This window comes from Dipodomys spectabilis, unplaced genomic scaffold (assembly GCF_019054845.1).
Source record: "Dipodomys spectabilis isolate Male_0828 unplaced genomic scaffold, ASM1905484v1 ptg000422l, whole genome shotgun sequence".
In the NCBI taxonomy this organism is placed as follows: Eukaryota; Metazoa; Chordata; class Mammalia; order Rodentia; family Heteromyidae; genus Dipodomys; species Dipodomys spectabilis.
In genome coordinates this window covers 3,597,641-3,880,000 of record NW_024871099.1, presented here as the reverse complement: position 1 = coordinate 3,880,000, position 282,360 = coordinate 3,597,641, and the positions used below count along the sequence as shown (strand labels likewise).

Genomic DNA, 282,360 nt, shown 5'->3' with positions numbered 1-282,360 from the left:
ACCTGAGGCTAGGATCCCCTAAAACCTGAGGCTGGAGCAGCTACTATTGCTCATGACCTGCACAGTAGCTAGTGCCAGTGTCCACAAAATCTGGGGGTACCTAGGAGCCTAAGTCACAGGATTTGGTACAAAGATTCATCAGATATATACAGCCAGGTCTGTAGCTTATGCTTGTAATCCTAGCTTACTCAGGAGGCTGAGATCTGAGGATCCTGGCACAAAGACAGTTCAGGTTGACAAATCCAGGAGACACTTATCTCCAGTGAACCAGCAAAAAGCCAGAAGTTGAGGTGTGGCTCTAGTAGTAAGAGCACCAGCCTTGAACACAACAAAAACAAACAAAAACAGCAAGTGCACAAGGACCCGAGTTCAAACCCCAGTACCAGCATACACACAGTCAGGTAATGAAAGCAACAATGGAAGTCTGAAGATGCCAAGGCCACCTCTCGAGGGAAAGCTGCCTGGGCCTAAGGCAGGTGAGCTCTAATGAAGCCAAGATGGTGCCTGAATACAGTCCTATCTGATGCTGGGTGTGCCAGGGAGAGAGTGATGTGGAGAAAGCCCAGGGTAAGAAGGCATCAAATCTCTCAGAGACGACTCAGAGCCCCCTAAAGGGTTTAGAACCTCCAACATACACACCTGAACCTAGGCCTGTGGGCACACCTATGTGGATACCCCCCCCCCACATCACAGACAGACACACACTCATCTACATCTGTGCGTTCATCACCCCAAGATTCACAATGCTGAGGGATTTGTGTGGAAGCACACACGGACACCCACAACAATACAATCTCAATGCTCAGATGTGTGCACACGTGCCCCAAGCATGCCTCCAAAGCCAGGCATTTGGCCTCTGGCTGTGCACACCCCCCCCCCCCCACTCACCAACACCGAGCCCCACCCTGGATACAAATCACACGTGGGAAATGTGAATCTGGCCAGTGTGCTGGGCTCTACAAGGGGTGTGGTTCTGGGGAGCCTCTCTCTGTAGATTTCTGGGAGCAGAGGCATGCTGATCTTCAGTGGGGTGAACATCAGGTGAAAAATGATTAGCTGTCACTCAGTGCCTGATGAGTGCAGACCCACCCTCTTCCCCTGGCTCCTGGCAAAGAGCTGACAGGTTATCGATTCACTTAGTGTATTCAGATCAGCAGGTGCAGAGGCTGAGCGGAGACTAGCTGAGAGCAGAGAGGCAGGGGAGGAGAGAGAGGGCAGGCTGAGTGGAGATGCTATCCAGGCCACTCCAGCTCCCTGGACCCCTGCTTGGACTGGCGCTTATGTTTAGGGAGGGCAATAACTTCATCTCTAGTCTCATCTTTTCTGACCAGCTGTGACCAGCAGCCTACAGAGGGGAAGAGGCAATGCCAGGGAATCAGCAGGTAACAAAGGCCACAGGAACATGAATGGCAGCCACAAGAAAAATCAGCTCTAGAAAGCTATTAAATGCACTCCTTGGTTCCCGAGAGAATCTGGTCTGCACCAGAGACTTATGGCTTCAGTCTGACAATAAATCTTTGCCGAATCTCCCTGCACTTATGTCCTTCCTCTACATTTACCTACACAGGCATATCCACACCTCCATCCATCCACCCATCCACTCTTCCACCATTCATCCATTTACCTGTCCATCCATCCAGCCATCTATTCATCATCCATCCATCCCATCCATCTACCCACCTACTCATCTGTGTATCTACCCATGTGTCTGTCCATCCAGCCATGTATCCACCCACCCACCATCTATGCATCTACCCATCTGTTTGCCTGTCCATCCATTTATCCACTCACTCATCTATCACTCATTATCCATCCACCCACCTATTTACCTGTCCATCTATCCATGCATCTGATTATCCATCCATTTTGATCATCTATTTACCCACTCACCCATCTATGCCTCCACCCACATGTCCATCCATCCATCCATCATCCATCCATCCATCCATCCATGTATCCAAGTAACCATCCATCTGACCATCCATTTACCCATTCACTGGTCTATGTATCCACCTATCGATCTGTCCATCCATCCATTCATCTGACCATCCATTTACCCACCCATCCCTCTATGCATCTATCTACCTGTCTGTCCATCCAGCCACCTGCCCACTTATTCACCCATCTACCCATCCATTCACCAGTCCATTCATACATGCATCCATCCATCATCCCTGCTCCTTAGAAATGGATAGGTCTAGGACCTCCAGGGGATCCTGTGTTGTCAGTGGAAAGTTCAATCCTGAAGCCATATCCAGTCTCCTCTCCTTATAGCCCTGTCTCTTAGTTCTGCCACTCATTACCCGGGGAACAAGTAGCTGCCAAGCCTTTGAAAGACCCCCTATTATGTTCTAGCAGTGTGCACTGTGTCTGCTTCACCGCTTACCCTCTAGTCTCCCTTTTCCTGAAAGCATTCCTCAGAGACTTGAACCTCCTTAAAAAAATAAAGAGGGCTGGGAAGGTGGCTCAGTGGTAGAGCGCTTGCCTTGCATGCCTGAGGCCCTGGGTTCAATTCCTCAGCACCACATAAGCAAAAAGAAAAAAGCCGGAAGTGGCGCTGTGGCTCAAGTGGTAGAGCGCTAGCCTTGAGCTGAAGAGCTGAGGGACAGCGCCCAGGCCCAGAGTTCAGGCCCCACAATCGGACCCCCAAAATAAAATAATATAATAATAAATAAATAAAACAGGAGTGGAGATAAGACCCAGTCCATGTGACTACAACACCTTCCTGCTGGCCTTACAGACAGAAAGCCAGTGGGACAAGGCTCCCCAGGCCTCTCCCTCTGCCTGGGGACACCCCTTAAATGATCCAATCCTGCTTCCTCAGAATCAGGGCTCCCCCAGCAGCTCGCCCCCAGCTGACAGAAGGTATTTGCCTCATATCAAGGGAAGTGTAAACGTAGTTTTTTGTTTTTTAAAAAAAATTTTTTTAGCAGCTTTAGCAACAGTTTGAAAAACATGTTTTCTTATGGAGGTGGCAGACACCGCCTGCCGCCTGGTCTCTGGCTGCAGAAGAGTCACACCTCTGACATCACCAGAGGAAGCAGGAAGAGATTGTTGGGCGGGGCCTGAGCCTGGGAAAAGAGCAATGGAATGAAGGAGCAAATGGTGCTTGGCATCCTGCATGCAACAAGGATGCTTTCTGGGATGTAGGAATCAAAGGGCACAGGCCAAGGCAGAGGCCCCGGCTACAACCACTGCCTCTGTTCTTCCTGAGCCCCAGAAGGCTGCAGCCTCCTCTTGGAGAAGAAGCCAGAAGGACTTCTGGGTAAACACTGTGGACAGAATGCATACATTTATCTCAGCTTCTTTTCAAGACCACAGTATGCTGACAGTGATGGCTGGAAGAGCTCAAGGTCGCCATGGAAGGGGACAGCAGCAGATGACAGATTCCAACACATTTTATAGAAGACAGAAAGTGAAGCCAGGCATTGATGGCTCACATCTGTCATCCTAGTTACTCAGGAGGCTGAGATCTGAGGATTGTGGTTCAAAGCCAGACCAGGCAGGAAAGTCTGTGAGACTCTTATCTCTAATCAACCACCTTAAAAAAACAAAACAAACCTGGAAGTGGAGCTATGGCTCAAAGTGGTAGAGTGAGCAAAAAAGCCTAGGAACAATGCCCAGGCCCTGAATTCAAGCCCCATGACCAACCAAAGAGAGAGAGAGAGAGGTGGGAGAGAGAGAGAGAGAGAGAGAGAGAGAGAGAGAGAGAGAGAGAGAGAGAGAGAGAGAGAGAGAGAGAGAGAGAGAGAGGTGGGAGAAAAGAAAGTGGATGGAAACAGGTTTTCCAGGGTGAAGGGTGATGGTGGCTCTGGCTATAGGAGTGGAGTGTTGGAAGGGTGACTTGCCCTATCAAATCCAAACAGGCTTGAGACCTGCTAGTGGTAGGGCAGCCAGATGGCAAGAAGGAAAGCAGCCATGCAACACTCAGTTTTTCTCTGGCAGGAGATGGAAGAGATATACCCCCCCAGGGATCTGCGAGGTCTTGAGGACTCTAGATGGGGAGAAGCAGAGGCTACTGAAGTAATAGTTACTGGGAGGCTCACAGATAGAAAGATCAAAGCTAACCCTCCCCCCCAAATTCATATGTTGAAGCCCTACCTCCCAGATTCTTCAAGTATGACTGTATCTAAAGATATAGTAGCTAAAGAGGTAATGAAGTTACAACGAAGTCATTAGACTGGCCCTAGTCCAGTGACTGGTGTCCTTGTTTGGAAGAAGGTTGTACAGAGGCACACAGAAGGCAGACTCTGTGAAGAAACAGGGAGAAGATGGCACCTTACAAGACAAGAAGTGATGTCTCAGCCCTGCCAACATCTTGGACTTCCAGTGGTAAAATAAATTTCTGTTGGGCAAGCTACTCTGTTTGTGGCAGCAGTGGTAACAAACTAATACATTTTCCCTTAGAACCCCCCAGCAGGATGGCTGACCCCTCATATGAACATTCCGACTTAAAGTCCTTCTTCTGTGCTTCTCATCAGTCAGGTGTGTTTATTGCCACAAAAAGGAAGATGGATGGATGGATGGATGGATGAGTAGACAGAAGGAGGAGGGACAAATGGATGAAGGGAGGATATGAAAAGACAGAAGATGGACAGATGACAGCTGGGATGGCTGATGCATGGCTGATAGATGGATGGCAGATAGATGAGTAAATCATGGATGTGTGTATGTATGTATTTATAGGTGAACAGAAAGAGGATGGATGGATGAATGGAAGAGGGGAGGATGGAAAGATAGAAGATGGACAGATGATAGTTAGAATGGTTGATGGCTGGCTGGCAGATAGAAGAGTGGATGATGAATGTGTGAATGTATGGATAGATGGATGGATGGATGGATGGATGAATAAACAGGAAGAGGATGGGTGGATGCATGGGGAAAATGGGTAGGCAAATGGGAGATGGCTAGATAGAGAGATGGTAGTTTAAATGGCCAATAGACAGCAGGGTGGAAGATGGATGTGTGGATGGAGAGATAAATGATGGATGGGTGACAGTTGATACACACAATGACATGCTATGATCTGATCAGGTAGTTAGATGACAAACAGGTTCAGACAAACCAGAAGGGAGGTAAGTCATCCTGAGCACTAAGTTGTCTGCCTGCTAAAAATACATTCACTTCTCTGGGCCTTGTCACCTTCCGCCTGAGCAGACACTGATGACCTTGAAAGAAATTTGACCTCGACAGCCATTGATGATTCATGTCTGTAATCCAAACTAGTCAGGAAGCTGAGATCTGAGACTGAGATTCAAAGCCAGCCTAGGAAGGAAAGTCCATGAGACTTATCTCTAATGAGCCACCAAAAAGCCATGTGGCTCAAGTATTAGAGGGCTAGCCTTGAGCCAAAATGCTCTGGGCCAGCACTCGCCCTCTAAGGCCAAGCCCCAGGACTGGCACCAAAAAAAAAAAAAGAAAAAAAGAAGTGGTTAACCTGTTGTGTTGCCAAGGCAACCGGAAGTAGGCTGGGAAGCAGAGCATCTGCAGGCCCAGGGAAATCTTGTCTTCTATTTGCTCCTGTCACAGTCCATCAACTCTCCCTGGAGGCTTGATCCTATCAACTCAGGACTGGACAGAGTTCATGTTTTCCCTTCTGGTCCTGTCTTTCAGGAATAACCATTGTAGCCTGGCCAGAGACCTCATGTTACATATAGGGCCTGGTTCCAGCAGGGACCTGAGGTTACGCCAGGGACACCAGGCTGTGGCAGGTAATATTTTCCCACTACATTGATTGGAAACTAAGGCCCTTCATAACAAAGAGCCTGTAAGACACCCGCCCCCCCTCCCACATACACACCTCTCTCCTTGCCTTCCTTGCCTGTGGCCTGTCTGTTCTTGATAATGGTCCTCCACAAGGGACAGGGGCCATGCAAACTTTGAAAGCCCTAGGTCCTGTGCATGCTTGATGAGCTGGCTTGATTTAAGCCAAGAAAAATCCTTTAATTACCACCGATAACTTCTGGCTGGATTCTGGGAAGGAACTAATTTGTGCAAGTGATCACTCAACCTGAAATACTATGAATGTCATTTCATTATTCCATCTGCCTGGGTTGGGGGCAAAGAAGTTATAATAACTATTCTTTAATTAATTAATTAATTAATTAATTTACTGGCTGAGTTCCTGCTGGAGTAAACATTCTTCCCTCACTCTTCTTTTATTTTTTTTGTCCATCATGGGGCTTGAACTCTGGGCCTGGGCACTGTCCCTGAGTTCTTCAGTTCAAGGTGAGAGCTCTACCACTTGAGCCACAGTGCCACTATTGGTTTTCTGGTGATTAACTGGAGATGAGAGGCTCACAGACTTTCCTGCCTGGGTTGGCTTTGAACTACGATCCTTAGATCTCAGCCTCCTGAGTAGCTAGGATTGCAGAAGTGAGCCACCAGTGCCTGGCTTCCCCCACTTTTCTGGCTGATGATACACAGAGCACTGATCCTGTGATACTCAAGTCACCTGACCCTGCTTGGGCCAATAGGATGCATCCTCTTGTCTGATCAAGACAGGGAACACTCTGAGACTCCCAAGGATCAACCCGAAGATCCAGTGTATAGTATGTCCCTGAGAGCTAGAAATTCTAGGAAGTTCATTTGAAGATGAAAACATCAAGCTGGGTATCAGTGGCTCATGCCTGTCATCCCAGCCGCTCAGGAAGCTGAGATCTGAGGATTGTAGTTCCAAGCTAGACTGGGCTGGAAAGTCCGAGAGCCAGCCTTGAGCAAAAGAACTCAGGGACAGCACCTAGGCACTGAGTTTAAGCCCCAGCAATGTTATGGGCACGCACACGCGCGTGCGCACACACACACACACACACACAAAGATGAGAACATCAGTGGATGTGTAATGCCAAGTTTTTGGCTTAAATGAGACCTGCCTAGAGGCACATACTTCCTGTAAATATTGTATGAGAGAAAAGACCCACATGGTGACTTTAGGGAACCACAGATGGGGCTACATCATCTCCATTCACACCAGGTCTTCACAGCATCTGCCCCCACCACCCCCCTCCTCAGAGCTTACATTGTCATGACTACCACAGTGACCTTTGCAAATACCAACACTCACCCAGAGGCCACAGAGAACTGATGCCCACATCCCACATCCCGGCACTGTCCTCTTGTCCTTGGAGCTGTGGCTGGCTCAGAACCACTTTCTCACTGCCCATGTGAGAAACAGGGGTGCTGTGATATAGGCAAGGCTGGCTTGGGTCATGCTTCTGTGGGTGCCCTGCTCCCATTTGCTGGGTATCTTTGTATGTGTGTGCCAGTCTTAGGGCTTGAACTCAAGGTCTGGGCACCTCCTCTGAGCTTTTTGTACTCAAGGCTAGCACTCTATCACTTGAGCCATACCTCCACCTCTGGCTTTATTATGTTGGCTCATTGGTGAGAACAATCTCACAGTCTTTCTGGCCTGGGCTGGCTTTGAACTGCAATCCTCAGATCTCAGACTCCTGAGTAGAGAGAATGGCAGGTATGAGCCTCACTGAGGGCCAGGCCAAGTGGGAAAGAGACTCAGATCTCACCTGAGACCCAGTCTGGAATGGCCCCCAGAGTGTCTCACAGGTGAACAGAGCCTGATTCATGCCCTGGAGCCGAGGTCTCCCAGGAAACAACGAAGGCCCACAGATGCACAACCCGGAACTGGGGCTAACTGGAGACATCAAGGAATCGCCGGGCCTGCTTGGCTGGGCCCAGGCCTGCACACAACGGGAGGCCCAGTTTCCTAGCTCGACTGTAATTTCAGAAAGTGTCTCTGCTGTGAGTTTCAGTGACCAAAATAGCTGAGTCGCCTTGGGGATCAGATGGCTGGGCTGTGGCGCAAGTCGGCTGGGTGTAAACAAGGAGTGTCCTCAAGAGGAAAGGGCTAGAATCACATCAGAAAATAAAAGACATAAAGACCTTGTCATTAACTGGGAGCTATAGACAGGATGAGTGGACCACAGACAGAATTTGGAATCCAACAGCACTGGCTTTGCGTCTTGGCTGGGTGTCTTCCACACTCTGCACAAATGACTCCTATTCATGTAGGACAAGGCCAGGAACCTAACCAACAAGAATCATGAGGGTCATCCACACAAAGGCATTAATAACACTGTGTGTGTGTGTGTGTGTGTGTGTGTGTGTGTGTGCGCGCGCGCGCGCGGGCGCGCTTGCCAGAACTAGGGCTTGAACCCAGAGCCTGGATGGAGTCCCTGAGCTTTTTCACTCAAGGCTGGTACTCAACCATTTGAGCCACAGCTCCACTTCTGGCTTTTTCTATGACTAATTGGAGATCAGAGTCTCACAGACTTTCCTGCCTGGGCTGGCTTTGAACCGTGATCCTCAGATCTCAGTTTCCTGAGTAGCTGATAAGCATGAGCAGCCACCACTCCGATTAATACTGTCTCATAGCCATTTTGGGGGAAGAAGGCAATTAGTTTGTTAGATCCACACAGTGGTCTTACCTTTTGTTTTTAACATTTTATTGCATCTCTTTTAGAAACCTAAGCCTGGCTCTTACTGGATAACAATCATCCCAATTTTCCATCCTGTTTTTCTTCCTAATTTTTTCCCCCACCCTCTAAGAACCTTTTAGTGTAACAATTCCAGGACCATTTTCTCTTAATATCAATTTTCAGATTACGGCAGTATGATGTCTGTTTCCTAATTTAATTGGGTGATTCCTGTTATTAGTTCCCGTGTGCTCGTTATTTTTCATTTAGCATCGTTTAATGCACCAAAGGAAAAGCAGCTTTAGCTGGAGACTTCCAGTGTGCCCTTCTGAAGGAAGATGTAAACATTTCCTTTAACTGTAGGAGGATGAATTTAAAAAAAAAAGAAAGAAAGAAAAGAAAAAGCTAAGGGAGAGCTCTTGGGTCCTGAGTTCAAGACCCTGTACTGGCACAAAAAGGAAATTTTAAAAAGGAACAAGAAGATAGAGACAGATCAATTCTGGCTACAGGGATGGGGTCAATAATGAAGGATGGCCCGAAGCCGGAAGACCCACTAAATCCAGTGGGCTCAGGTGTTGGGACTCAAAGGCCTCCCAGCCTGGCCTCCTTCTGGCACGTGATTGGCTGGTCACTCTTGGTGGTATCCTAGGAAATCTCTTCATCAGTGTGGCCTCTGCAGAGCTGCTGAGGATGCCCTTTGCCCTGCAGTCTAAATCAGTATTGAGGGGGTGGGAAGGTGGCTCAGATGGTAGAGTGCTAGCCTTGAGCAGAAGAGCTGAGGGACACAGCCCAGGCCCAGAGTTCAGGCCCCACGACTGACCCCCCCCCCCCCAAAAAAAAAAATGAGTATCGAAAGCAAGCATCCTCAGTGGCATCCAGCCTTGTGTAAAGAGCCACCTCCATATGTTTTTGTTTTGGTCAGTCCTGGGGCTTAAACCTTGGGCCTGGGCACTGTTCCTCAGCTCTTCAGCTCAAGGCTAGCGCTCTACCACTTAAGCCACAGCACCACTTCTGGTTTTCTGGTGGTTAATTGGAGATAAGAGTCTCACGGAGTTTCCTGCCCAGGCTGGCTTTGAAAGAGATCCTCAGATCTCAGCCTCCTGAGTAGCTAAGATGACAGGCATGAGCCACCGGTGCCTGGCTGCCACCTCCATATGTATCTTTCTAATTTTGTTTTTCCAGTACTTGAGTTTGAACTCAGGACTTCATATTTGCTAAACAGTCACTCTATGGTTTCTTTGCTTTAGTTTTCCCTCCGTATCTCTCTCCTTCCTTCCTTCCTTCCTTTCTTTCTTTCTTTCTTTCTTTTTTCTTTCTTTCTTTCTCTTTCTTGCTTGTCAGTGAGACTTGAACTCAGGCCTGGGGTGCTGTTTCTGAGATCTTGCTCTCAAGGCTGGTGCTCTACCACTTTGAGCCACAGCTCCACTTCCAATGTTTTGGTGGTTGACTGAAGATAAGAGTCTCATGGACGTTCCTGCCTGGGGTGGCTTCAAACCAAGATCCTCAGATCTCAGCCTCACGAGTTGCTTTTTTTTGGGAGGGGGGTTAGGGGGAGAGAAGGAGAATAGGGCCTTGTATTTTTTCCCTGTGCTACCTTGGATCATGGTATACCCGTCTAAGGCTGCCCTGGAAGCTGGGATTACAGATACGTATCATCACACTCGGTTTATTGATGGAATTTGTTGTTAACTTTTGTTTTTCTTAGTCTGACCTTGAACTTTGATCCTCCAGATCTCTGCTTCCTGGATAGCTGGGATCACAGATGTGATCCACCACACTCAGTATACTGATTGAGATGGTTATTAACTTTTGTTCCCCCACCCCCACCCCAGTCTGGCTTTGAACTGTGATCCTCTAGATCTCTGCTTCCAATAGCTGAGATTACAGGCTCACAGCACCCTCTCTTTATTTGCACACAGAGCTCAGTTACTTCCTATCTTCTTGCCCTACAATGATTGCTGGGTTATTAACCTCACAAGGATGCTTAGGAATCTACAAGGACAAGGAAGTCAGGAAGCTTGAGCTCCTGGCTGGAAGTAGTGTTTTTTTTACAGCAATTCTGACTTGGAGAGCAATAAGGGTGGGGGGGGGGGGGGGGGAGAACCAACATTCCCAAACAAACAAACAAAACCCCAGCGGGTGAGCTTTTCCCCCAAGAATGATCTATGTACCCAGTGCCCTGAGCAAGCAGCAGCAAAGCAAGGGAGGGGCCAGGTGTAGCATTCAGTGAGAGTTTGGCGACGCAGGCTGTATTGTGTAGCAACATTGGGTTTTGAGAGTCCCAGCCCTGCTGATTTTGTGCTGATGTATTGCCAGCTACTTAACACGATGGATCACTGCAATTACTTGTCACTTCTGATAGTCATAGTCACAACAAAGATGTGTCAGCCTCGCAAGGTTTAGACGCAATATATATGATGTTCCACAATGCAGTTAGGAAGCCGTTTCAGGAAACAAGACTCCAGAGGATTGCAGGAAACAATCCACCTGCTTGGGGAAGCCGCCAGCTCCGTGGGAACGCTCTGGCCAGCTCTGGGAAAAGCATGGACTTAGGTACCCAGCTCCAGGGGCCCAAGGCAGAACAATCATCTTTTTTGGTTTTGGTGCCAGTCTTGGGGCTTGAACTTAGGACCTAGGTGCTGTCGCTTGTTTGGTGCTCAAGGCTGGTGCTCTACCATTTTGAGCCACACTTCCACTTCTGGCTTTTTGCTGGTTCTTTGGAGGTAAGAATCTCACCGACTTTCCTGTCTGGGCTGGCTTTGAACTGTGATCCACAAGATTACAGGCATGAGCCACTAGTGCCCTGCTTGGCCTTGTCTTCTGAGTGGCCCTTTCAGTAAGTTTTGTCTCTTCCTGCTCCATCTACCTCACCCTCGCCCTTCCTTTCAATCCCTCACAGCAGCTGGATGTTGGAATATTGGAACACACTGGTCCCTTCTCCTGGCTGGCAAGGCCCTCGGACCCAGTTGTGGTGGCTTCGTTGCAAGACAAGGCATTGTGCAGCTTGGAGCAAGAGCCTTGGTTTCCAGCCTTGGCACCCAGCCTGATTGGGGACATGGGCTGCTGCCAGGCAGCTCCAGTTTCCAGGCTAGGAAATAATGAAGCAGGATACGAATCTTTAGAGATGCCAGATTCCCTCCTAGGGAAGGGACCTCCAACAGCCTGTGTGTGTGTGTGTGTGTGTGTGTGTGTGTGTGTGTGTGTGTGTGTGTGTGTGTGTGTGTGTGTGTGTGTGTGTTGGGACTTGAATTCAGGGCCTGGGTGCTGTCCTTTACCTTTTTTTTGTTCAAGGCTAGCTGAGATCTGAGGATTACAGTTTTTCAGCCCAGGCAGGAAAGCCTGTGGGTCTCTGATCTCCAATTAACCATTAAAAAGCCAGAAGTGGGGCTGTGGCACAAAGTGGTTAAGTGCCAGCCTTGAGCCAAAAAAAAAAAAAAAAAGTTCAGGGACAGTTTCAAAGCCTTGAATTCAAGTCTTACTACTGGCGCATGTGCGCACACATACACACATACACACAAACACAAACACACAAGTGAAAAAGAAAACTTATTCTGCAAAAGCCAAACATGAAAAAAGATCTAGCAGGGTCCTGGTGGCTCACGCCTGTAATCCTAGCTACTCAAGAGATTGAGAACTGAAGATGGCAGTTCAAAGCCACCTTCGGCAGGATAATGTCCATGAGGCTTATCTCCAATGAACCAGCAGAAAACTGAAAGTGGTGCTGTGGTTCAATGTGGTAGAGTGCTATCCTTGAGCAAAAGAACTCAGGGACAGTGCCCAGGCCCCCAGTCCAAGATCCAGGACTGACCAAAAAAAAAAAGAAGAAGAAGAAGAAATTCTATTCTATAGTGTTTGCAAAACAGAATCTGCATTATAAGGAGTACTGTTTAAGGACCAAGAGTCACTCACAAGACTCACTTGGTCCCTTTAAAGTACAATCCAATCCATTTGAAAAACAACAACAACAGCAAGGAAGGAATAACAAAATGAGAGCTAGGTCATTGTGTGGTTTCTCCTGAATGGAAAAATGGAAAGATTGATTGAGGATGGATCAATAACAGCTCACTAAGAAAACCTGGAAAGACACCAACTCCTGATGGAGAATGCAGAAACACCCATGGAAAACAAAAACAACCAACTACCAGGGTGCTGGTAGCTCTGGCCAGTAATCCCAGCTACTCAGGAAGCCTAGATCTGAGAATTGTGGTTTGAACTCAGTCAGTGCAGGAAAGTCCTTGAGACGCTTATTTATTTATTTAGTCTTGGGGCTTGAACTCTGGGCCTGGGTGCTGTCCCTCAGCTCTTCTGCTCAAGGCTAGCGCTCTACCACTTGAGCCACAGTGCCATTTCAGTTTTCAGAGTGGTTTATTAGAGATAAGAGTTTCATGGATTTTTCTGCCGGGGGCTGGCTTTGAACCACGATCCTCAGATCTCAGCCTCCTGAGGTAGCTAGGATTTCAGGTGTGAGCTACTGGCATCCAGCCTGTGAGACTTATCTCCAATAAACCACCAGAAAACTGGAAGTGGAGTTGTTACTCAAATGATAGAGTGCTAGCCTTGAGCCTTGAGCTCAGGGACTGCACTAACGCCCTGAGTTCAAGCCCCACAACTGAAAAAAAAAGGGGAAAAAAAAGAAAAAAAGGTCCATCCATTAGCCAAATTTTCCTAATTTATAGAGAATGCAAAGAAAAAAAAGGACCATATTGAAACTCTATCAAATGAGGACAATCAATAAAATCCCAACTGTGAGAAACTCTATATGACTATGACCTGGTTTCTTTAAATAAATAGCAAGTGGAAAAAAAATAAAGATGACAAGACAAGCTGACAGATGAAAAGAGACTTAAAAGGCTCATAAGCTAGGCTCGAGGTGTGGCTCAAGTGGTAGAGTGTCAGCTGAGGGAGCATGAGGTCATGAGTTCAAATCCCAGTACTGCCAGAACAAAAAAGGTGTGTGTGGGGAGTAAGCTCATTGGCCTCAGGACCTGGGAGTGATAAATAACTTTATGGTAATTGAGATAGCCATGGGTAGTTCATACATCCTAGCTACTCAGCCCAGGCAGGAAATCTGTGAGATTCTCAGCTCTAATTAACTACTGAAATGGTAGAAGTGGAGCTGTGGCTCAAGTGGTAGAGCATCAGCCTTGAGTGGAAAAAGCTAAGGGACAACATTCAAGCCCTTAGTTCAAGCCTCATTAGGAGCAGGCACGCACACACACACACACACACACACACACACACACACACACACACACACACACACACACACACACACACACACACACACACACACACATCTCTCTCCTCACTTACAAAAGTTGGCAACTCAAATCTGGCACTGGTGGCTTACGCCTGTAATCCTAGCCACTCAGGAGGCTGAGATCTGAGGATAACCATTCAAAGCCAACCTGGACCAGAAAAATCCGTGGGATTCTTATCTCCAATGACCCACCAGAAAACCGGAAGTGGTGTTGTGGCTCAAAGTGGTAGAGCGCTAGCCTTGAGTAAAAGAGCTCAGGGATAGTACCCAACGCTGAAGTCCATCGGTGAGGTAGGCTGGCTGGACTAAGACATCCAGATGTCATAGCTTACCAACATCAGACCCAAGGGACCACAAGCAACAAAGAGATTTATGGATTTGTTAGGCCCATCCTCTTCTTCCCACCTTTGTGACCAGATAACAACCTGTGCCTGGGAAAATGTATGCCTCCGATAGATTTCTCATGGAAAAAATGTACGGGGGGAGGCGGGGGGGGGGGGGGGGGGAGAGGGAAGAGGTAAGGGAAGATGGGGGGATGGGAGGGCCCACCCAGCCATGTAACTGGACACATACACTTTGTAAGCACTGATTTCCAACAGATAAATGTAATCAAAGTTTATACGCTCAGAGAAGCCAACAGGATAGGGATTGTTTCACTTGAAAGATCAGAAGAAAATTGTAACTAATGTTGTGGAAAATTACTTTGATATTGCTTTCTTGGTACCGAATTCACAATTAGGCGGCTGTAAGGAGTACACGGAAAGAATAAACGCAGAGTAACAAATCAACACAAACAGCTTGTGTCAGGAGCACTTTATGGAGGGGAAAGTAACGGAAGCATTACTTAAAGTTTTATGACTGGATTTGGCATTACGTGATTGACGTATAACGTCAACGCACTAAGGCTGACCCGCCAGTATTGAGCAACAGATGCACAGTGGCTCGAGAGATCCAACTGTGGTCATCACCTGCCTCCTTCATCTGTGAAGAGAGGTAGACAAGGATGTTTGTCATTTGTGTGTGTGTGTGTATGTGTGTGTGTGTGCTGGTCTTGGATTTGAACTCAGGGCCTGGGTATTGTCCCTCAGCTCTTTTGCTAAAGGCTACTGCTTTACTACTTGAGCCACAGCTCCATTTCTGACTTTTTTGGTGGTTTATTGGAGATCAGAGTCTCACAGACTTTCTTGCCCAGGCTAGCTTTGAACCACGATCCTCAGAAATCAGCCTCCTGAGGAGTTAGGATTACAGGCGTGAACCACAAGCAGGATGCTTGTTTTAACCGTGGGCCATCCTGTACATTGCGCCAGCCTGAGGCTCAAGCTCTACCCGGCCAGACCAGGCTGTCCTACAAACACCACCAGCCTGCACTCCTCACATCTGTGGGCTTGAGCAGCTATGTAGCACAGCACTGTCTGGCTTGAAGAATAATAACCTGGCCCCAACAGCTGGGGCACTGGTGGCTCACGCCTGTAATCCTAGCTTCTCAGGAAGCTGAGATCTGAGAATCAAGGTTCAAAGTCACCCTGGGCAGAAAAGTCTGTGAGATGCTTAATCTCCAACAAATAACTAAAAAGCCAGAAGTGGAACTGTGGTTCCACTAGCTATCCTTGAGCTGAAAGATAGCTCAAAAGATAGCACCCAGAACCTGAGTTCAAGTCTTAGGACTTGACAATAATCTGCAGCTACTTGGCCACTTGGATGTAGCATCGCCAGCCATGTGTTGGGGGCGGGGGGAGGGGGGAATCACCCAAAACACGATCCCAGAATGGGTCTCTCCCAGTGGACGCCACAGAGCCATTCCTGCCTCCTTTCTCTGGCAATTTTCACATGGTGCAGACACCAGTCACACGCACAACTGAACGCACAACAAAGGTACACATTGCCTTTATCCAAAGCTTACACACTTTGTGGGGCTCGGCTACAGCTGACTCATTGTCACCTGCTATTTATTTCTAGGCCTCCCAAGAGGTTACAAAGTCCCCAGAGGAGCCAACTGCGTCACTCCGAACTTGCTTCTTCAGAAGCCAGAAAACAGCCAGACCTACTTTTGACAGCCTCCAGCTGTGGGAATTTGACCAGAGATCACCTACCCGCCTGCCGTCACGGCTGCCTGTCATTTACTACCCGTGATGGATCTGTGCTTCCTGGGCCTCTTCTGCTGTAGGGCCTCTGGCAGCAGCTGCCAGATCTTGGTGGGGCTTTTGGTTCAGATAGGGGTGGCACAGACATCTATCTGCCTAAACCTCTGATTGCAAATCTTCCCTTCCATAATCCATCAGCTGTGAAACAGAACCACATCCCAGGGTATGGGGCAGGTGCATCTCTCCTCCAGTGGGTTTTAAGGCACAGACAGGGTGAGGATGGGGTGGGAGGCGGGTGCTGGTGACTCATCGCTGTCATCCTAGCTACTCAGGAGACTGAAATCTGAGGATCATAGTTCAACGCCAGCCTAGCTAGGAAAGTCTATGAGACTCTTAATCTCCAATGAATCACACAAAAAAGCCAGAAGTCAGCCAGGCACCTGTGGCTCATGCCTGTAATCATAGCTACCCAGGAGGCTGACATCTGAGAATCATAGTTCAAAACCAGCTCAGGCAAGAAAGTCCCCATGAGACTCTCATCTCCAATAAACCACTCAAAAACTGGAAGTGGCATTGTGGCTTAATGTGGTAGAGTGCTAGCTTTGAGTAAAAGAGCTTATGGACAGTGCCCAGGTCCTGAGTTCAAGCCCCAGGACCGACAAGAGCAACAACAAAAGCCAGAAGTGGAACTGTGGCTCAAATGGTAGAATGTCAGCCTTGTGCAAAAGAACAAAACAAAAACCAAGCAAGCAAAAAACAAAACTGAGGGACAGCACTTAGGCCCTGAGTTCATGTCTTAGGAACAGCACAAGTAAAGAAAAGAAAAAGAGGGCTGGGAAGGTGGCTGGGTGGTAGAGTGCTTGCCTTGCATGCCTGAGGCCCAGGGTTTGATTCATCAGCACCACATAAGCAGAAAAAGCTGGAAGTGGTGCTGTGGCTCAAGTGGTAGAGCACTAGCCTTGAGCTGAAGAGCTGAGGGACAGCGCCCAGGTCTAGAGTTCAAGCCCCACAACCAACAACAACAAGAACAAAAAAGAAAGAAAGAAAGAAAAGAAAAGAAGAAAAAGAATTTCATGGAAGGCAACAACCGAATGGGCAGAAAGACAGCTTCTCCAACATCTGTTGCTAGAGATTTCATATTAGACAACCCATTCTGCTGGCACTGATGCCCACCAGTATGTATGTGTGTGTGTGCATGCGTGTTATGTGTTGGGAGGTGTCAGGACCCCCTTTTCTGCTTGCTTGGGGGCTCTCAACTCTATCTTCTAGCCCAGCACATGAAGGAAGCCATGAGGCCTGGGCCTTGGGCAGGAAGGAGAGGATCATGTGTCTGGCTCACCTGACCCCTGCTGGGGGGCGACCTCTGTGGGGTCCTGCAGGCTGATGAAGAGGAGGAGGCCGGCAGCTCCAAACAGCAGAATAGATGAGAACATGCAGGTCAGCCGCATGGTTTTGGGTCGTGGGGTCATCCAGGGCACGTTCCGGGGTCACCTTTCCGGTGTGGGAGACACGTTCTGCCTTCATTGTTCACACCAGGCATCCATCAGGCTGAGGTCTGCAGGCAGAGGGGGACAGAGAATTCTGTATTGAGGACACTGTGTCACTTGGAGCGCCTTCCATCTTTTTATTACTATTATTATTTTGTCGGTCGTGGGGCTTGAACTCTGGGCCTGGGCTACTGTCCCTCAGCTCTTCAGCTCAAGGCGAGCAGTCTACACTTGAGACACAGCACCACTTCCAGTTTTCTGGTGGTTCATTGGAGATAAGAGTCTCATGGAAACCTGGTGCCGGTGGCTCACACCTGTAAGCCTAGTTACTCAGGAGGCTGAGATCTGAGGATCAGTGTTCAAAGCCAGCCTGGGCAGGAAAGACCATGAGACTCTTATCTCCAATAAACCACCAGAAAACCGGAAGTGGCGCTGTGGCTCAAGTGGTAGAGCGCTAGCCTTGAGCTGAAGAGCTTAGTGACAGTGCCCAGGCCCAGAATTCAGGCCCCACCTCCGACAAAAAAAGAGTCTCATGGGGATTTTTCTGCCTGGGATGGCTTTGAACTGTGATACTTAGACCTCAGCTTCATGAGTAGCTAGGGTAACAGGCGTGAACCCCCAGTGCCTGGCCCTTCCTTCCATTTTTTAAGCCCAGGGAGGATGAAAGAATTGCTGTTGCTACCCATTGCCAGGACAGTAGCTTCTCACCAGGTGCGCTCTCTCTCTCTCTCTCTCTCTCTCTCTCTCTCTCTCTCTCGATCTGGTGCCAGACCTGGGTTTTGAACTCAGACCCTGAGTGTTGTCCTGAGCTGCTTTTGCTCAAAGCTAGTGCTCTACCACTTGAGCCACAGTTCCACCGCTGGCTTTTTTTAGTCGTTTTTTTTTTTTGAGATAAGAGTCTCATGGACTTTCTTGCTCGGGCTGGCTTTGAACTGTGATATTCAAATCTCCCAAGTAGCTAGAGTGACAGGTGTGAGCTCCCAGTGCCTGACTCGGGTTCCCTTTTGAGGGAACTTCCCTCTGTCCCTCTGTCCTCTTATCTCCATCAGTACCATTGGCCATCCAAGGAGTCTTCAGGGACTTTGTCTACCTTGGAATGAAGCAGTACACAAAAGGGAAACTGAGGCCACCAGGATTGCTCCCAGCAGCCTCTAACCACAATTAGAAGGTTCTTCTGGACCCAGACAGCTGGGTCTGGGTGTTTTGGTATTGCTACTAAGACTTGAACTCAGGACCTGGGCACACTCTAGCTTTTTTACTCAACGTTGGTCCTCTACCAAATTGAGCCTCAGCTCCACTTCTGACTTTTTTTTTTTGCTAGTTTATTGGAGAAAAGAGTTTCACAGACTTTCCTGCCCAGTCTGGCTTTCAACTTTGATCCTCAGATCTCAGTCTCCTGAATAGCTAGGATGACAGGGGTGAGTCACCGGTGCCTGGCTCCACTGACTTGCCATGGGGTAGTCTTCTACTGTGTCTAGCCTCTGAAATGTGAGGCAGAAAGAGATTTTTTTTTTTTTAAAAAAGAGCTTTCTTCTTTTCTTCCCTGCCTGGAAAAAACATTCCTGAGGACCAGCTTGCTTCTCAGCAACGCTCTGGGGCCAAGAAGTATAAACTGCAGCTTTGGGTTTCTTCCCTCTGCAGTCTCTGTAATTATTTTCTCACTCAGTTAACTTTAATTAACCTGCCTCAGGCCTCTCCGCGCCTGATGTGGGGCTCCCTGGACTGTGCCAAGAGGGTGGTTCCCACGACCTCTGCTTTTATATTATTGGAGAGGCAGCACTGAGCTGGGCTCTTTTTTTAGTCTCTAGAGCTGGCTCAGGTGGGGTAGGCTGGGTGGGTTTACTCCTTAACTCATTGCAATGGCTCTCCCCTTAAAATGAAGTAAACAAATACATCAATAAATAAAGACTGCTGGGCCCGGCCATCAGCTAAGCATCGTCTCTGCCCTACTTGCAGGAAAGGAAAATGGACTGCTGGGTGCCAGTGGCTCAGACCTGTCATCCTAGCTACTCAGGTGGCTGAGATCTGAGGATCATGGTTCAAAGCTAGTCAAGGCAAAAAAGCCCATGAGACTCTTATCTCCAGTAAACTACTCAGAAAAAGTTAGCAGTGGTGCTGTGGCTCAAGTGGCAGAGTGTTAGCCTTGAGAAAAAGCAGCTCAGGGACCGCACCCAGGCCCTGAGTTCAAACCCCAGGACTAGGAAAAAAGAAAAGGACAGCTGGGCACTGGTGGCTCATACCTCTAACCCTAGCTACTCAAGATGGTTGAGATCAGAGGATCATGGTTCAAAGCCAGCCTGGACAGGAAAGTCCATGAGACTCTTACCTCCAATAAACCACTAGAAAACCAGAAGTAGAGCTGTGACTCAAAGTAGGAGCGTGTTAACCTTGAAGGATGAAGAAAGCTCAGGGACAGTGCCCAGATCCTGAGTTCAAGCCCTACAACTGACAAAAAAAAAAAAAAAAGAAAAGAAAATTAGAGCCATAGGTCATCATAAGACCCCTCTGACTGCAGGGCTTGGGGGTCAAGCCCATTCCAGATAGCTGGATTACACCCAGGGGGAGGAAGGCTCCAAGCCCAGGAGAGTTCTATCCAGCTGTCCCCTCCTTACCTGGGCAGGAGTGAACAAAGATGTCCCACTTGGCTAAGGGCTTCAGAACACATCATCTTAAGCCATGACCTTTTCCTCTCTGGTTTTCTCAGGTGAGACAGAGCTGGGGGGGGAGGGGTGCAGGTCATGTGATACATTGTCTTGTAAAGCTACCAGGATATAACAGAGGTTCCTCTCTAAAGGAGGAAGCCACTGTGAGCCCTTGCCAGAACAGAAATGGGAACCGTCCAGTGCCAGCTTCCAGCTGCTGAGCAAATGTGAGAAATCAAGGGGGTAGAGGGGCTGGGCGCCGGTGGCTCACACCTGTAATCCACACTACTCAGGAGGCTGAGATCTGAGGATGATGGTTTAAAGCCAGCCCAGGCAGAAAAATCTTGGCTATCTCCAATGAACCACCAGAAAACTGGAAGTGGTGCTGTGGCTCAAAGTGGTAGAGCACTAGCCTTGAGCACTAAAGAAAGGCTCAGGGATAGAGCCCAGGCCCTGAGTTCAAGCAACTGAAAAAAAAAAAAAAAAAAAAGAGGGTGGGTGGAGCGGTCCTCTCCTACTTCCACAGTCTGTTCCCCAGCAACCCAATAGTTGGCTTAGCCCCTTGGGTGCCCAGGAAGTCCTGGAAAGGGGTTAGAAGGGTAGAAATGAAGCCAAGCATGCTGATGGCTCATGCCTGTAATCCCAGCTACTCAGGAAGCTGAGATCTGAGGATCACAGTGAGGAGCTGGTGTGGGAAGGAAAGTCTGTGAGATTCTTTTTGGCTGGTTGTGGGGCCTGAACTCTGGGCCTGGGCGCTGTCCCTCAGCTCTTCAGCTCAAGGCTAGCGCTCTACCACTTGAGCCACAGCACCACTTCTGGCTTTTTTTGCTTATGTGGTACTAAGGAATTGAACCCAGGGCCTCATGTATGCAAGGCAAGCACTCTACCACTGAGCCACCTTCCCAGCCCTCTGTGAGATTCTTATCTCCAATGAACCAGCAAAAAAAAAAGCTTGGAGATGGAACTGTGGCTTAAGTGGTAGAGTCACTGGTATTGAGTGAAAAAGCTAAAGGAGAGCACTCAGGCTCTGAGTTCAAGCATCAGTACATGTGCGTGCACACACACACACACACACACAAATGTGGTAGAAATTCACTTCTATCACTCATGTCTGCTCAAGTGCTGGTGAGTGTCTACCCACACATCTCATGGATATCACCAGCAAGACCCTAGCCGTGAGATTGGCTTACTCCCCACAAACTTATCAGCTCCCTCAGCCAGACATCAGGGGAGCCAGTGTGATCTCGGGTGGGTCTTTGATAAGGGACTGTGTTATGGTTTAAATATAAATTATCCTGAATGGCAGCTGGGTCCCCAGCTGGTGACACGACTTTGGAAGGTCCTAGAAACTTTAAGATGGAGAAAGTTGGTGACTAGAGCTGGGTCATTGCCTCTTGCCCCTGCCCTACCTGCCTACTTGTCTGTCTGTCTATCTGTTCTTCTCCTTCCTGTCCATCATGAAGTCAACAGTGTCTTATGATGGCACCTGCCAACATGATGTTCCTTTTGCCCACACTCAATGGGAAGCAAGCTATTATGCACTAAAAGCTCTGCAACCATGAGTCCAAATGAATCCTTGCTGTCTGTGTCTGTCTGTCTGTCTGTGGCAGTCCTGAGGCTTGAACTCAGGGCCTAGACTCTTTTCCTGAGATTTTTGGACAAGGCTAGCCCTCTGATTTGAGCCATAGCTCCGCTTCCAGTTTTTTGGTAGTTCATTGGAGAGATGAGTCTCACAGACTTTCCTGATTAGGCTGGCTTTGAACCATGGTCCTCAGATCTCAGCAGCCTCCTGCATAACTAGGATGACAGGCGTGAGCCCTGGGTGCCTGGCTCTAATCCTTTCTCGTGTTGTTTGTCACGGTGATGAGAAAGCTGACTCACACAGGTGGATAGAAGGAGGGAGAGAAGGAAGAAAGGGCAAGCTACAGGGAGTACATGAAGCTGCCTGGAAAACATGGCTGGCAAAGTCCCCACGTGAAGGCTCATCCCTTGATAAACAAAGGACCCAGAAGCTCGGTGGCCGTCATCTTGTTGGATTAGCCGCTGATGCTGCAGATGTGTGGCTGCATAGAGCAATTGGTCCCTCCTTCCCCTCCCCAATCTGTCACATGTCATTGTTAGAGCCCCTATCGCTTTGTCTTTCTGAACCGGCCTGTACCAAACCTAACCCCACGGGGCCAGGATCTGGCCACATAGACTCTGACAACTAATCCCTCCCCCAATCTAGGAGGGAGGGGAAAGAATACAGTCCTCCCCCACCCTGCCCTGAGCCATCCATGTTACCAGGAGAATGAACCGTGCTCATCTGTCATTCCCAGGGACATCAAGAGAGGCACCAGGGCCTAATCCATGCCCAAGTAGCTTTTGTTAGAGCTACAAGTGGCTTTTCCACTAGCCCGTGAGTTCCTCCAACCCCCTGCCCCCAGCCCCGACCACAGCCTGAATTCTGGGGGTCCTCTTCTCCCTATTTGCTCTCTCTGAGGATTATTATTTTTTTTGGGGGGGGGGGTCCGGTCGTGGGGCCTGAACTCTGGGCCTGGGCGCTGTCCCTCAGCTCTTCAGCTCAAGGCTAGCACTCTACCACTTGCGCCACAGCGCCATTTCCGGCTTTTTTCTTTTTGCTTATGTGGTGCTGAGGAATCCAACCCAGGGCCTCATGCATGCAAGGCAAGCACTCTACCACTGAGCCACCTTCCCAGCCCCTCTCTGAGGATTATTGCCTGGCTCTGTGCCCGCAAGACTCATAAGACTCACAGAGCAGTTCAATTCTGTTTCTGGGGGGATTGGCTTATAGTTGGTGAGGTTTGGAGCACTGAAGTGGGGTGGGGGGGGTAGCAACCTGGAACCTGCAAGGTGCCCCTTTCCCCCTAAGTCTAATGAGATTTTCAAAGGACAGCAGGAGATGTTGATCCAAAGGTCTCCTTCTTTTTGAGTCCAGAGTGGCTATGACTTAAGAGTTCATCACAAGTAGGAGAACCTGGCTATCCTGGGACCATATGAACATACTTTCAAGGGGGGGGGGTTCCCACATTCCCCTGGGACTTCCAGTTCCTTCCCGCATGCCAATGTCACGCTCAAGCTCCCGTGAGAAAGAAGAGCTTTCCTCCCCCTTCCTGCACATCCCTTTCTAGGACCCGACAGAGAATAAGAAGAATATTAAACATCACGGAGGATAAGAAAGCGTCAGGCACAAGACAAGGAAAAAAAAAACCAACAACCCCAAAACACCACACAGCCTTGTTGAGCTTACAAAGGTTCCCGCTCACCTCAACATTCCAAATCTTTCCAGTGACTTCTTTCCTGGAGCCCTGAATGGCCTCACCATTTTATTATTATTATTATTTTTACTTTCAGAAAAAAAAAAGATCCAATTAATCTTAAAAACACCTCCTGGGACATTGGGTTAAGAGACAACGATTCCTCTCTTTTCCTTATTTGATTAAAAAAAAAAAGATTTTTTTTTTTTTTGGTCTCTTTGGGGAAATGGACTTCAGGGTACAAGGATGCACTGGGGAATTCAACCAAAATACACGCACCTCTAGTAGCCATGGCTGGACGGACACATGGGTGGCTCCAAGAACACACGTGGCTGCGGCTCTTCCCGGGATTTGACGCTTGGCTCAGTCACCCAGGAAACCAACCCCCCTGTGGCCGTGGGACACCCCGCCCCCCCCCCGACCTGATGCCTACTTCAGGCAGCCATGCGGTCAGCAGGCTCCAGGCCCAGGAAAGTTCTGTCCTTCTGTCGCCTCCTTGCACGGGCAGGAACAATGGCGTCCCTCCAGGCTGAGGGCTCCAGGAGAAGCTGTGCTTTGGGAGATAGGCTGCTATGGCAACTTGAGGAGAATGGAGCCAGGCACTGCCGTCACCTTGAATCCGGCACTGTGCCTTCTGCCGTAGCATCGGGAGAATCTAAGCACCTTCCTGAGTTCTCCTTCTCCGCTCTCTCCCCCATAGCTGGGTTGCTGGCGTCGGACCCCTGGCTTCCCTCTTCAGTCTCTTGGCCTTGAGAACTCATTTGTTCCTCCTTGAATGAAGCACACAGTCCTTGTCCCCCTCGAGAATACCACCTCCATCTGCTTTGTCAGAATAACTAGTTTTTCTCTCTGTGTGTGTGTGTGTGTGTGTGTGTGTGTGTGGCTTACTTCTGAGATGGGGCTCTTCTTGATTTTCAGCTCATTAAAATCCTGCAGCTAATTAAAAACTGCTTGAACCGCAGCAGCGGCGGCAGCAGCAACGGCACAAAACTCCAGGCTGCAGCCCATTCTAGTTTTTATGCATAGGCATAAAGTTGCAGTGCTTTCTGCAAAGATGAAGGATGGCACGAATGCAGATGCAATTCCTCTGGTAACACACACACACACACACACACACACACACACACACACACACACACACACAGAGGGCCTGAAAGGATGCTGTCCTTGGTGCTGAAATCCCAGGACCCAGCTTTGCACACCCAGGACCAGTCCAGCTGCACCCTACACCAGCCATTATTCACTTCCCTGTTACATGATCTATTTCCCCCCTCTGCTTTCTGCTGGGGGCACAGAAAGGGTCTGTCAGCATGGTGGACAAGGTGGCAATCAAGTTCAAATGCCCTTTGAAACCCTGCCCCTATACCCTCATTACCAAAACAGTAGCCCAACATCCTACAATTTGTGTGTGTGTATGTGCGCACATGCGCACCAGTCCTGAGGCTTGAATTCAGAGCCTGGGCACTGTCCCTGGCTTTTTGTGCTTAAGGTTAGCGCTCAACCACATGGAGCTACAGCTCCATGTCCAGTGGTTAATTGGAGATGAGTCTTATGGACGTTCCTGCCCAGGCTGGCTTTGAGCCATGATCCTTAGATCTCAACTTCCTGAGTAGCTAAGATTAGAGGCTTAATTTCTCTACAATTGACTACACACAGAAAGATTCCTGAACACACACACATACACACACACACACACACAATGTGAGAAAATCCAGAGGTTCTGGTCAAAGAACACTAAGCCATGTCATCAGTTACTGGTAAGATACAACCACGTTTTGGGTACCAAGGCATTTGTACCAACAGAGAAAAGCAAAGGATGGTAATTCTGTAGGTAGAGAGACTGAGTCTGTCCTTAACTCTACCCTGGAAAAATGCAGAATGCCCACACAGCCACGCCCCTCTCCACCTCCCCTGAACCCACCATGACCATGTGCGCTGGCCCTTCCCTCCTGCTGTGTGTGCAGAGAATCTACCTCTGGGCTCAACCTAGGCCACCGCAGCTGCAGCAAAGCCTCATCTCCTCTTTGTATTTCCAGTGCTTAGCACAGTTTCAGGAGGTGATCGATAGCCCAAGCTGAGTACAGAATGATCTGGAGTAATAATAGATGGGAGTGTTGGGGGCTGTTGGGAGAGAGGTGCTTCATGTACTTAGAATTTTATAAAAGGTTTTTAATTTATTTTGTCAGTTGTGGAGCTTGAACTCAGGGTGCTATCCCTGTAATTTTTTTTTTCTCAAGGCTAGCATTCTACCAGTTTGAGCCACAGCTTCACTCCTAGTTTTCTGGTGGATCATTGGAGGTAAGGGACTCATGGACTTTCCTACCCAGGCTGGGTTGTTGTTATGGGTCATGGGGCTTGAACTCTGGGCCTGGAAGCTGTCCCTGAGCTCTTCAGCTCAAGGCTAATGCTTTACCACTTGAGTCACTACGCCACTTCCAGTTGTCTGGTGGTTAATTGGAGATAAGAGTCTCACGGACTTTGCTGCCCAGGCTGGTTCTGAACCATGATCCTGAGATGTCAGCCTCCTGACTAGCTAGGATGACAGGTGTGAGCCACTAGCACCCAGCTTAGAAGGTCATTTATGTTTTAGAGAATAGTGGGTTTGTTTTGGTCAGGGCTGGGTTGGAATCAAATCCAATGACAACAGAAAAAGCAGGAAGGAGACTCCAAGTCTTGAAGGAGACTTATGGAGCTTGGCAGTCTGAATATATGCAAAGTATATACTCAATCAGAACAGTCACTCTCCCCCTACATGTACATACCTTCCTTCCTTCCTTCCTTCCTTCCTTCCTTCCTTCCTTCCTTCCTTCCTTCCTGCCTTCCTTCCTCCTCTCTTCTTTTCTTTCTTTCTTCCTTCCTTTCTTTTTTTTTCTTTCTCTCTTTTTTCTTTCTATGACGGTCCTCAGGTTTGACCTCAAGATCTTGATACTGTCCTTAGCATTTCCACTAATAACTTTTTGGTGGTTAATTGAAGATCAGATTCTCTCAAACTTTTCTACCTGGGCTCACTTCAAACTGTGATACTCAGATCTTAGTCTTCTGAGCAAAACAGGAATATATATATATAATATATTTATATATAAATATATATTTATACATTTATATATTATATATAAATATGTATATTTATATCTTAAAGTTTTGAAAAACTAATAAATTAGTTGGGTGCCAATGACTCATGCCTGTAATCCTAGCTACTCAGGAGGCTGAGATCTTAGGACTGCAGTTCAAAGCCAGCCTGGGCAGGAAAGTCTGTAAGACTCTTTTTTTAAATTTTTTGGCCTTTTGTGGGGCTTGAACTCTGGGCCTGGGCGCTGTCCCTCAGTTCTTCAGCTCAAGGCTAGCGCTCTACCACTTGAGCCACAGAGCCACTTTTGGCTTTTTCTGTTTATGGCTTTTTCTACTTATGTGGTGCTGAGGAATCGAACCCAGGACCTCATGCATGCAGGGCACGCACTCTACCACTGAGCCACCTTCCCAACCCTGTAAGGCTCTTGTCTCCAATTAACCACCAGAAAACCAGAAGTGGCACTGGGGTCAAATTGGTAGAGGGCTAGACTTGAGTGAAAAATCCCAGGGACAGTGCCAGCCCCTAAGTTCAAGCCCCACAACTGATCAAGGAAAAAAACATCAAGAAATATTGTGGGGGGCAGGGAAGGTAGCTCTGTGGTAGAGCGCTTGCCTCACATGCCTGAGGCCCTGGGTTCGATTCCTCAGCACCACATAAGTAGAAAAAGCCAGAAGTGGTGCTGTGGTTTAAGTGGTAGAGCGCTAGCTTTGAGCTAAGAGCTGAGGGACAGTGCCCAGGCCCAGAGTTGAGGCCCCACAACTGACAAAAAAAAAAGTTGTGGGAAGGACAGGAAGGGGATACTGGGGGAAAGTAAAGGAAGTGGTGACATTGTCCAAAAATAATTGTACTCATTACCTGACTTATGAAATGGTAACCCTGCTGTACAACATGTTAATAATAATATTACATATCTTTTTAAATATCAAGAAATTAAAAAAATAATAGCGACTTTTCTGCTCATATATAATGGAATCATATTCTAATGTTGGGCACGTAAATAATAGATAACCATTTTCACGGATCAACACCATCCTCTGTTATATAAGAAACATTTTCCAGCGAAGGGACTGTGCCTTTAATAGGAAAATTTGATGTCTTAGCAACTACGGGTTGATCTTTGTGCATTTTTTCAATTGCAAATTACACTTTAAAAATGCAAACAATTATTAATATTGATTTGGGCTAAAACAATATTGAATTTCAATAGATTCCCAGCTCTTTTATGAATTACCCTGTGGATACGTGATGATTATGATCGAGGAGTATTTGCATGCTCAATTTCTTTTCGGTGAGGAAGCCTTGAGCAGGGTTGACGTGATCCATGGATAATGAACTTCACAGGGACACGACCGGCTCCTGAGTCCTGCACCAAGATCTCACATTCGACCCAGTACGACGTACAGAACCTCTTTCCCTGGCTGAGCTTTTTCCAAACCAGTCTTAACAGAGCATAGGTCATGAACACCTGCTCAGGTTCTAGAATAAGATTTTAGTTATCAGACAAAGGAAAAGGAAACAATAGCTATTTATCATGCTCTGGAGATGGTTTGGGCATCATGCTAGACATTAGCCAAACACCTCACTTTTGCACCCTTTTTTTTTTTTGTACTGGTACTGTGTCTTGAACTCAGGGTCTCACACTCTTGCTTGGCATCTCACTCTTACCACTTAAGACATGTCTCCACTTTTGGATTTTTGCTGGGTCGTTGGAGATAAGAGTCTCCTGGACTTTAATGCCTCAAACCATGATCCTCAGATCTCAGCCTCCTGAGTAGCTAGGATCACAGGTGTGAGCCACCAGCCTGCACAATTCCTTTTGTGTGTGTGTGGCAAACTTTGGGCCCCTGGGCCTGGGTGCTGTCCCTGGGCTTCTTTTGCCTAAGGCAAATGCTCTACCATTTGAGCCACAGTGCCCCTTCTGGCCTTTTTTTGAGTAGTCTATTGGAGATAAAAGTCTCATGGACTGGGGGGAAGAAGGATTGGGACTGGGGGGGAGGGGGGAAGCTGGGAAGGGATGTGAAGGGTAAACAAAGGAGGAGGCTGCAATGCTTGGTAAGAAATGTACACATTATCCTTCCCATGTAATTGTAACCCCTCTGTACAGTATGTTCACAAATTAAAAAAAAAAAAAGTCTCATGGACTGAGCTGGCGTTGAACTGTGATCCTCAGATCTCAGCCTCCTGAGTAGCGAAGGTGAGAGGCGGGAACCACCTGCTCACAATACCTTTTTTGCATATAAATCATTAACACTTTTTTTTTTCTTTTGGTCCTAAGTTTAGCTCTCTGTAAAGACAGGGTGAAATGGAATTTTGGGGTTGCAAGCTGTTTTATTCACAATGAGCAGCTATGAACAAGAAAGGGAGGAATCAGAAGGGAACACAGGGAAAGCTGTACAGCAGACATTTCTGCAGCCAGAAGAAACAGCTGGGCCTTACCTCCTGAGCATCCTCACAGCTGGATGTGGGCTGGCCCAGGAAAAGACATTGCCCTCAGCTGAGCTAGTCTTAGTTGGCTGGAGCCGAGGCAGACCTTGAAGACGCTGACAAGCCCCATCTGGCTGCTGACCGCATGCCCCGTGGGTGGACACCACGTCTCCAAGTCCATCCCTCTCTTTCACAGCTGACAAAACTAAGACCCAGAAAGACTAAACATGCCAAGGTTATGCAGTAAATAAGAGCCGTGACAGACTTGTCTGACTCTGATCCTGTCTCCATCCCCCAGTCATGAGTCTTCCTAAACAAAAGCTTAGATCAGGCTGTCCTGACCTTCAGTTGCTGAGCTACGAGGGTTTGGAAGTCTCCAGAGGGCCATGTAGAAAGTTTGAGTGCGTAAGCAAATAATATTCACCTTACCTCATCCACTGATGTCCCTACTCCATGTGCGCAGGTGTGTGTATGCATACACACACAAATACACTTCTGAGCAATTAACGCATTGCCAACAGAAAGCAGAGGTGAGGGTTATTTGGGTTAAGCATTCTCCTGACAATACAGCCTGGAGACCATCCCTCCCCCCCTCCCCCCCCACACACACACAGCAGAGCGATTGGATCTTGCCAAGAGTAATTGAGAATGTATGCTACACCGGGCAACAGTAGCTCAAATCTGTAATCCTAACAATTCAGGAAGCTGAGATCTGAGGGGACTGTGGTTCGAAGCCAGTCCAGGTGGGAAAATGTAAGACTCTCATCTCCTGTGAACTCCAAAACCTGGAAGTGGAGCTGTGGCGCAAGCAATAGAACACAAAAGCTCAGGGACATTGCCTAATTCAATCTATCTATCTATCTACCTATCTACCTACCTACCTACCTATCTACCTATCTATCTACCTATCTATCTATCTATCTATCTATCTATCTATCTATCTATCTATCTATCTATCTATCTATCTATCTATCTATCTATCTATCTATTGCCAGTCCTGCTAAACTGAGCCTGGGCACTGAGGTTTTTGTTTGTTTGTTTTGCTCAAGGCTAGTGTACTCTACCACCTGAATCACAGCTCCACTTGTGGTTTTCTGGTGGTTCATTGGAGTTAAGAGTCTCATGGACTTTCTTGCCCAGGCTGGCTTCAAACCTTGATCCTCAGATCTCAGCCTCTTGAGTAGCTAAGATTAAAGGTATAAGCTACTGGTACCCAGTACCTTTTACTTTGAGAAAGCACTGAGCTATTCACAATTTTCCCCAGCTGCTCTGACATGTACAGCCTCAGCAGGGGAAAATTATAGGGAGGGGAAAAAATTGCATATTTACTTCTGAAAATTGAAAGTTAGGGAATAATATGGACAGAAACGAGCTTGTGAGTAAACGGAGAATGTCCTGGCCCCTGGCAGGACACAGCTATTCCAAGCTGCCAACGGCAATCCCGAGTCTTGGGAGGAGGAGAAAATGGCAAGGAGGCTTGGCTTCCTTCCATGGAATCCCTCTTCTGGTGGCTGGCACATGAAATCCCCAAAGGACTGGCCTCTGTGTGCTCAGCTGCCAACCATGCTTGGCAGAGTAGGTTCTCAGGCAATATGCGGTGTGCAGAGATGTCTTGAAATTGGGGTGAAGGAAAGATCAGGAGCAGCTTCCATGCCAGAGGCCCCCCAGGACCTTTCAGTGGAGAGAAAATGCACCCAGTAGGTGCATTCTGTGTGTCTAGCCTGCACACATGCAGGACCCTGTCCTTTGCAAGCAGGCTAGTCTGTCTAAGTTGGCTTAAGGGTGACCACCCTATTCTTGATCTTCATCCATCCAGAATGACTTTCCCTGAAATTCACCTCTGAATGGGCTGGTCTCTTCCCTTCTGAGGGCTCCAGGGTTAAGAATGTAGCAGAAAACAACACCAAAACAAAACAAAACAACCAAACAACAACAAAAAAAGGACAGAGCAGAACAAGTTGGGTACCAATAGCTCACGCCTGTAATCTTAGCTGCTCAGGAGGCTGAGACTTGAAGATCGCAGTTCAAAGCCAGCCTGGATAGGAAAGTTCCTTGAGACTCTTACCTCCAGGAAAGTCAGAAGTGGAGCTGTGGCTCAAGTAATAGAGTTCTAGTCCTGTGTGAAAAAGCTAAGGGACAGTGCCTAGGTCCTGAGTTCAAGCTTCAGTACCAGCACAAAATATTCTATCTATCTGTCTGTCTGAACAATCAAGTTTCCTGGCTTTTCTCAATTGCTCTATAGAGAAACAGGTCTCTCTCAGGTCACCAAGATGAGCTCAGAGCTTTGGTGACACAACATGGAGATACACATAAGGCAAGAGTCCACCTTAGAGCCTACCATAAGACTCTGCCTCACAGCCTCTTTATTTCAAATATCCTCTACTGACCTCTTGATGCCATCTTCTTTTCCAGATGGATGTTGGAAATGTAGAAATCTGGGTTGTTCCTAGCCTGTCTTCCTTTCTCCCAATACCTGAGCCGTCGGAAACACAGATCCTGGCTCCTCTCTTGGTCTCTTGGTGCTGGGCAGGTTCAGCACTGAGGCCCTGGACAGCTCCCTGCAAGCTCAAGATCTTCCAGGCCCAAGGATGGAAGGAAAGGAAATAAGATCTATAGTATGATTCCAGTATCTCTGAGTTGGGACAATGGAGATACACACACACACACACACACACACACACACACACACACACACACACACACACACGTCTGCTGCCTGTCACAGGTGCATAGGCCATGGCAGTGGGTTGAATGGCATCCACTCCTAATCCATATGTTAAAGTCCTAACTCCCAGCATCTTGGGACATGAGGTTACTTGGAAATAGAGTCATTGCAGAATAAATAATTAAGATGAAGTCATTCTAGCCAGGTGCTAAAAGCTTACACCTATCATCTTAGCTACTCAAGGGGCATAGATCTGAAGCTTGTGGTTCAAAGTCAGCCCAGGCAGAAAAGTCTCATAAAAGACTCTTAAGTCCAATGAACTGACAAAAAAAAAAAAAAAAAAAAAAGCCAGAAGTGGAGCTGTGGCTCAAGGGATAGAGTGCTCTCTTTGAGCCAAAAAAGTTCAGGGCCCTGAGTTCAAATCCCAAGACTGGCGCAAAAAGGGAGAAAGAAAGAAAGAAAGGAAGGAAGGAAGGAAGGAAGAGAGAGAGAGAGAGAGAGAGAGAGAGAGAGAGAGAGAGAGAGAGAGAAAGAAAGAAAGAGAGAAAGAAAGAAAGAGAGGGGAGGAGGGAAGGAGGGAAGGAAGGAAGGAAGGAAGGAAGGAAGGAAGGGGCTGAAGAAGTGGCTTAGTGGTAGAGTGCTAGCTTAGCATGCACGAAGCCCTGGGTTCAATTCCTCAGTACCACATACACAGAAAAAGCCAGAAGTGGAAGCAGTGGAGCACCAGCCTTGAGCAAAAGAAGCTCAGAAACAGTGCCCAGGCCCTGAGTTCAAGCCCTAGGACTGGCAAGAAAAAAAAAGACAGGAAGGAAGGAAAACTGGTGTCCTGATGAGAAGGGATGCTGATGCATCAGGCAGGTAACTCGGAGAGTCCTTAGTGCAAGGATGAGGATATGAACGCATGTGTGGGCACACGTGAACCACATAGGTAAGCGTATGCAAGAACGCAGACTTGTGTGTAGCTCTATCCTATGTATCTGTGGGTGGGGGTGAGTCCAGGCTGAGGGTACAAGGATGTATTTCAGAACCTCTACTCCTGTCTGGGGCCTCGAACCAGGCAGTACCCTGCTTCTGGCTGCTAGCTGAAAATCTGTGTGGCCTCCACCCAACTCTGAGCTATTTCCACAACCCTCACACACACACACAACACCCCCCCCCCCCCAGGCCAGAGGCGGCCCAAGGCCAGGCCCCTTCTTAACAGAAGAAAGCAAATGATCTCTTCTTCTCCAGGTCTGGAGGGAGGGTGACAGCAGTAGGGTGGGAGAGAGGAGGGATGGAAGAAGGAAAGGAGCCGAGGAGTGGCATTTCCACAGGGCCATCTGCCATCTGTGTTGTCTCCACTCTCCCTTCTGCCCCCTCCCTGCCTTGGGGGGGCATCACTCCGGCGACCCCTGGGAATGGGAAGCTAATTTTCCACCATCATTAGTGATGGAAAGACCTCAGGTTCTGCCTTTAATTAAAGTCGGAGCGCGGAGCGGAGGGAGAGTGCCGCATGCAGACGCCCTCTTCGCGCTTGTAAAAAGCCATATGCAAATAATTAAGCAAGGCATGGAAGCCATAATTAAAAATTTCACAAACCCCCTCATTAGCTGAGCAGTCTGCACGGGAGGAGAGGGAGTGGCCCCTCCCCCACACCGCTGGCAGCTCGTGCAGATGGTTAATTGGGGTCCAGGGGGAGGATAGCGGGACACATCTAGGTGAGGGGACACTGGTAATGACCCTGGGCAACAACAATGACTGCCCACCTACTACACCCAGAAAGCCCCAGTCTAGAATGAGGCTCCCAGAACAAAGAAAGTCTCTCCCTCCATCTCTCTATCTTAAGGTAAGGAAATGAGTATCATCACATAGACCTCCGACTAGGCCCATTGTAGGACACAGCCATAGAAAGAGGAGAGAGGGTTAGATGAGCCTCTTTTGTTTTTTTAAATGCCAATACTGATAAAGACACTTGCATATCTATGTTCATTGGTTAAGTATGGGAACAGCTCAGAATCCCTACAATAGATAAGCAGATCCACACAAAAAAATGCTACCTATACACAATGGAATTTTACACAGCCATTAGAAAAAATAAGATTATGTCATTTGCAGGGAAATGGATGGACCTAGAACAAATCATGTTAAGTGAGGTAAGACATGCTCAGAGAGACAAATACACATGTTTTCTTTCATATGTGGAAGCTAGATCTAAAATACATGGGGCTGTGATAAATGATACAGGACTCTAGGAATTCACACACAGTGCAACCAAAGGAGGATACTCTCAGGGGAGAAACACAAAGGTGTATTGCCTATGTGCATTTGATCATACAAAATAATATTTATCAAAATGAACTCCAGGAAATGGACACGAGTTTTTTTTTCTTTGCTGCTATCTTTTTTTCTTTTTGTCTTGGTTGTTCGTTTATCTATCTTTGGGAGGGTAAGGAGGGGACGCAAAAAGGAAGGGACAAAGGATGAACAAATGCAGCAGTGATATTCTCTAGACACAATGTGGAAAATACTAGACAAGTTGTGGGTGGGGATGGAAGAGAAAAACTGGGAGAGAAAGAGGGAAGGGGTGACATTATTTCAAAAGAAATGTATTCTTTACTTACGTAACTGTAAACCATCTGTATATCACCTTTATAAAAACAATTTTTTAAAGTCTTATAGAGCCTGGTGCTGGAGTCTTACACCTGTAATCCTAACTACTCAGGAGGCTGAGATCTAAGGATTGCAGTTTGAAGTGAGACATTTATTTCCAATTAACTACTAAAAAACTAGAAGTGGAGCTGTGGCTCACAGTGTTAACCCTGAGCAAAAGAGCTCAGGGGCAATGCCCAGGTCCTGAGTTCAAGCCCTACGACTGACAAAAAAAAATCTCATGGATTTCCCTGCCAGGGCTGGCTTTAAAGTGTGATCCTCAGATCTCGGTCTCCTGGGGAGCTAGAATTACAAGCGTGAGCCACTGGCACCTGAGCTGAAACAGGTATTTTTATGAAGAGACCAAAAGTGTCTGATTGCTGTCATATAGTGAGCATCTGTTTGAAGCAACCCATTTCCTGTAATAACTATATGACCCTTCTAAAATGAAAATTACTTTTAAATGACACATTCAATGACACTCGTTAGCTAACCTAGACCTGCCAATTTGGAAACCTGGATTTCTGACAAATCAGGCCCTTTCCCTGATTTATGCATAGCTGGGATGTGATCATGGAAGTGAAGGGTCCTTGGCTGAAGACTCAAGACCCCTCCACCCACACGGGCCCAGTGGCTGCCTTATGGCACTATGCACTGTAACCACATCGAGACAAAAGCTCCAGCTGGGTGCTCATGGCTACTCGGGAAGCAGAGGATTGCAGTTCAAGGCTTACTCAAGCAGAAAAGCCCATGAAATTCTCATCTCCAATGAACCAGTAAAAAGCCAGTTGTGGAAGGAAGTATGGCTTGAGTGGTACAACACCAACCTTGAGTGAAAAAGCTAAGGGACAGTGCCCTGGTCCTGTGTTCAATAATGATCATAATTATAATCATAATAATAAAAGCCCCAGGGTAGGCATTCACCATTCACACACACCCCCCAAAACAGTCTCACAAGCCCAGAACCGAGGGGTGAAGGTGGCAGGAAAATGTGCTCAGTCTCACTGTTCGCAATGTCCCCTGGTCACCTCTTCCTGTCCCTGGCCCATGTCCTCGGTGCCTGTGGCCATCTGGCTCGCCTCCCACTGGGAATTGATCTTGCTGGGCAAGTCACCTCAGGCACTATCATTTCTTGCTCAATGACATTTCCAAATGAATATTCACTCATCCCCATCACCCGCTGCCACTTGCTCTCTGTCTTGTGTGATCAATGGCTGTCCTCAGAAACAATCCTGCTCACCAGAGGCATTGATGGACAGTCAGAAGGATGCCTGGCATGTGTGGGGAATAGAATGACCTCCCAGCCAAGAGACTTTTTTTTTTTTGTCAGCCATGGGGCTTGAACTCAGTCCCTGGGTACTGTCCCTGAACTCTTTTGCTCAGGGCTAGCACTCTACTACTTTGAGCCACAGCTCCTCCTCTTGTTTTCTGGTGGCTCATTGGAAATAAGAGTCTTGTGGACTTTCCCGCCTGGGCTGGCTTTGAACAGCAATCCTCACATCTCAAGCCTCTTTGAACTGTGATTCTCAGATCTCAGCCTCCTGAGTAACTAGGATGACAGGCCAGAGCCATGAGCACCAGACTTGAGAGACTTAGTTGTTGTTTTATGTGCTGGTCCTGGGGGCTTGAACTCAGGGCGCTGTCCCTGAGCTTTTTTTTTTTTTTTTTTGGGTCCGGTTATGGAGCCTGAACTCTTGGCCTGGGCGCTGTCCCTCAGCTCTTCAGCTCAAGGCTAGCGCTCTACCATTTGAGCCACAGCGCCACTTCCGGCTTTTTTCGTTTTTTGCTTATGTGGTGCTGAGGAATCGAACCAAGGGCCTCTGGCATGCAAGGCAAGCGCTCTACCACTGAGCTACCTTCCCAGCCCCTCCCTGAGCTTTTTTTAACTATTTATTTATATGTTTATTTTTCCCTGAGGCTGGTGTTCTACCACTTAAGTAACAGCTCCACTTCCAACATTTTGGGGTGTTTAATTGGAGAGAAGAGTCTCACAGAATTTCCTGCCTAGGCTGGCTTTGAACAGTAATCCTCACATCTCAGCCTCTTTAGTAGCTAGGATTCTAAGTGCCTAGCTTAAACCCAGAGAATTTAGACAATGTTAAATTTTTCCCTCCTACAGAGCACCCTGCCTGGGGATGTCTGGACCAGATTTTCCCCATGGCCCTGGCTGGAGGCTGTAAGTCCTTCAGTGAGATGTGATTGTAGACGAGTTTGAGCCACTGGCATCCAGCTAGAGCCTCAGTTTCATCATCTTGTGTCCTTGCAAGGTGGCTGATGGATGATGCACCTGCTTGGCACAGCACCTGGCCTCTAGGGGGCGCCCCATTGCATCAGCGGCTGCTTAGGGAGAAGATGAATGGATCTCCCCGACTGCTTCTCTCCTGGGCCATTCCATCAACCTGAGTTGGCAAGGCTTGAATGCCTGCAAGAAATAGGAGCTGTGGAAGCTTCCAACAAGGTCTCCCAGAAAATGTCTCATGAGCCCAAGAAAAAAAATTTTAAAAAAAAAGTACATTTCTGGAAAGGACTTCCAGGAAAACTGGCCCTGGAGCGTTTCATTGAAAAAAAAAAAAAGCAGAGCAGACAGCCCCGTGTTTGGCATGAGTCTCTCTCTGCAGTCAAGTGCTGGCCTCAGTCCTGACCAGTGCTGGAGGCAGCGATGGATGTGGAAGGTCTGTATTTGCAAAGCTATTTCAACCCTATTTGCTCTGAGCACGTCAGGCGTGGTGCAGACCGATGGAATTGGAGAAATGCATGGAGTTTGGTCATTTACCCTGATGACTAAGTTCCCGGTGGAACTCACCCAGGTAGAACCTTTGATGATTTCAGTTTGTGTGCAATTTGTATTTATGGCCTAATCACCTTTGTATCAGAGAAGCAGTGTGATATTCACTGGATGGACTAGGGTGTTTTTTGTTTGTTTTGTTTCTTTGTTTTTGGTTGGTTGAGTTTTTGTTGGTTGAGTACTCCTCTCTCTCCTCCCCCCACTTTTTCTTTTTACATAATTAATTACTTTGCTCAAAAAGTTGAAGTCTACTACAAAAAAAAAAAGCTGGCAAAATGCTACAAGCTGATGCTTGGCAGGGAATGATAGAGTATTTTGAAAATATTTGTAAGAGTTTCTTCTGTAATCACACACACACACACACACACACACACACACACACACACACACACACACACACTCCTTGTCTGGAATTTGGCATTGCTAGGACACTCATTACAGAAATCTAATATCATTTTCCAATTCAGTCCATTTGCTTCGAAGGAAATTGACTCGTTTGGAGATGCCAATTCTTTTTTATTGTTGTTGTTGTTGGTGGTGGTGGTTGTAGGGCTTGAACTCATGGCCTGGGTGCTGTCCCTGAGCTCTTTTGCTCATGACTACAGTGCTACCACTCTGAGCCATAGCATTACTTCCAGTTTTCTGGTGGTTAATTGGAGATAAGAGTCTCATGGAGGGGCTGGGAAGGTGGCTCAGTGGTAGAGTGCTTGCCTTGCATGCATGAGGCCCTAGGTTCGATTCCTCAGCACCACATAAGCAGAAAAAGCCAGAAGTGGCGGAAGTTCAGGCCTCATGACTGGGGAGAGGGGTGGGGGTGGAGGACGTAGAGTCTCGTGGAGTTTCCTTCCTGGGTTGGCTTTGAACTTCAGTCCTCAGATCTCAGCCTTGAGTAGCTACAGATGTGAGCAACCCGTGTTTGGCTTTAATTTGTTATTTTATTTATAATTGATTTGTGGTAATATTTGTACACATATAAGGACTAGAGTAAGACTTCAATACATATAATGGATCAGTTGACAGAACTGACATGCCATCAGATATATGTCATTTCTTTATGGAAATCCTCTCTACTAGCTATTTTGAATTATCCAATTAATTGTTACGAACTACATTTATCCTTCTATGTGTTCTGTATATTAGGAACTATTTTTCTTATCTAACCACATGCCAGCATTTTCTTACTGAGTTTTAGCCCTGTTTTGCACATTGTAGGATCTGTGCATGATTTTCTATCTTATCCACTCATTATTAATAGCCAAATAATGGTTTTGACCTTTAGGAAAATCCCAGGCCTGCCACCTTCACTAATGTGCTAGTTTGGCACTTCCCCAAATAAATGCTCTGGGCTTCCTTCTCCCATTTCTTTGCCAAGTCAAGAATTCAGCTATGGGGTTGGAGGTGTGGCTCAGTTGGTGGAAAGCTAAACAATGAGTGAGTGTCAGGTACTGAATTCAAGTGCTGGTCTCAGACCAAGAAACTAAGTAAAGGATTCAACTGCTCTGACAGCAGATTTCATGGACTCTGCACCCCCCCTAAAAAAAGAGATGAGGTTCTGTATCAGTTCATATGACAAAAGGTTTTGCACAGATGGGTGCTGGATGTTTGAGATTGTGGAAAGGTGTGCCATGGCTTTTGTGAGGGACAGAGAAAGGAGTTTTGCAGCAGGGAGAAACAAAAACTACATAGTTGGGAATCGGCGTCATAAGCTCCCCATTCACCCTTCTGAGGGAGGTTTAGCATCAGGGTTCAGAATTTGCTGAAGCTCCCAAACAATGTGCACTTCCAGCTATGCAAGAGATTAACCAGGCAGGTGTCCTACCACTGGAGTCACAGCTCCACTTTTGGCTTTTTGGTGGTTAATTGGAGATAAGAATCTTATAGATTTGTCCTGTCCTGGCTATGTGAGCCTCAGATCTCAGCCTCCTGAGTAGCTAGGATGACAGGCGTGAGTCATTGGTGCCTACCTTAAACGCCTCCATTGTAAATGAAGAAATAAAAATTTCGTCAAGTATATCTTCATCTTTAAACAGAAAATAAATCAGTTGATTAACCAATTGGTAGTACTGGGGTTTGAACTCAGGGCCTTTTACTTGTTTAGCTTGGCGTACTACCTTTTGATTGCCACATCTCTAGCTTTGTTTTTGTTGTTGGTTATTTTGGAAATGGAGTCTCATACACTTTCCTGCCCAGTTGGCCTCAGGAGGCTGAGATCTGAGGATCGTGGTTCAAAGTCAGCCCAGGCAGGAAAGTCTGTGAGATTCATCTCTCTAATGAACCAACAAAAAGCCGGAAGTGGAACTCAAGTGGTAAAGTGCCAGCCTTGAGGAAAAAAACAACAGAAAAAAAAAAACACAAGGCCCTTGAATGCAAGATCCAACATTGGCATAAAACAACAACAACAACAACAACAAAACGGAATGTCTGATTAACTCGGAACAAGGTGGCATGAAGCCCATTTTCCTTGCTTCCTCCCACAGATCCTGTTGTTTTAGGGTGTTATGAAGTGACTCTAAAAATGGCCAACATTTCTCTTCCAACACACGCGCATAAATCACTTGGTCTCTGGCTCTTTCTTTCTAGAATAGATTTTTTTTTTCTTTCTGAGAATAACTCCAATAGTTCCAATACAATATGCCCTCGTACCCTCCCAGCTTGATTTATAGATTTCTTTGTGCCTTACTTACACACAAACGAGGCTTGCATTATCTCTTACACACTTGTCAAATTAAGGTAACATATTCTTGTTGACCTTTAAACCTTTAAGGAAAAAAAAAAAAGGATCTGAGACTTCCCCCTCCTCCCCCCTAGCAAGTATTAAAATAAGCTGGGCCCTTGGATGGCAATTAAGAAGAAATGATTATGAAGAGGATTGTCATCTGTGCTATGGGTAATGATTTAATTTTAGTTTGAATGTGTTCACCCGATGGAGGAAAAGAAAATAAGCTGGTTACAGATCATCTTGTGAAAGAGATGAGAACAACTTGGCACCATTTGTTTCCTAATTTACCAAAACGGGAAGGAGCTGGGGGGGGGGGGCAGGGGGAGGAGGCTTGGCACTGGAGCCTTCCAGAAGGAAAGAACACTTTGGAAAAGGTGCAGGAAAAAAAAAAAAAGAGGCATTGGAACAAACCAAAATAGAAACAAGGTAGCTGTTCTCAGTAATGTTACCAAACAGCAGTCTTCAGATCTGACTCTTGGCAAGAAAGGAATTTTTTTTTTTAATGTGCCAGTACTGGGACTTGAACTCAGAGCCTGAATGCTGTCCCTTAATTCTTTCTCTCAAGGCTAGAGCTCTACCCCTTGAGCCACAGCTCCACTTCCTGGCTTTTTGGTGATCCACTGGAGCTAAGAGTCTCTCATGGATGTTCCTGTCCAAGCTGGCTTTGAACCATGATCCTCAGATCTCAGCTTACCGGTACCTCATCTTCATATCCCATACCTCAAAGTGGGATAATGTTGGCCACACTCACTGGGGCTAGCCACCATATGTCCCAAAACACACACACACACACACACACACACACACACACACACACACACACACACACACATCTATATCTATCAATCTATCTATCTATCATCTATCTATCTATCTATCTATCTATCTATCTATCTATCTATCTATCTATCTATCTATCTATCTATCTATCTAACTATCTGTCTGTCTATCTGCCTCAAAGGGCCAGGCCCACCAAGGTTTGGCATCCTCTGGGTTATTTCAGAGAAACACCACTTAACAAGCAACTTCTAATGAAGTCTGTCTTCAAACTCTCTGAGATACCAGGAGCCCCCTAGGGTCACACTAGCCATCCTCTGCCCCACCAGGGCAGAGCCCTCAGCCGTGGCCTCATCTCTATCCTGATGGTTCTGATGGCCTCTCCTCCTCGTCTCCACCCTCCCTGCACCCACACACCCTAGCCGTTTACATCCAGCCTCCGGCCTACTCTGCCCGGGCACTGTCCAGGGGTAATTCTCCTCACGCTGTCCTCGCTTCCTTTCTGGACCAGTGGGATTTGTCCCTTGGTCTCAGGAGACAGGGGGCAGACAGAACTAATCTAGGGATGAATGAAGGCAGGGAGAGAGGGCTGCAGTCCTCCAGTACCAGGGCTTGTGAACACACATACACACACACACACACACACACACACACACACCTATATCCATTATCTATCTATCTGCCTATCTGCCTATCTCAGACTCGACACATACAACACACATACAAAAATACAACTCTATTCACACAACATCCACAACACACAACACATATGACAGGACAGCATCACAACACACATAACACAATATACAACACACACAACATATACAACATACCATACCCACACATACACAACACATTTATACAATATACACATATACAACACACATACACAATAATACAACACATACATGCATCTTTATAACACACATTCCTCATACCAATATATACACATGACACACATATAAAACATACACACATACAACACAAACCACGCTTACATGTGACATAGCACACATACATGTGCTACATATATACACATATACACATGACACAATGTACAACATAGAACACAACACATACCCACACACAGTACCCACACATGCACAAACAATGCTTATAATGTATATGTACACAACCCACACATATACAATGACAAGACATATATTACATATGACACACATACATGTGACACATACACACAGATGACTCAATGCCCACACATGTACAAACAACACACACATGCATATATTCACACATAACACACATGCAATGACACAACATATAACATGCTTTATATACAATACTCCATAACAACACACAACCCATATACACACAACATATGTAACACACATACATAAACAACACATACACACAACACCCACACAGCCTGGACTCCTCAGTGGGAGTGGAGGAAGGAAATCCACCCTACCACTAGGTACCCACCCTTGACTTTCTCAGTCATGTGGGGCGGGAGGTGCTTGGTCATGTGACTAATGAGTAAGGTATGACTTAACAAAACCACCCACCAATCATCTCTTCCTGCCCCATGGGCCACACCCCCTGGACCTCAGCTAACATGATCCAAGGAAAGCTGGGATCATCCAGAAAGCCAGGAGCCTCCCAGATGGGTGTGAATTACCTCTCTGCCCCACCTGACCACTGTGTGTAGTCCCTTGGCTCAGCAGGCCACCTAGAACCCCCCTCACTTTCCCAAAAGCTTTATTAAGAGCTTACCATGTGCCAGTTCAGTTCCCTTCAAATCAACAAGGTCACTGGGTTCTCTCTAGAGGGCTGGCTGTCCCCTAATACAGCCACAGAGGGTGCCATCCTCCCAGGACCCCTGCTCCTGGACTCTGGGGTCCCAGCCTCACCTTGGTGTGGCTGGAAGAGGCAGCAGAATGGTTCCTGAGAAAAACAACTCCGTTTTAACTTTGCAGGCCTTTCAACAGGACAGCTCTGGTTAAATGCCTGGTGTTTTTCCATCCATCTTTGTCCTCCTGTCTTCAGGCCTTTTTGTACTAACAGATCAATTTAACTAGGGGTCAGGCAAGCTGTGCCCACAGACAAATCTGCCAGGGGACTGTTTCTGTCAATAAAGTTTTATTGGAACACATCACATCTGTGCATTCCCACACCACGTATGACTGTTCTCATATGACACAGACCTTAGTGGTTTCAGTGGAGACCTTTGACCCAAAGCCTGAAATATTTACTACCTTAGCCCTTTAAGAAAAAGTCTGCTGAGCCAAGTGGCTCAAACCTGGAATCCTAGCTACTCAGGAGACTGAGATCTGAAGATCAGTAAGAAGCCTACCTGGACAGGAAATTCCATGAGACACTTACTGCCAATTAACCATACACAAAAAAGAAAAATCTAGGTCGGGCACTGGTGGCTCACACCTGTAATCCTAGCTACTCAGGAGGCTGAGATCTGAGGATCGCGGTTCAAAGCCAGCCCGGGCAGGAAAGACCATGAGACTCCTATCTCCAATAAACCACCAGAAAACCGGAAGTGGAGCTGTAGCTCAAGTGGTAGAGCGCTTGCCTTGAGCTGAAGAGCTGAGGGACAGTGCCCAGGCCCAGAGTTCAAGCCCCATGACCGACAAAAAAAAAAAGAAAAAGAAAAATCTAGGAGTGGAGCTGTGACTCAAGTGGTAGAGCATCAGCTTGAGAGTTCAAGCTCTAGTACTGGCACAAGAAAGAAAAGAAAAGAGGAAGAGAGAGAGAGGGAGAAAGATAAGGAGAGAGAGAGAGAAAGGAAGGAAGGAAGGAGAAAAAGAAGGAAGAAAGGGAAATTTAAAAATAGAGAAAGGAAGGAAGGGAAGAAGGAAAGAAAAAAGGAAAGAACAAAGGAATGAATGAAAGAAAGAAGAAGGAAGGAAAGAAAAGAGCAAAGGAAGAAAGAAAGATGGGGAGAAAGGAAGAGAAAGAAGAGGAAAAATCAGGGATGGACACATGACTCAGTGGTAAGAACACCTATCTAGAATGCAAGCATGGAGGACCCAAGTTCAAAGCCCACCACACACACACACACACACACACACACACACACACACACACACACACCCTCTGCCCTAAAGCATACAACTTGCATATAGTTTACCTATGAAACCATCTGTCAAATAACCTTCTTCAATGTCCACTAAACTCTGGGAAAACCATTCAACAGAGTCACTCAATGAAATAAAAATGGAAATGCCAGCAGCCCAGGAAAAGTCATCTATAAATTCCCAATTGGAAATCCAAGCACACGTGCACAGAAATACATTCCCACAGGACAAAACTTCAAACAATACGATTAAAGCCAAGATTCCTTTGAAAGTCAGGGCAATTCACTTCACCTTGCACTGGGCTCTTGGGTAGAATTCCTCCCAGATTTCTTTCTAGATGTGTGTGCTTAAAAAATAGGTGCATAGAGAATGCATACTTGTGGCTCCTGGAGACTTGTTCTATGGTCATAAGTGGTATATACCTTACATTGTTCTATCATTTGCTTTGTTTAAACTCTGTGTGTGTGTGTGTGTGTGTGTGTGTGTGTGTGTGTGTGTGTGTGTGTGACAGTCATGGGACTTGAATTCAGGGCCTGGGCACTATCCCTGAGCTTCTTCACTAAAGACTGGTGCTCTACCACTTGAGCTACCCCTCCACTTCCAACTTTTTGAGGGTTCATTGGAGATAAAAGTCTCATGGACTTTCCTGCCTGGGCTGGCTTCAAACTGTGATCCTCGGATCTCAGCCTTCTGAATAGCTGGGATTACAGGCATGAGCCATTTGCACCCAGCTTTTGCTTCATGCTTTTATAAATCAACCATTCACTGGGGACAGTGGCACCTGCCACACACCCGATCTGTTTGGGAGGGGGTGCCTCCCCAGACCCTGCCTGTTCCAGGAGTACTTACATTCTTCATCTACTACAACAAGGAAGTCTCCACCTGACCCTCAGCCTCTCCTCAGAGCCCCTAAAATCTGCCACTCCAAACACCCCATTCAAAGGCGCTGTTTGAAAAAGAGAATCACTATGAATATAAATGGTTTTCTCAGAAGCTTGACTTTAAAAAAAAGAAAGAAAGAAAGACAGATCTGGCCCTTAAAAAAAAAAAAAAAAACAGATTGGGAAGCTGAGCTTCGTGGAGTGACTTAAACAGGCATTCAGAGTTGGCGCCCGCTGGGAGTGGTGCAGTAAAGCAAAGGCAGGCCCGGGAACAGCCGAGCCTGGAGCTTGGCTCTGTAGCAACTCTCTCTCCTCCTCCCCTCCATCCTGTGCCAACGCCTCCCTCCCACCCTGCACAATCAGCTCTCAGCTTTGCAAGGCACTGATCCAGCAAGGCTATGGACAGCAACCCCCCACCCCCAGCAAGACAATAAGCTAGGGATGGAAGAGGGTAGGGGGGGGCTTGGAGGGGGTCACATTTCTAGGCACAAGTGTGGGGTGGGGGAGAACGGAATCAGGAGAATGACACAGGATATTTTCCTTTTGGAAAGGCCCCTCTGGCTACTGCTGGCCAGGCACTGGTGGCTCACGCCTGTCATCCTAGCTACTCAGGAGGCTGAGATCTGAGGCTCACAGTTCAAAGCCAGCCCCCGCAGGAAAGTCTGTGAGACTCTTATCTCCAATGAACCACCAGAAATCGGGAAATTGTGCCATGGCTCTAAGTGGTAGAGCACTAGCCTTGAGCAAGAGGGCTCAGGGATAGTGCCCCGGCCCTGAGTTCAAGCCCCATGACCGACAAAAAAGGAAAAATGATAATAATGACAACTTGAATCCATTAAAATTATGGAATGTGGTCAGAACTCTATCCACAGGCAATTTCCTGTTTAAAATGATTTTTTTTTCTTCTGCTCCTGGGGCTTGAATTCAGGGCCTGGGTGCTATTCCTGAGCTTCTTTTGCTCAATGCCTTAATCTACCACTTGAGCCACATTGCCACTTCTAGCTTTTTTGGTAATTTATTGGAGATGAGTGCCTGAAGGACTTTCCTGCTTGGGCTGGCTTCAAACTGTGATCCCAGATCTCAGCTCCGAGTAGCTAGAATTACAGGCGTGAGCCACCAGCACCTAGCAAGTATTTCATTTTTAAGGAGAAAAAAGGGCAATAAATGACCTGGACATTCAACTTTAAAAACCTGAAAGGGGACTAGGAAGTTGGCTCAGCGGTAGAGTGCTTGTCTCGCATGCATGAAGCCCTGGGTTCGATTCCTCAGCACCACAAAAGCAGAAATAAGCTGGAAGTGGCACTGTGGCTCAAGTGGTAGAGTGCTAGCCTTGAGCTGAAGAGCTGAGGGACAGCACCCAGGCCCAGAATTCAGGCCACATGACAAAAAAAAAAATCTAGGCTAATAAATTTATTTTATTTTATTTTTTGTACCAGGGCTTGAACTCATGGCTTCAAGCTCTTGCTCAGCTTTTCTGCTCACCGCTGACAACGCTACCACTTAAGCCATATCTCCACTTCTGGCTTTTTGCTGGTTAATTAGAGATAAGAGTCAGATTTGTCTGCCAATGTGGGCTTCCAACTGTGATCCTCAGATCGCAGTGTCCTGAGTAGCTAGGATTACAAGTGTGAGCCAAGCAAGGAAGGGAAATTTTTCTAAGCTATTTAAAAAATGTTCCAGAGGATGAAGAGAGGGAAATGTCCTCATTAACTTTAGGAATAACATATAAACCTGGTACAAAACCTCCTGAATATAAAAGAAAAAAAATAAAATCGCAGAAGAATCTTACTTGTCATTATAAATGCAAAAGGAAAATCTAAAAAATATATATATCACCCAGCCAGGCGCTGGTAGCTCATGACTGTAATCCTAGTTACTCAGGAGGCTGAGAGCTGAGAATTGTAGTTCAAAGCCAGCCTGGGCAAGAAAGTCTGTGAGACTTTTATTGCCAATTAACCACCAGAAAACTGGAAGTTCTGCAGCAGCTCAAGGTGATTGTGTGCTAGCCTTGAGCAAGAGTTCAAGGACAGTGCCCAGGCCCTGAGTTCAAGCCCCATGATTGACCAAAAAAAAAAAAAAATCATAGTAGACAGACAGCCTTCACCATTACCAGACCCCAGCTCCAAATATATGAAAACATGACATAATTAAATGAAAGCATAAAATAAATGGATAATTGAGCTTGAAGGAGAGAAGAGAAATCCTCAGGATTTCATCTCAGAGGGGGAGAAAAATTAAGAATAAAAGCAGTTAAGAGTAGGATGTCACCAGGTGCCAGTGGCTCAAACCTGTAATCCTAGCTACTAAGGAGACTGAGATTTGTGGATCATGGTTCAAAGCCAGCCCAGGCAGGAAAGTCCGTGAAACTCTTATCTCCAATAAACCACTAGAAAACCGGAAGTGGCACTATGGCTCAAGTGATAGAGTGCTAGCCTTGAGCTAAAGAGCTGAGGGACACTGCCCAGGCCCAGAATTCAAGCCCTACCACCAACAAAAACAAAACAAAACAAACAAAAAAAAGAGTAGGATGTCAAGGGCTCATGGCTGTCATGCTTTTTACTCAGAAGAAGATTGAGAGGATCCAAAGTTCTAAGTTAGCCGGGGGTGGGGGGGAATGTTCTCAAGACCTTACCAGAAAAACAGAAAAAGTTTACAACGTCATGCATGTAGCACATACCAGTAATCCCAGCCACAGTGGAAAATGCAAATAGGAGGATCACAATCTAGTCCAACCTTGGCAAAAAGAGAGATCCTATCTCAAAATAACAAGAGCAGTGGGACACTGGTGGCTCATACCTGTCATCCTAACTACTCAGGAGGCTATGATCTGAGGATCATGATTCAGAACCAGCCTGGGTAGGAAAGTCTGTGAGACTCATCTCCCATTAACTACCAGAAAACAGGAAATGGTGCTGTGGCTCAAGTGGTAGAATGCTCACCTTGAGCTGAAGAGCTCAGGCACAGCACCCAGGCCCAGCGTTCAAGCCCCATGGCCGACCTAAATAGATTAAATAAATAAATAAATGGAGCAAAAGGGGCTGAGGGAGTGTTCCAGTGCTTACCTATCTACCTTTGGGAGAAAGAGAAGGAAGGGGAAGAGGAAAAGGAGAAAGAAAAGAAGGAGTAGGTAAAGGAAGAGGAGAAAGGACAGGAAAACCTGGCCCCAGGCTGATGCATTCCTGAGAGCCCCTACATTTCCCACACCGCTCCACTAAACTGGTTCTATAATACCAGAAGCAACAACTCAGAAAGCACAACATTGCTTTTTAAATCACCCATCTTAAATTAGTTGGGATTTTTTTTTTTTTTTGGTTTGCACAAATATCACACAGAAACCATTATCCCCCCAAGGAAATAATTCATCACACAAAGGGGGGAAAAAAATCAGGATGATGAGCAAACAGAAAGACTATAACCTGAGCTCTGAGCAAAACCTGATTTACGCTCATTTATTTATTGTTTACATGAACAGGTTTTCAACTATTAAGCGAGTAAAAGAAAAAAAAAATCAGGGCAATAATCAAAGCACAGGAAACTATTAAAAAAAAACAACAACACCAAAACCCAAAAATCCAAGCATGAAAATTTTGAAGACCTCTATGGAATTGGTGGAAATGAAAACCATGGCGGTTGTAATTAAAAACACATTTCTAGGGTTTAGGAACAGACTAATTAGTAAGCTAGGAGACAGAGGAATCCTGGAGATGAATCTGACATAAACACCTAGAATCCACAATGGAAAAACTTGACAACATAGAATTAAAAAAAAAAAAAGGCAGAAAAATAAAGCCAAAATGATGTTCTTCATCATGGAACAGATGACAGAAATGCATCCATAAGAGCTGAAGGCATCATGCAATGTACAAGAACAAATTTTTTGGAGGGGGGTGGCTTGGCCCAGGGGCTTGAAGCTGGGGGTTCATTGGAGATAAGTCTCACAGACTTTCCTGCCCGGGCTGGCTTTGACCGTGATCCTCAGATCTCAGCCTCCTGAGTAGCTAGGATTACAGGCGTGAGCCCCTAGTGCCCACCTTACAAGGACAATCAAGCTTGTCCAGGTCAACACAAAGTCTCTTGGGTACTGATCTAGGTGTTCACGGAGCTGACCATGTGCTTAAGTACTTAAGCCAGCGTTTAAGCACTTCCATCTATTAACTCAGATAATTCTGATAACCTAAGACTTCGGTAACACTGCTTATAAGTAAGCAAGACACAGAGTATAATTCTGTCTAGTTAGAAAATATTGGAAGCTAGGTGTCAATGGCTCACGCCTGTCATCCTAGCTACTCAGGAGGCTGAGATCTGAGGATCACAGTTCAAAGCCAGCCCAGGCAGGAAAGTCCGTGAGACTCTTATCTCCAATAAACCACTAGAAAATGGGAAGTGGTGCTGTGGCTCAAGCGGTAGAGCGCTAGCCTTGAGCTGAAGAGTGCAGCAACAGTGCCCAAGCCCAGAGTTCACAACTGACAGCCCACAACTGACAGAAAGAGAGAGAGAGAGAGAGAGAGAGAGAGAAGATTGGTGAAGTCAGTCAGATCCAAGGTACTAACTCTAGAGTCTGTTTCTTTTTTGGGGGGGGGGGGGGGCGGGTGGTGGTCTTTGTTTTGTTTTTGTTTTTGGTCAGTCCTGGGATTGAACTCAGGTGCTGTCCCTGAGCTTTTGTGCTCAAGGCTGGTGCTCTTCCAGCTGTTTTACTAGTCATTTGGAGATAAGAGTCTCACGTACTTTTCCTGCCTTGGCTGGCTTTGAACTTCGATTCTCAGATATCAGACTCCTGAGGAGCTGGGCTTAGAGAACAGATGTGAGCCACTGGTGTGCCTGGCTTGGAAATTGATTTTTTAAAAACAGAAAAGAAAAAAAATGACCTTGAAATGTTTAAGAGTTTAAATAATTCATAACTCAGAGAACCACAAGGAAATTATAAGACTTATGGCTATGGAATAAGAAATATAATAAAATAATTATGTGCACCAACAAATTAAGGTTTAATTCAGAAATTCACTTCAGAGCGACTCTGTATTAAAATATCCATTAATATAATTTATTGTGTCAATAGATCAAGAGAGAAAAAAACCATATTCACTTCCAAAGCCATGTTAGAAGCATTGGGGACGTTCTTGATTATTTATAAATGTTAGTAATGGAGCAAACTTTCCCTAAGTTTCAAAAATTTCATTCCAGAAGTAGTGATGTGGCTCAAATTGGTAGAGCACTAGCCATGAGTGAAAAAGCTCAGTGACAGCACCCAGGCCCAGAGTTCAAGCCCCACAACTGACCCCCCTCTCCCCGCCCCCCCCAAATTCATTCCACGTGTAGCTCATACCTGCAATCCTAGTTACTCAGAGAAGCTGAGATCTGAGGATCCCAGGTCAAAGCCAGCCCAGTTGTTTTCAACTAACCAGCAAAGAAAAAATAGAAGTGGAGTTGTGCCTCAAATGGTACAGCACAGTTTTGATTGAAAAAGTTCAGGAACAGAGCCCAGGCCCTGAGTTCAAGACCCAGGACCTGCAGAAAAAATGCTTATAAAAAGTAACGCAGGCAGGCTGGGAAAGTGGCCCAGTGGTAGAGCGCTTGCCTTGCATGCGTGAGGCCCTGGGTTCGATTCCTCAGCACCACATAAGCAGAAAAAAAAGCCAGAAGTGGTGCTATGGCTCAAGTGGTAGAGTTCAGGCCCATGACCGGACCCCCCCCCCCCCCAAAAAAAAAAAAGTAACGCAGGCATGCATGGCTCATGCCTGTAATCCTAGCTATTTTTCAGGAAGCTGAGATCTGAGGATTGTGGTTTGAAGCCAGCCCAGACAGAATAGTCCCTGGAAGACTTTTATCTCCAATTAACCACTCTAAATTGGAATTGGCACTGTAGTTCAAAGTGGTAGACCACTAGCCTTATGCTAGTGCCTGGGCCCTGACTTCAAGCCCCATGGTCCTACCAAAAAAAAAAAGAAAGAAAAAGTAAGCAAAGAAGAATGCTGGATACATGAGGCTGGCTGGTCATACCTGCAGCATGTGCAACCTTATTTAGAAAACAGAGGCAGGAATACACACAGAGACCAGCTTGAAGAATCACAGATGGTTGCTTCTAAGGAGCAGAAGGGAGAGGTGAGAAGGAAGGAGGGAGGCCTACTGAGCTGGTTATGAGGCTTTTAATATGTTGCTTTATTATACTTTCCTTAAAAAAAAAAAAGTTAACTTTTTTTTGGGTCCGGTCATGGGGTCTGGGCGCTGTCCCTCAGCTCTTCAGCTCAAGGCTAGCGCTCCACCACTTGAGCCACAGCGCCACTTCTGGCTTTTTTCTTTTTGCTAATATGGTGCTGAGGAATTGAACCCATGCGTGCAAGGCAAGCGCTCTACCACTGAGCTACCTTCCCAGCCCAACTTTTTTTTTTTTTGTTGGCTGTGGGGCCTGAACTCTGGGCCTGGGCGTTGTACCTCAGCTCTTCAGCTCAAGGCTAGCGATCTACCACTTGATCCACAGTGCCACTTCTGGCTTTTTCTGCTTATGAGGTGCTGAGGAATCGAATCCAGGGCCTCATGCATGCAAGGCAAGCACTCTACCACTGAGCCACCTTCCCAGCCCCAAAGTTACTTTTTTTAAAGCAATAATCCTGACCTTCTTTAATCTATCAAAATGACAGATTTAAAAAAAAGAGTTGGCATTATTGGCTTACGTCTGTCATCCTAGCTACTCTGAGGATTTAGGTTCAAAGCCAGCCTGGACAGGAAAATCTATGAGACTCTCATCTCCGATGAACCACCAAAAAATCGAGAAGTGGAACTGTGGCTCAAAGTGATAGAGTGCTAGCCTTGAACACAAAAACTCAAGGACAAAGCCCAGGTCCTGAGTTCAAGTCCCAGGATCTGCATGAAAGAAAGGGGGGAGGGAGAGGGAAGAAGGGTAGGAGGGAGGGAGGGAAGGGACAGAGGGAGAGGGAAGGAAAGAAGGAGAAACCCAACGATTCTCAATGTTTGCCATATTTATAAAAAATAATAATGGCTATGCTCATGACCTATGCCCCCTGCTCAGCCTTTCTAAAAGCTGAAGTATTTTTAAAAAAAAAAATCTTAAAACCATGCTTATCCTTTGAAGTGGCACTTCCTTTCTGGGGATTTACCCTAAAATGACACAAAGGTATATAGCCAGAATGTTCACTTCAACATTCTTTAAAATTGGGAGAGGGGGGGAGAGGAACTGACTGAAATGTCCAACTTGGAAACTGGTTATATAAATTATGATAAATATATGTGAAGGAATGCGGTAGAGATGTCAAAAGCAGAAGAGAAACAGATCTATTACCAGCGCAAAGGTATCTGTGATATATAAAGTGATCAAACAGGTTATGTGCAGTAGGCATCAAGATGATTGCATTTTTATAAAATAAATGTGACTTATGGGTTTATAAATGCGAAGTGAAGGGAAGAGACCCCATCTCTACAACAGTACAGGGCAGGTGAGCTATGGAAGAATGCTTTGAGTTGTAAGCCTTTCATTTTCTTCCTCTTGGGGGTGCCAAGGCATTTACTTCTTCAGTGAAGCCGTGAAGTTGGAGACAGGGCTGCTGGGATGAGACCCTCCTCCAGTGGGGTGTGGGTGCAGTGGGGTGTTTGCTGGGCTCCTCTGTTACCCTCTCATCTGGAACCCTAGATGAAATGACCCAAATGGAGCTGTGTTTGCAGGATCCAGGGGCATTCCAGACTCCACCAGCCATCCTTGTATCTAAGCCTAAGAGGCGAAGATTTCTTTTTCTTTTTCTTTCTTCTCCTTCTTCTTCCTTTTTTTTTTGGGGGGGGGGGGGTCCATTGTGGGACTTGAACTCAGGGCCTGGGCATTGTCTCTGAGCTCTTTTGCTCAAGGCTAGCACTCTACCATTTTGAGCCACTGCGCCACTTCTGGTTTTCTGGTAGTTTATTGGAGATAAGAGTCTCATAGACTTTCCTGCCTGGGCTGGCTTTGAACAGCGATCCTTAGATTTCAGCCTCCTGAGTAGGCAGGATTTATAGGTGTGAGCCAGGAGCATCCAGCTGAGGTAAGGATTTGAACCCCCTTCCAGGTAGATGAGGATGCTCTTCCAGGGCAAGATGATTAATGCTCAGTGCTGCACTCTGCAGTCCTGGCCTGTGGTTGTGGTAGTCATGGTCTCTTTTTCTATGGCTTTGGCCAGGTACTAAGGCACCAACCCTCTCACCTCCAGGATTAAAAAGCTCTAGCACCCAGGAGCCAAGGGCAATCCACAGACAGATTGCATGGTCAGCCTGTGGCTGTAGGTTTTATTTTTGAATGACTTTAGGAGGAAAAGATGCTTCTCAAAGACTATTTTCTGAATACCCTAACTTCATATAAAATTCTACCCCAGGCTAGGTGCTGATGGTGGCTTATATCTGACATCCTTGCTAATCAGGAGGCTTGAGATCTGAGGATCATGGTTCGAAACCAGCCCCAATTGACAAATCCAAGAGACTCTTATCTCCAATGAACCACCAAAAACCAGAATTGGAGTTGTGGCTAAAATGGTAGAGTGTTAGATTTGAGCAAAATAACTAAGGGACAGTGTCCAGGCCCTGAGTTCAAGCTCCAATACCTCCTAACCCTACATACACACAAAGCACAAAGCCTCCACTGAAAAATGTAAGAAAGCTTAAAAAAAAAAAAAGCTGAAGTTATGGATCAAATGCCTAGCAAGTGGAAGGGCTTTTAAAAAAGGGAAGGGGAGGTGCTGAGGTAGCAAATTATAGGACTTTGGTCCAAGCTTTAGCACTATCTAAAGAAAGGTGATGGGGTGGGAGGGAGGCTGGGTGCTAGTGGCTCACATCTGTAACCCTAGCTACTCAGGAGACAGAGCTGAGGATCACCATTCAACCCAGCCCGGCAGGAAAGTTTGTGAGACTCTTATCTCCAACGAATCCCCAGGAAACCAGAAGTGAAGCTGTGGGTCAAAGTAGTAGAGTGCTAGCCTTGAGCAAAAGAGCTCAGGGACAGCGACAAGGCCCTGAGTTCAAGCCTAGGACTGGCAAAAAAGAAGGAGGAGAAGGAGGAGGAGGAGGAAGAAGAGAGAAAGAGAGAGAAAAAAAGAGAAGAGAGAAAGAAAGAAAGAGAGAGAGAGAAAAAAAAAAGAAAGAAAGAAAGAAAGAAAGAAAGAAAGAAAGAAAGAAAGAACGAAAGAAAGAAAGAAAGAGGGCTGGGAAGGTGGCTCAGTGGCAGAGTGCTTGCCTTGCATGCCTGAGGCCCTGGGTTCGATTCCTCAGCACCACATAAGCATAAAGAAAAAAGCCAGAAGTGGCACTGTGGCTCAAGTGGTAGAGCGCTAGCCTTGAGCTGAAGAGCTGAGGGACAGCGCCCAGGCCCAGAGTTCAGCCCCAAGACTGGACCCAAAAAAAACAAAGAAAGAAAGGAAAGAAAGAAAGAAAGAAGGAAAGAAAGAAAGAGAGAGAGAGAGAAAGAAGAAAAAAAGAAAGAAAGAGAGAGAGAAAAGAAAAAAGGGGGAAGTTAGGCATATCTCTGGGGATTTAGTCCCAGCGAGAGGACATAGCTAGGGTAAAAGAAGCCCATAAAAGCATAGTGTCATGGGCTGAGTTCTGTAGAACTGAGGAGGAGACGGCATACAGTTGACTTGAGGAGTCTGGGGAGAAAGCCCTATGTGGAAATGAAAGAAAAGGACAGAGAAGCCGGGTCCCCAACGGTGTCACCACTAGGCCCACAGAGTTCTCTGCATCTGGGGCAGACCTTCAGGGCTGTCCCAAATATAGGCAGGAGGACAGGGCCTTTGCACCCCCATATCAGCCCATCATGGCCTTGAGCAGGTAGTATCCTGAAACTCAGGGTAATTGTTGGTGTATCTTTCTCCCCTAGCATCTGTGAGAGATATTCTCAGAATCCTTTGCAGGACTTTAGCCTGAAAGAGGGCCTGGGTACCACGGAGTCCACCAACCAACATTCGGCAGGGAAGCAGCCTGCTGGAAGGGTGCCAGGTGGGGGGCCCAATAAGCCTAAAGTGGGGGCCCCATAGTAGGAGGCTAAAGGTGGCTTTGTAGGCAAAGCCTTGTAGGAAGGGCTGGAGAGGCTCATGATAAAAATTCACTCACATCCCCCGCATTTATTTGAAACAGAACATTAATTCTGACTGTCATTAGAGTCCATTTCAATTTTGTAATAACATAAAAAGTTAAGAGTCTAATTTATTCATACAAATCTTGTTAGCATCCAATTTCCACATAATGTAACATATTCCTTAAAAAGCTGACAAAGCAGGAGAAATTAAAAACATTAAAAAATAATAAAAGAAGAAGACATTCAAAGACTCTCACTATGGCAGGGTCAAAGTTGAGGAGTGGCGTGACCAGGACAATTCCAGAAGAGACTGGGAGCTTGAAACAAGAACAAAGTTGAAACCAGGTACCATGGCTCATGTCTGCAATCTACTCAGGAGGCTCAGGTCTGAGGATAGCAGGTTGAAGCCAGCCCAGACAAGAAAGTCTGTTGAGACTCCTATCTACATTGAACCACCAAAACAGCTACAAGTGGAGATGTGGCTCAAGTGATAGAGTGCCAGCCTTGAGCAAAAAAAAAAAAAAAAAAAATGTGCATGAATATATGGCCCTGAGTTCAAGCCCCATACAAAAAAAAATAATAATAATAAGGTTAGGAAAAGGAGATTCGGGGAAACAGGTTCAAGGCCAGCCTGAGTATAAAAGTTTAAGAGATTCATCATCTCAACCAGTGGGGAAAGGAGGAGGCTGGAGGTGTGACTCAAGTGGTAGAGTGCTTGTCTAGCAAGGGGCAGTGTTACCAGATGCAGGTGAAGTTTTCCTTTAAAAGTAGGGACTCTTCACTTAGGGTCCTTGACTTGGATCACAGAATAAGAATTTCTGGACAAGGGCTGGGAAGGAGGCTCAGTAGTAGAGCGCTTGCCTTGCATGCATGAGGCCCTGGGTTCAATTCCTTAGCACCATATAAGCAAAAAGAAAAAAAGCTGGAAGTGGCGCTGTGGCTCAAGTGGTAGAGCGCTAGCCTTGAGCCAAAGAGCTGAGGGACAGCGCCCAGGCCCAGAGTTCAGGTCCCATGACCAGACCCGGGGGGGAAAAAAAAAAGAATTTCTGAACAAGTCACCATGGTGGAGATTTATTAAGTAAGCAAGCAGGCAAGCAGGAAGGAGGAACCACATTCTAACAGGGTATGGGTATTCTCAAGAGGTGAGAGACACACAGCTCTTTGGCTGTCAGGGGTATTTGTATGGTAAAGGCAGGGGGTGTGACTTTAAGATAGGAAAAGGTAAGAGTTTATCTTTGCTTTCAATCACTCTTGGTGTTATTACACTTTTTAAGTTCCTAGACTTAAAAAAAAACAAAAACAAAACCATTCTGGTTGTTTGAGATTTTTGGACGGGAGTATTTCTCAAAGGGAAAGGATACATCCTGCCAAATAAATGTTAACTCTTGAGGTGAGAAAGGCATCTCTTAGGAAGGAATGCATCCTGTTGTTTTTCCTTGGAACATAAATGGCTTCTTTTTCTTTTCTTTTCTTTTTTTTTTTTTTTCGGTCCTGGGGCTTGAACTCTGGGCTTGGATACTGTCCCTGAGCTTCTTTAGCTCAAGGCAAGTGCTCTACCACTTAAACCACAGTGCCACTTCTGGCTTTTTTTGAGTAGTTTATAGGAGATAGAGTCTCATGGACTTTCCTACCTGGGTTGGGTCCTAACAGCGATCCTCAGATTTCAGCATCCTGAGTAGCTAGTAGCCAGTGTGAGCCAGCAGCACTGGGCTGTGGCTTCTGTTTTTAACTACTTGATTTCTCGTCACCTTGTTTTCCTTAATTTAATCTGCCTCATTTTCCCCTAAAATGACTTGGTCCCTTAATCTTAAGGGAAGTGAATGAATACCTCCTATATTTGGTTTAAGCTTGAGTTTTCTCAAATTTTGGCAGCCGTTTACCATGCCTCATTTTCCCTAATCTAGCCTGTCTCACCAGGACCTAAAGTCAATCCCTAATACAGACAGACAGACAGACAGACAGGCAGACACACACACACACACACACACACACACACACACACACACACACACACACACACACACACACACACAGCTGAAGATATGGGTTAGGTCTGGCTCCCATGTCTCACTTGGCCCCTACCACATTCCAGAATTTGCCCACATCCACCCTTCCATAGCTTCCATAAGAGCAGCCAGCTTCTAGCACATTCCCTTCACAAATTCATCCTGGAGAGTCTGTAACTCCTCTTAATTACCAGTCTGCGGTGTTTGCATTAGGTAACTGTCACCCTGTAATTTACCCATACGCAGGCTCTAATTGTACATTAATCTTTCCTACACGCCACTCCCCTGCTTAGGATTTTGTAACAGCAGCCATTGGGATCATTTTGTTTATGCTTCCACCTAAAATAGCTGATGAATATAATTTGCACACTGACCCTCACACTCCTTCACCCCCCCCCCCCCACACACACACTTCTTTTCTAGGATTACCTGCTGGGTGCTCAGACTGGAAAAGAAGCTCTTGTCATCTGCAGGATGTCTTAAATTGCCACAGTTGACTGTTTCATGGCTGAAACCAATCGTTGTATTTTATATTATACATTTTGCGAGTAGTGTATGTGTGCCAGTACTGGGACTTGAACTCAGCTCCCGGTCACTAACTATCCCATAACTTTTTCATGCAAGGTTGATGTAAGGTCCATTCCTGGACAGCGAACAGACCTCGCCCAGTACCTGCATTACCTAGGCAACTGGGACACCTGGAAGAGGTCACATCCGCATCCACTGAGGTCACTTCTTAATCTGATGTGGCCACACCTCTCTCCCACCTGATCCCACTTCCCTTTACCTGGACACACCCTTCCCTGCCCCCTACCCTATATAAGGCCAAACCTGGGGCCAGACTGTCTCTCGCTCTTTTGCCAGCCCCGTGGAGTGCCAACCTTGCCTGGTCCCAGCAGGTCTACTGAATAAACCTACCCCTTACCTGAATACCATGTGCGTGGTGCTGTTCTTACTCGGCTACCTCTTTTTAAAAACCTAACAGTTGATGCTCTACTATTTGAGCTATACTTCCACTTCTAGCTTTTTGCTTGTTCGTGGGAGAGAAGAGTCTCACAGGCTTTCCTGCCCAGGCTGGCTTCAAACCTCCTTCCTCAGATCTCAGCCTCCTGAGTAATTAGCATGACAGGTGTGTGCCACTGGTGGCTAGGATGGCCAGCAATTATAAAGAAAAGATCAGCTCCAACAAGCAATCTGCTGGTCCCTTCCCACGGGTGTCCTGCTTTCTGGGTGTCCTGCTCCTAGTCTTTCTCTTTAGCTCCCGCCTGCCCCAGGGGTCAGGAGAGCTGGCATTGAGGACCGAGGGCAGGGTACAAACCTAAGAAATCCACCAGTGCCAAGGTTCCAAGGTCACTTTGGAGAGCCAGGAAGGAGAAGTATAAATTACAAAGCCCCTGGATGTCTGCCAGGGCCCCAGGAAGCTACATTTAGCATATCATTCTCCTAGCAGCCAGGAGAAAGGAGGAAGAAAAAAAAAAAGCCTTAACTCCCTTTCTGAGGAATTTGAATGGGATTTGTTACAAGAACATTGTGATTGAAATATCACCAATTGGCTTTGCCTGACAACTCAGCAGTAGAGATCGAGAGCAACAGAGAATTGGGGGTGTCTGCTGTGGAGGGGGGAGGGAGGAGGAAAACTATTTGTGGGCATGACGATTGTGATCTCTAATCGGTTGTGGGGGCTGTGAGGGAGCCCCATAAAATATTTATAAAAAGCCAGATGAAGCCTTAGCTTGGCAATGAGCATATCATAACAGATTTAAAAAAAAAAAAAAAAAAGGCCTTGACATTTGCCCAAGATCAAGTTTCTCCCTGGAGAAAACCCTTGGGGCTCCGTGCTGACAGCATTTCTCACCCCACCCTTGCAAACTTCCCAGATTTCAGCCTAGGTAATTAGCGCTAGGATGCCAAGGGGATCCAGGGATTGAGCTGAGAAAATCGAATTCAGATGCCCAAGGCCACTGTCTTCTTTGTTGAAAACATAGCCAGTACTTCCTTTTGTTGTCCATATACGTATATGTGCGTGTGTGTATTATACACATATAATACACACACACACATATATATAATACACACACATATGGGAAAATGACATGAGTTTTGATGGGTTTTGTTGTTGAACACTATTCGATGGGTGAAACAAAAGCTTAGTTGATTAACTTATATTTGATGAGGCCTGTTTTGTGTGTGTGTGTGTGTGTGTGTGTGTGTGTGTGTGTGTGCCAATGCGTTGGTCCTGGGGTTTGACCTCAGGCCTTGGATGCTGTCCCAGAGCTTCCTTTGTTCAAGGTGAATGCTCTACCCCTTAAGCCACAATGCCACTTCCATGATAAGATTTTTTTGATACCAAATTTGAGCCAAGACAAGAAAATACAGCCAGGATTCTGGACACGGGAAGTAACCCAGGAAATAATAATAAAAGCAAAAAATAAAATATTTGTTCCTGGAGGTCCAAGAGTCGCTTATAAATACTTTTGCTTTCTGGGCTGGGAAGGTGGCTCAGTGGTAGAGTGCTTGCCTCACATGCATGAGGCCCTGGGTTCAATTCCTCAGCACCACATAAACAGAAAAGGCTGGAAGTGGTGCTGTGGCTCAAGGGGTAGAGTGCTAGCCTTGAGCAAAAGCTTAGGGACTGTTCCCAGGCCCTGAATTCAAGCCCTAGGACTGGCAAAAAACAAAACAAAACTCTTGCTTTCTTCTTGGACACCCTGAGAAGAAGGGCCTGTGTATTAGAAAGGGGACGGCTGGTGACTCACACCTGTCATCCTAGCCACTCAAGAGGCTGAGATGTGAGGATTGAAGTCCAAAGCCAGCCTCTACAAGAAAGTTTGTGAAGCCGGGCGCTGGTGGCTCACGCCTGTAATCCTAGCTACTCAGGAGGCTGAGATCTGAGGATCGCGGTTCAAAGCCAGCCCGGGCAGGAGAGACCGTGAGACTCCTATCTCCAATAAACCACCAGAAAACCGGAAGTGGCGCTGTAGCTCAAGTGGTAGAGCGCTCGCCTTGAGCTGAAGAGCTGAGGGACAGCGCCCAGGCCCAGAGTTCAAGCCCCACAACCGACAAAAAAAAAAAAAAAAAAAAAGAAAGTTTGTGAGACTCTTATCTCTGGTTAACCACCAAAAAGCAGGACGTGGAGCTGTGACTCAAGTGGTAAAGTACCAGCCTTGAGTGGAAAAAACTAAGGGACAGCACTCTAGGCCCTAAGTTCAAGCCCCAGAACCAGCACAAACAAACAAGACCCTCCAAGAGACCTATTAAGAGGTGTTAGATGTCCCTTTTGGAAATGTGGGTATCCTATATCTGCTGAGGGGTTCATCACCCAGGCTGTGGGAATCTCAGGACCCACAGCAAGTCCCTCCATCTGTGTGTGTGTGTGTGTGTGTGTGTGTGTATGTGTGTGTGTGTGTGTGTGTGTGTGTGTGTGTGTGTGTGTGTGTTGGTATAGGGGCTTGAACTCAGGGTTTGGGCAATGTCCCTTAGCTTTTTCCCCTCAAGGCTGGTACTTTACTAACTTGAGCCACAGCTCCCCTTCTGGCTTTTTTGGTGGTTGATTAGAGATAAGAGTCTCCTGGACTTTGCTGCCTGGGCTGGCTTGGAACCATAATCCTCAGATCTCAGCCTCCTGAGTAGTTAGGATGACAGGTGTAAGCCACTAGCTCCCCACTTCAGGGTGGCTTTTTTTTGGGGTCCGGTCGTGGGGCCTGAACTCTGGGCCTGGGCGCTGTCCCTCAGCTCTTCAGCTCAAGGCTAGCGCTCTACCACTTGAGCCACAGCGCTACTTCCGGCTTTTTTCTTTTTGCTTATGTGGTGCTGAGGAATTGAACCCAGGGCCTCATGCATGCAAGGCAAGTGCTCTACCACTGAGCCACCTTCCCAGCCCCCAGGGTGGCTTTTTTATGAAAAAAAAAATTCCAGCCTACAACCAGGACTGAGAGTGGAGAAACGTAAAATATTGCCCACACCCAGCACTGAAGCCCTCATATTGTTTATGAGTCCGAAGCAAGGGCGATTTAGGTGGTTTTTGATAAACACTTCATCCTCTACATCCTAAGAGAAGCGCAATACTTGTCAAGCGTGCATTTTTATGAGCCATCCCCCTATAAAACTTGCATGAAAGGTCCGTGCGTAATGTGGGTTTTGGTGGTAAATTGGCCCGATACACGGGTCAGTTGCATCAAATTAGCATCGACCTGTAAAACGTTACTGAGTGATTCCTCAAATCTGCCAAGTCTTCAAATCAATTTTGCCGAAAGCATCAGGATTATTTTTTTTCCAACTTTGATAAACCTTTCATATTAGTTATCACACAAGAGCATAAATTTCTCTAATCTGTCTTTCCACACAAAAAAAGAGGTGTTATTTTTTTTTTTCCCAAACTGCTTTTAGCTTTTCCTTCTTTGTAGGCCCACCTACACATCACATAAACAATGTGTGCATGTCATCGATTCATTTGCTGGCATATATATATATATCTATATATACATGTATATATAGATAGATATATAATTTATATTTTTGCTGATTTCAAGGCTTGAAAAAAATCAGGGCCTGGGTCCTATCCCTGGGCTTTTTAAAAATTTTCTTCTAAAGGCTGGTACTCTACTATGTGAGCCATAGCTCTACTTCTGGTTCTGGTTGGTTGGTTTGCTTGCTTGTTTTTGATGTTTAATTGAAGATAAGAGTCTCACAGATAAGAGTCTCCTGCTCCTGGGGCTGGGAAGGTGGCTCAGTGGTAGAGTGCTTGCCTTGCATGCATGAGGCCCTGGGTTCGATTCCTCAGCACCACATAAGCAGAAAAAGCTGGAAGTGGTGCTGTGGCTCAAGTGGTAGAGCACTAGCTTTGAGCTGAAGAGCTGAGGGACAGTGCCCAGGCCCAGAGTTCAGGCACCATGACTGGCAAAAAAAAAAGTCTCCTGCTCCAGCTGGCTTCAAACAATGATCCTCAGATCTCAACCTTCTGAGTAGCTAGGATCACAGGCATGAGCCACCGGTGCCCAGCTTGTTGGTCTGTTTTAAAGCAAGTGGTATTTGGCTCATGCGACACATGACCAGTGTTCCCTGAGAAGTTGGAAAGAATTTCTGCAGGCAGGAAAATATAGCTTCCAACCCTAGCCATTGGAGACCTGAGGTTCCATGTTCTTCTCTTCCAGGAAGCCCTCCCAGATGCTCTCCCATAAACTTGATCATTGCTTTAGACCAGTATCACTTGGGGGTTTTCATATTGCTAGTTTGCAGAGGTAGGGCTCACACGGAGTGGTCCGGAAGGTATCAGGTGTGGGGTTCCTGTCTCAACCCAGAGGTAACCAGCCTGGGATGGAATAAAGGGATAGGTATAGATGGTTGCCATGGCTGTCTGTTGACGTTTTAATTCAAGGATGAGGGAATAGAGAAGAGTTAAATAATAGGCATAGATTGTGCTTTCACGGCGGATGAATGGTCGTGAAATTAAATTTGCAGATAAAGCCAAACCTCAGGAGGCTCCAAATCTAAGCAGGAAGCAGCAAGATGGACTCGAGCAGGAGAAATGTAATTCACCATGCCACAGCCAAGGCAGTAAGTAATCCATGCTAAGTGACTTTTCGAGAAATGGGCATGAGAGTGGCTCCGTGGAGGGCTAGAGAGATAACGACCAGAGACAGATAGCAGTCCCTGTCACAGGCTGGGGTGGGGTGAGAGCACCCTTAGCACAATGACAGGGGTGGGGACACGTGAAATCACAAAAGGACACCTCACTTTCAGCCTCTGCCTGTGAGATCTACAGACCTGGAAAAGGCTAAGAGAACTGTCCTAAGACACGATCTGGGCCTAGGTGTTCCCAGAAGAAAGGGCCAGAGAACGATGTTCCTGGAAGTGAGGCCAGACACAAATGGGTGAAGATATCCAAAGACATCCAGCCTATTCGCTTCGGCAAGCCAGAAACTCAGCCAGACCACCCCAGTGGCTCCATCAAGGTAGACAAGGTCTGTTCTGAGCACGGGTTCCCACAGTTTAGACAGAAGAGCTCCCATCACGCACTGGCTCAAACAGTGTAGACAAACTGAGTTTAACCAACGGACACGAGTGGCTTGCATCATGAATGGGGAGGCTTGGACAGTGTAGACCACACACCTGCTTGGTGTATAGGCTCAACCCATATAGACAGACAGGTTGGGAACTAAAGAAACAGGGAAGAAGGGGAGGGGAAATCCCATAAGCGTTTTGAATCCACCTTCCAATGACCTAAGAACCTCCCCTAAAGCTCCACCTCTTAAAGGCCCACCTCTTAAAGGCATGAGTCTGCTGGGGTTCACGACTGATGGCTGGTTCTCCTATGCCCCCACCTTGCTGATGAACATCCATGTATGTCCACATGGTGGTCCACAGACAACAGAAAGAACCCAAGATTACCAGGCTAGCCCTGAAGGGCAAAAGGAAAAGCCAGCCCCCTTCCCCTAGGCTAAGAGCCTAAGAGTCAGAAGAAATCAGCTCTAGATAGGCCTGGGGAGGGGGATGGTGGGGGACAAAGTATAGATCATAATTCTTAGCAGCTTCTTTTTGCTTCTCATCCCTCCCCATCCCCAACGTCTGGTCGAGCCAGGGAGCAGCTGGCTCAGGCCCAGGCAAAGCTGGGACAAGGTGACAGTGACCTGGGCTGTTGCCTGCAGCTCGGCAACGGCTCAGCTCAGGGCCCATAGCCAGCAATGTGGGCACAACAGGAAGCAGGTGACTCACAGAACTATAGCACGCCAACCCCTCCCCACCCTCCTACCCCCCACCACCCCGTCCCCCAGCTCAGGAAGACAGAGCCTGGGGGATTCTCTTAGTACATGGAGGGAAAGCTGGGGCCCGAGTGGGGCTACAGATAGACACCCACACAATCAGGAGTGAGGGAGATCTGAGCTCTCAAAGAAGGAGGAACAAGGGACAGCCTGATTCCCACAGGCCGGAAAAAGAAAAAGAGGACTGAGTGCAAGCGACAGGCACAAGGAAGCTCTTTTCTGGGGCAGGTGCCAGCCAGCAGCTGGGTTAGGTCAACTGCATGGCAGGCGAAGGACCTTTCAGGAAGCTAAAGAGATAGGCCGCCGGGCAAACCTCTAGGATCAACTTCAGAGGATAAAGAGTATCACAGCCCAATGAATGGGCAATACAGAAGGTAAAGAGCCCAGAACACAGCAGGCTGCTTCTCCCAGGTGTGTTTTGGCTCAACTCATTGGTAAGAGCAAGAAGAAAAGAACCATAGTTCTGGCCTCTTGTACTCTGGTCCCACACCAGAGCCCTGAGCACAGATTGTCCCTTACCAAGTACCTGCACTAGAGTTACAGGGTGAGTACAAAGAAAAAGACAGCCTAATGCTAGTGGCTCACACCTGTCATCCTGACTACTCAGGAGGCTGAGTGAGATCTGAGGATCAAGGCTCGAAGCTAGCCTGGGGAAGTAAACTCCATGAGACTCTTATCTCCAATGAACCAGTAAAACGAAGAAAATAGTTAAAAGTGGAGGTGTGGCTCAAGTGGTAGAGCACTAAGTTTGAATGTAAAAGCTAAGGAACAGTAACCCAGGCCCTGAGTTTGAACCCCAGTACAGGTATGAGCCACCTGATGCTTGGGTCAATGTTAACAGTTTGATTTCATTCAAACAAATGTCACCCACCCGAGCCTGATTCTGGCCACAGTTTGGCAGAAAAAGGGGGTGGTGCCTTCAATCTTGAGTCCCAATAAACTTCCATTTCCCAGACATGAATGATCTTCCGGAAGGAAAAGAATAGAGGTGCAAATCTCAGCCTGCCAGCCCCAGAAGGCAGCTCCATCTTGCCACTCCAGCCCCAGACTTACACATAATTACTTTGCAACTTCCCAAAAGACAGCTTTTATTAATTTTAATTTTTTTTTGGGGGAGGTCCGATCGTGGGACTCTGGGCTTGGGTGCTGTCCCTTAGCTCCTCAGCTCAAGGCTAGCACTCTACCACTTGAGCCACAGAGCCACTTCTGGCTTTTTTCTTTTTGCTTATGTGGTGCTGAGGAATTGAACCCAGGGCCTCAGGCATGCAAGGCAAGCGCTCTACCACTGAGCCACCTTCCCAGCCCCAAAGATAGCTTTTATTTTATGCCAGTCCTAGGGCTTGAACTTAGGGCCTGGGTGCTGTCCTTGAGCTTCTTTTTGCTCAAGGCTAGTGCTCTACCACTTTGAGCTGCAACATCACTTCTGGGTTTTTCTGAGTACTTAATTGTAGATAAGAGTCGTACCTACTTTTCTGACCCGGCTGGCTTCAAACCATGATCTTCAGATCTCAACCTCCAGAGTAGATAGCATGACAGGTGTGAGCCACCAGCGCCCAATTCCAAAAGATAGCTTTGAAGGTAGGACTAAGGCTATTCTGTGGATACCAGCTTTCTCAGTCTACCTGTAGCCTCCTCGGTTGTCTTCTGAATTTCCAAGTCTTACAGTTGCAGCCTAGACTATCAGATCACAAATGACAGGTAGTTTGTGCACAGGGTAAAAGTCATCATTTTGTTTTTCTTCCCCAAGACCAATTTGTAAGTCTCATCTTCTACCACGGTGATTTACTGACCAGAGGGTCACACATCTGTCAGCTGATAAGATATGAGTAGCTATTTCCCATATATTCCGCCATCTGAGCTAACACAGCTGTTTCTGGCTTGTCCAAGCCTTCAGTCTCCTGGGTCTCTGGATAGTCTTCAGGAGAAATCCTCTCCTAGGACCCAGATGCTCAGGAATCAGAGAAATTCTGACAGTCATTCTAAAGACCACACCAAGGAGATGTCCCCCGCAGGTTCCCCTCCTCCAGAAAACTTCCTGAGGTTTTAAGAACTAATGTTACAGCACCGGTGGCTCATGCCTGTCATCTTAGCTACTCAGGAGGCTGAGATCTGAGAATCATGGCTCAAGGCCAGCCTAGGCAGGAAAGTGCATGTGACTCTTATCTCCGATGAACCACTAGAAAACTGGAAGGGAAGCTATGGCTCAAAGTGGTAGAGTGCTAGCCTTGAGCAAAAGAACTCAGGGATAGTACCCAGGCCCTGAGTTTAAGCCCCATGACCAATTAAAAAAAAAACAAACTAATGTCATATAGTCATCTACATACCATCCTCTTTTTATTTTTATTGTGTGTGTGTGTGTGTGTGTGTGTGTGTGTGTACTGGAGTTTGAACTCAGGGCTAGGGTACTCTCTCTTAGCTTCTTTACTCCAGGCTGGCACTTGACCACTTGAGCAACAGCTCCCCTTCTGGCTTTTTGTTGGTTCATTAGAGATAAGTCTCATGGACTTTCCTGACCCCACTGGCTTCAGGCCATGATCTATAGATCTCAGCCTCCTGAGTAGCTAGAATGACAGATGTGAGTCTCCAGTACCCAGCTACCATCTTTAAAACTTTTTATTTATTTATTTTTTTTGGCTGTTCCTCAGCAGGGTTACCTTGACCGTCTTAGGCCAACTCTAGAGAAATCTCCTTGGCTGTTTTCCGTGTGTTGTTTGCCAGTCCTGTGGTTTGGACTTAGGGCCTGGCGATGTCCCTAAGATTCTTTTGCTCAAGGTTAGAGCTCTACTACTTGAGCCACAGCTCCACTTCGGGGTTTTTGTTTTGTTTTGGTAGTTTATTGGAGATGAGAATCTCACGGACTTTCCAGCCTGGACTGCTTTCAAAACCTGATCCTTAGATCTTAGCCGCCTGAGTAGCTAGGATGACAAGCGTGAGCCACCAGCGCCTGGCTAAACCTCCTCCTATAACTCATTATCTTCTAATCAGCCCAAAGTTTGCTCACTTGTTTCTCAGCAAGGACTGACTTTGCTTGGCATGTTTGCTCATTTCCTATCCATACATTCCCCTGTTTTCTGACTTTGTCTCTAGCAATGGCCATGAATTGGATAAATCGAGATTTTTTCTAAGCTGGGAGTCATACAGTACAACTAAGATGGCGGTCCTCAGACTACAGGCCAGCACCCCTTCCCAACCCCCCCCCCCCCCCACCAGCACTCAGGCAGGCTTGGCCCATCAGACACATCAGTAAACAATAAAAAGCTCCAAGCATCCATCAGCAAAACCACAAAAAGCCCATCTAGACCTCCAGTGGCTAGTTCAACTCAGAGTACACAAGTTCAGTAGCATTCTTCATGCACCATGCGTTCAGCCACAGAAATCCGACTTTCCTCCTTCCAAATGAATGGAAGGCAAAATTCTGAGACGAGCCTTCCAGGCACACTTACCCAACAACCATACAGACAAAAAGAAAAAGCCCCAAACCCAAAACTTCCCTAACTTTCCCACACTTAGGAACTTACATCAGCAGAGATTTGAATAAATGTTTTAAAAAATGGAATTCCCTTGATACGCTGTAATCAGTAAATGTTCATTATGGAAACACAGCTAATATGCATGAAATTTCCCCAGTGATATTCCAGCTACAAGATTAAAAAAAAAAAAAGGCATCTCACATAGCAAGCAGAGTGACAAAGCACCCTCCTCCCGTCACTACCCCACAACACCTTGCCAAACCTGAGGTCAGACAAGCCGGCTCTCTATTCCTGACTGGGAGCCAGGGAAAAGTAGATCTCATCTCTCTCTCTCTTTTCTTTTTGTCCACTTAGACAACTTATAAATGACTCCTCCCTTCTTCAATGCTGATGGATGCCTTTGTATAAATAATTCATACTTGACCTTGCTTTAAGAAAGCTTTGTCTATTTAATTTGGGATCTTTTTTTTTTTTTTTTAAATCGATACCTAGGGAACGTAACTCAGGCTTGCACAGTCTGATTCTGGGTGAATAAATAAGTTGTGTGTTTCTTGCGTTCTAGGGCCACTGGGACAGGAGATGGAGGAGGGGTGTCAGACAGAGATTTTCTGTGTTCAAATGCTGTAAGATTACCAGTCATGGTGTTATTGCTCAGTCTCTTTGCTGTCTGTGTGTTATCATTTCTGTGAATAAATCCACTGAGCGTGCTCACACACCACCCAAAGGTCCCAGCCACAGGTGGTAGAATGTGTGTGTGTGTGTGTGTGTGTGTGTGTGTGTGTGTGTGTGTGTGTGTGTGTTGGTACAGGGGATTGACCTCAGGGCCTGGGCACTGTCCCTTAGCTTTTTCCACTCAAGGCTGGTGCTCTATCACTTGAGCCACACTTTTACTTCTGGGTGGTCAGTTGGAGAAAAGAGTCCCAGAAACTTTCTTGCCCCAGGGTGGCTTTCAATGGAGATTCTCCTACCTCAGCCTTCTGAGTAGCATGACCATTGTGGCTCCTTCCTGTGGCTGATCTATCTTCCTTACCTTTGAGATAGGGACTGGGTTAGGGCAATCCATGGTAGGTTGAGGAATTTCCAAGCAGGTTTTGCTACTTCTACAACAGAGATTTACTCAGCCTTGGGCCAGGACAAGTCAATTCCACAAGCGCAGGTTAAGGGTCAAGGTAAAATCAGAAGTGAGCCCCAAAGCAAAGCAGACTTGGAAGTGTGGGCCATGAACATCCAGGGAGATGAAGAAAAGGTTAACCTGTCACTTCTTCTTCTGCCCCAGATCCAATCCACTCTGAGCTGTGTGTGTGTACATATGCACATATGCATGCACGTCAGTCCTGGGATTTGAACTCATGGCCTGGGAGCTGTCCCTTTGCTTTTGTGCTCAAAGCTGGAGCTCTATCATTCAAGCCCCGAATCTACTTCTAGCTTTTGTCTCTTCTCTTTTCCTTTCTTTTCTTTTCCTTTCCTTCCTTTCTTTTCTTTCTTCCTCTCTTCCTCCCTTTCTTTTCTTTCTACCTTCCTTCCTTCCTTCCTTCCTTCCTCGGCCTCTGTCCCTCTCTTCCTCTCTTTCTCTCCCTTTCTCTTTCTTTCTTTCCTTTTTTCCTTCCTTCCTTCCTTCCTTCCTTCCTTTCTTCCTTCCTTCCTTCCTTCTTCCCTCCCTCCCTCCCTCCCTTCCTTTCTTCCTTCCTCTTTTTTTTTTTTTTGTGTGGTTCATTGGATATGAGTCTTGTAGACTTTCCTGCCCTGGTTGGCCTCGAACTGTGATCTTCAGGTCTCAGCCTCCCTGAGTAGCTAGGATGACAAGTGTGAGCCGCCAGCGCCCAACTTTCCACCATCTATTCAATGTCTTTTCTGCTGCAGAATCACAGAGCCCAGGAAACCTGTTCCCCTTCACGGAATCAGCCACACTCAACGATCTGCAGGAAGGAGGCTTCAGGGACTGGAGGTGGGGGGTGGGGGGGACGGTAAATTCCTGGCTTGGACCCTGCTTCTCCAACAGGGCGGCTGCTGGTCCGTACACAAGCAGTGCCCTCACCCCACGGCGCTGAACCCGGAGGTACCAGGGCCTGGACACAAGAGCCACCACGAAAGTTAGGGTCGACGCTGGTCCTGTGCGGGTGAAGGTAAAGGGGTCACTTCGGTACTAACCCGGGAAGGCACCCCTTCCCCTGGCCGGGGGGACCACCATCAGAGCCAGCTGGGTCCCGCGACAAAGTGGATTTTGTCTCCTCCCTGCCCCCATTCGCCCCCATTCCGCGGGCGCGCGCGGGCGCACACGCCTCCCGTCCAGTCCATGCCGGCCCGGGCTGCGCACAGCCTCCCCGATGCCCCGGGGGAGTCGCGAGGTGGAGAGGCGCCTCGGCCGGCGCCCGGGGATCCGCCGCGAACTTCGGCTCAGCCGGCCACCACCGCGCCGCCGCCTCTCCCCAAGTGTCAGGTCCGAGCGCGCCGGGAAAACCCTGGAATCCCGGGCCTCTCCCCAGCCCGGTGGCCTGGGGGTGCCCGACGCTGCCCTGACCCGCCCCCACCCCCCACCCCACCCTCACCCCCAGCCCCGCGCGCCCCAGCACCCAGGTCCTGGGCGAGCGCCAGCCCACTGGGGGCGGAGGGCGAGGGCCACGAGTTCACGGGTGAAACCCAAGAAACACCCGAAGTCTGATGAAAGTTCCCGCTCGTGGGGCGGGCTCCCCGAAGTGTGGTCACAGCTCAACACCCCACACCTTCACAGACACACCCCGAACCACCCCCCCCCAACACCCCAGGCTTTTAAACTCCAACCCACGTCGAGAGGGCGCCGGGTGGGCGCGCAGTGCGGTTCCGGGATGGAGGGAACCGGGGCGGGGTCGGGGCGCGGAGGCCACTTACCGGGCGCGGCCGGTGTTCCTCCAGATTTGGGGGTGTGCGGTGTGGGGAAGGGGGGGGGTCCTCCAGTCTCCGACGTGGACCTCGGCGGGGAGAATCTCCGTCTCCAAACTCCAGGGCCCGGCGTCTTCCCTTCGATCGGTGCCACAATCCGAAGCGATCGGTTGGGGGCTCGGAGCGCACGCAGGGCGGCGGTGATGCTGGTGTGGCGGTGCGGGTCTGTACGGTTGGGGTGCGGTGCGTGCTTCCTCCCCGATCTCTCTCCCCGATCGGTTCCCTCGTCCTCCGCTACCTGGTCCGGGTCTCCTTCCTTCCCCCGCAGTGCCACCCGGATCCGGGCCGGCTCCCAGCGAAGTGCGAGCGGAGCCTCCGGCGAGGCTGGAAATAGCGCCGCGCCCGCCCGGCGCCCCGCCCCGTCCTCCCCCCCCCCCCCCTCCCCAACCCCGGCCTGTCCCCACCCCCCCACCCCACCCCCGGGCCCGGGCCCCGCCCCACGGTGCGGGGAGGGGGGAGTGGCGGCGGTGGCAGCGGTGTCCCCGGCGGGAGGAGGAGGGTGGGGGGAATCTCCTGCGCGATCGCTCAGCCCTCCCCGGGAGTTCACGGACACCGCACCCACGCGCGCTCTGCGGCTCCCCGCAGCCCCCTTACTTAACTCCTCCCAAGGAGCCGCCGCTGGGCGCGGTCCGGCGGATGCAGGGGTGAGGGAGGGCGGGTGGGGAAGGGGGGGGACTGCGATGATTGTCTCCAGGATCCCTCGGGTACTGGGCTGCACTCGTGTGAACTGCTTTGGCTCCATTCACACCCCGCAGCCAGAGAGCTGATGGTGTTTGTCTGAGTGATGCCAAGTGAGCACCGGGCTCTGACCTGGCACCGCCGCCGCTGGGGAGGCCCCGGTCGCAGCTGGGTAACCGGGTGGCTGGCTGTGTGTAATCCGGATCCGTGCGCGCGGGATACGGAGGGTGGGAGGCACGGGACTCTGGAGAGCACCGAGAGGCTGGCCCCTGCATCTGTCTTCTTGTGGAATAGGATCGAGGCCTTGTAACTTGTCTCCCTCCATCTCCAGATTCCTGGGTCTCTTGACTCTTTGAACAGTGTTCAATGAACCATCCAAGTTTTCCTTTGAGGGATTCTTCATCTGCTCTACCTGCCACCCCCACCCCCACCCCCATCCCTCTGGGTCATGGGGCTTGAACCCAGGGCCTAGGCACTGTCCTTGATCTCTTTCACGCAAGGCTAGTGCTTTACTACTTTGAGCCACAGCTCCACTTCTGATTCTTCGGTAGTTTATTGGAGAAAGAGTCTCATGGACTTTCCTGCCTGAGCTGGCTTTGAACTGCAATCCTCAGATTTTACCCTCCTGAGCAGCTAGGATCACAGGAGTAAACCACCAGTGCCCAGCTCCTCTTCTTCTTCTTCTTCTCTTCCTCCTCCTCCTCCTCCTCCTCCTCCTCCTCCTCCTCCTCCTCCTCCTCCTCTTCCCCCTTCTCCTCCTCTTCCCCCTCCTCTTCCTCCCTTTTGTACCAGTCCTGGGGTTTGAATTCAGGGTGTCTTCTTTTGCTCAAGACTGGAGCTCTACCACTTGAGCCACAATTCCACTTCTGGCTTTTTTGGTGGTACATGGGAGATAAGAGTCTCCCAGACTTGCTTGCCTGGGCTGGCTTCCAACGGTGAACCTCAGATCTCAGCCTCTTGAGTAGCTAGGACTTACAGTGTGAGCCACCAGCTTGCTCATGCGATTCTTCTTTAAAGTCCCTGTCCTGCCACCAGCCTGAAAGCTGGACCTGTCAAATTCTTCCCCATAGACAAGCAGAATTATAGAGTGGGGGTGCAGCTGGTCCACAGCCACAAAGCATGAGAGCAGAACAGGAATAGAAACCCTGGGCTGTGGATTTTAGTCCTTGCTCTTGGTGAAAATCAGTAGCCCCAGCTTCGGGGGAAGAGGGGAGCTGTATAAATCATTCTCCTCTTCATCTTGAAGGCACATGTAGAAAATTTCAAAACCCTGCAGATACTGGGGCTTGAATTTATGGCCTGGGCTTTGTCCCTTAGCTTTTTCACTCAAGGCTGGCATTCTACCACTGGAGCCAGGCTTTTACTTCTGACTCTTTTTAGTGGCTAATTGGAGGTAAGAGTTTCATGGACCTTTCCTTCCCAGGTTGGCTTCCAACCTGAATCCTCAGATCTCAGCTTCTCTGACAAACTAGGGTTATAGTTGTGAGCCACCAGCATCCAGAGGCTTAGGATAACAAGTTGAAGGTTCTTTCTGATTGTAACTGATGGTTGGCCTGACTCCAGGGAGCTGACCCAAATGAGAGAGGGAGTTGGCGACCAAAATGGACCTATGGCTCTTGAGTGACCAACAAGGGATTGGGGAGGGCATCCTAGCAGGAAGCAGAGCTACTCCTGGGGATAGCCAAGGAACCCCTAGCAATTTGGCCTGGGAGAGGGGCTCCTTAATGCCCCCAGGTAAGCTCAAAGCAAATCAAAACATGCCAAGCCTACGATGATCTTTTTTTAGTCTTTATTCTTGCAACAACAAAGTTAGATTTCCATTTGGGGGATGAGGAAAAGTACCAACAAATTGTTGGAATGGACACATCGGGTTCCAAAGTGGAGCAGCTTCCATGCTGAACATTTCCTCTTCAGCTCTGAGGTCAGACCCCAGGCAGCTCAGGACAGTGTTGTGATCTAACTCTACCCATCCAGTCAGTCACACTTACAATGGAGACAGAGTAAGTACGACATTGAAATCACTGGATCTATAATCCTAGCTACTCAGGAGGCTGAGATCTGAAGATCATTGTTTGAAGCCAGCCTGGGCAGAAAAGTCCATGAAACTCTCATCTCCAATGAACTGACAAAAACTAGAAGTGGAGTTGTAGCCCAAGTGATAGAGAGCTCACCTTGAACAAAAAGCTAAGGGACAATGCCAAGGCCCTGAGTTCAAACTCCAGGCCTGGTTGGGGCAGTGGGGAGGGAGGGGAAGAAGAATTAAAAGGTAGGGAGGAAAGAGCCCAGTGTCAGTGGCTCACGCCTATAATCCTAGCTACTCAGGAGGCTGAGATCTGAGGATCAGTGTTCAAAGCCAGCTTGGGCAGGAAAGTCCACAAGACTCTTATCTCCAATAAAACACCAGAAAACTGGAAGTGGCATTGTGGCTCAAGTGGTAGAGCTCTAGCCTTTAGCTGAAGAGCTGAGGGACAGCACCTGGGCCCAGAGTTCAAGTTCCACAACCAACCAAAAAAGGGTAGGAAGGAAAGTTTCAAAGCAGACAGAACAAGTTTATTTGAAAGCAAAAGGAAAATAAAGGAACAAACTCTTCATAGAGAGAGGCCGTAGAGCTGGGAGTTCAAGGAAATCCTCAGGGAGGGTGGTTAGTATAATAATGGGCTCCTCCAATATGTCCTGGCCTGGGCTTCATTCTGACTGTTTGATGGCTTGTGCATGCACCACCTCAGCTCTTTGCATTGGTTGAGTGGGCATCCAGAGCATTATGGAAAGAAGGAACATTTGCATGGGAACCCAAGGCATTATGGGCATAAGAAGCATTTGAGTGGGAACCCAGGACATTATGAACTGGAAATATCATAGGAAAAAATAAAAATTAAGATCGTCTTCCATTGTGTTTAGAAATCCATTGGCAAGATGAATCTTGTACCTTAGAGCTGGTGGTTCAGGTCTATAATCCTAGCTACTCAAGAGGCTGGGAACCTAGGGAATTTTGGGAAGAAGGGTCATGATGGGCCATGTGTAACATCTGCCATTTTTGTTGGTGGTGGTGGTCCTGGGGCTTGAACTCAGGAACTCCCAGGGCGCTGTCCTTGAGCTTTCTTGGTCAAGACTAGCGCTCTACCACTTTGAGCCACAGCTCCACTTCTGGTTCATTGGAGTTAAGAGTCTCATGAACTTTCCTACTTGGGCTGGCTTTGAACCAGGGTCCTTAGATCTCAGACTCCTGAGTAGCTAGAATGATAGGCATGAACCATTAGCACCTGGCTTACATATAGATAGATAGATAGATAGATAGATAGATAGATAGATAGATAGATATACATATTTTTTTTTTTGGTCTGGTCGTGGGACCTGAACTCTGGGCCTAGGCACTATCCCTCAGCTCTTCAGCTCAAGGCTAGTGCTCTACCACTTGAGCCACAGCACTACTTCTGGCTTTTTTCTTTTTGCTTATGTGGTGCTGAGGAATCGAACCCAGGGCTCCAGGCATGCAAGGCAAGTGCTCTACCACTGAGCTACCTTCCCAGCCCGCCAATATATTTTTTTCTATTCTGGTCTACCTAATGGGGGAAGCCTAGCTGTCCAGGGATTCTCTTGCACATTCCAGAAGGCAAGTCTTGCACACAGGAAAACACACACACACACACACACACACATGCACCCACATACACACATGCCAGTGTGGACAGAAGAGGAATCCCCATACCCACAGTCCAGCCTCAAAGCAGGGAAGAGGCTGTGGACGGTGAGATTTGACATCATGATTGGTCCCAGATCTGTGGCCAGGGCCAGTTTAGGCCATCTCAGCCGCCCTGTGCGTCTGTGTGCAGAAGTCCTTTTGGGAAAAGTGCTTTCTCCATTAGCTTTTCCAACTGTACTTATTAGCACTTATTTGCATCTAATATTCTTGCAGATACCACTAGGAATCAACAATGCCGCCTTGCTTTGTGCCATTCTCCACATTTTCCATTTTTCACTCAGACTTCCGTCTTGTTTTGAGAGAGCCTCCAGGGAAAATCCCTAAAGGAGGCCCGGGGCCCCTGGCACGAACAGGCAATGAGTTTTCCTCCGAGATTTGCCAAGGGCTGTGTGCCCTTTTTTCAAAGTCAGGCTCAGCCTCTGCAGTGAGGGAGGTGGAAAGGCTCTGCAAATCCTTTTATAAAGCCCTGTGTGCTCCCTTGCAGATGTGTGTGTGTGTGTGTGTGTATGTGTGTGTGTGTGTGTGTGTGCGCGCACGCGCGTGCGCGTCAGTACTGGGGCTTGGGCACTGTCTTTTAGCTTTTTCCCTCAAGGCTGGTGCTCTACCACTTGAGCCACACCTCCACTTCTGTTTTTTTTTTCTTGCGGTTGTTATTGTTGTTGGTTGTAGGGCTTGAAGTTGGGGCCTGGACACTCCTTTGACTGAGATTTTTCTGCTCTAGGTTAGTGCTCTACCACTTGAGCCATACTTCCATTTCCGGTTTTCTGGTGCTTTATTGGAGATAGTCTCATGGACTCTTCGGATCTCAGCTTCTTGTGTAGCTAAGGATTATAGGCATGAGACACTAGTGTCCAGCTGGTTCTGACTTTTTGATGGTTGATTGGAGATAAGAGTCTTAACTAACTTTCCTACCCAGGCTAGCTTTGAACTGTGATCCTTAGAACTCAGCCTCTTGAGTAGCTAGGATTAGAGGTGTGAGCCACTCCTGACCAGCTAAAGTTTTCTTTCTCAATGTCAGCCAATGAGAATGAGAACATACTTACCCAAGATCTCACCCATTCCTTCTACCTTAAGATTCTGATGTCTTTCACCACTGGAGTATTTTGACGTAACTATGTATCCAAATATGAATGAGCTCATTATAAATATTCCTCTGGAGGGGGAGGGGGGAGAGGGAGGAGGGAAAGGATAGTGGGAAAAAAACAAAGGAGGGGGTAACAATGTTCGACAAGAAATATACTCATTATCTTACTCATGTAATTGTAACCCCTCTGTACAGCATCTTTACAATAAAATAAAAAAAAAAAAAAGCTTCTCTCTCTTCAGAAATATTGACTTGGTTACCTCTCTTTTCTGGCTATATGTTGTTAGTCATTAAGGAGGTGTTTATTACCATGAGAATTTTATAATAGAATGAATGGCTCTTCCCAATTTGGGGAGCTTGTCAATCCTCTAGAGCTCCTTCTGGCTTAACCTAGGCTGGTATAGGTTGGTGATACCCCAGAGTACAGTGGCTCAGCTTCACACAGCTTTCTGTGGGGTCTTTCAGGGGAGTAGAGTCTCTGAAGACAAGATCTCTTCCTTAGCCTCATCAGCTTAAAAAGCATTTTCAAAATCCCTCCAACCACTGGACATGGTAGCACATGCCTGTAATCCCAGCACTTGGGAGGCTGAGGCAGGAGAATTGTAAGCTCAAGGCCAGTCTGAGCTATTTGATGAATTCCAATAAGACCTTATTTCAATCACATGCCCAAAAAACTTCTTCTACCCTTACCAACCTTTCCAACATGTAATAGGAAAGGGGTGGAGAGATTTAAGTATTTCCTGAATTTCTGAGATAACTAACAACTTCTTTTTCCCCAATGCAAACTTGAATGGGGTTTTAAGTTTAATGCTTCGTATTAAGAATCAGGTTTAGAGATTTTGAAAAGGAAGGATTGCTTTGAACTGCACAAAAATATTTCCACTGGAGAAATCCAGAAACATTTCTCAGACTCCATATAGGTTGTGGACATTGCGACCTCTCTATCTGGGGCTTTGGATATACAGCCTGCAGATAAACACACATGGTACCGTGCTGTGGCCAAGACAGGAGGACCTTGAACTTCAGGTCCCCACTGACAGAGCTGGAAAGCAAGGGGAATAACAAACCCAACAGTGAGTTGGGCGTGGATGATTCACGCCTGTAATCCTAGCTACTCAGGAGGCTGAGATCTGAGGATCACTGTTCAAAGCCAGCCAGAGCAGGAAATTCTGTGAGACTCTTATCTCCAATTAAGCACCAGAAAACCAGAAGTGGTGGTGTGGTTCAAGTGGTAGAGTGTTCACCTTGAGCTGAAAAGCTGAGGAACAGGGCCCAGGCCCAGAGTTCAAGCCGCATAACAGACAAAAACAAAACAAAAAACAAAACAACAACAGTGACCCAGGCACTGTTAATCTCGTAATCTTTGGAGTTTTTTTGGAGGTCATGAAGCTCGAACTCAGGTCCTGGGTACTGTCCCTGAGCTTTCCCCCTCCCCCAAAGCTTGTAGTGCTCTACCACTTTGAGCTACAGTGCCACTTCCAGTTTTCTGGTGGTTCATTGGAGAGAAGAGTCTTACATACTTTCCTGCCTAGGCTGGCTTCAAACCTCAACCTTCAGAACTCAGCCTCCTGAGTAGCTAGGGTTATAGGTGTGAGTCACCAATGTCTGGCTCTCTTAACTACTCAAGACGCTAAGAGTTCGATGCCTCAGTAGCACATAAACAGAAAAAGCTGAAAGTGGTGCTGTGGCTCATGTGGTAGAGTGCTAGCCTTGGTAGAGTGCTAGCAAAAAAAAAAAAAAATGGAAGTAGAGCTATGGCTCAAGAACAGTCATTGTTGTCTGTTGGAGGACAGGCTCTTTTAAATTCTTTCAGCCTACTGAGAAGCTAGGATGATAAGCTTGAGCCACCAGCGCCCAATTCCTCCCAGCTTTGATGAGCAAATCCTCATTGTTTAGGAGGTGCCAGGACTGGAGGCTTTAGAATCAGGGGCTAGGAACTTCAGGAAGATTTATAGAAGAGGGGTACCTCTAGCTCCCTCCCCGCCAACCAATTCCTATGTGTAAGTTCCCCCTTGGACCTGGGGGATTAAAAAAAAAATGAACCTTTGTTCCCAAAAATAAAGGGCAAAAACAGAGCCAATGAATTCTTACTTCATTGCTGAATGGTCCCAGATGCCAGGAAACTTCATCCTGCCAGGCCCAGCCCAGGATGCCCTGGAGTTCAGAGCACTGCCCAGTGGCGTCTTGTCTGTAGCCATGGAAACAGAGAGACAGTTACCTTCTCCGCTTTCATACTGGAGACATCTTGCTATCAGTAGTGTTTAAAGTTAGCTTTAGAAAAACAAGACAGCCCACATCTTTCTCTTTTGACATCATGCAAGGAGCCTCGTGGCGTGAAGGCAGCCATAAAGTTTCCAGGATGGCGGCTGTCATAGGATCTCATCTCCCCCTCCTACTCCCCACCCCCCCACCAACCCCATCCCTATCCAGCTTCTGGTCTGCTTGAATTTTGCAGTGATGCCTTAGGCTGAAATGAATCTACCTTTTGTGGCTTGTTCCAGCATGGACACTCTCCTTATTTCAAGGAGGGTCTGGCTCAGCTGTATGTCAGACATGTTGAGATGATGTTCATTCTCAAGTACCAGCTAGAGTCAGGTTCTGGGTCAGACCTCTTTACAAGTGCCCTGGCTACCGAGCCAATCCTTTGATGAAAAATACTCCAAACAGAATGGCAGAGGCCAAGAGATGAACTGCTCACCCTCAAGAGGAAGGCAGACAGACAGGCAGACAGGCAGTCAGACAGCAGACAGACTGACTTCCAACTGGAAGGCAAGGCAGATCATGATGGAGCTATTCCAGTGGTGGTTGAGTTAGAGATCAGGGATCAGAGGCAACATTTGATTTGACTTCTCCTCATTCATAACAAGATGTATGCTCAGCCAGGTGCCTGTGGCTCATGCCTATAATCCTAGCTACTCAGGAGGTTGAGATCTGAGGATCCCGGTTCAAAACCAGCCCAGGCAGGAAAGTCCATGAGACTCTTATCTCCAATTAACCACTACAAAATTGGAAGTGGTGCTGTGGCTCAAGTGGTAGAGCACTAGCCTTGCGCTGAAGAGCTGAGGGACAGTGCCCAGGCCCAGAGTTCAAGCCCCACGACTGACTAAAAAAATGAAATAAAATAAAAGATGTACACTCACCAAGCACACATCACAATTAAGTATGGATTTTGATAAACATAAAAATATTCTGGCAAGTACAAATAAAAGACTCTTACTTCCACACCATGGGCACCTGTGGCTCACACCTGTAATCCTAACTGCCCAGGAGGCTGAGATCTGAGGATTATAATTCAAAGCCAGCCCTGGTCAGGGAAGTCCGTAAGATCCTTATCTTCAATTAACTACCCCTCCCAAAAAAAAAACAAGCAAAAAAACCTGGAAATAGAGCTTTGACTCAAGTGGTAGAGCACTAGTCTCGAGTAAAAAAGCTTACTAGGCGCTGGTGGCTCACGCCTGTAATCCTAGCTACTCAGGAGGCTGAGATCTGAGGATCACGGTTCAAAACCAGCCCCGGCAGGAAAGCCCGTGAAACTCTTATCTCCAATAAACCACCAGAAAACTGGAAGTGGCACTGTAGCTCAAGTGGTAGAGCACTCGCCTTGAACTGAAGAGCTGAGGGACAGCGGTCAGGCCCAGAGTTCAAGACCCACGACCAACAAAAAACAAACAAACAAACAAAAAACTCAGGGACAGCACCTAGTCTTTGAGTTCAAGCCTCAGGACTGGTGTGTGTGCATACACACACACACACACACACACACACAAATTAAGCTAAAATCAAGCTAACATTATCCCATGTTGAAAAACCATAAAGCAGACAGCACTGCATTAGGACAGGAAAGACTGCTGGGATCCAGGTGGTGTCTGTTTTGGGGTGTGTTTTCCCAAAGCAAATAGACTGAATTCAGGCCACCCTGGAAGCAGCAAAGGCCCACAAGAGAGGAGAGAGGTGTAGGTATTAGAGAACTATCAGCTGACCTTGAACTTGGGTACACTGAAAGGATCTAGAAAAGGTCACCAACAGGGTCTGCCAAAGCATAACCAGAACACAGAACTCTATGCAAGCAAGCATTTACATAAGCTTTCTCCATTAGATTGGTTCTAATAAAGCAGCCATCCTTTGTGTGTGTGTGTGTATGTGTGTGTGTGTGTGTGTGTGTGTGTGTGTGTGTGTGTGTGTGTGTGCTGGTCCTGAACTCAGGGCCTGGACACTGGGCACTGACCCCCCAGCTTTTTTTGCTTAAGAGTACTGCTTTACCACTTGAGCCATAGCGCCACATCCAGTTTTCTGGTGGTTAATTGGAGATAAGAGTCTTATAGATTTCCTGCCCAGTCTGGCTTTGAATTCCGATCCTCAGATCTCAGCCTTCTGAATAGCTAAGATGACAGGTGTGAGCCACCGGCCCCTAGCTCATATTTATCTGTAAGTGATGCTAAAATATCAATATTGAAAACCATCCCAGGAGTATTTTTTTTTTGAGAACATGGTAACAATTGCTAGTGGCAATAGTTTGGAGGTGACACTAATGAAAACAGACAGAACAACTAGGTAGCAAAATGTAAAACTTACAGGAAGCACAATAAAACTTCCCACCAGCGAGGTGCTAATGGCTCACTCTTGTTATCCTAGCTACTCAGGAGGCTGAGATCTAAGGATCAAGGTTCAAAGCCAAGTCCCTGAGACTTTTTTTTTTTTGCCAGTCCTGGAGCTTGAACTTAGGGACTGTGCACTGTCCCTGAGTGACTTTTGCTCAAGGCTAGCATTCTACCACTAAACCACATTCCCAGCCCTTCCTGAGACTTTTATCTCCAATGAACCACCAGATAACTGGAAGTGGCGCTTGTAGCTTAAGTGTTAGACCATTAGCCTTGAGCAAAAGAGCTCAGGGACAGTACCCAGGCCTGAGTTCAAGCCCCACCTCCAAAACAAACAAACAAATCTTCCCACCAAAAACATCTAAATATTACGGGTGACATCTAAATCATAGAGGTGACAAAACCCATATGACATTGGTCCATGTGAAGAAGGAAGTAAAAAGGAGGAGACAATGACTATTCCTACCCAAGGAAGGGAAAACCCCAAATAGGCAGGAAGTAGGCATTTGCTGGAGAGATCCAAATTAAGAAAAGTAGCTGAAAGTCAGCACTGTGTGACTCACGTCTGTAATCCTAGCTACTCATGAAGATAAGAGAATCTGATATTGATGCCAGCCCAGGCAGGGGAAGTCCATGAGACTCTTATCTCCAGTTAGCCATCAAAAAGTGAGAAGTGGGGCTGGGAATGTGGCATAGGGGTAGAGTGCCTGCCTTGCATGCAGGAAGCCTTGGGTTTGATTCCTCAGTACCACATAGACAGAAAAAGCCAGAAGTGGTGCTGTGGCTCAAAATGTGGTAGAGTGCTAGCCTTGAGCAAAAAGAAGCTCAGGGACAGTGCCCACGCCCTGAGTTCAAGCCCCAGGACTGACAAAACAAAAAAAAAAAGCCAGAAGTAAATGAGTGGTTTAAGTGTTAGAGTGCCAGCCTTGAGCAGAAAACAACAATAACAACAAAACTAAGCAAGGAGCATGAGGCCCTGAGTTCAAGCCCAGTATTGGCATGTGCATGCATGTGTACGTGCATGTATGTGTACACACACACACACACACACACACACACACACACAGGAACAAGAGGGAAGGAATCAGAAGATGAGGTAACAGAGGAGACATTTTCATAAACCCAACAATTTCAGCCAACAAGCAGCCATGTTTCTTGTTTTGTTGCATTTGAATACTGCAGCAGAAGAACAAAGGAAGGAGCTTTGTGAAGTTGGAAAAACTACTGTGAACTCAACCACTTTTTTAAAAGTTCAGAAAAATTAATTTTTCCAGTACAAAAACCAGCAACAGGAAAGGATCAAGGTCATCTTCTGTGCAAAGTGATTTTAAGAAAGAAAAAAAAAAGTGAGAGAAAACAGTTATATAACATCTCTATAAATAATGAAAGGCCTACCAGAAAGAGGAGCTTACCAAACCCCATGTCATACTTTGCCAATCAAAACAGGCACTGTGGCTCATGCCTGTCATCCCAGCTACTCAGGAGGCTGAGATCTGAGGATCCTAGTTTAAAGCCAGCTTGGGTAGGAAAGTCCATGACACTCTTACCTCCAATTAACCACTGAAAACTGAAGTGGAGCTGTGGCTCAAAGTGGCTGAGTGCTAGCCCTGAGCAAAGAGCTCAGGGACAGTGTCTAGGCCCTGAGTTCAAGCCCCACAACTGCAAAAAGAAAAAAAAAAAAAGAAAATGGAAACATACAAAAATGAAGAAAAGAATATGACTCAGAAGATTAAAGAGAACATGGCTGACCTTGAAGCTAGGTCAGAAGGATTCAATATGCAGAGAATAAATATCCCTAAAGGAAAAGCCAAAGCAAGGGACAGAAGAAATACTGAAACTATATAGTTCAAGAAAACCTTTCAGAAATTAAAAAAAAAAAAAGTTCGAAACTGTGTATTAAACAATCACACCATAGACCCAAGTATATTTACCCAGAATGTTCAATGCTAATTCGATAAAATTATAGAATTTAAATGGAACACAGCCCTACCCCACCCCACTTTTTTTTTTGTAGTACTGGGGTTGAACTCCAGGACCTTATGTTTGCTAGGCAGATGCTCTATTACTAAGCCTTTAGCCTTGTTATGTACTGGTTATGTATTTGTTTTCGTGCCGAGGCCTTGGGCCTGGTCCCTAAGCTTTTTTGCTCAAGGCTGGCACTCTAACACTTGAGCCACAGCTTCACTGGACTCTCCTTTCTCGACTGGTTTCTAACTGCGATCCTCAGATTTTAGCCTCCTGAGTAGATAAGATGACAGGCATAAGCTACCAGGACCCGGCTTGTACTGGTTATTTTTGAGTTAGGTGCTTACTTCCTGGATCATGATCCATCTATTGTAGGCTTTCTGTTGTAGCTGGGGTGACAGGCAGTCACTCCCTACCACGCCCAGTTTCTTCTGTTGAAATAGAATCTCATGAACTTTTCTGCCTGGGCAGGCCTGGAACCACAATCCTATGCATCTCAGCATACCACAGTTAGGATGACAGGCAGAATCCATTGACATCTGTCAAACCAACCAACCAACAAACAAAATAACCTCAGGGAATTGTTTTAGTCTTTTTTTATTTTTTTTTTGTCAGTTGTGGGGCTTGAACTTTGAGCCTGGGCACTGTCCCTCAGCTCTTCAGCTCAAGGCTAGCACTCTACCACTTGAGTCACAGAGCCACTTCCGGTTTTCTGGAAGTTAATTGAAAATAAAAGTCTCACGGACTTTCCTGTCTGGGCTGGCTTTGAACCATGATCCTCAGATCTCAGCCTCCTTAGTAGTTAAGATTACAGGTGTGAGCTACCTGGAGAAGATTAAGTGGCTGGGCACAGTAGTACAGGCATGTAATCCCAGCTCTAAAGGAGACTGTAGGTAGGGAGGATCACAATCTGAGAGTGGTCCCCAGGGGAAAAAGGGGCTGGGAGTGTAGCTCAAGTGGTAGAGTGCCTGTCTGGCAAGCATGAGACTCAAAGGGCCTGAGCTCAAATTCTATCCCCATCTCCCCCCCCCCCCAAAAAAGGGGGAAGATATTTCTTGCATTGAAGTTCTTCTTTATATATTGAAATCAATAATATTGATAATAATGAATTTATAGCTTTATTCTTATTACATATGGTAGGGGTATTAAAAAATAGAGATAAGGAGAAGAGAGAAAAATATCTATAATCTTACCACCTAATGGTAATCATTATTAATGTTACTGTCGTGGTGGTATATAAATCAATTTAATTCTGATATAAAGCCTAAAAGACAAAAGCATTAAGAATAAATATAGCCACAATAGGTTGTTAGTAGAGAGAGAATATAAAAAGAAGTAAATTGTGAAATCTGAAGCATCAAAGAGGACTGGTATAATAGTACTCACCTGTAATCCGCAGCTACTTAGGAAGCAGAGATATGAGGATCACAGTCCTACATCTTTTTGGGCAAGATCCTACCTAAAAATCAAGTAGTAAGTGTGAGGGCTTGAGTTTAAATCATGGAACTGAAAACAAGAAAAACAGAAACTATTGAGGGGGAAGGGAAGTGTAGAGTATTGTATGCTATCTAAATTAGGTTATTATCACCTTAAAATAAACTGTTACAACTTACATCTACCATCTCTATATATCTATATCTATATATCTATCTCTCTCTCTATATATAGCATATGGGAAAAAATGTTAACTGTTTTCCAAATGATGTTGATTGAGGTCAGATTCATGTTTTATGGTGAAATTATTGTGTGTGCAATGTGAGGAGAAAGGAAATGAATAATTGTTGAATATTATAATTCTGTCCACATCTATGTCTCCTCCTCCTCCTCCTCCTCCTCCTCCTCTTCTTCTTCTTCTCCTTTTTTGAGGGGATGGTCATGGTGGAAGTGGTCATATTGGGGCTTGAACTCAGGGCCAAGACACTCACCCTTATCGCTCAAAGCTAGCACTCTACCACTTGAGCCATAGCTCCACTTTGGGCTTTTTGTGGCTTCATTGGAGAAGAGAGTCTTACTTATTTTCCTGTCTGGGCTGGCTTCAAACCATGATCCTCAGATCTCACCCTCCTGAATAGCTAGGGTGACAGGCTAGGACCTGCCAAATGTAGCACTGAAGTGGCTGCTAGCCAGATCCTCTCAATCGCAGAGCTTATAGACTTGACAATGCTTTATAGCCTAGTATGTCGGGGAAGGAGTGAGAAGGGATACAGATTTCCTTAAGGACAATGAAAGAGAAAGAAGGTTAAAATCATATTTCTTCTCAGGTAGCCATGTCAACAGGTTTGAAAAGCATCTTTGCTGGGTATGGGCCACTCATGTCTGTAATCCTAGCTACTCAGGATGCTGAGATCTGAGGATCAAGGTTCAAAGCCAGCCTGGGCAGGAAAGTCCATGAAACTCTCCAATGAACCACCAGAAAACCAGAAGTAACGTGTGGTTCAAAGTAGTAGAGCACTAGTCTCTAGAAAAACTGCTCAGGGATGGCACCCAGGCCCTGAGTTCAAGCCCCACAACCAACTGAAAATAAATAAATCAATTTTTAAAAGCCTCCTTCAGGAAGCATAAACTTATTTCACTGAGTATATAATTCTCTTGCCCCTTCCCCTCCCCCACCATAGAAAAACAGTAATGAAGATGCCAAGGGCAGGTGCAAACAGAGGGTTTTTCCATCAATAGAACATTCAATTCTGATTAGTCTCTTCACAACCAGCATAACTGAATCTTTATGGAGACCCCCCCCAGACCTATCCCCACCACCCCCATCTCAACATTCTCTCTTACAGCTTTGCCTTCCCCATCGCTGCTGCGCTGGAATTTCTCAGAAAACAAAGGAACACACACACACACACACACACACACACACACACACACACAGAGCCCAAGGCCGATACCATCTCAGGCGCTGAGGTGGGGTTTGCTAGGAGTCTCTTTACTTCTATCACTGAATTATTACTGACACCCGAGGCTCTGTCTCAGAGGCCTTCCCTCCGTATGTAAATACTATCCTCCTGTTCTTTATTTATTTCTTCGCTCTCCTCTGCCCCCAAGGTTGGTTTTTTGTTTTTTTTTTCTGAAGCTATCAGGAGGGTCACATCTCTCCTTGCTAACCGAGCACTCTTCACTTCAGCAGCTTAAAGAGAGAGGGGGTGGGGAGAATTATGAGCCAGAGTGCCCCTGCCCAGTGAGGGTGAGTGTCTTGTCCACCTTCCCCATGCTCCCAGGCGGCCACAGTAATTCATGCATGGGTGGCAGTCAGTTTAAAGGGATCTATGTGAAGCCATGAGAAAATGCAAAGATTTCACCAATTTCTGACATTTCCCCATCTGATCTATTTTCCTCACTGCTTTCTCCTTTCTATAACTACGACTGTCCTTAGCATTGAAAAACAAGAACAAAAACAAAAACAGGACATGAGCTTAAGCCAGGTACCAGCTCCTTATGCCTGTAAACTCCTAGCTACGCAGGAGGCCTGAGATCTGAGGATCATGGTTCAAAGCTAGCCAGGTAAAGAAAGTTTATGAGACTCATCTCCAACAAATCACCAAAAAGCAGGATGTAGAGGTGTGGCTCAATTGGTAGAGCTCCAACCTTGAGAAAAAAAAAAAAGCCAAGCAAGAGAGTTCAAGGCCCTGAATTCAAGACTCAGTACGAGCACAACAACAACAACTAAGAAACCAACAACTGGAAACTGGAAAGTCATTAAGCAAAGAATACAGATTAAGGTATCAAGCAGGTTTCAGAGCAAAGTGAATTTGGTAAGATCCCTTTCTGCAGATATTTCTCCACAAACTGTCACTTATCAATGTCGAGGTTGGCCAAGAACAGAAGGGGTAGAGAGTATTTTCAGAAACCATCAGGACACCAGAACTGCAGACCCTAAGTCTGCACAGCAACAATTCATCTCCATCTGTCTGATTACTGTTTTGGTTTGGTTGTGCCAGTACTGGGGCTTGAACTCAGGGCCTGGGCACTGTTCCTTAGATTTTTTTCCCCCTACTTTGGCTCAAGGCTAGCACTCTACCACTTGAGCCATATCTCCACTTCAGCTTTTTGCTGCTTGATTGGAAATAAAAGTCTCACAAACTTTCCTGTCCAGGCTGGCTTTGAACCTCCAGCCTCAGATCTCAGCTTTTTTTTTTTTTTTGTCGGTCATGGGGCTTGAACTCTGGGCCTGAGCGCTGTCCCTCAGCTCTTCAGCTCAAGGCTAGTGCTCTACCACTTGAGCTACAGCGCCACTTCCAGTTTTCTGGTGGTTTATTGGAGATAGGAGTCTCACGGAGTTTCCTGCCTGGGCTGGCTTTGAACCTCAATCCTCAGATCTCAGCCTCCTGAGTAGCTAGGATTATAGGCAGGAGCCACTGGTACCCAGCTTGATCTCAGCTTTCTGAGTAGCTAGGATTTCAGGTGTGAGCCAATGGTACCTGACTGATTACTGTATTTTATTTCTCAGTTGGTTCAATCAAACCTTGGTGAGAGAGAGAGGGGTATTGTTTATTGCACACCTCCAATGCCAACAACCCCTTTATCTTCTCTTGTTCATTCACAATAGTCTTGATTTGATGAACCACTGAGCCCATCATTTAGCAACCAAAAGCCTGGTTACCCTGTTTTCCTTAAGGACTGGGAGGATTTAATATGCAAACTTTCCCCAGAGGGGAACTTGTATTTTGTCTCCCTGATACAATGAAAAAGAACAAAGATCAAGTTGTTGGGAGTCTCTAGGAAGCCAGCTGGACATACTGCCATGAAATGTGTACAAATTTTATCTCTCTCTGTCCATCTCTGTCCATCTGCTTATCTATCTACCTATCATCTATCTTTACATCTATCTACCTATCAATCATCTATTTGTCATTCTACCTATCTGTCTTCTATTTATCATCTATCTATCTATCTACCTATCTATCTTGTGTGGACAGTAGGGTTTGAACTCAAGGCTCGGGTGCTGTCCCTTAACTTTTTCCTCTCAAAGCTGACCTGCTTTGAGCCACAGCTCCACTTCTAGCTTTCTGGTGATTAACTGGAGATAAAAATTCTCATTTTTGCCCAGGCTGGCTTTGAACCACAAAGCTCTTTTATTTTGTCGGTTGTGGGGCTTGAACTCTGGGCTTGGGCGCTGTCCTTGTGCTCTTCAGCTCAAGGTGAGCACTCTACCGCTTGAGCCACAGCACCCACCACTTCCGGTTTTCTAGGGGGGGGGGGAGGGGGGCGGGGGGTTATTGGAGATAAGACTTTCCTGTCTGGGCTGGCTTTGAGCTGCGATCCTTAGATCCCTGGCTCACAAAGCTCTTATATGTATTACTTAAAAATAAACAACAACCAATTTTATTGTTATTAAGGTGTTGTACAGAGGGGTTATCATTTCCTGTCAGGTAATAAGTACATTTCTTTTTTGGACAATGTTAACCTTTTCTTTACTTTCCCTCAGTTTCTTCTCATCCCTGCCCACAAGTTACATAGGAAATTTTCCACATAATAGGTTTTTTTTTTGTTTGTTTTGATGCTGGTCCTAGGGATTGAACTCAGGGCCTGTGTGCTGTCCCTGAGCTGCTTTTGCTCAAGGGTAGTTAGTGTTCTACCACTTGAGCTACAGCACTATTCCCAGCTTTTTTCTGGGTAGTTTACTGGAGATAAGAGTCTCATAGACTTTCCTGCCCAGGCTGCTTCAAACTGCAACCCTCAGATTTCAGTCTCCTGAGTAGCTAGGATTACAAGCATGAGCTACCAGCGCCCAGCATTATAGGTATTTCTTAAAAACAAATACAGCCAGGTGTTGGTGGCTCATGCCTGTAATCCTAGCTACTTGAGAGGCAGGGACTGGCAGAAGGTAGTTCAAAGCCAGATCAGAAAGAAAAGTTTGGTAGACACCCATCTCAGTCAGTGGCTAGGTGTGGTTGAGCACACCTGTCATCCTAGCTATGCTCAAAGTATTATGAGTTCATACCTGCCATCCTCCAAAACACAGGGAAGCACAAGTTAAGGTGATCTCAGTCCAGGCTAGCCATGATATAACATAACATAAATCAAGACCCTACTTCAAAAATAATCAATGTGGCTTACTGGTAGAGTGCTTGCCTAGCATACATGAAGCCCTGGGTTCAATTCCTCAGTCCCACATATACAGAAAAAGCTGGAAGGGGTGCTGTGGCTCAAGTGGTAAAGTGTTAGCCTTGAGCAAAAAGCAAGTCAGGGACAGTGCCCAGGCCCAGGACTGACAAAACAAAAACAAAGCAACAACAACAAAATAATCAATGCCAAAGGGGTTGAAGGTATGGTTCAAGTAGTAGAGTGCCTGCCCAGGGAGTGTGAGGGTCTGAGTTCAATTCCCAATACTGCCAAGTAGATAAAACTCTTGTTTTAATAGTACTAGAGCCTTTTGTTTTCTTTTTACTTAATAATATCTTGGAGATAGTTTCGTGTACTAATTTATTTTTAATTAAAAAAACTACTTAAATAAATAAATACCACTGTGATAATTAATTATTTATGAAAAAATATTAAATAGATTTCCTTCTCTATACCATGTACCAAAATAGATTCCAAGTAGTGGTTTAAAGATTTAATTATAGCAAAAGAAGAGCTCAGAAAATAGTGGGTATGAGGTCCTTCCCATGGCAGATACTTAGGTGAGAGAAAGTCTTTTGGGCCTGACATAAACACAGAAATGGTAAAATCCAAGACTGGCCAGGTGCTGGTGGCTCACGCCTGTCATCCTAGCTACTCAGGAGGATGAGATATGAGGACTGTGGTTCAAAGCCATTCTGGGCAGGAAAGTCTGTGAGACCTTTATCTCCAATAAGCTACCCAGAAAAAGCTGGGAGTAGAGCTGTGGCTCAAGTGGTAGAACACTACTTTTGAGCAAAAGCAGCTTAGGGACAGCACCCAGGCCCTGAGTTCAAGCCTCAGGACTGAGATACACAATTTTTTTTTCCTAAGACCCAAAGACATGAGCATACATCTGTTCATGCGGTCTGGATGCTGTTCCCTCTGTGTGTCTTTCTCTGTCCCTGTGTCTGTCTGTCTGTCTGTCTGTCTCTCTCTCTCTCTCTCTCAACCTTCCCTGGGGCTTGAACTCAGGGCCTGGAGGCTGTCCCTGAAACTTTTTGCTCAAGGCTGGCACTCTACCATTCAAACTATACCTCCACTCCCAGCTTTCCTGGAGCTTAATTGGAGATAAGAGTCTCACAGGCTTTCCTTTCTGGACTGGTTTTGAGTCCAGCTCCTGATCTCAGCCTCCTGATTAGGTAGGATTATAGACGTGAGCCTCCACTTCTGGGCCTACTATTGATTTTAAAGAACTTGTCCAGCAAAGGACAATAACAGAGGTATGTGAGCAAGAAGGAAGCCCTGGGGGGGCTGGGAAGGTGGCTCAGTGGTAGAGTGCTTGCCTTGCATGCCTGAGGCCCTGGGTTCGATTCCTCAGCACCACATAAGCAGAAAAAAAAGCCGGAAGTGTCGCTGTGGCTCAAGTGGTAGAGCGCTAGCCTTGAGCTGAAGAGCTGAGGGACAGCGCCCAGGCCTAGAGTGCAAGCCCCATGACCGATCAAAAAAAAAAAAAAAAAGGGGAGGGGAATGCCTAGGTTACCAGTCATGGCTGGAGTGAGGGGAGTGGATTTACTATCAGCTTCACCCTGCTTTACAAGTGGGGAAACTGAGGCTGTAGCCCACCCATGTCCTGGGAGCTCTCAGGGGACACCAGGGCAGATGATAGCACCTGGGTAATGGCAGGAGTGGGTAGAAGCTGAGCAGGAAGGGGGGATGTGTGGACACCCACAGAGCTGAGGATCAAGCAGGATTGAAACAGAACCAACCCAGGGCTGGGCAAAGCAGAAGAGGCTGGGGTGGGGGTGGGGATGGGGGACAGACCAGTCCATGTTGTAGCTACTCCCTATTCTGCCCAAATGCTGGGCTATAGCGGGAATCTCAGGAGGACTTGGCTTTGGGTCTGGTTGCCAGGATACGGCACGGTCATGCCTAAACGTCCCTGGAAAGCCTGGTTCTCTATAACACTACCTTTCTCCCCACCTCCCCCTTCCACGACCAGAGCTGGAACAGAAGGGCCAAGTCTCATTATAGGCTGAACAGACGTTTCTTAACAAATTGTCCTCAAGACGGTTTGACAGACAGGGACGTGCGGGCAGTTCAATAGTCTGAGATCTCAGGAGAGCCTGGAGGCCAGCTGCTGCGGGGAAGGCCACCCCGAGGTCCTGGGCAGCTGGCTGTCCTGCTAGGAAGACGCTCAGGGGTCTCGCAGCGGGATCTCCCTCCCCACACCGCCCCCAAGGCCATTGCTCCTCAAGGTGAGGAGGCCTCCTTCTCCTCCCAGCTCCCCTCTGAGCCTCCAGGGAGCCACAAGCTGGGAATTAACATTATGGATCACATCCCAAACTAGGAAGGACAACTAACAACTCAGGCTGGAGCTGTGTTTTGCAACGGTATTGATTCTGGTCCTGTAGTGACTGGAAAGAAACAAACTCACGTGGCAGAAAGCAAAGGGGTTTTCCCTCCTTCCTTCCTTCCTTCCTTCCCTCCTTCCTTCCTTCCTTCCTTCCTTTCTTCCTTCCTTCCTTCCTTCCTCTCTCCCTTCCTTCCTTCCTTTCTCTCCCTTCCTTTCCTCCATTCTTTCTTTCCTTCTCTCCCTTCCTTTTTCTTTCTTTCCTTCCTTCTCTCCCCCTTCCTTTTCTCTTGTTCTTTCCTTCTTTCTTTTTCATTCCTTCTCTCTCCCTTATTTCCTTCCTTCCTTCCCTTTCTCTTTCTTTACTTTTCTTTCTTCTTCCATCCCTCCCTCACATATTCTTTCTTTTCTTTCTCTCCCTCCTTCCTCCCTTCTTTTCCTCCTTCCCTCCATTCCTCCCTCCCTTCTTTCTTTCCCTCCCTCCCTTCTTTCTTTTCCTTCTTTCCTTTCTTTCCTTTTTTCTTTCTCTCTTTATCCTGGGAATTCAACTCAGGACCTGGGTGCTGTGCCTGAGATTTCCCCCTATCCCTGAAGGCTGGAACTCTACCATTGAGCCATATCTCCACTTTCAGCTTTTTGGTGGTTAATTGGAGAAAAGAGTCTCACAGCCTTTTCTGTTTGGGTTGGCTTTGAACCTCGATCTTCAGTTTCAGATCTCTGTCTCCTGACTAGTTAGGATGAGAAGCATTAACCACCAGCCAAAGGCAGCAAAGAACTTTAAATGTCACCACACCATAGATGGCTAAGTGACAATCACAGTACCCCAAAGGCTGGTTTTCTTTTTCTCCTGTTTTGTCCTTAGCTATATGTAGCAAGAATAATGTGTAATGGAGGGGGGGAAACTGCTACTTAAAACCACTCTTTTCTAGAAAATGAAAAGACAATGATTCCAGAGTCTATTTTTTTTGTTTGCTTTGTGTGTGTGTGTGTGTGTGTCTATGTGTGTGTGATGTCTGTGAATGTGTACACGCACGCATGCACACTAGGCACCGCTCTTAGGAGCCCCCACCTGTGGGACAGGTGGGAATGAGTGGACCTGGGGAGCAGGTGGGACCCAGGTCTGGTGGGAATGAGATGGGTGAACAGGCAGTAGCCCTCTGCAGAGGCTAATAACTCTCTCCTTTCTTGGATGACTCAGAGAGGCTGGGGAAGGAGGACAGCGTAAATCACAGAAGCATACTACAGGGCAGAGGATGGGAATTTAGCAGAGGCGGCAGCCCTGGCACAAGTGCCTGAGAATGTAATTCATCCCCGTTCTGTCAGACTCAGATCTGCAGGAGACTTAAGCCAGTGATTAGACTTAAGCCAGTGATTAGACTTTCAGTGACATGTTTTGTTTTGGTTTTTTTGGTGGTTAATTGGAGATAAGAGTCTCATGGGCTTTCCTGCCTAGGCTGGCTTTGAACCACAATCCTCAGATCTCAGCCTCCTGAGCAGCTAGGATGACAGATGTGAGCCACCAAGCACCGGACTTATTTTTGTCTAATTTTTAAATGTTGATAGCCAAACAATGTATGTGCATAGCTCCAAAAGTCAAATATGACCAACTTGCGGGGTGTGTGGGGCTGGTGGGCTGGTGGCTCATACCTGCCATCCTAGCTACTCAGGAGGCTGAGCTCTGAGAATTACAGTTCAAAGCCAGCCCAGGTAAGTAAGTCCTAAATACTCTTATCTCCAATTAATCAACCAAAAAGCCAGAAGTAGTGGTAGAGTGCCAACCTTGAGTGGAAAAAGCTAAGAAACAGAGCCCAGGACATGAGTTCAAGCCCCTGGATAGGCACAAAAACAAAAAAACAAAAGAAACCAAAACAGGTGAATAGCGGGTGCTTCTGGTGGGGAGAGGAATCCATATCATCTGGGACCCAGAAAATGTAGAGGAGCTTCTCTTCCACTGAATTAAAATACATGTCAACAATTCTCCTATGCGTCAGGAAGGCAGCTCTTTCTCCTCTTCTCTGGTGTTTAATATTGAGCCAGCCTCAGCCCAGTTTATGATCACAGCAGCTGTCAAAGGACCTACAAGAAAATCCGTTTTTATTGAAGTAGGAAAGGTCAGTCTTCATGGACATCTCTATGGTGAAAATAATAAATGCGGGACATTCATACCCTTGCGACATTTAGGCTCTCCAGCTGCAATCACCCTCAGGGAGAAAGTGTCTGGGATTTCCATTCTGTCTCCTGGCCAGGCACCAGTGGCTCATGCCTGTCCTAGCTACTCAGCAGACTGAAATCTTGAGATCTGAGGAGCATGGTTCAAAGCCAACCTAGGCAGGGAAGTCTATAAGACTCTTATCTCCTGTGAGCTATAGCAAAAAGCCAGAAATAGAGATAGGGCTCAAGTGGTAGAGCACTAGCTAGCCTTGAGCAAAAAAAACCTCAAGGATAATCTCCAGGTCTTGGGTTTAAGCCCCAGTACTGGTGTGCATACAAGTACACACACACACACACACACACACACACACACACACACACATCACACACACTATCTCACACACACAAAGTCTCCTATTCTTTCACATTATGGTATTTACGAAGGAGATTGTTGAGGGGTGGGTTATTTCACTAGGTAGATTGTTGAACAGGGTTGACTACCCCACTTGGTAGCACCAGGTTTAGCCTGGACAAGATCCCAATGTGCCATTTGGCTCAGAAAGCATGCTATCTATGGTCTGGTCTTTTCCTTTCCTTCTCCCCCCCCCCCACTCTCTCTGTCTCTCTCTGTCTCTCCCTCCCTCCCTCCCTTCCTTCCTCTTTTTTGGTGCCAGTCCTGAGGCTTGAACTCAGGGCCTATGCTCTGTCCCTGAGCTTTTTTGCACAAGGCAAGCACTCTACCACTTGAGCCACTGCTCCATTTCCAAGATTTGGGTGGTTAATTAGAGATTAGAGTCTCATGAACTTTCCTGTCTGGGCTGACTTCAAAGTGTGATACTCAGATCTCAGCCTCCTGAGTGGCTAGGATGTGGTACCTAGCTAAGTTTTTCTTTTTTCTTTTCTTTTTGTCTGAGACTAGGACCCAAATTTGGTGTCTGAGGCTCTTGTTCATTGGCTAATGCTCTACCACCTAAGCCACACTTCCAACACCTAGGTCTCTCTCTTTCTCTCTCTCTCTCTCTCTCTCTTCTTTTTCTTTCTGTCTTTCTGTCTTTCTTTTGTTGATGTTGGTTGTGGGGCTTGAACTGAGGGCCTGGGCATTGTCTGTTTGATTTTCTGCTCAAGGCTGATGCTCTACCACTTGAGCCACAGCTCCACTTCTGGTATTTCGGTGGTTAATTAGAGATAAGCCCTCCCTGCCCAGGTTGTTTTTTGAACCACAGTCCTCAGTTCTCAGCCTCCTGAGTCACTAGTACAACATGCATGAGACACAGGCAGCCTCCTGGCGTGCTGTCTTTCTTTATATATCTCATGCCTGATGAGCTGAAAAATTACAAATTTTTCAGTGATAGCTGAAAAATGTGGCGAGTGATTTTTCTCCCACTGAAATCTTAATAGGGGACAAAAATACATTGTACATGTGATAAGGCTGATGTTTGTAAAGAAGTGTAGAGAGAGAGGAAGCTCAGTTTCACCTGGGATGGAAGAAATAACAGCACCCACTTCCCAGGTCCATGGCTGAAATAAATTAAGAGAGCCAAAGTCTAGAAATCCGTCTGTATCCAGCTCAGGGAGGTGTTCAGTGAGTGATACTCAAGCATTATTTACTCTACTAAAAAATGACCCATTGTATTCCTGTTCCACTTGGTCTCCTGGTTAATTTGCTGTGCTCTGGCTCTGAATTCACAGCAATCTGCACAGCGTGCCACAAAAATACCAAAGGCTGAAGGTTGAGATTCTCTTTATACCTTAAATTCAAAGCCCTTAGAACTCTCTCTCTCTCTCTCTCTCTCTCTCTCTCTCTCTCTCTCTCTCTCTCTCTCTCTCTGTCTCTCTCTGTCTCTCTCTGTGTTGGTTTTGGGCTTGAACTCAGGACCTGGGTACTGTTCTTGACCTGCTTTGGCTCAAGTCTAGTACTCTACCACTTGAAACACAGCGCCCACTTTCAGTTTTTTTCTGAGTAGATTACTGGAGTTGAGAGTTTTACATGGAGTAGCTAGGATTACAGGCACGAGCCACCGGTGCCTGGCATAAATTAGAATTTTTAAAAGTGGTTCCTGGGGCTGGGAATGTGGCATAGTGGTAGAGTGCTTGCCTAGCAGGCATGATGCCCTGCGTTCAATTCTTCAGTACCACATCCATAGAAAAAGTGGCTTGTGGCTCAAGTGGTAGAGTGCTAGCCTTGAACAGAAGAAGCTCAGAGATAGCACCTAGGCCCTGAGTTCAAGCCCTAGGACTGGTAAAAAAAAAAAAAAAGAGAAAGAATCTTATAGACTTTTCTGCCTGGTTTTGAACTACGATCCTCAGATCTCAGCCTCCTGAATAGCTAGGATAATAGGCGTGAGCCACTGATACCAGCTTTGACAACTTCTTGTGCCGCTCTGTCCGGGCATACTGTGCTAGGGCTGTGACCTATGTCGGCTGGGCCCACCAGCTCCATGGTCACAGCCATGCACGTGATGGGGTTGACCCTGGCAGACCTGGGACCAGCGAGGAAGAGGGCAGGAGCAGCATGTCTCCCTGCCAGACCCACCTGTTTCCAGGTGACATTGGGTGAGGATACAATTGTCCTGGATCAGGAAATGCAACTCACTTTACACACATGTCTGAGCACCATTGTGTTCATCTGTACACAAATGCACACACAGATATTGGCCTGTGCCCTTATCCAGATGTGCGTACTTGAACATGCATATCTGTAGGCAGGCTGTGCACCCCCTATAATGCACACGCACAGAGACACAGCAATGGGATACCTTTCCCATCTGTGGGGTTCCTGAGGCCACTCTATGGGTTGGCTGGTGTCTCTCCTCTTGCTGCTGGTAGACAAGTCCGGGAGGACATAGTGCTCTGGCTGGCATTAGCTACCCATATGCCAACCCCCAGCTCCCCAGGCTAGGCCTGGGCTATCTCAAGAGGCAGTTATTTTATTTGTTTTCCCCATTTTCCTTCCTGTACTAGGACTGACTGAGAGCTCGTGTTGCAGACATGGGGTTCATTTCAGAACCTCCAGTCCTGGTGTCAGAACATGTCAATTTCAGAGTGTCAGACTTAATTAAAAAGAAAAACAAGCTAGGTACTGGTGACTCATGCCTGTCATCTTAGCTACTCAGGAAGCTGAGATCTGAGTATCCTGGTTCCAAGCCAACCCAGGCAGGGAAGTCTGTGAGATGCTCATCTCCAATGAGCCAGAAAAAAAAATCCAAAAGTGGAACTGTGACTCAAGGGTAGACTGCCAGCCTTGAGTTTAAAAGCTAAAAGACAGGGCCCAGGTCCTGAGTTCAGGCTGTAGAATTAGCACAGAAAGGAAGAAAGAAAGAGAGGAAAGAAGGAAGGAAGGGAGGAAGGGAGGAAGGAAGGAAGGAAGGAAGGAAGGGAGGAAGGAAGGAAGGAAGGAAGGAAGGAAAAAATAATGTCTAGCCTAGGTGTGGATCATTAGATAAGGTGTACACAGATACATAAATAAACCAACATACACACAGTCCTGAAATGTACAGGAGTATACACTGACCCCACATAAACATGTGAGATATACATGAAGGCATGTACACTTGCTCACACAGACCTGCACAGACACATGCATGCAGAGCACAAACACACACACACACACACACGAGGGTGTACAGGTGTGCAACCACAGAGTAGGCGTACATGCAGATACACCAAGGTGTACCCAGATGGGGTTATGTTGGAATCTGCTGTTCTTGTAGGTGGGACCCAGGCGCCCCCCCCCCCTTTTCCCCTCCCCACTGTACTGTCTTTGAATTGAGCCAGGTTTCCAGAGAGAAGGATCTGCAGACAGAACACAGTTGGGGGGTGGCGTGAAGAGGGGACACGCCACCTCCCAGTTACATTCATCAGGAAGTGCCCACCTTCCGTAGGAAGCTCTACTCTCAAAGTAAAAAGGGGGACGTAGAATTGGCTATTCGGTATTCAAATCGGTATGGATTGCAGAGCATTGAATCCAAACTCTGTATTGTCATCCAGCTGTGGCCCAGATGAGATTTCTTGTTGGATGGGGCACAGAAAGGCTCAAGGACAGGGGGAGAAATAGTCCTGCTGTGACGTCGAGACTGGAGGATGAGGAGTCTCTGAGTGTTATAAGCTGAGCCTGTGTCCAGGGGCCACTTGCAGATGACAGGCCTTTGCCAACCCTGTTCGTTATATTCTTTTTGTGCCATTACTGGGTCTTGGACTCAGGGTCTCTTGCTTTCACTTGCTTCTATGATCAAGGCTAGTACTCTACCATGTGAGCCATGCCTCTACTTCTGGCTTTTTTATTTGATGGTTAATTGGAGATAAGAGTCTCATGGACTGTTCTGCCTGGGTTGGCTTCAAACCTGGACCCTCAGCTCTCATTCTCCTGAGAAGCTAGAATTACAGGTGTGAGCCATGGTGACCTGGCCTCCCTGTTTGCCATTTATTCTCAAAGAGAAAACTCCCTTTGTTCTTCCCTAGTCTCCGTAATTTCAACCCATTTTAATCTCAGGCTTTGACCTTTTAAAGCCTATTTCAGATATTTTGGTCCTCACACTCCACCTTTTGTCATTAAAGCAAATTATCAGCTAAAAATGTTCCAGGCCCTGAAAACAATGCAATCAGATCGTAGGGGCATCTTTGAAGTTTATAAATAACTTCCTTTCCCCCGCCCCACGACTTGTTTGTGGTGCTATATAAATCTTTAAGTGTGAGAATGTCGTCCTTCCTAATCTTCTTTAACAGGTAATACAACTTTTCTCATTAAAGAAAAAAAAAAGCGCCACAAAACAAAACAAAAAATCAGCCAGCCAATCAACAGAAGCATCTGGCAGACCGTGGACTGTAGACCTGCAGTATTTGCATTGCAGAACAACTGTAATTTTATTCATGGGTTGGCATAGCCTCAGCCCATCAGTAATTAAGCATGAAACAGCTGTCACTCTGCGGCATCCTAGGCAGATAGGACAGAATAATGAGACTGTATCGATGGGCTGGGTGGTAGGAGGCTGGCATGGCTGGGGACTGGCACAGGAATGAGGCTGATGAACCCCTGATGGTCTGAGTGAGGAATCACCAGGTCCAAACTCAACACTGGGCCTGATTTATCCACACTTGACTCTGCAGGAAGAGAAGGGAGGGATAGGAGAAATGGCTTGATTATGCACACATCTCCTACAAGCCTTGTAGAACCAAGTGGGCGGGGTGGGGGGGGGAGTCCCAGCTTCTACTTTGTACCTTTGTGTGCTGGTGGAAATACATTAACAAACAAGTAGTTATTCATCCTCGTCAAGCGTTTTTTATTTTTTGCTGTGCTGGGAATTGAACTCAGAGCTTTGTACAAGATGAGCAAATGCTTTATTGATAAGCTCCATTCTCCAGCTCCTCAGAGAGTTAATTTTTTCCACCAGGTTTGGGTATTCAAAAGAGAGCAGAGCTAGTTGGGCACCATTGGCTCACACCTGGACCCCGCTACTCAGGAGGCTGAGATGTAAGAATCGCAGTTCAAAGCCAGCCCAGCAGGAAAGCCTGAGAGATTCTTATTTTCTCTCTCTCTTCCTTCCCCTCCCTCCCTCCCTTCCCTCCCTCTGTCTCTCTCTCAGTCTCTCTCTCTCTCTGTCTCTGTCTGTCTCTCTCTCTGGGCACTGACCCTGAGCCTCTTTGTGCTCAAGGCCAGTGTTCTACCACTTGAACCACAGCGCCACTTCTGGGTTTTTTTTTTTCCTCCAGTAGTTTACTGGAGATGAGTCTCACTGTTTTTTGTTTTTTTTGCCTGGGCTGGCTTCAGACTGCAATCATCAGATCTCAGCCTTCTGTGTAGCTAGGATTAGACGTGTGAGCCGCTAGCACCCGGCTTGACTCTTATTTTCAATGAACCAGTGGGAAGTAGAGCTGTAGGCTCAATTGGTAGAATGACAGGCATTAAGTAAAAAACTGTCCAGGCTCTGAGTTAAAGGACGATTACCATTACACACACACACACACACACACACACACACACACACACACACACACACACACACACATACTTACTCTATCACCACCACAATCACCACCATCATCACCATCACCATCACCATCAAACCCCAAAGGCAATAATAACAACAACAAAAAATGAGAGGGGGGAGGGGGGAGGAGGGAAAGGGAGAGAGAAAGAGAAGGGAGGTCTTGCACAAGATTCACATCATAATCAGTATTTTTTTTTTTTTGTTGGCCATGGGGTTTGAACTCTGGGCCTGGACACTGTCCCTCAGATCTTTAGCTCAAGGAGAGTACTCTGCTACTTGAGCCACAGTGCCACTTCCGGTTTTCTGGTGGTTAATTGGAGGTAAGAGTCTCACAGGCTTTCCTGCCCAGTCTGGTTTTGAACAATGATCCTCAGGTCTCAGCCTCTTGAGTAGCTAGGATTACAGGTGTGAGCCAATGGTGCTTGGTCACGATTAGTAATTTTGAACGATACAGCCTCTGGGACACAGGCTGGCAAGGCAGAGAAAAATGCTCAGAGGGATGCCAGTTTGGGTTCACAGCTTGCCTATAGTCCATGATGGGTTGAGAAGCACAGATCAGACGCTGCTAGGTTCCAGTACCTCAGGGAACTGGCGGGGGTTGGGAATACTGAGGCACCTGGTAGCTTAGAAAAGGGCAAGAAGATGGCCGGAAGAGAAGCTGGGGAGACTCAGCATTTCCATCTGTAACCTAGTCTCCTTAATATATAGTGGATCCATACATGGGCAGGGTGTGGCTGTTGGCCTCCCTGTCCCCCACCCCACACACTGGTCCTTCCTTTTTCAGCCTGTGCTGAGTGGAGAGTCCATGCTGAATCAATGATCATAACAGACCCACCGAGCTGGACCTTTCAAACTTTACTGATGGGAGAAATGAAGAATTGCAAAAGTTATATCAACAGAACTGGATCCCAGTGACAAAAGCCTAGCTCAAGTTGTCTTAAGCCAAAATGGAATTTCTTGGCTTGTTAATAAAAAAAAAAAAAAAAACAAGAACAACAACAAGAAAAGGTTCTCTGAGCTCCCAAGTCCCAATATATAAGTACCATATACTACCAGAACCTTCCTTCTTGCACAGCTCTCTGACTGGATTTTCTCCATGTTGACACCATTCTCCAGCTCCATGTTGGGACAAGATGGCTGCCAGTGGTTTTCCACTCTCATGCAGCCAAGGGTCAGTCCTTTGCCATTTCATTGGCTTAGATTTGGGCCACGTGATTAGCCTTGGGCCAATCATCATGACTGGGGGAACACAAATGTTTTGATTGGCTGATCCCAGAGTTTGTGGCACCATCAGCTATTGCAGAAGCAAAAAGGTCAAGAGTGAGGAGATGGGGGGGTGCTCAAAGACAAATAGAGTGAGCAGAGGTAAATGGATATCCTGGGTGGCAAAGTACAGAGGCACAATACAAAGGCTATAGTTGGGCAAGTTCTAGAGCCTCTGATCTTATCCTGGTATACCTGTTCCCCAAAGCTTTGCTATGCATGTCCAGAAAGAATCATAACTGTGTCTCAGCTCCTGGAGACTTATACAAATCAATATGACCTCTGCCTGAGATTTGGGGGACATGCAGAGTTCTGGAGACCGGACCAGGGATCCTCCCATATGGCCTTCACGCTGGGATCTTGTGGGAGGGGGATGAGGGGGGACCTAGTTCAATCACCACTGAAATTGTATAACTTAAATATATGGGATGTAATTATTTTTAAAAATATACCCATAAAATTGTCTCTGATTGTTTTAGCCTCAATACAAATAGCCTCAATTAGAGCAGAAATAGGGCATGGGTTTATGGCTCCCATGAATCTGAAAGTAACCTCAGTTCTGAGAAGGAAAAGCCTGCAGCTCCCTGCCAGTCCCTGCCATGAATCCTGCAACAGAATGGCCCAGCATGGAGGGAGTGGGTACAAGGGGAGAGGAGAGAAGCTCTCTGAGTCATTCCTCTAAGGTCTAGACTCCAGCAACTGTCCCAACCAACTCACAGGTTCAGGCCTCCCCTGTATCTCTTTCGTCTTTGTAATGGCCTGAGATTCCTCCCTTCCCCACAAGCTCAGAGGGTCCCCTATTTGGGAAAGGATCTCTTTCTCATCTCTACTTGGGCCTCTATCTATGATCTGGGCCTCCCAACCCTCTCAGCCAACTGGGCCTCCAACTTCCTTCTCTCTACTGAGAGAAGTAGCCCTTGGTCATCCAGCAAAGGCTGCATTTATCAGGTGAAATTTTCTACTTACAAATGGGGGAAACTGAGGCATCAAAAGGGCAACATGAAACTGGGCAACAGAGGATCAGACCTGTAATCCTAGGGACTCAAGGAACTGAGATCTTAGAGAGGATTGAAGTTCAAAGCTAGGCCTGGCAGGAATGTCCAGGAGTCTTTTATCTCCAATTAGGCAGCAAAAAGCCAGAGGCAGAGCTGTGGCTCAAGTGGTAGAACACTTCAGGGTCTAGGTGCTGTCCCTTAGCTTTTTCAATCAAGATTGGTACTGTACCACTTGAGCCACACTTCCATCTTTCAGGTTTTGGATGGCTAATTGGAGTCTCATGGACTTTCTTTCCCTGGGCTGAGTTTGAACTGCAATCCTCAGATCTTTCAGCCTCCTGTGTAGCTAGGATTACAGATAGAAACCACTCACTCCAATAGTTTTCTTTTTTCTTTTTCTTCTCTTTCTTTCTTCCCTTCCTTCCCTTCCCTCCCTCCCTTCCTTCCTCCCTCCCTTCCTTCCTTCCTTCCTTCCTTCCTTCCTTCCTTCCTTCCTTCCTTCCTTCCTTCCTTCTCTCCCTCCTTCCTTCCCTCCCTCCTTCCTTCCCTCCCTCCCTCCCTTCTTTCTTTCTTTCTTTCTCCCTCCTCCTCCTCCTCCTCCTCCTCCTCCTCCTCCTCCTCCTCCTCTTCCTCTTCTTCCTCCTCTTCTTCTGGAAAACAGGAGGCCCACAAAATCTTAGATCCCTAGTCCTGGTCTGGGCAGAGGCAGGAAATTTGTGTGTGTGTGTGAGTTTCTTTTGCTCCAGGCTAGGGCTCTACCACTCTGAACCACAGCTTTGCTTCCAGTTTTTTGGTGGTTCATTGGAGATAAGAATCTCATGAACTTTCCTGCCCTGGCTGACTTTGAACTATGATACTCAGATCTCAGCCTCCTGAGTAGCTAGAATTACAGGTGTGAGTCACCAGCATCCAGCTAGAAAATTTGGATTTGATATCTATGAACTAGGACACCCCTGTACTGTGATTTACTTTGGATGATTGATCATCGATCAAAGGTTGTGACAGGTACATTATTCTGGAACTTGACAAAGAGACATTAAGTCCAAGAGTCCTCATTTTGTATGAAGCCATTGCCTGTCTTTCCACCTGGTCAATTCTATAGCTCAAAGGTTTTTTTGTTTTGTTTTGTTTGGTTTGGTTCCCTGGAGGGAGTTAGGATAGATTTGAATGAACTGAGAAGTTATTTGATTGCTATTTTAAAACTTCTCTCTGGGCTACCTGGCCTGACATAATAATTACCTGCTTGTGATTTATCTCAGGCAGATTATGAGTGATGATCAGATTTGGGATGATAATTATGTGCATCCAACATCTCTGGTCCTCCCTGGCCATTTCAAGCAGCAGTAACCAGAGTGATCCCTAGGGGCGGGGCGGGAGGGGGGGGGGAGAAGGGGGAAAGGGAGAAGGATCATCGCTGTGCATGGCTGCCTGCCTAAGAACCTACAGCAGTTTTGCCACCACATTCTACTGTGGCCAGTCCATGGGGGTCTCTGTCCAGGTGGGTATTGGTGTAGTTTCTTTGTAAGTCATCCCCCAGACAGACTCACAACCCAAAGGCTAAGCCTGACTTTGTTCATTACTAAAGAGGCACCAGGCTTTATTGATCAGGATTTAGTGTCCAGCAGTGCTGTGGAGCTGTGTCAATGCATAGATCAGAAAAGTCCCTGCCCTCCATAGCTGGGAGGGGGGAGCGGGGAGGGGGAGACTGGGGGGAGGTCCTGGGTGGAGTCAGCTTCACCTGAGTAGATGGCGCCTCAGAGGAGTGTGTGAGAGAGAAGGGCAGAGTATCCACAGCCAAACCAACAGAAAAGCGCATGAGAGAGAGAGAGAGAGAGAGAGGTTGAGAGGGAGAGATTAGAGGGAGAAAGAGAGAGAAAGAGAAAAAGGTTGAGGGAGAAAAGATAGAGATTGAGAAAGAGAGGGAGAGGGGTTGAGAGATTGAGAGGGAGAAAGAGAAAGAAAGGAAGAAAGGAAGGAAGAAAGAATGAAAGGAAGGAAGGAAGGAAGGAAAAAAGAAAGAAAGAAAAAGTTTGAGGAAAAAAAACACAACAGGGCTAGCAATAGGCATGAAGACTGATGCTTGGGGGTGGGGGTGCTTGAAAGGTGTGGGGAGGGATTTAGAGTTTGGAGGTGAGAGCCAAAAGAGCCAGTGTGGAAAAGACCAGAGAGGCAGGTCCAAGCAACTGGCATTGGAGAGGGGTCAAGCGAGGTAGAAAAAGGCCAAGAGGACTGGAAGTGAGACCTGAGGTGATAGATTGGGGTGTGGAGCCCCTTCCTGCCTTTGCCTCTGCCTATAGACAGCTACAGACCCCCGGCCCCAGCTGGACCTCATGTCCTAATGTCACAGTGACATCTGGCCTGGTGTCACTTCAAAGGCTGTCTTAGTGTTAAGATAACACCATCATCTCCTGGAGGCTGGGTTCTGAGATACATATGTGCAGTACCACTGATGGCCTGCAGGAGGTGCTGTGCCCCACTGTCTCCAGTCTCAGAGCTGGGGCTGCAGGAGGGGCGTGGGACAAAAGAAGGGGGTTCTGCCACAGCCAATACAAATCTCTTCCGGCTGAGTAGACCCTAGGTAGGGGCACTGGCAAGGCCCTGCCTCTGGGGTATGAACCTTCCAAAGAGAAAGGGACAATAATGACCTCCACAGGTTCTCCCTCACATCCTCTAACTGGCCCCAGGGGCCCTAACAAAGCAGGAAAGGAAGTAGCACCCGGTGCCCGCTCTGAAATGAGCAGCCCTGGGCTCATCAACATCCCAGAGTGGACAAAGGACAGCTTCCTCAACTGCTCCCTAGAGACCCAGATCTGCCACTGGCATCAGAGCCCTGGAAACAAGGGATGCATGCAGGTGGGTTCTTGGCAGGCAGGTAACTGAGCCAGTGATGTCTTTGGCCTTTTCTCTGAACTGTCTTCTAATTTTGTGAATGTCAGAACCCAGAGCATTGCTTCTGGGCTCAGGATTTGGAACATAAAATGGGTTGAGGCCAGGGGTGAAGAAGGGACAAGTTTTTTTTTTTTTTAGCACTAGGAAGTATGGACAGTATTTCCTCCCCCCCAACCCCCATTTTTATTATTATTTTTGCTGGTACAGAGGCTTGAACTCAGGGCCTGGGTACTGTTCCTCAGCTTTACCCTCAATGCTAGTGCTCTACCGCTTTAGCCACACTTCCACTTCTGGCTTTTTTTTGTGTGTGTGTGTGTTCATTGAAGAGTCTCTTGGACTTTCTTGCTTGGGTGGATTTCAAATTCCAATCCTCAGATCTCATGAATTTTTTTTTTTTTTTTTTTTGGGTCTGGTCGTGGGGCCTGAACTCTGGGCCTGGGCGCTGTCCCTCAGCTCTTTAGCTCAAGGCTAGCTCTCTATCACTTGAGCCACAGCGCCACTTCCGGCTTTTTTCTTTTTGCTTATGTGGTGCTGAGGAATCGAACTCAGGGCCTCGAGCATGCAAGGCAAGCGCTCTACCACTGAGCCACCTTCCCAGCCCCTAATCCTCAGATCTCAGACTCCTGAGTAGCTAGGATTGCAGACATGAGCCACCAGTGCCAGGTTCCTTCATTTTTATCAAACTCTTGAAATGGGGGTAATATAGTTACACCAATGAATAGCCCAACACAACATAGGCAATGTAATAAAGATAAAGCAATAAAAGGTAGGGCTGCCAGCCACTCCACACGGGTATAGCTTGTAGAAATAAAAGTAATTATCACCTGTGCAACCTGGCCGGCCCAAGCCAGGTGCTTGGAAGAAAACAATTTCAGAACTTTATTTCCTAGATCGAATGTCGATAATTGGATGTATTTATAAGTCTCCCTGGAAGAAAAGCAGTTTGTGATTTCAAGATGAGAAAAACGGCCTTCCAAACAGTGAAAAACACTATATTGCCCATTTTTACAACAAAAAGAGCTTGTTGGCCAGGTGTTGTTGGTTCATACCTGTCATTCTAGCTACTCAGGAGATTGAGACATAAGGATCATGGTTCAAAGCCAGCCTGGGCAGGAAAGACTATGAGACTCTTATGTCTAATGAACTAGCAAAAAGCTGGAAATAGAAAGCTAAGTGACAGCAACCTAGTACTGGCACACATGCATGCATGCACGCGCGCGTGTGCACGCGCACGCACGCACGCACACACACACACACACACGTTTCCTTCAATGCTTTCTCATCTTGAATGCCTCACAAACTCTGCTGAAGCACACAACAGAGACTACTTCATCGGAGGTAATGACAGGGGGCTTTTCAGGGAAGGCCCTTTGGCTGATGTCTGCTTCTTTTCTACAGGAAGATGGATGCCCAGGTGGCTGGGCTGCAGGGAGAAGGGGATGAAGAGCCAGACATGATGTGGGATTCCTGTGCTTTATAGCCCTAGGTGTGGCTTCAGAACAGGGAGAATTATAGCTGTCATAGCCATTGTTTTTGCACGCGCATGCGTGCACATACCATATCAGGGCTTAAATATAGGGTTGGATGCTGTCCCTTAGCTTTTCCCCTCAAGGCATATGCTCTAACTCTTAACCCATAGCTCTCCTTCCAGTTTTTTGGTGGCTAATTGGAGGTAACAGTCTCATGGATTTTCCTGCCTGGGCTGGCTTCGAACTGTGATCCTCAGATCTCAGCCTCCTGAGTAGTTAGAATTGCAGGTGTGAGCCACCAAGTGCCTGGTCTAAAGTCTTCGCTTTCTCTTCTGTCCGAAAATTCTCTACCACAGGCACTGGCTTCTAGAACTCATGCCATACTAAGTCACTTGGTGGAATCATGGGCCACAAAGCTCATGATCCAGCATCTAGGTCATTCCAATATGGTCCCATAAAGCTCTCAGCAGACCAGAGTCCTTGATGAGCCAAAAGAGATGGACCTATGTTCCCCCTAGCTCTTCTCCCCATGGCTCCAAAGGTGATTCATGACTCAGAGCAGGGCCAGGCTAACTCTGGATAACCAGCAATCACCAGGGTCCATAGAGATAGGAGAGAGTGTGGCCTGGATGGAAGAGCGAGCAAGAACAGGTGGCACTGCCAGCCCAGCTGTCATGATGACAAAGGAGTCTACCTAGGATGATACTCCTTCCTCAGGTGTCTGGCTGGGGGAGAAGTCCCTCGGGAGAGCAATGATGCTCTGGTTACTGGGCTGGCACAACATAGTCAATCTCCCAGCTACCTATAGGCCATCCCAAGGGCAGATTGCTTTACCAAGGCCCTGCATTGCCTTGGAGGAAGCAATGTCATAGTATATAGGCTGCCTGGTATTTTTTTTTTTTTCTGAGCTGATTTACACACTCCCACTCCAACTCTGTAAAATCAATCTTCTCCCAATTGCCTCCTGGCTCCCAGCAGCGTCCGGGTCTGCCCTGCATGAGTAACTACGTAATCTTCTCCCACACCCTGAGTGAGCGGCTTCTCCCAGATCTTTGCCAGATTCTCTGACGGGCAGGAGAAGGGAACAGGAGTTTCTGATGGGGAAGGACTGAGGGGGAAAGCAGGCTTATGAAACTATTGGCAGGCCCCTCAATATTACTTACTGCCCATGGACAAGGTTGTTCTATTCAGTGGGTGGGAGCTCACCTCTTATTATTTTGTAAATATTGAAGATAACGACATCTTTTATATATTAATAAGTACGCACAGCTGGCAGTTGGCTTAATTTTGGCATATTTCATGTCAAAATAAGTAGTAGCTCTGTGATTAGCTGGGGGCAGGTTTTCCTTTCACAAAATCGAATTATTATTGTTATTGTTCTTTTAATGCCCCTTATAGCGGATCATTGGTAGCTCATACCTGTAATCCTACTCACTCAGGATGCTGAGTCTGAGGATCTCAGTTTGAAGCCAGCCTGGACAGGCAAGTCTGAAACTTATCTCCAATTAATCATCAAAAAACAGTTAGTTACCTGGGTGCTGGTAGCTCATGCTTGTAATCCTAGTGACTCAGGAGAACTGAGAATCATGCTGAGAACTGAGGATCACAGTTCAAAGCTAGCCCAGGCAGGAAAGCCTGTGAGACTCTTATCTCCAATTAACCACCAGAAAACCAGAAGTGGTGTTGTGGCTCAAAGTGGTAGATTGCTAGCCTTGAGCAAAACAGCTCAGGGACAGTGCCCAGGCCTTGAGTTCAAGCCCCAAGACTGATTTTTTTTTTTTAAAGCAGTTAGTGGAGCTGTGGCTCAAGTGATAGAGCTCCAGCCTTGAGGGTAAAAACTAGGAGACAGCACTCAGGGCCTGAGTTCAAACCCCAGTACACAAACAAAAAAATGTTCCTTGTTAGGGAAGGAGTTAAGTCTTTTTGTTTGTTTTGTTGGTCCTGGGGATTGAACTCAGGGTCTGGGCGCTGCCCCTGACCTCTTTTGAGCAAGGCTAGTGCACTACCCCTTTAAGCAACAGCATCACTTTCGTTTGTCTGGTGGTTGGAAATAAGAGTCTCACAGACGTTCCTGCTTGGGCTGGTTTCGAACAGCCATCCTCAGATCTCAGCCTCCTAAGTAGCTAGGATGACGGGTGTGGGCCACCGGTGCTTTTCTGAATTGAGTCTCTTCACTGAAAGTAGCCACTGCATAAGGGCAGAGAGTGTTAGCCAAGTTCTCAAAGACAGGACCCCTTGGGCCTTTCGGCCTCAGTTTCCCCATCTGTATAATGGTCTTAAGGATAGAGATTCAGCCACATGGCCCCGCCCCTGACTTAGCCATAGTCCCGCCCCCGAACCAGGCCACGCTTCTCTACTGAGACTGGCCCTGCCCACTCCAGGCCCCGCCCACACACATGGCCATGGCCCCGCCCCACCCACCAGACCACCAGTTGCAGACCAGGTCCCGCCTTCCCGGCACTATCCCCGCCCCCTGCTCCGCCCCCCACCCCGCCCCCCCACTAGGACCCTTGCCGGGTTCAGCTGACGCGGCACTTCACGTGACTCGGGTGCTGAGTAAACATGGCGTCCTCCGCGCGGTGAGTTCTCGTTCCTCTCCCTCGCTGTCTCCCGCGGGCCCAGAGAAGGTTCGATCGGCGTTCTGGGCTGGACAAGTGGGTGACAGCCCCAGGCAGCACGCCGCGGGCCCCGCCTCGGAACGCGGGGCGGCGAGCTCTGCTCCCGGCCGGGGCCGGCGCCGGTGCCCCGCCGCTCCCCTTCACTCTCCCCGTGGCCCAAGGGCCCCCGGGGGGCTGCCGAGGCCCCGGCCGCACGCCTGGGGCGACCCGGGTCAGTGCGGGTGCTCTCGGCCACGCCCCTCCGGTCGGCGTGGTGGGGGAGACGCCTGGTTCCCCGCCACGTTCCTCCTGGGGGGTGGGGGACGGTGTTGGAGGTGGGCGTGGACTCGCCCCACTTTCCCCAGTTGGTTCTGGGGGGCCTCCGTGTCATCTCTTCAGAGAAGCCTTCCCTGAGCACCGTTTTCACAGCTACCTAGTAAGCTAGAGTGCTTGTATTTCAACTTGCTGCCTTCTCTCTTAGAAAGAAAGGCAGGGCCTGACTCAGGTTCTCAGAGCTCAGTGCAGTCAGTAGTGGCCTCATAACTCTACAGAATGAAAAAAAAAAAAAAAGAGTGAATGGTGCTGGTGAGGACAGATGTGGAAATGTTGGGAGAATGTCATAGAGAAAGGGAAATCTGAGCTGAAGTTGCACTGTTTTTATTTTTTCAAATTTGGTTTTGGGTCAGTTCTGGGGCTTGAACTCAGGGTCTGAGTGCTGTCCCTTAGCTTTTCTGCACAAGGCTGGCTTTCTACCACGTGAGCCACAACTCTGCTTCCTGCTTTTTTGCTGGTTAATTGGAGATGAGCGTTTCATAGACTTCCCCACCTTGGTTGGTTTTGAACCTCTAGATCTTCAGATCTCAGCCTTCTGAGCAGCTAGGATTACAGGCATTACTCACCAGCACCTAGCAAGGTTGAGCTATAATGACAGAGTTCAGAGGGTCCTGGGGACAAAGAAGAGTGGGGTACATCCCTGTGTTAGAGTGTGTGGTGCTCTAGGTGGCCTCTGTAGACTTTCCTGAGTGGCTGGAAGGCTTGCAACTGTAGCTCCTCCTGGCTTAACTTCCCAAATGGCTGGATTACAGCTGTGGGCCACTGGATTGTAGATATGGGCTACTGCACCTGGTTGGAATCTACTTCTGAAAGAGCTTGCTTCCCTGGCCTCTCAGATCATTGGGAGAAGGTGTGAGCCTGGTGGTGTAGGGTGCTAGGAAGGTCAGGGTTACCAGAGACAGTACCCCAGATACCAGTTTGGGAAGCAAGGTCAGTATAGGGAAACTGGAGGTGGAGGAATGAATAATGTTGGGAGGTGAGGAGAATGGCAGCAAAGGTCTCAGTTGGCCTCCAAAGGCTGAGAGAGCCTCAAATATACAAGTCAAACATCTAGTGGGTGCCTACTGTGTTCTAAGAACAGCACTGGGCCTATCCTTAGACCATTGGAGCAGATGGACACAGAGGACTCCGAGTCTGTCTACTACCTCTTGTCTTGGCATGTGCCAAGGAGGGACATGGACTCTGAGGTCAGTTAAGTGCAGGATGACCTTTGTGCTTGATGACCTTTAGTACCAATCTTAAGCAACGAGCCACACTTCAGGTAGACAACTGTGTAGACAGAGTCCCAGTAGGGAATGAGGGAGTTCAGAACCCGAGCTTTGAACCCTGCCTGTGATCCTGTCTGAGAGAGCAGAGAGCAAAAGATGCAAGCTGCCTTCTGCTTAACCCTAGGCTGGAGGCCAAGGGTGGGGAAACCAGGGAGCCTATGGGTCTGTTGGCTCTATCTGACCTGGCCAGGTAGTCCTAGGGAGTTTGAGGGGCTGAATTTGGGCTTCAGTGCTCTAGGATAGCCTATGGCCTGCACCTCTGTGCCTGCTGCTTTCCCATAAGTACAGAAGAGCCAGGCTGGGAACTGGCTGGAGGCTGGAAGGAGGATTCTTGAGGTAGTGCTGGTTGTCTGGGTCATCATACAGAATGGGTGAGGGGCTAAAACATAGGTCTTGGAGAGGGACATTATTGGAAAGGAGGGGAGGCCTGGCAGTATGGGGAGTTTTCAGAGCTTGTCAGGGCTTCCTAGCCACCCTAGGCTAGTATGGGGCTGCCCTTTAGAACCTTTGTGTGTGTGTATGTGTGGGATTATCTTTGTGCCAGAACTGGGATTTGAACTCAGGGTCTGGCTGTTATCCCTTAGAATTTTGTTGCTCAAGGCTGGCCCTCTACCACTTGAGCTACAGCTCCACTTCTGGCTTTTTGGTAGTTAATTGGAGATAAGAGTCTCATGGGCTTTCTTGCCTGGGCTGGTGATCTCAGATCTCAGATTTCAGAGTTGCTGAGATTACAGGCATGATTCACCAGCTCTTGTCTCCCACTCATTACCTGAATGGTGCTCTGGAAGTTGCAGAGCCAGCAGGGAGCAGTAGATGACCTGCCCTGGGTGTGTACCTGTTGGACGATATGCAGTGCTGAAGTCCGCATTCTGGAGTGAAAGTGTCTGAAAGAAGCCACATTCTTGGTCTAACACTGGTCCCACCCGAAAGTGAACCTTGTGCTCTTGAGCAAAGGCTTCATATTAGCCCTGAAGGGCTGGGGGTGGGGTGAGTCTATGGGAGACACTTGAGTGTCTCTTTGCCTTCTCCAGCTTTTCTCCAGGCCTAGACCTGACTCTACACAGTCCTGTCTTGTGTGTGCCTGAACTTCTGAGCCTCCTCAGAAGAAAGGAAGATGGGAATGAGGAATGCTGGCTAGGTGCTTTGAGGCCCTTTCTAGCCAGGATGGACTGCCTGGCCTTAGTGGATGGTTTGGTAACTGGAACATCTATGCCAAGCCTAACCCTAGGCTGGAGGCCAAGTATGGGGAAGCCAGCTAGGTCTTGGCTGGCCTCTCTTGGTGGGAACTTAGCAATATTCAGAAGTGGCTTCATGTTGTATATAGTTTGGGAGTCTTGTTCTGTTTTGTGCCATAGATCCCATAAATACCAGTACAAATCTATGTACCTAACTTGGTCAGTGTTGCTACAACAAAATACTCGAGACTGGGTATAGTTTTATTATACAGTGGAGAAAAAAGGGATTTGTTAGGGCTGGGAAGGTGGCTCAGTGGTAGAGTGCTTGCCTTTTATGCATGAGGCCCTGGGTTCAATTCCTCAGCACCATGTAAGCAAAAAAAAAAAAAAAGAAAGAAAGAAAAAAGAAAAGAAAAGAAGGGATTTGTTTTGGCTTACAGTTGTAGAAGCTGTGCATCTGGTGAGGGCCTCATTCTGCCTTACAGCTTGGTGTTGTGGCTGGTGTCACGTGGTGGAGGCACGTGTGGATAAGCACCTTGTATGGAAGTGGGGCCACATGGAAGGAGGATCCATTCAGAAAATGATTGTAACAACCCATTTGCATCGTAACCATTCTGGTCCTGTAATACCTAGTCACTCTAATGAGACAAATACAAATTATAGCCGGTTCTGGGGCTTAAACTCAGGGCCTGGGCATTGTCCCTTAGCTTTTTCCTTCCAGGTTGGCACTTTACCACTTTTTTTTTCCTGCTTAGTGAGAGAGAAGAATTTTCTGGACTTTCCTGCTTAGGGCTAACTTTGAACCTTGATCTTCAGATCTCAACTTCCTGAGTAACTAGGATGACAGATGTGAGCCTGGCCCGCGGTTTCTTCTGTTGCTTCTTGGAATAGAGTCCCTTGGGCTTGGGTGTTAGAGACTATGCTTTCTCACTTAGTACCTGCAGGGCCAGTAGATTCACAGGTGTCACCAAGATGAGCCCATACATCCTTCTGGCTGAATGTGGCACACAGGCCAGCCTGGCCTGCTTGATCATCTGACTGCTTGCCCAGTCTTCCAGGAGGAAGGAAACACATGTGCAGGAAGGGGTAGCGAGGCTGTTGCCTGTGGGTGCTTGGCCCTTTCTGGCTTGATAGCCTAAGGGTCTGCTTCCTGTCCCATAGGGCTGACAAAGCACCTTCTGATGGGCACAGCCAGAAGCGTAGCCCATGTGTCCTCTAAGGGTGGCACACTCAGCAAATATTTATTAAGTTCTTGCTCTGGCTGCCAGGATGGGGTGCCCATCTAGAAAGCATATCTAGGTGTGTGATTCATAGTGTCCAGGGCATCTTTCTGTTCCTCAGGGATGACAGAAAGATAGTGTAATTGAGGGACAGTGTACCAAGAAGGTCCAAGGCCCTCTCAGCAGAGCCAGAGCTGGGGTGGTAGCAGTGTTAACTGGTCTGTATGTTGGCCTTGTTCTTTTGTCTTCATAGCCCTTCCTTCTCCCTGGGGAACGAGACCCTCAAGGTGCCACTGGCACTCTTTGCCCTGAACAGGCAGCGCCTGTGCCAGCGTCTGCGGAAGAACATGGCTGTGCAAGCCGGCTCGGTTGTGCTGCTGCAGGGTGGTGAGGAGATGCAGCGCTACTGTACAGACACCTCCATCATCTTCCGTCAGGTGAGGCTCTGCCTGCCTCCTGTCCTCAGGGCTGGCTGTGCAGGTCAGGGGCAGTGTCTCTGGAACCCTGGAGAGGCCAGTGTGGGGATTGGAAGTGTACAGATTGGATGAGGTGACCTTGGCTGAGAATTGTCAGCAGCACTGGGTCCCCAGGAACAACACTTGCCCAGGAAGCCAGGGAGGGAACCGAGACCCACAGAGGAAATGACCTGCCAAGAGGCAAAACATCTTTTGATTCTATACTTAGTTCTCTTTTTGTCCCTGCTGCCTGGTCCAGAGCTGCAGTCTTACCACAGTGGGAGCTCTAGAAGCTTCTTCAGGGGCGGGCAGATCTAAAGCCACGGCCATCCAGCATCTACTTCAGCAGGGGACGGGAATGCAGAGCGGGAGGAGGGGTCTAGTTTAGAGAAGATGAGGCAAGGGCTGGCCTCCCCAGCTGGACCCGACCCCAGCTGCCTCTGCAGAGCACAGATGAGCTGAGATCCTCTGCCAAGAACAACCCTAGTTCTTGGCCAGGAAGCCATTCCTGCCCAGAGGGCCCTTTCTGTCCTCAGAAGCCATATGCCTATAGTCAAACAGTCAACATTGTTTTTTGCTTTTTGGCCAGTCCTAGGGTTTGAACTCAGGGTCTGGGCACTGTCCCTGAGCTTCTTTTTGCTCAAGGCTAGCACTCTACCACTTGAGCCACAGCGCCACTTCTGGCTTTTTCAGTATATGTGGTGCTGAGGAATTGAACCCACAGCTTCATGTAGGCTAGGTAAGCACTCTATGGCTGAGCCACCTTCCTAGCCCAACAGGCAACAACATTTTTTTGTTTTGTTTATTTTTGTACCAGTACTGGGGCTTGAACTCAGTACTGTCCTTTGGCTTAAGGCTGGCGCTCTACCAGTTGAGCCATACAGTTCCACTTCTGTGTTTTTGATCGTCAATTGGAGGTAAGAGTCTCCCACACTTTCTTGTCCAGGCTGGCTTCGACCCATAGTCCTCAAATCGCAGCCTCCTGAATAGTTAGGATTACCAAGTGTGAGCCACTGGCTTAAGGAAGGTTTTTGTGTTTTTTTTTCCCTGACTAGTCTTGATGCTTTTCAAGATTTGTGTATTTGTCACTTAAAAACCAATCTCCTAAATTCAGCTGTGGGCTTCCTGACTAACGTTATTCTGGGCTCATCTCGGAAGAGCTCCTCCTCCACTTTGTACCTTGCTGACGCATTTTAGCTTGATTCTTGCTGCTGAACACTGACGTCATCAGCTACCCCAGGGAATAGGAGGAGGAGTAAGATGGATGGAATGAGGCATCTGGCCTGGTGTTTGACTAGTGCTTGGAGCTTGGTGCTGGGGGCACCTTGTCGTGTACCTGGCACATGCACCTGTACCACAGCATCAGACAGGAGTGGAGATCCATGGTGTAGCTAGGTGGGCAGCTCACAGCAGAGAGGTGGGCTGCACAGGGCTGGTGGGGGGGACAGTTTCCAAGGGGGGAAAGGGATGCCTGGAAAGAGGATGTCTTCACTCTGGCACTTCCTGTTTTGGTCCTGGTCACTGGGTAACGAGGTTCCCTGTTGCTGCCACAGGAGTCCTTCTTTCACTGGGCATTTGGCGTCATCGAGTCAGGCTGCTACGGTGTCATTGATGTGGACAGTGGGAAGTCAACTCTGTTTGTTCCCAGGCTCCCTGACAGCTATGCCACCTGGATGGGAAAGTAAGGAGCAGTTCCCGTGTCATCATTACCATGGCTGTAGATGGTCACTGGCGGGTGGGCCGGGGTGGTCAGGAGGGACAGAGTAGTGGAGTTACTTTGACCACAGTGGGGTAGTTCCCCTGTATGTCCTGAATGGGTATGGTGTGGGGGCCTGAATGTGCCTGTTGGTACATCTGATTGGCATCAGAGAGGGCAGTGGTGGTGGTGGGGCTTTCTGAGGTACATCACTCATTTGCAGGCGTGCCTCAATGCCTGCCTCTGGCCATAGATGAGTCTGTCCTCCATTGACTCCTCTGTGAGACAAGGTGGTGGCTCTCCAGCTGTGCTCTGTGACCATGTGGGCTCCGAAGCTGGGCCTCGCACATCCTCCATGGCACCTGCCAGCTCCCAGGGCCTCTAGGAGCCGTTTCTGCTCACTCACAGTATGGAGCAGAAGCTGTGCTTATCCAGGAGGTTTGAGGTGATCAGAGGACCCCGCCTTCCAGCCTGTCATTTCTGCCTGGAGAGTGATTATTCCAGACTAATGTATAAATTGCAGTCTTTGCTGCCCAGCGCCCCAGAATGCTCATTATCAGCTAGGCTGGCATGTCTGTGGCTGCTGTGAGTGACTGGCTACCTGCTAGGAGGATGAGGGTCTTTGGGAGGGTCAGGGCCTCACAGGGCGGGCCACACCTCCTCTGCTTGCTGCTCTGTCCTCCCTCCACAAACCTGTCTGTATGGACTCAACAACATCTGTGGTGACAATTCTACCATCTTGGGTGGGGGGTCCAGGCCCACATATTGCTGGCCAGGGCTTGGCAGGGCTCCGGTACGTCCTTAGGCCTTAAGCTTTGTTGTAAAGGCTCAGTTTCAGCTGAGCACTGATAGTGGCTAACACCTGTAATCCTAATTGTTCAGGAGAGATGGAGAATATAGGGATCATAGTTCAAAGCCACCCTAGGCAGAAAAATCTGTGAGACTCCAATTAACCAGCAAAAAGCCAGAAGTGGAGCTGTGGCTTAAGTGGTAGCATGTCAGCTTTGAGTAGAAAAAGCAAAAGGAGAGCACAAGGCCCTGAGTTCAAGTCCTAGTACTAACACACACACACTACCACCACCACTACCAACACAAAACAAAAACAAAGACAACAAAGCAAAACAAAACCCCAAAACCTCAAACAACCCTCAGCTTCAGGCAGAGTTGGCATCAGAGAAGAGGTGGGCTTTGCTCCTCCTGGAGGATCTTGGTCCTTTGGAAGGCGCGTGGTCTAGCTGGCTTTGTGGGTGGGGAAGGTTGAGATTCATTGAACCATGTTTCTTAGGTCTCAGCCTCCTGAGTAACTGGGATTACAGGGTGTGAGCTACTGGTGGTCCAGCTTAGGCCCTACCTTTAGACTTTGCTACATTGGGGATCTAGCCTTCAATTCCTGACTCTGTGGGGGACACTCTGATACCTAGTAACCATAAAACCTTGGCAGCATTTAAGAGCTGGTCTTACAAGAAAAGTCTCCCAGAATTCTTTCTCCAAAGAGGAGTTTACAAGGGCAGAATTATCAGTGGAGTGTCTCTCGAGTGGTTGGGACCCCCATTCCAAGTGGCCCATGGCTCTGAATGGCACCTGTGATTTTGACCTGGCAGCTGTTTCAGCCTCATGGTGGCCTTGCCTCTTGGCTTACCATGATGTTCCACTTCTCAGAAAGTCAGCTTAGCAGTCAGAGCACATACCTGTCCAGAGACGGACAGTGATGGTAGAATATGGCTTCAGGTCAAGTCTGATCAGGGCCCTAACTGTCTGGAAAGGTAGAGGGGCTCTGGGTATATCTCCTATCTCTCTGTCTACTTTTTCTTATGAATTCTTGGTGCGGGCAAGAAATGGGAGTACCTATCTGAGAGTTGAGGATGGATGTCAGCTGAGGCTTTGAGAGGAGGGTCCTGGCCCTGCCTTGGTGTCTGTACCATTCCAGTGGCTAAGCTTGAGTGGATGTCACTCCTCATCCTCATCTAAGGAACCAAATGGCACTTGACTTGAGTGAGGGCTTAAAACCCAGGGCCTGATTGGTCAGAAAACAGCTGCTAGCAGTTGGTTTTCCTGGAGTGTACTCTTCAATAATACAGTAATAATATTCTATACCTTGGCCACAGCTGGGTTCCACAGAGGCCGTTAAAGCGCTCCTTTAGTCTGCCCCTGTTTTGCAGACTTGTGCAGACATACAGCCTGGGGTGACCTTGAGTCTTTGCCGAGTTGGTCTCCCTGGTGGGAAGGTTCCGTGTGCATGCTGGCAGGCTTGACCAGACAGCCTTGGTCCCAAGGGGAATTCTGGCCCCACAGCCAGGATGCATTGCAATCAGCAGGGTTTTTCCTTTCTGTGCTCTGGGGTGGTCCTCTCCTGAATCCCCCTGGTCCTGAATCTTTGGGAGAGAAGGCTTCACTGCAACAAGGTAGTGCCAGACAAAGGGGCTGGTTGTCTGGGCTGGAGTTTGGGGAGTGGCTAGATCTGATGTGCAAGCTGCTTCCAGACGGTGTCGTAATCAATAGGGCATCAGGAGAGAGGCTTCTGGGATTACCTGGCCTTTGCAATCAAAACCCACCAGACTGAGCATTTGACCTTCAGCTTCTCAGCTTCCTTCTGAGCTTCTATCTGATGGCTTTTGAAAATCCATCTGGCAGATACTACAATCCAGAGTCACCCGGGGAAACAACTCCCCCGCCTGTAGGATCTGCCGCCTCCTGCACGAACCGTCTGTGTTGCTGTTAGGGTTGCAGCCGCTGCTGGGGGGGGGGGGGGGGGGATGGGGAGGGCGCGTGTTAGAGCAGGTGGATGGTAGCTTCCAATTCATTTTTGTTTGGAGTCTTTGCTCATAAAAGTGTGAAGGCTTTTTGACACGAGAGCGTTTCCCCGTCACGTTCGATCAGAATTGGGTTTAGCTGATGACAGCCTTGACTGTGAGATGTCTGGGGTCCTCAGAAGAGGCAGGAAATTGCCTCTGTGATTCAGAGCCCTGGACAGCTTTGAGCTGGGGGGGGGGGGGAGGGTGAAGGGGGAGGGGGAGGGAGCAGCTTTGGACCAAGGCCTGAAGATCCTTTTAGAAGCTCTGCTCTAGTCCCTGGCCAAACAACCAGAGACAGTGAGCCTGGCCTAGGTTTATGGGGAGGCAGTGCTCAATGCCCGACACCCCCACCCCCACCCCCATGTCCCCCTCCAAATACTTGCCTGGTCCTTAGGCTGCACAGGAGGATGGCCAAAGAGAGCGGCCCAGGGCTGGGGGCTCCAACCCTCTGCACTTGGCTCCTTTTAGTGTGTGTGGTGGACATGTATGGTGGGGTGTGTAGCTGTGGGCATATGGGATATGTGTGGCAGGTGTATGATGTGTATACGATGTGTGTGTCTAGTTTTGCCTGACATTTGCCTCCAGGAATACATCTTGGATCATGAGGAAGCCCAAGGCTTTCCCCCAGCCTCTTTCTGGCCTCAGCCTTGCTGAGGGAGGGCACGGGGCCCACTTTGAGGGGTACAACCTTTCTTGAAAGACGGCTGCCAGGATTCTTTTGGTTCTTCCTGAGCAGCCTACCTCAGGGAGCTCCTGTCCCGCCATCCTAGAAATTGCCAGCGTCCCCAGCCAGGCCCTCCAGAGATAGCGCTGATGTGGTCACACGCCAGGAGAGGTCTCCAGGATCGGGCAGGAGGCGCCCGCGCTGCACTGGAGAGGGCTGCTTCTTTCTCTCTGACAACCTAATGACATCTTGAAATGGTTACTGACTTCCACTCTGCCGCGAGGGCCTGCCACGTTCCGCTGCCCGCAAGCAGCATGAAAGGCAGCTGTGTTGTTGGGAGCTGAAGGCAGGCTCAGGCCGCTGGAAATTGATGGTGACTGGTGTAATTTGGCCTTATTACTTATTCATTAACCGTATGCAGGTGGTCAGCTAGTCGTCAAGCCTTGCTCTTTGAAATTTCATTTTCTTGAGGGCTCCATCCTGTCTGTAGCATAGGACATTAATTTAGTGCCCCATTCCCACCTGGGCCCGCCAGCAGGGTGTTGGCGCTCATTGTACCAGAGGAGGCATCAGTCCTGCCTCCGGGTGCCTGGAACTCATCCTGCTGGCAGAGTGGGCTGCTTCGGTCCTGGGGATTGAGATCCTGTGAATTGAGGGGACTTCTGCCACAGCTGTCCCTTGCATTGAAAATGTGAAGGTGGGTAAGCTCCCTTCTTGACTCATCTCTCTTAGACTGGTTATTTTTTTTTTTTCTTTTTTGTCAGTCATAGGAATTGAACTCACTGTCCCTGAGGTCTTTTGCTCAAGGCTAGAGCCACAGTTCTACTTCTAGTTTTCTGGTGGTTCATTGGAGATAAGAGTCTCATGGAGTTTCCTGCCTGGGCTGGCTTTGAACTGTGATCCCCAGATCTCAGCTTCCTGAGATTATAGCTGTGGGCCACCAGCGCCTGGTTTAGCTTTTTATGCGCAAGGCTGAAGCTCTAGAATTTGAATCATAGCTCCACTTCCAACTTTTTTACTGATTCATTGTAGATAAGAGTCTCACAGACTTCCTGCCCAGGCTGGCTTCAAACTTGTATCCTCAGATCTCAGCCTCCTGAGTAGCTAAGATCACAAGCATGAGCCAGTGGCACCTGTTGCTTTTCTGGATCATGCTTTTATGCAATCTGTAGTATCTACTCAGTACTGGATAGTACTGCTCAGGAGTAAAGGGTCTTTGAGCTCCCTGTAAGCCAGCCCTGCAGCAGAGTCTCGGGAGTCCTGGCATGTGGCAGTTTCTATCCAAGCTGCTCCTGACTAGTTACTAGAGGCTGTGCTAATGGAGGTGTCAGACCTTGGCCATTTAACTTTTGAGTCCTGTCTCAAATGCAGAAGCTGAAGTGACTGAATTGTGCAAATTTAATTAGTGATGGGAGTTTGATGGTCAGTGACCACTTAGCAAGACCAAGAGGGAAAAGAAATGAGAGGTGGTTGGGCACTGCTGGCTCACGGCTATAATTCTCACTACTCAGGAGGCTGATATCTGAGGATTGTGGTTTGAAGCCAGCCTGGGCAGGAAAGCCTGTGAGACTATGTCCAAATAAACACACACACACACACACACACACACACACACGCATGCACACACACACGCACACACACACCTAGGACTGCCACTCAAAAAACTCAAAGAAGCAAAAAATGTTCTGGGTAGTAGTGAGATGAGTTCCTTGGCCCTAGTGGGTTTCTTCCCTGGCCTCGACGGCTCTGGGCAGCTCTGAGCTCTGTTACTGGCCCAGAGCCCTGTGGTCTGTACCTCTGGAGTCAAGTGTGGAACATTTGGGTGGAGACCAGAGAGAGCTGGAGGACTCCAGTTCTCAGACTGTCACAAAGAGGGTGGTGTAGGCCATAGAACCTTGTAATTCTCTCTCCCTCTCATTTGATCTGGGGCTCCCCAGTGCTTCCTCATCTACATGCCTGAGGGCTCAGGAAGGGGAACCTGGAAACTGTCTTCTGTATGTTGCCTGAAGACCTCTGTTAGATGTCACACCTGCTAGTGGCAAGAGGCTACCACAGTCTGGGGCGGGGAGAGGGAGGGTGGTGGTGGGAAAAGGATGGGGGTAACTCCTCTGGTGATCTTGGCCGGTGATGGCCTCCCTTGGTATGGTTACTGCCCTTCCCTCTGACTCAGCTACCCACCTGGGGTAGGGGGTGGAGGCCTGTTGCCCCTGGGAGAGGGAAGGGCATTGAAAGGTGGGTCTAGGCCTCTACCTCCACTGTACTGTATCTTCTCCCTGGCTGATTTTCCAAATTGGATGGAATAAGCTTGAATTGTTTTTCTTACCTTATTGAGTTATATTGCAATCGACAACTTGAACATGTCAATTTGCTAGGTTTCCTTGAAAGGGACTCCCTGGCAAGTTGGGAGGGGGGAGTGGAGCTTGCTTGTGCCTGAATGTAGGGGGCACACTGACTGACAGCCCATGGGATCTCAGTGTCTGTAGATGGAGGGACACTGAATGATGGACTTGGCCGGGCTCGGTGGGGAATGGAGGAAGGAGGAGGCAGGAGCAGTTCCAGTGATCACCTTGTAACTGTCTTCTGTGCTGAGGCAGACCTGCTTAGTGCTATGCCAGTCTGACATGTGGGCCTGGGGTTTTGTAGCCTGGGTCCAGGGGGCAGGAAGGGGGTTGTACTGAGTCATTGCCATGCCCTGATCCTGGGTTCCTTGTGCTTTCCTTTGAGGATCCATTCTAAGGAATACTTCAAGGAGAAATACGCCGTGGATGACATCCAGTACGTGGATGAGGTAAGTAGCTGGGTATCTTCACTCCTCCCACAGCCAACCACCAGCCCCCCAGCAGCACACCTGACTATCCTAATCAGGGGGAGGCGGGAAGCCTGTCTCAGACCTCCCATCTGAGCAAGCCATCCCTGGGCTAGGCAGTACCTCTAGTGCCATGGATTGCAGCCACTGAGGTATAACAAGGGATGTGGCTTACACACAGATGGACACAGATCTGTCAGTCACTGTGGGTTTAGACTTGGCCTTCATTTTTTTTTAAAGGTAGATATACATATTATTTTTCCAGAGATATACACTGTAACTTTAGATGCATAACAGAACCTTGAGTAAACGTTTACACGTGAAGTGTCGTCTCCCTGTCCCATGAGTTCTCTACATGTTTAGGATTAGCTAAAGGAAGGGCAAGGACACCTCAGTGTAAAGTTAGATGCTAATAACAATAACAACAACAACAACAGACATTTGACCAATGCCTTCATTGTTGGAAGGCCTCTCAGAGGTCCTAGTCAGTTACAGGTTCACCGTCAAATTTGTCTGAGGCAGGCGTCTCTGGGTATCTTCCACTTGTGCCCACACTGCTCCATCTTGACTGCCAGAGAGACTGGACTGCCTGGGAGATCGATGCTCACCATGGCCTACCACAAGACAGAGGCACTGGCTTGTCAGAACTGTACTGTAGTCGTGTGTGCCAGGCTGCATTTTGAGCTTGTGACTCAGATTTTTTAGGGTGTACTAATGGGTCTCTGTGGAGAAGGAAGATTGGGGGCTGCCAGGCCAGGAAATGTTTTGCAGTTGTGTTGGTAGCCGGGGTCCACTCAAGCCAATGGGATCAATAAAAGACGTCCTGCCAGGCGGACAGACATGTAGCGGGCCTGCTGTGTCGGGCCTTGATCTGCCTGCACACCAGGCAGCATGGCAAGGGTGGCTTTCTCCTCTGTTGTTCCTAACCAGCACGTCCGGAGAGTCATTGTGGAGAGAAAAAGCATCAGCCCACACATTTGTTATCCAGTTCCCTCTCCCAAGGACAATAGCAGATACAATCCCCAAGTGCCTGCTCGAGCCGCTTCTGCTGCCGTAATTGACGGGATCGTTGTGCATTGATGAATGCAGACCCTTCACATCAGTGAAACAACACACTCAGGGCCTGACACTCACAGCTCTGTTCGTTTTCCTAAGCCCGCCCCACTTCTCCAGGAGGAGCTGGGAGGGGGAGGAAGGGCCTTAGCCAGGCTGTTCACAGGCTCAGGGGCTCAGCCATTCTCCAAGCACCAACTGAGTAAATGCTTTTTTTTTTTTGGTCAGAGTCCCATGGACTTTTTGCACAGTCTGGCTTTGAACCACAATCCTCTGATCTCAGCCTCTTGAGTAGCTAGGATTACAGGTGTGAGCCACCAGTGCCTGGCAGTATATGCTTTCTGATCCAGTTGCTCAACTGGGTCGTGTGTGTGTGTGTGTGTGTGTGTGTGTGTGTGTGTGTGTGTGTGTGTGTGTGAATACTGGGGATTGAACTCGGGACCTGGGGACTATCCCTGAGCTTTTTTGCTCAAGGCCAGCACTCTAATGTATGAGCCGTACCTCCACTTCCATCTTTTTGGTGGTTCATTGGAGATAAGATTCTCATGTGCTTTCTTGCTTGACCTGGCTTCAAACCTTAATCCTCAGATTTCAGCCTCCTGAGAGGCTAGGATTATAGGCATGAGCCACTGGCATCCAGCTTGTGTGCTCATTATTAAGTAATGGTGGCTTATCAACTCAGTTGCACTTTGTGGCTGTTCTAAAGTGCATTTTGCTTTCTGCCTTTTCAGATTGCCAGTGTCCTGACATCACAGAACCCCTCTGTCCTCCTCACCTTGGTAAGTGGCTGGTGTTCAAGAACCAAGAGTGCTTAGCACTGGGGAGGAATTTCCGAGGGTCATGGGGGAGGAGCAAGACATGAGAGGAATCATCACCACCACTGTGCTAAGTACAGAGACTCAGTCCAAATGACTGACCCTGTTGGAGACAGGAAGTGCTGTGTCCTTTCTATAGGCCACAGTGGGCACTTCTGGTTTTTTGCTAGTTAATTGGAGATAAGAGTCTCACAGACATTGCTGACCACACTGGTTTGAACTGTGATCCTCAAATCTCAGACTCCTGAGTAGCTAGCTGGCTATTCCATTGTTTTAAGAAAGGTTGTGGTGGCAGCGAAGGAGGGGTTCTGCTTGTTGATTGTGGTCAGAGGTGGCCCAGTGTGTTTTATTAGGGTATATGTTTGGCTGGGACTTCTTTGTCAGGCAAGGCAGGAGAGCAGGGGTGGCTCGTTGGAGTGGGGCTTCTCGTTCTTACTGTCCTGAGCCTGGCTGGATAAGACAGGCCCTCCAGGACAGGCCCTGGGGACCCTGTATCTGTTCTCACATACCCCTCCCCCCCTCCAGCGTGGTGTCAACACAGACAGCGGCAGTGTCTGCCGAGAGGCATCCTTTGAGGGCATCAGCAGGTGAGTCCAGGGGCCCACGGCCATCTCTCCATCCTCATCTTTACCCCCCAGTCTGCACAAGCGTGTCACGTATAGGAGATTTCTAAAGATTGACTTGATGGGTGTTGTTTTGTTTTCCTGTGGGGATTGAACTCAGAGCTTTTTGCTTATGAGACAAGTACTCTATTACCTGAACCACGCCTCCCGTTCCTTTTTACATTGGTTATTTTCAAACTAGGGTCTGGCTTTCTACTGGGCTAACCTGGGCTGCCAACTTCCTACCCTGGGGGTGACAGGCATGTGCGCTGCGCCCAGCCATTGTGCTTCCCCATAGCTTGGATTATACAGGTGCTCAACACTGCCTAGCCATTGAGTGAGATGAGGTCTCTTGAACTTTGATACCTGGACTGTCCTTGAGCCGATCCCATGATCGCATGATTTCTGCCTCCCAAGTAGCTAGGATTATGCACCCACCAAGACTGAACATTTTGAGGAAATGTGGAGAAAACTACTTTGCCTGAATTTACCCATCAATACTTTCAGGAGCAGTGCCCCTAGCACCGTGTTCCTTGCTCCCTGCACTATACAGACCTGCCCCTTAATCCTGCCCACTCACCGCCCTGGCCAGCTCTCAGCAGCAGCTCCCCGTGTGCCGTGCAAGCGGCAGCTCACTCTTCATGTCAGCCCTCACCCCCATGACCCTCAGAGAGCACTGCCTGCTGGTTATGTGTGTGCTCTTCCCTTGCCAAGGCTGGCCAGTGGCCGGTTCTGGGGGCAGTGGTGTGTCTATGGGCCTGCCTGGCAGGGCTGTTCCTGCTGTAGATGAGGCCTCATGAGGAGACCCCTGCTCTGTGAGGCTGCCAAGGGTAGATGTGGCCACCCCCAGCCCTGGTCCTCAGTCTGGACCCCTGCTCGCTCCCCCACCACACATCCTCCTAGCCGCTGTGTCCTCTGTTGTCCTCTGGTGGACTGAGGCAGTGGTAGAAGATGCGCCTTATAATTATGTATGAGCTAGCGCGTGCTGTGGGACCGTGCATGTGTGCGGTGGAGGGGTGATTAGGAAGGATTATGAGCTCATGAATATGTATCAGTCTCCCCCCACCCCCATGATAACAGCTATGGGGGTAGAGGAGCAGGATTGGGTTTGCTGCTTTATATCATCCAAATCTCTGCATCCTCTCCAGAGATTGCCCAGAGCAGCCTAGTGGTGATATGCTCACCACTAAGGAGCTGTGTCTCTGCTCAGCCTCCCCATGTCCCCTGGACACACTGCAGGTGCCCACATTCAGGAACCCTGCTTACCTATCTCATCCAGCACCACGGATGTCTCCACCAGATCTCTGAGGCTGGGTCTGCCTCTTGGGAAGGGTCCTGAACTGGGAGGGGGTGCCCTAGTGATCACCACACTGGCTCTGTGACCTTGAACCCCATGTGTAGTCATGCTGCCGGCCTGGTGGACTCCAGCATGGCTGACTTCCTGGATGAATACTCCATGAGGTGTCATGGAGATGCAGGCAGAGCCCCAAACTGCTCCAGAGCCATAATCACTGCCAGTGGGGAAAAGAAGTGGAGGCTATGTTCCCTGCTCCCCATGGGGTGGATATTCCTGCTATGAACTCTGGCTTTCCTTTCCAATAGACAGACCCCTCAGCCTCTGTCCCCTGTGGGTCCTAAACCCCCCCCCCCCCCCCACAGACCTTATCTGAGCCCTGAATGAGCCTATGCCTTGCAAATGTCAACCCTGTCCAGTTAGCATTCAGATACTGCAGAATGCCAGGGACTGCCTGAATGCCACACCATCCCTTCCAGCTCCTGGCTGCACCATCTGGTCCAGCCCAGGCAGAGGCTGGTTTCAGAGCGCCACAGGCTACAAATTTATTGGGCTTGGCTGAGCTGGGAGATGCCCTCTGTGCCCAGTGCTGGGTGGACACATCATCACACCCAGATGATGGACAGGAGCTCAGGTCTGCCCAAGGGAGAACCCTCACACTGGTCTCTCTGATCTGGGGTCTCCTGGTTACTTATGGTACTGTCCCTGCTCTTGGCTCCCTTGCAGGCTTGTCCCAAATTTCACATCTCATTGTGTAAACTCACAGGGCTGGTCTTCTGGGACAGGAATCTTCAACCAGTGTTCCCTACTTTGCAGGCCATGGATGCTGACTTGGAGGTTCGGCAGGTGCCCCTCTCCCACCTCCTTGCACATCTGGATTGCTGGCCTCTGAGTCCAGCTTGACCCTCCCCCTTCCTGGCTTCCCACTCACCCATATGTCCAGCACCCAATTCTGTCTTCCTCCCGACCTCTGAGCCAGGCTGGGAGTAACCTTGACCTTGAGGGCCCCTGCGGCTCACAGCCACATTCACCTGTCTGCCCTGCACTTCTCCAGCCATTTGCTGGGGATAATAATAGCCTATTTCCCAAGCCACATGCATCTCGCCGTCGCTCTGCTTTCTAGTCCTCCACCACTCTGTCCGCAGTCACCTCCTGCTGCCCCTTGAAGCTCCTTATCCTGGAAGTTTTTCTTTAGCTTCTCTGAGATGCCTCCACCTCCACAAACCACAGTTGATCTTTCCAGTGTAATAGAAGTTCAAGCTTAACCTCTTACCTTGTCCTGATGGACCCTTCCAGTCCACCTTTCTCCACTGGCTGCAAGGAGGAAGGGATAACAGCAGACTCACCCACGTCCAGCTTGTATCCAGACTTCTGGGTGAGGTTATAGAGGCCGAGGTCTGCTTACTTCCTTTGTCTGAGGGAGGGACAGGGCCCATATTTTCTGTCCAGTAGTTATTCATTACAAGCCTATTTTTTACCTTTGGTATTCAATGAAACTGCTTTGCATATTTGAAGACAATTGGTTACAAATTAATTCCATTTAACTAGGCAGTTAAATATGAAATGCTGAATTTGTTATAGCAGGAATATTAATATCAGAAGATGTGAATTTTAAAACCCAGGCAGTAGAGGGACATTATTAAAATGATGATATATGACAAAATGCCAATTTGTTGTTTCTGGCTTTCTGGCTACTATTGGCTTGCCTATCAAGTTAGTAGTTAATTCAGTTGGTTATAGATTGGATCTGTGGAAATCTTCCCGAGGGGAGGCCCTGTCCCAGTCCTGGAGTAGGGGATCAGATGGGGAGATGCCTGCGTGTTCTCCCTCACCCCTTCCCCTCCCTCCCCCCTCTTCCTTCGTGCCAGTATTAAAGCTTGACTTAGAGCCTAGGTGCTGTCACTTAGTTTTTTTTAGTTTTTGCTAAAGGCTACTAGCACTCTTCCACTTGAGCCACTTGAGCTACTTCTGGGTTTTTTTTGGTGGTTAATTGGAAATCAGAGGCTCACAGACTTTCTTTCCTGGGCTGACTTTGAACCTTGATCCTCAGCTCTCCGTCTACCGAAATAGCCAAGATGACAGGCATGTACTACCATACTCAGTATACTAGTTTGAGTTAATTTTTGCATGTGGTGGTAGGTGGGGTTCCAACTTCATCTTTTTTTCATATGGCTGACCAATTGTTTCTGCAGTGTTTGTTAAAACAACTGTGCTTCAACACCCTTGTCAAAAGTGAATTTTTACAAACATCATGTAAATCTACTTATACAAAGTACCTAAAATAGATTCATAGAGACATAAAACAAAGCAGTGGTTACCAACAGATGGGGAGGAGGAATGGGGAGTTCCTTTTTAATGGACCCAGGGTTCCGCCATGGGGTGAGGAAAAGCCCTGGCAGGAACTAGTAAGGATGATGGTACAGCAGTCTGCCTAATGTCACTAAAGTAAGTGTACACTGAAAAATGGTTAAAAAGACAATTTTATGTTCTGTGTACTTTATACCACAATTAAAAAGATCTGCTGGGAATGTGGCTTAGTGGTAGAGTGCTTATCTAGCACGCATGAAGTCCTGGGTTCGATTCCTCAGTACCACATAAACCGAAAAAGCTTGAAGTGGCACTGTGGCTGAAGTGGTAGAGTGCTAGCCTTGAACAAATGAAACTCAAAGTCTGTGCCCAGGCCCTGAGTTCAAGCCCCAGGGCTGGCAAAAAAAAAAAAAAAAGAATAAAAGATCAAGCTAGGCACCAGTGGTGCAACCCTGTCATCCTAGCTACTCAGGAGATTTGAGGATCATGGTTCAAAGCCAGCCCAGGTAAAAAAAACCCTAAGACTTTTTGTTGTTGTTGTTGTGTTGGTCATGGGTCTTGAACTCTGGGCCTGGGCACTGTCCCTCAGCTCTTCAGCTCAAGGCTAGTGCTCTACCACTTGAGCCACAGCTCCACTTCCGCCTTTTCTGTTTATGTAGTGCTGAGGAATTGAACCCAGGGCCTCATGCATGCAATGCAAGCACTCTACCTTCCCAGCCCACCCCGAGACTCTTATCTCCAATTAACTACCAGAAAATGGGAATTGATGCTGTGGCTCAAAGTGAAAGAACACTAGCCTTGAGTAAAAAAGCTCAGGAACAACACCCAGGTCCTGAGTTCAAGCCCCAAGATAAAAAAAAGAAAGGATAAATTGTTCATAAATGTATGGACATATTTTTGGATTTTTTGGTGTTTTTTTTAAATAGTAATACTAACAATATGTTATCAGTATTATTGTTTTGGCAGTCATGGGGCTTGAACTCAGAACCTGGGCACTGTCCCTGAGCTTTTTTGTTCTAGGCTAGTGCTCTACCACTTTGAGCCACGGCTCCACTTCAGGTTTCTGATAATTGGACATAAGAGTCTCAAAGACTTTCCTGCCCAGGGTGGCTTTGAACCACAATCCTCAGCTCTCAACTTCCTGAGTAGCTAGGATGACAGGCGTTAAGCCACCAGCGCCTAGCTGTTTTATTTGCTTTATTTTTACTTTTTTATTTTTTGGTCTGAGACTCAAACTTGGTACCTTGATGCTTTTGCTCGTTGGCTGGTGCTCTACCGATTAAACCAAGCCTCTAGCCCCTATTTTACTTTTTCTTAATTTCAAAAGGTCGTATAATATGTCACAGTTTAATGTGTCCTTCCAAGTATCCAGTGCTTCTTCATCAGAGTCTTTTCCCTCCCCACATGGTTTTATTTTTGGATGCACAATTTATTACATTAATAAGTATGTCTGTCCTTATGCTAATACCACACACTATCTTTTTTTTTTTTTTGTCAGTCGTGGGGCTTGAACTCTGGGCCTGGGTGCTGTCCCTCAGCTCTTCAGCTCAATGCTAGCGCTCTACCACTTGAGCCACAGCACCACATCCGGTTTTCTAGTGATTTATTGGATATAAGAGTCTCACAGCCTTTCCTGCCTGGCCTGGCTTTAAACTGTGATCCTCAGATCTCCGCCTCCTGAGTAGCTAGGATTACAGGCATGAGCCACCAGCTTGAACTCAGGGCCTGGGACTGTTCCTAAGCTCTTTTGCTCAAGGCTAGCACTCTACCCCTTGAGGTATACCTCTACTTCTGGCTTTTGAGTGGTTAATATGGGCTTTCCTACCAGAGCCAGCTTCATACTGTGATCCTCACATTTCAGCCTCTTGAGCAGTTAGGATTTACAGGTATGAGCCGCCAGCTCCTAGCTAAAATCACGTTTTATAGTTTTTAGTGTGTGTCTTGTACTTCTTTTGTTAAAATAGTTCCTCAGTGTTTTATTTGTTTTGATGCTGTTGTAGATGGAATTGTCTTAGTTTCATTTCAGGTTATTTTGCTAAAGTATATAAATACAACTGATTTGTGAATATGGATTCCTGTGTTGTCTTTTGGCAGTCCTGAGTTTGATGTATGATCTTCTGTATATATCTCTTAAGATTTTACTACTTGGAGTTCATAGAGCTTTATGGGATCACATAGATGGATTTTTTCTCCCAAGTCTTCAGCCATTGTCTTCTTTTTTTTTTTTAGTTTGCATTTTAAAAAATTGTTATTATAAAGATAATGTACAGAGGGGTTACAGTTATATAAGTCAGGTAAAGAGTATATTTCTTTTTTTTTTTTTTTTGTCGTGGGGCTTGAACTCTGGGCTTGGGCGCTGTCCTTGTGCTCTTCAGCTCAAGGCGAGCGTTCTACCACTTGAGCCACAGCACCATTTCCAGTTTTCTAGTGATTTATTGGAGATAAGAGTCTCACGAACTTTCCTGCCCGGGCTGGCTTTGAACCGCGGTCCTCAGAGCTCAGCCTCCTGAGTAGCTAGGATTACAGGCGTGAGCCATCGGCGCCCGGCTTAGAGTATATTTCTTTTAGGATAGTGTTAATCCTTCTCACTCTCTCCCACTTTTTCCCTCCCATTCCCACCTACAAGTTACATAGTTCATTCTCAACAAGCCATTGTCTGCGTGCCTTCTGCCTTCCTGCCTTCCTCCCTCCCTCCCTCCCTCCCTTCCCTCCTACCTTCCTTCCTTCCCTCCCTCCCTTCCTCCCTCCCTCCTTCCTTTTTTTTCTTTTGTCTATCAAAAAGGAAATAGGGCACTGTCCCTGAGCTCTTTTGCTCAAAGCTAGCAATCTACCACTTTGAGTCACAGCTCCATTTCTGTTTTTTGAGTGGTTCATTGGAGATTAGAGTCTTACAGGGACTTTGCTGCCTGGGCTGGGTTTGAACCATGATCCTCAGATCTCAGCCTCCTGAGTAGTTAAAATTACAGGTGTGAGTCACCAGCCCCCATCTAAACCATTGTTTTTCTAAATATCATTTCCGTTTCTTCCTCTTCCTCCCTCCTTGCTGGTATGTCCATAAGTATATGTTGGTATGCTTGACAGAAGAGGCTGTCTGTCTGCCTGGTGGGGATGCAGGCTGGTATTTTGTACACACAAAGCTTGCTCTGCCCCTGACAGTATTCGGAGGAGGCAGCAGGTGGCCAGGTGTGCAGAAAATGTGCAGCATGCAAGGGGGTACCAGGAGGTTATGGTCATGGTATGTTTATTTGCCTGGCACTGTATAGACCATTGAACTAATGCCCTTGGTTTTTTCCTCTCTGTAGGTTCAATGTCAACAACACCATTCTTCACCCAGAGATTGTTGAGTGGTGAGTATTGGTCTGTAGCTACCTGGGCTGTTTGTCCTGCTCAGCTACAGAGATGGGGGGACTTCCCTGTTCCTGCCTACACTACTCAAAGGGTCACTCAGAAAACCAGAAATCCATATCTACAACTTCCTCTCTCGGTCTCAGCCTTTTCTGCTTGATTTTTTAAAAATCTCTTTTGTTTTTGTTTGTGGTTGTTGATTGTTTTATTCCCCTCCCCCCGTCATTTCCTTTCTTCTTCTTTTTTGTCTTGTTTTTAATATAATTTTATTGTTATTAAGAAGTGCTGTATAGAAGGGTGACATTTCATTTGCACCCAAGGCCTCAGGCTTACTAGGCAGGCACTCTACCACTTGAGATGTGCCCCCAGCCCCTCCTTTATTTCCAGTCTTTCCAAACTCCTACCATAGGACAAGGCAGACACTGCTCAGATAGCAGGTAAAAAAATCCAGAAGGAAACATCACATAATCTGGTTGCTGGAATGTAGTCACACAACTTTTTCCTGTTGTGCAAATGTCTTGACAGGTGTGGAACCTGTATGCATGTACTTTTGGTGCCTTCCTTCTTCCCTAGGGGCTGGCACCTACAGTGCAGCTAGATCGGGTAAGGTTCCGTAAGGCCTGCCTACTCAGGTTAGGTGTGGCCTCTGTGGGCTCCTGAAGTGAGCCACCAAGTTGCTTTTTCTTCTTCTTCTTGTTCTTCTTGTTCTTATTCCTCTTGTTCTTGTTCTTGTTCTTCTTCGTTGTTGTTGTCGTCGTCGTCCTCCTCCTCCTCCTCCTCCTCCTCCTCCTCCTCCTCCTCCTCCTCCTCCTCCTCTTCTTCTTCTTCTTCTTCTTCTTCTTCTGCTTCTGCTTCTGCTTCTGCTTCTTCCTCTTCTTCCTCTTCCTCTTCCTCCTCCTCTTCCTCTCCTCCTCCTCCTCCTCCTCCTCCTCCTCCTCCTCCTCCTTCTTCTTCTTCTTCCTCATCCTCTTCCTCCTCCTCCTCCTCCTCCTCTTTTTCTCCTCCTCCTCCTTCTCTTTCTTCTTCTTCTCCTTCTCCTCCTTCTCCCTCTCCTTCTCCTTCTCCTTCTCTCTCTTCTTCTTCTTCTTCTTCTCCTTCTCCTTCTCCCCCTTCCCCCTCCTCCTCTCTCCTCCTCCTCCTCCTCCTCCTCCTCCTCCTCCTCCTCCTCCTCCTCTTCTTCCTCTTTTGTACTGATACTGGGACTTGAACTCAGGACCTAGGCACTTTCTCTGAGCTTTTCTCCTTAAGACTGCTGCTCCTTTACTTAGGCCACAGCTCCACTTCTGGATTTTTTTTTTTTTTCCTGGTTAATAGAATTAAGAGTATCACAGACCACAGACTTTCCTGCTGGGGCTGGCTTCAAACCATGATCTTCAGATCTCAGCCTCCTGGGATTACAGGTGTGAGCCACCAACACCCTTGGGGCTTAGTGTCCATTTTGACTTTGTCTTGAGAACTGTGGGAATCATGGGAAATCCTGGAAGAGCTGAAAAGAAATTACATTTCCAAGTAATTCTGATCTCTGGCTGGAGACTCAGTAGACACACACACACACACACACACACACACACACACACACACACACACACGTGCTCACGCGTGCGTGGGGTAGGGGGTGATGGGGGAACAGATTTGACAGGATCAGTAAATAACAGTACTAGGCAAAATTCCCAACTGTGGTAGAGTGAAGGCAACTGTGGGGTTTTGTCCTCTGCAGCTGGATGGAGCATTCTTGAGATTGTGACCGGTGTGGGGGGGCGGTGCAGGAGGTAACCATAGGTGCTTGGTAGTTCTGGGATTTGTTTGGGGGCAGTATGGGGAAAGATGGTTGAGTGAAGGTGGAGATCTGAGAACTGTCCACGGGCTTTGGTATTGATCTGAGACACAGAGTGGGGAGGGAAGGAAGGAGGGAGAGAGAGAGAGAGAGTGCTCCTTTCTCTGTCTACAATCTAGGCTTGTCACAGCCACACACTCTGTAAGGATGAGGCCATGTCTTTCAAGTTGATGGCATCAGGTAGTATGGTACAGGGCAGAACAAGTCCTTGGTCTGCAGCCTGCGCCTGGTCCATTGTGCCACCTCATTACTTTCCCTGCAGATCGAATCAGTGAGGCACGCTCTACAGACCTCAGCTGGGTCACAAGCTCTTCCCTCATCTCCCAAGGATGAGCCATTAGTTTGTCACTTTGGAGCAAACCAATGCTTTTAATTCCCGTGACATTTCCAAGGCTCTGAAGTGGAGCCCACGTTTAATAACAATACCTCTTAACTTTTATTAAAAAAAAAAAAAAAGAGCAGCAGGAAGGACTTATTTGGCATTTGATGGCCATGGAAGGATTTCAGAAATGTCACATTGTCCTTACTGCCTCCGGGCTTCCTGTCTCTGCAGTGATCTCGTCACTCTTGGTGGATCCATCATAGCCACAGTTATTGCCCTGCCCTGTGACTGAAGGGAAGGTTCTGGGTGAATAGTGGGCAGGCCTGTCACTTCCCAGACGTGGCGGGGAATGCTCTGTGATATTAAATTGCAACTCGATGTTGTATCTTTGCTCCCCTGTCATCCGATCTTGAATGCCCTCACTGCTCAATCTCTCTGGGGGCAGGGGCACATTCTAAGTTCTAACCTGTCCCCTTGGGATGTCACTATATTTTTTTTTCTGAGCCTCTGCTGCTTTGCCTATAATCCTAGCTTCTCAAGAGGCTGAGATTTGAGGATTGAAGTTCAAAGCCAATTTAGGCAGGATAGTCCATGAGACTTTTTTGCATAAGGCCTGCATTCTACCACTTTGAGCCACAGCTCCACTTCTGGTTTTCTGGTGGTTAATTGGACATAAGAATCTCACAGACTTTCCTGCCTGCGCTGGATTTGAACCTTGATCATCACATCTCAGCTTTCTAAGTAGTTAGGATTATAGGTATGAGCCACCAGCACATGGCCCACTTTCTTTCTTTTTTTGTATGTGCCAATACTGGGGCTTGAACTCAGATTCTGGGACTGTCTCTTCCCTTTTTTTTTTTTTTTTGGTCAGTCGTGGGGCTTGAACTCTGGGCTTGGGCTCTGTCCCAGAGCTCTTCTCAAGAGGCTGAGATTTCCTGCTCAGGCTGGTTTTGAACCGTGATCCTCAGATCTCAAGCCTCCTGAGTAGCTAGGATTACAGGTGTGAGCCACCGGCGCCCAGCCTCTTACCTTTTTTCATTCGTTTCATTCTACCATTTGAGCCACACCTCCATCTCCACCATTTTGCTACTTAATTGGAATAAGAGTCTCACAGACTTTCCTGCCTATGCTGGTTTTGAACCTTGATTCTCAGCTCACAGACTCTTGAGTAGCTAGGATGACAGGCGTGAGCACTGGCATCTGGCATGACATTTTTTTTTTTTTTTTAATTTAACTGGATATTCTTTGTTGTTCTCCGTGTCACAGAGGGAGATACTGAGGCATAGCACAGGTCATGACTTAGCCAAAGAAAAGACAGTCAAACCCAACCTGTTGGTCCTAGAATCTTATGCCCCACTTTAAAGCTCCAAATATATCCTGGAGGGTGGATCCCTTCTTGTGGATCTTGGGCCAATGCCATGATATAGGAAGGCCTGGAGAGCAGAGGCAATGTGCAGTTAAGCTTCCTTGGTACCCCCACATCCACCTAGCCCCCAGCTAGCAGCTTGGCTGGGGCTGCAGGCATTCCTCCCAGAGCTGGTTGCACAGAAAGCAACAGCAGCCTCCTCTCCAGGCCCAGGAAAGCTGATGTGTTCTCAGTTTTGTTTGGGTGTCATTCATTTTCTTCATATGACTGTTTTATTGTTTTCTATTCTCTCAAGCAGAGCCTTTTTGATTTCCTGTAAATTCCTCTGTAATCGTGCTCTTCCCTACAAACATGAGATCATAACGGATCATTTCTTCCCTCGTGCTAGGTATTGCAGTTGGAATTGCGCAGGTCAAAAGTTGAAATTTAATAAGAGCCGGCATCTCGCTTCCATAATTTAGGCTGTGGTTCTACTTTGCTGCTTTGCAGATGACAGCATTGATCTGAGGGGAGAGTAGGAGATGATGGGGGATGCTTTCATACCGTCTAATGGCTCGATGCCTTGACTTCTGGCTAAGAGCCTCTGAAAGCATTGCAGGAGAGCCGAGTGTATCAGCCATCCTTGTGTGCCTCCTTGGGCTTTAAGGGAGACAGTGTTCAACTGAGTCATGCGCTGTTTTTAGAGCTGTTAATTACTCAGGAGTGAAAGTGCCCTGCATGCGTGAAGCAGGCGATGGGAAACAGATTTATTTCTGCTGCCCTGCCTTCTGTGTGCAGGGAGAAGTGTCCCAGGACCCTGGATCCTGGGTAACACATCTCAAATTAGAAGATGTACGAGATGAAGCAGTACAGAGATTGTGCCCTAGATTCCTGAGTGTGTGTGTGTGTGTGTGTGTGTGTGTGTGTGCGTGTGTGTGTGTGCGCGTGCGCATGCATGTGCAAGTGCGCAAGTGTGCACCGATCCTAGGGCTTGAACTCAGGGCCTAGGTGTTGTCCCTAAGCTTCTTTTGCTCCAGGCTGGCACTTTTACCACTTGAGTCATTGCTCCACTTCTGGCATTCTTTGAGTAGTTTATTGGATATGAGAGTCTCATGGGCCTTCTTGCTCAGGCTGACTTTGAACCACGACCCTCAGATTTCAGCCTTCTGAGTAGCTGGGATTTCAGGCATGAGCCGCTGATGCCTGATATTGCACTAGATTCATTTTTAAAAAAAAATTGGTTGTGAGACTTGAACTCAGGACTTGGGTGCTGTTCCTGAGCTTTTGTGCTTAAGGTTAGCATTCTGTCACTTTGTTTTTTGGTTTTTTTTGGGTCCGGTCGTGGGGCCTGAACTCTGGGCCTGGGCGCTGTCCCTCAGCTCTTCAGCTCAAGGCTAGTGTTCTACCACTTGAGCCACAGCACCGCTTCCAGCTTTTTTCTTTTTGCTTATGTGGTGCTGAGGAATCGAACCCAGGGCCTCATGCATGCAAGGCAAGTGCTCTACCACTGAGCCACCTTCCTAGCCCAGCACTCTGTCACTTTGAACTACAGCTTCACTTCCAATTTTCTGTTGATTCATTGAAGATAAGTATCTCATGGACTTTCCTGTCCAGGGTGGCATTGAACTATGATCCTCAGATCTCAGCCTCCTCAATAGTGAGGATTACAGGCATGAGCCACCAGCCCCAGGCCTGCCCCTAGATCCTTGATGTATATGTGAAAAGATTTTGCCCAGGGTGACTCATTCTGCTTCCCTAATGAAGAGACATTTAGCCTTCCATCTAGTGACAGAGATGGGTGAAAAGTGGGATTCTTAGGAGAGTGAGAGAACATGAGTTTTCATGCATGTAGGGGCCTCAGTGTAACCCCAGTCCTAGGCCAGCGGGCTGACTCTGGGGCGTCACAGATTAGGTCCGGCATTTCACCATAGCAATGAAATGGAAAAATAGAAGAGGGAAGCAGAGGAGGAATTTAATCAGTTCACCTATATTGAGAAGACTCTCAATATATGGTTTTTTGCTCAAGGCTCCACTTTTGGCTTTTTGCTGGTTCCTTGGAGATAAGAATATCACCGATTTGTTTGCTTGGGCTGCCTTTGAACCACCATTCTCAGCTCTCAGCCTCTTGAGTAGCTGGGATTACAGGCATGAGCCACTGGGGCCCAGCAGAGGGGGTGATTTCAATGTGGGGTGATGCGTCTGTAAGATAGGCTTTCTTAGAATCCAAGGTGATTGCAAGTTTAGGGCAGTAAGAGACTGTGAGATACCTTGCTCCTGTGTGTAAGAGGATGATGTTGTAAAAGCTAACAATAAAATATCTTAGTTATTTTTGTTTTGCTTTTGAGACATTGTCTCATTGTGTAACTCAGGCTGGCCTCAAACTCTCCACCCTCTGACCTCAGCCTCTCTAGTTGGAAGGATTATCGGTATGCCATCACTATGTCTAGCTATGTGCCTCAAGTACTCCTGGTGTCTTCAGCCTGAAGGGGAATGAGTTAGATGTGGTATCATCAGTTTGTTTTTTTAGGCAGAATCCTTAAATGCTTAGCATGCCTGTCTGCAGAGCTGATTAGGAATCTGACCCACAGTAAAGGAGACAGAGATGCCAGTCTTCATCCAGCTTTTAGTTATCCATGGGGTATCATTTTAGCAAACACTGTTTCTGAGTACCCCCTACAGCAGATGTGGGGCAGCACAGCCAGACCCTGGTCAACACATGGGTCCTGTCCACATCTGCCTGTCCCTGACATAGGACTTAACTGATTGAGTTTCTTGAGGTATGTGATTCCAACCAGGCTTTGTCTCTGCTGTCTCTCCAGTTATTTATTTTTTATTTTTATTTTTGGTCAGTTGTGGGGTTTGAACTCAGCTCTCCCACTTTGAGCTATACTTCCGGTTTTCTGGTAGTTCATTGGAGATAAGAGTCTCATGGATTTTCCTGACTGGGCTGAGCTGGCTTTGAATGGTGATCCTCAGATCTCAGCCTCCTGAGTAGCTAGGATTGTAGGTGTGAGCCCTCAGTGCCTGGCTTTTTCCAGTCATTCTTATCTGGTGTATCATTCTGACTCTGTGGTGTCTGAGGACCAGGTTCCTATAATCCTGATCTCTCACCCACCTAGCTCCCACAAAGCCATTCCCTTGCTTGCTCATCTCCAGCAGAGAAAGATTTCCTGGGCCTTTAAGTTGATTTTATTCAACATGTTAGCAATGTGGATGCTTTGAAACTGATTTGGGAAATGTCTCATTCTGGGTGCCTCTGTTATAATCAGTGGAGCATTTGGACCCCAGTTAATTGATGTCTTAATCCTGAGTTTAATATACCCAGAGGCAGTTTGTGACCTGTGAATATTTAAGAGGAAGGAAAAAAAAAGATTGCACAAATAAATCTCTTCCTTAGGACATCTCTAGCCATTCCAAGTCTGTAGCTAGCGATTCTGGGGTCAGAGCGACTCAGGAATCCTTGTCCCTCTCCCTGCCTAGGTTGTCACCTTTCTCATTCAGCCGTCCCCTCTGTGCTAGGTGTGGCTGTGAGGCCACAGCCTCAAATACCACCTGTCACCTCTTTATCCTGCCTGGAAACCCAAGCTGTCTTCTGCCCCTTCTGCTCAGGACCTGTCCTGAGCCTTTGTCCTCTGTGTCTGTGTGCGCTAGTACTGGGGCTTGAACTCAGGGCCTAGGTGCTGCCCTTGAACATTAGAGGCTAAGACCTTTGCTGTGTAGATTATGTTTGTCTTCTGTGGGCAAAGAAACTGAGGCTTAGGAAGGCAGGATGTGTCTCGCTGCAGAGGCTGGGCACCTTCCTATCATGCACCGTGACTTCTGGCTGTTTATACTGGAAATGTCTGTTAAGGGTGCAGGTAGGATGAGATAGGCTGCTTTCAGACCCAGGCTCTGCAGGTATTTGTGTGTGTGTGTGTGTGTGTGTGTGTGTGTGTGTGTGTGTGTGTTGAAGGGGGGGGTCTCCCTGGAGGGCTCAGCCCCTGCCAGAGATCACTGACCCGCTTTACTTTTTTTTTCCTCTTCCCTAAAGCCGAGTATTCAAGACAGACATGGAACTGGAGGTTTTGCGCTACACCAATCGGATCTCCAGTGAGGCCCACCGAGAGGTGAGTTGGCCACTGGCTCTGGCTGGCAGGGGTGAGGGAGATGTAGAGGGATGGGGATGAGGCCAAGCATTGCTGTGGGCAGAGCAAGAGGACTACGTGTTTCAGCTTGACTGGAGAGGCTGGAAGCAGGGGACAGGACCAGGAGACAGGAGAGGACCAGGAGACAGGACCAAGAGAGGCACCTGCCTTGTGAGAGGCATGACTGCTATAATCGTCACTGAACGTCTTGACAAGGCATCCCAGCTTCAGGGATGGTAGGGCTTTCCTCTGCCATCTTGGCCTTCTCAGCTTGTTTTAAAGAATCGTTTTCATCTGTAACTATGATTCCAACATGCTTATCGTCTCCTTTCTGAAAAACAGCTTCACAGCATCATTCTCTAAACATCCCACTGCACAGACTGCATTAAGACAGTTGCCTAGGATAGCCTGGTGCCAGCTCAGGGACTATCACAGTTCAATGTTAGGAAATGACAAGGATGGTTGATAGGCTGTTTAATCTCTTGTAAAAATTCATTTTGTTTCTTTTCTGAGTTAAACAGAGATAGTCCTTATAGATTGCATGCTTTCTCTCCCTTTCTTTTTCTTCTTTTCCTTCCTTCCTTTTTTTTTTTTTTTTGCCAGTCCTGGGGCTTGAACTCAGGGCCTTGGTGCTGTCCCTAAGCTTCTTTTGCTTAAGGCTAACTGTCTACCACAGTGCCACAGCTCCATTTCTGGCTTTTTCTTTTTGTGTGGTACTAAGGACTCAAACCTGGGGTTTCACAAACGATAGGCAAGCACTCTACCTAAGCCACATTGCCTGCCTGCCTGCCTGCTTTGCCTTGCCTGCCCTCCTTTTTCTTTCTTTCCTTCTTTCTCTTTTTCTTTCTTTCTTTCATTGGGCTTCAACTCAGGGCCTCATGCTTTCACTTTGCTTTTTCATTTAGACTGGTGCTCTACCACTTGAGCCACACTTCCACTTCCTGCTTTTTGCTACTTAATTGTAGATAAGCGTTTCATAGATAAGTCTTTTCTTGCCCAGGCTTGTTTCGAACCTTGATTCTCTGATCTCAGCCTCCTGAGTAGTAAAGATTACAGATGTGAAACCACTGGCTCCTAGCAAGAAGAGCTTCTTTTGAGAAATTGCTATACATTATTTATAAGGCCATGCTGCTTAGCTGCTTAATACAAACATCTTTACTTAATATCTATCCTCCAGGTAATGAAAGCGGTGAAAGTGGGAATGAAAGAATATGAGATGGAAAGGTAAGCTGTTTCTCTCTGAGTAAAGATTAAAATGTAAAAATACCATCACCAACTCCCTCCCTCCTTGCCCTCCAGTAATTTATGTTCTCTGAGCAAGTATCAGATGAGCCTGTGCTATACTGAGTCCTGATGGAGTGGGGATTACAAGCCAGCCTTGGGATCTTGGGCAGATAGGATTTTTTCTCCTGACGGTGGCCCCCCTTCCCCGGCTCTTGGCAGAATGTTGGATGGTACTGGTCTTTGATTACTTTTCAGAGTGGTTTTAGTGCCCCATCATTCCACTCTTGGACTTTTGTTTCTGTAATCTGTAGGAAACTTTACCAAATAGCAGCTATTGTGAAGTCTTGAAAGCCACTAGTAAAACAGCTTGCCATTTTTATGTGTAAACATTGTCATTGTGTCTGTGAGCTGGGAGGGCTGGGGCGAGGGATGGTTAAGTGGCTCATAAAGTGCACTGCAGGGCTCCCCCAGCCTTTGGCTCCAATTAGGCCTGCAGCCAGTCAGCATGCCGGGTGTCACCTGACTGTGGTATATGTGGCTAGCCAGCTTATCCTCACTCTGGGACCCAGGCATTGGTTTGTTGCTGTCGGTCACTCATACTTGTCCTGGGTCCCCTACCAGTGACTCTGCCCCCTGGCCTCATGAGAACTTGATTTCTGTTAGTCCTTTCGCACCTTGTAGGGTCTATGTCTACCCTAGGCTTCTTCAGGCCACTCTGTGCAGAGCTGGGGGCTGGTTGCACAATGCCATCTGCCATCTGCCTTGGCTAGCATGTGGCTTGTCCTTCTAAAGCTCAAGTGTTGGAAGGTTGGTCTTCAGTGTGTCTGTGTGAGTGGCAGTGGGCCCTTTAAGGGGTGGGGCTTAATGGGAGGTCATTGAGTCATTGGCACACCTGACCTCTGGGTTTAAGGTAGTTCTTGTGAGATCCTGAGTTAGTTTCTTTTGAGTGAGGGTTGTTATAAAAAGAGCAAGCCTGGGCCTTGCCAGCATTCTGATTTCTTGTCTAGTGTTGTGATCTCTTTTTTTCAACCTGTGTTCTGCCATAATGCCATCCACCATTGGGTTTCTCAAGGCCAAGCCAATGAGCTGTCTGACCTCGGCCTGTTACCTCCAAAACTGAGCTGTGATAATCTCCTTTTTTCCTTTTATAAAGTAACCTGCCTTGGGTACTTGGTTACAGTAACAGGAAAAGGATTAGTATGCCTTCCCTCTGGCCTGCCTACTGTGTCAGTGAGGGAGGGCAAGGCTGAGGCCTAGGTTGGACTGCAGTAGCCAGCGTGCACCCCTTCATTCCCTGTGGCTATGACTTTGGTCATGGTTAACCCAGCGAGCCTCTGTGGTTTTCTCTTATTCTGGCTGTAAGACATTAAAATGGCTTTGCTCTGGCTATTGTGGCTATGGGGGTGGGGAGTGAGGGTGGGACATAACAAGTGTCCATTAGATTCCCAGCTCTGTCACACTGAGGATGGGGGGAGGAGTATGCAGGATCACGGCCCCCCTTGAGAATCTGCGATTAGGTAATAGTGCTATGGGACCACTTCTGGAAAAGATGGGCTGGGCAGAGAGTCCCTCAGATTGCCACTGCCCCAGAAACCTGTCCTCAGTGGAGGACTCATAGTGACCCATAAATAATTCCCCACATAAAAATAAGCAAGAAATTGCAACAAAAATAGTTTGTCTCAGCATGGGGCCCTGCCTTCTGCGTATGCTGCAGCCTTGTACCCTGTGCTATGGGGGTTCCGCTCTGGAGTCAGCTCCTGTGAGGGGCTTTGAGCCATCCTCCATCCTGAATCTCCAGCCAAACCTGCTGCAGCCTGTGGACAGGGTCCCGTGGACTCTGGGCCGGACCCTGAAGCCCTGTTTGGTACTGGCTGTTTGCCATGCTCACCTGTGGCCCATAATGGAAGATCTAGTAAGACCCACGATTGTTCCTAAAGGGGAAGGGAAGGACCAGAGGGTGTAATTCCTTATAAGACCCTAAGGTGGTGGGAAGAGGGCTATCCCCAGATGTCTCCACATCTTGGCATACCCATACTGGCTGGATTTGAAGAGGGCCTGCCCCAACCTTTGGAAGCATCTGTAGCCTGGAGGTGGGCTGATTGCCTCAGTGGAGGGCATGGCCTTCTGTCACTGTCTGGTTTGCTGTGTGGAACATGACATAGTCTGAATCCACAGGAGCCTAGAGACAGCTTCTCCAGAGCTGGAGCTGGGTCTCATCTGTCCACAGTGTCTGACCCACAGCTTGTGTTAGGATATATGAGGGGGCTGGTTCCATGGATGGATGGAGGAGGGAAATGGTCCTGCTCTCTTTTTTTTTTTCTTTAAATCATGCTCAGTGCCACTGAGACCTTCAGAACTCTTAACTAGGTGGGAACAAAAGTCTTCAAAAGCAGGCAGTGTTAGTTACAAGGGGGAGCAGGGCCCTTTGAACCCTGGCTGGATTGGCCCAGGGCAGCCAGAATGCTGTGCAGATCACAGGGGGTAAGGTGAGCTATTATCTGTGCTGATGGCACCCTGCACAGATGCCAGGTACCCCATAATCCCAGCCCCACAGAGAGATGCTGGAGGGGGGTGGAGGGTGGAAGGGCAGGAACTGGAGGAATCAGGACTGGAGGCAGGGATGGAAAACTAGCTTACCACCAGGATAGCTCAGAGGTGCTGGCCAGAGACTCCCTTCTAAGCTGTGTGTGTGTGTGTGTGTTTGTGTGTGTGTGTGTGTGAGTGTGTGTGTGTGTATGTGTCTCTGTGTGTCTGTGTCTCTGTATGTCTATATGTCTGTGTGTGTCTGTACTGGGACTTGAAGTCAGGGGCTTGCATTCTTGCTTAACTTTTTCCTTCAAGGCTGGCATTCTACCACTTGAACCACAGCTCCACTTCAGTGTTTTGTTGGTTAGTTGGAGATAAGAGTCTCACAGATTTGTACACCGGGGCTGGTTTTGAACTACAATTCTCTCTCTGTCTCTTAAGTAGCTAGGATGACAGGCATGAACCATGTGCACCTGATTTTTTTTCCCTCTTAATTATCAAAGATTTATGATACAGTCTTAAGGGCCTATTAAAAAAAGAGCAAGGCAGCTGATGACATTTGGACGACACCTCCTCTGTGCTATGCCTGCAAGTTGAGATTTCAGAGGAAATGAAAATCATGTTCCGAAATTGAGGTGTAGTAAATTGTGTTAAACCAATAAGCCGTTAATGTCTGGGCAATTCAGGCTCTAACAGCATCTGACTTGCAGACCCAATCAGGCAGTCTGTTTTAACCGCCCCATATTATTTAATGTTAGTGGCGTAACCAGCTTGTCGCTGGCTGGCATGGGGCTGGCACCTGAATCAATTACCTACAAACACTAATTTAGAGCATGCTCAATTGGCTGTGTAAGCAGGTCCTGGTTACATTTGCCATGAAGAGATTAATAACTTGATGCTTTTGACAGCTTGGGACTTTAATTGGAATTAGGCTTTCCTTCCCTTCAGGCTGCAAATGGGCCACGTGGAGTCCATTTGGTGACAGCTGGGAGGGGGAGGTGACAATCATTTAAAAGACAGGTTCTGTGAGGTGTGATAGGGTCTGTATGGCCTTTTCCATGTCGCTTGGGTGGGAATTTCCTCAGCAAATAGTCTGGAGACCCTTGATAAGGCCTGGGTTTTGTTTTTTCCTGGGTTCTCTCATCCCACATAGCAGCCTCCTGTGTGTGTGTGTGTGTGTGTGTGTGTGTGTGTGTGTGTGTGTGTGTGTGTGTGTGTGTGTGTGTGAGTGTGTGTGTGTGTGTGTGTGTGTGTGTGTGTGTACACTAGCATTTGAACTCAGAGCCTGAGCACTGTCCCTTAGCTTTTTCCCTCAAGGCTAGTATTCTACCACTTGAGTCACTTCCAGCTTTTTGGTGGTTGATGGAGATAAGAGTCTTAACTGACTTTCCTACCCTGGCTAGCCTGGAACTGTGATCTGAGATCTCACCCTCCACAGTAGCTAGGATTATAGGCATGGGCCACCAACGCCCAACTTTCTGCTTTCTTTTCTTTTTTTTTTTTGTTCTTGGTCATGGGGCTTGAACTTTGGGTCTGGGTGCTGTCCCTTAGCTTTTTCCCTCAAGGCTGGTATTCTACTACTTGAGTCACAGCTTCACTTACAGCTTTTTGATGGTTGATTGGGGAGATAAGAGTTTCACAGACTTTCCTGCCCTAGCTTGCTTTGAATTACGATTCTCAGATCTGAGCCTCCTGAGTAGCTAGCACCCAGCTAAAACTGTCTTGAACATCCTCTGTGTGTGTGTGTGTGTGTGTGTGTGTGTGTGTGTGTGTGTGTGTGTGTGTGTGTGTGTGTGTGTGTGTGTGTGTGTGTGTTCCAGTCACAGCACTTGAAATCAGGGCTTGGGCTCTGTCCCTGAGCTTCTTTTGCTCAAGGCCACTTGAGGCACAGTGCCACTTCTGGCTTTTTCTGTGTGTGTGGTATGAGGAATCAAACCCAAGGCTTCATGCATACTAGGCAAGCACTCTACCACTAAGCCACATTCCCAGCCTCTGCTTTCTTTTAGGCCTTTGTTAGTGAAGAATTTACCCAGCTGTGATTTTTTTTTTAATTTAAGGTCTTATTGCTTTTTCTGCCCTTTGGACAAATGTAGGGGATCATGATCATCCTATGTATTTAGTGTGCCTGTTCATCTTCAGGGACGGAGAGAGGGAGAGGAGCAGTTGTGGGTTTTCACACACACACACACACACACACACACACACACACACACACACACACACACACACACACACACACACACACACACACACACACACACACCCTCTCTTGACAGTCCCCATATCCACTCTTGCCATACCATACCCTACATGCATATTCCATTCAGTCAGGGGCTGGTGCTTCATGCCTGTAATCTTAGCTACTCAGGAGGATATCTAAGATCCTGGTTCAAAGTAACCTGAGCAGACAAATCCATGAGACTTTTATCTCCAATTAAGCAGCAAAAAGCTAGAAATGGAGCTGTGACTCAAGTAGTAGAGCACCAGTCTTGAGCAAAAAAGCTAAGCAAGAGCATGTGTGTACAGACACACACACACACACACACACTCACACACATTTCATCTAAGCCTCTAGGTGGGGGATCTTACCCAGGGATCAAGTTGTAAAACTTCAGCCACATTTTTGCTGAACAGACAGGTCTTTCTTCTTACCTTTACAGTAAGGGCTGTTTGGAGGTGGAGTCCATACTTGGCTCCCCATTCTGTGCTCTATGAGGCCCTGCTTTGTTGTTTTTCTGTATCAGTACTAGAGCTTGAACTGAGAGCCTGGATGCTGTCCCTTATGGTTTTTTGTTGATTGTGGAGCTTGACCTCAGGGCCTGGGCACTGTGCCTGAGCTTTTGTGCTCAAGGCTAGCACTCTACCTCTGAACCACAGCTCTATTTTCAGTTTCTGGGTGCTTAATTGGAGTCTCATGAATCTTCCTGCCTGGCCTGGCTTGAAACCATGATCCTCAGATCTCAGCTTCCTGAGTAGCTAGGCCTGAGCCATGAGTGCCCGTCTCCCTTAGCATTTCTGTTTAAGGCTGGCACTCCACCACACTTGGGCCACATACCTCCACTTCTGGCTTTTTGCTGTTTAATTGGAGATAAGAGTCTCCTAGACTTTTCTACCCAAATTGACTTCACACTGTGTTCCTCAGATCTTGGCCTCCTGAGTAGCTAGTATTTATTATAGTATGAACCACCTATGCCTGGCTAGTTTTTCCTGTTTATAGTGTGCTGAGAAAATACTTGGGAAATCTAAGTTAGAGTTACTCAGGAATAGGGGGCCAGTGATGGTGGTTACAACCCAAGATGGTTTTACTCATCTGGATCCATGCACAGGAATAATAGCTCATATTGCCTTTGGGAAAAACAACAAGGTCCTGTCAGAGTGCTGGTCAAGGAAGCAGACAGGAGGACTCTGTGCAAATGTGCAGCTTGTCCATGCTGGAATAATTAGGGATTTAGGGACAAAGCCACAGTCAGGCATGCCGGAGAAGTGGCCCTGGAGGATCCCCCCCTCCTGCCGCTTTCCGCCCTCCCCCCCCCCCCCCCCCCCCCCCCCCCCAGCCACAGTGGTACAAGCAGGTACCTATAGATTGTCTCCAGTGTTTCACCACTAACCTGGTTCTGCCAATTTCAGATAAATATTTATCATCAGTTCAAGGAAGTAGTGTTTTCTTCCTGGCTTGCTGGGAGATTTTTATCAGGAAAGGATGTGGAATTTTATCAGCTGTCTTTCTAACATCTGTCTTGGCTTTTTTGGCTCAGTGTTAAGCAATTAATAAACTATTTTAGAACAGCTTTAGATCACAGAAAAGTAGTAAAGATACACCCTGCACCCACAGTTCTGTTGTTATCATTGTAGTAGAACATTTGTCAGAATGTGATTGTTATCTAACCCAGGTTTTACCTTGGCTTCCTTAGCTTTTACTTAACACTCTATTTCTGTTCCAGGGTTCTGTCCAGGAGACATTTACGTAGTTGTCATGTCTCCTAGGCACCTGTAGACTGTGACACTTACTCAGACTTTGTTTATGACAACCTTGACTTCTTGTAGGGAAGGATGGTACTGGGGTTTGAACTTGGGGCCTTATACTTGCCTGTACTCTTAGCACTTGAGGCATATCTTTACCCCTTTTTGCTTTAATTACTTTTCAACTAAGATCATGATTTTGGCCCTGGCCAACCTGAACTGTGATCCTATTTAGGCTTCCTGTGTAGTTGGGATGGTAGGCATGCACTACCAGGCCCAGCTTTTTATTTTATTGTAAAGGTGAGGTACAGAGGGGTTATAGTTACATGACTAAGGTAATGAGTATATTTCTTTTCAAACAGTGTTACCTCCTCCCTCGTTTTCTCCTGCTTTTCCTCCTCTCACCTCAAATTCCCTCCCTCCAAGTTGTAAGGTTCATTTCCAACTTAGTGTCTAGTGAGTATTGCTGTTGGATTGGTTCACCCTTTGTCCCACTGTTTTTTGATTTCCTTGCCTTTCCCAAATCAGATAAACTTACATACGAGAAAAAGGGTACCGAAATCATGGGGAATAAACCAGAGGAGAAAAAAATGGAAGACAGTTAAAAACAGAAGAAAGAAAGAAAAGAAAGAAAGAAAGAAAGAAAGAAAGAGAAGAAAGAGAAAGGAAGGAAGGAAGGAAGGGAAAAAAGAAAGAAAAAAAGAAAGAAAGAGAAAGAAAAGGAAGGCAATAAGGAAGGAAGGAAGCAAGCAAGCAAGCAAACAATAACAAAAAAACCCTCTTGTTTCCACATTGGTGGAGTTCATTTCAATTAGCATCATTTTATGTGGTCATATATACATAGCTATTTAGCTATTGTGATCCTCTGCTAGAAATATCCTAGGCATAATTATTACAGATGAGGGAAATCATGGAGCCTGTGTTTCTTTGTGTCTGGCTCACTTCACTTAATATGATTTTTTTTCCATGTCTTTCCATTTCCTTACAAATGGGATGATGTCATTCTTTCTGATGGAAGCATAGAATTCCACTGTGCATATATACCACATTTTCTTGATCTATTCACCTACTGAGGGGCATCTGGGTTGGTTCCATATTTTAGCTATGGTAAATAATGCTGTAATAAACAGGGTTGTATTGGTAGCTTTAGTGTAGCCTTGTTTGTAATCATTTGTAAATGCCCAAGAGTGGGATTGCTGGGTCATAGGAGAGCTCTTATGTTTAGTCTTTTGGGCAACTTACAATACTGCTTTCCAAAGTGGTTGAACCAGTTTACATTCCCACCAACAGTGTAGTAACGCTCCCTTTTGGTCACATTCTGGCCAGCATCTGTTATTATTTGTTTTCTTAATAATGGCTGTTCTAACTGGCATGAGGTGGAATCTCAATGTAGTTTTGATTTGCATTTATTTTTTTTTATCAGGCCTGGCTTTTTAAATTAGCTGAGATAAGGAATGTTTCCTTGCTCCAGACTCATCTTGTTTAGTCCCTCCTCCAGCCCGTGGGCAGCCATTTCTCCGATGAATGCCAATGCTCCTGATGGAGAAATGTGTTAGATTGGGCACTGTGTGTACCTTAGGTAAATCTGATGACCAGACTTTATGCCATACAGCCATTGTGGCATCCTGGCACACACCCTACTTGTCTCGGTAGACTGCAATCTTAATAAACTGAAAAAAGGAAGTCAGTGTAATGTAGCGATTAGAGCACGATCTGTAGAGATGAGTATCCTGGATTTGGGTCCCAGCTCTGCCACTTACCAGCCATGTGACCCTGGTTAAATCGATAACATGGTACCTTGGCTTCCTCATCTAAGAAGAGGTTGGGCAATAACACAGCATGGTATGATGGGGAAGAGTCAGTGAACACACCCCCTCCCCCCCTCCACCCACACACCCCCCCACACACACACCCCCACACCCCCACACACACACAAAACACAGGACAGGCAGGACTGACGATGTACATTTATTGTTCTTTCAGTGGCATTTTGTACAGGCTCTCTCTACTATCTTTAGAATTATGTTTTGGAAAGGTCTCCATGTTTTTTGTTCCCCAGTTGTTCTTTGTTTTTCAGATTTTTCTATAGAGTTGTGTTATTCCAACTCATTCTTTAGAACCAATACAGCCGGCACCAGTGGCTCACACCTGTAATCCTAGTTAGTCAGGAGGCTGAGATCTGAGGATCTCAGTTCAAAAACAAGCCAGGGCAGGAAAGTCTGTGAGACTCATATCCCAACAAAAAGCTGTAAGTGGAGCTATGGCTCAAGTGCTCCCCTCTTGAATGAAAAGCCAAGGGACAGTTGCCTATAGGCCCTGGGTTTAAGCCCTAGTACCTGCATCAAGATAAAAAATAGTGTGCATTCCTAGAAAATTTTTATTTGTAGCAAGGATTTTTAAATGCCAAAATTTATTCTCTTCCGTTAAAAAAAAAAATCTCAGGAAGTGGCATTGTAGCTCAAAGTAGTAGAATACTAGCCTTGAGCAAAAAAAGCTCAGGGTCAGTGCCCAGGCCCAGAGTTCAAGACCCAGGACAGAAAAAAAGAATCTCATGTATCTTTAGTTTTGTTTCCTTTTTGGCCTTTTTGATTGGAATTTGTATTCTTTATTACTTAGCATTGCATGCATTTTATCTGTCTATTGATCTTTTCATAAGGTCTCTCTTCTTACATTTATTTTCCAGCTGTTCAGTTTGTCTAACTTATAGATTTCCAATGTTATTATTAAGTCCTTTCTCCTCCTCTCCTGGAGCTGGTTTTGAACATCCATCTTTAAACTTCTTCAGATGAATCTGTGTTCATGTTTTCTTCACCAGTAGGAAATGGATTTTTCTTTGGCTAATTTGTTTTTGAATACTATCTTGGCCATTTCCTAATAAGTTTTGATTGATTTGTTTTTTGACCCAAGAAATGAACCAGTTCATTCCAGATTGATGTGGTTAGGGTTATTTGTTTTGTTTTGTTTTCTTGATTAACTTTTTGTTATTAGTTAATGGTTTTGTCACCATTTATAGTTAGAAAATGTCACCTTTTAAAACATTTTTTTGGGGGGCTGGGGAGGTAGCTCAGTGGTAGAGCACTTAACTTCCATGCCTGAGGCCCTGAGTTCGACTCCTCAGCACCACATAAGCAAAAAGAAAAAAACCGGAAGTGGCACTGTGGCTCAAGTGGTAGAGCGCTAGCCTTGAGCTGAAGAGCTGAAGGACAGCACCCAGGCCTAGAGTTCAGGCCCCACAACCGGACCTCCCCCCCCCCCCAAATTTTTTTTTTTTTTGAGGTTTTTTTCTTCTTTTGACCTATTTGAAAATATTTTTTGTCAGTATTTTATGGGATCCTGGCAAGTATTTAATTTTTATTTTAAAATGTATATTCTGGAGTACGTTAAGCAGGAATATTTTCTTTTTTCCAGGCCTTATCCTCCTCACTAGTTTTTATGCATTTGCTCTGAGATCAAGAGAGGTGATTTTAATTATTTATATGTTTATGTATTTATTTTTGTATTCATATTTGTATGCATTATTCATTTATAAATTTATGTATTGTGTGTATTTGTTTCTTTTGTGCCAATACTGGGGCTTGAACTCAGAGTGTGGATGCTATTCCTGAGCTTTTGTGCTTGAGGCTAGTACTCTACCACTTTAGCCACCACAACTTTATATTTCCAGCTTTTTGGTAGTTAATTAGTGATAGGAGTCTCACAGACTTCCCTGCCCGGGCTGGCTTTGAACCTTGATTCTCAAATCTCAGCCTCCTGAACAGCTAGGATGACAGGTATGAGCCCCCAGTGCCTGGCATTCAGTCAGTAGGCAGTGTGATGGGTATGGCAGGTCACACAGTTCAGATTACGTGGGTTCTGACTTAGTCACTGGTCAGACAACCACTCTGACAACTGGGTAGAGTGTGGAGTTGCAGACTCTGGTATATCAGTATGGCCGGTCTGGTCACAATAACCACACTACTCAGCAGTGTCATTTGCTCTGTGCTTCCTGTCTGCCGTCCCACTAGTCATTCCAAGGATAAGCATGCATCTCTGTGAGTTACATTATCTGAGACCTGCAGCATCGTTGTGTGTCATGTCACCCTGGACTGGTGCTACTTCCCATCACTCTGTGGCTTCCTTCTCAGCCATGGAAGGTAGCATGGAGGCCCAGTAGAATTAGAAGCCATGAGGATGAGCCTAAGGCTACCCCATAATTGTCTAGGATCTGCAGCTTTCATCTGAACAGCGACACTGGTCTCCACCTCAGGGCCTACTTTGAAATTCCTGATCTCACACATTGGAAGCTTCTGGGTGCTCAGGGGGGCTGCTGTCTCTCCTCCTGCTGTTGTAAAATAGTGAATCTGTTTTCAAAGAAAAAATATTTTTATCCTGGGCCAAATAGGAGTGCCCATGAGCCAGGAACAGAGATTCAGGTTATCCTGAATGACACATTTCCTCCTTCACGTGAACTTGTCATAGAACCAGAGAACACTCTAAGTCAGTCATCATCTCCAATTATACTGACGGGGGCATGAGGTTAGGAAAAGCAACAAGACAGGAAAACCTCTTCTGAAGGTCTCTGGTGTTATCTTGTAACACTCTTAGCTTTAGGGCTGGTAAAAGCTGGAGGTCTGCTAAGCTTAGTGGTCCACTGAGAAGTTCTTCTGTTAGTTAGACACAAAAGTGAAGGTGATTGGGTAGTAAAGGCCATCTGAGGCCACCCGAGACAACTTTGGTTCCCATACAACATATCTGCCAGCCAAAGTGAAGTCATCTGCTGGATCTTTAGTGCAGACATGGCTTCTATAGAGAACCCCAGAACCCCCACTTCAACACTTGGGGAAATGTCCTGTAACCTCCACACTTGCTCTGCTGCTTCCATTTAAAAAAAAAAATCACAGGCTGGGAAGGTGGCTCAGTGGTAGAGCGCTTGCCTTGCATCCCTGAGGCCCTGGGTTTGATTCCCCAGCACCACATAAGCAAAAAGAAAAAAGCTGGAAGTGGCACTATGGCTCAAAGTGGTAGAGTAGAGCGCTAGCCTTGAGCTGAAGAGCTGAGGGACAGCGCCCAGGCCCAGAGTTCACGCCCCACGACCGGAAAAAAAAAAAAAATCACATTTTATTTGTGTGTGTGTGTGTGTGTGTGTTTGCACCAGTCCTGGAGCTTGAACTCAGGGCCTGGGCCATGCACACCCAGCTGCTGCTTGCATTTTGTAGCTTGACTCCTTTCCTGACTTGGGCTCCTCCTCCATCTTTTGTCTGTGTGCCCTGTTTTCCTCTTTTTTTTTTTAAAGACTCACCAGGAGTCAACTTGGAAGACAAAGAGTTTCAGGGCATGAACACAAGGTAGATAGATGAATTAGAACACTCAGGTAAAGCTAAATAAAATATGAAGGGGATATGAAAGACCTCTGGGATACCATTAAAAGACCAAACTATGAATCATGAGTGTAGAGGAAGGAAAAATGTATACGATAAAGGCATAGAAAACATATTAAATAAAACACTAGCAGAAAATGTCCCAAATCTTGAGCAAGATTTATACCTGATCGTCCAGGTGCAGAGAGGCTTTTAGGACCCCAAACAGACACTACTAGTAAAGAATCTCCTTCAGTAATATTAGAATTCACTCATTAAGCATACAGAACAAGCAAAGAGAATTGGAAGGTGAGCAGAGCCCAGCTGGGAACACTCAGATACAGACGAGGGGGAAAGATTTGGGTTGCTATAGGTGGGCTCTTGAAGACTGGGTGTGCTGTGAGCAGCACAGGGTGGGCCAGGCCATGCCCTGTAGAGGCATTCTCTCTACAACAGTTGGCTGGCCCTTGGCATTACACCCAGGCCTTGATTCTCTGTCAGCTGAGAAAGATTTCCAATGCCAGTATCTCTATCAAGAGAGAGGAAAGTCAAGTGCCTGGGGGGGGGGAGTGGAGAGGGGGTGTCACGCCTGTAATCCAAGCTGCTCAGGAGGCTGAGATCTGAGTATTGAAGTTCAAAGCCAGCCTGGCCAGGAATGCCTATAAGACTCTTATCTCCAGTTAACCACCAGAAAACCAGAAGTGGTTCTGTGGCTCGAATTGATAGAACCCTAGGCTTGAGCTCAGGGATAGTACTCAGGCCCTGAGTTAAAGCCCAATGACTGACAGAGACAGAGAAGAAAAGAGAGGTGAAAAGGGTAATGTATTTCAAGAAAAATTAGAGCACAGGGTTGATAAAGGAGGTTTTAGGTTTGGTGCCTGTTTAACTGTGCTCCTGCCTGGAGCTCCAGGAAATCATGCCTGGTAGATAGGAAGGGCAGATGGACCCATTGCCCATTTGGCAAGACTGTATCCTGTCTGCCCCGGCCTTGGGAAGGCAGCATGGCAGTGGCTTTGGTTGGTAGTGCCTGATGAGGAGACTCGCCTCTTAGGAAGAAGAGCAATTTTTCCCTGTGGCTTCTGGAACAGATGGGATAGCCATGATGATGATCTAGGTTTGGTGCCGGTTTTTCAAAAATTTTCATCCAGACCTTTTACAGGCCGGGTGTAAAAAGAAGCTCCCTGTGGGAGCAATTATTCTGGGCCAGGAGTCTTTTTCCCTCCTAGCTCTGAATCTGCAGATGTCATGAAGGGTTTAACCTGGGAACTTTGCAAGGCATTTCCATATCTGCCAGCAGGCACGTCTGGCTTGTGAAACTGGAGGTGATTTATGATGGAACACGGGGCATTTCCTCCCCCACCCCAGTGTGTAAAGGTCCGAACTACAGAGTCCTCGTGTCCCGGGGCTGTAGGGCCTTCCAGGCCTGCACACCTCTGTCCTGTCCAGCTGTGTGTTACCACCCTTAGCCCATTGGCATGGAGTGGATATGGTGTAGGCTATTCAAGGACATGCCACCATCCTGGTCCGGGCACACAGGCCAGAGGCTGGGTACATCGATTGGCTTAGCTAGGATTTGAGGCTCTCACTTCCAGGAGGATGAAGAGACTTGGACATTCAGGGCAGCCAGCTGCTGATGGCTGCCAGCCATGCCTAGTGATGACACTAACCCGGACTAGCATGATCCAGCCCAGCCCAAAGTGGCTGCTGTCTCTATCGAGCGCCCCGTGTCCTAGCACCAGATAGAATGTGACAAGGACACTGCAGGAAAGGGGGCTGGAGACATTAGCCAAATGCCTGAGGTAGAGCTCCAGTGTGCCTCATGTCCCCTTCTGGTCCTGTGCAGCTGTGTGTTTCCCTGATGCCATCTTCTGTTTCTGGGTGCCAGCTCCCCAGGCACATTGCCACAGCACTCTGGGGCCCCCTTGTTTGTAAGTGGCGATATTTGGCCTCTGCGTCTAGGCTCTGGGGCAGGGTGGCCCCCATGTCTCCACTTTGAGCAGCAACACTGTGGTCTCTTCCCTGGCAGTCCAGGTGCATGGTGGCACCTCTGGGGTCTAAAGATCTAACTCCATCGCTGCACACATGGGGCAGATGGTTGGATGGCTGAGAGATCCCACCCTGGCCGGGTGTCGTTTTCACTCTTTTACCTTCTTACCGTTTCATCAGAGCAGATGTGGGACTCGATCCCTTCCTGGGCTTGTTGATGTTTACGGAGACAGGGAGCGGTTGACCCCATGGAACACAAGCGAGCAGGGGAAGAGGCTTCTGTCTGTGGGCCCTCACCCACAACCATGGCTTATGCTCTTATGGGCATCTGGATTCTTTAGAAAAGTGATATCAGCTGCAGGGAAGTTCCTCCTCCAGTACACAGTGTACAGTTGGGACACACCCTCCTCTCTGTCAGCCACAGGCAGCTGGTACCTTCCCTGGCCCTCAGGAGCATCAGATACTTGGCACAGCAGCAGCTGGGGCAGGTATCATGGTTCGATGGGTAAAACATCCCTCCCTTCCCCCCAGAGAGAGCATCCAGATGCCAGGGTAACTGGGGCACATCCAGCCAGCACTGATCTTTGCTTTTTCTCCCCAGTGGTTGACTTATGCAGAATCAGCTTTTGCAGTCCATATATTTTCAGCCTGAGCCCGAATCTTTGAATCATTTATCTCAGCAGCTCTTCTTAAAGCAGGAAAAAGGTAGAAATTCATCTAGGTACTGAGAAAGGAGCCTAGAAGGAAAAAAAAAATAAGTGTCTGATGGGTGGCGTGCCTAGAGATAGTGCCGGCAGCCTAGAGATCAAACAGCTGAGAAATAGTTTTCCCAGGAAGAACCTGGGGAATTCCAAGTAGGTAATGAGTAGTGACTTGCTTTTGATTTACAGCAAGACTTAGCGATCAATCTATAATGCTTTGAAGAGGAAAGAAACCGATCTCTAACAGGTGCAAATCACAGTCTGGATAGCTTAGACCACCTGCTCTTCCTTGGAAGGTGGGCACAACCCCAGCTGAACAAGTGGGTTAGGGGTCTGCTTCCCTCTTCTTGTCAGGTTTTGGCTTTGCTCCTGGTAGAACTTATTTTTGTGCCAGTATTAGGACTTGTTCAAGCCTTGATTCTGTCCCTTTGCTTTTTTTGCTCAAGGCTGTTGTGCTATCATTTCACCTTCCAAGTGACTTAAGCCACAGCACTTCTGGCTTTTTGGTGGTTCATTGGAAATTAGAGTCTCACAGACTTTTCCGCCCAAGCTGAATTTGAACCTCAATCCTCAGATCTCAGCCTCCTAAGTAACTAGGATTATAGGCATGAGCCAGTGGCATGCCTACAGGCCTGATGTTGGTGCCCACAGCTTCCTTCCTTGACAACCTAGTGTATAGGTGTTTAAAGCCTTAGCTGCTTTAACAAAATACCATAGCTGGGGTTGGGCAGTTCACATGCAACAGAAATACATTTCTCACATTTCTGGAAGCTAGAGGTCCAAGATCAGGGTGTGGTAGGTTTTCTCAACTATCCCTCAACTGGCCTTGACTCTGTGTGTCCTGTCATGATCATCTTGATGTTCCCTGTGCCTTCAGATTTCCTCTCTTGGGGACACCAGCCCAGTTGGATTAGGACCCAGCCTAGAGGCTGCAGCTTGAAGCACCTCATTATTATGGTTATACTTACGATTATTATGATTTTGAGGTACTAGGATTTGTATTCAGGGCCATGTTCACTAGGCAAGCACTCCACCACTTGAGCCACACCCCCAGCCCTTAAAGCTTTAAAACTCTCATCTCCAAATACTTTCATGATGTGAGGTATTAGTTTGGGGGGCTCCATGTATGAGTTTGGGGTGCACCCCTGGCATGGGCCCAGGCCTGCAGGCCTGTGGACACTCTACAGGGCGGGGCTCCAGTTCCAGACATGTAGCTGACATTGGAGAAAGGCAGGCAGGCAGATGATAGATTGTCATCCAGAAGAAGGTAACCTTTGAGCTGAAGCCAAGACAAGGCTAAGAGCAGCTGTCACATGCTGGGCAACCACCTCGTGAAGGGCACAATGGGGACACTGGGGCTGGGGCCCAGTGGGTCAGAGAGGAGTGTGCAGCAGACATACTCCAGTGAGACACCCCTCGGAGAGATCCAGGGTACGAGATGACCAGCTGAGCCTGTGGCTCTGGGGGGAGGGGGCGAGGGGAAGAGAAAGGAGGAAGTAGATGTGGGAGCTGAGCCCTACTAGCACTAAGTAGGGCTGGGCTGGGCTGGGCTGGATGGACCCAGTCTTAGTGATCATGACCTGTCCCCTGCCAAGGAAGCTGGTCCTGGTGCCAGCTTGCCTGGTCTGCTGACAGTGGTCATTATATCCTACCAAACCACAGAGGCTGTGCCCTCAGGCTGGACTTTTATAAGACTCATTAATTTGGACAGGGACAGCAGATCCCCAGAGCCCTGGCTCTGCACTTTTAGTCAGGGCCTGGCTGTTTGAGAGAGAGAGAGAGAGAGAGAGAGAGAACGCGAGCACCTTCCAGAGATCCAGCTCATGTACCACACATGTACCCCTCATGCTGCGCCTGCCCGACTCCATCACCCCACTCCACTTTGAGCCCATTCAGCAAGCATTTATTAAACACCTCCTGAGTGTTGGACACTGGTCTGCCCCTTAGCAGACCTGGGAGGCAAAGGAATGGCCAGCCGCCCCAGTGCACACGGCCTGAGGCCTGACCACGTGCCAGCAGCATCTGGTCTGTAGACCTTCGTGGATCTTCAGCTAAGTGAGGGCTATGATCCATTTCATCCGCCAAGTGACCTGCTGACGTTTCTTAGGCTCCTTTATGAGTGAGGAACAAAGGAGCGCTGAGCAGTTTGTCTGCCATCATGCTGTGGGCCAGTGGGGAGCCAGGATTTAGATCTGGTTGTTGGCCACAGAGCTTGTGTTCAGCTGCTCGGGGACCTCGAGGACCTCTGCCCGATAAAAGGGGACCTGCTTCTTTCAGCCTGACAGTTACCATTATCCCAGCAGGGGCACCAGTAAGGCATGGTGGCCTTTGGAGAAGTCTGGATTTTAAACATACTTATTAAAAAGACAGAGCTGGGAAGGTAGCTCAGTGGTAGAGCGCTTGCCTTGCATGCATGAGGCCCTGGGTTCGATTCCCCAACACCACATAAGCAAAAAGAAAAAAGCCAGAAGTGGCACTGTGGCTCAAGTGGTAGAGCGCTAGCCTTGAGCTGAAGAGCTGAGGGACAGCGCCCAGGCCCAGAGTTCAGGCCCCATGACCGGACCCCCCTCCCCACCCCCCAAAAAAAGAAAACTGGGTGCTGGTGTGACAGGTGTGAACCTGTCATTCAAGCTACTCAGGAGGCTGAGATCTGAGGATCATGGTTCAAAGCCTCCCTGGGCAGGAAAGTCCATGAGACTCTTATCTCCAGTTAACCACCAGAAAACCGGAAATGGAGCTATGGCTCAAAATGGTAGAACTAGAGCTCACGGACTGTGCCCAGGCCCTGAGTTCAAGCCCCATGACTGATAAAAAGAAAAAGAAAAAAAAGAAAGAAAAAAAAAGGACAAGTGCATGATAGATTGTGAATTTTCAGGACATAAGAGCATCATGATTGAATCGGGAGGATCTGGTCAGTACTGGCTGAGAAAGAAGGCTTCATTTATCTCACAAAACAGAAGGGGCTGGAGGCCCAGCTCTCTCCCTCCCTCTATCCTCCAGGTCAAGGTTACATTCAGCCAAGAGCCACTATCCCAGTCCCTGCCATGATTCTGTCTGTGGCCCCTTTAAGACAATCGTTGCCAAGCAGAGGCTGAGCTGGGCTGGAGAAAGGTCATCAGTAGAGTTATGGAGGGGTCAGAGGTCACCAGAAGGAGTGATCCATGTCCTAGGCGCCCAGTCTCCTCAGGTTCTAGGTTGTAGACAGGGCAGAGAGGGGCCCAGGGCAGGGCCAGGCAGATGGGTGTTGAATAAACCATCGGGATTAAGGAGCGGAGTCTCAGTCTGGCTAGACAGTGGCAAAGCTTAGGTGGCTGTCACCAGGGCTGTGCAGTATCTGGCCTTCCTGGGGATGTGGTCACCGTGCCCAATGGTTTATCGAGGGATCAGGTCTACATCTCTGGGTTGGCAGATGAAGTTGATGTTGCAACAGGGTGTTTGGCAATCCCTCCCAGGTGGGCAGACAGAGGCCAGCCTCACCAGAAGGGTGTTCGATTCCAGGGCCTGTTTCTATCTCAGAAAGTCTTGGCGAGCTGGGATGATTTCTCTGGACTAGTAGGAATAGCTCAAACCAGACTTACCATGGCTTCAAGACCAGGACTAGCCGGCATTCACTAATATGACATTTGCAAATGTCCACATCTAAAAGCTCTCGATTTGGCCATTGGGGGTTTGCCCAACCACCCTCTGATCCCTTTGAGGCCAAAGCATGTGGACAGATGCTTTGCTCATCCACGGCAGGCAGGCTTCCTGGGCCCTGCGGTGTGTCATGTTTTTAGCCTTCCTATAATCACAAGAAACCCATTTGTGAACCTGGAAGGGGAGGTGATCAAGTGAACAAGTGAAGTTTAGTGCATTCGATGTTGACAAAGATGGCAGTAATGAAGGTCAGGAAGAGAGATGAGGGGCACAACCAGGTGATTGGCTGTTGGACTTGAGTAGGCTGGTTTGTATCAGTCAGCTTCCTACAACTGGAACAGATACCTGAGATAATCAGCTTCTAAAGAGAAAAATAATATTTTGGCTCAGGATTTTGAAGGTTATAAGCCACAATCAATTGGTTCCATTGCTTTGAGCTTGTGTCCCAGGTGACACATAGTGGGAGCAGGTGGTTTTCCAAACCATTCAACCTCGTGACCAGGCTGCACTGCAGATGGGAGATCTCTCATCCGCCTGGGCTGGGTTTGAACCACGATCCTCAGATTGCAGCCTCCTGAGTAGCTAGGATTACAGGTCTGACCCAGTAATGGCGCCGTATTCTTTTTTCCTTGCCTGTCTTTGGCTCTGCCGTGACATGGCTACTGCTGGGCACAGCCTGGGCACCGGACTCCATGGGTAATCAAGTGCTTCATCCAACTGTTAAGATTACCTGACAGGAAGTGGCAATAAGGAGAACACGTCCCGTGTTTCCTGGGAAACCAGCGTGAGTCATGTCTGGACGCTTCCACCACCCATACATTGTCTGAGACATTGTCTCCTGCTCACCTGGGTGGGCGACTGGATGGGATTTATTCCCATGGGCTTCCTGCACTCAGCAATGGAGAAAGCGATTAGTCATTGGGCTCAAACATCAGATGTCACGACCTAAGCGATTATGACAGTGGAGGGTTCAACCACCGTCTAGAGTCTTAGCATTATTGATGACACCTAGAGGTCTGGTGCTGGCAGTGTCCCCTTAATCCAGTCCGAATCCTGAGCATCATCTCCCAGGCCTGCTCAGGAGTCTCCCGGGGCCGTTAATAATGGCTCCTCTAGGCGCCCTGTTTGCTGACAGAAAATCCATCTGCAGCTTTGCATGTCATGTGGCTGTTTAAAAAAAAACAAAAACAAAACCAGAGGTGTTTCTTCATTGATATAACTGGTTCCTGCCATACACTTGGGGACAAATAAAAGTGGACAGACTCAGAGACAAAGCAGAGAGCCATCCGTGCAGGGAATTGCCAGGCAATTGATGTTGGCAGTTTAAACAAGTTACCATTTAAAAGAATTCTGAGCTGGGCGCCAATGGCTCACACCTGTAATCCTAGCTACTCAAGAGGCTGAGATCTGAGGATCACAATTCAAAGCCAGCCCGGGCAGGAAAGACTGTTAGACTCTTATCTCCAATAAACCACCAGAAAACCAGAAATGGCACTGTGGCTCAAGTGGTAGAGTGCTTGCCTTGAGCTGAAGAGCTGAGGGACAGGGCCCAGCCCTAGATTTCAAGCCCCACAACTGACCAAAAGGAATTCTGAAAGGAATTCCTGTGGTGAGACAGGATGATTCAGGGTACTGTGCTCACCTTGTCCAGGGCTGTAGCCCAGGTGGGCCAGCCCAGCAGACACTGCCTCCTCCACCTGTCCCATGGCATGTGGCCCTATCCCGTGGCACAGTCGTATGGCACGTGGCATTCTTCCAGTTAAGGGAAAGACTGGTCCCTCCTTGGCTGGGGCCTGAGCCTGTCCTGCTGTGGTAATGCTGACCACAGACCCAATGATGAGGCTGTGGAGGCTTCCAGGATATGGGTAGAGCAGGGTGGGATGATGTCTCTGACAGACTGCCACCATGTGCTCTTCCAGGGTGCAGAATGGGTGCCTGGGAGCACTGCTAGCTTCTGCATGTTTCCTGCAGAGTGATCACTGTGGGCAGATGGAGGTGACAGTAGTCGTGCTTTTCCCACTTTGGAGCAGAGAGAACTTTCCTGACAGTACCTTCCTCCTCTGACTTCTCTGCTCTGTCTTAGTTTGGGTTTTGTTGCTATAACAAAATGCTGGCAACCAGACAGTTTGTAGAGAAAAAAGATTAATCACTTCTCCCACACCAGAAGTCAGTACAGAGGCCCCTTCTGGTGAGGTCTGCCTGGCAGATTGCCGCCAGTACCCAGGGGTACCCTGGAATACTGTGGCCAGACGTCTGCTTAGCCTGGCTGGTCTGTGTCTATCTTGGTCAGGCAGCAACATCCTGGCCCGAGAGAATGGGAGCCCCTGAGGTTGGCTGGGCATCAGGGATGACTGAGCCCCAATCTCCTTGCCCTCTTCCTCTCTCCCAGCCCTCCTCCTTCCCTCCCTCCTCTCTCCTTTCCCCATTTCTGTCTCTCTCTCTCCTTCACACATCTTCCCTTCCTCCTTTCTTTTCACCTTCCCCCAAATTCATGGTAGGAGGCTGCTGTGGTTTTAGTAGTATTCAGGGGTATTTGGCCCTTTAAGAGGGATTAATGCTATTCTTGCCACAGTGGGTTCTCGTTCTGGGATAGGGTGAGATCAGTTATTGCTAGAAACATTGATAGAAAATTTGTCTCTCTCACCTGTCGGTCATGGGGCTTGATCTCAGGACCTGGATGCTGTCCCTGAGCTCTTTTGTTCAAGGCTAGCACTCTACCACTTTGCACCACAGCTCCCCTTCCAGTTTTCTGGTGGTTCCTTGGAAAATAAGCCAGCTTTACTGCCTGGGCTGGCTTTGAACTTCACCCCTCAGATCTCAACCTCCTGAGTAGATAGGATGACAGGCATGAGCCACCAGTTGCCTGGCCCCCAACCTTTTTTTGCACACTGGCACTCACTGCTGGCAGCTGCTTCCACTCCTGCCTCTGCAGTGTTACAATGTAGAATGAAGTCTTCCCCAGATCTTCTTGAACTTCCAGAATTGTATATGTGTGGCAGGGGCGGGGGGGGGGGGGGGGAACGGGCAGGGATGGAGGGCAGGACTAGTGATTAACCTTCCTTCTCTACAAATTGTCTGGTTGCCAGCATTTTGTTATAGCAACAAAAACTAAGACAGAGCAGAGAAGTCAGAGGGAGCCCTGGGCTGGCTTAACTCCTCCCCACCTCATTCCCTGGCCTACCTGTCCCTCTCATCCTGCCTCTGCCCTGGAGGCAGCTTCCCTTCCTCTTCCATCCTGCTGCATCTTGCCCTGGAGTTTGTGGACTGTTCAGTGGTGAATGCCAGAGAGAAACCCACACCCTAACTAACCCGCCTTCTTGCACACTGGAGCGTCTCATGGGGCTGGCACCACAGAAGTGTGGTTAGGGCATGCTGCCAGGGAGAGTCCCAGGGCGGCCATCTGCCCTCATGGCCAGGATGCTGGCCATACACCTAACAGCTGCTGCCTCCTAGCCTGTGTGTAGATATATGCTCAGCAGCGTGCTCATTCCCATTTCACAAGTATGGTCAACTGAGGCCGCCAGGGTGCCCTATAAGACCCAAGGCCCCACTGTCAGGCCTGCACTGCGCAGGAAGTCGGTTCTTAGGGCTCTCCTGACCCCAAGCCAGACCAGGGCCCCAGGAAGATGCCCACCCCTATCCCCCACCATACCACCTGTCCATTCTGAGAGTCTAGGGTGCGGCCTGCTTTAGTCAACCTCCCTGGGGCCCCCGCTTGGCCTCCAGATTGTATTTTCCATCCTGCTAATTACATTTCTTGTTCACAAACGGCTTCTGGGGCCTCAATTTTCCAAGCCCCCAGGCTGGCACAGCTGAGGCTCCTTTGCGGTGGGCTCGCCCAGGCTCTCTTGTGGTTTTGAGTGGGGATCAGACATTGGCACAACCCTGGGGCCTTGGAGTGTAGAAATAAAAAACAAAGGACTCTTTAGACTGTGGCTTCCGGTGGGTGCTCCCGCCCCTCCCCTCTCCCCTGCTCCTCTCCTCTCTGGCTGGAGGAAGGAGAGTGGCCTCAACTCTGGCTGCATCTCAGCTTCTTTGGAGCCCTGGCTTTGATCTTCCCTGGACTCCCTTCTTCACAGGCTGGTGTTTGCCCCCATTCTTTCGTCCTGGTCACGACTTCCCGAGTCTGTCTGCCCCTTAGTCCACAAAGCAGGGAGAGCTCAGGCTGCAGGAGGCCTTGAGGGAGCTAGACCTTCCTCGCCCTAAACTTACCTGGCTTCCCACTGCTCTGCCCCAAGGCCCAATGCCATCATGGGCATAACCTTTCCTGGCCACTAGTGGACAACCTATCAGGCAATGCTAGTCCTTTCTGGTGTTCTCTCTCTGTCTCTCTCTATCTGCCTCTCTCTCTCAGACCATTTGTGATCAAGGTTTCTGTTTCTATAACATCTCTCTTTGTAGAAAAATGTCCATTCTTCCCACCTCAGCCCTGCCCTGGGAGCCACACCCAGGCCTCACACTGGAGGCTCCTGCTTCCAGGTTTATAATAGATGGGCTTGAAAGTTTGGGTGGCTCCTCCCGCCTCCCTCCAGGGAGATAGGCAAACAGAAAAGAGGGATGCTGGAACCATCACTAAAAAATAGCCAGCAGAGTCTCTCCACGCTGACCCATGGTGGGCCCCCAGCAGTCTTGCTGTGAGTTCTACTCATGGGCCAAAGACATGGCGCTGGCCTACTCTGACTTCCCTCTCTCCACCCCGGCTCAGTCAACTAAAGAAGCCTGGGCTATGCACAAAAAGAAGACAGAGGTCAAATCAAAGAAGCAGGGTTCAAAGTGTGTCACGCTGCTCAGATATAAAGTTCTCAAACAGACAGTACCCTGGCCATGAAGAGCAGGGGGTAGCAGCATTGCTCTTGGGCAACCAGCAGTCTTCTTGGTCTCCATCTGTAGGTGCAGTCATGAAATTTCCTCATCTAAGATGAATGTTACATTTCAGAATAGGTTTGGAAGGGAAAAAAATAAAATTTTTTAAAAAGATAAAGCAAGGTTATATATAGCACTTGAAAATGAGTATGGGTAGAGCCAGGCACTGGTGGCTCACACTTATTATCTTGGCTCCTTGGGAGGCTGAGATCAGGAGGATCGAAGTTCAAGGTCAGCCAGGACAAGTAAGTTCCCAACACTCCCTTCTCAGCCATTAGCTAGGTACAGTGCTATTTGCAGCTGCATCCCCGCTGTTTGAGAGGCTGCGATCAGGAGGATTGTGCTTCCAGGCCAGCCCAGGCAGAAGAATCTTTGAGACTCCATCTCAACAGAAAGAAACTACATATAGTGGCATTTACCAGTCACCCCAGCTATGACAGGATTTCTGTCTAGGCATTCATTAGGCAGGAAGTAAGACCCTATCTAGTGGGGGAAAATGGGTAAGTATTCTATTGGTCAACAATGAGAGAAAATGTCACCTTAAATTCCACCTCAGGAAGCACCTCGTGGGCTGTCTGTTAAAGCCAGGGCCTTGAATATTGAGTCTTATTAGAAGCAATTACAGACAGGGCAGCATTTCTAATGTTTCTCATTTGACAAGAAGGTTTTTAAATATGGGACATTAGTTAATAAAAAAAAAAGTCCCCAGAAGCCCATTGTAATATATTACCTAAATTCCTAACAGCTCATAGCCATTGGAATAGGTAAAATGGGATGTAAAATTAATATATAGTTATTATTAAAATTGCCTTATAAATTAGTTAGGACCCCGGAGACATAAAAGTGGGCATCGTTGTTCTCAGCGTGTCTCAAGGGCTTTGCTGTGCCCTGTGTTTGTGGAGGGGATGCCCCCTTTGCCTGGCTCTGTGGTTTGAAGATAAATAACTGCCAGGCACCAGTGGCCCATGCCTATAATCCTAACAACACAGAAAGCTGAGATCTGAGAGGATTGTGGTTTGAAGCCAGCTCAGGCAAAAAAAAGTCCACAAGACTCTTATCTCCATTTAACCACCAAAAAGCTGGAAGTGGAGCTGTGCTTCAAGTGGTAGAATGCCAGCCTTGAGCAAAAAAGCTAAGGGACAGTGAGAGGCCAGGTCCCAAATTCAAGTCCTCATACCAGTACACACACATAAACAAATTTGCTTATTTATTTAAAGGCAGGGCACTGGTGGCTCATACCTGTAATCCTAGCTACTCAGGAGGCTGAGATGTGAGGATCTCCATTCAAAGCCAGCCCAGGCAGGAAAGTCCTGAGACTCATCTCCAATTAATCACAGAAAAAGCCGGAAGTGATGCTTAGCTCCAATAATAGAGAAAAAAAGAACTCAGGGACAACACTCAAGCCCAGAATTCGAGCCCCAGGACTGGCAATCAATCAATCGATCAATAAGAAAGAAAGATAAAACATTTGCTCACAAGGCAGGAGGGAGGGGGAAGCTGCAGGCAGTGCAGAGAGAAGACTCTTCCTATGCCACAGAGATGTCTAGTGGGGCTGAGGCTTTGGGACATCACCCAGCATTTTGTGTCACAAAAGACAGCCCTTCCCACTTGGGTTAGAATTGATTGAGGTGTTTGTGTAGCTCCTGGAGCCTGAAGACCACCTGTTTTTCCCAGGCCTGGTGGGGTGGAAACAACTCTGGTTTTCCCCAAGAACACCTGAGCAGATAGGAAGATGAGAGAGGCCTGTGGCTGCGGGCAGCCAGCACATCTGGAGAATTAACAAAACAGCTGGCAGTGTCTCCAAAAGAATGTGTGTGTGTGTGTGTGAGAGAGAGACCGAGAGCGAGAGAGAGAGAGAGCGAGAGCGAGAGAGAGAGAGAGAGAGAGAGAGAGAGAGAGAGAGAAAACTAGGGCCATGGCATGACCACTGTCTTCAGGCCATGCATGCTGGGAGCCCTAGGGCCCCTGACCTCTGCCCCAGCCCTGTGTCATGAAACCAGGCCAATGGTGGATGGATTTAGAAGCCATGACCAGAAGTCCATTCAGATCTGGGCTGTTTTCTATCCAAGGGGATTGAAAAGAGTGATACTTTATACACGCCAGGCGATTTGTCCACATCTGCTAGATCTATCCTGGTGGCAAGCTCATTTCCCAGTGCTCCTAGGCAGAGGGCCTTCTTGTTCCCAAGGAGACAGATCCCTGGGGTTTCCCTGCGACAGTGCCCGAGGCACAGTGGGTGTTTAATTCTCCCTGTCCTGGCCTTGGCGCCCTGCACTGCAGTGGTAGCCAGCGCTGTCCTTGGTTCTCTGAAGAATGGGCTCTTTGGTGTTGGGGGGTGGCCCACAGAGGTGAGGTATGAAAAGAGAAAGAGGGAGAGAGGAAGGAAGGAAGGAAGGAAGGAAGGAAGGAAGGAAGGAAGGAAGGAAGGAAGGAAGGAAGGAAGAGAGGGAGGGAGGGAGGAGGGAAAGGAAAGGAAAGGAAAGGAAAGGAAAGGAGAAAGGAAGAGACAAGAAATAACCCATCCCTGGGGTTGAAATGTGGCTCAGTGGAGCACCCGCCAATGAGCAAAGTGTAAGGCACCTAGTTCAAAAATAAATAAGTAAAAAGACGGGTGAGGCGCGTCTTAGTGGTAGAGTACCTACTTAGCCGAGAAAGCAGATGATGCTGTTTCTCTGTTTCTCTCTCTCCTGTTCCTACTTCTGCGCTTGTATTAGTTTGGCCAAAGAATTCAACTCCAGAGTAGGAAGATAGAGGAGCTTTTGTTTCTTCCCTTCCCCTCCCCCCACCGCCATGTGTGCGTGTGCTGGTGTGCTGGTAGCAGCACTGGGACTTGAACTTGAGGCCTTCCCCTCCCCCCACCGCCATGTGTGCGTGTGCTGGTGTGCTGGTAGCAGCACTGGGACTTGAACGTGAGGCCTGAGTGCTGTTCCTCAGCTTTTTCACTCAATCAAGGCTGGTGCTCTACTACTTGCACCGCAGCTCCACTTCTGTCTCCTTTTCCCCCTATCATCGATAAGAATCTCATAGATTTTCCTGCCCAGGCTATCTGGCTTCCTCCTGAGTAGCTATGATTATAGATGTGAACCACTGGCACCTGGCATAGATGGCCTATTTATGTATTTATAATCTGCTCACGCAGTAGTGTAGAAAATAGATCCGCCGGTGTGGTTCTTTTAGCCTGGGCAGGTTTGTCAAGGTGCTCCAAGGAGGTGGCAGACGGTGTACAGAGTGACCCCTTGTGGCAGCTTCACAGAGTTGTTGCAGATCTCTGCTGCGTAAACGTGTTGTTTGAGGAGCTGATCTTTGATAAGTAGCTCTCATCTCTTCCCCAAAGCATTTTTCAGATTAAAATAGTTTTACTCTGATTATATATATATAAACATATACAACTATATAAATATATACAAATATAAACACACACACACACACATATATATATGTGTGTGTGTATATATATATATATATATCAACACACCAATGGGACCTGCAGTGCATATAGAACATTCTAAACAAGATGGGAGGGGTTGGAGCTCAGTGGTGGAACGCTTGTCTGGTAGGCATAATAAGGCTCTGAACTTCATCCCCAACTTTGCAAAAAAGAAAAAGAAAGTCCTGCAATACAGAGGCCCCCACCCATTCTAATTGCTTCAGCGAACACGCTCCACATCTGTCCACAATTCCAGTCAAACAGGCTTTGGTGTGGCAGGTCTTGCTGGGTTCTTCCCACATACAGTGGAAACCTGTTTCAGGGGATCTGGGGTACCCTGTGGTGCCCCACTTCAGTGCACTTATCTAGATTCCCCCCTTCCCAAGGGGACTGATGCTTGGGCTGGTCAGCCTTCTCTAGCATCTCACTGGGGGAAATGTTTAACTGGCAGCCTCTTGTTGACCAATTCTGCAGATAGATTGCTGGCACCCAACTTCCTTTCAGGCGAGTTGTCTCCTCACAGCTGGAGCTGGCATCTATGTCCTGTGAGCAGACGCTATGTGCTTCCTGGGGGGATTTGTTCAGTTAATCCAGTGTGGGCTGTTGGAGCAGTCTCTTCTGTGTAGACACAGGCGGAGAGAACATCGAAGAACTTTCCTGACACCCCATAGCAGTCTCAGGATGGTCCACCACAGCAGATGGGACCATGGCTCCCACAGATGTGGCCAGATGTTGTCCGACCTCTCATTAGGAGTATGTAGATCTTTTTTTTTAAATCTTGGTGAGGGGTTTGGTGGCTCACATGGGTTATCCTGGTGAGATAAGGCAGAGAATGTACAGACCAGGGAGTGGAGGCATCTGGGGACTTCCCGCCCTGTTACCAACAGGATGGGGCCCAGTCTCCTCACTTAACCTCTATCCTTGCCTCAGAGCCAGCTGCTTTGGGGGCCAGAGACTAGGAGACACTTACCAACCTGGTGGTTCCAGTCTTTCTGTCAGGTTGGGACGTGGGTCTCCAGGTACCTTAGTTGCTCCCATAGACGGCAGAAATTGATTCCACATATGCTAGATACCGTATTACCTAGATGGATACCAGTGGCTCACACCTGTCATCCCAGCTACTCAGGAGGCTGAGATCTGAGGATTGAGGTTCAAAGCCAACCTGATTAGGGAAGTCTGTGAGACTCTATCTCCAATAACCAGCAAAAGACCAGAAGTAGAGGTGTAGCCCAGAGTGCTTGCCTTGAGCGAAAAAGCTAAGGGACAGCTCCCGGGTCCTGAATTTAAGCCTCAGTACTGACACACAAAAATAAAAGAGATAAAAAAGAATATTAACTTTGTGTTGATAGGTGAGGAATAATTAAAATATAATTAAAAGCATGCGTTCTTCTCATTATTGGCTTTGTATAATATATATTTTAAAAAACAAAACAAAACATGTGAAGGCTTCCTCTTGAATATGTCCAGAAACAAGAGAGGATATAGCATTTTAATTAAAAATGGATTATTTCAAACACAGTTTAATCTTCCCGTCATTAAAGGACTTAGGCCTTATTAATGAGCTATTGGTAAATAGGTTTTCAGTGATAGAAATTTGTGGGGGATTGTGTCTGGAACCCCCCCTATTGGGGAAGTACTCCTCAGACCCTCTCTGTGTTGGAGGTATCAACCAGAGAAGCAATGAAGGCTTGTGGATCTTCATCTTTCTCTTGCCTCTGTGGACCCAGAGGACACATCTTGGTGCAGGCGGGGGACACATGAGGGGCCCCTGTGGCCGTCCCTCCCCACCCCCATCTCTCAGCCTGCATAGTGGGAGTGGGTGCCAGGGCTCTGGCTGGGAATGCTTGTTGCCCTATCCAAGCACACCTCCTTCCCCCATACCTTTTTTTTGTGCCAGTACTTGGACTTGAACTCAAGGCCTGGATGGTCTTCTACTTGAGCCACAACGCCACTTCTGGCTTTTTGCTGGTTCCTTGGAGATAAGAGTTTCATGGACTTTCCTGCCCAGGCTGGCTTCGAACTGTGCTCCTCAAATCTCAGCCTCATGAAGAGCCAGTACAGTGCCTAATTCACCCTCCCCTTCTGATCTGTGGTCCAGACCCTCTGACAGAGGCAGCTCAGGCATGGGCTGCTCCAAAGACACTGATCAGGCAGTCCTGACCCCACCCCCATGCCGCTGGCAGCATCTCCTCTTTACTGGGCTGGTCTTTCTGTAGGGGCAGCTTGAGAACAACCCCCATTTATCATCGTAAGTGGATAAAGACTTTGAAAGTGATGAATGGTGTTCCCATGGTTCCCTCTGTCTGCTGAGGTTTTGAGCAGACTTGGGACGGCTTGTTAGAAGACGGGCTCCTGGCATTCACAGCTGATGGATCACCCACTTCTGTGAAACGCAGCCACACGCAAGGCAGGAAGAGCCCTTGCCAGGTAGGACCCACCGAGGCCTGGCCCTCCCTGCCCAGTCCTGGCCTCCTCCTCTGCAGGCCTGGCTCCACCTTGGGCCTTCTGGATGCTTAGAAGATTCTAAGCATTTTAACCAGGGACTGGTGGTTCACATCTGCAATCCTAACTACTCAGGAGGCTGAGATCTGAGGATTGAGGTTTGAAGCCAGCCCAGGCAGGAAAGTCCATAAGTCTCTTATCTCCAAGGAACTACCAAAAAGCTAGAAGGGGAGCTGTGCCTCAAGCAGTAGAGTGTTAGCCTTTTGTGAAAAAGCCAAAGGACAATGCTCAGGTCCTGAGTTCAAGCCCCAGCACTACCACACATACAAAAAAGACTCTAAGCTTGTCTTAGCTGCATGGGGTCTGACCCTGCTGCCTAGGCTGCCATAGTTCCTGCTCCTGCTCTTCCTGCATTTTCCCTTTTTCCTCATGGAAACCTAAGAGTAGAATTTGTCAGCCTCAGCCATTCACACAGCACTTCTGTGGTTTCAGCCAGGTCTCTAACCCATATCCGCTATTATCTGCTTACTAGTTTTCCTTAAATTGAGTCCTTCCGGCCTCCCTTTAAACACGCATTGAAAGGAAGCATTTCATCCCTGGCAGGAGGGAACGCTGAAGTATAATTTACCAGGATAAATGGAAGGTAAACTTCCAAATAAATACTTAACGCATCAAGTAAACACAATGATCTGTGTACACATCATCTCAGCCATTCAGGCTGTAGGAAATGTTGGCTCAGAGGAAGTCCTTCCCTCCCTCTTCCCTCCTTCTTTCCCTGTCACTTCCCCAGGAGCTCTGCATGCCTGACTGTTCTCCTGGGAAGGGAAGAAAATCATCTCCATCCTTCATGGAGAGCCTTTCTACTGTGTGTGTGTGTGTGTGTGTGTGTGTGTGTGTGTGTGTGTGTGTGTGTGTGTGTGTGTGTGTGTGTGTGTGTGTGTGTGTGTGTGTGTGCTAGTAACTCCTTTCTACTGTGTGTGTGTGTGTGTGTGTGTTCATTTGTGCCAGTAACTCCTTTCTACTGTGTGTGTGTGTGTGTGTGTGTGTGTGTGTGTGTGTGTGTGTGTGTTCATTTGTGCCCGTAACTGGGGCTTGAACTTAAGGCCTGGTTTCTATCTTTTAGCTTTTTCACCAAAAGCTGGTGCTGTACCACATGAGCCACAGTTCTGCTTCTGTTTTTGTTTGGGTTTTTTTTTTTTTTCTGGTTCACTAGAGATAAGAGTCTCACTCATATTCCTGCCCAGGCCAGACTCAAACTGCAATTCTCAGCTCTTAGCCTCCTGAGTAGCCAGGATGACTGGCTGAGCTGCCAGCGCCCAGCAGAGATTCATCTTCAGCAAATGCTCTGGCCAGTGGGGGAGGGGTATTCCATGAAAGAAAACAAAGCAGAGCCCTGTCTGCGGCCTTAGTCACAATACCAGCAAGAGACACAGGGAAGGGCTTCTTGAATATGGCGCCAGAGGAAGAAGCCATAAAGCAAGCAAACAAAACCAAACCTGAAGCTGGCCAATAAAAATGTAAATTGTCTGTCCAGAAATGCTATAAGAAAGATTAAAGAGGAAAGGGAGAAAACTTGTTACATAGTCAATAACCCATACCACTGCCTAGGATCCTTCATATATAAATCCCATAAGGATCAGCAAGAAAAAGATGAACACTCACATTTTTCAAAAGGGAACAAGCCATTGAGAAAGGAAAGAAGGAATGAGCATGCTCAGAAGTGCCAGTTCATCACTGAAACAGTGAAACACTTGGTCCCCAGCCCAATGGGTAGATAGAACCCACGGTGCACCAACCTCTGACTCTGAAATTCCTTAGGAGTGTCAGGGGTCCATTTTATGTGTCAGGCCCTGAGAATGAAAAATGTGCACCCTCCACTCCTGACAGGGAAAAGGCATGTGGCCACAAGTGTCCATCATAACAGGGGTGGACATCACCCAGCATCTGACAGTGTGAAGCTAGTTAAGGAAATTACAAGCTGTGGCACTGCCACCTGTACTTACTCAAAGTTAGGCTGTCAGTCACTCAGCAGAAATGCACTGAGAACCTCCTGCATGTCAATGTTCATCTACGCTCTGAGGAAAGCTGCAGGAAATCTAGTGGCAGACAAAGATGGATGGATGGATGGATAAATGGATAGTTGGATAGGTGGATAAGTGGATAGGTAGTTAAATGATAGGCAGATACAGAGCTAGAGATAGATGGATGAATGTATATATAAGTACGTGGATAAATGTATGGGTGCATGAGTCTATACTCATGGAGGGATAGATGGATGGATAGATGGATGGATGGATGGTGGGTAAGTGGGTAGATGGATGATAAATAGATACAGAGATACAGAGATAGATGATAAGGAGGAAGGAAGAGAGAGTAGCTAGATAGGTTCAGAGACAGATGACAGGGAAAGAGACACACATACTTGTAGCCACGTACATTTTTCCTGTCAGGCTAAAGACCTGCAAGTAGAATATGCACATTTTTTTAGTCAGGATCTGTTCTGCAAAATGGACTCCAGACACTCCTAAGGATTCTCAGGGTTCAGAGCAGTGTATCTTGGGGTCTATCTTAATCCAAAGGTCTGCAGATAGGTCAGACCTGTTGAAATTTCTGTTTATGCATTTTTAAAAGATGCTTCAACATGATATTTGATAGAGGTCATAGCTGGATGATAAGATGGGTGTTTTTTTAATGTGTAATTTCTAAGAATTTCCAAGATATTATATATGTATGTATGTGTGTGTGTGTGTGTATATATATATATATATATATATATATATATATATATATATATATATATATATATAAATAGCCATCTGTTTTGGCCAGAGTTTTGCTTTTTGTTTGTTTGTTTTGTTCAGGTACTGGGGCTTGAATTCAGAGCCTGGGTGCTGTCCTTTAGGTTGGTACTCTACCACTTGAGCCACACCAAGGATTTTCAGGCATGAGCCACCAGCCTCCAGCCTCTGGCTAGGACTTCTGACAACCAAAGAATTATCCTCTACCCCCGCTTTGCCCCCAATAATTGATACTGAAGAAGTCCAGCATTCAGCCTAATCAAGCATGTCACAAATAAAGGGGAAGATTTGTTAATTGAATGTCATGTTATGTCCTCAGTTATGCTTAATAAGAGATAGGCAATTTAGAATTCCCAATTATCCAATTAAAATGCTAATTACCTCGTACCTTGATAAGGCCTTTCTTGGAGAGAGGTGAACCGTGTCTCTCCATTGCTTCTGCTCTCCTAGCCACAGTCTTTGCGGCTGCCCTTGGCTCAGGTTGGTCAGTTCTCCCCTTTGGGGATCCTGGGGTCCCAGTGTCCTCTCCAAAGCAGGTTGCTTACCCACACGCACCTGGGACCCTTCCCCCAGACTGAACAGAGTCCATTGTCCTTAGAGCTTCATTTTGGCTTAGCTCAGGCCCCTTGCCCAGCTGTGAGGTCAGGAGTCTATACAACGTTAGCCATATTTTGATTTTCAGATCTCCTGCACCCTGACTGTGACGCCAGAGGTAGGCATCATTCCAGACCCAAGGCTCAGGAAACAAGCTGAGCCCTTGCTTAGGAACGGCAGAGGGGGTTGAATAAAATGAGATGTTGAGGGCTGGGAAGGTGGCTCAGTGGTAGAGGGCTTGCCTTGCATGTATTAGGCCCTGAGTTCAATTCCTTAGCACCACATAAGCAGAAAAAGCCAGAAGTGGCACTGTGGCTCAAGTGGTAGAGCGCTAACCTTGAGCTGAAGAGCTGAGGGACAGTGCCCAGGCCCAGAGTTCAGGGCCCATGACCGGCACAAATAAATAAATAAATAAATGAGGTGTTGAAGGCCACGGACAGCTTGTCTGGACCTGTGCCCTTCCCCAAAGACTGGCATGTCCTGAAGATGATAACATTCGCCAGGCTCCTGTGGCTTACACCTGTAAATTCTTGCTACTCAGGAGGCTGAGACCTGAGGATAGTGGTTTGAAGCCTGCTTGGGCAGAAAAGTCCATTAGACTCATCTCCAATTAACTACCAAAACAACAACAACAACAAACATTGGAAGTGTGGAGATATGGCACATGTAGTAGAGTGCTAGCCTTGAGCAAAACAGCTCCAGGGACAGTGCCCAGGCCCTGAGTTCAAACCCCCAGGACCAGCATCAGAAGGGAAAATAAGACTGTAAGCTTTGCATAGAGGCCTTGCACGCACAGCACATGGTTGCTCTGCATGGCTTCCTCACTGGGAAGTAGGAAAAAAAATTCACTTCACCCAAAGGGTCATTTGAAATGTCGGATGCTTCTATGAGTAGCTGTTTGCTTTTTCTCATTGGTGGGACCATGAAGCCTACCTGTAGTCTCAGCCTGCCTGGTAGCAAGGCCTGGCTCAGTCCACAGGAATCTTAAGCCTGTATGCACCCACCCCCTGCCCCGTGCAAAAAAACAACATCACGGGCACTGGTAAAGGCTCCCTGACAGGAGCGGAGGCACTGGGGCAAATGTCCTGGGCCAGCAGTGGGGCTCAGGCCATGTAGAGCTGGGCCATGCAGGCCTGAGGTACCCGGCCCCACATACCCAGCCGCTGAGTTGGCAGGACCCTTGGGAAATGTTGGTGAGAAGCTGTTACCCTGGGCAGGCAGTTCCTAGGCCAAAGGCCAGAGCCAAGAAGTGGGGGGGGGGGGGGGGGAGGGGGCCGCTCAACTACACATCACAGATGAACTATGTCCCCCAGAAAGCCACGTGGGGGCACAGGTGGCCCTCTGCTCGCCCCTCTTGTACTCATCATGCACCCTCCGAGGTTTTGCATCTAATATGATAAGCTGGGCTCTGGGCCCAAGAACGTTCCACAAAATCTGGCTAGATTTGTGGGTTCCCCTGCCCCAGGGGGGAAGTCGTGCTGCCATTCTTGAAGATGTTTCCGCAGGTGCAGGCCTGGCTGTGTGCCGTGTTCCTGTTCCATTCACTTGATCATCTCCAGGCTGGGTCAAATGGATGCCTCGATTCAAGGCAGCCTCTGCCCTGGCCAGGCTATTGGAGTGAGGAAATGAAGGGGCCCGAGCAGCAGGGGTGTAGCTGGCTGCTGGTTGGAACTTGGACCCATCCCTTCCCCTTCTACTGCTGAAGGAGGTGCCCCCCCCCCCCCCCCAGTACCAGGTCATTGCACCCAGACCCCGCTCCTTTTCAGAGAGCCCAAGGAGGCAGGGGCTAGCAATTATGCCAGTATCGTGTGTGTGAGTCACAGTATCTAGGACGACCAGGTGTGTGGAGGTGACGACAGAACGTGTAACTGTCCTGCCTGCCCCGCTGTCTGCTCTCCTCTGATGGATAAACTTGTTTCTAGAAGTTTTAGAAGGTTCAAAGTCGGCCCCAGGCAGGAAAGTCTGTGAGACTCTTTCAACTCCAGTGAACCACCAGAAAACCAGAAGTAGAGCTGTGGCCCAAGTGGTAAAGCACTAGCCTTGAGTATAAAAAAAAGCTCAGGGACAGCACCAAGGCTCTGAGTTCAAGTCCCACAACCCACAAATAGCTTAGTCTGTGCTGAGGGGAATATTTGACAGGGTCATGTGCTGCAGGCCAGCGCGCCAAGCCCAGCCAGGCCCTGCCTTTACAGAACACGTTTGTCCTGTGCACGTGCCAGTGGCACGGCTGCCCCTCTGCCTGTCCTTTCTGAACCCAGCCAATCACCGCACACCACCTGGTCATCTGTAGCTCACCTGTCCTGTCACCTTGATCATGGCTATGTAGCCTTCAGAGAGTTAGTTCTGCTGGGGCAAGACTTCCTGTCCCGAAGCTACAAGAGCATCGTGGCTCTGAAGAGTGACTTGTGGACCAATTCTGAAGCTGCCAGGGGACCCCCTTCATGCAGGAGGGCTGGCTGTGGGGGGTACTGGCCTCTACCCTCCAAACTCAGGGCTGTGACTAAGGGTCTTGGGCTGAGGCAAAAGGGGCAATTCTGCCTATTCTTTCACCATGAACACAGGAGATGGGTGGGGGTGGGGGGGGTACCTTATCTCCTGGAAACTCCTGAAATCCTTTGCATGGAGGAAATACTTCCCCTCCAGACACCCAATTAGCCTGTGAGGTTTCTAAGGCAAGTCTGAAAGTCGATTGAATCTGGCAGACCCGCTTCTGCATAACAACTACTTAATACCCAATCATCACAATTACACATAATTTGTGTTTACGGTGCCTGGAAGATTAAACTCCTCCGCACAAACGTTCTCCAGTGCAGCCCTAGAATGTGCAGGGCAGGCATGCCCACGGCTGCCTTTGGTGCTCTGTCCGTGGCTTGCCCTGGTGCCAGAGAAGGGTGGGGGGAGAGGTCTGGGGGAAGGGGCCCCTCACCAGCTCAGTTCTGCCAAAGCTGGGCATCTGGGGTGCAGCCCGGGCCCCTCACCCCTCAGAGCTTGTGCAAATCGAAGGTCCTGTAATCACAAGGCATGGGGTAAAGAGGCACAGAGGTGGAGCCACTCCAAGGCTCTGGGCAGTGCAGCCTTTCCGGGGTTCAGCACCCCAAGGTGGCCAGTCTAGCACATCAGAGCCTGGAGCCACCATAGACCTACTAGCCTGCCTGCCCAGGGTGGCCGCGTAGCCGGGGTTAGGCTGGTTTGTGACTTCATCTTGCGTCTGCAGAGGTCCAGCCCAGGACAGCATGGGGCCTGGATGGGGGTTGTGTTCTTGCTAAGGCAAGATGGTGGGCGATGGAGACACAGGAAAATCTCCAGCCTTACAGACACACAGACCTCTGGCTCTAGCCTGTCCCCCAGAGCTCGCTGTCCCAAACCCTAGGATCAGGACCCTGCTGGGGCAGCCAGGGTGGTGAGCTCCCTGGCACAGGGCTATGTCTTGGACTTCCTGGATGCATAGCAGAGCCAGACCTGAGCTGTGGATTTTCACTGGAGATTAGGGCCATGCACCTCTGGGGACTGCCTAACCTATTTCTCCCCCCCCACCCCCGCAGCCTGTTCCAACATTACTGCTACTCTCGGGGTGGCATGCGTCACACCTCCTACACCTGCATCTGCTGTAGGTAAGTGTGCCCAGGTGTTTTGGGTGGGAGTGTTGGGGTGAGGGGGGGTGAAGGGCTGGGGATAGGGAGCTCACTTGCCCACACCAGTGCCTGGCACCCAAGCCTAGAGGTCATACTGACCCCTAAAGCCCTAGGACCAGTTTGTCCCTGGGCCACACAAACCAGGGAGCCCAGCTTATGTCATCCTGTCCCCTTCCAGGGCTCCCATTAGGAGCTTGAGATTGTGGCTTTGTGTGTAACTGTGATGGGGCATGGGGACTAGGGTTTATGTCCTTGTGTGTGTGTATGTGTGAGACTCTGGTGCAGCAGTACAAGGACCATTGGGTCACGGCTCCGGCAGGAGATGATCACCAACTGCAGGAGGCTGCAGGGATTCCAAGTAGGTGTGGGTGGCACCTGCACATGGCTGAGCATGCTGGTAAAAATGGCCCCGAGTGCTGCGTTCCCCTCTGGGGTTTGCATAGCTGCGTGGGTGCCTGGCGGCATGTGTCGCTATGCACTGCGACCTCCCACCCCTGGGTGGTCCCCTGGCTCTGGAACTCACCCCAGCTAGCCTGGACCCCAGGCCCCGCCAGGCTCTACCCCTCAAGTCTGCCCCCTGCCCAGCCAGGAAGGAGCTGGACAGTGCTCGCTCCTCCCACATAAATAATACATTTGAACACCTCAGTTCTTGGAAATGCGCTTCTCTGGTGGATAGCGAGAGGAAAAAAATCATTATTTCTACTTTTATGATTCCCAAGACTCTCGAATGGGGCCATAAATATTATACCCAGGTGTTGTTTTTTTTCCTCTTCCTTTGGACACTCAACAGTTCTTTTTTCTTAAAGATATCGCACCAGGCCAGGGGCTGATGACTCACACCTGTCATCCTAGCTGCTCAGGAGGCTGAGATCTGAGGATCACAGTGTGAAGCCAGCCCGGGCAGGAAAGTCTGTGAGACTTGTATCTCCAACCAACCACCAGAAAACCAGAAGTGGCGCTGTGGTTCAAAGTGATAGAGACTTGAGTGAAATCAGGGATACTGCTTAGGCCCTGAGTTCAAGCCCCATGACTGACCAAAAGGAAAAAAGAAAAGATGTTGCTCTGTGGGGCAGCTCCATAGAGCAGAAGGTCAAACTACCACCAGCTTCCTGTCTTCCAGCCCCAGCCAAGGATCCAAAGTAGATCCTGAGACCACCCACGGGGGACCATCCTGGGGAGCCCCTCACCCTTCAGGAGGGGGCTCCTTGGGGCCGTTTTTCGGGCCCACGTACTATGATTCCCCATTTCTGTTCTTTGCATGTGCTGTCCACACCCCCAGCCCAGAGGGCAAAGTTGTGCCCAGGTTGATCTGCAGGGGGCACTGTTGCTGCTGCCTCCAGCTGTGGCTGGCTGGACTGGGGGGGGGGCTCCCCCCCAGGCTGTGGGCCTTACCCAGCCGCCCTCCTGGCCTCTCCTGGAAAGTGGATGGCTTTGACAACCTCTCTTGCCTCTTCCCAGTGGTGAGAATGCCGCCGTGCTGCACTACGGACACGCCGGAGCCCCCAATGACCGCACGATTCAGGACGGAGACATGTGGTAAGTCAAGGCAGGCTCCACTGCCGCTGTTGCTGCCACCCAGCTCTGCTCTGAATGTGAACAGCCCAGCCAAGGTCAGACACTTAGCATCAAGGTCAACCAAGAGAGCTGAGCACCGCTCTCAGCCCAGACTTCCTAGCCTCAGCCACTGGTCTGTATGGTGCCTTCTTTGGGGCCAAAAGCCTGCACCCTACAAATAAGCTGAAGGGGATACAGGACAGGGCGCCTCTGAGCTTTTCTGTGGGGCTATAAGATGGTGATCTTTCTGTCTCCCAGGCTGGATACTCCCTCCAGTGAGGTCTACATTTCCAGTCTTGTGTATCAGTGCTGAGATCCCCCTTCCCCCAGTTCCCCAAAACCTGCTAGCCTCAGCCACAGCCCCATGGTGGGCACCATTGCGCCATCAAGTTCAAGGAGGGAGGTAGCAGGTGGGCTTCTGGGTGTAATCAGCCCTCGTGGAGGGTATGATGAGGTAGAGTGGGCAGAGCCCCAACCTGCACCTCAAGATTGCGATTCTGCTCCCAGATCTCTGACACAGAGCGTGGGACACGCTGGGGTGCCATCCCGAAGCATGGGGAGGGGTCTCTGGGCACCCATGCATACGGTCCCTCTCACAGTTACTGAGTGTCCCCTGCCTTTCATCTCCACTGTCCTGACATTCGCCAGAGCCAGCCAGGCCACCGTCTTGGCCTCGCTGTAACCTCTGTCTCAGATCTAGAGTGTCTTTTTAATCCATGGCTGATGTCCTGAACGAGGCCCAATGCAGCCCTGCCCCTCGTTTGTTTGTTTGGTGTTTTTTTTTTTTTACCTTGTCATCACAGGGTCAAAGGTGACCCAAAAGGACAGGTCACAGAAACCCAATCTCAGGGAAACTGAGGCAGAGGCAGCCACATCAGCAGATCCTTCTTGTCCTGGGAGCAGCTGTGGCTGGCTAGAGGACTCCTCCCCACAGCATCCCCCCAGGGAAATCAGTTGCTCTTCCTCTCCCCTCAGCTGCCCCCAACAGGGGTCCTCACTCCATAAAAGGCTGGCCTTAGCTGTAGTCCCTGAAGGACAGGGGTCTACCAAGGTCCTGTGTACATCAGGCCTCCACACATGGCCCAGGTGCTGTGGCCTCGGCCCACGTGGGCAGTGTGTGGCACCTGTGTCTCCCAGTGCAGCTGTAAGTAGCAATGATTCGAGGAAGCCCACTGGTGCTCATGCCAAACTCAAATTGGTGATTTTGTTTTTCTAGTGTAACTTTGAAATGTAGCCAGTAGAATAATTATGAGTCTATTATAGTCAATTTATTATGCAGCATTTAGAACAACATGTTTTGTTGATTACTGCCACTGCCAGATTGCTGGCGGCATTTATAATCCATTGTTTTATTGAAATGGATCTGCCGAGCGCCCTACTGCGTTCAGTAAATAATAAATCACTCCGCTATCCCAACATAAAAGGCACAACACTTCACCGTAAGGTATGAAACCGGAATCCAGTGTCACATGGAGTTCTTCAGAAGCCAGGGGCCTCCCAGGGTGGGGGGATATGTCTCAGGCACATGCCCCAGCAGGGCACCTGGGGTCTCAGCCTTTGATTAGGTAACAATGCCCCAGAGGGGTTTTATGTCTGTAATAAAGCTGTTACGGTATCAGAACTGGTTCTGAGCATTCTGGGAAAGGGTGCTAAGGGACACCACCCTCCATCTCTCCCAAATCTCAGGTATGGCTAAGGTTGTGGAGCTTTGTTGTTGTTGTTGTTGTTTTGTGCTGGTCCTGGGATTTGAACTCAGGGCCTGTGTGTTTTTCCTCAGCATTTTTTTTGGGGGGGTCCGGTCATGGGGCCTGAACTCTGGGCCTGGGCACTGTCCCTCAGCTCTTCAGCTCAAGGCTAGCGCTCTACCACTTGAGCCACAGCGCCACTTCCGGCTTTTTTCTTTTTGCTTATGTGGTGCTGAGGAATCGAACCCAGGGCTTCCTGCATGCAAGGCAAGTGCTCTACCACTGAGCCATCTTCCTAGCCCCTTCCTCAGCTTTTTTGCTCAAGCCTGGCACTCTACCACTTGAGCCACAGCTTCACTTCTGGCTTTTTTGTGTGTGCTTAATTGGACATAAGGTTCTCATGGAGTTTGCTTCCCCAGGCTGGCTTTGAACCGCAATCCTCAGATCTCAGCCCCCTGAATAGCTAGGATGACAGGCATGAGCCACCAGCACCTGGCTAAGGGTTGTGATTTAAATGGTAGTCTCTGCCTGGCAAGCTTTACGCCCTGAGTCCAAATCCCAGTTCCACTGAAATCTCAGGTATGGGCAGCCCTCCCACCTCAGTGTGCGTGCACGCATGCGCACACACATACACGTAGCCTGAGCTCAGAGGGTTGCCCTCCATAGCTGAGTACCCACCCTTCCTGGGTCATAGACCACCCAGCTCCAGAGACACTTGTGGGGAGTAAGTACAAAATAGCAAAGCCATGCTCCCCTTCAAAACTCTCCATCGTCCTTCCTCAAACTCCCAACTGCTGGGATTACAGGCATGCATCACCACAGACATTTTAGCCCTGGCAAGGATGCTGGGTAGGACTTGAAGAAGGCTGTGCCCACTCTCCCACCTTCTCCATCTTCCTAGCAGCAGGGGCCTCTGTGGAGCTGGGCAGGGCCACCTCTCAGCCCCTCTGTCAACTTTCATCGGCCACTGTCCTCACCCACAGGGCCCTGGACATTGGACACACTGGTCCCTACTGCAGGTTAAGCTTATGATCCAAGAACAGAGTAGTTCAAGGCCGTCCCTCACCCTAAGCTGATGGCCCCTGGGTCCCTCTGTGCTCGCCAGGGCCAGATCCCAACCCAGGGGGCAACAGGACCTAGTGTGGTTCAAAGCCCCGGGGCCCTCCCTCAGCCCAGCCAGAACTGTGAGGCCATGTACAGGGCCTATGATCTTCATGCCTCTGGGTGGGTGGGGGGTGTCTCTCTTGGCTTCCAAACCTTTCTGTTATGTCCTGGCATTGCCTCATGAAGCCCACAGGCAGGTCACTGTCCCCGGGCAAGCATCAGCTGCTTTGCATTTTCCTTTTTATTAAGGCAAGCAAAGCAGGGCGTCTCAAACGGGGCTCCCGAGTGCGGGGCTCTCACTCAAATGCCTCCCATGTGCTCGCTCACAGGAGGGGGTCTGACAAGGTCACTGGAGGCCCCCTGCAGCCAGTCCCAAACAGGGGGTGGGCCCCCCCCTCCCACTAGGTCATCTTTGAGAGCCCATGGGTGTCTGGAGGCACCAAGGACTGGCAAGCTGGACCTGGGTGACCCGGGAATGTCAGTGCCCATGTCTAAATCCTGGGAATAAGGGCACCCCTGAACAGGACAGTCTGTGCGCCCCCCTGAGCCCTGGGCAGGCGCCCCTTTTCAGGATAGGAACTGCCGTCAAGGTTAGGGGAGGCCCAAGATGTGGCCTCAGCAAGCTCTAATTTGGGACACCCCTCTTAACCAACTTGCCTCCTGTCTCTTCCACCACCAAATCAGCTGGGGGTTGTGACACTCCATACTCCCCAACCTCCGAAACTTCTAGAACACAAGTCCAAGGAGGCCCCAGACCTGGGTTGCCTAAGCTGTAGGCTGGAGGTAACTGGTGTGGTCATGAGCTGAATATTCCAGCACTGGCCAGAAGAGGGCAGTGTTGTCTCAGGACGTGGCTGGGCCTCGTCCTGGTAGTGATGGGTGTGATAGCCTGCCCTCACCCCCGCCCTAGGAGGACCTGCAGCCCTATCCCTAGCTCAGCCACCTGCCAATCCCCTCCCCTCATTTCCTGCCATGACTCCAGCCTTGTCTGCCTGATCCACAGAAATGGAGCTCCTGTTTGCCTTCTTTTTTTTTTTCTTTCGTGTCAGTACTGGGACTTGAACTTAGGACCTGGCTCTTTTTCCACTCGAGGCAGGTGCTCTACCATGGAAGCCACAGCTCTATTTCTGCTTGATTAGAGAGGAGTTCCCCTTCTCTCCCCTCCCCGCCTTCCGCCTCGCTTCAGACTTCCATCCTCAGATCTCAGCCTCCGGAGTAACTAGGATTTACAGGTGTGAGCCCCCTGGTGCCTGGTGGATTCTGTAATCTTCAGGACATGCCAGGCTCTGGGGCAGGGCACAGCTCTGGTTAGCTCGGTCCAGACAAACTGTCTACGGCCTTCAGCACCTCACTTTATTTACCCCCCCCCCCCCCACCATTCCCGAGCTTGTCACCTTCCCCATGTGTCTGCTCTTCCTGTGCACTGGGTCAGGGCTGTGTGGCCACACCCGCTCGGTGGACGTCTCGAGGCACAGTTTTGAGAAGTGCTTGTCTAGACGGTCTGGGTGCTCCCGAACATCACAAGACACTAGTCACCAGAAAAGTGAAATGGGGCATGTGACTCCCTCCGCCACCCACCCACCCACAGCAGCCACAGCCCTGATGCCCAGCCTGGGCTATGGGGCCTTAGACGTGGCAACAGGCCCTTGGGGGAAAGCAACCTCTGGGGGCCACCACTCTGGCCAGGGTTGTGATGACTGGGGTGCTCTTCCTGGCGCATGTCACCCATCTCAGTGTCATTCCAGGACACTGGTAAAGATGATTCTCTCCAGAAATCAGGCCCCCAGCACGTGACTGTTCTTATCAGTGTGTGTATACTGGACAGGAAGCTGCTGCTGCTAGGGGCAGCAGGGTGGCTATTCCTATTTCCCCAGGTCTTACAGGACCTAGGCAGATCCTGGGGAGGAGTTCACCTATTAGGGTCAGCTCGCTGCCATCCATAGATACAAGTGACCCCCCCCCCCTCCCCTGTGGGCTGTCTACCTCCTGCTGAGATCTGGGAGAAGTCAGAAAACCCCACCCCGGCCTAGAACACAAATGAATATCAGCGCTAAACAGTTTTGCATTGCTTCTGCTGTTCTGGACACCCGCGTGTGTGAGACGTCAGTGTTGGGTGAGAAGCGCTAAGAGTCAACGCCTTATGCTCAGTTGGTTAAAACAAAGCTACAAGCCAGAGGACAAAGCAGCCCTTGTATTTAAAACAAAACAAAACAAATGGCAGCATTTCTCTGGGAGGCCTTCTGCCTGTGGGCTGGCCCATCCCTGCAGGGGGTGATGGGTGCTGAGGGAGGGGAGAGGGGGAGACCCGGGGAGGGTCTGGGTGGGCCAATCATGGCAGGTAGCCCAGGCCAAAAGCTTCCCGGAAGAGCCCGTCATCTCAGCCAGAAATACAGTTTGTAGGAACACACGCTGGGGGCGGGGGGGGGGGGGGGGGCGGGGGGGGGGAGGATCGAGACTCCAGCATATTGCTGGGCGACATGTGAGCCTCTTCCCCAGATGTCTCAAATTATGACACACATCCTCTCGGCCAGCGATGGGTAGTGTCCCTGGTGGGTGTCCCCAGGCAGCCAGAAAAGAAGGGATCTTGCGTTTTTTCCCTGAGCCAAGCATGATGGAATTCTCCATTGTCACTCTGCCTGCAGAGGCTCGCTGGAGCCAGTAGACAGGAGTGCGGGGAGATGATTTATAAACACCATGGCTTTTGTCCCTAGATTCCAAGTGTCCTGAATCAGAATCACTTACGTGTGAAGAAACTCGGAGGGAGATTTCAAACAAGACAGAAAAAGATAGGGAACTGAGAACCCAAAAATAGACTCAAGCCCTTGCCCGAGTGTCACTGAGCCAGGATGAAGCTGACAGGGCTGGGTCCAAACTTCCTTCTCCAGGACATGGATGGTTAAAAAAAATAATACCAACAACAACAACAAAAGGCAACTGAAGCTGGGTGCTCGTGGCTCACGCCTGTCATCCTAGCTATTCTGGAGGCTGAGATCTGGGGATCCCAGTTTGAAGTCTGCCTGGGTAGCAAAGTCTGTAAGACTCTTACCTCCAATTAACTAACAGAAGGCTGGAAGTAGAGCTTAAGTGACAGAGCGTTAGCTGTGACCCGAAAAGCTCAGGGACAGCACCCAGGCACTGAGTTCAAGCCTCAGGACCGACACATCACACACACACACACACACACACACACACGTGGCTGAAATCTTGGAGGTAAAGGCTGAAAAAAATCCAAGCACACCCCACCCCACATTTCCTTACTGAGAAAGGCTTGAACTTGGGTCAGTCTGATCTGTACCTGATGTGTCTTATTTTGTGCTGTTCTAGGTGAGTCCAATATCTGGTGTGTTCTGTGGGCTTCCTGATTTAAAAAAAAAAAAAAAAAAGTTCCCAATTTCTGGTCTTTTAGATCAGCGTAGTGCGATAGAGCTTTGTGTTCCCAAAGAATCTAACACTCCCCCCCTCCTTCTCTCTCTCTCCTGGCTCTGTCCTGTCTGCCCAGGCCATTCTTGGATGTTCTAAACCATCAAACCACAGAGAATTTTCCTTTGTTGACTCTAGGGAGCCCAAATGAGAACGTTCTGCTTTCCCAGGCAAAACTAGGCCAAGACCCCTAGTGCAGCCCTGTCTCCGCTGCAGCCTGGCCCTGAGAGGACACATACCAGCCACTAGGGGCAGTGTCCCCATTTTAAAGATGGCAAAGCTGAGGCCCCAGAGGCTGAAGGCCAGAGCCAGGATGAGAGCTCATAGCTGGGCTCTGAGTGGCTTCTCTTCCCTGCAGCTGTAGGCATTGCTAGACCCATGTTCAGAGCCTCAGTTTCTCTTCAGTTCCAGGCTTAGCTATGTCCCACCCTCTGGACCGCTTTTAGGGGCTAATACCGCATGTGGGAGCAAATGTATGGACAGCTTCTGGCCCTAGGCAAGTGCCTGGCCGTGTGTGCTTTAGAGTCTGTTTCCTTGTATAACTGAGCTGTGGTGAGTCACACGCAACTGAGGCCAGGTCCCCCTGGATCTGCTTCAAATAAGGTCTCCCCTGCTACCCCCCCCACCACCACCAAGACTTTGACCCAACCCCAGACTCCCTGTCCTGCTAGTGGGGGCACTGAGAGTCACCTGAGGTGTTATCTGTGCACTGTTGACACTGCTCATGGTATTGTGCAATCAGAAAAGACAGGAGATAACCGAGTGCCCCGAGGAGGACTTTGGAGTTCAGCAAAGCGTCTGGGGAGCCTAAGCACTGGCGCTCTACCTTTCCGACCTGCTGCTCTGGTGTGGCTGCTGCCGCTGCTAGCTGGCCACGTGGCCACCGCCCTGCTCCTCCTCGCACTCCGCCAGAGTCCCAGCCCTTACCCCAGAGGCCAGCACACAGGCAGCTTCTGGAATGCCTGTGGTTTTCCCTGCAGTTGGATTTGGGTGAGAGGCCCTTGTAAAAGAAGCCACAGCAGTGCCCAGGGGCTCGGCTTGGCCAGGATATGTGGCTGCAGAGGGACCCCCAGGGGAAACCCAAGCCGGAGCCGGACTCCAAGCAGAGCAGGGCTCAGCCAGTGCGAGCAGGCAGGTCCCACCTCGCGTCTGCCTGAGCATGTCGGTGGGACATCCCTGCCCCATAGAGGCTGGACCACCATCCCCCAGCCATCTTGGTCCCATCAGTATCATGACTCGACCATGATCCCATCAAAGGACTGGGTGGGCTGCTTAGGGCCCCTCCCCCATTCTTGCTGAGATGGGTGGGGGGCTGCACCCAGGCCCCACCCTGGCCTACTTGGGGAACTGCAGGCCGCTCTGTGCCCCATCTCATTTGCCACACAATGAGCAGGGCAAGATTCCTAATCTGAAGTCCGGCATTGGTAATCTTTAGCTACTCAGGAGGCTGAGATCTGAGGATTGAGATGCAGAGCCAGCCCAGGCCAAAAAGTCAGTGAGAATCTTACCTCCAATAAAACAGCCAAAAAAAAAAAAACCCCCAGAAGTAGAATTGTGGTTCAAGTGGTAGAGCACCAGCACTGAGCAAAAAGAAAGCTAAGCTAAGAGATAGATAGAACCCTAGTCCTGAGTTCAAATTCCAGCACTGGCACCAAGAATAAAAAGGATTCTTTCATTTGAAATTTTTATATTTTCTTGTTACTCTAAAGGTGATGGACAGAGGGGTTATAGTTACATGTCAGGTAATGAGGACATTTCTTTTTGGACAGTGTCAATCACCCTTTCCCTTGCTCTCTCCCGGTTTTTCCGGCTGGGAAGGTGGCTCAGTGGTAGAGTGCTTGCCTTGCACGCATGAGGCCCTGGGTTCCATTCCTCAGCACCACATAAGCAGAAAAACCGGAAGTGGCGCTGTGGCTCAAGTGGTAGAGCACTAGCCTTGAGCTGAGGGACAGCGCCCAGGCCCAGAGTTCAGGACCCATGCCTGGCAAAAAAAAAAAAAAAGAAGGGGGGTTCTTATCTGCCCTTGACCAGAGGACCCATCAACCTCTGCTGTGCCAGGGGCCCTGTCACGGGGCGTCGGGAGGGGTGGTTCCATTACCATCCTGACTCAGCAGCCGTGGCTGGCTTCCCCATTGCCCTGCCTCTGCTGGCTCCTGGGCCTCTCCCTCCTCCCTCCCACACATCCCTCCTACCACGCATGCTCACATGCTCCCTTCTGTCTGCCTGGCTCCCCCTGAACTGCCAGGTGCATAGGGCAAGGGGGTCAGGTGGCAGCACCATCCAGCCAGGCCCTGGCAAAGCCTCAATGGGCCTGAGGTGACCTTTCTCAGACCCTGGAGGACAAGGGTGTCCCATCTCGGGGAGAGATGTCAAGGTTCCCCCCTCTGGGGGGACCCCAAGCTAGATCAGCACCAGAGGTGCCAGCCAGACATTCCAAGTGTGTGGGCAACAGATATTGCAGCTCAGTCCGTGTTGTCTGCTGGGCTCTGTGCAAACTCCCCAGGCTCCTGCCAGCTCCTTCTTCCTTCCCTCTGTCTGTGAACACTGCCTCTCCCTGACCAGGTACATGGCAGACCTGGAGGGCCATCATCTTATATAGGCAGATAGCACCTGTCCGCCCTTCCTGATTCTCCAAATGAGGCCTGACAGAAGAGCTACTGAGGCCAGGCCAGGGAAGGTGACCCCAGCCCCCTTGGCCTGCCCTGGGACTGGCAAGAGCCCCGTACCACCCTCACTCCTGAGGACAGATGGAGGTCTTTCAGGATGGCCCCTTTGCTCCTCACACCCCATGGGGCCAGGGGTGGGGGGAAGCCATAGGATTGAACTGCCCTTGCTGTTCACATCTCCAGATGGGGCGGCCTCTGCTCCCTCCATACACCAGGCCCAGGAAAGTTGCCCTGGAGTGTGAGGTGCGAAGGAAGTGGGAGGAGTAAGGGGGAGCTGGTGCCCTTGAGTAACCCTCCCCACCCCCTACTTCTTGCTCTCTCTTCCCCCACAGCTTGTTTGACATGGGTGGAGAGTATTATTGCTTCGCTTCGGACATCACCTGTTCCTTTCCTGCCAATGGCAAGTTCACTGAGGACCAAAAGGCCATCTACAACGCGGTGCTGCGGAGCTGCCGGGCTGTTATGAGCACCATGAAGCCAGGTGAGGAGCAGGCGAGGGGAGCTAGCCAGAACCTGGCTAGGGGAAGCACTAAGGCACTGTGGCTGCTCGAAGTGGTCCTGCCTTCTGTGGTTCACATCTCTTCCCCATCATGGACCCAATGAGATCCCTCATGGCTTCGGATCCTCTGGGTCACTCCTACAACTGCAGGGCTGGCCACCAGTCAGACACGGCCCCTGAGCCAGGCACCAGTGGCTCATGCCTGTAAATCTAGCTGCTCAGGAGGCTGAGATCTGAGGGTCACAGTTCAAAGCAAATTTGGGCAGGAAAGCCCTTGAGACTTATCTCCAATTTAAAAAAGCACCCAAAAAAGCTGGAAGTGGAGCTGTGGCTCAAGTGATAGAGCATTACCCTTGAGCAAAGAAAAAAAGCTCAGGGACAGCACCTAGGTCCTGAGGTCAAGCTCTGGGACCAGCACACACACAAAAAAAGCAGTGCCTGGGACCTGATTGCTTGACCCCCATGTCACATCTGGCCACCTCTAAGCACATCCCTCTACCCACACCCATCACTGGGACACCAGCGTGTCCCCAGACCTGTCCCAAAGCAGAGCCCACCTCAGGGAAAACCTGGCCAGCTTTGGATGCTGCCATCTGGTTAGACTCTAGGCAGGAAGCTTCTCCCCTGGATAGCTCTTTTCTCATCTGTATGCAGCCTAGAGAAACTGAGCTGAATGATGCTGCCTGGCACTTAAGTTCTCTGTCGTGGTCATTTGTCCCAGCCGCCAAGGTGGAAATGAGTCTCAGCCCAGACCCAACTCTCTCAATAGGTAGCTAGGAGCCAGCTTGTTTCTTGTCCTCTGGCCTTTAGTATCCAGCTTCCACTGGTGTACACCCTCCCCCCAGCCCACAGAGGTGCCATGCCCTTAACATTCCTGCATGGGGGTCACACCAGCAGTGTCCCTCCAGCAGGGCTAGATTCTGGCCTGCATCAGGCTGAGATGTGGGGTCAGGGGTGAAGGGGGTGGGGGTGGGGGTGGGGGGGACAAGGCCTTGTCTTCATGACAACACATGGTATCCTGAAAACCTTGGCTTCCTTATAGCCTGGGCATGGCTTTGCCTTAAGCCCACTGGGGACACGTGGCTCCTAGGCCCCCTGGCCATGCTTAATGCTCAGCTTGGCTGCTCTGGTGGGGACAACTTCCCCCTCCCCCCATGCCTACCAGTCCCACCGAGGCACGTCCATTGGGTGCTGTCAAAGATCCACAGATGTGGGAAAGGATGGTCAGGCAGGGCCAGAGCAGAGACAGTCTGAGATTTAAGGTTCACCCGAGCTGGGGGAGGGCTCCCCTTTCTACCTGGAGTCATCCGGCTGGGGTCAGATATATCCCCACTGCACTCTTCTGCCCAGAACCTACCAAAAGTTTGAAAGCCAGGAGCACCTGGTGACACCCGCCTTTGCTTTCTGTGTCCTCTGGACCCTAAGGCAGGTTGGAGAGAGGCCAAGCACCCTCCATAAGCCATATAGGAGTCTCTGCTTCAGAAGAGAGAAAACCATAGGGCCCCAAAGTAGAGGCCCTTGATCCAGACAGCCCTAGGCCTGGCTCAACTCAGCTGCCCGCTTGCATGCCTCTACAGCCCTTCCGCTGCCCGCTTGCATGCCTCTCCAGCCCTTCAGTCTTCTCAGGTCCCCAACTGGCCCCAAGCCCAGGGCCATGCCAGGAGGGCTCAGCTAGCCCTGTCCCTGGCATCTGCCCTTTGCTGAAAGGCCAGCACAGTGCTGGCTGTGTCCAAGTCTCTCTTCATGTTCTGGGTCCCCTTGGGGCCCTGGGCTGAAGGCTGGACATGGAGTTCCTAAGCGGCGGAACTGTGGTGGCTCTGTGGAACCTTGATTTTAAAAAAGAAGATCCTGAGCCCCAGGACTGTAAAGCCCCAGGATGTGGCCTCTGGCCTCCAGAACTTGCTGGCTCAGCATTTGGCCGCCCAGCCCTTGTGGCCCCACAGCCACAAGCGCAGGCCAAAGTGCTGGTTTGCAGGGGACCTCAGATCTGTCGTCTCCAGAGGTGGCACAGTGTGGGCAGGCCTTTATGTGTGGCCCTGGTTTCATCCCCAGGTCCCCCACAGAAGCTAAAGAGCTGGCAGGGGAGACAGCAGGGGCGGGGGGAGGGGGGGAGAGAAGGGGGGAAGGAGTACTGGGGACAGGAGGCAATGCGAGGCCCAGGCCACAGCCCACAGCCCCGGAATCAGAGTGTGCATGACAGGCAAGTTCAAGAACAGGAACTCAGACCTGCCCTGAAAGGAAGATAAAAGAGGAAATCCTGAGATTAAACATGCTCCTGAGGGGTACAGCCACAGGGCAGCAGCATCTCAGGTGGGTCACCCTCTTTAAAAGTGGCAGTGCAGCTGGGTGCAGACACTCAACACTTGTAATCCTAGCTTCTCAGGAGGCTGAGCTCTGAGAATCAGGTTTAAAGCCAACCTGGGGAGAAAGATCTGTGAGACTGTTATTCCAATTGTGCAAGAAAAAAAGCTGGAAGTGGAGCTGTGGCTCAAGTGGTAAAGCACCAGACTTGAGTGAAAAAGCTAAGGGCTGGCGCCTAGACCCTGAGTTCAAGCACCAAGTGGGGAGGGGGAAGTAGGAGTAGCATAGTGTTTATAGGAGCAGTCCCCAGGACATACGCTGGGGACAACAGACCCTCACAGGGGACACAACCCCAAGTCACAACCCATGCACAAGAAGAAAGAGCCAGAACCTGGATGTTCATGTGCTGGTCTGTGCGTGATGCAGAGTGCGACAGAGTTGGGACCATGTGCAATGTGTTAGGTACCTTTGCATTTTTTCTTACCTTTATTTTGTGCCTGTCCTGGGGCTTGAACCCAGGTTCCTGGATGCTGTCCCTGAGCTTTTTTGCTCAAGACTAGGGTCCTATCACTTCAGTAACAGATCCACTTCTAGCTTTTTGGTAGGTAGTTCATTGGAGGTAAGTCTCAGAGGCTTTCCTGCCTGGGCTGGCTTTGAACCACGATCCTCAAATGTCAGCATCCTAAGTAGCTAGGATGACAGGTATGAGCCACTGGAGCCCAGCTCACAGGTGCTATTTGGAGGGAAGTTTGGTGGCTGGCTTTGGGAAGCTGGCGTCTCCCTCTGGTCCTCTGCTAGTTTCAAAATGCCAGGCTTTAGAGACTGGCCTCGCTCATACCGGCCGCATTGAGCCTGGGAGCGGCCAGGCCCTGGCTGTAAGAAACATGCTGGGGCTTGGGCAAGAGCTCCATGGCACCTCTATATAGGTGGTCTCCTGGCTGGCACAAAGACCCTGTCCAGCAACCTCCAGAAAGTGGCCAGGCCCTTGGCCCCCTCTGCACTAAGGAAGATGGAGGACACCGGATCCCAACTCCTGGGACCTAGCATTAGACCTAGCTGTAGCAACAACCGAGCTCAAATGAGCCAGTCCCTGCAGATCATCTGAGGTGCTCCCTACTTGTGGGCTTCTCTGCTGGCCCAGGGAGCCTGTTGCTGGGCCTTGATGCTGCTTCTGAGGAGTAGCGGGCGGGGGGCGGGGGAGAGCCCTCCACTGTACCCCACACTGAACCACCTGTGCTGCCAAAGCGTGGCCTCTTGAGGTCCCCCAGGGCACAGCCAGACTCCATCTGATCACAGGGCCGGGGGTCAGGAGGCCTATGCCCACAGCTGTTGTCCAGCTGTTGGAGTCTTGTTGTCACCCCATAGCACGGAGGTGGCCATGGCCAGCAACCCCCTGCCCGTCCTCTCGGAAGCACCCTCCTCCCCCGTTTGTGGGCCCAGCAACTGGGCCAAGATAAACACCCTGCTGAGACTGGCAGGCTGCTTCCTGTGACCCTCCAGGGAAATGTAAATAAAAGCAAGCAGGAAGTCACAGAGCAGCGCCCAGGGGAGAGGCAGAAATGAAAATGATCAGAATACAAAATAGGGCGGGGGGGGGGGGGGGGGGGGGGAATGCAGGCTGGGTAGGCACAGGGAGAATGTCCTTCCTGTTGTGCTGAGCCTGGCCAGATGAGGCGCTGGTGAGCAGAAAGGGGGCTGGCCAGGCTGCAGCTGCCTTACCCAGGAATGCTCCCTCCCCTCCGCCTCCCCCCCCCCCCCCCCCATGGGCACTGGCTTCTAGCCAGGTTGAATCCAAGGTCATGCTGCTTTAGTGTCAGGGGGACCATGCCACCCCCAGCCATTGTGAGGGGAGCTGGGAAGTCCCTCATCCAGCAGAGTGAGCCAAGCCCCATGTCTGAGCCAGCCACAGCTGCACGGCCATCCCTAGAAGCCCTGCCACCATGTGGCCTACACCAAGGTCCCCCACATGCCACCTGTGAACACCCAAGCCTCCCAGCTACCCCATGCCTGGCACCCAGAGCATCCCCTCCGCCCCGGCCCCCATCCTTGCTGCTACCCAGATCAGTGCCACACAGGGCTTCCTTCTTTTTTGTGTAGGTCCCTTGGCTAACACTACTGTTTGAACCACAGCTCTACTTCTGTCTTTTGGTGGTTAAATGGAAGTAAGAGTCTCAGACTTTCCTGCCCAAGCTGGATTCGAACCTCCATCCTCAGATCTCAGTGTCCTGAGTAGCTAGGATGACAGGCGTGAGCCACCCACGGCACCTGGCTACCCATGTAGTTTGGTGCGACATTCAGTACCCCTCTGTCCCTGCCCATGTGAAGTCAGAGGAGGGGACCCCAGAATTGGCCTGTTGTGGGGGGTTGGGCAGCAGCGCCTGTCTTCTGTGGACCTGGGTGGGTCACCTTTCCTGGCGACCCAGGCAGGAGCGCCTGGCTGCATTTTCCACTGGCTGTCCCCATTAAGAGTCAGTGAGGCTGGGCGCCAGTGGCTCACGCCTGTAACCCTAGCTTCTCAGGAGGCTGAGATCTGAGGATCGCGGTTCAAAGCCAGCCGGGTAGGAAAGTCCATGAGACTCTTATCTCTAATAAAAGCACTAGAAAACTGGAAGTGGCGCTGTGGCTCAAGTGGTAGAGCGCTAGCCTTGAGCTGAAGAGCTGAGGGACAGCGCCCAGGCCCAGAGTTCAAGCCCCACGACCGACCAAAAAAAAAAAAAAAAAAGTGAGGAACACAGGGAGTTTGGCAGCATGCCATGCAGAGATGTAAGTTGGGTGCACGCTGGGGCAAGAGCCAGGACAGGGAGGATTCAGCATGGAGGCCAACCCCCTGGCCTCCCTGCCCCCACATACTCCTTCAGGGCGCTCTGCCAGGGGGTGCGGGGGAGACCTTCTTTGCCATGAGCTGTCCGAAGCACTGATGGCCACTACTTCCTGCTCTCCTGCAAGGGTGAGGGGGTCCTCAGGGCCCTGGCAGCAGGCGGGGGGGGGGGAGGGAGGACCGGGGGGGCAGGATGGGTTGAGCTGGAAGCCCCTGGGCTCCACCCCAGCTGGGCCTGCCAAGAAATTTCCTGCAGCCCCTGGAACCCAGGCCCTGAGCAGCCCCTCCTGAACCCCCACCCCCCAAGCCTGGCTCTCAGTCATCTGTCCCCCGAGGGCTATCGTCCACAGATGAAGTGAGCTCTTTGTCTGGAAGCGGGCTGTGGGGGCCTCTGCTGCCTTCCCGGCTTGGCTGTGGCGTGGGAGCCCCCGGGGCTGTCACACTCCGGGCAGGAAGCCTCGGGGCTGTGATGGATGCTGCTGAGGCTGGAGCTGGCCCACAGCAAGAGCACCGCCCAGGGGGCCGGGCGGGCACAGGACCGCAGCAGGGGGCCGCCAGCGGGCTGTGTGGCGCACCTGGGGCTCGTGTTGCTCTGAGCCCGCAGGTGCCCATCCCGAGCAAGGCGTCACCACCACAGACTTAGGCTGCTTCCCCACAGATGGCAGCCAGCCAAGGGCCCTAGGCATCGCCCTCGGCCATCTGTGCCATATTCCCAAGTATGCCCAGGTTTGAGAGAAGCTTCCGGGAAGTCTGGACTAGCTGCAGGAAGAACATGGCCAAGGCCCAGGTTCTTTCCTTTTTTCAATGCCAGTCCTGGGGCTTGAACTCAGGGCCTGAGCACTGTCCCTGAGCTGCTTTTGCTCCAGGCTAGCCCTCTATCAACTTGAGCCATTTCCAACTTTTTCTGAGTAGCAGAGATAGGAGTCTCACAGACTTTTCTGCGCAGGCTGGTTTCAAACTGAGATCCTCAGATCTCAGCCTCCCGGGTTAACTAAGGATGACAGGTGTGAGCCACAGGCACCCGGCACAAGGCCCCGCGTGGCATTCATCCACACGGGCAGTGTAGGTTGTGCCAGGATACTAGTACCCAAGACCTCAGCTGAGGGGATGGGAGGAGGGCCCGAGGCAAGTTGGGAAGTAGGGGGACCCCAGCCTGTGCCCACCAGCAGCCCAAGCTCCAGGTCAGTGACCTTCACATACTCACGTGACCCTCCCGGCCCTGGGTGTCGCAACCACCACCCATGCCAGAGGCTGGGGCCAAGTTGCTGGAGATTTAATGGCAGCCACAACCCTAACCACACACAGGCAGCAACTCTGCTCCTGGCCAAGAGCCGCATGGGCCTCCCTGAGGGTCCGCAGAGGAGGGGACCAGAGGCGCCATGGGGGCTGCTGGGGCAGCACACAAGGCGCAGGGACGGCCCCCATGAGAGCCACCGTGGTGTGATTTATACCTGACTCCTCCCTCTGCTGACGCCCAGCCAAGGCCTCAGCCCCCCGCCATGGAAGTGAAACGAGCTGCATTTCCTGGGGCTCCCCTTTAGTGACTCCAGAAGGCCCCTGCGCAGCCTAAGTAGGAAGTTGGGAGTTAACTGGGGGTGGGGAGGGGAGGTCTGTAGAACCTTAGCCCCTGAATGAGCAGACCTGAGGGGTACTCAACTTTACCAGGCTGAGCTTGGGCAGGGCACTGGTTGTCTTGGGGTGGGGGAGATAGGAGAAATAAGTGGGCAGGTCTATGGAGGAGGCTGAGAGTTGAGGAAAAGCATGTGACGGCAAGGGACAGTGGCTGGATCTCCAAGGAGAGAGCCACTTAAGTGCTGAGACCCAGAGAATGAGGTGTCTCGGGCTAGGCACAGGTCCAACAGGAAGCTTCAAGAATATAAAGGTCGCCTGAACAGGCGCTGGTGTCTCACACCCGTAATCCTAGTTACTCAGGAGGCTGAGGCCTGAGGATCCTAGTTCAGAGCCAGGATCCATGAGACTCATCTCCAATTCACACCAAAAAAGCCAGAAGTGATCTGGTGCCAGTGGCTCATGCCTGTAATCCTAGCCACTCAGGAGGTTGAGATCTGAGGATCACGGTTCAAAGCCAGCCTGAGCAGGAAAGTCCTGAGACTCTTACCTTCCAAAAAACCACCAGATGGGTCTGGGAAGGTGGCTCAGTGGTAGAGCGCTTGCCTTGCATGCCTGAGGCCCTGGGTTCGATTCCTCAGTACCACATAAGCAAAAAGAAAAAAGCCGGAAGTGGCACTGTGGCTCAAGTGGTAGAGCCCTAGCCTTGAGCTGAAGAGCTGAGGGACAGCGCCCAGGCCCAGAGTTCAGGCCCCACGACCGGACCCAAAAAAAAAAAAAAAAAACCAGGAGTGGTGCTGTGGTTCAAGCAGTAGAGAAGTAGCCTTCAGCAAAAGAGCTCAGGGACAGCACCCAGGCCCAGAGTTCAAACCCTACAACCAAAAGAAAAGAAAGGTGGCCCTCTAGACAAGGCCTGTAACCCCAGGATAATCCCCTGGAAAGTATGGCAGACCTAGCTCTGGTGGCACAGCAATCGTCCAGGAGTGACTAGTGCCACCCTTTGAGGGTGCTACCCTCAGCCCCCTGTGACCTGTCTGACCTAGGCAGCATCAGAGGCCGGGGAAGGAGGGAAACAGCAACCATCACCAGAGTAAGTGGGGCTTTCTAGAATGCAGAACAGGCCAGCCAAGCTGTGTGCCCAAAATGGCTCCAAACAGGAGCCAGGCATAGCTGGACTCATCTCAGGCCTGTGCAGTAGCCAGGCTCCTAGGAAAGTTGTTTGACCTAGGATCCTGCAGGCGGTGGGGTGCACAGGCTAGGCTCCCTAGCTGGCTGCATGGATAGATCCGGGCATCTCCCTGGCCCCCAGGGCCTAGGGCCAGACACTACCTGGGAGCGGTAGCCCCTCACCCTCATCTGCACCTCCATGTGGCCCATGATCCAGCTTAGAGCATAGCACAGCCTCTCACCATGAGACAGAGAGTCCCCAGCCTTCCCCTCCCGCAGCAGTGTGCAGGTCGGCCTGCTTCTCAGGTTGCACTTGCACCATGAGACTGAACTTGGCAAGGCGGTATCATGGGGACTGCCACCGGCTGCACCCTGGCCGGTGCACTGCCCCCCAGCCTTGTCTGGTGCTCAGACTCTAAGGGGTCCTCAGAGTCCTAGGCAGGCTGGCAAGTGGGCTACTTAGCAGCCCCCTAGGCTTCCTTCCCCAGAACCAGCTAGGCTAATTCTGGCGTTAAGCCCTGGCCCCCACAGAGCCTGTGTGCCCCCCAAAGTGGCTTGAAAGGCTGTCTGTGGTGACATTTACCCCAGAAACGTGGGGCAAAGAGCCTGATTAGCAGCCTGGGTCTGGCCATCCAAGCTACCCTGGAGATGATTCCAGACCCCTGCGCGACTGTGGGTGATGCTGTGCCAGCTGGACCTTCACCCCAGAAACCTTTGCTCCCCACAGGGGCTTCCAGGGTGACTAAGCCATTCTGTGGTATACAGGGGTGCCCCTCCCTCAGCTGGGCCCCCTCATGCCCTATAGGCAGAAAACCCAAAGTGGGGCTACAGTTCTGGGGTGGCATTGGGCCTGAGCCACCACCTCTGCTATTGGGAGACAAGGCTTTTGTCTCCCTAAGGCCCCTGGCCCCACAAACACTAAGTTGGGTGGCCATGGCAAGGGCTGAACCCCTTAAACCGAATGGGAAGACAGAGGGGTCCCAGGGTCCACATTCGGGCCAGAAGGACCATCCTGGGCCCCATGGTGTGTGTCCCTCCCGTGGCCTCTCTGCCTAGCCCTGTGTGGGGTAGGGAGGGGCCCTAGCCCACCGCAGGCTCGCTGTGACCCCCAGGCGTCTGGTGGCCTGACATGCACCGCCTCGCCGACCGCATCCACTTGGAGGAGCTGACCCGCATCGGCATCCTGAGCGGCAGCGTGGACGCCATGGTCCAGGTCCACCTGGGAGCCGTGTTCATGCCCCACGGGCTCGGCCACTTCCTGGGCCTTGATGTGCACGATGTGGGAGGCTACCCTGAGGTCAGTGTGGGCGTGTCTGCAGAGTGGGGTTTGTGGGGGCACTGGAGGGTTCTTGGGGCAGATACGGGATACAGTGGAACCAGCATTATAGAGCTGCACTGTGTCCCTCAGCGAGTCTGGTCCTTCATGCTCCTCCTGCCCCTGGCTGCGGTGCCCTCTGCCCTGGGCAGCACCTGCAGCTGGCTATGCCCACCACAGCTCCCTTCTGCCCTTTCCACTAGCCCTCAGAACCACCCGGGGGGGGCCCTTAGAACCCACCCCCCTCCCCAGGCCCTTCTGGGCAGGTAGCTGCAACCTCTCCAGGCCCTGTGGCAGAGGGGGGGGGGGTGCAGAGCCATTCTCACTGCTTGGCCTGGTGCCCACCGTGCAGGGGGCCGATTGTGCAATCGGCACACACCCTGGGACCCACCAGCCGGTTAGCCAAGACTAGGCTTGGCCTCCTGGCTTCAGGGTATTTTGAAAGCATGAAGAATGATTTTTTTTTGGGGGGGGGGGTTAGGGCATTGCTCAAGAGAAACATTATTATTCAATTATTTTTTTTCCTCAAGTGTAAACAGTTAAATTTGAAGAAACAAAATCAGTTTTAATTTCCTAATTTCTGCCCCTCACCCATGCCATTGTGCGGGAGAGCCAAGAGGCCTCCAGACATTGTTAGCTGACGTTCGGGATTCATTAGTCGCCAAAGCACTTTTTTTTTTTTTTTTTTTTCCACCAAAGAAAATTGGCAGCAAACTGTTTTCATCTTTTCCAGTAAGCAGCTCTTTGTGCTCAGAGTCTATTCTTCTGACAGATAAACACTGGGGGAAGAAAATATGACTTTTCCTATAAAAGTCATTTGTTTTACTTCAGGCCTACAGACACATCTGGGTCTCCCCCGCTCAGAGCCCAGTAAAAGCTGAGGCATCCTGGAGCTCTCTGTGCAGGCAGAGGCAGGGACGGGTACCCCCAGCAAGGCTGGCATTCCTGGGCCTGCACCTCACTTGGCCCAGCCTTTCTCTGTCCTCAGCTCAGCTCTGTGCACGGGGTGGGGGGGGGGGGGGGGTCAGCAAGCCTGATCCCCTGTGGAAAAGGAAGAAAGACGCCATCTTGGCAAGTTCCTGGCTGACAGCCATGTGTGGAGGAAGGGGATGAGACCTTTAGGTGCAACATGAAAGGGATAGAGGGCAGGGGCAGGCAGACTCTGGAACAGAGCCCCAGGAGCTATCTGTGGACAGGAAACAGATCCTGCCCTTGCCGTGAGCACCTCTCACCTAGGTGCCAGTCACCAGGCTAAACAGGTACCCCTGCCTGCAGAGCCCCCCTGCAGCCCAGCCTCCAGCTCGGCAGCCCAGAGGCGCTCTGAGCGGCCCAGCGTCTGCCCAGTGTGACCCACTAGGGTCCCTTCACTGTCCCCCAGTCTGTTCACACCAGGTCAGAGTGGCTGTCCCCGCCCTGATGGAGGCTCAGCCCCAGCCTTCCCTCAGAGGCTGAGCCAGCCTGGTTCTGTTACCTTACATGAACCACTAATTGAAGTCTGATGTTCTTGGCCCCCAAACAGTCAGAAGTGACAGCCCCATCTCCCTGCAGCTGGTTTCCTGGGGAGCTGCAAGTGAAGCAGAGCAAGCTCAGATCCTCCCCAGAAAGCTCGCTCGCGGCCCGCTCGCATAGAGGTCCCGGCCGGAGGCCAGAGGGCCGCACGGGGACCCGAGGGAGCAAGGACATGAGTCCTCCACAGGGCAGCCCCAGCGCACGTCTCCTGAGCCACCCTGCCAGACTGTGCCCACGCGGGTCCTTCGCCTGCTGGTGCTGGCAGGCTTGCCCTGGTGGCAGCACTGCTCCCCTTCCTGGAGGCTCACGTGGAAAACTTGGGGTGGCCAGGGGTGGGGCCGGGAGCGGCACTGGCACTTCTGCGCCCAGTTTCCACTGCTGAAAGGGAAGATGCGCTCGGGAGGCCCGCAGCCTTCTTAAGAGCTTTTTTGGCTTGCCTCATTTGGCTGCTGCTATTCCTCTGGCCTGGAGAGGGGGCCTCAGCGGGGGCAGCTGGATGCCTTGCTAGCCCGTGGGCCCACCTGGGCAGCTTGTCCTTGTGCATGGGACCTTAGGGGGCTCTTGAAGGCAGCCCAGAAGTAACCAGCAACTCACAATTCAGAGATAGGTGCAAGCAGATGGGCCTTATCAGAAGGACCTGTGGACAGGTAAAGAGGCGTACACCTATATTCCCAACAACTTGAGAGGCAGAGAACAAGAGGATCACAGTTCAAGGCCACCCTGGGCTAAAAGTTAGTGAAACTCCCCCCTCCCATCTTGACCAATAAGCCAGATGTGCGTATAATTCCATGTACACAGGAGGTATAGGTAGGAAGATAGCAGTCCAAGGCTAGTTCCAGGCAAAAACATTAGGAGTATATTTGAACTCAAGAACAAATGGGCTGCACGTGTGGCTTAAGTAATAGGACAGCTGTCTAGCAAGTGTGAAGCTGAGTTCAAACCCGCAGGGTGTGGAGCGCATCGATGAGCCAGGCCTGCGGAGCCTGCGCACTGCACGGCACCTGCAGCCGGGCATGGTGCTCACCGTGGAGCCGGGCATCTACTTCATCGACCACCTTCTGGACCAGGCCCTGGCAGACCCAGCCCAAGCCTGCTTCTTCAACCAGGAGGTCCTGCAGCGCTTCCGCCGTTTTGGAGGGGTGAGTGCCCGTGAGTCCCACATTCTTGCACCCACAGTGCCCTCAACCTGCCTAGCAGCGGAGGGATGATTTCCCGCAGATGTGTGCCACAGTGGGGCAGGACATAGGTCCTGCAGATTCCCTGCCCACCTCACAAGGTCCTGGGCTGGGGGGAGGGCACCGTCCGTCACGAGTGCCTGTCGCTCTGACCCAGGTCCGCATTGAGGAGGACGTTGCTGTGACTGACACTGGCATGGAGCTGCTCACCTGCGTGCCCCGCACCGTGGAGGAAATCGAAGCGTGCATGGCGGGCGCTGACAAAGCCTTGGCGCCCTTCTCCAGCTCCAAGTAGAGGCAGCCTAGGGGCCCAGGGAGACTGAAGCCAAGCCTGGCCTTGTGGCCTCCCTGCCTCCCTCCCTCCAGGCAGCATTAGGGGTTAGCCCTGCACAGGGGGAGACGTGCTCAGAAGTCACATCTTGGCATTGTCACGTGATCCTGCCAAATCCTGCCACTCGTTCTGCAAAAACCTACCCTTCATCTCTGTGTGCTCTGTCTAAACGACAACAATTTAAATAACCAATGGAAATGAGTCCTGTTGTTTAGTAGCAATTAAACTTCAGCTTGCTGCCACTTTTATTTCTGTTCTCCGGGAAGATACATTTCTAGCGTTTTCTCTCAAAAATCAATGTGCAGAAAGGAATTTGCAATAAAGTTTTTCAAACATAAAAACAGCCCTCCATGCCTGACTTTTGCTTCATCCTTTTTGCAAATGAGCATGTGGAACCCAGAACCCTGAGGTAAGAAAATAGCACTGGTCTGGGCGCCAGTGGCTCACACCTGTAATCCTAGTTACTCAGGAGGCTGAGATCTGAGGATCATGGTTCAAAGCCAGCCCATGCAGGAAAGTCTGTGAGACAAGTGGCATTTGTGGCTCAAGTCGTAGAGTGCTAGACTAGAGCTGAAGAGCTCAGGGACAGTGCCCTGGCCCAGAGTTCAAGCCCCATGACCGACAAAAAAAAAAAAAGAAAAGAAAAGAAAATGGCGCTGGGGAAGTACAGGCTGTGCGCCTCTGATTCTGCCTCAGACTGGCAGGCTGAACAGGGGAGCCTCCCCCAAGCCTGCTTTGAGCTCCAGGGACTCTGCTGGGCTGCAGTGCCAGCTCTGCCAGGCTCCCCAAGCAGGCACCAGAAGCACTGGAGCATGAGGGAAAGGCCCCTGGACCCCTAGCAAACCAGCAGCCAGACAATGCTTACCTAAAGCAGCCACATGGCCAAGAGTGGAAGCCCACTGATGGAACTGCACTCACAACTTAGGGAGTGCCTGGTCTTAGTGCCTGGTCCCAGCCTCAGGTGTCCATTTGTCTCACTGACCCCACCGAACTGCCCATCCCCCAAACTGGCTTCGGGAATTCTGAGCCAAGGTGAAGGATGAATGGGAGGAAAGGATGTCAGGAATGAAGCCATGATGGGGCAGAAAATCAGCCCAAGCTAGTCTTCCTTAGGAGTTACGACCCGAGTTTCTGAGGAAGCTGCACTGAAAGGTCGCCAACCTCAGCTGAAGTTTAGACAGCTTCAAAAGTGCATTAGGAGCCGGGTGTCGGTGGCTCACACTTGTAATCCTAGCTACTCAGGAAGCTGAGATCTGAGGATCCCAGTTTAGAGCCAGTGGACAGGAAATTCCCCTTGCAGATTTTTACCTCCAATTAACCACCAGAAAACCAAAAGTGGTGCTATGGTTCAAGTGGTAGAGCACTGGCCTTGAGCTGCAGAGCTCATGGACAGTGCCCAGGCCCAAAGTTGAAGCCCCACAACCGACCAAAAAAAAAAAAAAAAAAAAAAGTTCATTAGAGTCCTTCTAGAAGCTACATGGTGCCAGATCCCCTTCTGGAAGGGCCATGACTAACTCAACATCTATTTCATACCAGAACAGTGTACCAGAACAACACAATCACCATCTCTTCATTGAGTTCACCCCTCCTAAGGGGCTTCATCAGAAACACCATGCAGAGGTGCACTGTTGGAAGGGTAGAAACAGGACTGGCCTTGTACATACAGCTGCAGGAGGGGGGGAGGCGGGACGCAGTCAGGAAGGGATTGAAGTGAGGAGTAAAACATGGTACATTTGAAACCAAGGACTCCAAAGAAACAGTAGGAGAAATAGTACGGGTAGTTGGCAGGAGGAGCCACATGACAAGATTGGGTCTGGCAATTGGCACGCTAGGGAGCTACAACCTGTTCTAGAGACCATCCTGCTGTCTGGGAAGACCCAGGAGAGGATGGCTCCGCATACTTTCTCCTGCTCCAGAAACGCAGTTAGAAAGGACTTGCAGTCTGAGCTGCAATGGAAGAGGACTCAGTCTGTGTTCTCCTTCAAGTGCCTGTTAAATGCGTATGAACTCTACAGGTACCTACCGGCAGTGAAAGGGTTCATCTGAAGGTGTTGTTATGAGAAGATCTGAGACCTTCACAATCTATAAAAATTCCCATTGGGTGAGGTGGCTCACTCCTGTAGTTTCAGCTACTCAGGAGATAGAGACTGGAAGTAGATCAGGATTTGAGGCCAGCCAGGGCAAAAAACTCTCAAGATGCCTTTTTTTTTTTTTTGGTCGGTCATGGGGCTTGAACTCTGCCTGAGCACTATCCCTCAGCTCTTCAGCTCAAGGTGAGCACTCTACCACTTGAGCTACAGTGCCACTTCCAGTTTTCTGGTGGTTTATTGGAGATAGGAGTCTCACAGTCTTTCCTGCGCAGGCTGGCTTTGAACCTCGATCCTCAGATCTCAGCCTCCTGAGTAGCTAGGATGACAGGCATGAGCCACCAGCACCCGGCTCAAGATGCCATTTTGATCAACAAGGCTGGAACACTGGCGGGTGCCTGTCATCCTAGCTACGCGGGAGGCCATAGGTAATCTTGGCACCAAAGCTGGCCAGACAAAAACCCTCACCAGAACCTAATTGAAAAATTAACTAAAAGCAGAAAAAGGACTGTGAGGTATGGCTCCAAGTGGTAGAGTACCTATCTAGCAAGTGCAGTGCACTGAGTCAAATGCCAGTAACACCAAAAAAAAAAAAAAAAAAAAATTCTAGAACTGGGCACTGGTGGCTCACACCTGTAATCCTAGCTACTCAGGAGGCTGAGATCTGAGGAATCACAGTTCAAAGCCAGCCCTGGCAGGAAAGTCCGTGACACTCATCTCCAGTAAACCACTAGAAAACTGGAAGTAGTGCTGTAGCTCAAGCAGTAGAGTGCTTGCCTTGAGCTAAAGAGCGTAGGGACAGCGCCCAAGCCCAGACTGACAAAAAAAAAAAAATCTAAAATGAAATGGGATATACTGAGGGGAAAATAACTGTCCTACAACTTTTTCATGAAAGCGCAATAATTTGTTTCCCCAAACACAAAGCATCATAGAAGGAAAGTATGGAAATGGCCTTTTCCTCTGAAACACTTCTCAGATCCATCGTATCAGTGAATTCACCTTTATGAAATAGTATTGGTAGGGGAAAGGCCTTTTGTCTACTTCAAACTTAAGACTGTCTCCATTAAAACTGTCCCCACAACCAGGGCCTCAGACCTAGAATTCTAGATACTCAAGAGGCTGGGGTGTGAGGATGATGGTTTGAAGCCAGCCTGGGCAGGAAACTCATCTCCAATTAGCCACCTGAAGCCAGAAGTGGAGCTGTGGCTCAAAGTGGTAAAGCACAAGCCTTGAGCAAACACGCTCAGGGACAGCACCCAGGCCCTGAGTTCAAGCCCCATGACCAACCCAAACAAAAAAAAACTATCCCCACTGTCAAAAAAGACCAATACTGAGATGCTAGGTAATTAGGCAGAACCCAGGGATCCTGTCTCTGTGGTAGAATGCATTCTACTAAGACTATAAAGATGTGCTCTACAGAAAGCCAGTTCTCACCACTGAAGGGAAAGGCAGGTTGGGACGAGGCTCCACAGCTGGGACCAGAACAGCCAGGCACCGCAGGCTCCTCCCAGGTCCTTGTACAAACTGCTTTTTTGTGTCTAATATAAAGAAACCCACAGTGAAATAGTCATTGTTCAAAGGCTTTTCTTTTATTTTTAAATTCGTTGAAAGAAATAAAATTATATTTAAAAAAATAGAGTAATCTCACAAACTGAAAACCAGGGACAAAAAGAACAAGCGAGTACTTTTTCCTGAGAGGCAGATGTGTCTGGTGGAATTAACTACCTTGTGAACTTGTTCTTCACTAGCTTGTCAACAAGAACAGAACCATTTCTCCTATTTCTAAGGCATCAGAAAGCACTGGGAGGGAGTGCTAAATTGGGTGGTTGGGTACAAAGTTCCAGCCCTCTAGTAGGTGTTAAGAAATAGCCATACAATTCCCTTCATGTCCAATTGCTGACGTTGACGTTTTACAGAAACTTCAGAATCGCATACTCATGACCTCAATTTCCAACATCTGGTCATATTTTAGGAAAATCTTGCTACAACTTAGTAAAAATGTCCCAGATATCTGGAGCTGGCACCCTAGTCGCTTCAAGGAGCCAGGCCAGGGAGAGGGGCTCTGACCTCAGGATAAGAGACCCCAGCCAGTGAGCACCTCTCCCAGGAGATTCACACACACAGCTCTAAGCTTCCACACTACAGCTTCCCTCAACCTCTGAGCGGGCCACAGAACAGAGCCAATGCTAACAGTCCAAAAGTTACAAATGTCACCTTGCAGCTCCTAAAACTCACCCCCCTCCCCACTCCTGCTTTCCCTCAACGTTACACTGACCAATCTACCAGACTAACAACTTTCCCCTAAGATGGCCAAGAGCTGGCTAGCATCCCTGTCCTATGCACCATCACTGGCTTGTGCTAATGTGAAAGGAAAGCTTGAACTGATCTTCCTACAAGCTCCAGTCTTCTCTCCTGAGCACACTCTCACACACATACTTCCTCCAATATACTTCATTTTCATGCCTGGTTAATCCCATGAAGGCATCCATTTCAGGAAGCTATTGGGGAGGGGGGAGATAAGAAATTAAAATGTCCATTAACACCTATTATAAGTGTTTAAACATTCAAGGGGCCTAACTGCATCTCCAATTAAGCTAATGATAGAACATCCCTCAGCAGTTAAAAGATTCAGGAGGATTCTGTGGGTTCATCCTGGCTAAATTATTCAAAACATCTATCAACTTTATGAGCAGATCAATATTCTAGCTGAAGTAAACAAACTGGTGTTGGGTCCTAATTTAATAAAAAAACAAGTTAAAAAAAAAGCCACAGAGCCTGCTGGCTGGTTGTTGGGTGGTTAACAGCCTTCCTGGGAAGTGTCACAAGGAACAATGCCGGGCTCTTGCCCAAGGTGTTGGCTTTGGAGAGCTACGAGCGCGACATGACAGGAGAGTGGCAGTCAGAAGTCTCCCACCAAAGCCAGGGGGGCAGTCCACTTCCCTGCTGGTTCCATTACCTCAAGTCCTACGTGGAGAACAGCAAAGCAGCCAGGTTCAAGTGAGGTGCAGGTAACCCAGACTCTAGTCACAGAGGACTCGTGTCTAGTCACTTAATACACCGAAGCCAACAAATGGGAGTTAGAATTTTGCTTTAAAAAAAAAAAAGGAAAAAAGTTGAGACAATCTATAAACTATCAACATGAAATAAGGCAGACTCTAGAGATGCCCTTACATTAATAACTGACATATTTTTAAGTCAACAAAAATGTCAATATCCTGAGTGTTACCAATATTTTCTTTTGAAAATAATTTATGGAACATAAAAGCACCCAAGTGGATAAACAGAGGCAGGGTATATCGAATCTAGAAGAAAAGCCTACTAACTAGGAAAAGAAACTGTCACAATATAAAAAGACATTTTTAAGGGAAATAAGTTAAAGGCTAAAACCTTGGACTTTCAAGTTTTCTTAAGAGTATTCTTTTGGGATGGCACAGGGTTGATACATTTTTCAAATCATTTGGTTACAACCAAATGTTTCTTTACCAGATATATTTTGCCTTAAAAAAAAAAAAAATCGTGCTTGTTTCTTCACCAGAAAATTTTTTACTTTAAAAACCGCGGCCCAGGTGCCCAAGGCTCACACCTGTAATCCTAGCTACTCAGGAGGCTGAGATTTGAAGATCAAGGTTCAAAGCCAGCCTGGGCAGGAAAGTCCTTATCTCCAATGAGCTACTAGAAAACCAGAAGTGGCACTGTGGCTCAAGTGGCAGAGCATCAGCCTTGAGCAAAGCAGCTCAGGGACAGCACCTGGGCCCTGAGTTCAAGCCCCAGGACTAGCACGCACGCACACACACACACACACACACACACACACACACACACACATAAAAATTGTGGCCCTAGGCAGTTATTTTGCACAGGGAAGAAACTACCAGCTGCACTAGTATTCCCAATCCTAATCAGTAGCTTACGCCACCAAGCTGCTAAATCACTTTATTTACTAACTTGGCTGTCAAAATGGATTCTGAAATTAAAAAAAAAAAATAGCTTCACTAGCAACTACAGAAGCTTAAAATTTTGGGACACAAGTGGGGATATATCTATATATATATCTATATGTCTATATGTAGACATATAGATATATATATAAAATCCATCACAAAACTATGTCACCCAGTAACCCAAAGGTATCCCAAAAGCATGATTCTAATGTGTCTTTTATTTTTTAAGTCTCTCCGCTTCCTAAGTGTTCTATTTTTACGGTGTGATGTGGCTTCTTTATGTAAGCTGACATCACAGTTCAGAAACTTACTACAGTGGGGGCAGAGGGAGGGAAGGGATGGGACAGTATTAATTATATTAAAACAAGGTGTATGCTATACATAAAATTGTGCCCAATTACAAACTGTTTGGTTTCTACAGTCCCAGGATTGTAATAGACAATTTAATCACAAATAGATTAACATAGATGGCAATTTCACTTAACCCAATTGATCTTTTCTGCTAAAACCGAGAGCTGCCCGCACGATCTGCCAATTTTCCATTCTTTCTGTCAACCTAAAAGAAGCCTATTTCTGACCAAGTCAAGACTCAAGAACATCAAGGTCCAGGATTTTTTTGTTAACCATATACCTTAGCATTCTTCTGACCCCCACATTTTAAGATCGATATGTAAATTCCCTGGCTAATCGACTCTTTAGTGGTGATCCTAGAAAACAACCTCCAGTGGATGGTTGAATAGAGAAGGCTCGACACCACTCAGCCATTTGAGGGGTGCACATGGTCGCCCCTTTAACCCCCCAAGTTGTCAAGTCTGCAAAGAATGAGGTCTACTGTCCTGTGCTCTCCGAATTTGTCGTGGTCGTTTCGGTGCTAAGGGGTTGCACGTTGTCTGCAAGGTTGTGCGCATGCTCCAGAAACAAGTCTTTCAGTACACTTAATTCCTTTGTGAGCAGTTTAATTTTGGCTTCCAAGCGTTCGTTCTCTTCTTTGAGCTGGTTCACCCTCTGCAGGGTATCTTGTGCTTTCTGCTTGCTTTTCAAGCGGCTCTTTTTAACAGCCATGTTGTTCCGTTCTCGGCGCTGCCGGTATTCGTCGCTATTCCGATCCATGGGGGAACTCTTTTTGCTTTGCTTGCTGGCAGACACAGCTTTACCTCCTCCCCCGGGGCCAGCAGGCACCAGCTGAGGGACCTGCTGCAAGCCACTGGCATGGGCCTGGGTATGAATGACACTGACCCCGTTCACTCCTGCGGCACTGTTTGGCTGTGATATCTTGCTCATTTGGACACTCTCCCTTGCCAGCGCGGGGGGGACAGGTAGAAATGAGCACAAGGCGATCAATGGGGTTGCCACGCTAAACTGCCCCCAAAATCTCCAGGTGTATCTAGTTAAAAAAGAAATGGAATTAAAATACTTCGAATGGCAGGCTTGAATGAGATTAAACTTGCATGGCCCCCCTGCGGCAGGCCACGTACACTGCTGACGCTGAGACAAGTCTAGAGCCAATGGTCCCAACACTTCCGAAGTCTGAAGCTTTCCAGTTACAGGTAAGCTGGTACAGAGGCACCCTAAAGCGGAGCCCAGCCCACCTGAACCCCTAAGGGCTTTGCCCATCTGTGATCGATGGTTATCAAGACAGGGAGAGAAAAAAAAACAAAAGAAGTCACTAATTAGGGTAGCTCCTATGAATCGGCAGCACTTGACAATCTGCCAGGGAGATATTTGAGGTGTTTGGTTAATTATGGTTAGGAGACACCTGCAACCAAAGGGAAAAACCGTCTTTTAACTACAGGTCGAGTCAAACTACTCCAGGAGGAATAGGATGCTGTGGCGCCCACGCTCCCAATTCAGACAAAAACTGGAGTCAGCCAGGATTAACTCTTGGCCAGCACCCTTTATGGGGTATTTTTGAAAAGGTTTTGCTTGCTGAGCTTTCTCAAAGTTACCAAGTGAGTTTCTTGGACAGAGGAACTCAAAGACACCTGGTAAGGTTCCCCCTTGCTTCTCATTCTGTTTAGCCTTGATATAATTCCTGAAACATATAGAAATCTGAAATCACAAAGAAAGTCCAAGTGCCTGGGATTCAGGGGCAGGGCAGTGGTGCTGCTGCCCATGGAAATGGAAGCTCCTGCCTGTCAGCCTAGCTATTCCGGAGGCTGAGATCTTAAAGATCACTATTCAAAGCCAGCCCAGGCAGGAAAGTCCATGAGACTCTACCTCTAATGAACAACAAAAAAGCCAGAAGTGGAGCTGTGGCTCAAGTGGTAGAGGGCCAGCCTTGAGCACAAAAGCTCAAGGACAATGTTCAGGCCAACTTCAAGCTCCAGGATCAGGAAAAAACAAAAAAAGAAATGAAAGTACTAGGTTCAACTATGGAAATGGATTAAAACCACAAAATGGTCCTTTTCACAAAACTGCTACAACTAAATCAATAGGAAAACTCTGGAGTGCATCCCATAATTAATTAAGAAAAGTTCACTTAGTAAACACCCATAGCTTTGACCAAACTTGAGCCAGGCACTGCTATAAACACTGTTATTAGTCTTCTCTTTTTCAAGTCTGCTTTTTCAAGTCCATATATCATTACTATGAGTTGTTTTAAAAGCCACTCAGCCAGCCCAGAGCTAGTGGTTCATCTGTTCCCACTCCAGTACTAAGGCAAGACAGAGAGCTTCCCTCCAAACCATGATGGATTTCTACTCCAAGTCTTTGCTCAGTAATGGACTTTTCACAATTTCCCCTGAAAATCTATGAGGTCGCCTCATTTTGCTTCTACTTATAGAGTTGCCATTCACTACTACTGAGACACTAGTGCTTACTTCTTTGTGTAAATTCAGTGTTTTACCCAATTAAAAAAAAACTTGTTTTAATACTTCTCCTGGAACTGTCTTTGCAACTGCAATCGTATTCATCTTAATTATCTACTTAAAAACTTTTTATATACCGATTATTTTCTTACTCTCTAATCTCTATAGCAAATGTAGCCAAGCAGGTCAACTCTGATCTCGGCTCTGCCTCCCTGGGGACTTCAAGGTCCCCCTGCTACACACAAGGGAAATACGTGGAAATGGTTGACTACAGGCCACAAACTCAGCCTCTGACTTTAGTCATTAGAGACTCCAAATTCAGTGATGGTCATGCCTACTTTTGAACCAAAGCTACAGGAATGGGAAGGGGTTCCTCTATCTCTGTCTGACTCATCCTGCCAAGGTAAGGGGCTGGGAATGTGGCTTAGTGGTAGAGTGCCTGACTAGCATGCATGAAGCCCTGGGTTCAATTCCTCCTAACACAAATAGAAAAGGCTGGAAATGGTGCTGTGGCTCAAGTGGTAGAGTGCTAGCCTTGAGCTGAAGAGCTGAGGGACAGCGCTCAGGCCCAGAGTTCAAGCCCCATGACCAACAAAAAAAAAAAAAATCTTCAAGAAAGTTGTTAAATATTTTTTTGTATGTCCCTCCCCCACGGTATAACCCCTGTATTTCACTGTATTTGATGTCAGTATAATTTGTGGAGGGGAAGGGCAACAACAAATGTTTAAATAGGGATACAGGTGGACCCATTGCAACAATGAGATGTACAAGTCATTATATCGAAAACAAACTTTATAACTTTGGTGGGGGGGAGGAGGATTGGGTCAGGGGATGGAGGGAGGATGGGAAGGGATGGGAAGGGATAGGAAGGGGAAACAAAGGAGGAGGCTACAATGCTTGATAAGAAATGTACTCATTACCTTGCCCCTGTAATTGTAACCCCTCTGTACGGTATTTTCACAATAAAAATAAATTAATTAATTAAAAATAAATTTTTAAAAAATTGTTAAAGTGACGAAAAAATGAACCAAGCCAGGTCCTGGTGGCTCATAACTGTAATCCTAGCTACTCAGGAGACTTGAGATCTGAAGATTGCAGTTCAAAGCCAACCCAGACAGGAACATACTTGACGGTCTTATCTCCAATCAACCACATGAAAACCAGAAGTGGTACTGTATAGCTTAAGTGGTACTATGGCTCAAGTGGTAGAGTGCTAGCCTTGAACTGAAGAGCACAGCAACAGCACCCAGGCCTAGAGTTTAAGCCCCATAACTGACACCCCCCCCCAAAAAAAGAACCAAGTAACAGATCAAAGAGGAAAATAAAGGAGTACTTTACATAGTGAATGAACAAAAACTATGGCATTATACTTTTGCTCCTTCCACATTTACTGAGCACCTACAACAAACTAATAAATGAAGTTTTTTCAAATCTCGCTAGTTAAAACTTAATGCAGAGCCGGGCGCCGGTGGCTCATGCCTGTAATCCTAGCTACTCAGGAGGCTGAGATCTGAGAATTGCGGTTCAAAGCCAGCCCAGGCAGGAAAGACCGTGAGACTCCTATCTCCAATAAACCACTAGAAAACCGGAAGTGGCGCTGTAGCTCAAGTGGTAGGGTGCTAGCCTTGAGCTGAAGAGCTGAGGGACAGCGCCCAGGCCCAGAGTTCAAGCCCCATGACAGACAAAAAAAAAAAAAACAAAAACCAACTTAATGCAGGTCTGGCTCCTTGTGGACCAACCCTGATCCGAAGTTCAGGGTACAGGAAGCGGGGTGGTCCCCATTTCCTTGCAAGTGACCACTCCACTCCAGGAGGGACAGGAAAGCTAAGGAGCACATCTCAAAGAGTGGTCCCCGACAAGTATCCTTAGGAAGCAGCAGCATCCTTAGGAACCTTGCACAGATGGAAATCTAGCAGGTTCATCCTGGGGAAGAGCTAGTGGGCCTTGTATAATGAAATGTCTAGGGACTCAGCAACACTGAAGTGTGAGAGCGAGCTAAGCAGGTTACCGGTGGCTCACACCTGTAATCCTAGCAACTCAGGAGGCCTCGATCTGAGGACTAAGGTTCAAAGCCAGCCCTGGAAAGAAAATCTGTGAGACTCTAATCGCCAACTAACCACTAAAAAGTCAGAAGTGGAGCTGTGGCTCAAGTGGTAGAGCAACAGCCTTGGGCAGAAAAAGTTTCAGCGACAGCGCCCAGGATGAGTTCGAGGCCTAGTAACAGCACAAATGTATAAAAGAATGTCGAGCTAAATGAGTAACACATTTCTTCTGATTCAGATTTCTTAATTTGAGTCATGTTCATTCAAATCAGTTAATACAATGAAAGCTTGGAATGTTAGAATGAGAAAAATAAAACTGAATTTTTCTCCATCTTCTCTTGGGGGAAAAAAAAAACAGTCAAGAACTTCCCTAGCCCTTTTTGTCACTTGTTTTCTTCATATGCTTAGAACCTGTTGCTCCCTCCTTTTCCCCTGAAGATAAGTGTTCTCCATTCCTTTTAACTCTTTACAATCTGTTCAATCATTGGCAAGTCTGACTATTGTTCCTAAGACAAAGGGAAACAGAAGAAAACACCTCCATCTCCCATTCCCCTTCATTCCAGTGCCACACAAATTACCTCAGGCTGACATCATCTCTCAGGGGAACCAGTCTCTAGCTGAGCCTAGTTCCCCAAAGCCGTGGAACACTCCAACCTCCCTGAGTCACACCCTCCCCCTGACAAGTGGTCTGTGCCTCCAGCCTCCAGGACTTACACGAAAGGTCCTGACCCTGCAGTGCAGGATCCCTTGTGCTGGTCACCGCAATGCTTGACCACCTGCAGCCCGGGGCTACCCCAGCACTGTCATGGTCTCCACCTCTAGTGCATCTATCTCCCTGCAGACTCAGCTGGGGGCAGGGCTCAGTTCACCTTCACTTGCCCAGCAGCTAGGGCAGGGTCCAAGAAAGAGTTTGAGAAGAAAAAGTAGCTGGAATCTGATGGCTCACGTCTTTAACCTTAGCTACTTAGGAGGCTGAGATCTGAGGATAAGTTCCAAGCCAGCCGGGGCAGGAAAGTCTATAGACTTCTCTCCAATGAACCACCAAAAAGCTGGAAGTGGAGCTGTGGCTCAACTCGTACAGTGCTCAGGAACAACACTTGAGGCCCTGAGTTCAAGCCCCAGGACCAACACCAAAAAAAAAAAAAAAAGGAAGAAGAAAACATATATATATTTATCATCTTTTAAACCTATCTAGAGTATGAGATGCAACATTCAAACAGAATAATATACACTATCTTTTTTTCTTTTTTACTGTTAGAGCTGGGCAGCCAGAAAAGAAGGCAATCAGTGTACCTATCAGCACAAGAACCCATGCAGACACCCCTCCCAAGGATAAACCTAGAATTGTGGCTACCTAGAGTTATCATTACTGTGGCCACTTCTCAAAGACAAAGCAACTTCAGACCATAATCAGCCCCACAAGGTCTTACGTGTTTTTCTCAGGGGGCCACCAAGAGCTGTTTAATTCCCCAAGGATGAAGCCATCTCTCTAAGATCACATAGCCTTTTTGACAAATACAATATACTCCTGAAATTTTAATTTTAACAATGAAGTTTTGTATTTAAATTTGTGTTCATATTTCAATTAAATTTTATAAGTTTTGCGTGGGGGAGAGGGAAGTGTACTGGGCTTGAACTGGCACTCTACCATTTGAGCCACACCTCTGCTTCTGGTTCTTTGGTGGTTTATCTCACAGAGAAAATCTGACTTTGCAACCCACAGATCTCAGCCTCCAGAGCAGCTAGGATTACAGGCATGCACCACCAGTACCCAGATCCCACCTTTTTTTTTTTTTAAAGGCTGCCACTAAACTGAACCAGGCAAGTAAGAAACAAGACGCTGAAATCTTCAGCATCCCGTAATTAGTTATCCTTGTTTATGAGTTTTTCCAGAAGCAGAGACTACCCTGAAGAATAATTAGCTTACCTAAATACTATTCAAGTCATAATACCTAACCAGTTCTTTAATATCAAGAACTTGGACATGCAGAATTTCAAGAAAATCAGCTTACAGTATCTTACTTGAAAATTTTCTTGGAGAGTTGCGCTGCTTTGAGACAGATCTACATAAAATGATTGATATACTCAAATAAGGATTCAAGTGTGTGCAGCCTGAGTCAGAACTCGCAATTTTTTTTCTGTAGCCCATCAACTCTATGAAAAACCTTTCCAAGAGGAATACAGGTTAAGATGTAGGTTCTCAGGAAAGAAAGAAGGAAAGAAAAGAGAGAAAGTGAAAGAGAAAGAAGAAAAGGAAAGAGAAAAGGAAAGAGAAAGAAGGAAAGAAAAAGGAGGGAGAGGAGGAGGAAGAGGGAGGGAAGGATAGAGGGAGGGAAGGAAAGGAAGGAAGGAAGGATGGATCTAGCAAAAGGTAAACCCATCAACCTTCTGAAAAGCAGAAACAAAATCGTGCTTACTTGGGGGGCAGGGAGGAAGCATCCTTTCCTCTTTCCCCCTGACACCTGTGTGCTGAGCTACTTTCTGAGGGCTCCCACCAACCTTCCCCCTCTACACCCATTGCTTGCTCTCTGCTCTATTTCCCTTCAACTCTGCTGCCTTGCACTATGCTATGTCCTATATATAGTGACCTGCAGGAGGTGCAAATATCTCCATAGACCGGCCAAAAATTAAAAAATAATAATCCTGGGAAAAACAAAAACAACAATACAACCGCATAATAAAATAAATGGCTACACACCATTCTCTTCCACCCAGCCAGCTCAGCTGTGGTTGGAAGCGACAGGAAATGTCCTGTGTGGCATGAAACGAAAAGATATGGTCCACCTTCTGCTATTCTGGGCACAGCTCTGCATCCCCAGGGGCCAATCCGCGCCTGGCTGGTCACCCTGCGCGTTTGGAGGCGGGGGGGGGGGGGGGAAGGGGAGACACCTCGTCCCCTCCCCGCGGGGCGGGGGGTGGAGAGCGGGGGTCCAGGATGGCGCCCGGGCGCGGGGCCCCGGCCAGCGATGAGCTCAGCCCGTCGGTGTCGGGTGTTGCCGGCAGGTTGCATCAGACGTCGAAGTCGGTGGGGGGGGGGGGGGGGGTATCCCGAGTCGGGAACCATCCGAGGCCTTCCCGGCCCAGTGAGCCACCGCCACCCGGGCTAGGTCTCTCCTTGGGCCGGGCTCGCGCCCACGCAAGCGGCCGGCTTCACTTGCGGCCTCCACCCCGCCTCCTCCTCTGGGTGGTGACCGCCCCGCGGTTTCCTTACCTGGGTTTCCAGCCCGCCCGCCCGCCCTCAGGCGGTCTCTGCTCTAAGCGAGGGCCCCGAGTGGCCACAGGCTCGACTCCGACCCAGGCCTAGAAGCCCCGCGAGTCAGCCCCGAGGAGCGACGGTTACGAAACCGGCTGCCTCCGCCCGTTCCGCCGCCGCCGCCGCCGCCGCCGCCGCCACGGCCACCGGTTTCCCTCTCTCCCCCCCCACCCCCTCCACCTCCCCTCGCCACCACCTCACCCCACTCCCTCCCCGCCGGAGGGGAGGAGCCGCGCGCGCCGCCGCCGCCGCCATAACCAATAGGAATGCCGGATTATGAGTGACGTGTGCGCCTCTCGAAACAGGCAGCGCTTCCAGCCAATCATCAGCTGGTTCACTGAGGGAGGCGGGCCTGAAGCGGGGCGTGGCCGGCGGGTGTGGTGGGCGCGGCGGGGAAAACAGGCCTGTGGTGGCTGCTGGGTGTGTGTTGGGGGGGGGTCGTTCTTTGGTTGTGGTTGTCGAGGAGGTGATGGCGGCGGCTCTGAAGTTGTGTGGGTGACCGTGAGGAGAAAAGACTTGTCTGAGAGTTGAAGAAACTGGCCTCCTGGGAGGACCACACCTGCTCACAAGTATTTCCCGGGGGGACTTCTTTAGTGGGCCGCCGTCCTTGGGCAGCCCCTCCCGCGCTCTGCACCCCGCGTTGACTTTCGGGGGGACGTCTCCCTGCATCCGCCTTCCGGGGAGCAATCGGGGTGTCCGGAGCCCCTTGCTCTCCTGCCTTTATGATGGACGCTTATGCCCTGGAAACATTGGAAAACACAAGAAAAAGAGAGGTGAGGGGGAGAGAGAGAGAGAAAAGAACAGAAAACCTTTTCTCCAAGCCCGGCCTGGTGGCCCACGCCTGTCATCCTAGCTGAGACCTGAGGGTCACGGTTCAAAGCCAGCCCACGAAGGAAAGGCTGTGAGACTCTTATCTCCATGGAACCGGCAAAAAGCCAGAAGTAGAGGTGTGGCTCAAGTGGTAGAACACCAGCCTGGAGTGAAAAAGCTCAGGGACAGCGCCCAGCCCCAGAGTTCAAGCCCCAGAACTGGCCACAAAAAAGAAAGAAAGAAGAGCTTTATCCTATAGGATGAAGACAGGTGTCACCACCTGAGAGCCACAAGCTCCGGGCCAAAAAGTCTTTTAAAAACGAGTAGACGGTGCCTGGAGTAGAGGACAGTGCTCCGCTGCCCACCCAATGGGTTGAATGACTTTCTTCTTGAGCAATTCTGATCGTTCAGAAAATAGACATTTTAAAAGAGGAAAAAAGGTCGTTTTAAAAGGGGTCAGATCTCTGTGTTAAAACTGTTTAGAGGGATCACTAAGAAATGATCAAGTACTAGAGAAAGGGGGAAAGGAAGGAAAAAAGAGGGAAGGAAAAGAAGGAGGTAAGAAAGGAAGGGAGGGATAAAGAGAAGGAGAAAGCCAGGAAGATGGCAACAAAAAGATGCACATTCTCTCCACCCCTTGGAGAATAGCCCAATGTCATTAACCTTTGACTCTAAATCTAAATGTCCTTTTCTCTTTGGCTCTCCATGTCTGAGCCTAAAGTTCTATAAGATTTTAGCACTAAGCCAGGCTCTGGTGGCTCATGCCTGTCATGTTATTCAGGAGGCTGAGATCTGAGGATCTTGGTTTGAAGCCAAGCCTGGGCAGGAATGTCTGTGAGATTCTAATCTCCAATAAAACAACAAAAAGCCAAAAGTGGAGCTGTGGCTCAAGTGGTAGGATGCCATTTTTGAACAAAGCTAAGGGACAGCACCCAGGCCTGGAGTTTAAGCCCCATTACAAGCACTTGCACACAAATGCATGCACTCACACAGATTTAGCACTATTCAAATTGGATCGTTCTGTTGATCACAAAGCTTTGATTGTCCCCTAACATTTCCTAGTCACCTAAGGCTGACATAGGGAAAGAAAACCTTGTATATAGGTCTGTCCTGTTGGCTTCTGATGTGCTGAGCACTAGCCAGGCTGCTCCAGCAGTGAGGTAGTGGTATGTCTGGGCACGCCTTCCACACCCAGAAAATCTAGTCAACAGTGTGTGTATGGGGGGGGGGGAACCCCAGTGTTTCCTCTTCAGCTAATAGCTGGCCATTCTTAGTTTGCAAGTATTTATTTGGTGCTCGGCTGGAATTTAGTGATGAAGAGAAGAAACATAGTCCTAGCCTACATGGAACATACAAGTAGAATGCAGAAGACAGGCATTTAGCGATTACCGTTTTCCCCTACCATTTATAGAAGACTAGATGCTGGGAAAAGATTGTAAGAAGTGGGGGGGCAGGGGGAGGAAAGAGGAAGTGCTGGGAAGGTGGCTCAGTGGTAGAGCGCTTGCCTTGCATGCCTGAGGCCCTGGGTTCAATTCCTCAGCACCACATAAGCGGAAAAAGCCGGAAGTGGCACTGTGGCTCATGTAGAGCGCTAGCCTTGAGCTGAAGCACTCAGGGACAGTTCCCAGGCCCAGAGTTCAGACCCCACAACTGACAAAAAAAAAAAAAAAAGTGCCAGGCACTGGTGGCTCACACCTGTAATCCTAGCTGCTCAGGAGGAAAGTCCATGAGACTCTTATCTCCAATTAACAACCAGAAAACCAGAAGTGGCTGTGTGGCTCAAAGTGGTAGAGCCTCAAGCAAAAGGGATAGCACCCAGGCCCTGAGTTCAAGCCCCAGGACAGGCACAAAAAAAAAAAAAAGGTTTGGTTAAGTGGCCTAGATGAAATACATAATGCCAATCTGAGGGAATATCTTCTCTATAAGTCCTGTGATGTGGAGAAATTTAAGATGATCATGGCTGAAATAGAGGGCCCTAGACGAGTCTGATGAGATGGGCAGGGCAAGCAGGCTTAAAAGGAATTCTAATTTTGGAGGGGGCAAAAGTTTGTCATAAGGATGCAGAATAAGTGGGAAACGGAACAACATAACAACAAAGGGGCCCATCAGCTGTACTGGATGTAGAAGAAAAAGAACTAAGTAACCCAAAGATAGCGATGGGAGAGAGGAAGGAGAGGGAACGAGGAAACAGCCTACACTAACCAAAAGGAAAGAAATGTAAACATCACCTGATGTGGAAGAAATATTGTATTGTCAAAGCTCATAGAATTCACAAACTTTATAGACCGTGATAATGACAATTTGCCTTGTGAAGATTAAAATGCGTTTGTGACTATAAGTATCACTATTCCACAATGCTATGAAATATGTGAAATCTGTGTAATCACTTAATCTCAATTAAAAAAAAGTTCCAGGCGCCGGTGGCTCACACCTGTAATCCTAGCTACCCAGGAGGCTCAGCTCTGAGGATCACGGTTCAAAGCCAGCCCGTGCAGGAAAGTCCGTGAAACTCTTATCTCCCATAAACCACCAGAAAACTGAAAGTGACACTGTAGCTCAATGGTAGAGCGCTAGCCTTGAGCTGAAGAGCTGAGGGACAGTGCTGAGTCCCAGAGTTCAAGCCCCATGATCGACAAAAAAAAAAAAATGAGAGAAGGGATGGGTCAGGAGCGATGGGTGACAATGTTGTCAGACACCTTGTATTCATACACTGTTTTGTAGAATGGGAACTTCTTTGTACAACTACTTAAAGATAATAATTTTAAAATGTAAAAACAAAGCCAAAAAAAAGCTGAATTGAACATATGACTCAAATGGTAGAATGCCAGCCTACTTAGCATGAGGCTCTGAGTTCAAATCCTAGTACTGCCTAAAACAAAAGAAAAGGTTATAGAAGGGGTTGGTGAGGTGGCTCAAGTGGTAGAGTACCTGTCTAGCATGCATAAGGACCTAAACTCCAAAAAGAAATGTTGGGCTAAGATGTAGACCAGTGGCAAAACACTTGGCTAGCAAGTACAATGTCCTGTGTTTGATCTCCAGTACAAAACAAAAAAATACAGTTAAAACAAACAAGAATGTTGAAGAATGGCATATTATTTCCTTTAGAGAGTTTTAAAATATCCATGTATAAAGATTGAGCACAAAGAATGTATGAGTAATTTATTTATAAAAATCAAGTGTTGAATCTAATAACTTATTAACTTAAAATAATTTTTTTAAAGTTTGTCATAAGGAAATGAGAGAGTTGGGTGCTGGTGACTCACACCTGCCTGTCATCCTAGCTACTCAGGAGGCTGAGAGCTGAGGTTCAAGGTTCATAGACAACTCAGGCAGAAAAGTCTTATCAGACTCTTGTCTCCAGCCACCAGAAAGCTGGAAGTGCAGCTGTAGCTCAAAAGTAGAGTACAAGCCTTGAGCAAAAATGCTCAGGGACAGCAGCTAGGCCCTAAGTTCAAGCCCCAGGACCAGCACAAACAAGTTTAAAAGAAGTTTCTGGTAAACATCTGAGCTGGGAACAAAGCTGGGATTTGAGGAAAAACAAATGACATCCTTTAGTCTTCACAAAGCGAATGACATTTCCCTTACCTCCCTGAAGCACCTCCCAGTGGCATCCACAGCCCTAGCTTTGCTCCTCATCTCCAGCACACACCACACACAAAAAAAATCACACATGAGAGGAAACCATATAAATGTTCATAGACAAATGGGTAAACAAAATGCGATAAATGCATAATGGAATACTATGCAGCCTTACAAAAGGAATTCTAGTATATGCTACAACAAGAATGAACTTTAAGGTATTAGTTAGGTGATATAAATACATATTAAATGGTTGCTTTATATGATGTCAGGTGCCAAGAGGGTCTCGGTATGACCTGGGTTGGGGGCTTAGGGCTGAGGAGACTGAGAAACTGGTTACAAAAGCATTGTTAAATTCTTATCTTTTTGCTGGTACCAGGACTTGAACTTGGAGCCATGGTCATACTCACACGCTCTCTCCCTCTCCCTCTCCCTTTCCCTCTCCCTCTGTCTCTTACTCCCCTCCCTCTCTTCCTTGAGCACACACGCCTCTCAGCTTTCTTGCTCATTCATGGACCTCTACCACTTGAGCCATACCTCCAATCCTCTCTTTTATCTTAAGATCAGTAAGAACCCATGAAAGCTTTTTTGGTGCTGACTTTTTTTGCTCAAGACTAACACTCTACCACTTGAGCCACAGCTCCACTTCCAGCTTTGTGGTGGTTCATTGGAGATCAGAGTCTCATGGACTTTTCTGCCGAAGTTGGCTTTGAACTGGGATCCCCAGATCTCAGCTTCCTGAGTAGCTAGGATTATAGGCATGAACCATGAACAACCAGCTCTTAGCTAACCTTTTTCTGTTTTTAGAATAGTTCTAAACCATGCTGGGCACTGGTGGCTCAGGCCTGTCATCCTAGCTACTCAGGAGGCTGAGATCTGAGGATTGCAGTTTGAAGCCACTCCAGGCAGGGAAGTCTGCCAGACTCTTATCTCCAATTAGTCACAGGAAAAAGCTAGAAGTGGCACTGTGGCTCAAGTGGTAGAGTGCTAGCCTTGAGCAAAAGGAGCTGGTGGGGGGAGTACCTTTCTCTTCCTGGCATTGGGTGAGAGATACAGTAACAAGAGGCTTCCTCTCTACACGTGGCTCATTTGCTCTGTGTGTGTGTGTGTGTGTGTGTGTGTGTGTGTGTGTGCGCGCGTGCGCGCCAAAACTAGAACTTGAACTCAGGGCTTAGGCTCTGTCCCTGAGCTTCTTTGGCTCCAGGCTAACACTCTACCACTTGAGCCACAGCACCACTTTCAGCCTTTTCTGAGTAGTTTGTTGAAGATAAGAGTCTCACAGACTTTCCTGACTGGGGTTGGGCTTCAAACCACCATCCTCAGATCTCAGCCTCTTAAGTAGCTTGGATTACAGGCATGAGCTACCACACCCAACTCTCTTGGCTTCTTATGGAAAACAGGGTCTCTCCACTCCAGCCAGCACCTGTGGAAACAGGCCTGGGAGATGGGTCTCGGGGTGATGGTACCTGGGCCTCCTGAGTAGTTCTCTCGCCTTTTAGAAAGTATTTGAGTCACACATGACTGTCATCACTGAGCTGGCAACCAGTATCGGTGGCCCACGTCTGGATTGGCAAGCGGATGTTTCCTAGGTACTATAAATTCCAAACTCTGGTGCCAACAAAAAGATGCCTTTGATGGTGCACCTGGCACGTCGTGGCTTGCTCAGTGGCTGATTTTTATGTCTGGACTACAGACTTGCACATCACTACTCAACTGTGATTCTGATAACATAGGGCATCTAAAATCTCGACTGAGAAATGTGTAGTATGGGTATTGTTTTTGTTTTTATGGTACTGAGCTTTGAACTCAGGGCCTCAAGCTTGCTAGGCAGGCACGTTACGACTGAGCCACACCTCCAGCCCTGTACCCTTTGCTGTAACCTCTTTTTTTTTTTCAAGTTTACCATTGCATGGGAAAAAATGTTTCTTCTACGTTAAATGCCTGCTTGAGCCAAACTCGATGCTCATTTTTCTTGGGTGTGTCAGTACTGAGGCCTCAACGCAGGCCTGGTGCTCTTGCTCAGCCTTTTCGCTCAAAGCTAGTGCTCTACCATTTGAGCCACAGCTCCACTTCTGGCTTTTTGATGGTTCACTGCAGATAAGAGTCTCAAGGACTTTTCTGCCCAGGCTAGCATTGAAACATGATCCCCAGAGCTCAGCCTCCTGTATAGCTAGGATTACTGATGTGAGCCACTGGCGCCTGACTCATCTATCATCTGTGTCCATTTATTTTTTTTTATTTATTTTTGTCATTCATGGGGCCTGAACTCTGGGCCTGGGCGCTGTCCCTCAGCTCTTTAGCTCAAGGCTAGTGCTCTACCACTTGAACCCCAGTGCCACTTCCAGTTTTCTGGTGGTTTATTGGGGATAAGAGTCTCACAGACGTTCCTGCCCTGGCTGGCTTTGAACCATGATCCTCAGATCTCAGCCTCCTGAGTAGCTAGGGTGACAGGTGTGAACCACCAGCACCCGGCCTGCCTGTTTGTTCTTGTTCATCCACTAGCAGTTGGCTTCATGTGTTTCTATCCCCCCCCCCCGTACCCCCTCACCTCCCCTACCAATCTATCAGAATTTATGCTATTTGGAGGTTAGTCAAACAATATGACTTGAAAAAGTGGGTGGAGGTAGCTGCTGAACTGTTGGACACTGGTTATCCAAAAGGTTTCTAGCAGGGGCACGGTGGCTCATGCCTGTAATCCTAACTACTCAGGAGGCTGAGATTTGAGGATTCCAGTTTAAAGTAGCTTGATGACACCCCTGTCTCCCCTCCCCCCAAAAAAAGAAATAAAGTCTCAGCCCCTGAGGTGATTAGATTTTGAGGGTGGTAACTTCACCAGTGGGTTATTGCATTCATGAGTTCCTAGCTATTCAGGAGGAGCAGCCTAAGAGGTTGCTAGGGGGCGTGATCATGTTGCTATGGGCCTGATTAGGTTGTTTGGGGGTGTGGTCAAATGGTTAAGGGCGTGGCTTCGTGCCTTAGGGTGTGGCTTTGAAGGCTGTATTTTGAGCTGTGCCACCTCTTCCTCTTGTCCCATCCTCTCTGCTTCCTGTCCACCATGAGTGGAGCCATTCTGTTTTCCACACACTCTGCAACATGATGCTCAGCCCCTCACAGATCTACTGTGGTCTTGCCAGGTAACCATGGACTGGAACCTTAGAAACTTTTTGTGGGGAGGCCAGTAGGATGATGGGATGGGATTTTTTTTTCCCCCCCCGGGTCGTGGGGCCTGAACTCTGGGCCTGGGCACTGTCCCTCAGCGCTTCAGCTCAAGGCTAGTGCTCTACCACTTGAGCCACAGCACCACTTCCGGCTTTTTCTGTGTATGGGATACTGAGGAATTGAACCCAGGGCTTCATGCATGCAAGGCAAGCACTCTATCACTGAGCCACCTTCCCAGCCCTATTTATCTATATGTACCTATCCATCCATTTATCCATCCATCATTTATCAGTCATCCATCTATCATCTATTGATCTATCATCTACCTATCTTAATCTATGTCTTTTGGGTTTTTCATTGTTTTTTATGTTTTTTTTTTAATGTAAAAATAGTGTACAGAGGGGTTACAGTTACATGAGGAAAGAAATGAGTACATTTCCTATGGATCATTGTTACCTCTTCCTAGGTCTTCTTTATATGAGAAGAAACCACATAACTATTGTCCCTTTAAATCTAGCTTATTTGACTTAACTGAATTTCTATTTCCATCCCTAGTTTTCCAAATTTGCATCATTCAATGAGCCATTATTCTTCCCAGCTCTCTTCTCTTGCTCTCACTCTCTCCTCTCATTTAGCAGGGATTTATTTTAATATAGCTGAATGAAGTAGAAGGAAATAGCAAAGAGGGTGGGGGAGCCAGGCACTGGTAACTCACACCTGTAACCCTAGCTACGCAGGAGGCTGAGATCTGAGGATCGTGGCTCGAAGCCAGCCAGGGCAGGAAAGTCCATGAGATTCTTATCTCTAATTAATCACAGAAAAAGCTGGAAGTGGTGCTGTAGCTCAAGTGGTAGAGCACTAGCCTTGAGCAAAAGGAGCCTAGGGACAGTGTCCAGACCCTAAATTCAAGGCCCAGGACTGGCAGGGAGAGAGACAGACAGACAGACAAAAAGACAGACACACAGAGAGAACCCAGGCACCAGAGATTCCTGTCTGTAATCTCAGCTACTCAGGAAGCTAAGAAGCATGGCTCAAGTGGTAGAATGCCAACTCGGAGTGAAAAAGCCAAACACAAGTGCAAGGCCTTGAGTTCAAACCCTGGTACACACACACACACACACACACACTACCGTCGGTTAACTCATGCTGTGTATTTTTGCTTCAAGGTATCACCTCAAGATTCTTCAATATTTTACATCAGATGTTGAGCATTTAATGAGTAGTTACAGTGATGAATCACTAACACACAAAACTTGATTTCCTTCTTGTTATTATAATTTGTCCTGTACATACATCTATCTGTCATAGCCCCAAAGCACGCGCGATCATTTCAGTGTAGGCCATCACAAATGGTTAACCACTGTTTTGAAGGACAAAACAAAAAATAAAACCTGATGGGGTACCATCAGATAATTAATTCAATTTTACAGTCTGTGTGTCCCATGTCTGCCTTGAAATTAAATGAGGCCCTTCCCAAAACGAGAAACAAAACAGAAAGAAAAGAAAGGATTACTTACGTCCTTTAGAACATGAATCAACACACTTTAAAACGTTTCAATTCTTCTGAAAATGTCAGTAATTGCCCTCGTTTCCTCTGCTTAAAGGGATTTATTAAGAGTTGTTTTTTTCCCGTGGCAACTTAAAACAAAAAAGTCTAAGTTGAAAATGAAATGAGAATGGGAATTATTGTCTTTGATGAAATCAAGTTACCAATCCACATTGAATGGTGGGTGCAGCTGGGCTCTGGTGCACACACCTGTCATCCCAGCTACACAGGAGGCTGAGATCGGAGAATCATGGTTCAAAGCCAACCCACACAGGAAAGTCCATGAGACTCTGATTTCCAATCACACACACACACACACACATACACACAGCCACAAGTGGAGCTGGGACTCCAGTGGTAAGAGTGCCAGCCTTGAGTAAAAAAGCTAAGGGACAGTGGCCAGGCTCTGTGTTTAAACCCCAGGTTTGCACGTGTATACACACACACACACACACATGCACACACATAGCATAGATGTACCCTGACAGTATTAAAGGTAAAAAAACCTGGTTGTGAGGCATTCACCCAGAAACTGGGTCATCCCAGGCTTAATTTTTCCGTGATTTCAGGAGCCGGCCTAGTTGATGGTTTTGTAGATAAGATCTCTCAAAATACAGGAAAGCCTCGTTCTGCATCAGCCCACAGAGCAAGCCTACCAAGGATGCCCCAGGCCTTTGGCATCGCCTCTGTGAATCCTCTGCCAGAGTTTTAGCCCAACCCAGAGGGCCCTGAGGTCCCCCACACCCGGGGAAAATCAAGGACTTCTTCTCACGTTTAGAGCTACTGAGATGATCAACCTGTGGGGAATAAAGAAAATACAAACCTGTTCTCTGTCTGACGAACTGAGAAGCAGCCAGACTTTGTTCTGCTTTTCTAAAAGCAGATTCCGTGATCCTTCCAAAAGGTTTTTCATAAACTACATTTGTCATTAGAAATTAGGATCATAAATAAATAAATAAAAGATATGGTAAGCTGAGTGCCAGTGGCTCATTTCTGTCATCCTAGCTACTCAGGAGGCTGAGATCTAAGGATCATGGTTCAAAGCCAGCTGGGGCAGGAAAGTCTATGAGACTTTTATTTCCAATGAACCACCCAAAAAAGCTGAAAGTGGAGATGTGTTCCAAGCTGTAGAGCTCCAGCTTTGCGTGGAAAAGCTTAGGGACAGCACCTGGGCCCTGAGTTCAAGCTCTAGTATTGGTGCACACACCGAGACTCACAGATAATTCCTTCATGGGATATAGATCCTTTTGAAGAGATTAGTGTAATCTTCTGCAAGTGTGGTTAGTAACCATGGGAGGTGATTACCAAAGAAGCTAGGTGCCTTCTATAACTTTCTTTCTCAAGGTGACTTACATAGAAGTTTTATAACACTCCATGTATGTCCTGTGGCATATTTTTCTCCCCTCCTCCTCCTCTTCCTCCTCCTCCTCCTCCTCTTCTTCCTCTTATTATTGTTATCATTATTATCATTATCATTATTGTCAGTCATAGGGCTTGAACTCAGGGCCTGGGTGCTATCCTTGAGCTTTTCTCTTCAAGGCTAACACCCTACCAACTTTGAACCACAGCTCCACTTTTGGTTTTTAGATGGTTCATTGGAGATCAGTCTCATGGCCTTTACTGCCTGGGCTGGCTTTGAACCGTGACCTTCAGATCTCAGCCTCCTGAGTAGCTAGAATGATGGGCGTGAACCACCTGCCCCTGGCCTCCTGTGGCCTATTTATAGAGCAGTCTTCCAGATGTGACTGCCTAGTTTTCAACCATCTAAGCTTCCAGAACCGTTCTTTCTCTAAACAAACCTTTTTGTTTTTCTTTCTTTTACTTCGTAAAGATTTCCCCTGGGAAGTGGCACTGTGGCTCAAGTGGTAGAGCACTCGCCTTGAGCTGAGGAGCTGAGGGACAGCGCCCAGGCCCTGAGTTCAAGCCCCACGACCGTCAAAATGAAAACAAGATTTCCCCTGGTCTCAGGTGTTTGCGGATGGCTGCAGAAAATACATGGAAGACCTACTTATGACAATGAAGGCGCCCCTGTGAAGGGAGACAGAAGCCCTGTGACTGTGAGGTGCGTCCAGCCCCTGTCTGGCTAAGAAGGCAAAGCAGGGGGAGGGGGAGGAAGGGCGCACCCTACAATTAGACTCTGGGCGATGCCTGTGACACTGTGGGCCCCACTTCCCGCAGGCTGCTCAGGGTTCAAGGCTGCCTCCCAGGGAGAAGGCCAGCTTCCTGTGGGGATCTGCAGGGTGCTAGGAACGAAACAATGACTCAAAACACATGTGCTGACTGAGAAGCTGAAACCAGCCACACGTGTGAACTCTTACTGTGCTGTTTTCTGGAAAGCTGAGGCGTGTATGTGGGGGGGGGCGGGGGGTGGAGGGTGAAGCCCAGAAGAGAAGCAAGCATAGGCTGTCTCTGCCATCACCATCATCATCATCACCATCATCATCATCAACTCTTTCTTCTCCCCCCTCCTCCTCCTCCTCTTCCTCCACCCCTCCCCTTTTTCTTCCTCTCTCTCCCTCTCCCCATCCCTCTTTCTTCTCCTTTTTGGCCTCAGTTTCTTCATCTGTACATGCAGGTTTTATTTGTTTTTTCCCTCCCATCAAAGGGTTAATGGACAAGTAAGAAGACACACACACACACACAGAGGCTTGGAAAGTGTGAGGTATTCAATTCACCGTACCATCCTTAAAATTGGCTGTGGACTTTGTCCTACAACGTTCTACAGACATTTCATGCCATGATTAAAGACAAATGTGTGTGTCTTTAGACTTTAGAGACTCTGGTTAACTCCAACTTTGCTTCTCAGGAAATTTTCTAGGATTTCTTTGATATTAGGAAATTAACATACATTCATAATTGTGTGTGGGGAGTGTGTGTGTGTGTGTGTGTGTGCGTGTTTGCTAGAACTAGGGCTTGAACTCAGGACCTGGACATTATCCCCTCCTTTTTTTTCTGCTCAAGGTTGGTGCTCTACCACTTGCGTCACAGTTCCACTAGCAGATTTTTGCTGTTTGATTGGAGTCTCTCAGCCAGAAATCGGTGGCTCAAGCCTTGTAATCCTAGCTACTCAGAAGGCTGAGCTCTGAGGATGACGCGTGTGCACGCGTGCGTGCGTGTACAGTCTGTCTGGGCTTGCCTCAAAACTCTATCCTCAGATCTCAGCCTCCTGAGTAGGTGGAATTACCAGCCACATGAGCCACCAGCACCATGCATAAAATCCTCCTTCGTTTTAACAAGAAATTTGTTCCTGCAGGGTTCTTTATTTTTCCTTTTGTTTGATAAAACAAATTCTTTTTTTGGGGGAGGGGGGGTCCGGTCGTGGGGCCTGAACTCTGGGCCTGGGCACTGTCCCTTAGCTCTTCAGCTCAAGGCTAACACTCTACTACTTGAGCCACAGCGCCACTTCCGGTTTTTTTTCTTTTTTTGCTTATGTGGTGCTGAGGAATCGAACCCAGGGCCTCATGCATGCAAGGCTAGCGCTCTACCACTGAGCCACCTTCCCAGCCCCAAAACAAATTCTTAAACGTATTTACATTTAAGTTAAACTCACCCACCTAAGTTATATATATATATATATATATATATATATATATATATACACACACATATATATATATATATTATATATATTATATATATGATGCTTTTAAGGGACCTATCAATTCCAAAACAAGTCCAAGCAAAAGCAATAAGGATAAAAGCCTTATGTTCTCTTGTCCCTGGCTTTAGGAACCACCACACCTATGTCCTCAAAAACTCTCAGGGGATCTGCCAGGACAGCACTCTCTTGATGAAGGGGGCAGGGCCCTGGGCCAAGGAGGGTTACCAGCCTACTAGAAAATCACAACTTGTAGCCGAGTGCCGGTGGCTCATGCCTGTAATCCTAGCAACTCTCGAGGCGGAGATTTGAGGATCTCGGTTCAAAGCCAGTGCAGTCAAGAAAGTTGGTGAAACTCTTTATCTCCAATACACCACCAGAAAACCGGAAGTGGCCCTGTGGCTCAAGTGGAAGAGCGCTAGCCTTGAGCTGAAGAGCTCAGGGACAGCGCCCAGGCCCAGAGTTCAAGCCCCACAGCCAACAAAAAGAAAAAGAAAATCCCCACTTGTGCCAGGTGCCAGTGACTCATTCACACCTGTCATCCTAGTTATTCAGGAGACCTAGATCTGAGGGATCACAGTTCAAAGCCAGGCTGGGCAAAAAAAAAAAAAAAAAGGCCATAAGATTCTCATTTCCAATGAACCACTCAAAAGCCAGAAGTGGGCACATGTGGCTCAAATGGTAGAGCACTATCTTTGAGCAAACAAATAAACGAAAAGCTCAGAGACAGTGCCCAGGCCCTGAGTTCAAGCCTCAGGACCAACCAAGTAAAAGGAAAAGAAAAGAAACAAGAAAATCTGTTTTTGAGACAGAACTCTCCCAGAAAAAAAAAAAATCACACGTTGAACACAGATGCCAAATCTGGAAAGTGACCAAGGGTAAAACCCTCCCCCCACCCCACGCCTGCCCTACCCCCTCCATCGTTAGAGGTCTGAAGCTGTCACTTGCAGGGCTCAGCTCTGCCCCCCTGGGATAGGGGAGAGAAGAAGGGTTGTTTTTGATTACTGGTTTCTATGGTAACGGGAAGAGCATGGAGAAGAGCAGGGTTGGGCATGGAGCAACAACTACACTTAAGCTAGCTTTGAAATATCCAATGCCCCAATTCAGCTCAATAATCTATGGGGACTCTAGAGAAACTATATCCTTAAGTAGGGGCCGGGGTGGGAGGGGCTATGTTAAAAATTCATTTTAGATTCCTTAGGGATCAAGACCACATCTGGGTCCTTTTGTTGAGTCTATTCTTGTCTTGTTTACCCAGGTTATTTTCCCTGCTGGCTCCCTTCTCCTCAGTTCTGTAATGAAAACTGCTGCTGACCCTTGAACAGCGCTGGTTTGAATTGTATGAGTTTTACTTGGACATGGGGTTTTTTTGTTGTTTGTTTTTGTTTGGGGCCATTACTGACACTGCTCTTTACTTTTTTTCCCCCCACTCAAGGTTGGTGCTTTACTACTAGAGCCACATCTCTACCTCTAGCATTTTTTTTTTTCCTGCTTAATTGGAGATAAGAGTCTCACAGACTTTCCTTCCCGGGCTGGCTTTGAACTGTGATCCTTTTCAGCCTCCTGAGTAGCTAGGATGACAGACAGGAGCCACCAGATCCTGGTGAACAAGAATTTTGTTGTGGTTGTTGAGATTTTTAATAATTGGAAAGGAGTTAACAGTCAAATCATGCAAGCTAGAACTGAAGGAAGCATGCAAGCTGAAAAGAAGGAAAGAAAAATGGAGAGGGGTCATGAATGCATAAAATATTTGTTGGGAATATCGTGTTTTATCATTGCCTGCCATAAAAATATATAAAGATTAAAAAGTTAAAATTTATCAAAACGTTTGCACACAAACTCTTACAGTCCATGGTACAATTTGCTGTTGAGAGAAATGTGCAAACAAACAAAAAGATGCAGCATTAAATTGTAACTGCTAACTTGAAGCTGGTGGCTCAAGTCTATAATTCTAGCTACTTAGGAGGCTGACACCTGAGGATCAGGGTTCAAAGCCAGCCAGGGCAGGAAAGTCCATAAGACTCTTATCACCAATTAATCACCAAAAAGCTGGAAGAGGCTAGGTGCTGGTGACTCACACCTATAATTCCAGCTACTCAGGAGGCTGAGAACTGAGGATCATGGTTCAAAGCCAGCTTGGGCAGGAAAGGCTGTGAGACTCTTATCTCCAATTAATTACCAAAAACCATAAGTAGTGCTGTGGCTGACAGTGGTAGAGCGCTAACCTTGAGCAGAAAAGCTCAGGGACAGCACCCAGGTCCTGAGTTCAAGACCCAATGACCAAAAACAAAAACACAAAGCTCCAAGTGGAGGTGTGGCTCAAGTGGTAGAGTGCTAGCCTTGAGTAAAAAATCTCAGGGATATTGCTCAGCCCCTGAGTTCAAATCCCAGGGCTAGCATGAATAAATAAATAAATAAAGTGTGTGTGTGTATTTATTTCCAGACTTCTTCGGTTCCATTGATATCATATTATCACATCATAATAAATCTTAATAGCCCCTACATTCACTCCTCTTCAAGCTTGTCTCTGCTGTTTTTTAAATTTTAATTTCATTGTTACTGTTTGTGCTAGTATCAGGGTTTGAACTCAGGGCCTTGTACGCTTATTCGGTTTTCTTGCTGGTGGCTGTTCTTCTAACTACGTAAGCCACTCCTCCAGGCTAGCTTTTGGTAGGTTATTTTGGAGATGGGGGTCTTTTGGACTTTTCTGCCTGAATTGGCTTTGAACCACAATCCTCCACATCTCAGCCTCCAGCATAGCTACAGGCATAAGCTACCAGTACCCAGCTTTTATATGATTCATTTGCATCGATTGAGGTGACAAGATCAATTTGTTATCCTGGCAAATAATAGCACATTAAAATGAATTAGTCAGAGTTTTAAGAATGTATTTAAGTATGAAACTCACCTCTAGTATAGGGGGAGATAAGGTTATTCTGTTCTCATACAGCAAATTGGAAAGGGTTATTCTTTAGCAGTTCCCGGAAAAATAAATATTTGCTGTCCTTGAGTGGAGTCTACCAGGAACCCTGGGAAGGTCAGCAGTTTTCTTTACAGGAAGATTTTTTCGTGTTTTGCGTTTTTTTAGTTCCCCCTCCCCCTCTCGGTATTAGGGCTTGAACTCTGGGCCTGGGCACTGTCTCTCAGCTCTTTAGCTCGAGGTAAGTGTTCTACCACTTGACCCACAGTGCCACTTCTGATTTTCTAGTGGTTAATTTGGAGATAAGAATCTCACAGACTTTCCTTCCCCAGGCTGGCTTTGAGATCCTCAGATCTCAGCCTCCTGAGTAGCTAGGAGTACAGGCATGAATTACCGGCACCCGCATGTGTTTTGTTTTGTTTTGGTTTGGCTTTTTTTTTGCTGTTTATTGATTTGTTTTTGCCAGTCTTGGTGCGTGAACTCAAGGCCTGGGCCCTGACCTTTAGTTTTTTCACTCAAGGATAGAGCTCTTGAACCACTTGAACCACAGCTCCACTTACAGCTTTTTGTGGCTCATTGGAAATAAGCGTCTCATGGATTTTTCCTTCCTTGGGTTGGCCTTAAATTGCAGTCCTCAGATCTCAGCCTCCTGAGTAGCTAGGATGACAGGCAAGAGCCCAGGCATCTGGCTATAGGAGGATTTCCAGTCATGGATTCAATCAGTTCAATAAACATAGGATTACTGTGGGTTTCTACGTCCCTTCCTATCACTTTTAGTGGATTGTAGGGGTAGGGGAAGGAGAGTTTCTAATTTCACCTGAATTTCTAAATCTGCTGGCATAAAATGTCCTTATCCTATCTTGTTCTTTCCTTACTGACGTGTGTGTGTGTGTGTGTGTGTGTGTGTGTGTTACTAGGGCTTGAACTGAGGGTCTGTGAACTGTCCCTTAACTTTTTCACTCAAGACTCTACTACCTGAGTCACAACTTTCGGCTTTTTGCTGATTATTTAGAGCTAAGAGCCTCTGAATTTCTGGCTCAGTTGGCTTTGAACCTCGGTCCTTAGATCTCAGCCTCCTGGGTAGCTAGGATTATAGGCATGAGATCCAAGCTTGGGAATTCTACTTTTCTTTTTTTGAAGAGTTATTAAACTACTTCCCATCTTGGGTACATTGTTTTGTATTCTTGGTACTATTGTGTGCTCCAGTTTCTCTACATTAGTGCAAACACTTCATTTAAGAAGAATACAAATCACAATTATTATAGCTGGGTGCTCGTGGCTCATATCTGTAATCCTAACTATTCAGGAGTCTGTGATCTGAGGATTGTGGTTTTGAAACTAGCCTGGGGAAGGAAAGCCAATCAGACTCATTGCCATCGAGCCACCAAAACAGTGAAAGTAAGGCTGTGGGCTCAAGTAAGTGGTAGGGCACCAGCCTTGAGTGAAAAAGCCAAATGAGAGAGGCACAAGCCCCTGAGTTCAAGCCCCAGAACTGACATATGCAAAAATAAAAATTCTTAAGTCATTCTAGTAGATACTTTCTGATAGTTCAATGCTTGCATAGGATCTGGAGGTATCAATTTATAAAATCTATAAATTCTATAATCTATATAATCTATAAAATGTAGCATTTAAATGACAGAGCTACTGAAAGTAGCCACAGATGGTGGTAATATAGAGCACCATCAGAGGTCCCTGTAAGCTGGGCACCAATGGCTCATACCTGTCATCCTAGCTACTTAGGAGGCTGAGATCTGAGGATCATGGTTCTATGCTACCTGGGCTGAAAGGTCTGTGAGACACTTACCTGCAATAAATTACTCAGAAAAAGCCAGAAGTGATGCTGTGATTCAAGTGGTAGAGTGCTAGCCTTGAGCACAAAGAGGCTCAAGGACGGCACCCAGGCCCAGGACGGGCAACAATAGGAGGAGGTCGTAGACAAAGCCAGTGACAGAGGTCCAAAGAGCCAGGGATAGTGTTGACTGACCAGATGGAGGAAGTGAGTGGGACACACCCAGAAAACTGTGCTGAGCTGGAGCTACTTTCTACCGCAGAATGCAAAGGAAAAGCTGACCGAGAATGAAGAGGAAGCGAAGCTATTTAAAGAATGGAGGAATTGGTGCTGAGCAAAAGATGAAAGCTCTGAAGGATGGTTCAAGTCATCGATGTCCTGTATTTATAAATATGCAGTGAGCAAAACCAGCCAGGGAATTCTTTTCTTTCTTTCCTTTTCCTTTTTTTTTTCTAGTCCTGGGCCTTGAACCCAGTCTCTGAACCTCTCTGTGCTCAAGACTAGCCCATTACCACTTGAGCCACAGCAGCACTTCCGGCCTTTTCTGAGTAGGTTATTGGAGATAAGAGTCTCATGGATTTTCCTGCTGGGACTGGCTTTGAATTGTGATCCTCAGATCTCAGCCTCCTGAGTAGCTAGGATTACTGGCGTGAGCCACTGGCACTTGCAGGAAATTCTATCTTCAAGTAAGAAAGGGTGTCTTAAGAGAGAAATAAGACTAGTAATACTGCCAAGGCTATTTAAAGGGTATGATCTAGGTTCAATATTAAATAATAAAATATTAACACAGCTGGGCACTGGTGGCTAATGTCTGTCATCCTAACTACTCAGGAGGCTGGGATCTGAGATTCAAGGCTCAATGCAAACTTGGACAGGAAAGTCCATGAGACTCTATCTTCAATGAACTACCAAAAAGCCAAAAGTAGAGATTTGGCTCAAGTGGTAGAGCGCTAGCCTTGAGCAAAAGAAGCTTATGGACGGCACCTAGACCTAGGACACACACACTCTCTCTCTCTCTCTCTCTCACACACACACACACACACACACACACACACTAACAGAAAGCTATAGAAAATGAGGAATTGTTCTGCCAGAATCTGAGGAAGTACTATTTTTGGATTATCTCTCTGCTGAAAGTAGAGTGTCTTATTTCAGGGAAAGTTCAATCTACATATCAATCAAGTAACAGTCTATGAAACTTAAAGAAAAAAAAATTGTCATTTAAACCAAACATTTCCTAATTATTGATTTCAGAAAACAATCAAAATACCAGGCATCAGCTGCTCCGAGATCTGAAGATCAAAGTTCAAAACCAAGCCTGGGGCAGAAAAATCCATGAAACTTTCTTCTACAGTTAACCAGCAAAAAGCCAGAAATGGAGGTATGGCTCAAGTGGTAGAATGGCCAGCCTTGATCAGAAAAAGCCAAACATGGGGGCATAAGGTCCAGAGTTCCAGCCCCACTACTGAAAAAAAAAAAGAAAAAAAAAAGATCCAATTCAAACTCGTTGTACCTGAACACAAACATCTATTCCATTCTCATGATGATTTGAATATGAAACATCTCCCAACAAGTTCATGAATGCACAAATACTGAATTCATGAATACATAAATACATGAATATATAACTATAGCCCCAATCGAGGGGTTTGGTTGCTAGCCCATGGGCTTCTGGGAAGTGATTGGGTTCCTGACCTAATTAATGGATTACTCCCTTGATGGATTCATAATTTAATAGTATTCTTAGAGGATCATGGATTGAAGCCAGTAGGAACAGGAGGAGTATCTTTGAAGGATGTCTTTGATCTGGTCCCTTCCGGTCTGTCCCCATCTGTCTAGATCTCTGCTTCCTGTCCACCATGAAATGAGCATTCTCTCCCTAACATGCTCTAGCCATGAGGTTCTGCCATACCACAGGCCCAGAAACCTAGGACCTGGTGACCAAGGACTGGAATCTATGAAACCATGAACTAAAATAAATCCATCCTTCCCCCTCTTTTCTTTTCTTTTTTTTTTTTGGTGCTGGTCCTGGGACTTGAACTCAGGGCCTGGGTGCTATCCCTGAGCTCTTTCATTCAAGGTTAGCTCTCTACCATTTTGAGCCACAGCATTGCTTCCTGTTTTCTGGTGGTTAATTGGAGATAAGAGTTTCCTGGACTTTCCTGCCCTGGCTGGCTTTGACTCATGATCCTCAGACCTCAGCCTCCTGAGTAGTTAGAATTACAGGCCTGAGCCACTGGCACCTGGCTGCTTCTTCTTCTGCTTCTTTTTTTAATGTGTGGTACTGGGGTGCTGTCCCTGAGCTGCTTTTGCTCAAGGCTAACACTCTACTATTTGAGGCACTGCTCCACTTCTGGCATTTTTTGGGGGTAATTTATTGGAAATAAGAGTCTCATGAATTTTCCTGCTTGGATTAGCTTTAAACCCTGATCTTCACATTTCAGCTCCTGAGTAGCTAGGACTATAGGTGTGAACCACTGTCCTGGCCTACTTGTTACTTTCAAGAAACAATGAGCACAATAAAATCAATATAAAGTTTTTTAACTAATGGAGGTAAAAGTTTAAGTTCAAAGTCCTAAGAAGAGGTATTTGGGGGGTGGGGGGGAGTGGGAGACATTAGGGAATATCATATTTATGAACCTTATAGGTAATCAGGAAATCAGAAGTAAAAGCAAGGCAAAAGAAAACCACAAAATTTGAAACTCAAGCTGGGCTCTGGTGGCTCATGACTGTATTCCTAGCTACTTAGGAAAATGAGATCTGAGGATCACAGTTCAAAGCCAGCGGGGCAAGAAAGACCAGAAGTGGTGCTGTGGCTCAAGTGGTAGAGCGCTAGCCTTGAGCTGAAGAGCTGAGTGACAGTGACCAGGCCCAGTGTTCAAGCCCCAAGACAGGCAAAATTACATACATACATACATACATAAAAGTCTTAGCCCATGGCTTATTCCTATAATCCTAGCTACTCTGGAGGCTGAGATATAGGATCCAGGTTTGAAGTCAGCCAAGGCAGGAAAGTCTGTGACACTCTTATCTCCAATTAATCACCAAAAAGCTGGAAATAGAGCTGTGGCTCAAGTTGGTAGAGTGCTAGCCTTAAGTTAAAAAAACTCAAAGATAACAGGCCCAGAGTTCAAGCCCACGACCACCACCAACAACAAAAAATATTGAGGCTGGGTGCTAGTGGCTCACACCTGTCATCCTAGCTACTCAGGAGGCTGAGATCTGAGGATGGCAGCCTAGGCAGGAAAATCCATGAATCTCTTATCTCCAGTGAACCACCAGAAACTCGTAAGTGGCACTGTGGCTCAAAGTGGTAGAGTGCTAGCCTTGAGCACAAAAGCTCAGGGACAGGACAATGCCCAGGACCCTGAGTTCAAGCTCCAGATCAGCACCAAAGATTAAAAAATTAAAAAAAATTGAAGTATTGATAAAATTTCCTGTTTGTGTTCACTGCTCATGCGCGTGCGTGCACGCGCGCACGTGTGTGTGTGTGTGTGTGTGTGTGTGTGTGTGCGCGCGTGTGTGTGATCATTCTGCTCTGGTGGAGGGTAATTTGCTGACCTTGTTAAATTTTAACCCCCTTACACTTTGACCCAATAAGGCCACATGTAAGTGTTCAACCTACCACATCTAGACTGAACAGTATTATGCAGAGTTAGTGGGGATTGTTTATGTTCTGTTTTCTTTCTATTTCCTTGTTTAGTTTAGTTTGTTTTGGGAGGCTTAGGGATCTAACCCAGCACCAGGCAAATGTTAGACAAATGCTTCTACACTGAGCTCCAGCTTTCTATAGAGTACTTAAAAAAACACAGGAAGAACTATCTTTAATATATGGAAATATATGCAGATACAGATATAGACATAGACATATACAGAGTGAGCAGAATAACTGGAAAAGCAATACATACAACCTTTTATTCTTTCATTGTTCTTTTTTTCTCTTTCAGCTGCACTGAGACTTGAATTCACGTCCTTACACTCTCCTTCAACCTGCTTGCTCAGCTGGTGCTCTACCACTTGAGCCATGCCTCCAGCCCAGCTTTTTGCTGGTTATTTTGAAGATGGAGCTGTGAGGACTTTTCTGCATGGGCTCACTTTCAACTACGATCCTTCAGATCTCAGCCTCCTGAGTAGTTAGGATTACAAATGTGAGCTGCCAGTTTCCTGCTTGATCTTTTTTATTTATTTTGCCATGGCCAGTGACTTGGATAACATTCTATAGGTCTCCAATTTCCATCTGGTTTCAGTTCCCTCCCGCCTGAAGAACTTCCTTTGGCATTTCTTGTCATGCAGGTCTGCTACTGACAAATTTCTCAGCTTTTTAATTTAACCTAAAAATATTTTTATTCCATATTTATTCTTAAAGGTATGTTCACTAGACATAGAAGTCTGTTACAAAGGTTTTATATCCCACCTTGGTACTTTTAAAGACGTTATTCCTTGTTTTGCTTTCTTTTTTGCCAGTCGTGGGGCCTAAACTCTGGGCCTGAGCACTGTCCCTCAGCTAGCGATCTACCACTTCCACAGCTAGCCACAGCACCACTTCTGGCTTTTTCTGCTTATGTGGTGCTGAGGAATCGAACTGAGGGCCTTATGCATGCAGGACAAGCACTCTACTACTGAGCCACCTTACCAGCCCCTGTTTTCTTTTTTTAAGTAGTTGTGAAAAGGGATTTAAATTCAGCACATCAGGTTATATGTACAAGGCGTCTTGATCAACGTCATCCCTTCCACTGTCCTCCCCAATTTCTAGTCTTTTTTTTTTTTTTTTGCCTGTCCTGGGGCTTGAACTCAGGCCCTGGGAGCTATCCTTAAGCTTTTTTGCTCAAGGCTGGTGCTCTACTAGTTGAGTCACAGCTCCACTTCTGGCTTTTTGTTGTTGTTGTTTATTGGAGATAAGAGTCTCCTGGGCTTTCCAGACCAGGCTGGCTTTAAACCTTGATCCTCAGATCTCAACTTCCTGAGTAGCTAGGATTACAGGTGTGAGCTACCAACATCTGGAAAATTTTGGTTTTGATCTTATTTGATAAGAAAAAAATTGACTTGGTTTTCTTTACTTTCCTTTTTTTTTTCTTCAGAGAACGCTAATTCTCAGTATCTATCTAAGTGCCATTACGTGTTGGGCGCTGTGGCTCATGCCTGTCACCCTGGATCTTCAAGAGGGTGAGATCTGAAGATCACCATTCCAAGCCAGTCTGGGCAGGAAAGTCCCTGAGACTCTTATTTCCAATGAACCAGCAAAAGCTGGGAGTGGAGTTGTGGCTCAAGTGGTAGAGCGCCAGCCCTGAGCAAAAGTGGGAGGCCCTTAGTACTGGCACCATAAAATACATATGCATAAACAAAAACAAAAAGTTATTGGGTTAGGTTATTTTATTTCACATTCATAAAAAAATCTACAGGGGAAGATGTTTGAATCATCCTCATTTGAAATGCGAGGAAGAATAGCTCAACCTCCCAGCAAGGACCGTGCAGCGAGGATGTCACTACTGCCGGACTTAACCTGATTAGGAGACAAGGCTTGTAGACAACAAGGTGTCAGGTCAAGGTCGTAGCTGGAGGGAGAAGATGTCCAGAGCCTTCTGTGACTTTGGACTTGGTTGGTCCTCCTGAGTCATCTGAGACTCAACTTTTATCATCCTAGCTGCTCATAATCATCAGAATCCATTGAAAATACATAAATAGCCAGGCATCAGTGGCTCATGCCTGTAATCCTAGCTAGTCAGGAGGCTGACCTCTGAGGATCTCAGTGCAAAGCCAGCCCAGGCAGGAAAGTCTGTGAGACCCTTATCTCTAATGAACTATCTGCAAACCAGAAGTGGCGCTGTGGCTCAAGTGATAGAGGGTAGCCTTGAGCAAAAGAGCTCAGGGACAGCGCCCAGGCCCTGACTTCAAGCCCCACAACTGATTGGAAAAAAAAAAGAAGAAGAAGAAAAGAAAAAGAAAAAAGGAAAGCACAATAAAAATATTTCTCCCAGGAAAGTCAAAGGCTTAGAATTACTTTCCTCCAATGACAAGCTTCCACTTTTTACACTTCGACAAATGCTAAACTCTAGAATCAGACAGTTTTGTGGGAGTGTGACTCACCCTGGTTTTCATTTAACCGTTATTGTACCTTAATGAAGATAAGACACACATGCTCTCGCGCGCGTACACACACACACACACACACACACACACATTCATTTAATATGTAAGGTAGTTTTTCTAATCAATGATTTTTTAAAGTAGGCTCTAAAGATAGATTTGTTGTCAGTCCATTTTGTGTCAATCTCCTCTTACAGGCCAAGGAGACAGAATCTATGTGGCCCAGCCTCCCCAGTTCCCAGGACTTTCAGTGGAGATCTGGGCCCTGGGGGATGGGGTAATCCCTTCAGAAGGGAGTGTCTGGACAGCTCAGTGGGTTGTGTGCTTTGCAACTGACCTTTGGAACCCTGTCTTGAAGAGGTAAAAATGGACCAATTGGAGCAGTCGATTGGGTCCATCCTGCCCCACCCACAGTCCCCAGTAGACTCCACACCAACAGAAAGTCAATTCTGCTGGGGACAGGTGGCTCATGCCTGTAATCCCAGCTACTTCCGGAGGCTGAGATCTGAGGACCGAGATTTCAGACCAGCCTTAGGTCGGAAAGCCAGTGAGACTCTTAGGTCCAATTCCAAGAGAGCTGGAAGTAGAGCTGTGGCTCAGTGGTAGAGTGCTATCCTTGAGCTCAGGGACACCACCCAGGTTCTGAGTTCAAGCCCTAGGCCTGGCACCAAAGAAAAGAAGAAAGTCAATTCTGTGTTTGGGAGAATGGGACTGATTCTCTGAAAGAGCTTTACTATAATTGACAGGATATTGGTCTGTGTTGGTACTGGCACTTAAGCACAGAGCTTGGGTGCTGTCCCTTAGCCTTTTCATGGAAGGTTGATGCTCTCCCACTTAAGCCACAGCTCTGTTTCCAGCTTTTTGGTGGTTCATTGATGATGAGACATTTCTGCCCAAGCTGGCTTAGAACCAAGATCTTCCATATCTCAGCCCCCTGGGTAGTTTGGATTATAGGTATAATCTATCAGCACTTAGCCAGGATGTACAATTTCCTTTTTTTTTTTTTTTTTTTGCAGGGATGGGGTGGGGTGGGGAGTGGGGTTAGTCATGGGGCTTGAACTCAGGGCCTGGATGCTGTTCCTGAGTGCTTTTACTCAAGGATAGCACTTTACCACTTTGAGCCACAGCACTACTTCTGGTTAATTTGACATGTCTCACAGACTTTCCTGCCAGGCTGACTTTCAACCTCAATTCTCAGATCTCAGCCTCCTGAGTAGCTAGGATTACAGGTATGAGCCACCAACACCCAGAAGTACAAGTTCTTTATGGATAAAGTTCTTCCTTTGTCAGAAAGTTGGTTAAATGCAGAATTAAATATGATTTAGTATCTGTATGCCACTTCCTATGAGAAAACTGGCAAATCAGCCAATACATCTATTTGTTCTCAGATTCATAGCCATGTAGGTGTGTATTTGTATAACAAATATATATGAATATGTCCAGATGCCAGTGGCTCATGCCTGTAATCCTAGCTACTCAGGAGGTTGAGATCTGAGGATCATGCTTTGAAGCCAGGCCATGCAAGAAAGGCTATGAGACTTTTTTTTTTTGGGGGGGGGTCCAGTTGTGGGGCCTGAACTCTGGGCCTGGGCGCCGTCCCTCAGCTCTTCAGCTCAAGGCTAGCGCTCTACCACTTGAGGCACAACGCCACTTCCAGCTTTTTTCTTTTTGTTTATGTGGTGCTGAGGAATCAAACCCAGGGCCTCAGGCATGCAAGGCAAGCACTCTACCACTGAACCACCTTCCCAGCCCAAGACTATGAGACTCTTATCTCCAGTTAACCACCAGAAAACCAGAAGTGACACTGTGGCTCAGCATGGTAGAGTACTAGCCTTGAGTGAAAAAGTCAGGCCTGAGTTCGAGTCTCACCATGGGGGATGGGGGGGATATATGTATGTATATATATATAAATGAATTATGAATATATCAGAAGTCTTTCCATATTCTTTCTCTCTTTTTTTGGTCACTACTGTACTGGGGTTTAAACTCGGGGCCTCTAGGAATGGCTTGCTTGCTTATCTGGCCCTCTATTATTCAAGGCATGGCTCCAGTCCTGCTTTTTTTTTTTTTTTTTTTGGTCAGTCATGGGGCTTCAATTCTGGGCCTGAGTGCTGTCCCTGAGCGAATCCGCTCAAGGCAAATGCTCTACCACTTGAACCACAGAGCCACTTATGGTTTTGTTATTGGTTAATTGAAGATAAGAGTCTCACGGATGTTCCTGTCCGGGCTTTGAACCATGATCCTCAGATCTCAGACTCCTGAGTAGCTAGGATTGCAGGCATGAGCCACCTGCACCCAGATAAGTCCAGCTTTTTTGCTGGTTATTTCAGAGATAGAGTTTCAAGGACTTTGTGGCCCTCGCTGGCCTTAAATCAAGATCCTCCAGATGTCTGCCTCCTGAGCAGTTTAGAATTACAGGTGCTCACACCTGGCTTTTCCTCCTAACTCCTTCCTTACTAAATTAACTGACTACCTGTAATTGTTCAGTCAGGCTTCTATTCATAGACAGGCACTCGATTGTTTCTAGTCTTTTACAGTTAGGAACAATGTTGTGGTTAGCGTGCTTGTGTGTTTCTCTGTGTACACATAGGATTTATGGAATTGAATTTCTACAAGTGGAATTCAAAATCAATGGAAAGTGACACTTGAGAATTGCCTAGGTATTGCCCTATGGTCTTGCAAAAAGGTTGTCTCCACAAATTAGATCATCCTACCAGCTGGCCACGCCTACTGCTTAGCACCCCACATTATTAGTTGCTGTTCTCTCCATTTGCCCAATTAATGTCAGGTTTTTTTTGAGGGGAGTGGAGGGTGGGTGTTTTTTTTTTCTTTTGCTGGTCCTGAAACTTGAACTCAGGGCCTGAGCACTGTCCCTGAGCTTTTGTGTTCAAGGCTAGTGCTCTACCACTTGCACCATACCTCCACCTCTGGCTTTTTGGGTAGTTCATTAAAGATAAAAAGTCCCAGCTGGGTGCTGGTGGCTCACGCCTGTAATCCTAGCTACTCAAGAGGCTGAGATCTGAGGAACATGGTTCAAAGCAAGCCCGCCAGGAAAGTTCGTGAGACTCTTTTTTTTTTTGGTTGGTCCTGAGGCTTGAACTCTGGGCCTGGGTGCTGTCCTTGCACTCTTCAGCTCAAGGCGAGCACTCTACTGCTTGAGCCACAGCGCCACGTCCAGTTTTTGAGTGGACTGGCTTTGAACCGTGATTCTCAGATCTCAGCCTCCCAAGTAGCTAGGATTATAGGCGCGTGCTACCAATGCCCAGCTCCGTGAGACTGTTATCTCCAATAAACTACCAGAAAAACCATAAGTGGCGCTGTAGCTCAAGCAGTATAGTGCTCACCTTGAGCTGGAGAGCTGAGGGACAGTGCCCAGCCCAGAGTTCAAGCCCCATAACCGACAAAAAAAAAAAAAGTCCCACAGACCTTCCTGCCAAGGCTGGCTTTGAACTGCAGTCCTCAAATCTCAGCCTCCTGAGTAGCTAGGGACTGCACGTGTGAGCCACTAGCACCTGGCCACAATATGTTTTGGTGTTCGGGGGGGGGGGGGGGGGGGGGAGGGAATTTAAATTTTCTGCCCATCTTGGGGCTTGAACTCAGGTCCTGGGAGCTATTCCTGAGCTTTTAATTTTTGTTCATGGCTAATGCTCTTCCTAGCTCTACTTCCAGCATTTTGCTGTTCAATAAGAGCTACAAGTCACACTGCACTTTCCTTCCCCAGGCTGGTTTTATATTCTGATCTTCAGATCTCTGCTTCCTGAGCAGTTAGGATTATAGGCTTGAGCCACGGGTGCCCAGTGCAAAAGCCCTTTTTTTGGTCAGTTGTGGGGCTTGAACTCTGGGCCTGGGCGCTGTCCTTCAGCTCTTTAGCTCTAGGTGAGCGCTCTACCACTTGAGCCACAGCGCCACTTCCAGTTTTCTGGTGGTTTATTGGAGATGAGTCTCAGGGACTTTCCTGCCTGGGCTGGCTTTGAACCACAATCCTTACATCTCAGCCACCTGAGTAGCTAGGATTACAGGTGTGAGCCACTAGCACCCCGCCAAAAGCACTTTTTGATCAGACAAACAGGCAGCTGCATTGCTGGGACCTTTTTAAGTCTGTCAAAGGCTGTGGCTGCCTTTCCCAGTCCTGGTCTTCTTATCTGGAGCAGCCTCTGGAGGTATCACATTGGGTGTGCCCTAGCCCTCTTCTCTCCCTCTCACCCCTCCCTCACCTCCCCCCCAGTCCAGGGGGTTTGGGTCTTCTCCAGCACCTGTCAGGACCCCCCTTGGAGGAGCCCTCCTAAGGCCTGGGAACAAGGTGAATTTGAAATGAATAGCTGGGTAGTAACTCTCTCCAATAGGATTCCTTCTGTATTCATTCAACAAATATTTAAGGCTTTACCTTAGCCAAGGCCTGCTGTAGTTCTAGAAATATGCAGAACAGGACCGACCAGGTCCCTGCCTTTGTGGAACTGGCACTGGAGTGGGGAAAGCCAGATAAGGAAAGAGTCAAATGCTCAAATGCGTAAACAAGATCATTCTTCTGAACACTGGAGGGGGGGGGGTAGAATCACAGGCCGTGGGGGGGCTGAGAGCAGGGGGGGGCTGGGAGGCAGGGGCCACCTTTCTGAGAAGGTGGCACTGGAGTGACAGAAAGGGAGGAAGCCAAGGAAAAGCAGAATTCAGGGACCAGAGACCTGGGAGGCCAAGAAGAGTATTCTGGAGAGCCTGGTCTTGCTAGTGGCTCACTCCTGTCACCCTAGCTACTCAGGAGGCAGAGAGGCCTCGCAAGAAAGCCCTTGAGACTCTCAGCTCCAAAGAAGCAGTAAAAACCCAGAAGTGGAGGTGTGGCTCAAGTGGTAGAGTGCCAGCATTGAGTGAATAAGTTAAATAAGAGTACCCAGGCCCTGAGTTCAAGCCTCAGAACTGGTGTGCACATGCTCGCATGCACACACACACACACACACACACACACACACACACACACACACACACAGATCTGTCTTACCGTCTGTCCCCATACTGGGCTACTTCAGATACCTCTGTTTCTCATTTGGCCAAAAGCCCTTCTCTTCTGCAGCCAAAGTGGCCTCTTCAGAAGCCAAAGGGAACCACAACCCTTCTCCCCCTCCCCTTCCACTCCTCCGACTCCTCACTAAACATAGACAAACGCCATGGAGATGACGCTCTCCCTCACCTGGAATGGCCTTGGCCATCAACAGCCTTATCTCGGCCCCTCCCCAGCTTGCCCCGCACTCTCCAGCCCGTCAAACACCTTGTCCTTTGTTGCCAGAACATTCCATGCACTCACAGTCTGGCCACCTTTGTACCTACTGTTGTTCCCTCCTCCAAGAAAAGCTTTCCTTTTCCTTGTCCTTCCAGCAAATTCCTCTTGGCAAGGCTCAGCTCAAAGGTCCTCCCTGCCAGAAGAGCTCTCTCTGTCTCCTCCTCTCTGCCTCTCTGTCTTTCCAAGTGTCTCTGTCTGTCTCTGTCTTCTGTTTCTGTCTGTGTCTCTGTCCATCTGTCTCTGTCTGTCTCTGTCTGGCTGTCTCTATCTCTCTGGCACTGTCATTTCTCTGTCTCTTTGTCTCTGCCTGTCTGTCTGCATGTCTGCCTGTCTGTCTGCCCACCCCCCCCCTTCCTCTCTCGCTCTCTCAGTCCCATTCTATTCTGCTCAGGCTGTTCCCAGCAGGATACCCCTGAGAGAGTGGATGTTGAACATGAACAACACACATTTGCTTTTCTTTCCTTGGCTCAGAAGGCTGGAGGTTGGAGACCAGCCTTCCCGCCTGGGGAAAGTACCAGACAGCTCTTTTTCCAATTTGTAGGGCTCATCTTGTCTGTCACATGGTGTCCTCTTCTCAAAAGGCCATGATCCTATGTGCTTAGACACCTCCCCTTACAAGCATGCTTAACCTTAGCTAAACTCTCCATGGAGGGGTTAGGGCTTCAATGTATAAACTAGGGATTGATCATTGTCATGCCATAACACTTCAGGTAGGAGCCAGGTACTGGTAGCACACACCTGTAATCCCAACCAATGACAAATAATGACAAATAATCCCAATAATGACAAATGGCTCCCTGGCCCCAGCACCCCATATTCTCCATGAAAGGGTGTCTGTCTGTTCAAAATACCACATCTGTCTGGAACCCCTTCCTGATGTCTCTAGCTCATTGAGTGAGTCCATGGATTCGTGTTCATTCTCTGACTGGAGCCTCTGCCTATCTGCGGACTCTGCCTGAGACTGGCCTGTCTCCCTGCCTGTGTCCAGTGCCCTCCGAGACCATGGGGACTCGGCCCTCCTCACCCAGCACCCAGCCTGGGACAAGGAAACTCAGCTGAAGCAGGATCTGCAGGCCTGTCTCGCTTGACATTTCAAGAGGCCCTTCTTGGGGCGGGGGGGGGGGGGGGGGGGGAGGTAGTTTCATTCCCAGGCTACAATAATTGCTTCTTCTTTCCTATACACGCAAGGACAATCAAATGGCAAGCCAGGTGTCATCTCCCTGATCCCATCTTTCAGCTCTGTTTTCCATCTACAGTGGGGAAAAACCATTATTATTATTATTATTATTGCTACTATCTATTGTTGTTACATAGTTGTATAATGGGGTGATAATACCTCTTGACCAATGTCCGTTCTTCCTTTATTCTCCGCCTCCTGTCCCTCCCCTCAAGCCATTATTATTTTTATTGTTGTTGTTGTTTTATTTTTGTAGTACTGTAGGACTTGAACCCAAGGCCTGGGTGCTGTCCCTGAGGTTTTTCGCTTAAGCCACAGCTCCACGTCCAGGTTTTTGGTGGCTCATTGGAAGTAAGAGTCTCATGGACTTTACTGCTTGGACTGACTTCAAAGCATGATCTTCAGATCTCAGCCTCTTGAGTGGTGGGCCACCAGTGCCCAGCCAACATTTACTTATCTATCTATCTATCTATTTATCTGATCCTGGGGCTTGAACTCAGGGTCTGGGTGCTGTCCCTGAGCCTCTTTATGCTCAAGGCTAGCACTTTGCGACTTGAGCTACAGTGCCACTTCCGGCTCTTTCTGAGTAGTTTATTGAAGATAAAAGCCTCACAGACTTTCCTGCCTGGTCTGGCTTCGTACTGAGACCCTCAGATCTCGGTCTCCTGAGTAGCTAGCATTAGAGGCTTGAGCCACAGGCACCTGGCTACTATTTTTTTTTTTTTTGGGTCAGTCATGGGCCTGGGCACTGTCCCAGGGCTCTTCAGCTCAAGGCAAGCGCTCTACCACTTGAGCCATAACGCCACTTCTGGTTTTCTGGTGGTTTACTGTAGATAAAGAGTCTCATGAACTTTCCTGTCCAGGCTGGCTTTGAACCTCAATCCCAGATCTTAGCCTCCTAAGTAGCTAAGATTACAGGTGTGAGCCACCGCCCGGCCCTAGTGGCCACTTATTTTTTATTTAGCATGACAGAAAAACTGAAAATCTCTCTTTCTGTCTTTCTTTCTTTCTCTCTCTCTCTCTCTTTCTCTGGTTTCCTCCAGGTCTCCATCTACAAGCACATAGAGTATTAATGATGCCTCCTGTACTCTGAGAAGCTCACATGAGGTTATTTATTTAATCTATCTGCTTTTTACTCTCTCAGTTCCCAAAGCACCCAGCTAAAAATATCTTGTTTGTAAGCTCAGGATAGAGAATGAAGCAGTTGGGCCATTAATCATTGGGAATATGTTGAATAGGAACTTGATTAAAGCACAGGACATGCTCCCCTACCCCCCTAGACTAAGTTGGTTCTGTGCTCACAGGGTCTCTTGGAGGGCTCTGGGTGGACTGCAGCACCTTACCAGACCTAAGAAGGCCACTAAGAAGATGGGGAGGGAGTCTCAATTCTCAGATTCTCAGAATCTCAGGCGAGGCCACTTCCAGCCAGGGAGTAGGGCAGGAGGGACTGAAAAGGGCCCAGGACCCCATGGCTCACACCTGTCATCCTAGCTACTCAGGAGGCTGAAGTCTAAGGATTCAAGTTTGAAGCCAGCCTAGGCAGGAAAGTCTAGTGAGACTCTTAATCTCTAATGAACCACCAAAGAGCTGGAAGTGGAGGTATAGCTCAAGTGGTAGAGCACCAGCTTTGAGTAGAAAAAAAGCTAAGGGACAGAGCCCCAGGACTTGAGTTCAAGTCCCACTACAGATATAAAGAAGAAGAAAATGGGTGGGCCTAGACATGTTAAGTAAGGTAAGCCAAGCTCAGAGAGACAAACAGCACATGTTTTCCCTCATATGTGGGATCTAAAATACCCCCAGACATGATAAATTACACAGGACTCTAAGCATTCGCACACAATGAGACCAAAGGAAAATACTTTTAGGAGAGGAACTCAAAGGTAAAATGTGCATCTGATCATATAAAATAATATTTATCAAAATGAATTCCAAGAAATGGAAACAAGAGGCCTTTTTTTTCTTTTGTTGTTGCTTTTCTTTTCTTTTTGTCTCATTTGTTTGTTTATCTGTCTTTGGGAGGCCAAGGAGGGTGCAGAAATGACAGGACAAAAGGTGAAAAATGCAGCAGTGGTACTCACTAGACACTATGTGGAAAATGAACTGTACAACTTGTGGGGGGGGGGGCAGGACAGAGTGAGGGGAGGGTGGACATTGTCCAAAAACAAAAATCTCTTTACCTGACTTATGCAACTGTAACCCCTCTGTACATCATCTTTGTAATAGCAGCAAAAATATTACATGAAAAAGGAAAAGAAGGAGGAGGAAGAGGAGGAGGAGGAAGGAGAGGAGGAGGAAGAAGAGGAAGAGGAGGAGAAAGAAGAGGAAGAGGAGAAAGAAGAAGAGGAAGAGGAGGAAGAAGGAGAGGAGGAGGAAGGAGAAGAGGAGGAGGAGAAAAAAGAGGAAGAGGAGGAGAAAAAGAATGGAAAGAAAGATAAAAGAAGAAAGAAAGAAAGAAAGAGAGAGAAAGGAAGGAAGGAAGGAAGGAAGGAAGGAAGGAAGGAAGGAAGGAAGGAAGGAAGGAAGGAGGCAAACTACAAGTGGCTGGGTGGCCTCATAGGAGAGGCCTGGATGCTGACCAGGCCAGGTCTGTCTCTTGCCCACATCCCTGTGATCCAGGTAGAGAAGGTACTGGATGCCATGTGGCTGGGGACCCTGTGCAGGGCAAACTCCTTTTCTATCTTCAGCAGTGGGAGTTGGGGGGGTGGGGGCGGGAAACAGCTAGGTGATCAAGGTCAGGATTACCTCGGCCTGGATAATCCCCAATGATCCTAGAGACCCTGCAAGGTTCTCCCAGTGGGTGCTTGGACTCTGTGTTCTTGAGAAACCTTCTGGTTCTTGTCCATCTCACCCAAACTGGATCCTGGGGTGGGGAAGGAAGCCATGGCTTGGGGCTTTTTTTTTTAATTTTTTAGCTGTCCTGGAGCTGGCCCTGAGCCTCCTTGTGCTGAAGGCAAGCACTCTACCACTTTGAGCTACATCCAGCACCACTTCCGGTTCTCTGGTGGTTCATCGGGGAGAAAAGTCTCATGGACTTTCTTGCCTGGGCTGGCTTTGAACCATGATCTTCAGATCTCAGAATCACAAGCATGAGCCACTAGCACCCAGCTATTGGGACTTCTTTAACTGAGGATCCTAGAGTCAAGGTCTCTCTCTCTGTCTATCCTCCCGCCGCCCTCCTCCCCACACACACAAAGGACTTTTGCCAGCCTGCCCTGTAGTAGAAACAATAATTATAATTGGCAACTCCATGCGGGGCAGTCTGGTGCACCCTAGTAAACTGTGCTCTTTGGCTTGGAGAAGTTATTTAAAAAGGGAAACAAAACAAAACAAAACTTTTAGCTGTTTTGGTGGGAGGTAGGTGGGCAGATAGACCAAGGGTCCCCCACAAAACTCCCGTGCCCTGAAAGCCCCTCCATTGCTCAACACCCTACCCCATCCCACCCACCCTTAGCTGGGTCCTAGGGCTCTGTGCCCAACGCAGGAGCCGGTGAGAGCCCCCATTCCTACCTCATGCCCTAGAGGTATTCAGGGAAGAAGTGGGGGCAGGATGAAGTGCTTCTGCCGTCAGTGGGGTTCCCCTGGAGTTCAAGAAGAGAGGACTGCAGAGTTTCATCATTCTGGGTCTCTCTTGGGAAGTGCATACTGCAAGACTCTCCCTCCCATGTCCCTGTACCACCTACCCGGCCACATACCTTCCAGAAACCCAGGTCTGGAGTAAGCCTTGTTCTAGCTCTGTGTGTGTGTGTGTGTGTGTGTGTGTGTACACGTGCTGATCTTAGGGCTTGAACTCAGGGCTTGGGCTTTGAGTGAAAAAGCTCTGACAGCGCCCAGGCCCTGAGTTCAAGCCCCACAACGGACTAAGAAAAAAAAGGAAAAACAAAAACAAAACAAACTATGATCTTCACTGACTCTTGAGTAGCTAGGATGACAGGCGTGAACCACCAGCCACCAGCTTCCAGGTTTCATTCTAGCTTTTGAAACAAACCCTCACCACAAGTAGGAAACACCTTCTATGAACTCCCTTGGGCTCCCGGGTCCTCCCCACGCTCATCCCCAGACACTGGGCTGTGAGTCGGTGCCTGGGAGAGACTACAGGAGGAACGCTTGGCATAGCTGCGGACCACGTGTGCGCACGGGTGGGGCACCGCGAGGCACCCCCTGCCCCTTGCCTCACCCCACCCCCCCTCCCCACCCCACCTCCCCTCCCCACCCCACCCCACCTCCCGATTCCCGCAGGCTGGCGGCACAGTAGGCACTGGGCATTGCGCCAGAACGTCTCTCCTCGCTGTTTTCCCTCCCGCCCTTTTGGAGAGAGGCGGTCTCTAAGACCCAGCAGGCTGCGCCTTTCGTTTGGGGACACCCATTTTGGACACCAGGGGGCGATGGTTGGACCCGATATAAAAAGCAGATCCGCGCGGGGCCTGGCCATTCGCGGGACCCGGAGCTGCTCGGGTGGACGCGATTGGGATTAGAGAGAAAGAGAGAGGAAAGAGGAGAGAGAGAGAGAGAGAGAGAGAGAGAGGGGTGGTGGTGGTGGTGTGTGTGCCCTTGGTGGGTGGGTGGTAATCATCACCGTGAGGGCGCAGCCCTCCTCTCCCCCCCCCCCGTTTGCCCCGCGCGCGCGCGCGCGTGCGTGCCCGGTGCGCGCCAGGCTGGCCCCCCAAGCCCCCCGGAGGCGCGCGCCCGCGCGCCAGGCTGGAAGAACCCCCCGTTGGGTTCTCACCATGCCGGGACGATTCTAAACAACAACAACAACAACAAAGAAAAAAAAAACAACCCTCTTCTCTTCCTCTTCCCCTCGATGGAGTCAGCCGACTTCTATGAGACGGAGCCACGGCCCCCCATGAGCAGCCATCTCCAGAGCCCCCCGCACGCGCCCAGCAGCAGCAGCAGCAGCAGCAGCAGCAGCCACAGCAGCGCCGCCTTCGGTTTTCCACGGGGTTCGGGATCTGCACAGCCCCCGATCTTACCTGCGGCTCCGGAACCTCTGGGTGGCATCTGCGAGCACGAGACGTCCATCGACATCAGCGCCTACATCGACCCGGCCGCCTTCAACGACGAGTTCCTGGCCGACCTCTTCCAGCACAATCGGCAGCAAGAGAAAGCCAAGGCGGCGGCGGCGGCGGCGGCGGCGGCGGCGGTGGCGGCGGCGGCGGGGACCCCGACGGGGATCGGAGGAAGCGGTGACTTTGATTACCCCGGAACCCCCTTAGGTCCCGGAGGTGCCATCATGTCCGGGGGGGCGCACGGTCCCCCGCCTCCCGGCTATGGTTGTTCGGCAGCTGGTTACCTGGACGGTAGGTTGGAACCCCTGTATGAGCGCGTCGGGGCTCCGGCGTTGCGGCCGTTGGTGATCAAGCAGGAACCCCGGGAGGAAGATGAAGCCAAGCAATTGGCCTTAGCCGGGCTCTTTCCATACCAGCCGCCGCCGCCGCCGCCCCCGCCGCACCCGCACGCCTCTCCCGCGCACCTGGCCCCGCCGCACCTGCAATTCCAGATCGCGCATTGCGGCCAGACCACCATGCACCTGCAACCCGGGCACCCCACGCCGCCGCCCACCCCGGTGCCCAGCCCGCACCCCGCACCCGCACTTGGAGCAGCCGCTTTGCCAGGTCCTGGTGGTACGCTTAAAAATCTAGCCACCGGGCACCCCGATCTCCGTGCGCCCGGTGGTGGTGGTGGTGGTGGTGGTGGTGGTGGTCATGGTGGAGTAGGCAAGGCCAAGAAGTCGGTGGACAAGAATAGCAACGAGTACCGCGTGCGGCGAGAACGCAATAACATCGCGGTGCGTAAAAGCCGAGACAAGGCGAAGCAGCGCAACGTGGAGACTCAGCAGAAAGTGCTGGAGTTGACCAGTGACAATGATCGCCTGCGCAAGCGGGTGGAACAGCTCAGCCGCGAACTGGACACGTTGCGGGGTATCTTCCGGCAGCTGCCGGAGAGTTCTTTGGTCAAGGCCATGGGCAACTGTGCGTGAAGGCGGCCCCCACCCCCACCTCGGTGCGTGCCTGTCTACGCCCGCCTGTGCGCGCGCGGGACTGCAGGGGAGGGGGCGAGGGTGTGGGGGGAACCCATCCTGGAGAGGGATTATTTTGGGGGGGGGTGAGGGGGAGAAAGGGGAAGGGGAGGGATGGCGTTGTGTGATCTACCAGATCTCCAAGCTGGATCCTCCTCCCAGGATTAGAAGATTCCAGTGTCACCTGAAAAGCCTGGTGGGTTTGAGTGGGTCCCCTTTTCTCCTCCTCTGAGCCGGATTTGGTGCAGTCTAAGATAAAAGGGAGTCAGGCAATGTTTTGGGGGGGGTTCTGTTTTGTTTTTCTCTCTCTCTCCAAGATGAAGGGGAGAGAGGGACTTCTCTGTGGGAAAGGGGCTGGCCTGGAAGTCCAACAATTCTAGTATTAAGAAATAACCTCGTGCCTTGGAAATACAAAGCTCCAATTCCTACGGAATAGGGAGGGAGCAATGCTGTGCCTTCCACATTTTATTTACAGTGGGGAGGGGCTCCTGCTTTCCTCTGAGGCTGCTATAGACCCCCCGTGAAAGAAGAAGGGGTGCAGGCCTATGGCCAGGAGGAAGATTCAGGAAACTGAAACCCTTTCAGCCATGCCCCCCCCCCCCCCACACACACCTCCTTCCCCCAGCAGCTCCTCTAGGTTTGTCCTTAGAGGGCAGAGGAATTTAGGAAGTTGGGGTTCTGAACCTAAGCCTGTTATCCCAGTTCTACTTGGGTGCCTACTTCCTTGCCACTCTCCACCCCAGCCTATAACAGGCTGGAAGTTGCCAGGTGGCTGGTGAGAAGTACCCCCCCCTCTACCCCCCACCCCATTCCCAGCCAGACCAGAAAGCTAGGTTGTGAGGTAGCCATTAGGCCATGAGGTCATGGTGGGTAGAGGCTGGTGGCAATACCCTGGGGGCCCTTTAGAAGTATGGTTTTGCTCAAGGGTATGAGAGAAGGGACTGGAGGATCGATCATTGGTTTTTGTCTGTACTGTACGTCGCCAACATTGCCAAGATCATAAAGCACAGTGCTAGCTCACCCCCGAGGGATGGAGGGGCGGGAGGACGTTATAAGAAACTTTCCAAATATTTTTGCTTTATCAGCCGATATCAGCTTGTCTCCGGCCCCTTGTTGTACCCGCGGTGCCTTGTACGAAATGAAATGTGCACACCCATACGAAACCACCACCATTTTCTTTGGGGTTTGGTTTTGGTTTGGTTTTGCTCAGATACTTGCCAAAATGAGACTCTTGTTGTTGTTGTTGTTATTGTTGTTGGGGGTGGTGGTGCCCTGGGGGAGTGTGGAAGGGGGAGGTAGGTTCCGAGGCTCACTTTCCTTTTGGTTTGGGGATTGTTGTTGCTTTTTTTTCCCCTCCCTGGGGGAACCAATGAGTTGAGGTGGGCTTGCGCCTTCTCTGATCATAACCGCAGGCTTTAGTTTCCTCCCGCTGGGCTTGTCCACAGGCCCATCCTCCACCCCCTCTATACTCCCCCCCACCCAGAGGCCTTGACACCCCCCCCCCCCAGTCTAGAAGGAAGGAAGGTGAGCAGCAGCCTCTAACCAGCACTTATGGCATAATAGAGGATTGCTTGGTTCTTTTCTTGGGGGGGGAGGGGACAGGGCGGGAAGAACAATTTCATGCTAGATGTTTTATGTATTATATCTATAATATAAACTTACCAAAGTCCATGGTGGTGTCTTTTTAAAACCAGAAAGAATCTGTTTTTGAAAGTTTGCTGTTGTGTGGGTTAGGTGACACGTGTAAAGAATCACAGGATTTTATTATTATTATTTTTTAATGGCGGAGATCTTTATGAATTAGCATCTCTAGACAGCCTCTCTTTTTTTTACTTTTGCCTTTAGAGGGTGATTTTGTTCCCCTACACACACTTACATCCAAGACAAGACACAGAGCACATCCAGACTCTGAAGAGAGAGTCCTAGGATGGGGAGAGGGTCATGGGACTGAGGTCTTATTACCAACTCTCTCTGTTCTGGCAGAAGACGGACCCAGAGAAAGCCATCTTGTCACCCAGTGGCTTCCAAATTCAAGGAGACTTTCTAGCTTCAGAGTAGATAGCCTGGTTCATATCTGGGTTTGTCCCCCACCTTTCAGCTGGGCCCTGGGTCCTGGACAGGCAGGAAGAGACCAGGCTAGCAGTGTGTACCTCTCTCTCTCTCTCTCCCTTTTTTCTGGTCCTCAAGGCTGCACACAAACCCTTAGCAATGCCCAAAACAAGCTGTACTCCCTCCTCTACCCATCCCTCCATGTCTGCTGGCCCCAGACCACCCAAGAAAGGGTCCACAGCAGGCCTACACAGGCAACTTAGCCCTTCTCCTCACATCAGCAGGAGAGATCGAGTCCTAACACCATCTTCCCGCTGTGCCCATCCGATGACCCCATACTGTGACAAACCCTCCACTCCATCCTAGCCAAACAAGGGATGGGAGACCTCACCTCTTTCCTGGCTCTGATGCATGCAGATTTTTTTCACCTTCACAGAGAAAGAAAGTGAACCCTTTTTCACCTCTTGACAATCTTTTCAATTCGGAAACTTCCACTTCACCTCCCTACCTGCGTGGTTAACTTATCCCTCTTCCCCCTTCCTTCTCTCCCCGCCCCCTACCCTCGCGCTCTGTGCGCTCTGTGCTGTGTCTTGCCGCCTCCTCACCCATGGCCGCCCTTGGCAAAGAAAAGGCCACAAGCCCAGTGAGGAGGCGGTGGCGTGCCCCGCCACCCTGGGAACCGAGGAGGCAGAGCCCCACCGCCTGCCCAGGGGCTGGGACAGGCCACGGCTTGCTAGGCCCCAAACAAACCCTTTCTAGGTTCAACGTGGATTCCAGTTTTTCTTGTTTGCAGGGACTGATCCCTGTTTTCTGCCCACCCCACCCCGTTGCCCCCCAAAACATAAGAGATCTCAGGATAAGTGGAAGAGGGTGAACCTCTTGCTCTCTTCCACTGGGCCATCCCTGATTGGGGTGGGGTGGGGGGTGGAAGGGGAGAGGCTTTCTCTATCAGTAGCTGTCAGCTCACAGAAAGGTACCCCTTCTGTATGCCCTGAGGGTGGTGTTGGGGACCAACAAGACAGATCTAATCGCATCCTGCCCCAGGAAGGGGATGGGAAGGGTGGGGCCTCTGCTGTGGTCCAAAGTAGCCTGTCACAGCTCAGCCCTTCAGTCTAAGTGGGATAAACCTACCTGTCTTCTGCATGGCTAACCAGAGGTGCTCTAGGGAATGCCACCTCTGGATGCTGTCTGCTTCCTATAGTGCGCGCGCATACACACACACACACACACACACACACACACACACACACACACACATCCTTGATTTCAGCCTTGTTGAAGAAAGACCACTCAAAGGTCCTGGATGCATTCCCACTGGGTCATTATTGCATGTCTATTGTATAGCTAGAGTATAGCTGGAATCAGGGGACTCTCAGTGGGGGACATTCACATTTGAGTCCTGTTATTGAAGAGCTCCCAGTACCATGGGATTTAAAGGGGGGGGGGGAGGGAGGGGCTAGGGAGGGCTGGCACTAATGGTTTACAGCTGTCATCCTAGCTACTCAGGAGGCTGAGATCTGAGGATCATGGTCCAAAGCCAGACCAGGCAGGAAATTCGGTGAGACTCTTATCTCCAATAAACTACAAAAAAAGTTGCAAGTAGAGCTGTGGCTCAAGTGGTAAAACGCTAGCCCTGAGCAAAAAAAAAAAAAAAAAAAAGCTCAGGGACACTGCCTAGGCCCTGAGTTCAAGCCCCAGAACCAGCACACACACACACACACACACACACACACACACACACACACAGAGTGTGAGTGTGAATAGGGTCCATAAGGGGACAACAAACTTTGACCCAGCCCCCCCCCCCCCGCACTTGATGAAGGCAGCCCCTATTGGATGTAACCCCAAGATGCCCAGATGTTTGTACCTCGCAGAGCAAACAGTGCCCACCCCTTTCTCAAGGATTCTTTGGAGCCCTGAACCCCTCCCCAACTCTCCACCCCAGCCCACCCTCAACAAGGAAACCAGATTTCAGGAAAAGAATCAGGACAGAAAGGGAGAGAGGGAGGCGGCTCCTTTGCCACCTGATGGCTTAGTACTGTCACACATATGTCATCCTTATCTCTTAGATCTCCTGGGAATTTGTGAGCATGGGGCTGGGCCCTGACACCTGCCCTGAGCCACTGGGTTCTGTTGAGGAGTTTGTCTGCCTCTCCCAGATCTTCCGCCCAGCTCCTTCCCAGGTAGAAACCTGCCAGGCCTACAAAAGCTGATTTCACAAGAGGGGAGGGGGCCCCTGGCAGGAAAGGTCAGGGGTGGTAGGGTAATGAGGGGGGGAATAGAAACTTGCATTTAACTAAGAGGTTTGTCATTCTAGGACGCCCACAGGCCTTGTGCAGAAATGAAAGGGAACCCTTGCCTGGAGAGTGGGGTCCCTCTGTGGAATTTTTCTCCCAGCTGTGTTTCTTTTTCCTCCCTTTAAATAAAGCTAAAATCAGTAGTTCATGCCTGTCATCTTAACTGCTCAGGAGGCTGAGATCTGAGGATCAAAATTCAAAGACAGCCTGGGCAGGAAAGTTCTAAGGCTCCTATCTTCTAGGAACCACTAAAAAGCTGGAAGTGGAGCTGTGGCTCAAGTGATAGAGTGCTGACCTTGAACAAAAAAGCTCAGGGATAGCTCCTAGGCCCTGAGTTCAAACCCCAAGACCAGCACTAAATAAATAAATAGTTCAAAAAAAGGACCTTTGGAACATGATCTTTCTTGTTTTTGTCAGTTCTTCCTTTCTTCCTTCTTCCCTTCCTCCCTTCTTCCCTCCCTCCTTCCCTTCTTCCTTCCTTCCTTCCTTTGTTCTTTCTTTCTTTTGTTCTTTCTTTTTGATTGTGGGGCTTGAACTCAGGGCCTGAGCCCTGTTCCTGAGCTCTTTGCTCAAGGCTAGTGCTCAACCATTTTGAGCCACAGTACCACTTACAATTTTCTGGTAGTTAATTGTAGATAAAAGTTTCATAGACTTTCCTGCCCAGGCTGGTTTTGAACCTCTATCCTCAGGTCTTAGCCTCCCAAGTAGCTAGGATTATAGACAGGAGCCACCAGTGCCCAGCTTGCTTGCTTTGTTTTTGTTTGCTTGTTTTTGCCCTTTTTTTGTATCAGTACTGGGGCTTGAACTTGGGACCAACATCCTCTTGCCCTTGCATTATGCAGTGGCTACTTTCAGTAAAAAGACTCAACTCCTTCCCTAATAAAGGGCATTTGTGTGTGTGTGTCTCTGTGTGTCTGTGTGTCTGTGTGTCTGTGTGGATGTGCCAGTACTGGGGCTTAAAATCAGGGCTGGGATGCTCTCCCTTAGCTTTTTCTGCTCAAGGCTTATCGCTCTACCACAGGAGGCACACCTCCACATCTAGCTTGTTGCTGGTTAATTAGAGATAAGAGTTTCAACAGATTTTTCCTTTCTCAGCTCGCTTCGAACTTGGATCCTCAGATCTCAGCCTCCTGAGAAGCTAGGATTACAGGCGTGTAATTACCAGCACCCAGAGAGATCATCTTTCTTGTTTTTTGTATCTCACCATCCCACCTCTCCCTCACCCTTACCACCCCCCTCAATCCCGCCCAGCAGATGGAGCATTTGACGTAAGCCCAGACATAGGAAAGATACCAATTCACTATCAAACGTTGTAGTCCGTCCCATCCCCGAGCAATTAAAAAAACCAGATGGGATCTTGGGGAAAATAGCATTAATAACTCGAACAATCTGTGCAGGCCGGCAGCAACCCAGGAACCTCGAACAACGGCTGGTGTTGGGGAGGGGAAAAAAAAAGACTAGGGTGCTAGAATGGGAACTTACAGCGATGTCTGGGCCATGTGGTAGCCCAGGCCATCCTCAGGGTAATTCTACATCTGGCCACATCTGGGATGTCCCCTCTGGCCCATGCTAGGTCACTGGGCACCCTGGGTCTGATGATTTGCAGACAAGAGCCAGACAAATGTGGAATCCATTATTCCAACAAGCTACAGCTTCAGCCAGCCCCGTTCTGGCACCCTAGAGAACTTTAACTTCTCTTTTGTTTTTATTTATTATTTTTCTTAACTTCCTGGCCCCACCCACTAGGAGCAGACCTCCCTGGACATATGGCTTTTTTCAAGATTCTTTTTATTTGTTCTGCCCACATCTACTGCCTGGGCTGACAATAGCAGGAAGATGATGTTTTGGGGGAGGGAATCCCACAGATGCTTGAGGGCCAGAAGCTCTTTCCTTAGAATGTAAAATGGCAGGGTGTCTGTCTCTTGGCACATGCCTGTAATCCTGGCTACTCAGGAGGCTGAGATGTAGAGGATCACAGTTCAAAGCCTGGCGCAGAGTAGGAAAGTCTGTGAGACTCTCATCTCCAATGAACCAGCAGAAAAGCTGGAAGTGGAGCTGTGGCTCAAGTGGTAGAGTTCCAGCCTTGGGCAAAAGAAGCTCAGAGACAGCACTCAGGCCCTGCGTCTGACTGACACACACAGACATACACAAAAAGTGTCATTTCTATTGTTCTCAAGCCTGCTCTAGGCAGAGTCCAGAAGCTAGATTCTTCTAGACTCTTCTGTACTTCTATGGTAGCTGCTTTTGTACAGGCTGCAATTTGGGGTGCCAACCTGGGGCATACTTGAAGAAGTTTTTCTTTTTCTTTTATTCTGTCACTCCTCTTAGTATTGAGGATAAACTCAGGGCTAACATATGCTAAGAAAGTGCTCTACCACAGAGCTACATCCAGTCCGTGTGTGTGTGTGTGTGTGTGTGTGTGTGTGTGTGTGTGTGTGTGTGTGTGTGTGTGTACCAATACTAGGGCTTGAACTCAGGGCTTGGGCACTGTCTCTAAGCTTTTTCTCTAAAGGCTGTCATTCTGTCACCTGAGATTAATCTGTACTTCCACCTTCTTGCTGATTAATTAAAGAAAAGAATCTCTCTAACTTTCCTACCTGGGCCGGCTTTGAACTACGATCATAGTTCCTCCCGAGTGGCTAAGATTTACAAGTATGAGCCACTGGTGCCCAGAAAAAAGGAAATTCTTATTTGTTGGTCAGATCTCAGCCTCCTGAGTAGCTAGAATGATAGGTGAGTCCCCGGCACCCAGCCTCTCCTCCTTTTCGGTGGCATTGAGAGAAGGGGCTTGAACTCAGGGCCTCACACTTCCTAGCAGGTACTCTGTGAGTTGAATCATGCTTCTAGGCCTGCTAGCTTTAGTTGCTTTTTGGATAGGGTCTCTCACTTTTGCTCAGACCAGCCTGGATCACAACTTTCCTGTTTATGTTTCCATGGAGCTAGGATGACAAGTGTACGCCACCACGCCTGGCTATGGGTTTGAAATGAAGTCTCAATAGCTTTTTCCCTGGGCTGGCCTCAAACTGTGATCCTCTCAATAGAGAGAAAAGAGATATTTGGAGGCGTTGGAGGCATGGCTCAGTTGGTAGAGTACCAGCCAGCCAGTGAGTCAGTGTCAGGTACCCAATTTAAGTTCCAGTCGTTTTGTTTTGTTTTTTGGTTGGTTGTGAGGCCTGAACTCTGGGCCTGGGCATGGCGCTGTCCCTCAGCTCTTCAGCTCAAGGCTGGCCCTCTATCACTTGAGCCACAGTGCCACTTCTGGCTTTTTCTGTTTATGTGGTGCTGAGGAATCAAACCCAGGGCCTCATGCATGCAAGGCAAGCACTCTACCACTGAGCCACCTTCCCAGCCCCTAAGTTCCAGTCTTGGACAAAAAGAAAACCAAGAAGACAAAGAGGAAGAAGAGGAGGAAGAGGAGAAGAGGAAGAGGAAAAGGAGGAAGAAGAAAAGGAGGAGGAGGAGGAGGAGGAGGAGGAGGAGGAGATTCTTATAATGAAAAGTAACTAGAATTACAAGTGTAAACTACCATGCCTGGCCAGGATTTTTTTTTTAATTGTGAGAATACCGAACAGAAGAGTTACAATTACAAGGGCAAGATAACAAGTACATTTCTTATATCAAGCATTGTTGCCTCCTCTTTGTTTCCCTTTCCCATCCCTTCCCTAGTTCCCCCTCCCCCCACCTGATCCTCCCCCCAGCCCCCCACCAAAGTTGTAAAGGTCATTTTTCCGACCCAAGGACTTGTACATCTCATTGTTGCAGTGGGTCCACCTGTATCCCTAGTTAAACAATTTGTTTTTTCCCTTCCCCTCCACAAATTATACCGACATCAAATACAGTGAAAACAGGGGTTATACCGTGGGGGAGGGACAGGATATTTCTTAAACAAGTAAATTCCCATTCTCAACTTGATGGCTGAAAAGAAAAAGCCTTTATTAAGTAAGGTGGTACATGCCTCTAAATCCCATCTATGGGGGTGGGGAGGGGCAGTAATACTGAGACAGATAACTGCAAAACTCAAGATCCTTCTCAGTGCTAGTGAGACCCTATCTTCAAGTGAAATAATAATAATTGTTATTATTATCATTTTTCAAAAGGACTAGGAGCTGGGAGCTTCACACCTGTCAGCCTAACTACTGAGGAGGCTGAGATCTGCGGAGCCCCTCATAGTCTGGATACGGAAGACAGGGACCAGAAGGTGTCAGGAAAGGATGTGGTGTCGAGTCTCCAGGGAACAGCTTTGACCTTCCCTATCAGGTTAGAACCCGTCTGAAGTAGCCCTGCTTTGAGTGATTTACAATTTGCAAACACGTTTTATTTGATTCCTGAGTTTTGCGAGAGTAATTATAGTGAGTAAAGCATGACAAATCACTCCCAAACTCCGTGTCTACTCGTGCTGAAGAAATATGTGCGCTTCACAGATTTTGCCTAATGCGGCAACATTTTAAAAATAGACTCATTCACTGTACGCGAGTGCAATTTGTTCCAAATGCTCCCACTAATTTGATCTTAATCTCATATTTAAAATTTGTGTGACCACATACCCACTGAGGTATAGGAAAGAAGTTTCTACCTGGCCACGGTTTAATTAACCTTATCCTGGAAATCCACTGGAAAAAGAACTTATCCCAGAAGGCCAGGCACCTGTCATCTTAGCTATTTAGGAGGCTGAGATCTGAGGATTGGAGTTCAAAGCCAGCCCATGCAGGAAAATCCGTGAGACTCTTATCTCTAATGAACCACCAGAAAAACCAGAAGTGGAGCTGTGACTCAAGTGGTAGAGCACTAACCTTGAGTGCAAAGGCTCCCAAGCCCTGAGTTCAAGCCCTACAACCTAACAACAACAAGAAATTATCCCAGAACAATTTTATGCATTTATTTAATTTTTTTTGTTTTGTGACTGTCCTGGGACTTGAACTCAGGACCTGGGTACTATCCCTTAACTTTTTCACTCCAGGCTAGTGTTCTATTATTTGAGAAATACTTCCACTTCTGGCTTTTTGCTGGTTCATTGGAGATAAGAGTCTCACAGACTTTCCTTTTTTTTTTTAGTCCGGTCATGGGGCCTGGGCGCTGTCCCTCAGCAATTCAGCTCAAGGCTAGCGCTCTACCACTTGAACCACATCGCCACTTCCGGCTTTTTTCTTATGTGGTGCTGAGGAATCGAACCCAGGGCCTCATACATGCAAGGCAAGCGCTCTACCACTGAGCCATCTTCCCAGCCCCCTCACAGACTTTTCTATTCAGGCTGGCTTCCAACTGGGATCCTCAACCTCCCCGAATAGCTAGAATGGCAGGCATCAAACACCAATGCCTGCCTTCCCAGAACAATTTTTTTTTCTTTTTTGTCGGTCATGGGACTTGAACTCTGGAGCCTGGGCGTTGTCCCTCAGCTCTTCAGCTCAAGGTGAGCACTCTACCACTTGAGCCACAGAGCTACTTCGTTTTCTGGTGGTTCATTGGAATTAAGAGTCTCACAGACTTTCCTGCCTGGGCTGGCTTTGAACTGTGATCCTCAGATCTCAGCCTTCTGAGTAGCTAGGATGACAGGTGTGAGCCACCAGCACCCGGCTCCCAGAACAATTTTAAGCCACTCTCATGCTGTAAATAAAATCTCATTGAACCTAGCAACTGCCACTTGCCTAGAGACAGGGCAGTGACCTGAAAATCGCTGTGTTCTCCTGTAGACTTCTAGCATTTTGTAGGACTTTCGTAAGTATACACTTGCTGAACAAAGGAAGCCCAGGGACCCTGGTTTAGGTATGTTATTCTGAACCAGGTTCTAGAAGGAAGTTGTTTTTTGTTGTCCTTGGTCATGGGGCTTGAACTCAGGGGCCTGGGCACTGTCCCTGAGCTTTTTCACTCAAGGCTGGCACTCTACTACTTTGAACCACAGCACCACTTCTGGTTTTTTGATGGTTCATTGGAGATAAGAGTCCTGCAGACTTGCCTGCCTGGGCTGGCTTTGAACCACAATCCTTCGATCTCAGCCTCCCAAGCAGCATGACAGGCATGAGCCACCAGCACCAGGCAGGAAGTTATTTATTCTTGGGTGACAACTACATGTTTCTCATCCCTTCCATCCATCCCATCCTGGTGATGGCCCCCGAGATGGATCGGCAGTGCTGGTGACAAAATCAGTCTTGGCCTTTTGCTCACTGGGTGGCCCCTCCCCAGCCTCTTGGTTTCTCTGCTTTTTAGTTTCCTTTTATGCAAATGTATGCAGAATTAGTACTACAGCTTCAGGGTGTTGAGAAAGGGAAAACAGGCCAAGCTTGTGAGACACTTCACTTAAGCCAACAATTCCCACGTGGGAGGGGTGAGCCCAGCAGCAGCCCAACCTCTGACCCCCAAAAAAATCTCCGGGAGAACAATAGTCCTCCAGATAACTTAGGGAGAAATCTTTGTCCCAGATACCCAAGGAAGTGTAGTTTAGTTTAGATTCTCCTATCCACCATTCACCACAGATTTCTGTGTGTGTGTGTGTGTGTGTGTGTGTGTGTGTGTGTGTGTGTGTGTGTGTGTGTGCCTGTGTGTGTGCTGATAGTAAGGCTTGAACTCAGGGCCTGGGCACTCTCCCTTAGTATTTTTTTTTTTTTTACTCAAGGCTGGTGCTCTACTCCTTGAGCCACACCTCCACCCCTTGCTTTTTGTGAATTAATTGGAGATAAATGTTTCACAAACGTTTTGGCCCAAGCTGGCTTTAAACTTTAATCCTTAGATCTCAGCCTCCTGAGTAGCTAGGATGAGAGGTGTGAGTCTCAGCACTTGGCTCCAACCTATCTTTTACTCATTAAGAAAAGAAAAACTCTTCCTGAGTTCAGAGCCCTCCTGTCATTGACTTTGAGGGCTAAGTACGGAGGTTAACGAATCTCTTATTGGTGGGGTACCTTATTGGTGGTTTGTACCTGTAATCTCTGCTACTCAGGAGGCTGATATCTGAGGATCATGATTCAAAGCTAGCCTGGGCAGGAAAGTCTGTGAGACTCTTATCTCCAATGAGCCACCAGAAAACTGGGTATGGAGCTGTGGCTTAAAGTGGTAGAGCACTAGTCTTGAGCAAAAGAGCTTAGAGACAGTGCCCAGGCCTTGAATTCAAGGCCCACAGTGAAGAAGGAGGAGGAGGAAGAGGAGGAGGAAGGGGGGGAGGGGGTAGGAGGAGGAAGAGGGAGGGGGAGGAGGAGGGGAGAGAGAGAGAGCAAGAGAAAAAGAAAGAAGCCAAGTGCTAGTGGCTCACGCCTATAATCCTAGCTACTCAGTAGGCTGATATCTGAGAATCACGGTTCAAAGCCAGCCCAGGCAGGAAAGTCTGTGAGACTCTTATCCCCAATAAACCACTAGAAAACCAGAAGTGGCACTGTGGCTCAAGCAGTAGAGCGCTCTCCTTGAGCTGAAGAGCACAGGGACAGTGCCCAAGCCCAGAGTTCAAGCCCCATGACCAACCAAAAAAAAAAGAAAGAAAGAAAGAAAGAAAGAAAGGAAGGAAGGAAGGAAAGAAGGAAGAAAGGAAGGAAGGAAGAAAGAAAGTGGCAAAAATGTCTTTGTACTTAGAGCCAGGCACTGGTGGCTCCTGCCTAGAATCCTGGCTACTCAGGAGGCTGAGATTTGTTGTTTGAAGCCAGCCTGAAGCAGCCTGAAGCTCCAAGGAAGCAGCAAATAGCCAGAAGTGGAGCTGGGGCTCAAATGGCAGAGTGCTAGCTTTGAGTAAAAAAGCTAAGCAAGAGCACCAAGCCCTGAGTTGAGGCCTCAGTACGGACCACTGACAATCCTTTCTACTGGGATGATCTCAAAATCTGATAGAGCTTCTAGCTCGGTGGAGGCCCCGCTATGAACTTCTCCCCTTTGCTCATGGAAGGGCATAGGCAGCTGCCCAATGGGATGCACCTCCCCCTTCTCTTTGCCTAGCTCAGTTACCACCTGGGTAGTCCCAGCATCTTGCCTGTTTGCAGGTGTCTACTCTAGAAGACAAAACTTGTCATTTTCCCTGTGTTTGAGCTGACTAGGCCTGGCCTTAGGCACCCCAAGGAAAGCGTGGAGGGTGGAGTCCCAGGATCCTGGAGGAGAGACATGAAGGCAGGTAGAAAGAGTTCTTGTCTACACCGCATCAGAGCTGAGGCCATCAGTAGCAAAGGATTCCAAGAGTTGTACCATGCTCTTTTCTCTCTTCTCTCTCCTTTTTTTTTTGGGGGGGGGGGGCGGGGAAGGGCGGGGGAGGGGTGGCGAGGGGAGGTCATTGTGGGGCTTGATCTCAGGGCCTGGGCACTGTCTCTGAGCAATTTTTACTCAAGGCTAGCACTCTACCACTTTCAGCTACAGCTTCACTTCTGGTTTTCAGGTGGTTCATTGGGAGATAAGAGTCTCCTGGACTTTCCTGCCCAGGATGGCATCAAAACATGATCCTCAGATCTTAGCCTCCTGAGTATCAGCTAGGATGATAGGCGTGAGCCACCAACATCTGGCTCCTCTTTTCTCTTTGGTACCAAAGATGATTCTAGTTCATGACCAACTCTTCAGGCCAAGCCAAGAAGGTGTCTTCTAGCCCTGAACTTACTAGGAAGCAATCAAGTTCTACCTGCCCTGCCTCTAGAGGACAGCAGGTATGGGGTGGGACCAGGGGACTCTTCTCATACCCTGCCCAACTGGGCTTGGCCCAAGACAGCAAAAGAGAGAGAGAGAGAGAGAGAGAGAGAGAGAGAGAGAGAGAGAGAGAACAGACTATGGCTGTGAGTGAGTCTCCGAGTAGCCCAGGGAGAGTGAGATTGTGTGGGTACTGGCCTGGGGCAGGAATGAGCCATGTACACAGGAACTTAGTTCTGGTTCGGAAGGCTCAGATGGGAGAAAGATCCAGATGCAGGAGAGAGTCTAAGGCTCCCTGACTTCTCCCATAAGTGATTCCCCAAGTGGACTGAGCCCTCATCTCCTCTGCTTGAAGAGGAGAAATGAAGGAATATGAATCACAAGCCAGGTCCTGGAGCAAAGAGGAGGTAAAGGATGATGTGTCAGGTGAGCATCTTGAAGGACGTGAAGTTTATGTAATTATGCAGGACAGTGCTGCACAGGTGTGTGTGTGTGTGTGTGTGTGTGTGTGTGTGTGTGTGTGTGTGTGTGTGTGTGCCATGCTAGAAATCTCTACAGACCACTCCTAGTTTTGCCACTTACTTGAACTGCTCTGCCTGGCATTCTAAGAGGGCCCCCAATGAGGACCCCCCAAGTCTCAGAGGCACCATGTAGCTCAGGGGACTCCATCTTGTTAGGATCAATGATAAGACAGACTGGGAGCTGGGCACAGATCTCAGGAGGCTGAGATCTGAGGATCACGATTCAAAGCCAGTCTTGGGAAAATCCATGAGACTCTTATCTCCAATGAACCACCAGAAAACCAGAAATGGAAGTGTGGCTCAATTGGTATAGCACTAGCCTTGAGCAAAAGAGCTCAGGGACAACATCCAGGCCCTGAGTTCAAGCCCCATGACCGCAAAATAAAATAAATAAATAAATAAGCAAATAAATAAGACACAGGATGGAAGTGGCACTGTGGATCAAGTGATAGATAGAGCACTCGCCTTGAGCTGAAGAGCTGAGGGACAGCGCCCAGGCCCAGAGTTCCCGCCCCATGACTGACAAAATAAAGATAGAAAAGAAAAAAAAAGACTAAAAAGACACAGGCTGCTGGGCGCCGGTGGCTCATACCTGTAATCCTAGCTACTCAGGAGGCTGAGATCTGAGGATTGCAGTTCAAAGCCAGGCTGGGCAGGAAAGTCTGTGAAACTCATATATCCAATTAACCACCAGAAAACCAGAAGTGACGCTGTGTCTCAAGTGGTAGAGAGCTAGCCTAGAGCTGAAGAGCACAGGGACAGTGACCAGGCCCAGAGTTCAAGCCACATGACCGACAAGAAGAAGAAGAAGAAGAAGAAGAAGAAGAAGAAGAAGAAGAAGAAGAAGAAGAAGAAGAAGAAGAAGAAGAAGAAGAAGAAGAAGAAGAAGAAGAAGAAGAAGAAGAAGAAGGAAGAAGAAGAAGAAGAAGAAGAGGAAGAAGAAGAAAGAGAGGAGGAGGAGGAGGAGGAAGACAAGGACACAGGCTGGGTGAGGGGATCTTCCCATTCAGTGGAGTGATTAATCATGATCATCATCAAAATTCATCCCAGGGTATTGAAATGTTTGTGTTTTTCTAATTCTTTCAAGATTAGCTTCATCCCAATTCACCAATGTCAACCCAAACTCCACTCAGCATTCTTTTTTTTTTTTTTTTTTTGCCAGGCCTGGGTCTTGAACTCAGGGCCTGAGCACTGTCCCAGTGCTTCTTTTGCTCAAGGCTAGCGCTCTACCCCTTGAGCCACAGCACCACTTCAGGCCTTTTCTGTTTATGCTGAGGAATGGAATCTAGGACTTCATGCATGCAGGGCAAGTACTCTACCACTAAGCCACCTTCCCAGACCTTCATTCAACATTCTTTAACTTCATTTACTTGAATTTTAATTTTTTGTTTTGCGGGTGTGTGTGTGTGTGTGTGTGTGTGTGTGTGTGTGTGTGTGTGTGTGTGTGTGTATCAGGACTTGAATCAGGGCCTCAGTGCTGCCCTTTAATTTTTTTACTCAAGACCGAAGCTCTACCACTTAAGCCATACATACCTCCACTTCTGACTTTTTAATGTTTCATTTGGAGACAAGAATCTCATTGACTTCCTTGCTCAGATTGGCTTTGAATGGTGATCCTCAAATCTCAGCCTCCTGAGTAGAAGGATTATAAGCGTGAGTCACAATGCCTGGATAATTTTTATCTTTCTTTGTTTCTTTTATTCTTTCTTTCTCTCTTTCTTCTTTCTTTCCTTCTTTCCTTCTCCTCTGTCTTCCTCCTCCTCTTCTTCCTTCTCCTCTTCCTCCTCTTCTTCATCTTCCTCCTCGTCCTCCTCCTTGTGTGTGTGTGTGTCTGTCTGTCCGTCTGTCTGTCTGTCTGTCTGTCTGTCTGTCTGCTGGTCTTGGGACTTGAACTCAGGCCCTGGGCTTTTGTGCTCAAGGCTGATGCGCTCTACCATTTGAGCCACAGCTCCACTACCAGCTATTTGCTGGTTCATTGAAGGTAAGAGTCTCATGGACTTTTCTATTTGGGCTGGCTTCAGTCCTCAGATCTCAGCCTCCTGAGTAGCTAGGAGGACAGGCATTGCTATGAACAACTGTGAGAATTTTAAAAAATTAGGATGGTACGTTCAAGTCATTGTAGGGCTACTCCCATCTTCCATCGCGGGATGAGTGATCGAATATCCATTGATCACCCCAAGAGCCAAACCCTGAGAACTGAGTACTCCCATAGCACAGTGTCCTGCAGGGAATGGAGGCTGGGGAATCAGGCACGCTTTACCTAAGGGCTTGGGGGCACAGCCAGGCCCTCTGTGAGACCCTGGGAGCTTCTTCCAGTGCTGAGTCCCTGGTGCTGGGCCTCAGGGCTGGGCCTCCACTCCCACCCACTGGGGGTGTGAGACTCTATGGGTGCCCCCTGACACACACCTGCTGTGTGACGTACCACAGGTTTGGCAGCCTCTCTGAACATAGTTGAGGGGTGTGCTGGGATTTCCAGAGGCAAGATGAGGCCGGGTGTTCCTTTGAAACATGAGTAACCGCAAGAACCTGATTCCGGGCCGAGTCACAAGGAGGAGAACAAGGATCGGGCCACCTGGCCACCAAGAGGAGAAGATGAGTCAGACACAAACAACCCATCTGCCAGGCTGATCATTCCACATCCAATGAAGGCAAGGGTTGGGAGCTGGAGAGCTGCAGGATCCAGGGTTGGGTAATTCTCGGGTCCTTGCCTGGCAGGTCTGGGGTGATGTTGGTGAGCTTGGTACTGAAGATCCTGGTGATTCTTGGCCTGTGGTGGAGGGGGAGGCTGGAGTCTGAAAGCCCTGGCAGGATTCTGGCATCTCCAAGCTTTTTCTTTTGGTTCCAGTACTGGGGGCTTGACCTTGAGGTCTGAGCACTGTCCTTGAGCATTTTTTTTTTCTCAAGTCTGGAGCTCTACCATCTGAGCCACTTCGGGCTTTTTGTGGTTCATTGGAGATAAGAGTCTCACAGACTTTTCCTATGATGGACTGGCTTTGAATTGTAATCCTCAGATCTCAGCTTCCTGAGTCGCAGGGATTACAGGCAGGAGACACACACACTTGACTACGGTTGTTTTTTTTTATTTGTTTGTTTGTTTGGGGGCTTGAACTCAGGGCCTAGGTGTTGAACCCAAGTTGTTATTGTTGTTGTTTAGCTTAAGGCTGGTGTTCTAACTTCTTTTTTGTTAGTTCATAGGAGTGAAGAGTCTCACAGACTTTCCTGCCTGGGCTGACTTGGAACTGTGATCCTCAAATCTCAGCCTTCTGAGCAGCTAGGATGACAGGCCTGAGCCACCGATGTCCAGTCCCAAACTTGAGTTAGCTATGGCCTGGGGACATTTCTGCTTCATTTCTTCTTTCAGATTTCTCCCTTCGAACACACTCACGTTAGGAGCAGTGCGTTTCAGCTGGCCAGTCAGCAACATCACGTGACTCTACTTACCTGTTCCAGGCAAGAGCAGGGCACAGGCACAGGACAGACAGCTAGAGGTCAGAGAACAGAAAGACATCACCAATCGTCACCAACTACTGGCTAATATTCACATCACTGGACTGACTCCTAGCCACCTAGGGAGCGGGCAGGACAATGGAAAACGCTATTTAGGTCTTTTCCAGTGCCTGGGCCCAGAGCCCACAAGAGGGATTGGAGACCACACAGAAACCTTGGAAGACATCTTGGATTGCTCAATGAACACCTAAGGAGGAAGGCAAGGGGTTGGAGGCATGGTTTAGTTGGTAGAGCACCAACCAATGAGCAAAAGCAACAGGTACCAAGTTTGAGTTCTGGTATCAGATTAAAAATAGAAGAAGACAAGCCGCTTTCACTCTCTGGTTCGTCTTGTTTTCACATGGCCTTTACTACATATTGCTCGGTATTATACAATCGGATGGCCCTTGGCCAAGAGTAGCCTGGATCCAAAATCTCCCACTAGTATTTCTGACCTCTGTATTGTGTGAAACATGGGGTTAAAGGGATCATTAAATAACTCAGTGTCCCTTAAGGTCTCTCCTTCCTTCCTTCCTTCCTTCCTTCCTTCCTTCCTTCCTTCCTCCCTCCCTCCCTTTCTCCCTTTCTCTTTCTTTCTTTCTTCTTTTTCTTTCTTCCTTTCTTTCTCTTTTTGGCTGTGGGGCTTGAACTCAGGGCCTGGGTGCTGTCCCTAAGCCCCTTTTGCTCAAGCCTAGCACTCTACCACTATGAGCCACCACTCTACTACAGTTTTCTGGTAGTTTATTGGAGATAAGAGTCTCACAGGCTTTCCTGCCTGGGCTGTCTCTGAACCACGTTCCTCAGATCTCAGCCTCCTGAGTAGCTTAGGATTATAGGCATGAGCCACCAGTGCTAAGTGGCTGGCTAGGTCTTTGTTTCTTGAGTCTAGAAAATTCCTACTCATTAGTCTTAAAAATAACACATCTATTCCATTTCATCTTTCCTCTCCATCATGAGCATACAAAGCTAGGCACTGGTATGTCACATCTGTTGTCCTAGCTACTCAGAAAGCTGAGATCTGAAGATCACAGTTCAAAGTGAACATGAGTCCATGAGACCCTTATCTCTAGAAAAAGCTGGAAGAAGAGGTACTGTGTTCAAGTGGAACATTATCCTTGAGCAAAATGAAGCTCAGAGATAGCGCTCAGGCCCTGAGTTCAACCTGAGGACTGGTGCAGAAAAAAGAAAAAAGGACAGAGAGAGAGAGAAAGAGAAGGAAGGAAGGAAGGAAAGAAGGAAGGGGAGAGAAAGAGAACAAAAGAGAAAAGGAAGAAGGAAGGAAAGAAAACTTTAGATTTAATACAATGGTACTACTTTCCACTGCAGAGTATTTTCATTTGTCCCAGTGAGACATCTGGGAATATTACTTACTAGTCCAGAACCACTTGAATCAAACATTCAGGTCCCTTAGCCCACCAAGAAAGTGAGAATGTAGATTTTTTAACATCATGTCTTTTTGCCCTTTTACTGAGGGTGTCAGCCTGTACAGTTCCACAGGAATAGCTATCTATTATATGCCCCACCTTGGGTGAGTCCTAAGGTTCCATCTCTCCCTCTCGCTCTTTTTCTCTCTTACCATGAGGTTATCAAAATAAAACTAAAATTTGGGCTGGGAAGGTGGCTTAGTGGTAGAGTGCTTGCATAAAGCCCTGGGTTGGATTCCTCAGTCTCACATACACAAAAAAAAAAGTGGTGCTGTGGCTCAAGTGGTAGAATGCTAGCCTTGAGCAAAAGAAGCTCAGGGACGGTGCCCAAGCCCTGAGTTCAAGCCTCAGGACTGGCAAAAATAAATAAATAAAAATAAAACTTATTAGGATCAGAAAATACCTCTGGAGAAAAAAAAGTGTTTCAATTCTTGCTTTATCTGAGTGAATTCTTCCTTTCCCTCCTCCCCGCCTCCCTGCACCTCAATTTTGGGTAGGAAATTCCCTCCTTAAATATATTTCTTAACAATATATCCAGCCAGCTGTGAGTGGCTCACATCTGTAATCCTAGATACTCAGGAAGCTGAGATCTGAGGATCATAGTTCAAAGTCAGCCTGGGCAGGAAAGTCTGTGAGACTCATGTCCAATTATTCATCCAAAAGCTAGAAGTGGAGATGTGGCTCTAGTGGTAAAGCATCAGCCTTGAGGGAAAAAGCGAAGGGACAGAGCCCAGGCCCTGAGTCAAAGCCCCAGTACCATCATACACACACACACACACACACACACACACACACACACACACACACATTCGGCCTTTTTTAGTCATTGTCAGTACCAAAGAGTGGATGCCTTTCTTTTTTCGCTGAACAGGTGTCTGTGAAGGGCCTACTATGTACTCTTGGCACATGCTGGGAGCGCCGCAGGAAACCAGACAGACAGAATGAGTTCTTTGTGGAGCTCCTCATCTCTGCTTGGAGACAGAAAATAAACAAGAGTTACACAATTGATCAGCTAATTACAGGGGTGACACATATTGTAAAGAAAGGAGACCAAGATGGTAAGAGTGTCTGACTGGCATCCGTACTTGCTTTCTGCATCAGGTGCATCATTTCTAGGAGGGAGATTAGTAAGGACCAAGTGGTAAAGCACTAGCTAGCTTTGAGCAAAAAAAGCTCACACACAGTGCCCAGGCCCTGAGTTCAAGCCCAGGACCAGCACGTGTGCTCACCTGCAAACGGGCGTGCACACACACACACACACACACACACACACACACACACTCAGAATAATGTAGAGAAACTCATTTGTGTGAGAGAGTCCTGGAGGGAAATCTGCCTGTCTAACTCCCAGGGCAGCCAGAGGAATGGAGCTGAATCTAAATGAAGGCTCTTCAGTGGGTTGCATTCTATAAACAAACATCCACATGCACATGCCTGGAGAGCCTCGGCCAGGTGACCAACGACTGAGACAATTTTATGGAGACCCAGGATTGGTCAGCACAGAGCTCATTAGGCAAAGTATGAATGTATCTGAGGGGTATCTACTGTCTGTTTGTGTATATGGAATTCCAGCCTCGGGTCGGGGTGGGGTGAGTGGGGAGAGTAGTTTATGATCTGAGCTTAAATCCAGGTCCCAAATTCTTCTTAAAAGCAGCATCTATGAGGGCTGGAAAGGTGGCTTAGTGGTACAGTGCTTGCCTTGCATGCATGAAGCCCTGGGTTCATTTCCTCAGTACCACATAAACAGAAAAAGGCCAGAAGAGGCTCGGTGGCTCAGGTGGTTAGAGCACTAGCCTTGAGCACAGAGAGGCTCAGGGATGGTGCTCAGGCCCTGAGTTCAAGCCCCAGGACTGGCAAAAGAAGGAGGAGGAGGAGGAGGAGGAGGAGGAGGAGGAGGAGGAGGAGGAGGAGGAGGAGGAGGAGGAGGAGGAGGAGGAGGAGGAGGAGGAGGAGGAGGAGGAGGAGGAGGAGGAGGAGGAGGAGGAGGAGGAGGAGGAGGAGGAGGAAGAAGAAGAAGAAGAAGAAGAAGAAGAAGAAGAAGAAGAAGAAGAAGAAGAAGAAGAAGAAGAAGAGCTATGGCACAAAGTGAGTAGAGCACTAGCCTTACGCAAAAGAGCTCAGAGACAGCTCCCAGGCCCTGAGTTCAAGCCCCACAAGGGAGTATCAGTATCTAGGCTCCACCAAATATTTACTGAGTGTCAGGTGCTCTGCTGACCTCCAGGAACTCAGTGATAAGCCTCATCTGGCTGAACTTCATCCTCTTGTCCAGTTGGTAGTCCAGTATTCAAAATGTTCCCAGCTGGCCTGGGTGCTAGCACTCTAGCCACACTTCCAGTCTGGCATTTTGCTGGTTAATTGGAGATGGAATCTTCCTGGACTTTTCTGTCCCAGATTGGCTTCAAACCATGGTATTCCAGATTTCAGCCTCCGGACTAATGAAGATTATAGGTGTGAGCCAGAATCTCTTAACGTTCCAGGTATTTTTTTTTTGAGGGTGAGTCAAGAAATCCATTTATTGAGCACTCAGAGCATGTGGATATGAATTCAGATCCCTAATTCTATGGGGTCAGCTGCTCTGGGGAAGGTGATTCCTCTCCTCAGCCTTTTACCAGATGGTAGTTCATTGGAGATGAGTCTCCTAGACTTTCCTGCCCTGACTGGCTTTGAACCTTGATCTTCCAGATCTCAGCCTCCTGAGTAGCTGGGATGACAGGCGTGAGCCACAAGTACCTGGCTAAGCCACCGTGTTTGGAAACCTCAGTTCTGCCTAGGATAGGAGGTGAGGTCAGAGGGGAGAGGGGAAGAGGCCAAGGGAGGTGAGAATAAACCAGAGTTTGTTGTCTTGTCCAGACAGGGGGGCAAAAGCAGAGGCCTAACCCAGGAGAGCAGAGAATCAAGAAGACAATTTCCAGGCGTCCGTAGACCACAAGATATAAAATAGTCCCCTCAGCCCAGAGGAGGGAAAAAAACAACACATTTTATGGCTGTCTGACTCATTTCTCACAAAGCTAGCTTCAACCCTTCCACTCCCCACTCTCGACATTTACAACTTTGGTTTCGAAAAATAATAATTATTTTTTTTTAAGTTGGAGATTGCTGGATGACTTTTAGACATACATTTTTTTTTGTTCCCTTCTTTACCCTCATCCTAAACCCCCCCTCACCTAATTTTCCAAACATTGGCTGCCTGGGGCCTCTGAAAAGACGTGGTCCAAGTGGGTGGAAGATGATTCTAGAGTCTCTGGGTGACACGGCTCCAGGTCAGAGAGGGCACTGCCTGCTACGTTGCGATGGGATAGAAGCAGGGGGTGGCAGCAGGTCTTGCTTCCTGTATGATCCTTCTAATTGGGGAGAGGGGTCCTCATACAGACCCTCCAAAGGACATCACCTACTTGCAGAGTCTCTAGAGTGCTTCAGAGACACAGGTAAACTTCAGGCTGGGTTTTTGGGTTTTTTTTTTGTTTTGGTCGGTCATGGGGCTTGAACTCTGGGCTTGGGCGCTGTCCCTGAGCTCTTCAGCTCAAGGCGAGCACCACTTGAGCTACTTCCGGTTTTCTGGTAGTTTGTTGGAGATAAGAGTCTCATGGATTTTTCCTGCCCAGGTTGGCTTTGAACCGTGATCCTCAGATCTCAGCCTCCTGAGTAGCTAGGATGACAGGTGTGAGCCACTGGTGGGGTTTTTTTTTTCTTCCTTTTCTTTTCTATCTAACACCCAGGCCAAACAGAACATTCTGCCCTCATTCATTAAGCCAGAATGTGTCTCTAGCCCTTGCTTTTAAACTGAGTCTGGCTACTCCAAGAATTCACAATGGACCTTGGCTGTGTATTGATCCTCAGGATATATCAGGGCTCTGTGTGTGTGTGTGTGTGTGTGTGTGTGTGTGTGTGTGTTGGTCTGGGTCTTGAACTCAGAGCCTGAACACTGTCTTCAGCTTTTTTTTTTCCTCTCAAGGCTGGCGTTCTACCCCTCGAGCCACAGCTTTCTACTTTTGGCTTTTTTTCCTTTGTTAGTTAATTAAAAGAGTCTCACAAACTTTGCCTAGCCGGGCTGGCTTTGAACCTCAATCCTCAGATCTCAGCCTCCTGAGTGGCTGGGATTATAGGTGTGAGCCATTGTCACCAAAGTTTGATCCCTTCTCAGTGGCAAACTAAGATGCAGCCTTCTAGTTCTTCCTGCCTCGCCCACTTTTTCTTTCTCCCCAGCTTGTCCCAGGCTCCTGGTCTGAGCAATCCACCCATTTGCACTCAGGAAGCGGCATCTGAGCTGACGTGAGGCTGAGGAAGACTCAAGCTTAGAGGAGGAGATCACCTCCCAACTCCTGCTGACACTGTCCCCAGACAGCCTAAGCAGGAGAAAGTTAAGTGGGAAGCCCAGCCAGGTACCCATGGCTCATGCCTGTCATCCTAACCACTCAGAAGGCTGAGATCTGGAGCTCTTAATTCACAGCCAGCCCAGGCAGGAAAGTCCATGAGACTCTTATCTCCAATAAATGATCAAAAAAGCAGAAGTGGAGCTGTGGCTCAAGTGGTTGAATGCTAGCCTTCAGCTAAAGCAGCTCAAGCAGTGTCCAAGCCCTGAGTTCAAGCCCCCCCCCCCCCCCACACTCTCAGACAGAAGGCTGAAGGAGAGTGGAAGATAGGCCAGTCCTGTAGGCGGCTGGCTTCAGGTGCACCTGCAGGACCCATGGCCCACAGAGCCAAGCTATCCTTCCTGCAGCCTGACACATTCTAGGCCCTCCACATGGTAGCCCATTGGCCTGCCCGCCTCATCTCTCCCTATCTTCCTGGGGTCTCCCGTGGAGGAGTAGCAACCTGGGGAGAAAGCAGGAGCCTCCTTGTTACCAACCAGCCTGCATTAATCAAGGGTTCCCAGGGGGCTAGAAGCTGTCCCATAGGACTTTTCTCAAGCCCCTGGGCTCAGCTTCTTAGGGTCCAGGATGTTATTGAGGTTCCTCTAGTAGCTCACCAGTTCCTTGCGGGGGTCTCCAGGCCACTGAGTAGTGAGGGGCTAGGGTCCTGGGTCAATCCTGCCATGACTTGAGAGCTATACCTAAGCTAGGGACAGAGAGTAGCCTCCATTCCTGACAAGAGACACACTTCTCACTTCTCCTCTACTGCAGTGATAGTTAGCTCTGGGTGGGAGTCTCTTGAGAGCAGGAAAAGCATCTCATGAGAAATGGGATGTCTTGTAATCAAGAGCTGAAGGGGGTGGGGGATGGGCAAAGAAATAACATTGTTTAAAAAGAAATGTACTCATGAGCTGGGCACTGGTGGCTCATGCCTGTCATCCTAGCTACTTAGGAAGGCTGATATCTGAGGATGGTGGTTCAAAGCCACCCCAGGCAGGAAAGTCCATGGCACCCTTATCTCCAAGGAACTACCAGAAAACTGGAAGTAGAACTGTGGCTCAGAGTGGTAGTGTACCAGCCTTGAGCAGACAGGGCTCAGGGACAGCACCTAGGCCCTGAGTTCAAGCCCTACAACTGACTGGAAAAAAATTTTTACTCATTATCTGACTTATTAACTGTTACTCCTCAGTTCATCACCTCTAAAGTAAGACTTCAACAAAAAGAAAAAAGAAGGGGGGGAGTGTCAGACATCAATTCTGCTGGAAAGGTGTGTGTGTGTGTGTGTGTGTGTGTGTGTGTGTGTGTGTGTGTGTGTGTGTGTGTGTGTGTGTGTGTGTGTGTGTGTGTGTGTGTGTAGATTAGGGTCCTCCTGTTTGGCTAGGCTATAGGAATCCGGGGTAAGGGCCAGTGTTAACCCGGATTTCCTTAACCTCAAGAAAATGACTCAGCTGAATTGAGGTAGATTTCTGTTTCAGCAGAGTTTTATTATTTTATTTTTCCACTATGGTAAGAGCTTTTCACCCACAGGCTCCTGAGGATCGTGGCACCCCAGAGAAAGGTTCGGGTTGGAGAGTTTCAGTTTGAATAATCAAGGCTGATTCTCAATTATTATTTTGAAGAGGCAGATGGCTGGGTCTTGGACAGACAAGACAGGAGTGTATGTGAGTATTTTGTGTGTGCTTGTGTGTGTGCACAAAGTACAGAGTGTCCTTTTGTACCTTGAGGACTCTGGGACCCAGAAGGGAGGGTCTGAATGGTGGTGGTACTGTCCAAGTCTGCAGGAATGATCTAGACTTCCCAGTTATCTTAAAAAGCTTCAAAAGCTGGTAGTGAGGTGCCAGGCCCCAGGCTGGGCATTTCTTCTCAACCCTGGGAAGTGGGTCTCTCCCAGACAACAGCTGAAGCTCAGAGAGAGGAAAGACCAGACATGCAGCCAGCTGCATTTCTAAGGAAACTTCCAGATCACTACCCACCCGTGCCCTCTTACTCCCCATCCCAAGCCCACTTGCCAGTTGGGGGCGGGGGTATCACCTAACACTGCACAGGGCTGACTTACCATGGTGCCTGGCCGCCTCAGGCTGGCAAAGGTCAGAAGGCAGCTTCCCACGGCCCCCGCTTGACCATCAGCCCCCGGGTGACCACTGCTGGGTCTCACTTTACATTCTAAGATGCAAAGTTGGGGTGCCTTCAAGGTACTCCTGAACTCCAGGCAGGCTGGGTGACAGGTGTGTGTGGAGGGGGGGCGGGTAATCTTCCAAGGTTGGCTTTAGCTGAGTATGCGAAGGACAAAGCCTCGTCCAGGTGTTCAATGTGACGGAAGGCTGGTTGTGTTTTCCTCTGGGCCCCACTCAGGTGTGGTCCCTGGGGGCCACAGCTGGTCAGAATCAGGACAGCAGAGAAGGATGTTCTGGTCCTGGGGTGTGATTTCCTAGGTGGGAAGATACTCTCCCACCAAGGAGGCCCTGTTGAGCTGTTCCCACCCATCAAGACTCCCCAGCTGCACAAATGGTCCTTTTTGTCTCGTTGGTCCTGGAGCTTGAACTCATAGCTTGAGCACTGTCCTTACGTTCTTTTTGTTCAAGGCTAGCGCTCTACCACTTTGAGCCACTGCTCCACTTCTGGTTTTCAAATGGTTCACTGGAGATAAGAAGCTCAAGCACTTTCCTGCCCAGCCTGGCTTGGAACCACAATCCTCAGATCTCAGCCTCCTGAGTAGCTAGGATGACAGGTGTGAGCCACTGCACCCAGCTTGGTTTTCATTTTCTCTCCAGTGCAGGCTCCTCTGAAGCTTCAGATGCCCAGGGGGTTGATAAGATTTGGGGTGCCTTGGGATTCTGCCGGAGCCCTCTGCCTCTGGCTCCACACACCTGCCGTTCTAATCTGGGGGTCAGGTTTTTTCCAAACTAAAGCTGTGAGGATAATGCAGAGGACGAAAGCAGCTCTTTATAGGATTTTAGAAGATTTCACTGGACCCGGCCAGCAAGCAGGCCTTCCGTCGCTGGGTCTGGGGGTAAGAGGGTTCTGCTTGAGGCCAGACATGTGTCCTGGCTCTAACTTGTTGACCAGATTCCAGGGAAGAGCAGGGGGCACACAGGCTGGAAGAAGAGGCCAAGTCAGTGGATCTCTGGGGTGTGGGCAGCTCCAAAGCCAAGAGCTGGTTGGCTCTCGCCAGAAGAAGCAGGGCAGGAGGCAGTGTACAGAGATGAGAGCCAGGGCTAGTGGCTGATGGAAAGACCTGGATGCTGAGTCTGTCCTGGGTTGCCCCTTAGAGAGGCAGGACATGAAGCCCAATGCCAGTGGTTCACATCTGTTATCCTAGCTACTCATGAGGCTGAAATCTGAGGATGGAGGTTCAAAGCCAGTCCAGTCAGGAAAAGCTATGAGCCTCTTTTTTTTTTTTTTTCTTTTTGGTCAGTTGTGGGGCCTGAACCTGGGCCTGGGCACTGCCCTCAGCTCTTCAGCTCAAGGCTAGCGCTCTACCACTTGAGCCCAGCGGCACTTCTGGCTTTTTCTGCTTATGTGGTGCTGAGGAATCAACCCAAGGCCTCATGCATGCGAGGCAAGCGCTCTACCACTGAGCCACCTTCCCAGTCCACTGTGAGACTCTTAGCTCCAATGAGCCACCAGAAAGCTGGAAGTGGGGCTGTGGCTCAAAGTGCAAGAGCATTAGCCTTGAGCAAAAGAGTTCAGGGACAGTGCCCAGGCTCTGAGTTCAAGGCTCATGAAAGAAGGAATAGAGTGGGGGGAGAGAGGAAAGGGAGAAAGAGGGAAGGAAGGAAGCAGGGAGGGAGGGAACGAGGAAGGAAGGAAGGAAGAAAGAAAGAAAGGAGGGAGGAAGGAAGGAAGGAAGGAAGGAAGGAAGGAAGGAAGGAAGGAAGGAAGGAAGGAAGGAGGAAGGGAGGGAGGGAGGAAGGAAGGAAGGAAGGAAGAGCATAAAGAGAACAAGACTGGGTCTGGGTCTATTCAGGACTGGAGTCAGAAAGTTTCAAGTGTCCAGACAAGCTGGCCATTCTTCCAAGAGGGGGAGGGAAGCACAGAAGAATAGGTCAGGGGCCAGAGGAGCCAGGAGGGGCCCCGTGGGCTCCAAGGGCTGTGGATGCCTGGCCAGAAAGGACTGTTTACACAGAGGCCCTTGAGGTCAAGGCCCAGGTCCAGTGTTAATTATTAACAGCTCGCCAGCTCGTGGCTGCCTGGTGTGGTATGGGCCAGAGCCCAGAGCCCAGAGCCCAGATAACCCCCACCACCCTGTCACCCTAAATGAGAGGGACCCAGGGTGCTTCCAAAGGCACTGGCTTATGCCACCACCATGGTCTCTGACAACCCACCTCTCCCAGCTCAAGAAAGGCTAAAATGTTTGTTCCACCACACCCACCCCTTCTCCATAGCACAACTTTGGGGCTATTACACCCACTTGACTCAGGAGAAAGTCAGAGTGAGACAAATGGGCAGAGTAAGGCCTGCTTTACTGGCAAGTGGCAAAGGGGGTTGGTGATCAATTACAAGGCTTAGCACGGAGCACAGGCACCTGACGCCTGAGCCCACCACAGCCTGGGTGCTAGCACTCTGGATTATGTGTGTACCCCTGCTGGTACTAGGACTTGAACTCAGAGCCTAGGCCCTGTCCCTGAGCTCTTGTACTCAAGGCTGGTGCTCTATCAGTTGAGCCACACCTCCACTCCCAGCTTTTGGGTGGTCCATTGGAGAAGCTAGGATTATAGGCATAAGCCACCAGTGCCCAGCTTATGACAGGCCCAGGCCCTGAGTTCAAGGCCCACAAAAAAAGAAAGAAAGAGAGAGAGAGAGAGAGAGAGAGAGAAAGAAAGAGGGAGAGAGGAAAGCAAGAGAGGGGGGTAGGGAAGGAAGGAAGGAAGGAAGGAAGGAAGGGTGCAAAGAGAGCACATTCTGCCAAACCTTGAGTTCCAGCCTTGTACTCAGCCTGATCTGGGAACCACACAGAAAGGGGAGGGACCAAGACAGAAGGGGCGGAGCTTGACATTCATCCCCTGCACCCCCACCCCCCCCATAAGTGGCTTCTGTCTGTATACCCAGCGTCTCTCATAAGGAGCCAGTGGCATCTCAGAGGGGACCGCATTATGGTTCCATTGCTGATTCCACAAGCAGCAGCAGCAGCCTGGGGCCCTCAACTGTCTGGACAAGCTTGTGGCTCCTCTTGACTCCTGGGCTGACATCTGTCACGCTGTCTTTGCCCTCCACAACAGTGGATATCTAGGCCTGAAGCCCCCAGCCTGTGCAGCCAGGGAGGGGTGTTTATGGAAAGCTTTAGTGCCTGTTTGGCTCTGCCAGCTCAGGAACAAGAGCTTTCTGCCTGTGCATTTCCTCTGGGGACCTGTCCAGGCTCCGAATTTGTACCTTGGCCTCTTGGCCTAGGTCCCCTGTGGCATACTGCCCGCTCCAGGTCCTCAGGATCCACTTAAGACATAATTGTTCCCTTTTCAAGGCTCCACTTCTGCCCCAGCAGGAAGTCCTGAAGCCAGGCTGTCTGTTCCTCCTTGAGTCAACACTTGCCAGGAAAGGGGGCAGGGGACAGAAGAGCAGACTGTAGGACACCTAGAAGGGCAAGTCAGCCAGACACCAGTGGCTCACGCCTATCAGCCTAGCGACTTGGGAGGTTGAGATCTGAGGATCCCAATTGAAAGCCAGCCCCCGTGGGAAAGTCCGTGAGACTCTTATCTCCAATGAACCACCAGAAAACCAGAAGTGGTATTGTGGCTCAAAGTGGTAGAGTGCTAGCCTTGAGCAAAAGAGCTCAGGGACAGTACCCAGGCCCTGAGTTCAAGCCTTACGACCAATAAAAGATAAATAAACAGAAGTGCAAGCCGGAGAAGTCTGCATCTACACACAGGAAGAGATATGCACACACTCAAACACAGAAGTGTGCACACATGCACACACATATAGATATATGCACACCCTTGCACATGCACACTGAGATATGTATGTATGCAGTCACAGATGCACATGCAACTATGCGCACACACGCACAGATACAGATGTGTACACATGTGCAGACTAAAGAGATACACACATACCCACAGGGCACACAAGTATACCCACAGACAAACACAAACGCGCACAGGACTTCCTCCTTCATGAAGCTCAAGCCTACATCAGCCATGCACACATATACACACATATACACACGCATTGTTGTGATTTTTCTGGGGATTTCACGAAGTTTGATGGCTTTCTGTGCAGATACCAGCCACCTAGCACCCACCCAGTTTTCTGAGACCCCCACCCAAGGAAATCTGAGACAGGCAAGGCATTGAGTCCTTAAATCTTACCATACCAGGTTTTGTCCTGGGAGCCAATTACTGCCCAGGTTGTCTGGGTGACACTGGAGAAAATAGAGCTTCCTGGGGAGATGGTGATACCTCACCAAGTATGGCCAGACTGGCCTTGGGCCTGCAGGTGACCTTGTCCCTGGCTGTGGGAAGGGACGGGGACAGGGGTCAGAGTTGACCTTAGAACCAGCTGACCAGCCCCCATCTCTTTCTTTCTTTCTTTCTTTCTTGTCATTCCTTTTTTTTGGTCAGTTGTGGGACTTGAACTCAGGGCCTGGGTGCAGTCACTGAGCTCTTTTTCCTCAAAGCTAGCGTTCTACCACTTTGAGCCACAACATCACTTCTAGTGGCTCCTTCCCTGGGCTGGCTTTGAACTCTGATCCTCAGATCTCAGCCTCCTGAGTAGCTAGATGACAGGTGTGAGCCAGTGGCACCCGCTTTTTAAAATTGTTATTCTAAAGGTGATGTACAGAGAGGTTACAGTTAAGTCGGGTAAAGAGGACATTTCTTGGGGGGGGGGTGGAGTGGGAGAAAAATGAGAGTGGGGGTAACAAGTTAGACAAGAAATGTGCTCACTACCATACCTATGTAACTGTAACCCCTCTGTACATCACCTTGACAATAAAATTAAAATTTTTTTAAAGTACATTTCTTTCTGGACAATGTCACCCCTTCCCTTGCTGTCTGTTTTTCCCTCTTGTCCCCCCCCCACAAGCTGTGTAGTTCACTTTCCACATCGTGTCTCGTGAGTATCACTGCTGCATTTGTTCACCCTGTGTCCCTCCATTTCTGTGCCCCCAAAGACAGAAAAATGAGCAACCAAGACGAAAAGAAAAGAAAACAAAAATAGCAATGAGGAATGAACGTGTGTCCAATTTCCTAGAGTTCATTTTGGTAAATACTATTTTCTATGATCAGATGCACATAAGCATTGCACCCTTGTGTTCCTCCTCTAAGAGAAGCCTCCTTCAGTCTCGCTGTGTGTGAACGCCCACAGTCCTGTATCATTTATCACATCCCCATACATTTTAGATTCAGCTTCCACATAGGAGAGAAAACATGCACCATTTATCTCTCTGAGTTTGTCTTCCCTCACTTAACATGATTTGTTCTAGGACCATCCATTTCCCTGCAAATGACTTAGTAGGATTCTTTCTAATGGCTGTGTAAAATTCCATTGTGTATAGGTACCACAGTATTTGGATCCACTCACCTATTGTAAGGCATCTAGGCTGTTTCCATACTTGGCTGTGCGAATAGTGCAGCCATGAACGTAGATGTGCAAGAGTCTCATCTCTTGTTTTCTATGGGACTACCTGGCTAGATGTCCCAACCCAGGCTCTATCTAATACACAGAAGGCTCCAAGTATTGAGTGACTAAATGAATGACCAAAATCCAAACAGAGCAGTTCTCTGTCCTCCTTTAAGACCATGCCTTTATGGGGCTGGGAAGGTGGCTCAGTGGTAGAGTGCTTGCCTTGCATGCATGAGGCCCTGGGTTCAATTCCTCAGCACCACATAAGCAGAAAAAGCCAGAAGGGGAGCCGTGGCTCAAGTGGTTGAGCAATAGCCTTGAGCTGAAGAGCTGAGGGACAGTGCCCAGGCCCAGAGTTCAGGCCCCATGACTGGCAAAAAAAAAGACCATGCCTTTAGGCAACCTACCTCTTTATAATGATGATGATGATGATGATGATGATAATGCCAGAACTAGGGCTTGAACTCAGGACCTCACTCAACGCTTAGCTTTCTGGCTGAAGGCTGGCACTCTACCACTTGAATCACAGCTCCACTTCTGCCTTTTTGTGTGTGAGTTTATTGGAAATGAGGGTCTCTTGGACTTTTCCTGCCTCGGCTGGCTTCAACCCACGATTCTCAGATCTCAGCCTCCTGAGTAGCTAGGCATGAGCCACGGGTGACCTATTTGACCTGCCTTATCTTTCTGGTTCAGCTTCACCTTGCTAGAGTCAGGCCTAGGTAAGCCAGCCTGCCTGTAGCTTTCTGTTTCAGGTGTGATGGGCAGGCAGCCCTAGGACGTGCCCACACAAAACTCCCCCGCGGCCGCACGCCAAGCCAACGCCAAAGCCAGGCCAAGAGCAGCCGTCTCAGGACCTGCCCACCACCCACGTCCTGCCTGTTTGGCTCTTCTGGCAGGAACTGGATTCCGGTCCTCACAAAGCCTCGAGGGAGGGGCAGGCCTCTTGCTCTGTGAGTCTCCCATTGGTGTTTGCTGTTGACAAAAAGGCCCTTGAGATCGCATCCTTGAAATGGTTCTGCGGGCAGCCTCACTTGCCTGCCTTCCGTGTTGTTTGGTCATCTTGATGAGGGCAAGGATTGTTCTTTGTCTTGCTCTTGCCCTGGAAGGGGTCTGTCCTACAGATCGCCAGCAACCTCCCGGTGTTGGTTGAATGAGTGAATGATGGAGAGAGGGTTACACTGACTTTACAAAGGATGCTGGGAACTCCCAAGATCCTCCTCACTCACATCATTCAAGGTCCAGCTCTGCTCCGGCCACTCCCCACCCTCTCCCAGTTCTCCCAGTGAGAAATATCTGGTTTTCTTTTTCTTTCTTTCTTTTTTTTTTTTTTGGTCGGTCCTGGGGCTTGAACTCTGGGCTTGGGCGCTGTCCCTCAGCTCTTCAGCTCAAGGCGAGTGCTCTTCCACTTGAGCCACAGCGCCACTTCCGGTTTTCTGGTGGTTTATGGGAGATCGGAGTCTCATGAACTTTCCTGCCTGGGCTGGCTTTGAACTGTGATCCTCAGATCTCAGCCTCGTGTGTAGCTAGGATGACAGGCGTGAGCCACCGGTGCCCGGCTCCCATGAGGAATTTCTTGTAGCAAATCACTTGGTGTTTTGGTTTTGTTTTTCCAGTGAGTCCTGGCACTGCCCCTGACCTCTTTTGCTCAAGGCTAGCACTCTGCTGCTTTGAGCCACAGTGCCACTTCCGGTTTTCTGGTGGCTCATTGGAGATAAAGAGTCTCATGGACTTCCCTGCCTGGGCTGGCTTTGAACTGTGATTCTCAGATCTCAGCCTCCTTAATATTTGTATTTGGGGGACTCTGTTGCCTGCCATCTCTGAAATATCCTCCAGAACTTTGGCTCAGACATTCTGCTCCCTGAAATGTATCCTTCTTGTCTGCCTGGTAATTCTAGGACAGCCCCTAAGCTGCCCACCATCGGCAACTTCTAGAAACATCCTGGTTCTCTCAGGGTTTCCTTATCAGTTTGGGTAGGTGGTAGGGTTTGATGAGAAATTCATTCAGAGTTCAGACAGTCAGGAATCAGTCAGGCCTAAAGAAAAATCCAAAGATGGGTCAGGCGCTGGTGGCTCACACCTATTATCCTAGCTACTCAGGAGGCTGAGCTCTGAGGATCACAGTTCAAAGCCAGTCCAGGGAGAAAAGTCCATGAGACTCTCATCTCCAATAAACCAGCATAAAACCAGAAGTGAAGCTGTGGCTTAATTGGTAGAGTGCCAGCCTTGAGAGGAAAAGCTAAGGGACAGCACCCAGACCCTGAATTCAAGTCCCAGTACTGACACAGAGCAAACAAAAAGAGTAGCAAAACCAGAGGCAAAGCAAGAGATAAGCACTCTGATTGGCGGCAACAGTCAACTTAGTATAGGCGCAGAGGCTGAGAGACTGTGCCAGGACTAAATCTAGTTAGAGGTGATAGTGCGCTGGGTCATCGGGGACTGTGGGTAATCAGAGGTCACTGTGCATCACCAACCCACTCCCCTCCCTTGGCTCCAGGCTGGCTATGATGCCCGCCAAGGGCAGATGTCAGGATCTGCCTAGTCCAGGTGGGGTATGGAGGGCAGGGGAGGAGTACCCTCGCCTACAGCACCCCACGGGTGCCACTGAAGTTGGAGGAGACAGCTGGTGAGTGGAGGAGGGAGAGGGGGAACTTGAAAGGAAGCAGGGCCCACCTGATCCCTCCCCACCTCCACTCCCTAGGGCAACAGATGAAGTCTAGAACAGGGGTGGGCATGAGGGAAGGGGGGAAGAGGAAGAAGGGAGATGGCAACAAAGGTCTATTCTTCAGAGTCTCAAACCTGGCCAAGTTTCCTTCGTTAGCCGCTCCTGGGCTGTTTCCCCTTCAGCGTCTGCCTGAGATACCTAGCTGATAAGATTCCAATGGAGGAGACTTAATTATGGCCTGAAGGACCTCCATGTAAACAATTGGTGAGTGTTGGTTTTACACCTCCCCTTGGTGAACAGGCAGCCTGCAGGCCAGGTGCCAGGCACTAGGACTCCGTGACCCCCTCCCCAGGCTTTGTGGGTAACTGCACTCTGGCTCCCTGCGGAGGGAATGGAGTTGGGGGGAGGGTGTTGAGGAAAGGTCCCTAGGGAGCTTTGAGTCATGAAGCTGTCAGGATAAAGATGACTCCGTTCCCTTACTCTACCTGACTTCTCCCCACCCACCCTGGCAGGACAATTTAGGAAGGTGAATGATGGCTCAGCCTCTTGCCCCCCCCCATATCTTCTCCCCAGCATCCCACCCCCATAGGAAGTGAACCCCCCAAAATTCTCCTGGGGTGTAAGAAGCTATGCTCAAAGCCAGGGGCGCCGGTGGCTCTCATCCATCAGCCCAGCTACTCAGGAGGCTGAGATCTGAGGATCGCAGTTCAAAGCCAGCCTGGACGGGAAAATCCGTGAGAGACTCTTATGTCCAATGACCTACTAAAAAAAACCAGCAGCGGAGCTGTGGCTCAAGTGGTAGAGCTCCAGCCTTGAACGGAAAAAAAGCTCAGCAGCAGGGCCCGGGCCTTAAGTTCAAGCCCCAGTACCAGCACACACACAAATATACAAATAAAGCTGAGCTCGGGGTGGGAGCCAGATGGAGCTGGGGGTGAGAGCTGGCTCCCCACGAGCCATGCACAGGTGCAGGATCCTCCACAGACACCCACATGCTCACACACACACACATAATCCTATAGGCACAAAGACAGTTCACCAGGCATGTGGTCCCCCTGGCCAGGCCCAAGCACCCACAGGCTGTGTTCTGGGCATGCGCATTGTGTGCATGTGGGTGGGTGTGCAGCCAGCGTGGTGCTGCTGCGTGGGAATGCCTGTACTGTGTGTCTGTACACTCCAGCAGGAAGAAGGAAGAAAGGGAGGGGAAGGAAGAGGAGGAGGAGGAACAAGAGGAAGAAGAAGGAAAGAAGAGCAGGGGGACAGGGAGGGGAGCAGGAGGGGGAAAAGGAGAGGAGAGGAAGAGAGGAAGGAGAAGAGGAGGTGGTAAGTGAAATAATGGCTGCTTATAGTCACTCTGGCAGAACCAAGGGCCGCATTGACCTTGGGTGACCTAGGGCACTTACTCATACTGGAGGCCACCCTAAGGGGTATAGAGCACCCCTCCTACCTCCCTTGGGCTGAGATGATCAATTCCTGCCGTTAGCCCTTCCCTTGAGACCAGGAAGCCACTTGTGTAGGAAGGTGCCAGGTGCCAAGGCCTAGGTGCTGTCCCTTTACTTTTTCCCTCAAGTGCTCTACCACTTGAATCAGGGCTCCACTCCTGGCTTTGGGGATTAGTTCATTGGAGATAAGGCTCTCACGGATTTTCCCGCTGGGGCTGGCTTTGAATCAGTGGATGCTCAGATCTCGGCCTCCTGAGTAACTTAGGAGAACAAGCCTGACACTGGTGTCCGGTTCAGAAAGCCATTTTGGTGGGTGATGAGAAGAGGAAGTTCCTCAAAACAGAAACAGGAAGCTGGGAGGGGGACATGGATAGGGAACAAGAGGGGAGACACACCCCCAAAACATACGCCCAGAGTACCCCAGCCTCCTTGGGCCTCTCACCATGACTATGACCCAATCCCAATTTGGTAATCCAGTCTGTGCCTGCTTTTAAAATAGTGTTCTGTTGTCCAGGCTGGTGTGATCTGCTAGAGAACTTCCGGAACCTTCTTGTCTATCCCGATGTTGACATTGGCCCTGTGTACTGTCCTGTGGAACTGTCCCTGGGGACAGGCTCACCGTCCCTTAGCCCACCATAGTTGTGTGATTCCCTCCCTCCCTCCCCAACTGAGCCCCCCAAACACCCAGATGCCTAGGAATCTATTCTACCCTCGGTTAGAACCCAGCCTTGGCTGCTGATTCCCAGGCGGGGCCCTGGGTTGTGACCTGGCCCCCTTGCCCACCCTCATGGTACTGGCCAAGAACTGTCCTAGTCTCCTGAGTAGAAGAAATCAGAGCTGAGATTCTATTCCCACTGCCCACACCAGGCCCTGGGCCAATTATGCCTTCCATGAGTGCCTTAGAACCCCCCCTCTCCTGTTCTAGGATTCGACAGTGAGATTGTTTGTCAAATATACAGGGAAGCCTCAGCCCATTGTGACCCCCCTCTCCCAAAAACCCCAGAGAAATGGTGGAGTCCAGGATCACACATGCCAGACCCGGAAACCACTGCTCCCAGCTAGTGGGGCTGGGTAGGCCAGGCTAGTCTAGAGTGGACTGGGTTGCACATAAGAAGT

General features: G+C 48.6%; 4 protein-coding genes and 1 long non-coding RNA gene across 5 annotated transcripts in view; 2 read left to right on the top strand and 3 right to left on the bottom strand.

The window, feature by feature from the left end:
• The window catches only part of Chst8 (carbohydrate sulfotransferase 8), a 94,604-nt gene extending 24,995 nt beyond the window's left edge, over positions 1-69,609 (bottom strand). The window contains exons 1-2 of the mRNA XM_042668146.1: positions 69,297-69,609; positions 17,110-17,325 (exon numbers count right to left, since the gene is read on the bottom strand). Of these exons, the coding sequence (XP_042524080.1) occupies positions 17,110-17,239 (130 nt within the window). The 5' untranslated portion in view covers positions 17,240-17,325; positions 69,297-69,609. The remainder of the gene's footprint in view (positions 1-17,109; positions 17,326-69,296) is intronic.
• A 37,418-nt stretch (positions 69,610-107,027) lies between these two features.
• Positions 107,028-197,151, top strand: Pepd (peptidase D). The gene is made up of 15 exons (XM_042667833.1): positions 107,028-107,094; positions 111,362-111,545; positions 113,117-113,244; positions 119,440-119,503; positions 121,306-121,353; positions 121,915-121,976; positions 128,895-128,939; positions 136,469-136,544; positions 137,740-137,786; positions 173,598-173,666; positions 175,146-175,223; positions 184,449-184,597; positions 193,583-193,767; positions 196,242-196,433; positions 196,627-197,151. Exons 1-15 carry the CDS (start codon positions 107,078-107,080, stop codon positions 196,762-196,764), a joined length of 1,482 nt encoding a protein of 493 aa, XP_042523767.1. The 5' UTR covers positions 107,028-107,077; the 3' UTR covers positions 196,765-197,151.
• Positions 197,152-200,454: 3,303 nt separating this feature from the next.
• LOC122097383 lies at positions 200,455-216,848 on the bottom strand. The gene is made up of 3 exons (XR_006145532.1): positions 216,837-216,848; positions 210,462-210,464; positions 200,455-202,042 (listed from the first exon to the last, which is right to left on the bottom strand). It is a non-coding gene; the product is annotated as an uncharacterized LOC122097383 (long non-coding RNA).
• On the bottom strand, positions 203,029-204,142 carry Cebpg (CCAAT enhancer binding protein gamma). The gene has a single exon (XM_042667834.1). The coding sequence runs from the start codon at positions 204,107-204,109 to the stop codon at positions 203,657-203,659; it is 453 nt and encodes a 150-aa protein (XP_042523768.1). The 5' UTR covers positions 204,110-204,142; the 3' UTR covers positions 203,029-203,656.
• A 28,461-nt stretch (positions 216,849-245,309) lies between the features above and the next one.
• Positions 245,310-246,935, top strand: Cebpa (CCAAT enhancer binding protein alpha). Its single transcript, XM_042668202.1, has one exon. It carries the CDS (start codon positions 245,666-245,668, stop codon positions 246,839-246,841), a length of 1,176 nt encoding a protein of 391 aa, XP_042524136.1. The 5' UTR covers positions 245,310-245,665; the 3' UTR covers positions 246,842-246,935.
• Positions 246,936-282,360: the final 35,425 nt, after the last annotated feature.

Excerpts from the sequence above, each read along its gene's own strand:
- Cebpa (XM_042668202.1), top strand. The coding sequence starts at position 245,666 with ATGGAGTCAGCCGACTTCTATGAGACGGAGCCACGGCCCCCCATGAGC.
- Pepd (XM_042667833.1), top strand. Across the intron at positions 173,667-175,145 it reads TACACCTGCATCTGCTGTAG|TGGTGAGAATGCCGCCGTGC; the intron begins GTAAGTGTGCCC and ends GCCTCTTCCCAG. Across the intron at positions 196,434-196,626 it reads GCTTCCGCCGTTTTGGAGGG|GTCCGCATTGAGGAGGACGT; the intron begins GTGAGTGCCCGT and ends GCTCTGACCCAG.
- Cebpg (XM_042667834.1), bottom strand. The coding sequence starts at position 204,109 with ATGAGCAAGATATCACAGCCAAACAGTGCCGCAGGAGTGAACGGGGTC.